Source organism: Micrasema longulum, unplaced genomic scaffold (assembly GCF_059751315.1).
Source record: "Micrasema longulum isolate JH-2025_06_02 unplaced genomic scaffold, ASM5975131v1 h1tg000487l, whole genome shotgun sequence".
NCBI classification, from domain to species: Eukaryota; Metazoa; Arthropoda; class Insecta; order Trichoptera; family Brachycentridae; genus Micrasema; species Micrasema longulum.
The window spans coordinates 974,705-1,259,246 of record NW_028277684.1 but is presented as its reverse complement, the minus strand read 5'-3'; the positions used below and the strand labels follow the sequence as shown (position 1 = coordinate 1,259,246).

Here is a 284,542-nt window from a genome sequence, read left to right as displayed (position 1 = left end):
AAAAAATTAATAACCCGCTAAGCCTCTATTTGAGAAGCTTGCCAACAGGAAGGAAAGAGGGGATATGGAAGCAGGTAATTAAAAATTCACAACACTTAGACCAATTGATAAAAAAATCTTTCATGGAGTTTTTCTTGCAACTGGCGGGAATCGAACCCGCGACGCCAGTTTCACAGTCGGCCGTCTAACCAACTGCTCCACGACGCCTGTAATTTTTATTTTATTTTAGTGGCTCTTTTTGGTGAATAACAGGACACTTGCTTTAGTATTTGTGCTGCATCTCACCAATCCGTTAATTTTAGAGTCATTTGAGCTACAATAATAATTTCGTGCAATAATAATTCAATTTCAATTTTAATTTCGTCGTGCATAGACTAGACATTTTTTTATCAATTCTATAAACTTGTTATTATTGTATTGCTTCGTTTGATTATGGATGATGTGCATTGAAATAATCAGCTCGGTAAACTAAGTCCATTGCTATTCGGTATTTCTTGTACGTGAACCGGGTACTCCGCCCAGACTGCGAAAAATGACGAAAGGCCGACCTGTTATTACTGAAGTGAATTCACATGGTGCCATTGTGTAGTGAGAATACACTTAACATAAGTGGAAATTAATTCCGAACTAATGACGCCTTCGCATGTCACTTCTCCGATTCTTAATTGTGGAAGAATTACTAATTGTACTTGGTATGTCTACTATATGGAATCGTAGTAGGCCAGAAACAGCATCTAGGTACAAGGTCTAAAAATATAATGATAGACAATTTGTATATACGAGTAAATAATAGTCATTTTCGTCACGTTTAGAAGATCGCTTCAAAATGGCAGATTATAAGAAAACACAATTTTACAAATAATACTGTAATAATTTCCCACCGTAGAACTTTTGTTTTATAAAGATAATGAGATTTTGCAAAACTCGTTTACTTTATCCGTTAATCATTATTTTGATTTTTTTATTCTTCAGTAAAATTAAAAAAAAATAATTGAAGTAGTTGTTCAAAAACAAATACGATTGAATTAAAAAATGGTGCCTTAAAGTCTGTCGTAGCAAATAAGTGTCTATTGCAAGAGGCTAAATTAGCAGTTCATAATGGAGTTCTGGTACCAACCCTAATGTATAGAAGTGAAGCATGGAGTTGGAAAAAAAGGGACGAAAGTAGACTGAATGCTGTTGAAATGCGATCCCTCAGGCGAATGTGCGGAAAAACAATGGATGATAGGTGCCCTAATGTCGAAATTAGAGCAGAATGCAAGGCTGAGTTAAGCATTATCGACAAAATTAAGAAAGGTCTTTTGCGATGGTTCGGTCATGTGGAGCGAATGAATGATGAAAGAACGGCTAAAAAGATTTATGATGCGAATGTGTCTGGTTGTAGAAGTCGAGGAAGGCCGAGAAAGACATGGCATGATCAAGTACAACAAATTCTTGAAAGTGGTCATGTGAAAAGTCGGAATAATCGACGTGCGTGCATGAGAAGATGTATGAATGTGAAGGAAGCAAAGGAAGTGTGCCAGGACAGAGTGGTGTGGCGTTCTATCCTCTGCCTACCCCTCTGGGGAAATGGCGTGATGGTTAGTTAGTAAGTTAGTTAGATTAAACGTAATTTATGTGCAAATACAGTTATTTCTATTTTTGTATATCTTGAGCTTTTTATTTTATTTTCTATTGAATATGTTTTGAAATTTGAAAGTATGCCTGGAATGGAATCTTTTTGTGTCAAATACGTTCTTTGATCATAAGGAAATCCACCAGTATACGTGGGAGAGAGGCAATGAAAGATCTATTATCGACTATGTAGTCATTGACTCTAGATTGAGGCCTGTAACAGTTGATACGCGGGTGTACAGAGGAGTTGAAATGGAAACAGATCACTTCTTGGTGGTATCAAGGGTAATCTTGTTTCAAGGATGGCGGTCCAAGACCCGCAAAATGCAGGCGCCTTCTAGAGTCAAAGTTGAAAAACTCCAAAATGATTGCATAAAAGATAAATTTGAAAGGGCCGTAAATCTTAAACTGATTGATGAATGTGTGGAAAATATGAGTATTGATGCAATGTGGGAATGTTTGAAAAATGGTATGTGTGAATCTGCTATGGAAATATGCGGTATAACGAAACAAGGAAGAAAGAAAGGTGATGCTTGGTGGGACGACGGAATAAAAAAACTAGTGCAAGAAAAGAAGGAAGCATGGTTAAATCTGCTGACAGTGAATAAAGCGATTGGTAATAGGTATGCAGAATTAAAAAGCATATATAATGAATGTAAGAAGAGAGTGAAACAAGGTGTGTGTGAACGAAAAAAATTGTTGAAAAAAAAGAGGGAATCAAAATGACCGAGAACTTCCAAGAAAATATAAAAATATTCTGGAAAGCGGTGAAAAATTCCCGGAACAGTAATGAAAGTGGACGTATGACAGCTATAAAAGGAAAAGATGGGAAAATGGTGACAAATGATAGTGGAATAAAAACAAGATGGAAGGAATACTTTGAGGAGGTGTATGAAACACATACAGGAAATATAAGCACTGCAGCACCTCCTCAGGTAAGTTTAAATGCATACGATGGTACGACAGAGATAAGAATGGAAGAAATAAGAATTGCTGCCAAATATATGAAGAATGGAAAAGCGCAAGGTTTTGATAATGTTGCTACAGAATTTATAAAGGCGGGCGGTGAAATAATCTTTGTATGGCTGCACAAACTTTTCAACCGATGTTTAGAGGAAGAATACACTCCCCCAGACTGGAGAAGGGCTGTTGTTATGCCTCTATACAAGGGAAAAGGTTCAAGAGTAGAATGCGGAAATTATAGAGCAATCAGCCTTTTGAGCGCTGTTGGCAAAATGTACGGAAGAATACTGATTGAGAGAGTAAGAAAAGTTACAAAGGATAGAGTGTGGGATATTCAGAGCGGTTTTATGAATGGAAGAGGATGTATGGATCAAATATTTGCTTTACGAAACATGACAGAAAAATTTCTTGCTAAAAACCAAAAGCTTTTCTGCGCATTTGTCGATCTGCAAAAAGCGTTTGATAGAGTTGACAGAGAAAAATTATGGAAGGTGTTATCGGAGTACGGAGTAAGCGGAAATCTAACACGTGCTATTGCTTCTCTGTATAAAGACAGCACAGCATGTGTTAGGGTAAATGGATCATACACATCGTGGTTTGACATTCATAAAGGAGTTAAGCAGGGATGTGTTATGTCACCATGGCTGTTCAACGTGTATATCGATAACTGCATGATAGAACTGAAAGGCTTAAGAATGGGAGCAAAAATGGGTGATTTAAAAGTCAATTGTCTTTTGTATGCTGACGATGCTGTACTCCTTGCTAATAACAAAGAGGAACTGCAATTCTTGGTAACATAGGTCTACGATGTATGCAAGAGAAGCGATTTGCTGATGAATGTCGATAAATCGAATGTGATGGTTTTTGAAAGAAATGAAAGTATGACTAAATGTGAAATCACTGTGAATGGAGTTATACTAAAACAAGTAGAGGAATTTGTGTATCTGGGAAGTATGTTTACTAGGGATGGAATGACTGAGAAAGATATTGAAAGGAGGGTGAGTGCTGGGAACAGAGTGAACGGTGCACTTAAATCGACCTTGGCAAATAAATGCTTGTCACAAGAGGCGAAATTGGCAGTTCACAACGGAGTCCTGGTCCCATCCCTGATGTATGGGAGCGAAGTATGGACTTGGAAAAACAGGGATGAAAGTAAGCTGAATGCTGTCGAAATGCGATCTCTCAGGCGAATGTGTAGTAAAACTATGTACGATAGATGCACAAATGTTGAGATCCGTACATTATGTAAGGCTGAGACAAGCATTATCGACAAAATCAAGAAAGGAGCTCTGCGCTGGTTTGGACATGTAGAACGAATGGACAGCGAGAGAACGGCTAAGAATATTTACAATGCGAATGTTGATGGATGCAGAAATAGAGGAAGACCGAGAAAGACATGGCATGACCAAATCCAACAAATACTTAAAGATGGACATGTCAAAAGTCGGAATAATCGGCGCGCGTGCATGAGAAGATGTATGAATGTAGAGGAAGCGAGATCTGTATGCAAAGATAGAGTGTTGTGGCGTTCTATCCTCTCTGCCTACCCTTACAGGGAAACGGCGTGATGGTTTGTTGTTGTTGTTAACCCTTGAAAAGTTTGTGTGGTTATACAAAATACAGTATTATTGAAATAAAAATATCAACATAACCTCAAAGTACTAAAAGAGAACCCGGCGTCGATATATTTTGGTAATTTACATAGTGAAGTCCGTTTGGTTTTCAATTGTTCATTTATCAAGTGTTTTCGACTTTTTAAAGCAACGGCCTCAGGCGAAACGGCGCGCGGCGCTTGTATTTTGAACAACTGTCAAATTTATTTCTCCTTCCCCTCCTCACCCCCGAATCTACCTAAATCTACCGATTTATTTTTTTGAATCTACCTCTTTTCGCTTGATCCAGTCTGGCAACCCTGCATATATCTGTTATCTGTGGCCTGCGGTAACCTGTAGTCTGTGGCGGTAAGGACGACGACAAATAAACTAATAAACGCAAATTACAACGTTTTTGGCGAATTCTACCGGCTGACAACTTGGTTATTTTCGAAAATATTTTTTTTTTTCACTAGTGAGTTTTCATCCTTAATAATGTGGATGTGGATTTTATTCGTTATTTTATTAAATGCTTGTTTGTTATCTTTGGGTTCGTTTTGTTATTGTCTCGAGTAACCGGGTAATTTTTGACAATTTTAACTACAAGTAATGTTTCTTTTATCCGTCTATTAGTTCTCTTCAATTTAAATATTATTTTTGGATTGTATTCTTAAGATTTACCAGTTATAAATCACAAGACTCCTCGTTAATTACGCCAGGAGAAAATAGGTTAACCTATCTTACTTTGACTTAGGTACTTTGAATGTGTTTGTTCTAATATTCACTGCTAAAATGATATAGAATAATTAATAATGTCCTGTTTTGCCATAAGATTGTGTATTTAAACATATTGGGAATGATTAAATTGAGCCCATTTTGCGATATAATTTTAGTAATGGTTTAAGGCATAGTAAAATATGGTTACCACCAATACCGATGTTTTTGTTTATACTTTTATGTTTAGAGGAATTACCAATGGGTCGCCGCAAGTCAAAACGAAAACCTCCAACAAAGAAGAAAGCTATTCAGCCTTTGGATCTGCAGTTTAACTGCCCATTTTGTAACCATGAAAAATCTTGCGAAGTAAAAATGTAAGTAGGAAATAATTTCTTGAATACACACTGCATGAATTCATCAACATTATGATTGACGTAGACAAGTAGAAATACATTGTAAAATATTATTTTGTTTATTTATTACTCGTACTATGATTTAAAAAAAATTGTTTATCAATAATATAATAATATTGTCCTCTTTTAAATCTTATATTGGAAGAACTAATTTTTTTTACGCATTTGATGGTTGAAAAGGCTTCAAAATCCCAAACCAAATATTTTTTCATTGTTTTAAAAATGAAAAATTATCGTGAATTGTGAAAATGCAGTGATGAATAAAAAATACGGCAAAGCAGTAAATTGAATGCCGTTTCATTCGTGTTTTAGTTCATGAGAAAAAATGAGATCATATGTATTGCCACGAAAAAGGTTAGGTACACATTTGTATGTTTAAAAAAAATACCCTGCTAAGTTCTTATTATTGAATTTCTACCTTTTTATGTTATTTAAATATGGAGGGAAAAAAAATATTTGACCTGCATTTACGTATCGACCGTATTTTAAAATTACAAATTTTTTCGCTCTATCAGTTACAATGCAAGAACATTTTTGGAATCCTCCGAAGTCCATAAGAGTTTTATTGACAGCTTGAAAAATATCACAAATATTACATGTAATGTAATGTAATGGCACTAAATTTAACATTTCCTCCGTAATTGTAAAATATTTTGAAATGCAACAAATAAAAATTAATAACTGACTGATATCTGTCTGGTTGGTACTTTCATCAGCATTTTTAAAAGTATTCACAATCTACAACGCAATCAATATACGTCGCGCCCCTTTTTGATTAGATAATGCTACAGATTCTATGTTTTCTGCCAATTTCGGCTGCATAAAGCGTCGGGCCATTGTAACTGCGCATTTTGTATAAAATGAGATTTGTTATTTTGCCTAAAAACACAAAAACGTAATCAAATAACAAGCTTAAACTTATGCGGAAAGAAACAAATTAATGAACGATAGGGGTGAGCTAACGTAATTACAACTCTCATTGCGTCGAACGATAAGTATAAGGCCTATAGACGATGAGCTTCGGCTTTCGGACTGATCTGGTACAGTTGATGTAACGTCCGTCTGACGAACATGACGCAAACAAATACAGTTTGGAAATTTCCCTAATAATATTGACATGTTGCCAAATGAATAAATATTTCATTAATTTATTTGGGATGCCACAAAAATAAAATAATGTTCTACCAACTAAGTTTTGTAAAAGGAAAATTATTGTATTCGTGGTAGATCAAAAACATGTCGAAGGCCCCACAAATATAAGCTGCGTGTCGTGCTTTGGACAGCCCGGATTTAGAGAAAATTTTGTGTAAGCCTAAATGCTGATATGTACTAATAGTAATTAATATTATTTTTAGGGATAGAAGTCGAAATACTGCAAAAATAACCTGCAGGGTCTGCTTGGAAGATTTCCAAACATCAACCAATGTACTATCGGAACCTATTGATGTATACAATGACTGGGTGGATGCTTGCGAATGTGCAAATAATTAGCATAAGCAAATCTAATAATAAGTTTATAAAAAATCTTTTATACTTTTTATGCGTCCATATCATAATATGTATAGGACATAAATAATATGGAAGAAATATAAGTTATCATACAAAAAAATTATACCATTATAAATGATAATTCCTGAGCATCGCGGTATACATACTATCAACCACTCCGATTCAAACCAAGCCAGTCAAATTCTATTTGTGTGTGTACTTTAAAAAACATTTTTATTATTTTCTAAATATTGCTTGCATTTTATCTAACTTTACTATAGAATAATGTAAATCGCTCAATCATCATTACGTATAAACCATTATTTATTAAAAGAAATGTTTTTTTTTATTTTGTTGGTGGTTAAATGGTAGAATGCCATTTTGTTTTCAGAAAGGTATCATATAATATTCATATGTAAGTAAAATGATGTTGTGTATTTAATTTGTTTCTTTTGAATATTATTACCAATCGAGAAATCAAGACAGGAGCAGGTGCAGCATAACGTATAAATCTTGGAATGGAATTTAATTTGCATAAGATTGACATCTGCTGGATGAAGAGGAAAAAAGAATATCAAGAGCTGGCAGGGGATGCTTCGAAATTAAAATATCACTATATTCTCCTGCAGGAAATTAACATTGGTTATTTGCATCTCAGACCACGAATTGACAAATCGTTGAAAAATAAATAGGCACAGCCTTCTTACTAAAATGATTGTAGTCTTGAACCAAAGCCCTTGTTTTTTGCCTTGCTTGTGAGTGCTACCCTCCAAACAAAGCTTTGGTTTGGAAAAGCACAACTGAGCATAGGTTGGTATTATCAATATGAAATATTTCTTTCTCAGGATTCCTATTTCTTGTATATGTAATTTTTTAACATTAATGCATGCTCAGAGTAATAATGCGTCAACCTATAGAGGAAGCCCTATCACTATGTTTCATTTCATCGCAAGCGATGTTGGTTAGCAACAAATTGGTGGCTATTAGTTCGTATCGCTTACTAACCAATATTTCTGTAAATTTTGTGTGGTTTTTGTAGCATTATTTTGTGGAACAGATTATTCTTTATTACATTTAGATTATGCCAAATAACAAATTGTGAGGTCCGAAGGGATGATATTTCTTAATGCCCAAGATTCTAATCAACCAAGGTCCGATCAGCTGAGGCCCGGTAGTGCTGATAAAACGAGGCCCGAATTCACTAGCATAAAACAGTCGGCGATAGCGGTTAGTTACATTTTGACTATTGCCAGCTAGTACTAGTATTATTATTATTATTATATCAACAGTTGACAGATTAATGGCACCACAGTAGTTATCGCTTTGGTTTCGTTTTTAATAAAATCAGATTCCTATAAACCCATGGGATCTTAGCAAGTGGTAATATTTTATAATCGTTAAGAGGAAATAAAATCATAAAAAAACTTTTACACATTTATTTAAATATATGTTAACAAAACAACTTTTATTTTAAATAAAATATACATAGTATTGTTTAACATTGTATCTTAATTAGCTCCAAAACATTTAGATATTATAATACATTATTTTGCAGTACATGTAACTTAAGACATACCTAATAATTATATAAGTACAATTACTTTTGTCGCGTTTTGTAACCAATGTAACAAAACGCTTCTGTAACTCTACACTAACAAATAATAGGACATGGGAGGTTTGTTAATACATAACACATGTATTCATTTATAAGGTACAGTTGACAGAATATAATTGCGTTAAGGCTTTAACTGTGATTTCACCGACTGATTAAATAAAGTACATATTCATATTTATTGCATGTGTATTAGATTAACATATTGTCTGAAATACACATAATTATAACTAGAAAGATGACATCAAATTACAAAGAAATAGGGATGATACACATCAGTAATCAGCAGTTCAAGGGAGATCGTTGTGTACATGCTGTACTTTGATGAAAAAGTTGTTCGCCCAACCATAATTGTCTCAGAGTTTGTAGGCTCAGCCCTTTATTTGACACGAAAGATTTTTACTATAATATGAACAAATTAATGCAATATTTCTTATGCGTCATGAAGAGTTTTGCGGAGTATAATCATAACAAAATTACAAACTTCCTTTTGCATATACATAATAATGAGAAAATATATGCATGTACTATGAATTACTTAAGAAAAATAATTCAAAATAAAGATAGGTAAGAAAATTGATGTTTGCATCTAGTGCATAGCGTAATTTATACAGTGAATTTAATAAAATTACTTATGGTAATTCTGTAGGTATACTTATAAATTGTACTCCGGTTTTAATGAATAGTTTTTGCAATAATTTTTATAGGTTGTAATGAAAATAATATGTAGGTATAAGAAATATTGACAGTAGTTATATGAAACTCTTTTAACTGAGACTTCAAATATCTTTTAAAAAATCATCTCAAGGCACTAACCTCAATTTTTTGTCATGATATGTCATTTATTAGCCAATTTGTAACATAATGGTTATGATGATGTCAAATTCAAATTAAGATAATTATAACTACGTGTTGTATTCTGCAATAAAACATAAATATGAAAGTACTAATAATTTTTTCTCCTTTAGAGAAAATTCGGTTTCAAATATAATAATTTATTAATAAGAAAGCCAACTTCTACACATAAAAGCTTATTTCAATAGGTTAATAAATAAAATAGTTATAATATATTCTATGTATGCAGTCAAAAAATTAGACGCTATCACACACAGTAGATGTTTTTCCTTCTCACACATAATATTATTTACCCATTGAACAGGTGTTACATGCATAATTATTATATATTTAAAAGGTTAACACAAACACAATAATTGTAACATCCTTAATTATGTTTTCTTTTAAAACAGGAAATTTAACAATAAATAAATATTTATAAGTGTTTCGTAACGAACATTTGGGATACATGCATAATTAATTATTTTAAGCCACAAATTATTTGAGCTGTGATAAATAATGATATAAAAATATAAATATGAAAGATAAAAAACATTGTTACCCTTTTACATATATAATATTATTAACAACTTTTCACATTTAAAAAAGTGCGTACATCTACAGCTACATACATTTTTATTCTACTTGTTGTTGCAATTAGGAATGTGTGTGCAAGTTTCACAACTTCATAAACCAAATTGATCTATAACAGATGCATATTTATATTGTTGGTATGCATAGGCCAAGAGGTACCCTCCAATTTATATGTATGTCCAAATTTTTGCAGGCAGGCTGGATTTCCTCCTTAGGGAGTTATTAAGATCTAAATTTATTTCAACGGAGAGGGAAAATTGTTGACTTTTGTGAAGTAACAAATGGAAGAGTTGAGATGTGGATTCTTACACGCAGGCAGAATGGTGAATGTTACACAGTGTGTAGTGGTCACTCAAACCATCCAATGATAGGTCATAAGCCCTGTAAATGCCTAGACTTTCACACTTGCTTCTCAAAAACGTTTTCCCTTTCTATTGCAATAAAAATAGATATTCTTTAGTTCAAAATTAATCTTGAGGAGATACAAGTAAGGAATTATCAATTTAATCATGTGTAGGATATGGAACAGTGTTGAAATCCCCATTCAAAAACATGTCTAGTTTTCATTTTGATACTTTATTTTCAACATCCATTATTGCTTGGATAACTTACAACAATTTATTAATTATGCCCGCCTCATGGTGAATTGGTCAGCACGTTTGCCTACCATGCAAGAGGTCTCGGGTTTGATTCCCGATGTTGAAATGAAATTTTTATTTTAAAAAAGTGCTTTTACACTAGAATACTTCATAGTCCCTGGACTGGTACCTGAAGCGTTAAGACTGACCGGACTCATCTTACCTTCACATAGCAAAAATGGTCAATATACGCTGCATTTGTACCAATGCAGTGCCCTATGCACCATTAAGTGTGGAAAGGGAATGATGATGATATTTTTTTCATACCTGTAGTGTATACTATGTATACCCAAGTCCTGGAATTATTAGTCCATTAAGTATTTAATAATAATTTAAGTAAATTGCTGTACTGAAAAAATGCATTATTAACATTTTATAAAGAACATAAGAGTCCATAAATAAAAAACCCCCAGAAGTTGAGAATAAATTGGAAAGTAATTTTTGGCAAACATACTGTTTTTTATACACGGAGACTTTGCGCACAACTATTAATTCGATGGCTTGAATTCATATGCCATTTGCGCAAGGACCGTAGATTTAACTAACTGGCTGTGTTAATAAATTACAAAATTGACTTTTTTTAATTGGTTATTTATATTATCATAGTTAACAAGTTAGTAAAATCGAATTTGTTTCATTGAAACTTTACACTATGAATTCAAAATAACTAAGCTATACACATCAATATAATTATTATAAAATTTTGATTAAATATCATATTCTATATCAACATTATAAATAATGATTAACAACTGCCCCTCAACATTTAATCACCATACATTTCAAAGAAATCTGAAAATAATTTCCCAGTTGATAAAATTTGAAATACTGTAAAAATCTTAGATTAGATAAAATTCAACTTCAATTTTGATTCTACTCATTTAATACTTTAAGAAGCCGTAAACATTGAGAAGAATGAGCATTTGATTAATGAGTATAAATAACCCGATCTACTTATTTCAGGTAATGATTTTATTACATAAATATGTATATGAACATGTCAATAATTTGTCAAGCGAAATGCGGGAATAGTGATATATAGCTTAAATTCATCAATACGATGAATTCCAATAATATACAAGTAATAATTTGGTGTATCTTAAGAACGCCATCTTTAAAATTTCGGATCTCGTTTAAAAAATGTCAAGTAGATGTTAAAATTTGCCCATATCGATAAATGTTTGGAATGGTAATGGATCATCAATTTCAGAAATATGTTCACATTCTAAAGTTTCATTATCTGCGCAATCATGCTTGCAAACCACTTGCTCAGGTCTGTCATTCACCGGGGACTGATCATTTATAGTATGCATTACTTGCTCAGATTTGCAGTTTTCTGGAGATTGATTTACAGGATAAACCACTTGTTCAGACTTGTCATTCTCCGAGCATTGATAATTTATATGACAAACAATTTGTTTAGACCTGTCATCCACTGGAAACTGAATATTTACAGGACAAACCACTTGCATAAAGCTTTCATTCACTGGAGACAGGTTATTTATAGGATGAACCACTTGCTCAAACCTGTCATCCACCGGAGACCGATTGTTTACAGGACAAACTACTTGCTTAGAGTGGTTATTCATTGCAGATTGATCTTTTACAGGATAAATAACTTTAGAGCTGTCACTCACTACAGACTGGTTGTTAATCAGATAAACCACTTGCTTAGAGATGTTAATTACTGGAGACTGATTGTTAATAGGATAAACCATATGCTCAGACCTGTCATTAACTGAAGGCTGATTGCTTAAAAGACAATACTCTTGATTAGGCCTGTCAACCGCTGGAGACTGATAATTTATAGGATAAACCACTTTCTCAGATGTGTCATTTACTGGATATGGATTATTTACAGCACAATCATGAGCATCGATGTTCCAAGAACTCTGATCAAAATGAACACTCGAATCACCGAAATCATCGAACAAAATCTCTTTAGAGAAAGAAGATAATTTGAAGAAATCTTTTTTATTATTAAGAGTCGGGTACATCTGCAAATCTTTGAGTTTTAATTGTGGTATAATACTGAGCGACGGCTTGTCCTCTACAGTAACATTCAAGATCCTTTCACTGACATTTTCGTGCAAGTTGGGAAAACCACTTTCTTCATCCAATGAAATATCTTGGGATGGAACAAAAATGGACATTTGCGGCCTTGAAGTAGATTTGACTAAATGCTCGGGGCGAAGTGCCCCTTATTGAGTGTAAGTACCGGCATCCATGCCCCCTTCTTCCTCCAATTTTGTCAGGAACTTGACTACTCTGTATTGTTCCTCAGTTTGCCTTGCCATGTCGATCAATCCAAGAAGTTTCTTTATGCCTATAAAGACTCTGCAAAGGATAAAAAATATCGAGGGATTAAAATATTAAGTAATTGATGCGTATTATATTATAATATGTGTAAATTTTTTCTCTTGTGATCTTTTATAGTAAAAATCATTTTTGTTTCTTCTTCAGTTATTTGCATCAAAATAAATTCATTTAAAGTCATTAATTAACATCACAATATTTTTTTAAAGAAGATGCTACACTTAAAATATTTTCGAGCATAAAGAAATAGAAAAGCGATTTGCTTATGAGTGTTGATAAATTGAAAGTGATGGTTTTTGAAAGGGATGAAAATATAACTAAATGTGAGATCAGTGTGAACGGAGATATTCTGAATCAGGTAGAAGAATTTTTGTATCTGGGAAGTATGTTTACTAGGGATGGAAAGACCAAGATATTGAAAGGAGGGTGAGTGCCGGGAGGAGGGTGAACAATGCACTAAAATCCACTTTGGCAAACAAATGTTTATCGCAGGAGGCTAAACTAGCAGTTCACAACGGAGTTCTAGTGCCAATTCTAATGTATGGGAGCGAAGTATGGAATTGGAAAAATGATGATAAAAGTAGGTTGAATGCTGTCGAAATGCGATCCCTCAGGCGAATGTGTGGGAAAACGATGTATGATAGGTGCACAAATTTCGAGATCCGCGAGTGTGTAAGGCTGTGACATGCATTATCGACAGAATCAAGAAAGGGGTGCTGCGTTGGTTTGGACATGTAGAGAGAATGGACAGCGAAAGAACGGCTAAAAGGATCTATGATGTGATTGTTGATGGATGCATAAAACGAGGAAGACCGAGAAAGACATGGCACGATCAAGTCCATCAAATACTTGAAGATGGACATGTCAAAAGTAGGAATAATCGACGTGCGTGCATGAGAAGATGTATGAATGTAGAGGAAGCGAGGCCTGTATGCCAAGATAGAGTGATATGGCATTCTATCCTCTCTGCCTACCCCTACGGAGAAACAGCGTGATGGTTTGTTGTTAAGAAATATTCTAGTGTATTTTGTATGCGAGATTCAAATCTTTAATATCTGTTACATTGACATAGAACCATAATACAATTCTAGTTTTAAATTTATCAGTTATTTAATCTAGAACATCAAGGATTTACAAAAAGTTATTTTTCTTCCGAAACAATAACGATTCAATTTAATAACTTGTTATTCTTTTCTTTTTTTCTTACTATTATTTGTGTATATATATGTATATCTGTGCGGATTTAAGTATGAATATGTATTATTTTATGTATATTTTTTAGACACCATAAGTATATATTAAATCATGAATATGAATGCCTCGACACGGGTTGTGCCCAGTGAGGTATTCATATTTAAAAAAAAGTGTTATGTAAAACGTGAAATAAAAATAAATAAATATTTAAAACTTGAAAATCCCTTCTCGTTATATTGATGTAGGTATGTTTAATTTTTTTTTATTTCTTTTGAATTTTTACACAACAATTGATGTGAAGGTATGTACAATTATGTATAAAATAAATAATACACTGACACTCCGGAACGTGCCTGTGGGCCAGTGGCTACATCCATAAATAAAATTAAAATTATATTGAATGTACCTATTGTATAAACATTTTCATTTGTAAACTAGGTATTTGTATTTTATATTGGATTAAATAAATAAATGAATAAAAATTAGCTCTTTTAGATTTCTATAACTAATTGAGATTATCCTGTTATTTTATGGAATAAAACATGAGGTTGAATACAATGATTAATAATAGATTGTTTTATACTTACTTATGGCCTTGTATATGTCGTTGTATATTTTTCAAATCTTTTTTAGAAAATACATCTGACTCCTCAAGAACGGAGATTATATGATCACATTGGGACAAATTGGGAACATGTAACACAGCGGTAAAAGCAGAGAGCAACTCCATGTCTTCCAGTGTTTGCCTAAAGAAAAGAATTAATATCACATATTATCTGAAATTTAATAACTTAGAATTGAGTTTTAATCGATGAGTATTTTAAATAAGTTTTACCTTCTGCTGCTTGTGCAAAGGACCAGCAATTTCCTTCCTTTAGGTGGTTGTTTCTTCAGCAGAACCAAAAGTGCTTGCAGAGTTAAGTTACTGTAGCGTGGTCCAATAGAACCATAATCCAGTAGACGCTCAATATTGTCTACCAGAATACATGAAAGTGTTGAGCGGTACGCATCATCGAATACCTAAAATAAAGAGGCAGAACATAATTACATTTAGTATTATGATTTTGGTTATCATAGATAAATGATCTAATATTGCAAAGATCATAACTCCATTAATATGAGCTTATTTGTGAATACATAGACAATATTTACATATGTGTGTATTTATTTGACTATTTTTCATAAAGTATTTTTAAATATAAATAAAGTTACATCAAAGGTTTTAAAGCTGATTGATGTCAAAGTTATTTTTAGTTTTTAGTTAGTTTAGTTAAGCCCACTTGCTTTAATTTACTCAATATACATATATTATTATAATCTATTTTTATTATTAGTGAAAATAATACATATAATATACCATAGCAGAGCCAATATTACCATATTATGGTAATATTGGCTCTGCACCATTCAGCCATTTTACATACATAATAAGAACAGTAAAAAAGCATATTATATACCTTTCTGATTTGAAGACATTTTGCATTCTCGGTAAATCCAACCATCTCTTCTGGAGAACATACTTTGACAAATGGGAAATCGGATTTTTTGGCAAGTTCTGCGGCCAAAGCAGTCTTTCCTGAGTTGGGTGGACCCTCCAACAGAATTGATACCAAACCTTAAAATAATTATGATATTTATACACACGAATGAATGAAATCTTCACTGATAGTTATGTTCTTGGTGATTTTAGTGTTTGAGGTTTGATTGTTTTGGTAAAAAGTTAGATTATTGGTGTTGTTATAATATTAGCGACATTCATGGTGGACGTTGCATTGGAATATAGAACTAATTTGAAATAGTAATAAAATTACCACTGGATTCCGGGGCTTGCGCTTGCTGTATGTAAAGTGCGCCATCTTCTAAAATAGAAGAAACAGGTGTTCCCCAGTTTATGATTCCTCTGGAGAGGAAATGTTCTAAAGCCTCTGCTGCAGTTCCGAATGCCTGTAATATAAAACATATTCGTAAGTAAAATATCTAAATAATAAATTAAGCAGCAAATGAAATGAAATGATTTCTTACTGGTTTAATATCATTCTCCAAAGCGTGTAAGAAATCTGAACGATTGACAAATAGTTTCTCCATTGCTTGAGGATCCAATTCAACTTTGCTTGCAGCTTTAATCAATCGATTCATGGCAGTTGATTGAGCCGCTCTTACTAAACCCTCTAACTCAGCACCGGAGAAGTTTTTAGTTAGTGTGGCTAATTCCTGTAAGTGAACATGTAAACAATTAAGTGTTTTTATACAAAATTAATGACAAATATGATGATAAAAACACAAGAGAAAAAAAAGTAACCTTATTATCAACATCAGCATTAATTTTTTTGAATTCCCTCATTCTTTTGGTGTGAATGTTTAAGATTTGGAATCTCCCTTCTTCATTGGGCAAGCCGATCTCCATTTGGACTTCTAACCTTCCGGGTCTCATGAGAGCTTCATCAATCATGTCTTTTCTGTTGGTCATTCCAATAACCAGAATATTGTTCAACTGTTCGACACCTGTAATGCAAATAATATTTTTGGTACACAATTATATTAAAATATTTTAATATAAAATTAAAATAACTACACAAAGAGAAATACGAAACAAGAAACGAAAGTATAATCCCACATACCATCAATCTTAGCAAGAAGTTGGTTGACAACAGTATCATGAACTCCAGTATTTCCTCCAACTGAACCTCTGGCTTTACAAATGGCATCAATTTCATCAAAAATAATTATGTGCAAACCACTATTGGGACCGCACTGTTGGATAAAATATACATTTGTAAAAATAAAAAATATGGCGATAAAACTATTGGAGAGAATAAGTCAAAATGTATATTACCCGTTTTTCTTCTTCCTCAGCATCAGCAAAAAGACGTCGTACATTGGCCTCACTCTCTCCTACATACTTGTCTAATATTTGAGGTCCATTGACAATTTTGGGTTCACGAGCATTTAGCATTTGACCAATTTGTCTGGCCATCAAAGTTTTTCCTGTGCCAGGAGGGCCGAACAGCAAAATACCCTTTACATGTTTGCATCCTAAATTATAAGCAAAAAATAATTTATATCTCTAAAATTTATTTTATAAAGATTTGAAGCACATGGTTCTTAGCTCACCTAGTTGTTCCACAATTTCAGGTGGGAAAACTCTTGATGCAAAAGCTCTTCGGAATATAGCATTAAACTCTTTGTCCAAACCTCCTATTCCCATCTTGCCGAAATCCCAATCGGGATTTATAATAGATTGCCTCGGTTGAACACTGTTTTGAAAAAAAAAAATTAGAAATACTTAAAAATAAAAAACTATTTCAGAACAAAATGTAATTTTAACATACTTTAAAAATTTTATTGTATTTACCATCTTCATAAAATTGTTTTAAAAATGTCATAAAACTTGTTCATTACCTTTTTGCTTTACCAGTCAGATTGAGTGAGGAGTTTTCTGCCTTGTCAAACTGAACACAAGCATCAGGAAGACATCTTCCCACTCGAACACGACGTGGGGCAGCATCTGCTCCTGACTTCAGAGCCGCCAAGTCGACAGCTGCAACATAACTTTAATGTACTTCTCGAATACTAATTAATTGAAAAACATACAAATGAAAAACTAAAATTAATATGAATATTTCATTATGTAATAAAGTTATATTTTTAAAAATAAAGGTAAAATATATACAGTCAAATTTGGTTATTACGATCACGGAAATAGCAAGATCTTGGATGTAATGAGGAAAGATTCGTTAATATTTTGTTTCATGGTTTTCTCCATACATTTATTTACTGTTATAACAAGCTACTTCTCGGACATACCGAACAAAAATACTGTCCACATTTGAGCACTTTTACAAAAGCGTAAAACCGTAAACAAAAGTGATATTTCCCTATTTGGAGTAAACTGTTGTTATGTTAGGTTTATTTTTGAGCCTTGAAAAATGAACAGTAACGTTTCAAAACCAGTCGACATATTAAATTAATTTTGATTTTTAACAGAATTAATGTGGAGGTAAATTACAATTACAGTAAACTTTTGTTGTGTGCTCAGGGCCGGTTAGTTTAAATATGGATGAAACTATAAAATACTAATGACAAGATTAAAAATATAGTATTATATATACATAAAGCTACAACGCACCAAACGACAAATAAGTTGACAACTTTCCATACACTAAAATTACATACCTTCTAGTGCCTTGACAACTAAAGACAAGATTTTTTTGTCTTGGAAACTGAATGCCAACTGTTGACCCACTGTAAATATTTGACCCGAAAATTGAGCTAGAAAATCTCGTGCCATTTGTTCGGAATCATACGGTTCAGTTGAAGTTCTATAAAAAAACAAATTAAAATTTATAATATTCAACTATTAATAATATTTTAACTTTGATCTAAATAAATTTTGGACATAAATATTTGATATAAATAATTTTTTAAACTAGAAAATACAGATAAAAAGTATATTAAATATAAAGAAATGTATTAGGGAAATGGGATTTTTTTTTCAGAACAGTTCACACAAAAACAAACAGCAATAAAAGATAACTAAATTGAATAGGATTTGCTTACGTTTTCTTAGACATAAAATCAGCCTCAAGCACAATTGAACATAAGCAATCAGCTGAACTTGCTGGAAATGGCTTAACTTCAATTATCTGTAAAAAAAAAATGAGGTTTTCAATTCCACTGAATAAAAAAAAAAAAATTGTACATTAAATCAGTTTTATTTGGTAGTTTTGTTTGAAGCTCTGTCAACATTTGTGGAACATTTTGATAGTGCTGTTTTCCTGTACCTATGGTCAAAGTTAACTACATATATATTGAAATGATTTTACAATCTATTGATCGTAAAGATTAGAATCATAAAATCATTCCAAACCAGATGAATTCCAACGAAAAAGAGAAGTAAATAGTGCTAGCATTTTTTTTATTTACAACATTGATCACATGAGCATGGACTATATTTAGTAACTTTCATAATATTATGTCTTTTATACCTGTTTAATCGAGAGTGTGGCCCATTTTCTCTGAGGAGCAGAGAAACCAATGGTTTCTCTTTCGACACCAGCATTGAAACGAATAGTAAAAACAAAATGTTGGGATGGTCCAGTAGAAACTTCGATGTGCCTGAAAAAAATATTTTTAAACTCTTTTTATAGACTTTTGAACCAAATTCCAAACAATGATGACAGGGAAAAAATTACTAGTGCAGATCAGGCCAAATTTTTTTTTTCTTTGAAACATATCATTTGCATTACTTACAGTCCAAAGAAAGATTTTTTTAAATCTGATTGTTTTTGGTACTTTATTTAAGCAGTTAAAGTTTTAATTTACTTTACATGAATTTGACATGTATTTCAAATACAAATAATTTAAAAAGATTGTAAAAAAACATTAGTTTGATAAAAATATATTTTATTATTCATGATAAAAAATCTTGTTTTGTAGATTGGTGGTAACGCATGCTAATTTCTATTAATTTTGAATATGTTAGAACCCGCAATCAAGAGTAAAAGATGCTTTAGTAAAATTTTAAAAAAACTATGAAAATAAAGGGGCTCTATAATTTTAGTAAACAAAATAATAACTTTTAGTAATCAATTTATTTTATTTAACTATTCTTTTAGAATCGGGGGAAACATTTCACATTATTTTGAAACATGTCCTAAATATTTGAATAAACAAAATTTTACTTTTAACATTTATCCTACAAGTAACATTTAAAATAAAAAACTATTTTTTACCTATTTGGCATGATCCACTCATCAATCCGTGTGCAACCCACATCCATTATCCATTTTCTGATAGCAATTCAATAGTGAGACTACTCACAAATTGTCAATATGGACAATGGAAGTAGGTTTTACACTTGAATCGGGAAGTAGACCGATTCTCTGACCGAATGCTGTAGTAATGAATAGTGAAAATGTATGATGAGGAAGTTCAGTGGTTTTTTTTTATTTGTTAACTATCAAACTCAGCCAAAAAATATTTTTATGAATCGTATTATCGTCGCTATGATTTTTAAATTTTTTGTAATTACTCCGCCCGTGACGTCACTAGTCGTCGTTTGTGAGTTATCCCAAATTTTGAAAAGAGAATCTCGTACGTATGAACACAAAGTAAACATGGCTTTCCGGAAACCAGAAATATATCAAAACACATAATTGATTGCCTGTTCTAAACAGCTGTTCACTAGAACTGTGACGTTTTAAAGCAGTTCATTTGCTTTGGTGTTCAATTAAAATTAAACTGCTTTAATTTTTACCGCGTGTAAGAAAACATTTTTTATATCCGATTTCCCGTAACACTGAAATTCCTCATTCAGATTTTAATTTGAGTGGCTAACTTGACATCGCTGCTGAAGTCATCTGGGTGGGCAAAAGCACAGTTTGTGATTGCCAGGTCATCTGACGGACAACGTTCTGCACGCATCCGCTGTGGAAAATTAAATAATATTTTTACTAAAATATGGTGAAAATTTAAGACATTTTCATTTATAAATTTGTGTAAACCCATTTTAATACGTCAACCGGCTAAACGTCGACCAGTTTCTCATCCCCCTAATTCTAGTAACTTAGAATTCCATGCATCACTTATAAAAAAGGTGTCTCAAAACCTACTTGAATTTAATTTTCTTTTCTTTTCAATTTAAAATATGGACACGGAGGTTACGTGTGGAACACAACATCCGACAAATGCCCGCCTTGGCTTTGTTGGCAAATGTTTACCCTTTTCACTAAATTTGCATTATTTCTGCCGCAGTATGGCGGGTTACACCCTCTTGTTGAAACTAAATGTCATCAAGATCAATTTCATCCAACGCAGGCCACAAAAAGTTAGTTAACATGTCGCGATAACGAAGACCACTGACGGTAACTGCATTGCCGGTTGTATTCTCAAAAAAATACAGGCTGAAGATTACGCAAAAAAAATTTAAAAATTGATTATTATGACAAAAATAACTTTAAAAATACATTATTTACTGCTTTAGAACAAGGAAGCTATCCCTAGTTAGGCAGTTTAGAGGACTCACCAGCAAAAACAAATTATATGTATGTATTTATGTCTAGTATACTTTCAGGGCTGATGACCTGTCTATGGATGATTTAAGCTCCTTCATACTATATGTATGAACATCGATATTTATCATATAATATTCATGACATCATATTTTTAAGGTGTTTTAATGACGTCACCATTTTATTTTTAAATGTTCAACAATAATTTTTAGCAAAATGAGACAATATAAAATGTAACTTATTCAAAATTGTTGACATTAATCATATTGACGTTATTTCACAATAAAAGGTTACTGTGTTTTTGAACTATTTAACGCGGTATAAGTACACATTATATTGAAATAAATATATATTAGTGTACTATATATATATATATATATATATAATATATGTCCACCGTTAAAATGACATAGAATAATAATATTAAGGATTCAACAACTGTCGATATGATTTTTGTGTTCACAAGATTATTGAGAATAACATAATGTCGCATATATTTGTTATTCGAAAGATATTAATTTCGTCATCGATTCTACATTATGGATTATGTCAAAACAATAAGTCAATGTTTTTTTTATAAAATAATTATGTTTATTCACTCTCAATATAATAAAACTAAATACGAAAATTACACGTGATGTAATGGAAATTAGTAGTTATTTAGCCGTAATGTGTGTATTAAAATATCTTACCATCGCTGACATATTTGTGTTTTTCTTCAAATGACAAACAAGATTCCTCACCCTTCAAAGCAAAGAATCCGCAATGCGGGAGCACAGATTATATAGTACAAGTAGCGGGAGAATCAATATAGTGACATTTGGGCCTTACGCTTGCAACACTATCCGCGAGCATGCGCGTGGAAATATTTTTTAAATGGACAAAGACCCTACTTCTGAGACAAAATTCGGGGCAATTAGAAAAAGAGATATATATTTTTAAAACCTAAATAAAGGATTGTAGAAGAGTGTACTTTTTTATTTATTATTCTAGGTTATTTTTAAAATTTTGTTACTTTAAAACTATTGAAAGGCAAATATTTTTTAGTTTGTAGTTTAATTCTTTAGATTTTTTTAGTCGCGAGAAAGATTATTTCACATGTGTCAATGTTAAGTCAAAGACAATTAATGCCGCACCATTTATTAAAACAATCAATATCCTGTTGAAAAAGAAGACAATCATAATAAGTTTAAGTATCTTGTTGTCATCACCAAAACGCCAGAATTTTGTATTTTGAAAAACATTGATAATATCATTTATAAAAATATTAAATAATAATGGAGCAAGGTGGGCTCCTTGAGGCACTCCAGAAGTAACAGTGATTGCAGAATACAATAAATTATTGATTTGAATAAACTGTTTTCTTTCACTTAGGGAAGACCTGAGAAAAGATAATAAAGTATCTCTTATACCAATGGCTTGTAATTTAGCCAGAAGAATTATTGTTATTGTTCCAAAAAATGAATAAATAACACGTTAGAATGCCGCACCCGTAGTGATAATGTACGTTTGCACCTTAGAGTAATAATACGCCACTGGCTAATAGTCGCCCATGACAAAAACCATTCTATGATTATCAACCACGAAGTTAGCAACAGTTTACAGCAATACAACGGGCCGTAGGTACTCAGGTCTAGAATTGCAAGCGCAAACCGAAACCGTCTGTTAAACTAAAAACTTAACCCAAAATTAGGAACGCTTTTGTTCTATGCAATAGAGCTAAAGGACTTCTCTAGTGAATTATTACTCTGAGGTTTGCACTCTCTTTTCGGTGGCGGTGGGTAGAAGTTCAATTTTATTTATAATTTAGAAAGAATAACATATTGCAAGTGATATACTTATGGACACAAATAAAACTAACCATTATCGAGTCTATAACCAACTATAACTGTCCATATTATGCGAGTTACAAACACCTAATAAAAACAAACATTATACGTGTTCAATTTTGCTTCCAACGTTTTTGTCCGAAATTTGAGGCCTTATTGTAAAAGAATGCTTATATATTTATGATTCGAAGTATTGTCCTTCGTTGGCCACTACTTTTTCCCATCTTTCGGGCAATGTACGAATCCCACGTTGAAAAAACTGGTCATCTTTTGAAGCGATCCACGAATCGATCCAAATTTTTACTTCTTTATAAGACTGGAGGTGCTGGTCAGCATTGTGGCATTGATCGAAACTAGTGATAGTCAGAGGGAGCAACGTCTGGAGGATATGGCGAGTGGGGTAGGTCTCTCCCTGGGCGTATTGTAAAATCGTCATTTTCAATCGAGAATAACCATGTTTCTACGAGGTTATGTTGACAGACGCCCAGGTTTATTGCACGAGGTGTATTATCTATTTATTTCGACCACTACTTACAGCTAAAGCCATCTAAAGGAAAACAGTGGAAGCAAAGTTATACAACTAATATTTTGGAAAAAAAATGTACAAAAATAGATAAAGAATAAATAAAAATGTTCCTGTTTCGTAAAGTAGGTAAAAGTTTTTTTTTAACGGGAATAATTTGCGAGGTTTGCGTGGATAAGTTGTAAAAAAGTACTCATTTTTAGGTTTTAAAAACATTGTATCATTTATTTGAGATTCATGTATAGTAATTAATTTCATATTCGAGATATTGCGGTCAGTATGCCACAAAATAAAAAAATTAGAGAAAGAGAAAAAATCAATTATGAGAGGTTTTGATTTTTCAGAAAAATGGTATCAGTTTATGGATAGAAGCAATGATTTCAAAATTAAATATCACTGACCCTTTGATATAAATATGTATTTTTATTATAAATTCATCTTAATAATATCACAATCTTTAGTTTTTAAGGGACATAAAACACCCACATATGTTTTTTATATTAATAATGAGGTTATAATCATAAAAGATAACTTGATCCTTAGGAATGTGGTATAAAAAAGTTTTATATAAAAATGATATTTATTTTAAGAAATATTTGTGTTCTTATGATTTACCCAAATACTTCCATTTATGGACCATTATTTTTAAAAGTAAATATCTGTGTTAGAAAATGGGAAACAAGTTATGGTAGAGCAAGGTTTGAACACCAGACCTCCTGATCTAGGGTCCACGATACTAGCCATGGGACCGCAACCTGTCTCAAATTTAAAATGGCAGTATTGTAAATAACCTACATCATTTTACATTTTAGGCACATCATAGGTATTATATTTATTTGTATATTTTTCTAATGTAAATTTATAAGTATATATTAGATCATGAATTCACTATGAAAAGAATAAATAAATGTTTAATGCTTATAAGAATTTAAGCATTAATGATTGAAATGAGTAAACCTTATTGTGCGAGTAGTTTATAATAATATTGATTTGCAAAAAAACAGCAAATTATTTGTTATTTGATTACATATAATGAAAAAATACATTAGAAACAGATAAATTTAAAATTCTATAATCACAGTATGTGTAATAATGACTAATTACATAAATGTGATTTCATACATTAAAAAAAAAACTTTTAAATGTAATAATTTGTATAAATTTTATATTTGAAGCACTAATTTTGTGGTTATTCACTATAATAAAATAAATAAAACATCTTTGTTTTTAACCTCAATTTTTTTTTTTTTCACCGAACGGTTTCAAAGGAAACAAGCTTCTTCGTCAGAGGTTTACGTAACTTATGAATTCTTCACTATTTTTTTTTTTTATGTTCACTAAATACTACATGTGGAGCTAATGAATCAAGTCTTTTTTTTCCTAAGAGGGTGGTAATTTGAGATGAATATTTTTGAAGCTTAGACAGGAGTGGCTAAAATAAATATTTTTTATTTGGTTATTAGTTATTTTTTTCTTATTATGAATCGCTTTATTAATTTTTAAGATTTCTAAGTTTTCTAGTTTTAATATTTTATTTTCAACATGTAGTACTATCAATCCAGTGTCTTTATTGAAATTATGATTAGTTAATAACCAAATAAAAAGATTTCTTTTAGTCCACTCCTGTCTAGCTTTAAAAATATTCATCTCAAATTACCACCCTTTTAGGGAAAAAAAAGACTTGATTCATTGGCTCCACGTGTAGTATTTAGTAAACATGAAAAAAATAAAATAGTAAAGAATTCATTAGTTACGTAAACCTTGACGAAGAAGCTTGTTTCCTTTGAAACCGTTCGGTGAAAAAAAAAAAAAAATAGTGGTTAAAAACAAAGTTGTTTTATTTCTTTTATTGTAATAATTTGTATTTCTAGAATAGAAAAATACAGTTTAGGGACAGAAGATCTCAATATTTAATCAAATAAAATATATAAGCAGGCACAGTAACATTCTAATTCCAATCATACATGTACAATATATTATAATGTATTCAAATCTACATTTTGATAATTTAAACTAAATACATAATAGTTATGTACGTTATAATTACATTTTTAAGGTTTTCTATGAAAATTAACTGAATCATTAAAAATTTGCACATCTCAAATAAATGAATAATAATAATACTTTTGTATTACATTACTCATGAAAAAAGTCATTATCATTTCTGAAATTTGACATGATGGAGGTGGGGCTTCATTCAACCCTTGAAATTATTTTAAGTAAAATTCTACATATTACAATGCACCTGACAACAATATATTTTAATGTTATACATTTTCAAATATTAAAAATTATGGTTTTGTGAATAGGGAAATATATATTTTTTTAACATTTTAAAAGTAATAAAGGTCTATGAAATTTGGTGTACCAATGCAGTGTCCTATGCACCATTTGGTGCGGAAAGGGAATGATGATGATTTAATACTGTCCAGAAAAAAAAAATTTTTTTTGCTAATTATTGGTGCCATAAAAAATATTTTTAAATTTGTAATTTTGAATTCCCGCAAAAACGGTCATTCCATTGGCCACGCCCCTAATACGTCACGATTATTTGTTCCTGCCCATTCAAATTTGTTTAGAACATTGTCACAAATCTTGACGTCACAACTGTTAAGGCCAAACATATTGATTTCGAAAATATAATTAATTATTCTAAATTCATTTAAATTTCTTTTTTGCATTTATGTATGAAAACATTTCTCCACAATATCCTTATTGATTTTGAAAATACAATTAGTTATTCTAAATCCATTTAGTATATTTTTATCGATATTCGTAGTATGTGATATTTACTTATTTTTTATAAATTACCTTCATATGTAAAAATATATCATACCAACTGGACGGAGTTACTAAATTTAGAACAAGATTGGATCAATTTAAGACATATTAGATTTATAAACTTTAAGGTTACTTTTTCATTGAATAAATTTTAGTACATTTAATAACTTTTCATGTGTTGCAATAGTGAGAGCAAATTGTATTTGTACATATTTTAAGTAGAAACAAAATAATCCAAACTTATTTAAATTACATAATATGTGTATATTTCATAATTTTTAATATAAAAAAGTACTAAAACAAGATGTACCTAATATTATATATAATATGTATTTTATGATAATACATTTTGTAAAAAAAACTTATACCTAAGAACAAAACGAATAAAAATATGTAAAGGGCGGATTAATTTTTTTTATACTAAAGTACTTGGACGGAGAATGACTTACATCTAAATGGGACAGTACATTAGTTTTATTTTCAGTCAGGAAAAAAATTACACAAGACAGATTATAAAAAAAAAATTACAACAAAACAATCAACATACATAATATGTATTAAAAGGAAATGGTTTGGTGTATGATAAAATTTAACTTAATACAATTTGGTCAATGAAAATATACATACTGATTTGCCAGCTCCACAGCAGTATAAAAATAGAAATTACAAATTTAAGGTATTTTTAAGGGTACCTATTTGCAGTAATTTTGGAATTATTGTTAAATTTACAAATCATGTGTATTTGAACAGAGAACATTTTTATAAAAAAAAGAGTTAGCAAATTTGCTTACTAAGATATTTTTACTGCATTTGTTTTACTTTAGATGTATCAGTTAAAAATCTGGTGCTTCAAGCTTTAAATAACTACGAGACACGTTCATTCATACTAGTGAATTATCAAAGTGTAAAACTATATCTACTTAGGACCAGTTATATAAACAATCTATCAAATTTCCGTAAGCGCTATGAACCATTATCCGTCCCTAACAGTAACTGACGGTTGTGTATTTTATAAACCAATTTGTATACACCGATGGTCACTGGTAAGCATTTTGAGCAAATGTCGAATTCTAGTAGCAATTTCGGTTTTTTAATAAGTTGTCTGTGATGTTAGCTATTGGAATTCTGAATTCTAAAGTCTCAGCGCAAATAGTACGCAAGGCTATTTTTTCAATATGAATTATAAAATATCCCACAAAAATTTACCATGCGTTCATTTTGAAATTTTTTGTCAACAGATTCTATTAAAATGTTACATAAAATCTTAAGTCAATGGGTAAATATATTAAAATAAATATTATTAGATCAATATTTAAAAACAAATAAATTTAAAAACACATATTGTTATGTTGCATTATTGTTTAAGAAAATTCGTCACACACAGATTTGATAGAATATAAATAAAAAATGACGAAAGAAAGAAAAACAAATCGATTATGCCCCGTGGATTTAAAAATACATTAATTACAATACTTTTTGATTTTTATTATTAATAATACAAATCTATACTTGTTTTCTTATTTGCATATCTAATACTATGTATATTATCCCTGCTTAATACAACGTGGTGTAAAATAATATAAGAATGGTAAAACATATAGGAAATAATCACATATTGCAAATGAATTAGGCGAAGAATGAAAGAAATGATAAAAAAAACTATGTGTCAACATATTAGTGTTAAATACAGCATCGACAGTAAAGATAATGGATCATACTGCATTAATCTGGCCAAAATCGGGTGGTTACCATTCAACCATTATTTAACTGACTGGTAATGCTACGAACGTTTATAAAATGCTAAAATCAGTGGGTATACAAAATATTGATTAAAAATGGTATCAAGCTCACTTATGGATGTTTATAAAACTGGCCCTTAACATATCAGGCAATTAACTCTTCATTGAAAAGTTAGTTCACGAAGCCAACATTAAAAATAAACATGTGGATACGGAGAGAATAACACTAATATGGAATGTTGAGATTGCCGAGGCTCCAGAACTGCCCCAGTAATTGTATGAAAATATTTTCACATAACTTTCTGTCTTCACCCACGGGTTAGAGCCATCGTCAAAGTGCATAGGGCACTGATCCCTTTCCCTCTCATACTCTTCCATCTCTAGGCTTACCCCGGCACCTTCCGTGTAATTGGAGGATGTCACATCTTGTCGGAGGTCGCAGAACGGGCCGATAGCTTGCGACATCAGGACTCTAGATAAAGATAAAACATTACAGTTACTTAAGTATGTATATTCAAATGTTGGGCGAGTTAAATAAAACAAATCATCAAAACAAAGAAAGTATTAAGATATACATATATTATGGATTACCTATATTAGACATCCATGAAGATGTATTTTTAAGATATTTTAATATTAAACCGATGTTTTATGTTTAAGATGTCAGTTCACGGAAATAGTGAAAAATAACAGAAGAAATACTCACCAGATTTCATGTCAACCTTGCTGGGAATCAAACCCGAGACCTTAAGCATGATATTTAAAAAAGTGAATCAACAAAATCAAACATTTTTATGCATGTAGAAATGACATGTTAAGTATACATACCTGTTTAGATCTGAACGCTGGTAAACCCAACATCTGTACTTGGAAAATGCATCAAGCTCATCATAAGTGATCAAGTAGGATTTAAGATTCTCTTTCCAATAACCGATGCACTTCATTCTATAATCTGGGTCACTATAAATATCAACAGGTCTTCCCAGGTGGTCCACAGAGAGGCAGTAAGTTTCATCGATAGCTATTTCTTTTTGATCCGTATCGCAAACGGAGAAGTCAGAAATGTTTTGTTTGCAATAAATGTTTGGACGAGGGCTAAGCGTCACACCACCGAGAATTCTTGTTTCAAATGGAACATCGCCTTTCTGTGTAAAATTGAATTTTCCTGCAACTGGACAGCGTATTCCTACTGGATTTTTGGCTAGAAACAGATCATATTTCCACTGATCCTTGTTTGGAAATTGTACCCAGGAACAGACTGTATGGAAATCGTCTTTTATTACAGCGATGCCTTTGCGATACCTGCGAGATAGCCAAATACAGTAATAAGCTTAGTATTTTCAGTAATACAAGCAAATTTATACGAATATATTAATGCAATAACAATAATAATTTACCTTATTATATTGTGATGTTGTGGTACAAAATCGAAACAAACAAAATCTTTTTGACAACCATCAACAGTAAGGCGGGCCATCATTACACGGGAATCACGCTGTTCTCTAAAAATAATTTAATTACATGAGGTATTAATAAAATTGTTAATCTTTCCCCTTTGCTGAGTTTGCTTCAATATGAATTTTTGAACGATTAGACATGCTCGAAGTAGATTACATAACATAAACAACCCGTAAAGTAATGCAGACTACGATTGTCAAATAAATAAATAAGCATTTTGAGGTAAATGGATAATATATAATATTCTGAACCCACCTGCACACATAAATAGTGCGTCTGAATCGACCTTCATCTGGGTACCAAGTTTCTATAATATGGGTCTCATTGATGAATACATCAGCATCTATATTAGCAGTGTTTATCCAATCGCCGGAGAAGTTTTGTGGTAAACGGCAGCCAGGTTCGACTATTTCAGACTGAAAACATAAAAATGATTAAGAATACTGTTCTGTATATCCACACGTGGGATATGCTTGTGTGAGATTTTATCAATGTCTTACTTTATTTTGTCTTTGTACATACATAATAAACTGTAATGAAAAGAAGAATATTCAATAAAAAATAAATAAATGATTCAGAATATTATGTAAGAATAAATACAAACCTTGACAGGTGTTATTCTCAGCCTTTCGGGAGATTTCTCAGGAGTTTTTAGTACATTACATTCTGCAGTGATAGATGCTCCAATGTATAAATCATCATCTCTGTTTTTTAGAAAACACCTGTATTTCTCATCTTTACGGGATTCTTTAGTGTTAGCGACAGCAAAAAAGTGGTTCTTACCAACAAACCAATCTCCTGTGGAATTAAAAATTTCATTTTTTAGATAAAATTTTGAAGTTGTGAAGCGTTTTTTTTTTAATACGGGAGTTATAGTATTATTAGACACCTTATAATGTGCAAAGTTTATATAATCCACAAGTGGAATTAAAACATTTTGTTTCCAATTATGATTTGTTATTCTTAGTGCCCACACTATTCCATGATGTAATATAATTTAAGAAATAAAAAAATAATGGCTCACCTAGGCAACTGTACTCCACAGTACCATCAAATGTGCCAGACATTCCGAGACAGCTCTTGTAAGTAATGTTGAATTTTTGATTAGTAATAAGGAACTGTGTTCCAGCTGTTTGACACGACCTGATTTGGGCGTCAGGCGCATTACATTCTCCAGTGAAGCGGAACCGGTTTTGGTACGCAAATTGCCAGACTCCTTCCAAAGATGAGCGACAATTTACCTGAAAATAAAATAAACTCCATATTTATACTGGCCACTTCGGAGTAAGGTTATTAAATATCAGTACAACATATAAAAATAAGAAATGCATTACTTATAATTATTATGACTATTACAAATACAGGTATATTAGCAAATTTCAACATTATTATTCAAATTTAATCATATTACAAGAAACTAGTTAGAATAATTTAATATTTCCAATTTAACGCAACATTTGCCGCTGCCTATGTACGCAAATTGTAAATAGAATGAGAAACTGAACGCAGGACTTCATCGAAAGTTAAGATGAAATAATTGTTTGAAAGGTATTCCTTCACCGCAGTATTTCACACTCCCTGTACTGGATCTTAAGTGCAAGACTGATCATCTTGTCTTCATTTAACACATGATCATAATAAGCTACAATTGGTCTACCTAAAGATTGCCTTATACTAAGGGTGTGGTATGGTAATATCACCTTTCTTACTTGTCTTGAAAGTGGGGATTTGCTACTAAAAAAACAAATATCTGAGATTCGGGTTATTCAGAACAGAGCTTTGAGAAACATCCTTGGTTTGCCTTGGGATGAACATTTAACGCCAGGTGGAAATTCCTCCATTCAAACTTATACATGATATCCCCAATGCCATTTTGAATATTCTAAATTTCTCAGCACACTCAACTTTAAATAACAGTTTTAATAGTCACATTCATAATTACAATACACGCAACTCCAAAAAAAAATACATTCGATCAACAAAATTGGGTAAAAAGCTTGCTTTGCCCTAACTAAACACGGATTTTCTAGCAAGTCGGGGCAGGTGCACAGGCATGGATCGTTCCTGGTTTTGTCACTATAAACTATGTCTCTGTAATCAACTAATGCTTGTGTAATATTTTTAGTAAATAAAAATAATATTGCCCAGTCCTTGTACAATAAACGCCTGGTGAAATAAAAGCAACAATAACATCATAATATCTAAAGAATAATACTTAAAGATTTTTCATAAACAGTTTTTCAACAGTATAAGTGATAATTTTATATTATCTTGTTTTGACAGTTCCTTGAATTGTCAATTGTCTAGACATTTGTTTATTGTATAGTATAATGCACTAATAATTCCCTATGTACCGGAATGAGTTTGTACGCATATGTGTATTTATTTTATTTACATGTATTAATAAATAGTATAAATAATTGCGTGTAATACTAACTGGGACGGGATTTTCACTGAACAGAGTGACAACTTGTTGATCTGGATTGAGACCTTTGCAGACACGGGACACTGTCGGCTCTTCTCCAGGAGCGAGGTTCACACAAGGAGTCTCCATCTTCTCTAGTACATTGACAGTCCTCACTATTAACTTTACGCAGTAGTAACACGATGAATGACGAAGAATCATAGTATAATTTACATGATAGTCTTCTTGAATGTCAACACAAACCCCCCTATAAATAATATTAATGCTTAAGTTATATCAATTTACATAGATAATGGATTGTTTGAAAACAGAATACCTTTTCAAAAACAAACCTTCTTGTCATCTCTTCGGCATTGATTTCAGTAAGAGTACTTTTACCATTTTCCCAAGAAAACCACGCTCCTCTGATAATCAATGGAATTTGGCATTCGGCACTGATACCCGAGACTGAAAATGTAAATAAGTCATGTTACTGGAAAACAATATAACTCGTACCCGCGATTTAATCGTACGCAAGTACTTTTGAAGAATTCTTTTAACCAAGGTACGGATTTCCAGGCATAAATATAATGTATTTAAGTCGCCGAGTTATTTTATATTAAAGGCATGTGTAGGATTAGTCATTGATGTGTTATTGTTAGGGCGTTGACCAAATAAACATAATGTGATATTACCAAATAATAAAAGAAATCCACAAAGTAGAGGCTTATTAACCGAGCGAAATATATTTTTGTAAAACTCCATTGTGCTTTATTTGTTACTTAGTGACAAGTGACAACAAAAGTAGGCGTTTTCTGATCCATTCGATAACGGCGACGACAGCGTGCTGAGAAACTGACAACAAATGACCAAAACCAAATAATGCAATTATGAAATAATCACAACTGACAAACCACTGACAAACCATCAGTGAAAACATTCGCTTAACTGCCATAGACAAACAGATATAAATTTTGTGAATCCAATAATTTTTTTTGGAGTACCTATTTAGGTAGTGAAAATGTTTGACTTACGTAAAACGAATCGTTATGAAATACGATATTGGCGATAAATAAATTATTTTATCACTTAAGAAATAATCCTCAAACTTACAACTAAATGTATTCATCGACACCTTCCTTCTTCTTTGGAATAACAGTTTTTTTTTTGACAAATTACTATTTTTAAAGCTAAAAATTGCAAATGAGCGGTGATTTGGCAAGTAGGATAATTATTTTTAAGTAATACGTATTTATGGTTTACGAAGTATGACAGTTTGGATAAAAGTAGAAACTTTCTGGTGACCAAGGTCTTTAAATAAATTCTACCCTTAGGAGCGTTTCTAGTACCCAGACCTTTGTGGAGACGGTATCGATTCTGCCTTTATGTTAAATCATTCGTATTTAATCAATTTTTCGGTTTGCTGACTTTTGCGAAATAAATTAAAAAGAAAATCGAGAAGCAAAATAAGAAATAAAGCACCGAATTTAATTTTATTTTTGAATAGTAAATTAACACCCAAATAAATAATTGAATTGTGCCTACGTAGAAAGGCATAAACCATACACACAAATAAATATAATATAGCAATGAGAACTATTGACATAACTTGCATTTTTTTGCTGGGGTAATATTTTGAACGCAAAAGCGCTCGTAGAAAACGCAATTTTAATCCATATTTACGTACTAAATATTCGCTAACAGAGCGATCTCTTCGCGCAATTCCATTCAGAATACCAGCCCTGGGGTGGAAAGTAAAAGTTTTAGAACTTGCAGGAGTTTTAAATTTTCAGTCTATTAGCAAGAGCTGATGGAATCACTATTACGAAAGAATGCCTATTGATTTCGTATACACATAGAGATGATTATTTTAAAATTCAAGTTTATGGTATTCTGCATTATGCTCGTATAAAACTAAGTCATTTTCTACGCAAATTAATATTTTTGCCTTTTCTCTCCAGTTGTCATTTGTCAAATTCAGCCAAATAGTCGCGATAAGTTGAAATGGGTGATGAAGCTGATCAATATTCTTGTGTTTCTCGTGGAAAATTAAACCTTAAAGGCGATTCTGGCGTCGGTAAAAAACGAAAGAAGAATAAAGAAAAGAAAATATCCGAAAAAGCGAGTAAAGTCGTGGAGTCTGAGGTGAAGCAATCTGTAGCCGAGTCAAAACGAACTCCTGCTGAATTGGCCTTTCAGAAAATGCACGACAAAATGGTAAATATAATCAGTCTACGCTATCTTCTCTTTCTTAATTCATTAAATTATAGCCAAAATTGATTCGTGTAAGCTTCTGTACGAATGATTCTGTACGCTTCTGATAGAATCAACCCTAGTTCCATAACCATAGTTGGGAAATATAATTTTCAAAACCATTAGTCTCTCGAATATAAACTTTCAAGTTGACAATTGTGTTTACTTAGTAATCCTAATAAAATAAATTATATTTTATTAGCAAAACATGATAATAAACAAAAACAAAAAATATTCATTTCAAACAATCATTGCTATTTGGCCATGGTGCTCCATACACATGAATTTTTTGCACCAAGTGCATCGGTACCTCGTTTTTCGACGTTTTTTTAATCCCAGAATCCTCAATTTATTTCAAGAAGTGCTTTAAAGTTTGCATTTCGCGTCTCAGACGTAACCGAGGTTCACTTAGTTTCTCAGTTATGTGTTTTGTAAAAGACCTACGAGATAATAGTTGCTGTTTTTAACCATTTAATGGAGATAAATATAATAAATATTTATTATCGTCATATTTAGCACACCAAAAAAGAAGCAGAGAGGCCACCTTTGGGGCCATGTCTTTCTTCTGCATGACACACATATATATTTCTACACATTTGATCAAGTGTCGATGCCACCTTTAGTGGAATTATAATATTAAACTATATCCGGTGTGCCAGAAGATGCTATACTACCAGTTTCGTGTGTAGTAGAAAGCGAAATACAATTTTTGTTGTTTTTAGACTTGTGTGAGACCATTGTACATTTTCCATCGTCGCCAAACATTGATGACATTTTAGAGCTTTCAGTGCCTCGATTATGAACACTATCTTCATCTGTATATATCGAGACGGTATACTTAGCTTCTGCACTGTCTGTATCTTACCTCGGTATGTTCTACCTACTTGTCATATCGACATCATATGATCGAAACAAGCCAATGGAATGACCGCAAACAATTAGTCCGCGTTCCTTACGTCATTAACATTTAAAATAGTTCTCATTTATATTTTAAATAGGCTTCTGTAATAAAAAGTGCTCACTTCAAAGCAATTATAAACTACGAGAAATCCCAATTCAAGCAAAAAATGCTTGCTTAAACATTAATTTTGCATGACTTTTGGAAATCACCTAGACGGTACGCTTAACGATCGTCTGTATGTATCTACCGATCGACTATAAAGCCGGCTTTTATAACGTCTCGATACATACACTCGGAAAGATAGTAAAACAGATGGAAAAAATATAATTAAAAAAATATTTTTTTAGAGTGGTAACTTTTTGACGCATATAATCTGTGTCTGACGCCTAGATACTCTTGTTTGTCAATAGGACAGAACCTAGCGACATTATTTTCACATCTAGGCGTTCGTTTTATTAAAGTGACAGTTATGTCGGAATTTAATTCGACTTCAAAACTTACTCATTTCTCTCTCATATTTTTAATAAGCTTTTAAGAAAAAAAGTGCTGACCTCAAAACGATTAAAATTTTTATTATATCTGTATATTTAATACATCTTCTATATATGCGTAGATAAACGTTTCGAGGGGTTCTAGACCTGTCGGTAAAAACCGATGTACTTGCACCAAAACTTGATGAGGGGGTATCGGTAGTATATCTATGTAGTCGGTTGGGAGACTTTTATCTTCAACTATGATGTCATACTGAAGCTATGCCATTTTAGAGCGTAGATATGTGTACCATGACGTACGCCTCCCCTTGTTTCATATCGATGTACCTACCCAAAACTCGAAGTTGGGGGGTCGGTAGTATATCTTTGTAATCGCTAGAGGGAATTTATCTTCAACTATACCGTCAAGGTGGAGGTATGACGTCTTTATCTTCTCATCATAATCGAGGCCCTGGATCGGATTTACCATGAGATATTGTTCTGTTTCTTCATATTCTTGTAATGAACCTTCCATCTTAAATAATGATATCAAATTAATATTGATTAATTTTTTCCAATTTATGTTATAGCTTCATTTTAAGATATATTTTTCTAAAGTGCAATTTTTGTAATTATATTTCTATGTAAATATATGTATGGAATAAAAACAAATAAAAAAACATAAAAAATAGCTAATGAAAACAAACGCGATGAACTCAGGAGTGAATGATGAGCATGTTATACGGACAAAAAATATTATATCATGGAAGAAAAGCGTTCGGATAAGGCTTTTTGTTTATTTATGGAAAAATCATGTTACTTTTTAATTTATTCATTGCTTTTTTTTACTTAAATATTTCAAATAAAGTGATAAAAATAACTGTAGTGTATTACTCAAACTAACTTTGTGCACATAAATTTATTAAAACTTCAAAAAGAATGTTCTTACACTACATCATCATCATCATTCCATGTCCGCTCCCTAGTTGGAGCATATGGTGTCCACAAAGATCCATTAGGCATCTCTGTCGGCTGCCAGCTCCTGTGCATCCTTCCAAGTCAGATTCGCGTCTCGTAGTTCTGACGTGAACTGACGATGAGCAGTCAGCAGTGGACGTCCGGGACGTCGAGAACCTGAAGCCTTGTAAAGTAGGCAAGCGTGGTTAAGGCTCTCAGGAGGCGTCCGCAGTACATGGCCAAGCCAACCGTATCTCCTCTGCTTGATGACAGTTGTCACCGGAGTTTGCTGCGTCCATTCTCTTATTACTTCATTCCGCACAAAGTTAAACCACCGCACACCCAATCAACTGAAATGTTTAACAGTCATTATCTTAGAACCTACTTTTTGATTCAACGCTGTTATTCCACACAGGGGTTTAATTACAATCACGCTTGAAAAAAATAGTACGCAATTCTTAACATTTTGTATCTTGAGACGCTCGAAGCCCTATATTTCAGAAACAAAATTTCTAAGCAGGCTGATCACTCCCGCTGTAGTTTTTGCATATCTGTATTTACATACCCATACCATATTGGGAACAACAAATTAGTTTCTGTTTCTGAAGTGCGAGATATAGGTGTCATTTTTGATCAAAAGTTGTCTTTTATCAGTCACATAAACTGCATAGCCAATAAATCTTTAAAAATGTTAGGATTTATTTTGCGAGTAACAAAGGACTTTAAAAATATTAATACTCTAAAATTGATGTATACAGCTTTAGTTAGGAGCCAGTTGGAATACAACTCAACTATATGGATTCCGTATTATAGTTCACACCAATATACTCTTGAAAGATTTAAAAATTAAAAAAAGAGTTAATTTTCAACTTGGAATCAGATATGAATTTATTAACTATGATTTCATTAACTTCAAGGTACCTGGAATAATGACTTGTCAAGTGCCTCTGTTTAGTTGCAACAATTCTCGAACGATATACTCGTATAATGCTATTCTGAATCGACTTCATGTACTCGGCAATAACTATTCTGACGTTGCTGATATATTTAACATAAAGTATAGTTTATCAACTCTTTTAAATATAAACTTTTAATGCTTTTTTTTCCTCTTTTATCTACTGTATTGAAGTGTTTATTTCTACACAATATATATTTTTTGTAAAGTAAAAAGCACTACGTGCCGTGTATATTATATTAACTAAATAAATACCTAACTAATTAGGAAGGTACTGAAAAGATACATTTTCTATTTCGTTCACTCTGCCAATGTCACATATTTTTGCATATTGGGCAATACCACGGGCTAATAGTTATAAATCCAGAGTTAATACTTATTTGCCTTTTTGAAAATGATTTTGTTTATAGACATAACATTAAAGGTAGTTTCTAATATCTCACACATATTTTTTTTTTCAGCAAAAAGAGAGGATCGCTCAGAAGGCAGCGATGACTCACAAACAGAGAGTGGAGAAATTCAATCAGCATTTGGATAGTCTCACCGAGCACTTTGACATTCCCAAAGTCTCTTGGACTAAGTAAACACCTTCTCTTCCTTTGACTTGTATCGGAAATACAAAAAAAAAAAAGAACATCATCTAAATGTAATGTAAATTATGAACTGTTAAAGATATGGAAGGAAAAAGGAAAAAAGTAGTTCTGACAATCAAAGATAAATTAAATGTCATCAAACAGTTAGAGAGTGGACAATCCGTCGCAAGTGTTAGTGATCACTTTGGTATATCTAACACAACAGTCAGAGATATTAAAAAGAATAAATCCAACATAATGGAGTTTGTTTCGCGGTTAGAGGGAAACAATTCTTTGAAGCGTAAGTCGATGAAGAAATCGAAATATGAAGAAGTCGACGTCGCTTTATTGGACTGGTTTATTCAAAAGCGAACTGCCGGCGTCCTCATATCGGGACCCATGTGTGTTCGTCAGGCAAAATATTTTTACGAAGCCTTTGGGCTGGAAGGCAATTTTAACGCTTCCACTGGATGGTTGACCAGGTTTAAACAAAGGTATGGAATATGCGAAATTGTCGAAGAAACCCCATTTGTAGAGAATTCAACAGGAAACATGGAAATATTAGAAAACCTTCGTACTGATCGTAATGATTCCATTATAACAAGAAAAAATCAAACAAAAAGAACCCTAGCATTTGTTCAACAGAAATTTGACGGCGATCCTCTTGCCGATCTAAAACAATTTCAAGATCCAAATAATCAAACAAATAATGCTCACACTGACTTTTTAGAACCGATTGTTAAAAAAGAGAAGATTATTCCTGTAAACACTGATCCGAGTTATGACTATTTGAGTAATAAAGACGCCATAAATTCTATTAATAATGTTCTGATCTATATGAAGCAATCTGGTTTTGACTCCAAAGAAATATCTGTGGTGAAAAAAGTGAAAGACAAAATAAGTGCTATTGGTAAAGTACTAAACACATAACCGTGCTTTTTACAATAAGTTACTCCATATTTTGTGTATTGTCTCAGCAATAAGTGTTAGTGAATTTTGATTAATTAATTATATTCCAATGAGTAAAACTAAATAAAATATATTGAACTAAGACTTTTCTTGAATGTAGGTTGAAGAATAATAAGAGTAAAAGAAGTATAAAAAATATATTATTGATAGCCGAGTCTCTTACTGATAAAAATATGTCGTGTAAATAAAGTACCTTCTGAATTCTATATATTTTTTTCTTTCTAAAAACCACATTTATTGTTTACCACGTGAATTTGATTTTAATTTTTCATTTATTTGAACTAATTTAATATTAGCGGGTATTATGTTTTTGCAAGATTTAGAGACGGTTTTGAATTACGCTATTATTTAGGTAGGTAGGTTTTTATGTATAGTTTATTTTGGCATCAATAACTAATTTTCCGTTTTTGGTGGAGATATATATCTTCTATGACTATAATACCCTTATATATCTTCTATGACTGAAAAAATGGCTGTATATAAAAAATATTTTGCTTATCCACATTATGAACTTGTTATGAATATATATTTTTGGTCAGTATAACCAGGTCAATAAAAAAATATTCAATAGAAAAAATATGATTTAATAAAAATAGGGTAAAGCAGGTAATGATTGCCCGCTTAAGGACACTTTGACTTTGAATGGTTGTAGGTTTGACCATACTCATCCAATGACAATAAAAAAGGTTAGCAAATCTTTATCTATTTATCTCTTATACCTTTGCATTTAATTGCTTCCACTGAATACAGTACTATAATAAAAGTGATATTTTTTTTAACAATAAAAATAAAGCTCATTAAATCACAGTGATTGCCCACTATTTATAGTGATTGCCATAACTAAAGATAGTGATTGCCCACTTTAGTATTATCGTTAAATCGTGGTGGAGTAGGAATACAAAATAAAATGTAGAATTGAATTTAAACATTAAATCAATATATTATTGATTTGTTATAAGAATAATATTTATAATCTACTACATAATATTACGTTGATTTTTCGGGTTCAAATAATGATTATTTTTCGTTGAAAAGTCATGTTTTTTAACAAGATAATATATGTATATTGGTTTCACTACATTTTAGTCAATTAAAATATAATGCCACAAAATACTTCGCAGTTACTCATTAAAGTATATATTATAGTGAAGTTGGTTAATTTGTTATTACAAATTCCTACTGTATATGTAAAATTATTGTTACTATTTCTAATCATATGTATATAGTATTTAGTTTCTTAAGGGCAGTGTATATTATTATGTACCAATTACTTATATATTAATTGCTTCCCTAATCAAAAACCCCACCGGACGCCCTTGGTGTATAGGTTAGAAATTAACTGACTACCCCCTGGTACTATTTATCTAACAGTTATAACATGAATTTATAATTTAAAAAATATAATTAAGAAACATAAAACATATTTACAAAAGTAAAACGTTAACAAATTCCGTAAGAAATACTTGATAAATTGAAAAAAGATCGGCGAGATTTTTTTTTTCATTTATTATGGCTTCACAAAATATTTTTTCACGTCTCAGCAACGTCACGCTTTCTGTCGGTAAAGTCGATTTTGTGTTTGTATTGAAACAATAGGGTATTATCACTTTTTTTTTTATTTTGCAAAAAATAGAGAAAAAAATTACGATGGTAACTGTACAGATTTTTTTTTTATGTCCACGCGTTAATTTTTAAAAGCGGTTTAAAAGCGTATAGCCTATATGTTGTTTTTGTTGTAAACGGTTGTTTTACACTGTTTTAACTAATTAACACCCATAAAATGTCTTTAGTTATAAGATACAAGTACTGTTTTGTTCCGATGTTCACAAACACTACGGTGAAGACGCCAAATAAATCTTTTTTGGCCATCCCTAGTACCTAATGAAAAAATGCGGGAAAAATGGTTGAACGCATTTGAACGTTATGAAACGAGATGTTAAAAAAAATAAACCACTATACTTTTTTCCGTAGGTCTTGTCCAGTACAAAATACTAAATTTAATGATGTAGACTAATTTACTATCAGTAGTTAATTTTTTTATTATTTATTCAGAAAAACAACAATAAAAAATATATAAAATAAAGCCAAATCAGTTTTCCACAAATACAATTATAAAAATCCAGTTCAGTTAGTTTTTGTGTGTGAGGATGCGTGGGTAAGTGAGCGGAGTGTGGTTTTGGTAGGTATGTGAATATGTGTGTGAGTGTATATGGTGTGGGGGTGGGTTTATGGACAGGGTAAGTGTGTGTTTGATATGAGTGAGTAGAAACAACTTAAATTAATAATGCAAAAATATTATATTTTTTATGAAGAAACATATTTTTTTTCATATAATAGTTTTTTAATTCATGTTTTAAAAGTGAGTTTGCTGCAGTTAAATATATCTATGTTATTAAAAAATTCATTATAATTACCCGCGAAGCGAATCAAAGGAGAGTTCTGTGCATAGTTGAAGCGAACTGAAATGATATATAGCGTAAAGCTTTGGTAGGATTTCAAAGGTTTCATTTGGTTTAATTTTACGCCTTGACAAAGGAACACCCGTGTTCCGAAACCAGTTTGGCTATTAATTTTAATTTAGTGATTTAAGACAAAATAAATACATAATGAAATTGTTTGAGACGAATAATCACAAATTTATCAAGTGATACGTGCATAAGTTTTGCAATAATAATAATTATGATAAGAATTGAATCCAATATTATTTTATTTTGGATACCTTACAAATAATTACAATTGAATTCTACCAATTCTACTAAATAACCTACTATTTTGTTTTAGACTAAATTTATATTACTTTCTTTAGAAACTTTTTTTACCTTCTTATAATATTATATTCAAATGAGTGTTTTAAGTAATCACACTTCTTCATTTCCCGTTTTCAATAGCTTTTTTTGATAGTTTGTTATTTTTATGTAGTATGTACTGCTGATTTACATTTATGATATAGCCCAAATAAGAGGCAGCCTTGCTTCAAACTTTATTTAAGGTGGATTTTAAATGTAAATTGTAATAAAACAAATTTTGGACAATTTTGATGGAACCTTGTTATCCCAAGAATGGCGTTTCAGAACCGAGATTGCCATATATATTAAAATACGGAGATAATGTATAATGAAATTTTGTTGTAAAAACACTAAACTATTACATTTAATCTCACGACTTTTCCACAAGATCGACATAAATCAAATTATGTAAGTATGTGATAAATATAACTGAACTAGTAATAGTTCTACATTATCTCTGTATAACTGTATATTTTAGGACATTGTTTTAAATATGTTTTTTGGAGATTTTGGGTACCATGGCAACACTGTTTTTATTTACAGCCATTAACGTCATTTTGACGATGCCTGCTTTACTTGATTTATAAGGTAGGTACCTATTAGCTTTTACACGCGGCTTCGCTCGGGTGGTGGTATTATTAGGCAGAAATTAGTTAATTAATTCGTATTGTCGTTTACCAATAAGAATTTTCCCGATGTGAGGATATATTTTTTCGGGATAAAAAAGTAGCCTGTATATTGCCGGTCCTCCAACTATTACAAGTCGGTATCTGAAATATATGCTATGATGCGTGTTCACAGTTCAGTGTTTCTCGTCCAGGGCCCCGATTACAATTGGAAGTAAACAGTCATCGTCAATTTTATCTACAATGTAAAATTAAGTTTTTTGTGTAAAAAATAGAATGTGATTTTTTTTTTCCTAAACATGTTACCGATGAAGATATTAAAAAAATTCCTTCAAACATACACAATTTTGTACATTAATTTTGATTTTACTTTATAGACAGTCGAAGATAATCAGAGTTCTTAGCGTCAGATAAGAACTCTGTTAACATAGGTAATAAATTGTCTTTGTCCGCATCCTCCTCTCCGTTGCTCTCTATCCCTGAACAAATATAAGTTTTATAGTGAGAAGATCTTTTAATATAATTATGTATCCCCGTACTGCGGGCCAACTGTTTGTGACACCTGACTTTTATAATCCGAATCATTTCTATCAAACTTATATGTTATTCTTATTTATATATTATGTAGGTGCAAATAATATGCATTTGTGTGTTCGTTTGAGTCAAACCTTATTTTATTGTATGGGACTCGTCGCACATTATTCATTCGATGTGTATCAGATAAATTTTAAAATAAAATGTATTTTTTTTCAGAATACGGTATTTTATTATAAATTTAACATACTTAAAAAAAAAAAAATACAATTCATAATATTTCTTGATTTGAATTTTAACAAAAAGGTTTCTAACTTTTTACTAAGCTTTTTATTGTACCATTTTTAATACAATTAATTAAAGTTTTAAACAATTATTTTTTTATACTTACGCACCCACACACACGCACCCTCCCCCTCATTCATTCCCACACGCACATGTATCCTCTCCCTCATTCATTCACGCACACACACATTCACATACACATGAATACAAACGTCACACAAATACAATTATGAAACTTCTTTTCTTATATATTATGTATCATTATATTTACAGTGGATTTTTTTAATTGGCTTTAGCATTGTTAATATTTTTCTACTTATTTTGTTTATGTTATAGCTGTAAAAATCCCAAATAAAATAAAATAAAATAAACATCCTATTGTAATCGGGGCCCTGGGGTGCTATTCTGAACCACTCTCGCGGCACGAGAAAACAGTTTTTCTCGTGTTTTTTGTATGTAAATACACGAGATAATACGGCCGCGAGAGCGTTTGGAATACCAGTCCTGGCTTCAGATTCGAAAAAGAATAAGGGGTAGGTATTGGATTGATTTATTTCGTGTCCGAACGGATGAAGAATACAGTTCTGTGAGTGAAATAGAACCAGAACCCTGGAGTGCTATTTCGACTCAATGGCTACTCTCAGGTAAAAATCCGGAAAAAAAAATCTAGTGGAGATTAGTCCGCCTCGTAGTGTAGGTCCTGGGTTCGATTTCTGAGAAGATCGACGAGAAATATTTGTTTATAAGGTGATTTTGCACTGCAAAATTTCACTTTGATCATGTCCAATCAATTTAATCCCAGTCAGTGAAGAATTCACCTACCTCTTTTTCTCAATCCAATGAAGTGCATATATTATGCACTTATGGATGACTTTCTTTCGGCACAAATATGCTAAGGCTACCAGATTACAGAGAGCTCCTTCGAGCAGCTTTTCACGTTCTTTTAACGTTTGGCATGAGGTATGTGGTGTGGGCAAGCCGCAATATTCCACTGTCCCTGGACTGGCACCCGAAGCGTAAGACTAATCACCTTACCATCCTTAACAGATGATCGAGATACGCTGTATTTGTTTTACCAACGCTGTGCCGAGGGCGGATAATTGTTTGATGGTGGTGATGATTGGATTGAAGGACATTATAATGTACTTAATGATTAAACATGTACATACGTGTATTATGTAAAAGCCCCATAGTTGAAATCAAAAAAGATCTTTAGAGAAATTTGAACTAACTCAAATCTTGTGAGTAGGTTATAATTAATTTATTATTATTTAATTATTCAAATCACCGATATTTCGCTAATTAAAATGAAAATGGTGATGTATATTGTATCTTTTCGGGTAATTTATTCAAACATTTCTTCCCCGTGTTTAGTGTTTCCCCGGCAAAATCATCCCTCCGAGGTGTAATGTGTAATGGCGCAATATAACACTATGCAAGTGCCCGAGACTGGCACGCGGTAGTGATCCATCAAGGGATTTTACATGTGGGAGTTATTAGTTATTAATATTATTGTTGGTATCCTCGTGGGAAAGGACTTAAACTTCTCGCATGGGGTGGCGCATGGGCCATTAGGCCGGCCACAGTAAACAGAGAATGGCTGATCAGTTGTTGTTTACAGTCAAAGGATTAGCGAATTATAAACGGATTTATTTAATAAATTCATGCAACTGCACAAAGTCATTCAGAGTAAGCTCGTTAATTTACTTATTTTTCTTAAATAAATATAGGGGGTTTGTGTTACCCCAGATTTTCTTATAAGTTAATATTATAATAATAATAATAATCAAAGTTTATTAACAAAAATAACAATAACTTTATCTACTACATAAAAACTTAGGTAATATATTTCTCTGGATCATGTCTAGTCTGCCTAACTAGGTACAACCTGTTTTAAGGAAGACGTTTTTATGCAAAAACAAATAATAACATAACTATCTACTTTTTAATATACTATACAATTAAACAATATTAATTTATTAGGAATTTATTTTTAGTAAATTTTCCGATTTTTTCTCGACCTAAATCCAGTAACCAATTTTTTTCAAATTTGTTAAATTAAATCCGGGTCATGGTTTTGCAATCATTGGGTAACATATTAAATATTTTGGGGCCCAGAAAACTGAAATTTCTTTGCCCGAATTCAGAGTTTATGATAGACCCCATGACCCATCCTCTAGTTTAACTTCTGGTAGTGTGGGAGTGTTCCTTTTGGGATTTGATAGAATAATTTACTTGCACAAATATTATTATTCTAAAAATATATAATTGTCTTATATCTAAGATCTCAAATTCCTCAAATAACTTGACGCTGGGGTACTTGAAGGGCTTTTTAAAAATGATTTAATGATTGATTTTTGAGCAGATTCGAGAGGTTTTAATATCGATTTATTAGTTAAAAATAAACTTCGATAAAAACTACTTAATAAATATCAAGTTATTTTAATAACAGTAATAAATGGCGACTTCACACATAAAAATGGTATACGTAAATAAAACAACTTGTTCTTTAATTTTAGTTTCATTAATGCAAGCATATTATAAGCTTTACAATCGGTAAATGTTTACTATTATGAAGCATCAGAGGGCGCGCTAGAAACATGACATTGTGTATTTTCAGCGAGCTTTTCGTAACTTGGTTCAAAGCTTCTCAAAATTATTCATAAACGTGATGCAAAATGGTCATCTGTCAAATGCGATAGATTGTTTTGATTGCATTAATTGTAGAAAATGTAGGTTCGCAGAGAAAAGTGGATACAAAAACTTGTCAAATATGCCCCACATCTGCAAACACGGGTATTTGTCTTCACAAAGTAAATTCCAAAGATAAATCGCATCAGACAGCCGGGCGACTAGGAATGGATACGCGGTCGACGCGCTCGACGGCATAGAATAGGTACTCGGGTTATGTTTTAAATTTCGTATATTATCTTCTGCGTATCTCTTATAGTCTTGTATTAATTTGTTTAAAGCGAATGCGATTTTCATTAAAGCATTTAAAGACATTTAAAGAATTTATGTAGGTTTATTAAATATTGTTGAAACAATAGGTACATACATGATATACATCGGTACCTACCCAACACAACGAAACATTTTTATGATTTGATATTATTATTCTCTCTGTCTAGAAAGATGAAGAACACATGTTTGTGCGTGAAATAGAACCAGAACCCCGAACGAGTGCTTTCGACTCGATTTGCTGCTCTCAGGTAAAAAACTGACCAAAGAAATCGAGTGAAGATAAGCCCGTTGTATAGTGGTTGACGAGTTCGCCTTCTATTCTTGAGGTCCCGGGTTCAATTCCTGGCAGGGTGGAAGTGAAATATTCATTTTAAAGATTTTTGAACTGCAATATTTCATTGTTACTGGACTGGCACCCGAAGCTTGAGACTGATCACCTTACCTTAATGATCGAACTACGCTGTGTTTGGTTTGCCAATGCAGCCAATGCATCCTTATGCACCACTTGGTGTGGAAAGGGGGGTGAGGATGATATCTTGGTTGCAATTTTATATTGCATAAAAAAATGTAGATCTACCGATGCAGATATTATTATGAATCAGTAAAACTTACATATTTGCGTTAATTTAAAATAATTCCACACGAAAAACGCATTTAAACCACAGTAAGACAAAAAAATTATGAAATAGGAACAAGAGAAATAATCCAGTAATTTATCCAGTTTAATAAATTATTTAAAATTTACCTAAATACGCAAGTATAAATATGCTTTATTAGAAAAACTGTGCTTATTTTTGCAAACTAAAATGTAAATATTTTCTTACATAACCTTCATTTTTAATATATAGGGTAGACTGGGTTCGATTGAAACACGTCATGGTTGAAACATCTCAAATATTTTGAAAACCACGGGTACTACGCGTGTGACGTGGCACTAGCCACTCCGTCTAGAGTGTTCGAATTTGTCACCAGCTGCTCTCGTGTGAGCAATCAATACAGTCGTGTCTAGGAGGATCAATCGAATTTTGCGCCCAAAAGTGAGTATTTATTAGCTACTAATTTTCCAACTAAACCTTGTCTGTTGTGTGTTTTGATATTTTTTTTAGTATATTGCTTGATATCTTTTAAATAGTATTTCTAATACATTCAAATCTCGTAATTTCTTCTTTAAAAAACATATTTTTGACTTTAAAGTAGATAACGTCGCAAGGGTACGTTTGAAACAACTTGCCTAGGGACGATTGACACGTTTCAATCGTCCCGGTGTTTCAAACGTATTTCTAATAGTGCAATTTGAGAGAACAATTTAAATAAAAACATTAAAGTAAATAAGAAATAGTAGAGAAAAGCTGGGTTCAGATGTTCGGGTATATATCTATTTGATATAAATATATTCAAGGATAAAAATTTTGCTCCTTTGTATGTCACAGACAGACCAAATCCAAATGCTTTTTTTCAATTGACCCCATACTGGGGTCAATTGAAACGAATTTTCCCGTCTTCTTAATGTGGTTACTGTAGCTTAACTTATGGAGATATAGCCACTGAATGCATTTAATTAAGGAGCTAGATATATAATCCTTCAAGTGCTATAAACATATTATCTTCAAATACTGAACCACTACATGCAGCTAAAGTCAAATTGTTTCAACTGCCCCCGGTCTTCCCTACATTTACATGTGTAAATGTGTATATTATTTTGATATCAACTATCACAATTAGAAGCATGGTATAAATAATTTAAATGAATGCCTCTACACATGTTGTGCCCAGTGAGGATCCATATAGGAAAAAAGTGACATGTAAAATACAAACAAATAAATATAAAATAGCGCCTTGTATATTATTGTTGGCATTCCACGACACGGCTTGAATGGAAAAAATGGTCAACGGACCTTTTTTTACTTAACAAGACATTAAGCCTACTTTAATCGCGACTTATATAAAAAAGAATGAAGAAATTATAACAACTAAAAATAATTCACGCGTGTTTCAGCTGTTGGTGGTCTAACCACACGCAAACTCTCCGGCGGGCTGACTGTACCGGAATCTCAAGTGTGGAGTGTTCCTGTACTCGTAACAGCGCGAGCGATCAGGTGTCCTTATACTTCGGCACGAGCGTGTAAAATTGAACATTCCCCCGTGTATTGAATAGGCATTGGAGAAATGTAGAGCGATGTACCCAACAACAGATGCAGCGGCTACCTTAGGTATTGCAACTGGCTCTCGATGTAGCGAGGTAAAACAATGGGGTCGCCTCGGAACAAGAGCAATCTGAACCGTTTCGTCAAACAGCCCATTGTTTCCGAGTGTCATAGAAGGACCTACATCAGCGAAAATGGAACGCAGTGTTGAACAGACGAACAGTGCTGGTTACACGAGGTGAGTGTAGGTATAGTAGGGGATCCAATTTCGACCCGGGAAATCGGGATTTTGGGATCGCAATACGCAACTTGCAATAGCAAATAAACAACGCTTCTAAATAGGTGCGTAAGTTTTCTTATATGTATCTTTTTTGGGTGATCCCGTGTAAGTTGGATTCGTTCCGACGTTTCTTGTTTACCCTGAAGATGGCTCCTGCAACGGTAGCCGAAACGTCGGAACGAATCCAACTTACATGGGATCACCCAAAAAAGATATTTATTATTAATGCTTTTGTTGGATAACTTAAATAAAAATTTTGTTAGAAACGTAATTTGAAATATCTTATTCATTCTAATGCAAAAGGCTTTTAAAATAAACCACGCAGATAAACAAAAAAATAGTCTTCCTTTCTAGGAAGAATCCTAAGTAAGAACCTATTTGACCCATCAGAAGCATATTATTGTATTCACTGTGGTTTTCAGACCATTTTGTTAGACAGCGTCTAGGGCTCATCTTCACAATAATTCAAGCCTGCAATCATCAGTTTAAACAAAAACTTTCGATAAACTCAGTGGTAGACGTCCAAGAAGGATGTCGATTTTTCGCAGAATTCATATTTGCCTAATGAAATATAAACATACGAGTAAATGTTCACGTTGACATTAGTTTTTTCACCACATAAAACAAAACAAAAATTATATTTTCAAAATATAATTATCATTCTATGTTCGCTCCCTAGTTGGAGCATAAGGTGTTCACAAGGAACCTCTGTTGGCTGCTAGCTTCTGTGCATCCAAGTCAGGTTCGAGCTTCGTAGTTCTGACATAAACTGCCGATGAGCAGTCGGCAGCGATCGTCCGGGAAGTCGAGAACTTAATGCTCTGTAAAGTTGGCAAGCGTGGTTAAGGCTCTCAGGAGGCATCCGCAGTTTAAAATATCGTAATTATCTCATTTTTCTGCCCTATCCACAATACAGTGGTAATTAGTTTGTGAAATCTAAAAGATATACCCAATAAGTAATTCAGTTGAATAAATAATATCCCGTTTTCCATAATAAATCCGTCTCCGTGGTGTAGTGGTTAAGATGCTTTACTCACGCACGGAAGGTTCCGGCGATTACTGGCGAGAACACAACAAAATAATGTGATTTTTCATAAGTCTGGGTGTACTGTGTTGTAATTCACCACTGTAATTAGGCCTTCTGGTCTGTTGCGGTGCATAAAACAATGAAATAAAAGTAACAAATAATCAAATAAAAATAACAAATAAAAAACGCAGAAAAATATATATTTTTTTAGAATCCCGGAATCAGAATTCATAAATCCCGGGATTAAACATTATTTTCGGTATCGAATACTCACCCTAATATGGATTTCAGTATATACATTAGTTAGGTTAGGTAGCGTACAGGACTATTATAAAACTGTGACTGAGACAGTCTCTATCTACTTTTCATTGTTTACGTGCTACAAAAATCTAAAGGGGAATCACCCGTCTATTGTTTCGTCAGGATTCGTCACAATTCAGCATAGGTAAAAATATTTATAGGTCGGATGTCGATGCAGCCTTTATTGAAGTATGCAGATGTGAACAAAGTAGACAAAGACGGTTATTAATAACAGCTAACAATGTACCGTTTCATGTAACGGACAGACTGGAGAGTTTTGAGTTAGGTAGTAATAGTTATTTAAACAAATATTACTTTTTCTCGTAAAAATCTGAATGTTCATTGTTATAATATACACAACACCCATATCTAATAAGATGTTCTTTTTGTAAGTGTAGTTTATTAAAAAAACATAAAATAGTATATATCAATGCTAATGATAATAGTCAGAAATCCGGATTTATTATTTTTTTATGTATTTTAAATAGAAAAGCAAAACACAATAAAAACATTTTTAATTCAAATTTAAAAAGGGCTTAAAGTTCTCTAGTTTTTTGAATAATGCTTCGTCACTCATGGTGTATAGGACACTGCATCGGTACACCGACCGAAGAGTATCTTGAAAGTTTTTGTTACAGGAAGGTAAGATCATACGCTTACGTAAATTTTACGCTTCAGGTGCCAGGGTTGGTATTCTAAACGCTCTCGTGGCCGTATTATCTCGTGTATTTTGTATATAAATAAAAAAACTGTTTTCTCGTGCCACCCCATATAATAGCACCCCAGAGAGTATAAAATATTCTGGTGTTAAAACACCTTTTTTAAATAAATATTCCAAGCCATCCATGTCAGGAATCAAATCTGAGATCTCTTGCATGTTAGACAAACGCAAAATAACTATTAAAATAATAAAACCTATTACATGAAACTTATTTCACAGTTGAATTCGCAATAGCGTTTAACAGTTTTGTTTTTATTGACTGTCAAATATAATAGTTTCTCAAAATATGTTTAATACCTACGTCACATAATCGTGATTAGGTTATTAAACAATGAACATGCTCTATTAACATTATAAATATGCAGGTTGAGATTCCCGCAGAGTGAATTTACATAAAAAACAAGTGGTTTGCACTCGCAAAGCTATCGGAAAGATATGAGATGTTATCCATATTGATCCGGTGAGGGATGATTAGCGGTGGCGCACGACGGGGGCGCTAATCTCGGGGGGCGGAGGCCGCGTGCCTGTCGCTTATCTTTCCGGACACAGTCGACACCCTCGCCTCCTAGCGGCCCCCGTCCAACTTGCAACTTGCAATGAAGAACATAAAAACATGATTTATCGCCCTCCGAACGAGTGAAATAAAATATTGGACGCCATTTGCCATCTTATATCTAAAGGTGATGTTATTTACTTTTCAAATAATTTCATTTTCCTCCTCTTTCAGTGGCTACCGCGCGCAAGTCCCGGGTCATAGAGATTATTTATTTACTCCAAATATGTTTTTCAACTAAACTTTTCTTATTTTTTTGCTCCACAACCCAAGAGACTCTATTGCACGGGTAAATGACGAACTTACAGAACACTAACTTCATTTGTAAATGATAAGTATTGAGCCCACTGAAGTACCTATAATAAATACTAAATACATAGACCCGTTACCTACTCCTATACTAGTTACATCTAAAATATAGCAAGTATTTATTGCCCTCATTTGAAAGAAAGAAAAAGAAAATCCATAAATGTTTAATCTGTTTATATTTTTTTGTTTTCAAACAGTTCTTTGTTATGATTTGTAATATTTGTTTCGGTGTAATAATATGCTCCAATTTTTTTTTTTACTTCAATACAGTTTTCTCATATTTCATGGTTTATAACACAAATAGTAAAATATACTATATAAAAACTTTTCTCTATCAGAATCCTTACCTGATCCCACTTCCAATGATTTACTTGCCTCATTTGTATAAAGTTGTTGTTGGTTTAACAGTTATATATGATATTTTTACTGTAACCAAGATTTACGTCATTTATACAATTGTCGTTTTGGTGGTGAAAAGACAATAAAACAGTTTTGAGAAAAAATATTTCTATGTTAACTAGTTAATGTTAAGCAAGAGGTATTTTTAATTATTTTTTGGGATATAATCCGGTGTAAGAACATCATTATATTAACAGTTATTTAGGATTGAGTGGGTTGTGATTATTAAGAGGTACGCGATTAGGATTACTTACATGAATGTACAATGGTAAGAATAATTTATAATCAAGAGCTTTAGAGATCGAACGTAACATATTAGTTCGGAGGCTGTCCACGTGCAAAAGAGAACGATCTCATCATCAGAATAAATGTAGCGGCGGGCATCGGGAGACACAAACAGATCCATGACCAGATATTTCATCCAATATTTGAATAGCTGCAGATCTTTCACATACTTGTGGTGAGCTTTGTGTACTAGAATCAATATTTTGCATGTGAATTATTTCCCATTCATCGCTTAATTCTTAATAAATTTTGCTACACAAAAAAAAAAAATTTTTCATAAAAAAACCGCTTAAAGCCATCAAATGGCTCCTCCGAGACTGGGATCGAGAAGAAATTTTCTCAGACTCAGAGATCCATGGAGAAAAACGCAGAGAGGATCTGTGGAGAGAGGGACTCGGTGACAGGCACAGGAAAATGCCACCCGAAAGCGCAAACATCGCTCACAACAGACTTTCCTACGCCGAAAGTTCTCAACAGACTAAAGGAAGGGGTGACTAGGTGCAAATACAATCAACAGAGGTGAGGTTTTCTGGAGGGGGATTACACGAGCTGCGATTGTGGAGAGGCGCAGGATGATCCTCATCTGCTGCGGTGTCCACAAATGCAGCTAACTCGCGAAGAGGATGGTTTGAGGATGGCCACTGATAAGGCGATCCCTGTCGCTGAACGTTGGGGAACGTAAGTAAGTGAGTCGCGAAGCTGTGGGATGTTAATGTAAGTCCAAAATTGTTAAGCGCCAACGAGATTTCTCACAAAAACGGATCTATATTATAAATGAGACAATCTATATGACGTAGGTGTGTAAAAGTAAAAGTGTCTGAACACTGAAGGCACCGCGGAAGATCATCCTCTGTAGGCACGACGTTCTTTCTCTCCTCCCTCCCCCCTCTCCCCTTCCCCCGGAGATAAGCGCCACGCGCTTTGATTCCCTATCTGGGATATCATTTATTACACTCGCCCCTTGTCACCAGTCACTGGGCTTAAATCATAAAACTTAACGGCCCACTAGTATCTACTGTGTAGTGATGGAAATTAATGCTATTTTTTCATACGATTAGCATGCTAACAAAATAGCGCATCGAGTAAAATGCTATTTTTTTTCGATTGATTTATTTACTCAACAAAACAAATAAAACACCACACTTGATCAAATAAACAAAATTCATATTACAAGAAATATAAATATCTCAAAGTTTGGCAAATATACTTACATATATGTACTTATAATACAAGAATCAATACACCAGCGGTGCGATTCTGAGCTGTGCGCTCTCTAGGGGGTAGAGAAAGCGTTTTTTAAAATTAATTAATTTATTTTTTGCACCAAAACATGCCAGGAGGCCCAATTACAGTAGTGATTTACATCACAGAACACCCAGGCTTGAGAAAAATCACATTTGGTTTTTGTGTTCTCACCGAGAATGGAACCCGGAACCTTTTATATGTGAGTCAAGCGTCTAGACCAATACTTTGCGAGAGTTGCTGGCATGGCACGTAATTAGTAGGTAAATTACGTGCCAACGACGCTTTACCTATCCCCTAGATAGCGTTCAGAATCGCACTGGTGATTTGAGAAAGTTTTCGTATTTTCGAAGTTTCATTCCTAAAAGATGTAATTTTTTTCCCGGGAAAAAAATTGCGAGCTATTTTTTTTATTGGCTTGCAATACTAATTAATTATTTTGATTTTAAATGTTATAATCTTTTACAAGATGTAATATAAGTAGATTTTTGAAAAATATTAGCATTTTTACTTTTTATTCAAATACATAAATTTTAGGTCCACTATTGGAAACAATCTCCGACCTCTGATTTGAGAGTTCGCGACTCTACCACGGGGCCACAACCCGGTTGTTAACAATATTTACGATGACTTTAAAAAAAAATGCAAAATTGTGTTTACATCGAAAAAAAAAATCATCATAATCTTTTCCTTATCCTCACCCAGTGGTGTGTAGTTAACTGCATTTATATTTACTCTAATTGTAAAGTATCTTGATCTTTAATCATTTAAGGCACGTTTGCGTCTTACGCTTCAGATCTAGTACGAGGTCTATTCAATATTCCAATGAAAATCACTCTTCAGTAGCCATTGAATAAAAAATACTCCAGGTTGGGATTATATTTTTATTTTGCCTAAATTTATTTTATTGTAGTAAACAAAATTCAGTACGAAAAATAAATAACGTTTTTAGGTTTTTTAAGCAATAACATAGTATTTAGAGATTCATAAGCAAGCATACAATTTAGATATAACACATACTAGTTTTATGTTCATAAATAAAACAAACTCTGTTTTTAACTTGATAAATAGTAAAAAGTGTCAAATCTAAAAATATGACTTTTGCAAATAGCTGCCTTTTTCCTAATGAGGGCAGTATACGTTAACCGGTTTTGAGGTAACTATTCTATTGCCAAGAATTTAACTAACTTAGAATTACACGCGTCACTTACTAAGAGTATATTTCAAAATATTGAAAAAAAGGAGAATGACAGAAACAGAAGATAATATGGCTGGAATATTTTAGAACAGTTTCATTTAATTGATTATTTATTATGTATGTTTTCAGTGGATGGCTTTTTTACTTATAATATTTTATAGTTATCTATACTAATACCACTTTTATCGATATGCGTATGTCGGATTTATTAGCCCGTTTCTTGATAAAAATTGTGTTTTTCGGATATCTAAAGATTCGCAAACTCTAAAAAGTTATTGTTATTAAAACATCTTCTTTTTTATTCTGATTTTAAATTTACGAGAAGTTTTAACAATGCAGAAGTTTTGTCAATTTAAACAAATGTAAAAATATAAAAAATCAATCATGATTTAATTGATTTATTTTATTTTGTTTTGAATCTTGAAATAGTGCACGCATAAACATATTCTTGTGTGTGCTCTAATGATAAAAATGTAATATCATCTTTATCTTTGCCTGCGTACGAGCGGGTGGAGAATACAGTTCTGTGTGTGAAATAAAACCAAAATCCTGGACGCGTGTTTTTGACCCGATGGCTGATCTCAGGTAAAAACTCTAAAAAAGGAAATCGAGTAAAGAAAAGTCCGCGTCGTTGTGTACTGTTTGGCGTGTTTGCTTAACATGCTCGAGGTCCCGGGTTCAATTCCCGGGAGGGTTGGCAGAAACTGTTTGTTTTCAAAGGAAGTTTTCCACTGTAGTGCATATTTCATTGTCCCTGGACATTCATCTGCAGCGTTAGACGGATCACTGTAACAGATGATTAAGATACTCTGCATTTTATTAAGCATTGCAGTGCCCTATGCAACATCGGATGCGGATAAGGATAATTACCTGATTGATGATGACCTTTAAAAATTTCATAACATTTGGCCTACATTAATAATATTGGATAATAGTTATATAGTTGCTAAATGAGTTGGTATTTAATATGTAGAACAATAGTTACTTATAACAATTATCTGTTGATTTTACAAAAAAATATGTTTTTACAATGAAATATTTCATAGTCCTTGGACTGGCTCCTAAAGCGTAATACTCATCATCCTACCTTAGCGTAGCAAAAATGATCAAGATACGCTGCGATTAGTGTACCAATGCAGTGCCCTATGTACCATTAGGTGCGGAAAGGGAATAATGTTCATTATGTTGCTGACAGGCACTGTGATATTACTGCTATTCATGATCCCCTAAGTTGAAATGACTTAACATGTCATTAAATTGAACAACTTAACTTCCACCAGCCGACGTTATTCATATTTCATTATAATTTCACGATGCTAATGCTAATTATTTCATTAGTACAGGGTAGGGTAGGCACTCGCACCGGAGACCAGCACGGGTGTCGCTCACGTGTTTGTATTGTTATTGTGTACGGATTATGTTACACTAATACTGATTCTAAAATTGTGATACTAATAAATCAGAATTATGATTCGTGGTTTTTCAAAAATCAAGCATCATCATCGAAAAAGCGTTGGTCAAAAAAATTAGTGATGCTGTGATTCATTCTTTCTTATTCTTATCCACGCTAGACGACGCTTAAATATCCAAGATTTTTTATTTTCCAATTGCAAGGGCTATTGATCTTTTCCTAAACATGGGGAAAAGGTAACTTTAAATTGATAAATATTTAGACAGATGAAAACATAAAAAGGAATGGTATTTAAGAAATGAAGAAGTTTATGCGTGTGCAGGGTATACTGCAGATAGTATAGATGACCCAAACCATTGAGAGGATACAAAAATTCCACCATCTACCCGCAGCTGTTATAGAGTTCTCTTTAGCTGTCTTTAACCGTCTGCTGCGCATAGAGGAAAGTTAGTAAAAATATTCCCAAAAAATACAAACTCTATGCAGATAATTGAGAGGGAAGAAGAATGTATGGACAGAAGCCAATACGTCGCCCCCAGCCTTCAGGATGCTGTCAATGCGTGCGTTTTTTATATTCAATAACAAAACGTGTACATTTACAAACAATTGAAGAAACAAAAATAGAAAACAAAGAATCAAATATGTACAAATATATATATGCATGCTAGGCTTACTTTGTTTCTTTTTAACTTTTTAGGGCTGGAAAAAATATTGAAATACCATAGAGCACTGCACTAGAACACTAAATGCAGCGAATCTTTATTATCAGCTACGTGAAGGTAAGGTGGCCAGTCTTCCGCTTCTGATAGGGATCTCTGAGAGACGGCCATAGAGGAGAGATGGTCAATCGAAATATTTCCACTTTTTAATGCTGTCAACATACCAAGTTTACAAGTACACCTGCTTCGCCAAGAACAAATTGAAGAGAGCAATTCACATTTTATTATTTGATCGTGGTCGAAATTATTAAGGTTGATGACGAAACTATTGACGTAGCTAGACATATTATTTACAATATTTTAGGCCTAGGTTATTCAAAAACTTTTTTTTCCATTTTTCTTTGGAAAATTTGGATTTATTTTATCGCTAAGCAACGGTAAATCTGTTACCTTTTTAGGGCCCTGATTAAAATGAGAATTCCACAGAGTTACCTTCAATGAGCAAGTTCAGCCCTACGGGAAATTTGATGAAAAAAATGTTTTCTTACACGCGGTAAAAATTAGAGCATTTAATTGTACGGCAAAGTTTCTTGAAAATGTATGAAAAAAAAACAATCCACTTTGAACGACGTCACTAGTTTATATGAATCAACCGATGATAAGAGAGTTGTGAAAGATTTCCGGTTGAAGAAATTTAAAAAAATCATAGCACTCACATGAAAGGCACAAGAAAGTTATAATTTTTTTTTTAGTATTTTTCCAATAACAAATTTTTAAAAAAAGTATACCAACGAAATTCCTCATTGCCTATAAAGTAAGTTTAATTTTCTGCAGGAAAATGTATGTGTATATTTGTATGAAAAGTTAAAATATCTTCGTCAGTGACCTGTAATTAAAGACGTTTTAAAAAATCACACAAATAGACACACTTTCGTACAGAAAATTCGATTTTATTTTATAGACGATTGAAGATAACTCGTTTAACTTCCTATTGTAATCGGGGTCCAGATACGTATCTATTTTTTAAAAATCGTTATGGGTACGGAGTTTTTAAAATTTTGCCGATAAATGATATTAGTATTGCCATTTAATGCGAAACTGTTTAGTTTTATTGCCGAAGCTAAACGGGTTGGGATAGTCCAGATCTGACACAATCAGTTCCGCTGTCACCCTACACTGCCTTATCTCTATTCTTCCATACATTTAACCATGTTTATCCATTACGTGTTAAAGCGTAAACCAATAAATTCACCCCCCCGTAGACAATAGTTCCCGTTTCTAGTTGGAAGGCGTCTGGTTGGAAATAAAAGAATTAGGGCTTGTCATACTACAAAAAATAAAACAGCTCTGTAGGTGAAATAGAACTAGATTCCTTAACGAGTGTTTTTGATTCGATAACTACACTCAAGTAAATCCTTGGCTACGATTAAAATGGGAAGTTAGCAGAGTTGTCTTCAATTGTCTATAAAGTAGAATGGAATTTTCTGTACGAAAATGTATGTACATATTTGCACCAAAATTGTAAGTATCTCCGCCGGTTACCTGTAATTTAATACGTTTATAAATTTTTAAATACGAAAATTCAATTTTTCGTTCAGAAAATTAGATTTTAATTTATAGAAAATTGATGATAATTTGCTAACTTCCCATTTAAATCGGAGCCCCGGGGAGAGGAATAAAATCCCCCCTGTGGTGTTGTGTTTTGCGCGTCAGCCTACCAAGGTTTCGGGTTCGATGACTGGCAGAATCTATGGAATAAAACGCGATATTTTTAGAAAAAATACATTAGTGTTGAATTTGGAGTTTAGGACCGTGTCAATATGTACCAGAGTTCTTACAACCTAATTTTGAGGGCCATTTTCAACGAGTTGTAAATAACTCACTATTAGGAAATGGAATCCAGTTGGGGTATGGGATTCGGACCACGGACCTTTCGTTCGTGAGTCCGAGACACTAGCCACAGGACCACAACCCGATTCAAAACTTTCGACTTTTGTCCCATTTTATTTACATTGTATTGATTCGATTTAAATTTATTTGGTTTCTTTTGCTATTGAACCGCGATAGTATTGTAAATCTCCGAGAAAATGGTATTTTATGTAACAAGTATGTATTGAAGTTACCAGTTACCCTCGTATCGAGAACTAGAGAATCTTCAGGAGAAGCCTAAAGGGGTGATTTAAAAATGATATTTTTCGTAAACGCTACATAAGTATTGTGTTATACGTGCGGAGGTGAAGGAGGCGCGCGGGGGTGGTTACAGCAGGATGCGAATCGCGGCCTTAGGTCTCCGATAGGGGTGTGCTGGTGGATGGGGAGGAGAAGAGCGGCGCGGAGAGAAGAGGCGAGGAGAGGAGAGCGCGTCGCTCGGCCGCGCCACCATATCTCCGCAGTAAATCAAGCTACGAATAAAATTTATGGTCCAAGATAAAAACGCGCGAGCTTTTCTCTTTTCTGCTAACCTCCTCCCGCCCTTCCACCCTTTCCCTGCTCCGGGGAGGGGGTGGCGCTTTAAATGGAAAATGTTTTGAAATCTTCCACAAAGAAGCAATATGGAATTAGATCCTAAAATCATGAAGGGAAAAACACGTTTTTTAAATGATTTTCATGCGTTGGTAAATAATTGTTCACATAGCTACATGCTAGTATACATGTGCGCTGAAACTTACTTAATAACATCCAAATATTGAGGTTCATCTTATTTGTTTGAGACTTGAGGTCTGTTTTAGTTGCTCGTCTACCAAAATCGAATAAAACTGCGAGGGAAATATGTTTTATTATTTTATGTAATGTGATAAATTGATGTAGTATGAAGATATATACCTAAATATTTATACAAATATATATTTTAAACACGAAAACAAGATACTGTAGGTAGAAGTATAGTAACCCAAATCCAAAATTTAGTTTATTTTTACAGGTAAAGTATTGGACAAAATAATTTTCCTGTTAAATTTCGTGGGTTTGATAAACCCTGATTAGATTTTTTGTTTTTATGTATTTAGTAACTGAAAATGTTTTGAAATAAAAAGTTTTTGAAACAAAATTCAAATAATAAAAAAAAACACCACATAGATATAGCCTGTGGGTGGGTAGGTACTAGGGATAGGTTTACTATAAATTCGCATGAACTCGTTGATAACTTAATTACATATAAAATAAGTTAATAACATTAAAAAATCCTAAATTATATGTACTCGTATGTAATAAGCATAATTATCTGTCCACCTAGCGGTTTAACAGTTAGCGCATTTCTCGACCATGCAAGAGGTCTCGGGTTCAATTGCCGACATGGTTGACATTAAATATTTATTTTAAATGGTGTTTTCATAATTTAATATTTCATTGGCCCAGGACTGATTATCTTATCTTCATTTAGAACACATGATCAATATGCACTGCGGTTAGTATACTAATGCAGTGCCCTTTTCACCATTATACAGATGAAATTATGTATATTTATTCTAGTTTTCATATTAAACCGGTTTTGAGAACCCATGTTCAAAACAAATAAAACCTGATTAAAAATTATGTATTATAATTTAAAAGATGTAACGATATAAACGTTATTACAACTTTACAAGAATAACTTGTTTAAATTTTTAAATTTTACGAAATATTTATTTATAACGTGGCTTTGCGCTGTAATATTTCACTGTTCCCGGACTGTCACCTGAAGCGTAAGACCGATCACCTTACCATTAAGTAACACATTATTGTAATACGCTGCATTTCATGTTCCAATGCAGTGCCCTATGCACCACTGGGTGCAGAAAGGGAAATGATGATAATGATGAATATCAATTATCTAGAGCAGTGGTGGCAAAACCGTGGCGCATGCGCCAAACGTGGCGCATTGAACGATCAGAGGTGGCGCATTGCATTCTTGTGGCCATTATTTTAAAATAGGCGCCATGACGTAAGTTAATTAATTGAATTCCGTGATTGATGTATTCATTTTCCTCTCATAAACGAAGCAGTTCCAATTCCTATCTCTATTGTACAACCCCAAACATGAACGTAAAAGGTAAAATAGTTCGAGTTGTATTCCGCGTCTGACCTTGTATGTGAAAAATTGGCGTATGGTATACAAAATGCTGGCCACCACTGATCTAGAGTATTAAAGAAAAAAATGCGTTAGGTTTTTTTTGTTATATCAAGGAAATAAATAATTTGAGATTGGCAAAAAAATGAAACTAGTGGTTGTAATAAATAGTGAAAGATAATAAAATAGAGTAAAATGCCATCCACTTAAATAAAAAAAGAAAATTAATTACAAATTCAATACGTCCCGCGGTGTTTGTTATTTTTCGTGGTGTAAAACGGTTTTAAATGGGGTTGTTACGAAATAGTCGGGGCGTGCTGTGAACGATGAGCAGAAAACACCCCTAACCAATGGAACTAACCGACAATTTCACGGCCAGACAATGTTATGAGTGTGGCTAATTCTGCAGTAACAGTGATTCAATCATAGCATTCGTTCCGGACAATTACAATCAGTACTGCCCAGGGCACAATGAGAACATGAGAAATATGGCTCAAGCCATCAGTATTAGACGCAACGAAATTCCATTTCGCATATAATTCATTTTTATTATGGGAAAATGCAAAACGACGATTGATTAAACCTACTCACGAAATACTGAATTAAATCACCGAAGTGCTAGGAAGAATGGTAAGGCAGATATACTCGAAGACGTATACTTTATATAATATAATGAAAATTAATAGTAACATTGGACAGGATGGCCGAGAAAAGGTTGGACATGATCAGTTCAGTCAAAAACCTCAAACCAGAAATATAACTAAAATGTTTTTCCCTACCATTTTCCATGCCTTCAATTTCAGGAGAATGCAAAATGCTGGCTGCGAGCTCACCCAGATGCTTACAGGTCATGGTGGGTTTATGAGCTACCTGCACCACTTCAAGCTCTCCGAGATCGACAGCCGCCCATGCGACGGTGAAACTCCTCAAGATGTCCCTCACCTGTTGATGCATTACCCCCTTTTCAGCTTTTAAAGACAACAGCTGAAGGCGCGATGCAGAAGCTTGGGTGAAGATCTATGCGACATCCCATCGGTGATAGGTAATAAAGAACTCACACGAGAGGTAGTATTATGCATGGTGAATATAGTGCAGGTAAAATAAACCAAAGTAGGGAAGAAAATGCCGAACACTCCTCTAGTGGAACGGAAGGCCAGTCGACTACTGCCAACAGGCGGGCTTTTCCTGAAGAGTTTTGAGTGGTTTCCTCTCCGCATGAGCAAATGCTAAGAAGTTCTTGATTAGCCCACATTAGTATATCCCTCCTGATCCCAACAGTTTAGATAAATTTAAAGAAATTTTATTGCAGAAAAATCCACCTTTGAAATGTAAACCTTGTATATTATAAGCAAGGTTAATAAATAAAGCAACTTCTATATAAAAAAACCTCAAATCACTTTGTTTTTCTCCCTCTCGATTTTTTTTCCACCCTTTCATTGAATCGCAACTAAATTTTGTTATGATTAGAAAAAAAACAATAACAACAACAATAATAATGATATTTTTATTTCAGTTCGCTCGTCAGGGAAATCTACATATCCAATACCTACCAATCCTACATAAAACCATTACGAAGTATAACATATTATAGTAATTAGAAAAAAAACTTTATTCTTTTAAAAATTAAACGGACATTAAATTCATAGATCAAATAAGTTTTAACATAAAAAAACAATAAAAATAATTTAATAAAACTAAAAAGTTAGATAGAATAATCTTAATTCAAAAGTATGTCACTTTAGGGTCCTGCTCCACTGCTGCCACGGACCTCAATTCCCACCTGATGATTATAATATTTCAGTTTTTCTCCAACCTTTCCCTGAGGGCAGCTATACGGTGTCGCAGCAGTCTATGCCAGTGAGGAAGTCTAGTAGCAGCAAACATCCCTCTCGCGCTACCGTTCATTCGCTTGAAACTTTATTAATAAAGATATTAATTAAAGAATAATAAAATTCAAAAATGTTTGAGTATGTCCAAATGCTTGCAAATTGGCTGGATTTCCTCCCCAGGGAGTTATTCATATTTAAATTTACTGCAACAGAGAGGGAAACATTTTTAGAAGGGAATATGGTAGTCTAGGAATTTATAGGGCTTATGACCTGTCATTGGCTGGTTTAAGTGGCCACTTTACACACTGTGTAACATTCACCATTCTGCCCATGTTTAAACATCTGAAACTTGCATTATGCGGGTGAGATTCATCCGGCTGAACCAAATCACCTACTAGGCAACGCCTGAAAACAATTTTCCAATTTTAATACTTCTTCTTTTACCAGGTAGTTAATTCATCAATGTTTGAGTATGTCTAAATGCTTTCAGACTGGCTGGATTTCCTCCCCAGGGAGTTACTCATATTTAAATTTATTGCAAAAGGGAGGGAAAACATTTTTGAGAAGGCAATATGGAAGTCTAGGCATTTACAGAGCTTATGACGTGTCATTGGCTGGTTTAAGTGGCCACTTTACACACTGTGTAAACCAGCCAATGACAGGTCATAAGTCTTGTATATACCCAGAATTCCATATTCCCTTCTCAAAAATGTATTCCCTCTCTGTTGCAATAAATAAAAAAAATAAAAAAATGCCATACCAATTAGTATTCAATAAACAAACGAAAACAAAGGCAAATAAAACTATCGGGTCATGTCAAAAGAAGAGCTTTTATTTTGAGAAGAGTTGTAAAATTAGAAGAAGCGTTAGTTTATACTCGTATACCAAGATAGACGCGTGTGACGTTTCATCCTTTCATATAGGTATATCTATCCACACTCTGTGATATCGAATTGAATTGATTAAAAATGCGCTATAATTATTATTTAATTACCTAACTATTTTTTTATTCAGGTAGATACTATTCGAGACCCAACTAACCACCATACTTTTATTTCTACAGTACGTGTGGCAATGGAGTTTGTATTTTAAAAATAGCGAAACATTTTCTTAATTTTAATTATAATATTTAACTGACAGTATCTACTGTCTCATTTTACTTATGTTTTTTATGACCTTTCCAATTCATTTATCTCAAATTCTTTATTGTACAAATTGTTTATTGATCAATTCTGTTTATATATTTTATGTTTAAACTGTTCCCTATTATGATTTGTAATATTTGTTTTATTACATTAATTATGTTTTAATTATTTTTTTATTTTTAAAAATAAATTTATCTTACGTTTCTAGGCGCTAGCAGAGTTTGGTGGGTTTTTTCTGTTAGTGCCTATTCCAATTTATGCTGAAATTTTGTTAGTTTTGTTATATGTTTATTATTACAATTATTATTTGATGTTATTTTTGTACATATATTTTTGTTGTCTATTGTTTGTATCTATATTGTTATTCCTTTCTGTTTGTGTTGTTCTTATGTTTATTGTAAATTAATGTAACTTGTTTTTGACCGATGTTATCATGTTTTGGTAGAAGGCCCTAATAAAGGAAAAAAACTCAAATGCTTATAAAATACAACGTTATTTTAACTTAATATATTACAACAGTGATGAAAAATATTTAAGAGAAGGTAATATAGAAGTCTAGGCATCTACTGGGCTTCAGACTTCTATATTACCTTCTTTTAAATGTTCTTCATCTCTGTTGTAATATGTTAATATAAACAGCTCCCCAGGGAGTTGAATCCAGTCCTTGTCCACAAAAATTTGGACAAAATTAAAATATTGTAGACAACGTTATTTGTTAATCGCAAATTGCACTACCCTAATTGTGACGTAACATGCAGAGAATTTGCGGTGTCCATATTTCGGAATGCCACGTTATTGTTTAAGTAAATTAAATAGTCTGATCCTGTACAAGACGAGAGTCCTACTAACTACCAACTGTTGGTGTCACTGGAACTTATTTGAAATATAAACCGACTATTTAACGACATCGAACTAAATTTTCAATCATACTAATGCCATTGCGGAAAATTTGGTTTTCGTACTTTTGCACCGATAAATTTAATTGGATTTGTGTTAAGAATAGTATACTTTTAGGTTTTTAGTGCTATTTGGAAATCAATATTTATGAAAATGTTCGTATAAAAAATGTATCTACTGAAATTCAGTTTTCAGGATTAAAACCAATGAGAAATTTCACGCTTTGTTTTTATCCACCATTTATTTAATTATCGACCGATTTCCCGTACTCCCTTATCAAGATATAATTTAGAAAGAAAATAAAACATTATAAAAGAGAATGTGGTGGCTCAGAAACCGGGCGGTAATTAATTAAATAATTAGTTAAAAATAAAGTGTTTTTATTTTTATTCAAATTATGGAATCAATAACTACAAAGTTAACAGTTTAAAAATAAATTTTAGAGATATATATAAATTAGAAATTGATAATACATAATATAAAATATGTACAATTTAAGAACCTACAAAATAATATTACATTAATAGTATCAAATGCATAAGCAGGTATACAGTTTTATTTTTTTATGGCTCCACAATATGAACTTTAAAAAAATAAATTGCTACGTGAAAACATGTGTATAGATTTCAAAAAATCCTAATTATAATAAGGCGTGCATCTAGTTATTTTGTTTTCCGATCGAAAAATATTTAATGCTATTTAATAAATATTTGCGTTCTTAAGATTTACCTTTACATTATAATATTCTACCACTATGCCTAGGAGTAACTTCATAACAGTTTTATAAGTAAAGGCCGTTTACACGAGGACAATACAATTAATGTGACAATATTGTCATGTCCCAGCTTGGGCAGAACGCTGGGACAGTACGAACATTTGGCTTCAGTTCACACGTGAGTGCTGCGAAAATGAATACACGACGGCGTTTATTGCGAACAAATTCACGAAGAATATAATTTATTTCATATCAAGATCTAATGAAATTGTTAAAGGACGAACTAAATAATAAAAAGGATTATTTTCGGCAGATTTTTTCTTTCGGGTGCGACACGTTGGGATGGCCTACTCTTTTATCTCAACAATGATGTCTCGGGACAATGTTTTGTCTTAAAAACTGCTGTTTACACGTGGACAATAGTCGAGTCCTTGGATAAAACAATATTGTATTGTCTACGTGTGAACGGCCCTATAAACTTAATATTACCTGATTTGATTTCCAAAATAATATCTTCAAACTAAAATACATATAGGTAGTATTTGAAGTATTTTGATTTCGTATTTTTAAATGTAGTCTACTATTTGAAGTATGTAGCGAGGAATACGAAGCAGGTGAAGGGAGAGGAGTGCAGAGAACATCGTCTTCATCTCTTCGTCAGGCAATGGCGCCGTAGTACGACCCTAGCATCGTGCGTATCTCACTACCTATTTGGTCTTTACCAAGCCAGCCCGTTATTTATGTGACGTCGCATAAATCTCCTCCCCGCCGTCGCCTCCCCCCGCCCCCGGCCACTTGACACTATCTGAAGGCCGAATCGGGAAGCGGGATATTTTCTTTATGCGTCAGACAGCAGAACCAATTTGGGGGTGAGAAGCGGGAGGGTGCCTGAATTAAGATGAAATTACCAAATTTCAGAACCGGCTTAAAAATCAACCCTCTTCCGCCTCCGGTGTGATGACTTAAAAATATACGGTTAATATGTCTGGATATTTATTGTGTTCGTACGAATAATACATACTACCCATGTAAGAAATACAAGAGTGTGTCTGAGTTATGATTGAGCACATTACACATTTTTTAAAGTACTTTTTCAAACAAGTAAGTGAAATTTCAAGACAGAGAGTCTTGCAAAATAACTTTTAAAAGTAATATTTCGATTTGGGGAAAGAAAAATCGGTGAACATTTTATCTCTTCGTGTCCGGGCGGATGAAGTATACAGTATGCAGTTCTGTGTGTGAAGCGAAACAGAATCCTGGACGAGCGTTTTCTCTCTCCCCTGAAAACGGGAATCGAGTGGAGATAAGTCCGCCTCGTTGTGTTGTGGTTGGCGCTTCCGCCCACCATGCTTGAGGTCCCAGATTCGATTCCCGGCAGGGTCAATGTGAAATATATAATTAAATATCAAATTTTGGCGGCCTTCGCGATGTAGTGGTCAAGACGCTTGACTCACGCACGGAAGGTTCCGGGTTCGATTCCCGGCGAGAACACAAAAATTAAAAATTTGATTTTTCTCAAGCCTTGGTGTTCTGTGATATATTTCACCACTGTAATTGGGCCCCTTGGCCTGTTGTGGTGCAAAAATCTTTTTCTTTTTAATGACTCTCGCTAACTATGTCATTTAGGTGCCATTAATGAAAATTGATCAAAATTGTTTAAAGGGAGATTCAGTTTTGTTTATATAATAACCCCCACCCTCTCACACATCCCAAGGACACGTTGCACCACACATAATGATTTTTTTAATGCTTAGTACATGAATACTTTTCTTTTTTCTACGGCAATATTTCTTTACTTGTCATCGAGACATGTTCCCGCCTCGCTAGTATCAAGTGTTAAGTTAGGGTAAAAATAATATTTCTACATTTTTTAAAAATTACCGTGTCTTATATAATTTTAATAATTTAATACATTGAATGGTTATCTTTGTTTACTGGAATTATTTTTAAATCTTTGCTTTACAATAAATTCTAATCTTAATTTGACTGATGACAGTATCAATTCACAACATACATAAAGAACTTATTGACTAACAGAGTGCCACAACTCTAAATTCGTCAAACTAAAAAAAACGACATTGAAGTTTTTGACATTCATAATTAGAGCACAGATCAATATAAAACAATATAGGTACTCAATATAATTATACAGCAAACAAATTATATTAAATAACAGCAATATAATTACATTAAATAACAACAATTATTAAAAAAAATACACTTAATAAATATGTCATGACAATAAGTATATTTATATTTGGATTATTATTTTTTTTTCGATTTTTTACAATAAATTTTACACAGTGTGTAAAGTGGCCACTTAAACCAGCCAATGACAGGTCATAGGCCCTGTAAATGCCTAGACTTCCATATTTCCTTCTCAAAAATGTTTTGCCTCTCTGTTGAAATAAATTTAAATATGAAACATTCCCTAGGGAGGAAATCCTGCCAGTCTGCAAGCATTTGGACATACTCAAACATTGTTGAATTAACTACCTGGTAAAAGAAGAAGTATAAAAATTGGCAAATTGTTTTCAAGCGTTGCCTAGTAGGGGATGTGGTTTAGCCGGATGAATCTCACCCACGTGATAAAGGTTTCAGCTCTTTTACTTCACAAAGGTCAACAGATAGAAGAGTTGAGGAAATGTGGATGTTCAAACATGGGCAGAATGGTGAATGTTACACAGTGTGTAAAGTGGCCACTTAAACCAGCCAATGACAGGTCATAAGCCCTGTAAATGTTTTCCTCTGTGTTGAAATAAATTTGAATATACATAAGAGGTAAAACAGAGTGTAAAAAAACAAAGGATAAATTAAATTGCAATGAAATACATATTAACAGTAAAAATAGAAAACAAAAAATCCCACAGAGGCATGGCCTGTTCGTGGGTATACAAGAAATGTTTATGAACTTTTGCTCCTATAATAAATAGACGGGTATAATATTTTTTATTATTAAGAATGAGAAAAGAAAATATTCTGTAAAAGATTATAAGGTACTTTTTTATTTTATATTAATTAAAAAAGGAAATAGAAAATACAAAAAAATATATATTCCTGAGTATGTATTTATTTATTTTAAAAAACGAACAGTCGACAATGATATAACAACATAAAAAAAAAATTACTGTTTAAAGACAGACCAGAAAAGTTTCTAAATAAAAATCATACATATTATTAAATTGTGTTACAACAAAAGGACGTGTTTATGTGTATTTGTATGAGAGTAAGTGTAGATGTGTGTTTATGTGTATTAGTGTGGGAGTAAGTGTTCAGGAGTGTGCATCATTAAGTATTTATCAATCAAAGGACAACAAAATGAATCCAGGATAGTGCGTGTTTTTTAAAAGAAGGAAAATTAAATAAAATAAATATCATGTTTTAATAAACTTTTTAGTTATGGCATTTTGGTGCAGTGTATTACATTCTAAATTTTATTAAATGTCATACTTTACTCAAACACACTCTCAGGGACACGACCGATTAACAAGATTTGGAAAATTTTCAAAAAAGAAAGAGGCAACACAAAATAAAATTCACGAAATAAAGGATGAAAAAAATTCACAAAAGCGTTAAAAATAAATATAAGAATTCACACGAAGAGTAAGAAGTAACGTAAGATAATTCAACTGCAAGCTGTTCTTCGAATTAAATCGTGTCCCGTGTTTGTCAGAAATGAAACAGGAAAACCTGATTGAAATGCATAGCTTGTCTAAATTTTGTGTGTCCACTCGGTGTTTTGGCATTTGAGTTCATTATTTGTGGAAGAGGCTTTCTGGAGTGTACCTACTCCTCTCATCAACGGGTAAAAATAAACTCTTACGTTTTCTGTGTCCGGATGGATGGAGAATACAGTTCTAAGTGTGGAATAGAACCATGACCTCGGACGGCTGTTTTTTGACTCTATGTCAGTGGTCAGTATCCCATTCTTGAGATACTGGGTTCAATTCCTCACCGTGTGAACGTGAAATGTCGGTTTTCAGGTGGATCTACACTGCATCATCTAATTATAGGCAAAATGAATATTTTTGGCGAATTCTTAATAATTTTAATGTAATAATTAAATCATTAAACATAGATTTATTTGCAAATAATTTTAACGACGTACGGCGTTTGCTTTCGAAATAATTCGTAGTATTTTTTCTTTTCTTTTGTATTTCTATTAAATTACTATTTGTGTTCAAAAATCTTTTTTAACTTACTGAGATGCTACTTGTGAAAACCTGTAATTGGCTTATTTGTTATTTTTTTTATTTTTATATATAAGATAAATATAGCTGTTAGTTATCAAAATAAAATATTTAAAATAACTTTTTTTTATTGTTCCTGGACTGGTATCTGAAGCAAAAGAGTGATCACCTTACCTTTCATGTAATAAAAATAATCAAGATACACTGCAATTGGAGTACGCGTGCAGTTCTTTATGCATCACCGGGAGCGGGTAGGGAAGTTATTACAAATACTGTTAAAATCTAATCAGTTTTTTTTCTACGATTGCGATAAGTAGGCGACTTTTATAATATTAGGTAAGTACATTTTGCCGTCGTTTTTATTTATTATTTTATTTTAAGTCGTTTTGCACCGGTTTGATTTACGCCGATTTACAATTACGCCGGTTGGTGCCGGCGTGGGATTTCCCGGTTCGGCCGACACAAGCCGACAGTAGGCGCCGCGATTCTAATAGCAGACACACTTTAACACATTGTTTTATTCTATTACCGTGTACGCGAGCAGCCTATTGTGTGTGTGGAATTGTTTCCGAGTTAATTTGTGTTTTGTTGTTAAGAAAAATAAAACGGTATGATTATATTTTTTTATTTTATTATTATTATAATTAAAAGATTATTGAAATATTTGTAGTTTATGTTATGATTCTGTAAGAAAGGAAGCAACAATCAAAGCAAATGAAATTGGATGTTTTTTTTCAAAAAAGTTTGAGAATTTAATTCAGTACCTACCGACAAACTGGTAAGATAGTATTTATTATAAAAAATCATTATTTATATTAAGAGATTATTATTTATTTTGTAAACGAATTTAAACTGTATTTACATATTAAATGAATTTAAAATTTATTTTGAATATATACAGGATATGTAATGAATAAACTTGTTCGATTGTTCTTAGAATTTTGAAACGTAACCCAAACAAATATCTTCCATTATGTTTGTGTTCATTTTACGCCGATATTTTTTTACGCCAGTGTCTCTCGAAACGGAACCCCGGCGTAAAACGACAGATTTAAGTATTGCATTTCGCTTGTCATATTTTTTCCTTGTTACGTAGATAAATACATGTTAAGTTGTTCTTGTCTGAAGGAAATTATCGATTTTTGGTAAAAAACTGTAATAAATGGGGGAAAGTACAAAAAGTGGGTGGTTGCAAATATTGCATATCAGTGTACATTAGAGTGGGCCGATGGTGTATGAGGTTTTTTATTATTTTATTTTTTTAGACATCAAAGTGAAAGGGGTCTAAAAAGTTGCATTTCAAATCACACTGAACATAAAAATTATTTAAAAAAATATTCCATACTACTTTTGACCCTCAACCGAGGTTTGAAGTTTATCACTGTCTGAACATTTTATTAATTATCTATATTGATAAAATCATTTTTGTCAGTAAATAAATAACTTAATTACATTACAAATTTGAACGCGCTTAAAAACTACCGAAATGCAAAAAGTTTACACTCCGCGGAACTGATTCCGTCGAGCGCCTGACTAATATTGACGAAAACAATGGCCCATTAAAACAATGCTACCCATTTATTACGAAACAAAGTGCAACTCACGCCCTTAGATGCTAATTTAATAAGATTTAATGCACATTATAAAATTTAATTGGACTGATTTACTTATTCGAATTCGAAATGACAGCCGGCTTAGAGCAAAAAATCGACCTTTTCGAAAACTTCAAGCTCTGGTTGAGGGCCAAAAGTAGTATCGAATATTTTAAAAAATATTTTTGCATTCTAAGTAATGCAAAAGGCATCTTTTTAGACCCCTTTCATTTCTAAATTCGGAAAAAAAAATATCGGCCCACCCTAGTGTACATGTTTTGTAGTTGTTTTTTTCAGCATTCATTCAAGCACGGGTTAGAACATCAGTTTTGATGAAACAATAAAGGATGCAGATTGACAAGGGCGCATGCAGGGTGATCGCAAATCACAGTGGGTACCTACTCGAAGTTCTTGTGTGGTACAACTTATGCCAAACACTCCCTCGTCACGTGGTACGCAATGTGGCGGGCTGATGAAGAGGGAAGGGTAGGTATTGTTGGCTATATATAAATAGAAAATATTTCAAGCGACCACATACTGTTATTCAAATTTTCATATTAAATTTAATTAGCACGTGAAATTATATTGCCATATTTGAGTTTGTCCAAATGTTTGTAGACGGAATACTGGATTTCACCCCCCCAGGAGTCATTAAGATTAACAAATTAGAACAGAGATGGAAAATACCTTAGAAAAGAGAATATTGATTTGAACATTGTTTTCAGGCGTTGACTAGTATGTGAAATTATTCAGTTAGATGAATCTCTTCACAACAATAGAGGTTTCAGCTATTTTACTTCACTAAAATCAACAAATGGAAGAAATGTGGATGTTAAAACATAGGCAAAATGGTGAATGTTACACAATGTGTAAAGTGGCCACTTAAACCAGCCAATGACAGGTCATAAGCCCTGAAGATGCCGAGACTTCCATATTCCCTTTTCTAAGGTATTCTCCATCCCTGTTGTAATTTGTTAATATTGCTATATATTGCCATTAACCATATACAAATTGAAAACCCAGAAATTTCGTTTTATTGTAAAAATAAGATTTCAATCGGTCATATTTTTCTATAAGAAAAGGACTCTGATGGATTTTGCATTATAAATGACCCAAATCGCACAACAGCCCTTTTTGCATTTTACGTTTTGATGGCTAACTTCGGAGCTTTGTGGGTGATAATTAGCACAAAACTCCGGTATTAGATAGGTGCAGCTTTAAAAAACGCATTCAACACGCAACATAAATTTAAATAATAATATTATAAAAAAAACATAAACTCATGTAAAAAATTGGCTCTATTGAAAAATAGACAAAATTTGATTTGTGGCCCATTTGAATTTAAGCAGCGACATGTAGGTAGATGGCAATGAAAATAAATATACATACTACTTACACTATTATAGTATGGTATCTATGTTATTAGATGCACAATTTTGATTCCAGCTCGATTGGGCCAGCTCGAAACCAGCCAGGCAGCCAGTACAAAGTATAACGCAATCAGAAAAAATAACTAATCGTACGAAATTTAAACAGATATAAAAATTACAAAACAATACATTTTGAAATGCAAGAATAAAACAAAAAGGATTTAAAGATAATAAAACAGTAAAAAACTAAAATGTCGAATAGAATAGGTAATCTAAATCTAACAAGAACGGCACTTATTTCGCATTCGTTTAAATTAGCATGTACAGTAGAAGAAGTCACGAAAAATAATTTAATTTTACAATGCTATTGCTAATTATTGTATCATAGTCAAAGTACAAATTGTAGCGAGCACTCCTCGTCACGCGGTGCACAATGTAGCGGGCTGATGAAGTGGCACCTCACTGGAGGGTATTGTTCCCGCGCTAGGAGGACAATGGCGCCCTCCACCCTTGACTGGGGCCGCGTGGCGCGCACGTGCTCCGCGCTCCAGTCACTGGTGACTAGTTAGCCGTCTCTTGACGTAGGACGTTAAGGAAACTGACGGGTTAATCGCCCGAAATCCAATCTGACTCCGTTTCCTGGGATACGCTGGCAGTGCGGCAACAATGCGGTCAAACATAAAACTAATTATATAAAAATCGTGTGACGATAGGAGCCCTGTAATACGATCATCGTAGATAAAAAAAATACTGTACTCTGCGTATGTGGGCTATGACACGTTTGAAACGACATTATTCCAATGTGAATCCTTTCAATTTGAGAATTCATTTATTTTTTGGTTCAGAATAAGAACCCACGTGTTTTTATAATATTTTATGAAAAATATTTTTTTGAAAGACTGTTAAGTTTAAATTTAGTCATGTTGATTATTAATTTATGCTCTGAAAATTGTCTACCCTTTTCTGGAAATTTGATTTCGTTGATTTATTTAGTAAATTCGATTGTGAGTAAAAAAATGATGCATTTGTTTAGAGAACCGGTGATTTTATTTAAAAAAATGTAAGCGGAACAACTTATCCCATCGACGCCGACGTCGACTTGACGGTTCTGTCGCTGTGGTAAGTTGTTGATTTTTAATTAATAATTAATCTGGTTAACATATTCTTGTGTGTGTTATAATAATAACATAAATATAAACATTTATCATTTACAAATTGTTTCACACAAACCTGTCTCAAACATTAAGTTCGAATTTTGTTTTTTAATTATGCCTTTTTCCATATGGTAATATTTTTCTACCACCTTATATAAAATTAAATGTTGTGACTTCGCCTTCTTTCTAAATGCAAAAAAAATACTAGTACAACATTGTAAACCGTCAATAAGAAAGTTCAGTGTTTTTTTGAATATATTTTTTTTGTTTATTGAAAAAAAAAAATATTTTTATTTTTATTTTTTTATTTTGTATATTTTTATATTTATTGGAAAGTTTTTCTTACTTTGGTTTTACTTACATTTCATAAAGCAGAATAAAATAATAATTAAAAAACACCACATAGGCTTGTGCAAGGGTATACATAATTTTATCCATTTTACTTTACAGCACGTACACAATAAAAATACACAGTTGTAATGTTTTAATTTAACAAATAAAATATCAATGTTTCCCAAAAAACAATGTCGCCAATACATTTTTGTAATTTGTTTATGAATACTTTACTATCTAGAGACGGCGGACGATGTAGAGTAAGAATTGTACATATTTTTTTAATTTAGTAAAACTTATATGAACAATGTTATTGTAGTAAAATTCATATTATTGGTAATTTCCGTGACAATAAAGAGTGTGATACCGTCATGTGAGGTATGTTTGGAAGGTTCTGGATGCAAATTATACCTCGGTAGATAGAAAGTAATGATTTATTATTGTTAAAAAAATATTTTATTAGTTTTTACAGAATTCGGCAAAATTCAAAATTCACAACAATTTGATTTTTTATGTAATCCAGCTAGCAGTCGATGCGAAGTACGAGAAGTAATTGATAATTATTAGTAAATGGTTCATTTTTTATTATTGTAGCGGAATACCATCATTTAAGGAAACTATTTATTTGATTTTTTTTGTATTTTTTTTAATTTGGTACATTTTTTATTACATAATATATCACTTTTTTCATGAAAACAAAATAATCTCACATAGGCATGGCCTCTGCGTGGGTATACTAAATCTAGAATACATTTTGAAATTTAAGGTGTAGATGCATATTATATAATATACTAGCTGACCCGACAGACGTTGTCCTTCCCGAACGTTGGCTTGCCTTAGAAAAAAAACTTTTTATTGATAAGTAGGTACCTATATACTTGTTTGTGATTAGATTCCAAAACTAAGAATTGTTAATATTCAAATATTAAATTTAAGTAGGTACTAGTTTATGGTTGAATTCCAAAACATAAAATAAATATTTTTTCAAATATGGCATTCTTTTTGCAAACGTCAAAATCCGGTCTTCTCACCAACAGAGGGGCGTACTTATGTGGCAATACGATTTTAAAAACGTATTGAATTTAATATTATTTTAGTATTACCAAAAATCTAGTGAAAAGAAATAAAGAGGGAGAAATTAGAAGGAATTTAAGGAGAGAATCTGATTGAGATCAACAAAAAACAAATGCTGGTTTTAAACATTCAAAAACAAACTTTTTATACACAAAAAGAACAAAATCTTTAAATTTTTTGTCAATGCATTCTCCTCAAATGCAACCCTGGTAGATCGATGAATAAAACATTTGTGCTCTTTACTTCTTTTTTACATATTAGATTGAAAATTTTAATATCTACGAATACGCACAGCGCAAAGATCTAAATTTCTCTGAAAACCGCACGTAAATCGGTTTAGCCGTTTAGAAGGAGTTCAGTGACATCACACGCACAGAGGAATTATATATATAAAGATAAAAAAAAACATATAAAATAAAAATTCCAAGTTACATTCAGGTGGTTTTTTTTATTAACACGAGTAAGTGGAAAATAAGAAATAGAAAAATTTTAAATACAAAAAAAAAAAAAATTAAAGTTGAGAATGAAATCAGGGAAAAATACGAGAGCAAATTAAAAGTTTATGTGGAGAAGAAAATATTGACATTAATATTTTTGACCCAGTTTATATATGAATTATTAGAAGAAGAGAGGCTTAAATTATCATCTTTCGTTGTGTCTTTAAAGTAGGAGTTATACAGTTTAGGAGCAGGGACATTTGCACGCCTCTGTCAGAGTCCAATTTGCAAAATGGAATCTCCAACACTTGATTTCTTCTTTGACCATGGTGGTTTGAGTTTTGAGGGAACAAGTGCTGACGATTTATAACATATTTTAGACATTGAAGACAATTCAACTGTCTAACATTCGAAAGTTTCGCTTCTTGGAATAATCGGATGTAGGGATATGTTTTATTTTTATTAACCATAACTTTTATTATAGATTTTGCACTATCACCAAAAGGTTCATATGATTATTAAATGCTCCATCCCATACAATTATTCAAATTAAGCCATTAAAAAATTATACTAAATATTATATAAAATAATTATATATCGTATTATCAGCGCTTTGATTTTATAGTTATGGAGCGGACATGGAATGATGACGAAATAGAATGAGTACCTACATTTTACAATGATGAAAGAAGTCTTTAAATGTTCATAATTTCATTTAAGTAATTTTTTTTTCAAATTTTAAACATTGTTATTTGTTGAAATTTTAAATTGGAGTGTAGGGTGTATCACGAAAAACTTTTATTTTAAATTGAAAATTTTAAGTTGATAAAAAGTCGTAACTATAATAGTTTAGTATAAAACAGCATTCATAAATATTATTCCTTGCCGATTACCTTTCTTTCCCATGCTCCCGTTGACCGATCATGACGGTACCTAGCTTACATCAAGATAGAACAAACAAAATTAGAGTAATTGGATTTTAAACAAAAAAACAAAATTTTGGGATTACATCACATTGGACAAGATTTTTTGGAATCGTCGCACGTCGTTGTGTAAGTTGTTATCATATATCATAATTGGAGACGAGGAACTAGAATCCCAACCGTCCATGCGCTCTGTAGCTGCAAGACGTGTTGGGATATTTATTTATTGCACAGCGCCCTTGAGTTGATTTTCACAAAAATGGCGCGATATAAATTATCCAAACATTATTATTATTATTATAAATCGTTAAATATCATAATCATAGGGAACTTTCATCATCCAGTGTACCAATATTGAAGATTATCCTCATCGCTTTAAAGGTAGGTCCATTCCCATGTTCCTTTCCTATATTCAAATACTCCAATTTTGCACATAATTATCGTTTACGTTTGGTCACTTCGTTACCAGATATTATCAGGTTTGAATCATTCATTCAGTTTTGTTGGTTGGATTATTGATCCCTTATAGATAGATGCTTTTTTGTAAATCCTCGAGGTATTTTTTATCAGTTCTGAATCGGTGCTTTTATCGTTTCGTTATTTAATTCTTCAAGCAGAGAAAATTTGTTTTCGATTCCTAGAATTTGAAATTTAAAAAAATGAACTATTATTTGATTAATACAGTCTATACTCTATTATTTTTTACGAGAATTTCCAAATAAACAAACCAGCCGCGTGATACCTGACGGAGAATAGCCTATTTAACACAAATCATCATCATCATCATTATCATAATTTTAATCCAAATGTCACGGTAAAATTATAGTGTATTGACATTTACAAGATTCGTTAGTACCTATTTAAATATGAAAATATTTATATTTTTGTTTTTTTTTTTTTATGTAAAACACCATAGTTAATAAAAATATCAATAAAAACGCTTTGATTGATAAATTATTTAAGAATTGAAAATATTAGCGTTCTTATTATTTACCCAAATATTCAAATTTTGGTGACCATTTTCAACGAGTTGTAAATAACTCACTATTAGAAAATGGAAATCAAGTTGGGGTAGTGTGGGGTTCGAGCCTCGGACTTCTGATCTGTGAGTCCGCAACACCAGCCACTAGACCACAACCCTATTCAAATAATATAGTAAAACTTAGCAAAAAAGATTTTAATGATGATTTTATCAAAATCATTATTGAAATTTAGCGAGCACTCTCAGCTAAAAATCGTGCAAAAGGCAATCGACTGGATATTAGTCGGTCTCATGGTGTGTACTGGTTATTGCGTTTGCTAGGCATTGAATAAATAAATTATTGTTACACAATAAATATCGATCCACCTTATTTTATCATGCCGCGAAGTTTTTGCCGTGGTGTGAAGTGGGCCAATCATGCGATGTCACGCAGTGGGCTCGTGGTTTGCACGTGCACAGCGGTCCAGTCTCCGTGAATGTACGACAGTACCGACTCATCTTTTTGGTGGATAAAGTGAGTACCTAGTACTTATGTTGTCGTATATAGTTTACCTTAGAATACTCTAAGTAGTTTACACATTGTTTTTAGTTAATTTGAATTTCGATTAGTTTTTTTTTTTTTTTTATCAAAATAACATAGGTACCTATTTAAAATTACACAAATTAGTAATAAATTTCGCATGGCGCAAATGCGTTCTGAAATCATTCAAACTTATTTAAATAAGGCTATTGATGGGTTTAAACATATGTTTACAAAAAAAATGTCCAATTAAAAAATATTAAGGTCCCCCGGGATGAGCCCAAAGTTCGATTTTTTTTTGTCAAAAACGTAGATTTTAAATATTTTTTTAAAGTACAAAAATGCAAAGTTTAGAATGTTAAATAATAATCCAAAAAAAGACATATCTTTCATGTAACATTAAGGCCTCCCGGATAAGATGTAAAATTATCATTGTGTTTCAAAATTTAGGTGTATAAATTTTAAAACTGTTATTTAACTTTACATTTTTGAACTTGAAAACACTAAAAAATATTTGTATTTGTGAAAATAAAAAATTTTCAATCTACGTTTTTGACATAATTAATTAAACTTTAGGCCCATTCCAGGAGACCTAAATATTTTTCAATTTCATTAAAAAAAAATGATAATCATGTAAATGTAGGGACAACTTGAAATCAAACAAAATATTTTATTCGTGAAACATCCTGACACACCATTAGGGGGGGACGTCATGCGCATTTAGAAATTTGTATGTATGTTTATATATTTATTGTATTGTTTTATGTATGTATACCACTGTAAATTTCACAAAAATATTTTTTTTTTTAAGATAAACTATTAAACTAACCCTAACTGTTTTAAATTATTTCATGTTATTAATTATTTCCTTCCACTTTCCTTAGAAATAAAATGCTTCTGGAGTAAATACCAATAACAATACATAAAAATAATCATATTTTATATCCTGAAACACCGATAAATATTATTACAATAAATGTAAAAATCGCAAAGCCATATGATATTTTAACATGATTTATAATTTTATGTTATTTTTTTTACATTTTTAAAGTTTTAAATGTCTATGAAATACTGTCTAGTAAAAAAATTTTTTTTACTAAATATTAGTAGTATAAAAATAATTTTTAAATTTGTAATTTTGAATTCCCGCAAAAAACGACCATAACATTGGCCACGCCTTCAATACGTCACATGTTTATTAGTTCCTGCCCATTTAAATTTGTTAAGAACATTATTACGAATCTTGACGTCACAACTACCAAGGCCAAACATGTTGCATTTTTGCAGCATATTGATTTCGAAAATACAATTAATTATTCTAAATTCAGTTCATTTATTTTTATCGGTATTCGTAATATGTGATATTTCCCCGTTGTACTATGTGCATATATATTTACCGCCAAAGTTAAAATGTTCAAAGTTAGCTGTACGCTTTCTACATTTTTTTCTTTTAAAGATGTTCAATTTTAGGTTACCGATGAAGATCCTTTTAATGTCTATGCAAATATACTCATTTTCGTACACAAATATAGATTTTTCTTCATCGACAGTCGAAGATTACAATGTTAACTTTCCATTGTAATCGGGGGCCAGACTTTATTTATTGTTTAATTTTCTAATCCATGTAACACGGCCATAGTCGAATAGCCTCGTACAAACCGGTTAACGGAAATAGTTTTGTGAAAATTCCTACAGATGGCAGAAACAACCAGCATTACCCGCGTCCTCGTTCATCACGTAAATTCTATTATTTATATATGTATTTTAAACGCCCTCAGCGGGTTTTTACATCTTTTTTAAATGTACACAAGTAGGTTTATATTTGTCATCTGCGAAGTGATATATACAAAATAAACAAATACAAAGCGGCTGAATGACACAATCAATTCGTAGGTAGGTAAGTACTTGTGTTTCGTGTACTGGTGTTTTTTTTTTAAAGTTAATATACCAACCTAAATAAATATTAGACAAACCTTTAAAAGTAAAATCTATCATTTACATTTTATGCAACATAAATATTGTATATTTAATTATTTTATCGTCGTGTCAAGCCTTAAACCAAATGAGAGTCCTTAAATTGATTGAAATAGTGTTTGCTTTGCGGAACTACAAGTACAAAGTACCTACAGTCTTTATTCGTAGATATTGATCAATAAGAATGAAACGCAAATTGTCATAAGCTCAGTAAACCTATTTCAAAATTTCACTTTAAAATATATGCAAAATATCTTAGAGTTAATATACCCACGTTACTACCTATAAGATTTTAGTGCTCCTCCAACAGTTTGGAAAACTAATTCGATTATGTTTGATTTAGTTAGCAGATTTTAATCAAAATAAATACCGGTGTTGGTAGGTACATTTAAAGTAAGTAGAGATCTATTTTTTTATTAGGTACCTGTATTTATAATCGATTAGTATAATATGTTATTTACTGCATGAACATGAAATAGTTTTTTATTTTTATTTTTCGACTTGCTAGAAATAAAAACATGTGATGATTTACCAATATATGATTTTTTTATTGTTTTCTTCATGTATGTTTTTAAACTGGCCTTATTTTCAAAGTAAAATTTGTAGGTGCTTATTTATTATTTAATACTGATTGAGAAAAACGTAGTTTTCTCATTTACTTATTTTTATTATAGATACCATTGATCTAAGAGTCCTCACTAGAATAACATGTTTTAAGAAGTGTACAATGTACGAAATTTAATTTACAATGTTTACATGTTATCATTCAAAAATTTTTTCTTCTTCCATGCTAATAATATCTTCAGGCAGATTTTGATTTGTTCCTTGAAAGGTTTTTCGTTTTCTGTCAATATTTTTGTTGTGAAAGCATATTAAACAAATTGGCAGAGAAATTATCTTTGTACCTTCGACCAAATGTTGCTTTTAAGGAAATAATATTGACAGTGATATTATTTATTGACCTTGTGACGATGCGATGTCCGTCTCCAAATCTGTCTAGCAGAATATTTTTTCTTGCATATTTACGGAATTTCATTTCGGAGTCATTATTAAAAAAAAAAAGACTTTTTCCTGAATTTTTGAGTAAATAGTAGGTACTGCTCTATCACTTTATAAGTGGGATTTTTGACTCGTATATTTACCTACTCAATAATCTAATCATAAAATTTAATATTACATAGATTATAATTATTTAAATAAATTATTTAAAAAAATATAAACATATTGAAGATAGGTCTCGGGTTGAATTCTCGGTAATGTCGACCTGAAATTTTAAATAATTGGGTGATTTTTCACAGCATCATTTCTTGTACCTGGAGCGTGATACAGTTTTATATGTGATAATATACGTGATACATTTTATAAAAATATAGCTTATACACTGTGATTGGTTTACCATTGCAGTAGGTACCCCATGAACCGTTGGGTGAGGGTAAGGGAATGATAATGATCAACTAGATAGACAAATAACTGTGCTAGGATATATGAATCGAATCGGGTTAGAGCGGAGAGAATCGAACCTCAGGCTTCTTATTCGGAGTAAGTTATGATGTTACAATAATTGGAAATTAAAACAAATAATAATTCATTCTCACGCTACTAAATATTACTATTACTTACGGATAGAACGCCACATGTGTCTATTCTGGCACACATTACTCACATTTATTCATGTTGTCATACATGCCCTTCAATTGTGTCTTTGTACTTGGAAAAAAATATTGAAGAGTCCTTCCTACTAGGATAATCTGTTCTAAAACGTACAATACGTGCAGTTTATTTTTGCATTGTATTATTGACCTTTATTTTATATTATGCGCATATTACCTATCTACAAATTGTTTTAATGATTATGTACCTATGTGCCGTTCAATCACTGTAGAAGATTGGTACTTTATTAAGTACTCATACTTACCTACCTATGGCCTATAGGTAGGTATTCATTGATTGTGATAACACAATACATAGGTACGTCACCAGGTGAGGTAGGTAGGTACCAGTGGCGAGCGGTGATTTATTTTATAAATAATCTACAAAAAATGTTCATTCATTTATGCCTGCATATGCGTACATAATATTTTTTAAGTAATATAGTTATAAATGGCTATTTTTTCTCGTTCTGTGAAAATCAACTCATACAACAATTATTATCAACTTCGCGAAATACGTAGCTTTATTCTACAGTATTTTAAAGCAGCACTTGTACAAAACTTTACTAAAAAATATCGCAATGACATTCAGCAGATATTTCCACTATGATTGAAATGTCAACACTCAACCGAGCACTGGCTGATTCCTTTTTAAATTAATAATGCCAAAAACGGCCACTTCGAACGCCACATGTCCTATGTGGCACATAATCTGTCAACGGTATCCTATCAAAGAAACGTAGTCCTTCGTTCTATGTTCGAAATACTAGTTTCCCAATAAAGAATCTTGAAATAATATTTGTAATCTGCAAGCTTGTTTTAGTACCTACTAGAAAACCTGACTGGGATTAAGACGTGAAATACAGTGTGCTTTTTCGCATGGAGTGATAAGCTGAGGTAATCGGCTAATTTCATCGTTCACTGATAACGGGCTGGGCGCTGGGCGCACTTCGTAATTATTTTTTTTTAGAAATATATAAACGGCGGTGATGATTTATAATAAATAATAACTATTTTATTTATTTTCCCATAAACAAAGGTACTATACACAGGTACAAATATAATAGTAAGCTGTGCATAATCGCTTATTTGGACGATTCGCCCTTAATAGGTAGGTACCTACTTTATGTAGTCCCTTTTCATAACGAACAAAATAATAGACATTACTTAAGCATTATATTATGTAAGCATTCCTTATTCACTCACTTATACGCGTATAGGTAATCTATAACAGCGTTTCATAACCGCCGGTCCGCGGACCGGTACCGGTCCGTTCAGATATTCTGCCGGTCCGGAGAAATACTGCCCATTTTAAAACTAAAAAAGTCTTATTTTTATTTCTGTGTCTGCTGTAATATAATATTAAAAACCAATAAACAAAATACTGCATAAGAAAAAAATATAAATCAGCGTTACCAGTCCGCAATTTTTTTCTCCTATTTGTCCCTAGGCTTAAGAATGTTGGGAAATGTTGATCTATATACTACTATACTACATGCTGATGAAACAGTTATAAAATGTAAACTCCGAACATGACTGTTTTTGGTACAAAATGTCCAAAACGTACAAACACGTTAGTCCTACCGATGCATTATTGTAGCGCGCAAATTGAAGTCAGCAACGACGAAATCAGGAATATAATCCGGTAGGGGAAGCTGTGACCACTCGACTTGTATCCGGCGGGAATGACTAGCTATACGGTAGTGTATGTTTGTCCTTTGTACGAGTAGGCTCCCACTATTGCCGGCACAGGGCACGGCCGCGGCGCGCAGTACCTACCCACAGAGCGGCTTCTTTCAGTGGACAATCGCCTCGCAGCCTTATATTGCCCAGATTACAAACGTCACTAAAACAAAGTGCCGAATTAAATTTCCTCCACAACAATGTCACCCATAGTGAAACTCGACTCTTTCGAGTTATCAAATAAAATTAGAAATAAAGGCACTCGCAAAAACAAAAACCTCACAATAAATATTATTTGATTTATGTATATCAAGTGTGTTCCGAATATTCGGAGGGCCGAAAGAATCGTTTGTACTCGAACATATATTCCATAATTAAAAACAGCCATTGTTCTGCGCACAAAACAATCTATCAAACACAACAAGCAAAACAACACTAAAAATACACGACAAATGAAAAAAATCGGAAAAAAGACTACAAAAAAGCTGTCAAGAACACACCCCAGAGAAGCCTTTTTTGTCCGCGGACCCCTCCCACACGGCGTAGCTCCGCCTATTCGAAACTTGAACCGGCCAATAGCGGCGGGACTCTTATCGAATCCCATGGCAACCGTCACGGAACAGCACGAAGAAGCACGAACTTACACGAAATGGGGCGGTTAGGCAAAAAACTCACGTTTCATATTTAGTATCGGGTCGTATCCCATCGGTGTCGTGTCGGGGCGTCTTGTTGATTTTCGTTGGGGTACAAGTTCGAAAATAATTTTTAAATACGCCGTGTTTATACGATGTTAAAGTTTATACGAATAGTTCTGATAAGCCGTGTGTAGTCAAAATACTGACTAGTATTATTTGGATTTTTCGAGACGAAATCGCGAAGCGGCGGAATTGTTTTTATTTTCCGAAAATGCATCGAATAAGGTGTATCGATTTTTTGAAAATACATTTTGGTTTCCGCGATGAAAAGTGCTTTTGATGATCGGAAAACAAATTAGTTTAGGACTAAGTTTTGTTGTGGGAGAGCTGGCGCAAATTTGGCCGAGGAAAGCGGCGGGAAAAGTGTGAAGTGACAATGGGAAACTGTATTATGTTCCGTAGGACACACAGGGACACTTGAGTGTCCCACTATTGCGACACTAACTCTAACTCTAGCCCTGTGATAAGTGAACAACGTCTCATCATTTCCCAAACTATGAACATAATCTCTTGTGGATACTGGTTCACGGGAGATAAATGGAATTGAATCGTAAGTACCGACCATCGATCATGCCTATCTATCCATTTATTAAAACAACCTTTTTTTTAATAATTACGAAAATTACTTACTTAATTGCACCTAAGGTTCAATCGAAGGTAACAAAAGCGTAATTTTCAGTAGGTACCTACCTTGCATAACACAGGTTTTCTGTACCTACTACCTACATTAATATCTACAAAAATACTACATAAACAAAAAAAAATAGATTAGTCAGAATTTACGCTTCGTAAAATAAGGAAGGTTCAGGTCGCCTGAATAAATTATTCATTTCTCCATATAGGGCTTTACGAAAATTACGCTGTATAAGTTATCCACAATACTAAAAAAAATTAGTAGGTACCCACCTATGGCACCTATCATATCGATATCTGTACAAAATAAGTACAAAGATAGTTTTTTTTTCAGTGAAAACGAAAATTATAATTTACTTAAGAAAATACTTACTAAAAATCCAATACCTTTCAATGCGGATGCTGAACAACAGTATTACAGTATTATGAGTATGCAAATTAAACAATTGAATTGTGTCTACGTAGAAGGGCATATATCATACAAACGAAATGTAACAAAAACAGTTTTATTTAAACGTTGCATGGTGTAGGTACGTGTATGATATGCAACGAGATACCATTGCTACAATCATTGAATTGAGTGTGAACAGTTTTTATTTTTTTATTGGCGTACTATGCTTAAAAGTTTTGGTTGAATTACTTAAAAAAAAACAACATTATATATACCCTTATACGTGGGCAAAATTATATTATTATTAATCAAACTACAATACAACTAAACATCCAGCTACCTGATATTAGGAAAGGTTCTTTTTTTCATTAATAAGAAATCTAAATAAAATTATAACTAAAAATAAATACTGCAGTTTTGTTATGGGTCATTTTTCGCAACTAAGCAAAGTTTATAAATAACATATCTTTACCCATCTATATTTTACAATAACAGAAAAAAAAACATTATGGAATATTTTTTATTACAAATGTAATAAAATGAAGATATCAAATCACAATTATAATTTCTAAAATGATTCAAACTACCTCCTTTAATTTTTAAGTCGGAACTATAAAATATTTTACTTCTGTATTTAAAAAAAACAATGGTCCTCATCCCAAAATATTTGGAAAAAACATAGGACCATGTTATATGACAAGGGATGTTTTTTTTTGTTCTAATTTATTTAGTCCCGAAGCGCCTTCATATTTTAATACGGGTGAGAGGAAGGGACACGTAGGTACTTTTCCTGACGTCAACTGGTTCCAGGACTGATTTATGGCCCGAGGACACTGCCTATTTAGATCCTCGGGCCTTTTATAAAATAGGAAGATCCCTATAATTAAATTAAAACAACAGTCTTTTAAATTAAAGGGTTTGATTTTTTGAATTTTGTGCTCTCAGTATCTATAATTTAATTTAATATTAAATTATTAAATCTGAGAAAAATCTGTGTTGGACCCTTTAAACAAAAAATGATGAACCCGTCAAAACGGATATTGGACTGAGGTAAATTAGAACACGAAAAACCGTGAACCTGACTGTCAAAATATTGATTAAATTACACTTAATATTTCTACTTACAATGAGGTAAGGTATATCAAATAAGTAAGACATTAAAATAGCGAAAAAAAAACAAAATTATGAAATTATGTATTTGTAATAAGGATTGTTTTTGTGAACAATTATGTTAAAAAATAATATGGCTACTACCTTAGAAAAATACTTTTTGGGTAGAAACATGAATACAATATGTATTGTATCTAAATAAATATCATTGTGAAAACATTTAATAATAATCCACATCGACATAATAAATTAAATAAACACTATAATACAAATCCATCCATTTTTATTTATGTAAAGTTATTATTTTTATCGCTATTTTTTTATAATATACGGCAGTGATAAAAGTATAAGCTATAAATAAAATCATAATTAATTGAGAAAATTTGTCTCTCGTTTCGTGATTAAATGTTGAATTTATGTGTTTTTAATGATCTAATAGTAAATAAAAATACACGCAAATTGAAAATAAAAATATACTATTTTGTTGTGTGCACGAGTGTCCTACACTTATATACAAAGAAATTGTCAATATTTCTGTACATACTGTTTATTTACCCAATAAAAAAATACAATTGCATTGCTTGAACTGACGGTATAAACTCCTTATATACATAACGATTTGATTTAGGAAGGTAACTGAACGTTTGCCCAAAATCTCGCCAATTAAGGAGGGGCTTTTTTAGTATGTATTGTATATAAATTATAAGTGACTATACCATTTACTAACGCAGCGTCGTGAAGAACCTTCTTAACGGTTCTAGGTATCCAACATTGCATATAATTATTTTTTTTTTGTAGCTACGTGAAAATACATGTATCGGTTTGCATGTATGCATAGGATTCATTTACTCACACTTTTATATACCCCCATAGTTAGAAATACTTACTAATTTAAGGTGGTATGCAAACGATTAGTGTGACGTGTTAACCAAAATTTTCGCATTACAATGCGGGAAAAAAACTATTAGGTATATCTTAGTGTAGAACATAGCTCATTTGAAAGTTAATAAGCATATTACCTATAAGGTATTAGGTGCGATTGCTGGGCTTTATATTTTTACCCATCGTTTTATAAGATATATAAATTTCTAAGTTACACCAAAATGTGTTGGAATGAATAATCATAAAAAACCATTTAAAATATATTACAATTGGAATAAAAAAAAAAAAACACAATATTATTACCTACTGAGAAAACGTATGAAATTAAATGGGTATTAGAAATAATGTTTCTTACGACGTCAGGATAAGTGACAGAATATTTAAAGATTTCCTATAAAAATCCAGGACATTCGTCCTCTTGCATCCAAACTCGTTATATTAACCATTCTTGAGATAATAAAAACAGAAATGTTGTGGAATAAAAAAATATGAATTTATTTAACTAAATATTAGCACTAAAATCTTATTGGAATACTGAAATCTAACTGCATAACCAATTTTATTATAATGTGATAAAGTCGAGTTAGATTTTTACATTAAAGGTAATTAGTTTTATTTAAAAATTTACAACTTTTGCAATTACGTATTGCTAAATAATTCCACGAATAATTAATGCAATTTTAGGATAGACGATTAAATCATTTTTATAATTCTGACAATTTTATTATTGTTGACAGGTTGACCAATTAATTACATAGATATTTTAAAATGAGGTGCTCTCGTACTTTACAACACAAATATATATTTGGTATGTTAAACCGCTATTTATTATCTTTATTACAGGCCTTTGCCAATAAATAAATAAATTAAGTTAAATTACCTTTGAGTAGGTAAATTGAATAGATGTAAGTATGCATTTTAGACAAAACTACTTTTCAAAAGTAATTATTTTTTTGGTTGTTTAAATTTGATACAAAATAAAATGGCATAAAACGCTTTCATTAAAAATTCTTAGTTTAATACAAGATTAAACAAAATGTTTGTTTTAAATAATTTATCCCTCAAATTTATAACATTGGTTGATAAATATTTTCGCCTTGAATATTTCCTTCAAAATGTTACTTTTGCAAATCAAATAAGTTTTCTAATCGTTTCCAAATTATATTTAGGTAAAAATATAAATACACAATACCTCGTATCTACAATCTGACAAGCTAGTGTTAGTTATTATGAACTATTTCTGTAGATATGTGCTTCAGTCAAGTGTTGGTCTATAAATTATGAAGTTTGGGAATTGTGTGGTAAATGCGAATTTCAGATTCAAATGTATACGATAGTTTCGTTTCTGAATTTAGATAACAGAATTACCATTCGTCTGAATTAATCTTCTATAATTTATTTATTTATTTTATTATTTCACTAAGCTTTGCCTTTAACAAACTATAATTCTTGGTTGTTCCAAAGAGACCAAACAACTGTTAGTAATTTTAAAATGTGCTATTTAAATAAAATAAACAGCGACTAATATTTTTTTAATAGATTAAACACCACCAAATTATTCTTTTGTCTACAGATTGTGCAACTAAATTTCACGACAAATAATTTCTGACTTATTCCAAAATCACAATAATTTTAATAATTAAGTAACATCTTAAGTATATACTATTAACGATAAAGTTTTCGATGGTAAAATAATAAGTATCTATCTATTTTAATACATAGCAGGTAACATAATACCACAAATCCATAATAAATAAAATTTGATTGTTCATTTTCAATTGCAAATTAGGGTAGGTACTTACTTTATTTCAATGAAGTTCTTTTTAAGAATAGATTTGAACATAAATTAATAACTAAATAATACTCGTAAAACTTGAATTGTACCACACCACGATGTGCCATGTTATAAAAATATACCATTATTTTTTTAGGTAAGTGTAATATTTTATGTCATTCAATTATTCCAAAGAAATTTTTGGTGACAAGAAAATTGAATGGCTGAATTAATTGATTGCCCAGTTTATCCTACAGCTAAAAATATAAGTAAAATAATAAGCCACAAAATTGAAAATTAGAAAGACTATAAAAAAAACATCTTGAGTACCTAGTTTCATTTCTTAGCTACAAAAATATATTTAAATAATTTTGTAGTTTACTTCACAATTGCTGTTACGATAAACGATTTATTTTTACTAAAGTAAACAATGAGAAAAATAAATTTATCATTTCACCAAAGAAAATGTTGAACAATCGGATAATAGGTATTGTATGAAGGCAAGTATATTATTTTCTGCTTTCATTACTGCGTTCAACCAAATCGTGATGTCATTTATTTTCTGAAATCGTTTAGTAAACTGCAGAGTGAGTCAAGTGCCTTATTGGCAATGCTAAATAGATTTATTGTCAAATTAGAGAACGGATATATTATGTTATACAAAAAATAGCTAGGTATAAACCAGAAATGAGAGAATTGACCTTTGATTATATTTTCATAACTGAAATAAATAAAGTCAATAAATTATATAAATATTATTTGTAGTCGTAAAATCAAGCCGCCCAGTTCGATTAAGTGTTTATCTTAAGTCTTCAAATGCATGCAATATTTTATTCCAATACACTTGATTTATAAAAAAATATGTACCTAGATGTGTATTCCTTGTTTGAAGATTTAAACATATGTAATTAATTTATATTTTAAGTATGTCCTATCCATATACCTTATAAATATTATCTAGAGAGTAGTACCAAAGTACTGAGTTTCATCCTCCTAGCAGTCTATAGATGTATGTATCCATATATATGCTATCCCTACTTAATATATTTCAAGTGTTTTGGTGAACCTACATATTTATGTATACTTTTACATAGGTATGTGTATTTTTCATTATTTCTTCTTCTTTCTTTTTAATATATTTCTTTAAGTAAATAAAGTGTGATGTAATTGCCTGGCTTAGAACGGGGTATGTACAAACAATCTGAAAATATTTTTTTTTTAAAAAAGCTTCCGGTGCATGTGGGATAAATTGTTAAAATTCACATGATAGGTAGGTACCTACTTATTATATTTTGGGTTTCTTACTGTCATTTTCTTAAACTGTTTATGTACCGTACATACTTATCATTTACCACGTCGATTCAAATTTGTACGAATGTTTAAATTAATAAATAAACATAAAACAGAAATAAATATATAAATGATGAAAAATAATAATTTTATTGTACTGTTAGACGACCAAATTTTATCCGTTGTTGGCGGTTTTCACTGTGGGAGTTTTCATAAATCTTAATTTTAATACCTAATCAATCAAATAACAATAGGAATAATACAGTGGTTCAATACAATTTTAAGTTAAAGGAAACCTTAAAACATCACTAAACTTAGCATGTCTAATTACCAAATAATAACTCGCCTCACGGCGATAGGAAGTGATTCTCACCCACCTTAAATAATTAAAAATGTAATGAAATTATTGATTTATTAACTTAGTATGATTTGATAAATGTTAACGAAGGTTTTCGTTATTTGGCCTCCTTCCGCGCGGATCCCCTTGCAAAGTTGCCGACGGCTAGTAAACTATAAACACCGCAACTGGTTGATAAATCGATATTCCTATCAAATATCGTTAGGCTGACGATTTAATTAGTAGGCAATGTTAAAGTATACTAAAAAAATATTAGTGTTATACACTATTTACTTGTTATTAACAATCTATTGAGTTATATTAGACACACGTCATCACCTACATATGTTATCAAAATGTGAGGAGATTAAAAAAAAGATTTTCCAAGTCAGTTGCTAATAATGAAAACCGGAGGAATAAGTTGGTAATTGAACGTATTTCTTACAAAAAATACAGAAGAATTATTTCATTAAAAAAACAACAACTATAAAATGTGTTTTCATATACATTTCTAAACATTTAGACAATATAGAACTAATTAGGTACTGAAAGGTAATATCTTACCGAATGACGTCTTTTGTTACATATTTTTTAATGCGTTACAACCTGCTCGTTAAAATTTGTAATAATGCATGATTTAATTAGTTAAAATGTGATTTCGATCAAAACGATTTGTATGTCTTAAGCTAGGGTTTCCTAGGACAGCGGTGCCCGTATCTTAACGGCCGTAGTGAACGGTGATGCGGTAGACAGCCGTCGTAGTGGTGAATAGAGAGTGGTTTTATTTTTTAACGGTGTTATCAACACCCCTTTTTATAGGAAACCACTTTCTAGTCACCGTTACGACGGCTGTCAACCGCATCACTGTTCACTACGGCCGTTAAAGTACGGGCACCGCTGTCCTAGGAAACCCTAGCTTTACGCTTTTTATAAAAAAAGGGTCTTAAAACTACGCATGCTCAAAACAACAATAGCTAAATCCATTAATTTATTTTAGATATAAAAGAAGAAGAAGCTGAAGCTTAAATCCACAAATTTGGAATAACCAGTGACCGATTTCATCGCTTTCATGACAGGTCACTGGTTATTCAATATGTGTTAATTAAAGTAGATGATCGTTTTTTCTTCATTGATACATTACAACAATATCCACCAAGAATGTTCTAGCAAACTTGAATGTTTTTAAATCAATTCAATTAGACAAGGGTCTTCCACGTTTATCTTCGTATTTTACGAAACAGAAGATGAATAGAATGATAATTCATTATCTACATTATTTGGATTACCTAGATAAATTGTAAAGTTACGGATAGCATCGAAACTTTAGACAAATTTGATGTCCCGAATAGGACTGATTACATATGAATACACTATCGTGTATTCATATGAGATATCATACACGACAGTATTAGCATAATATGAAACCATTTAAATTTTGATCATAATAATAAAACAATACTGTTTTTAATCACTTTTTTTCTACCGACCGGTTTCAAAGCTACACAAGATTCTTTATCAAGGTACAATTTACTAACATAATTTATTAGCCGGTTTCAAAGCTACACAAGCTTCTTTCTCAAGGTATAATTTACTAATAAATGATGTTAGTAAATTGTACATTGATAAAGAAGCTTGTGTAGCTTTGAAACTGGTCAGTAGAAAGAAAAAATAAGAAGTGGTTAAAAACAAAGTTGTTTTATTATTATTATTATTATAATGAAATACCGCAAAGTTAGTGCTTCAAACAAAAAAAAATATTTTTACATATTTTTATTTTATTTTATTTTATTTTATTTCATTTTATTTGGGATTTTTACAGCTATTACATAAACAAAATAATTAGAAAAATCTTAACAATACTAAAGCCAATTAAAAAAATCCACTGTAAATATAACGACACATAATATATAAGAAAAGAAGTTTAGTAATTTTATCGAGTTAAAATACCAAAAATAGTCAATAATATTTTAGGAATTATATTTTGGGTTTTTAATTAAAACATTTATAGGTACTTTGTTCGTTTTTTTTAATGCAAAAGATAAAAACAATCATGTTGCCAGTTTTGGGAACTGATAAGATTAGGTGTTGAAAACAAAATAAATGAAAAAGAAATTTTATTTACTTAATTCATTATAAGAACCTACTTACCTTTAGATCACGTATCGTGGTCATGATAGTGCACGCAAAAAGTGATCATCGAGTGATTAATATTATCACTCAATTTAAGCACTGACATCGTTCATGTAAATTTTTATCGAAGAAATAAAAATAGATACAATCGATATCTACATTTTTTGACAGAGAGTTTGAGGCCAAATTAATAACGCAACATGCAATGATCAATGTATTATGAATAGGTGGTAATATATATACTTTACCTACTTAAGTTCTAAGCATAAACATACACTAATAATAATAATAGCACTTTTGTGAAAAGAGTGAATAATCAAATCTACACAACAATTGGAATGTTTTTTACTTTGGCAAATGATAAATGCATTAGTTTTTTATAATGGAAAATGTAATTGAATTATGTTTCTGACCAGATCTAATTTTGAATGAAACCTGATGAGGTGACATTCATCTTCATGACATTTTGACGTTATGAAATTTTCAGAAGGTGATTATTACAGTTTTTTGTATAAAATCGGCCCGGTTGTTTTAAAAAGAACATAGAATTGACCTTCCTGGATTCGATAATACCAATATCTATTTTTTTCAAAATTGTGGACTGGCTGCTTTCTGCATTACTACGTTCATATTATTACCTGGGTTCTGCTTTCTTTTCACCTCTTGAAATATACACTAGCTATTGTAATTAAGGTAGACATAGTATTCTATGTAAACATCACATTTATTAAATATATAAGGAATTTATTAAATATATAAGATATGATATATAGATATCTGCTTTAGACACGTCTATTTGTAAATAATAAAATAAAAATGGTAGTAGGAAAATTAACGAGTTAGTCAAAATAAATAAAACAATAAAAAAACAAAAATAATAAAAGAAAAAGAACCACTTGCTTTTACATAGCCAGAAAAAAATCCATATCTCTACATGTGTTTTGATGAATTGCATATTACTAAAAAAATTAAAAAATTCCATGCTAAACCACCTTTAACATCATCATTATTATTCTCTTTCTATATAATGGTGCTTAGAGCACTGCCTTGGTACTCGAATAGGTGATTATTCGTAATGAAAAAATGATGATGTCAGTCTGGAGACTAAAATACAGCGTTGCGAAAAAAATATTTTGAATGAACCTGGTCGGGAATCAAACCCGAGAGGTCACTTACCAGAGGCGAATTGAAAATACTAAAACGAGTAAAATTTACAAGTGTAAAAACATATGAAAACTAGAAAATTTTTTTTTTATCAGTGTAGTATCAAGGTAGGTACCTAAATTTGTCACCAAATTTGTGATAAGCAGTGATAAATTCAAGTTGTTTGCGATGTGAACTGCGATATGGCTAAAGATTGCACCTGTTCCAAATCGAAAATAATTTCACGATAAAGGTGACGTAAGATAATATTCTTTAAAAAAAACCCGAAAAAAGACATTATTGTTTTAAAAAATAAATACTAAACATCAATCATTTTTTTTCTTGACGTCAAAAAAGTTTTTAAATTCATATCTGCAATAAAAGCAATTAAAATAAATCCGTTTAAGAACTTAGTACCTGCTTTGATAATAGATAAACATACATAGTCTATGATTAATTATCATCTATTTAGACCTTTAATTTAGGATGCAGTTCATATTTTACAAATTAAAAAAAAAGGGAAACATTTATTATTTAATAATCTATTGAGTTAAAATCTCAAAAGATATATAGGTACAAATTTCTGTAACATGATGTGTTGACCTTTTTCACGATAACTGTAAATATTAAATTCATTAATATGTTTTTCTTGTGTGTCATTCTGTTCTTTTTAAATAGTTTTCTTTATTAAATACATACAGCAACAAATATAAACAGCTAAGAAATCATTGCTAGCTATCTCAAAACACGTTATAATATTTAGTGAGATAGCAAGCTACTATACTTGCAATTTATAAAATGTGTATTGTTTACTAGAATATATTATACATTACTTGTATTATTGAAAGAAGGAAGCTGTGCCAACCTACTAAATTATAATAAATGCCAATTTTGTCGGTACTCAAATAGAAAAATTAACAGCATGAGTACCTACCTATTGCTAACATTGTGACAAAACATGTTAGTTTATTTGTAATTATCGTTAACATCCCTAAATATTAATTTTATTATTTTATACTTATAGTTATTAAACATTTTCGATGTTCAAGCGCTAAATAAAAATTTACGTATATATGTATTTATACTCAAAAAGATATAAAATATTCCTTCTCTTTCCTGACCGCGTATCGAATGGAAAGTTAAAATGTATCAACAATTTCATCTACAAAGTAAAATTAAGTTTTTTTTCAACATGTTCAATTATAGGTTACCGGTGAAGATATTTAAAATGTTATATAGTGATAGCATTCATAATTGCGGCCCTGATTCCTTTACCTGTCTCCTTCCAAACTCATTGCCTAAGCTTAGATTCCTAATCCTTTAACGTGTATACCATTACGTACTTTTATTAAGTTTGTATGTGCAAACTTTATCTCATTTAAAAACAGCTGTTTTTTTAATTAATTACGTTTTTTCATGGATGTATTTATTTATATTTTTTTAAAGCATAAATTTTTGACACGTCTGGTTTTTGTGGGCTGGAAGATATTGCTTTTAGCAATAAGTCTGCCAAAGTTCTTATTTTTTTTGTTTGTTTGTTTTTCCATACATATATTTACTACCAAAATACACTTTAAAAATACGTCTTAAAATTAAGCTATAACATAATTTGGAAAAATGCCCGCAAAGACTTCAGTGTTTGAGCGTATGCCATTCCTTTTTTAATGATTTAAAAGTTTATAGCATAACAATATGGTACGGCATAACCATGAAGAAATAAAAAAAAACAAACAAGATTAACATATGCTGAGAGAACAAAAGACAGGATTTATTTGCAGTATTTCATTACTTTGAACTTACTTAAAGATTAAAATAATATATAAATACATAAGGCATTTCTTAAGATTTATTTATAATAAAACTGCTAAAGTAATCTTAGTTTTGATAAATAAATTCATTATTCATTCCCTTTTCCGCCTACCCACCTAATGATGCATACGGCACTGCATCGGTACACCAATCGCAGTGTATCTTGATTATTTTTGTTACATCAAGGTAAGATGATCAGTCTTACGCTTTAGGTACCAGCCCAGGGACTATGAAATATTCTAATGTTAAAACATTCTTTAAAATAAATATTTCATGTCAACCACGTCGGGAATCGAACCCGAGACCTCTTGCATGGCAGGTAAAAGCGCTGAACGCTACACCTCGAGGCCGATTAATAAATTAGTATGTATTTTTTATTACACTAAAGGTGGGAAGAAATATAATCATTTAGAAAAAAATAAATAAAAAAAACTAGAGATAAATATTTAATCAGAAATTACCAACAGTCCCATTATAAAATTGTTCTCAGTCTAAATAAATATTGGTTAAATAAAAATTTAACCAATATCTGTTGAATTTTGATATTGTGAGACATTCAAAATGAGTTATTATTTTTTGTCCTAATGGACTACGTTAATTTTAAACCAATCATACAAATGTTTTTTCCGTTATTCATAAAGAAAATAGAAAAAAATCATCGTTATCATATATGTATTCGTATATATCGATTGCACTAATAATGTATGAATATTTGTGGTTATTACTGGATTTATATAGTTGTAATTACAATCATTGTAATAAATAAATTATTGAAATATTGTAGCATATGTATCAACATCACAATGCACACAAAAATATATAAAATATATTGATACATATACAAAAAGTAAACCGAGAAATGACCATGGTGTGGAAACAAAAGAGGTGTCCTAGAGACTGGGGAGATCACCTCATTGCGCAAAAAGGGTGATCACTGTGATAACTATCGTGGCACCACGCTGCTTAGTGATACTGGCAAAAGTATTTGCATATACAGAGTGTTCATTAAACCCTGTCACATGAGAAACCACGATGATCAGTACGAGCAAGAAGACATATTAGGACATTAAAATAAATTTTAAGAACGAATAATATTTAAAAAAATAAAATATCGATAAAGCAAATGGTTGCTTACTTCTGCGGATGAGTAACGAGGAGGAAGAGAGGGGGGAGTCTGATATGCGGCCGCGCTCCTCTCACTTCTCCCCTACAGAAGTAAGAAACAATTTGTTTTTTTAAATAGTTTATTTAAAAAAATATATTTGAAACAAAGAATTATTTAAATGTGCTAATATGTCTTCTTGCCCATACTGATCATCATAGTTTTGGATGTGACAGGGTTTAAAGAACACCCTGTATAATAGTACTGCAAAGAGTTCGAGGACCCATAATGCGACTGTTAAGGAAGAACCAGGTAGGTTTCCTACCTGGCAGGTCAAGCGCGGATCATATGATATGTGGATATCCACAACATATGCTGTATTCTACAGGAGAACAAAGGATTAAATAGTTCTTTGGCAGATTACGAAAGAGCGTTTGATAGTCCGCACCGACCCACATACTGCCAAATATTAGAATCATATGAGGTGCCTATAAAACGAGTCGAACTTATCAAAGCCCTTCACTCGAATAGCGAATGCCGAATCAGAATCAACCATGTTGTCACATATTGGTTTGAAGTCACCACCGGAGTTCGTCAAGGTTGCGTCCTTGCACCGTTCCTTTTTATAATCCTCATGGACTTCATCTTAAAGAAGTCGATTGAACTAGATCGAGGAATATTCATCTCCACCTCCTAAAAACTCGTTTAAACATCAATATTGCAAAAACCCATGTACTGGGTAGTACTTCATGCCATGATGTCCAAAATCCCCTGACTCTGTCAAACCAAGTCATTGAAAGGGTCGAGAGTTTCAAATACATGGGAGTTTATGTTACGGAAAATGGCAGCTTTCAAAATGAACTGAATGTGCGGCTACGAATAGCAGGCGCCTCATTCAACAGTATGAAGGCTGTCTGGAGATCGGATATTTACTCGGAGAATACCAAATGCCGTCTTAAAAACGCCTGCATTACACCTATTCTCCTCTACGGATGCGAATCGTGGCACGTGGCACCTCACTAGGGCCCAAAACAGCAAAATTCAGAGTTTTGAGAATAGGTCTCTCAGAAGAGTTTTGAGTACGGTAGTTTGAGTTTGTATAGAATAAAGTAATAAGAGAACGGACGCAGCAAACTTCAGTAACAATTATCATCAAACGGAGGCGATACGGTTGGCTTGGTGTGCTGCGGATGCCTCCTGAGAGCTTTAACCACGCTCGCATACTTTACAAGGCATCAGGTTCTCGACGTCCTGGACGTCCACTGCTGACATACGAAATAAATACGTACAACTAATACATTGGTATTTATATCGATTATTTATCTTTGATATGCATCTTAACCTATATCAGCCATAGGTCAACGCTGCTTGTTTTTTTAATTAATATTAGTAGCATTTTAGCAACATAACAACACCTGGTTGTCACCTGGACAGATCATCATGTCTTCATGAATATAACAAAGAAGTGTTCTATGCACAATCGAGTCCAGAAATGGTAGTGATGATGATGATGAGCAAATTCAAATTGGTTAATTCTTTTATCCGTCCACTTTTATACCTGCCTAATAAATAATAATATTGGAAGATAAAAAAATTATCACGAAATCGTTTTAAAATGTAATTTTTGAAGTTATCGTCTCATTTATTGTCAAGATATCGTCGTAATAGGATGTGATTTTGATTTGTTCAGTACTTTCATACACCTACCTACATATCGAATCTACTGATAAGGTAAATTACATGACGTAATAATTTTAGTTTAATTTTCACGTCTATTAAATCAAATGTACAATCTAAATACGCATAACTGTAATCGTGTTACAATATAAATAATTGGAGTACCCGTCCCGTGCCCCATAAAGAGGAAAAAAACAAAATTATTGTAAATAGCATAAGAACCAAGTAAAAAAATATTGTAAACTATAACATCTGATATTGTTCGTAATAATATTTATTTTCATTACCATTAAGGCCAATAAAATATTTAAACTAGGTTCCTTCACATATTCTAATTTACATTAATGTAACATAATTATTGACTGTAGAAAAAAAATCTGTCTATTTCTTTCCTTATCTGTTGATATTACTTACCTACTTCAAAACGAAAAAAATGCATTTTTTCATTAATCTTGTATTGTTATTTTTTAATTATCATTTTCATGTACGGTTACACTTTTCCTCAGTTCGACGATGCGGATTACCAACAGAATTTTGTATTTTAATTTTTACGCTGTGTTTTTTTCATCGCCTGATAAATGTCTCGTGGCTTCTTATAAATGTTATAACAAGGTAAATAAATTATAAAAGTACCCCTATTAATTATGTTTTTGTTTTAGATCCCGTGACTCGCGACCGTGAGTTGTGATCCACCCGACAAGCTGCCCATCTACTCAACTCTCGTGAACAAAATCAGTGCTATCGTCTAGTCCTACCGATAATTTAGCTTTAAATTAAGCAGTGGAATGCAAAGTTTATTTTATTGACACTTAAATTGCGTTATTTCGATTTTACGACGCGTATAAATCACTCCAACGAGGTTCCATCGTATATCGAACTGTGTAGATTATAAACGGTTTATTATCCGTGGAGATCTTATTAATTAAAAATATTTTTTTGGTAATTAAAAGAGTGTATTGTGCGGTATCGTGAAGTCCGAGTACCAGGAGCTCATGATGGAGACGGAGCAGCCCGGGAGGTGGTGCGGCGGCGGAGGCGGGGAGGAGGAGGGGCTCTTCCACCCGCTGGAGGGAGGGGGGCACCACTCCAGGGGGAGGTACTACCACCACAACCCCGTGCATCCCGCCTACCCCGCGCACCCGTCTCACCCCTCACACGGTAAGCTTCCCTTTATCCTCGTATTGTTGTAACACTACTACACGTGTATATAATGTACATACAACATAGTCTTACTTACCCATGTATGTAGTGGACCTTGAGCATGTGTAAAATCCTATCAGCCTATACTTTGTAAGGAAGTGGGATGCGACGTTTGACCAAGTCACAATCGGTTATTGTTTAATTGAATCAGGAAAACAATTATTAACAATCTGAAGATTTTAATTCAATCGCTCTATTTCACACGTACCAACCTACTACCTACCCGAAAACCACAAGTACTACTATTTGAATAACTGGGTGATACAAAGATACCAAACTACTTGTTTACAGGTTGTACATAATATTTTGTAATTAATGTAATTAATTTTCGTGATGCAGAAACTATGGCATTTCTAACTAACTTGACTTGACTAACTAAGATTCTAAGACTTTTCAATATCTGACTACTTAGGATAAAGCAAACTGCTGAAAAATCACACCTGTTTCTTTGTAAAATTACATCCAAGTATTACATCTTAGAAGAAAAAATGTTAATTAAATTATAAGCTCATGTCATATATGTAGATACAAAAAGTTATATAGGCATACGAGTATTCATTTTGGTGTGTAGTAGAGAGGTAAGGTCTCAGGTTTGATGCCCAAATGGTTTTAAATAAAGGTTGACATGAATTTTTTTTTAAAACATGATTCAGAAATTTTAATTAAACATCTTACCTTTATGTCAAAAATGATAAAGACATCCTTCAATCGATCAGTATCTACCTATATTATATTTGCCTGAAACGTAATACAAATTATCGTTTCGTTTATATAAATGTTATAATTAAAACATTTTTTTGTAAAAGGTTCTTTAAACGGTTGATGTTTTAATAAATAAATAATTGATCATCATCGATGAAATTAGATTTATAAGTAAAGTGCTTTTTAGCACTTTATGCATCATTTTCCTGACAAGACTTCTATGTCTGTTTTCTTCTCGGAATGTATCTGTTGAGGTACATTGTTGTAATCCATTCTAATATCTAACATCCATACTTATACTAATACTCGTATTACGAGTATAAACGAATATACAAATATAATATTATAAACGCGAATTATTTTTTTGTGACCCGATCGATATGTTTCTTGCATATGGATTGGCCGGAGAGGTAAGAAGTAAAATCTTCTTCTTCATTCCCTTTCCGAACCTAATGGTGCCTTGGGTATTGCATTGGTTAATCGCAGTGTATCTTGATCATTTTTGTTACATGAAGGTAAGATGATCAGTCTTACGTTTTAGGTACCAGTCCAGGGACTGTGAAATATTCTAGTGTAGAGACACCTTTCAAATAAATATTTCGTGTCAAGCATGTCGGGAAACGAACCCGAGATCTCTTGCGTGGTAGGCAAATGCGCCGATAACTACACCACGAGGCCGATAAGTAAAATAGGATACCTACTTATTTTTAATCCAGAATTGGAAAAATTACAATAAAAAATATTTTAATCATTATTTAGTACCTAGCATTTTGAATTTACTGCCAAAAGAACTTAAATTGAACACACAATGTCACAAGAGCAAAAAAGAGATTGGCTACTCGATCAAAAGTTTATAATATATGAATAGTTAAAACTAGCTTATTATGGGAATATATTTTATTTCTTGAAAAAAAAAACTGATTATTTGTATCTATATAACTGATATTTCCGCCTGTTATTTTATTTATAAATTTATTGTTTTATAAATTTAACTAATGTTAGATAAGAAAATATTAATAAAAATCTTCACTAACAAGCCTCAGAAAGTGGCTTGGTGGGATTTTAGTAACTGTAAAAATACATTAAATTTTTTAAAAACTAAAATGTCGAAAGTGTAAAAATGTTTATTAATGTAAATATAAAAATTAAAAAACATTGAGCAACATTATTTGAAAATGAGTAGTCGGTGGCGGAAGCTGGGATGTCAAAAATAATCAATATGAAATTAATTCCATAAATATCTATAATTGACTTGATTTATCTATAGTTAGTTTCGTTTGCTTTTCGTTTTGGTTATGTAGTTGGATTTGTGAATTTAATAACGATGCTACGTCGTCATAGACTAACGGATCGTCATATTTTTTCATAGTAATAAATGAGGACAGGCAATCGATTCAAGCTACTTTCTATCTCTAAAAAATATATAATTCCATTCGAAAAATTCGTGCTGATAAACAAAAAAAATAAATTAATTACCTAACTAATTTCTCCCTCATATCTTGCGAGGATGCGAGCGAATCTGCGGGTAAAAGCTAGTATTTTAATATGTCTGTAAAGTTTCTGAGGATAATAGTTATGTATTGAACTATTATTGGAAATTAACACGATTTTGAAGTGCGAATTGATATTTTTATTTAACGACCTTCATTAAGATAATATTCATATTTGTTTCAAAATGGATTAGTATTTTTATTATAAAATGTGAATAAGTTAGAATTATATTTTACGTAAAAAATAAACACCATCCTAATAAACGAACAATGATTTTGAACTGAAAACACATAATGCAAGACAGAGAAGTCGTAGCTATGTAAATCTGAAACGGTAATCTATAAATTTCAGTTAATTTTTGACATCAACAGAGATGAAACATTTTCTACGGAATTTATGCGCTTATAAAGATCCAGTGTCCTTCCACGAAAGGTGATCGTAAATAGTGGGGGCCGGAGAGATATCTGATAGCACCTGATATTCGTCGCGTTTACTCACAGCTAAAGGTTTTATAAACTGTTTACTGACTGTTACCACTGGGCCTCGGAACTTGGTAATGGTATCAGTTTACTTGGTGATAAATTCCGCTACTAACGCATGGGAAAAGTGTACAGGACTCAGGATATGAATCCATAGAATAACAATGCCCCAACTCCGCAATAATTGTCATATAAACTTTTTGTCTAAAATAATATATAATGAAAAAAAGGGTTTCTGGCGTTGAGAGTACCTTACTATTTCTTTTTGTTGTTGGTATCAATTAAAGTGTAACTTTTTCTTTTCTGTTAACCGGGTATGGTTTTTTCTTATTTTATTTTGTAGGCCCTGCAATATTTTAAGCTCTGCCTAAAGTAAACAATTAGACCATTAAGAATTAAAATAAGGATAAGAATGCGCAATAGTGTAAAAACGATCTGATTAATAATAAATTAAGCCTCCGAGGACAGGAATGAATGGAGAACGAATTTTTGGTCCAAACCATTTAGAGGGATTGAAACCAAAAGAATACTACTACCGTCACGCCATTTCCCAGTAAGGGTAGGCAGAGAGAATATACCTCCACACACGTCTATCCTGGTATACATTTCTAGCTTCTTCCACATTCATACATCTTGTCATACATGCCCTTCGGTTCTGCCTGCTTTTGACATGACCAGACTTAAGATTTTGGTTTATCTGAACATGCCACTAATAGGAGTAAAATATTAAATACTTTCTTTACAAATATTTTTATGATTTTTATCTAAATAAATTATACAACAAAAAATATAAAATAAATAATTACGTATTTGAACTACAGAAAATGAAAATAAATAAATGGGCTACTGGACTAGAATAACAATAGTTGAAGTTCAAAATTACTGTCGAAAAATGCAATTTTTTTGTGTAAAATAGTAATTATATCAAAACCCTTCGTTGTCTCTTAGTTATCCTTAGTGGACTTAGAACATTATCATTGTAAGTTCTTCATATTATATCTTGGTTTCGGTAGCGCACTGAACTCATGTCTCCTCTCAGTTACCTCGGATATCTCTGGCATAAAACTGCTTTTGGATCGACGCCTTTTTATCAAATAATATCTAGTTTCCAATTAAATCAGCTGGTGATGCAGCCGTAATGATGTTATGGTGTTTATCACATTGAAATTATTATCACACCGCTTTTTACGTACCTTGAAGATCATTCAGTCACACGTTTTGTATTTGTGGATAATTTCATATTATACTCGTATAATTGACAGTCGGAATGCCTAGGTCGACTCTATCCCAACAGGTCGTATGATCATGAAATGTAATATTTTTAAGACATTCAAATTACATAATATTAGTGAAAACACAATCATAATTATTTATGTTTTCTTAACTATTATTAGTCTTGAAGGTGGATTAATCATTCAAAAACCGGCACACATAAATGTAAACGTAAGTGGTGTGAACTAAGTAATTTAAAACGTAATCAATAAGTTATCAATATTAACATTAAAAATATATATTTCGCAAGCCTGGGTGTTCTGTGCTGTAATTTAATAGGGGATCAGCCTGTTTAAGATATTGTAGTATAATTTCTGCAATAATTTGACTCTCATATCTTATACGATACGTTAACAAAAATAATATTGAAAATCTATTTAATTAGGTTATCTGGAATCATGAAATTTTTACATTATAAAAATAAAATCGACAAAGAAAAAACACTATGAAGCCTTATCGAGCTAATATTTATTCAAATATAAGCAATGGCTTTACGCACAAAGCACATTTTATATTTAAAGGATGCTTTATGATTTTTTATTATACGATAAGTAATTTCCTAGCGTGCTGTGTCTCCCAACAAGAACAATCAGTTCTATGATATATAAATAGTGGCACAGCTAAACTTAAACCTCGTCAACTTTATAGTTTCAATTCGCTAAAATGCGGTGCATGGGGTTGGTGTTTGTTCCCGAAGGAAAATAAACGGTCAAATTTGGCGGAATGTTTTCTCATTAAAACAATATAATATAATGTACTTGAATTAAAGCACAAGCGTGTGCCAACTTGCATACTACTTATACAATAATTATATACTATAAAAGCTGGCTTGTTTTACGCATGTTAACATTGCCAATTTATCGTTAGTAAATTAATTATGAAATCACATATATAAATAAATTTCACGAGATCATATTTTTGAGAATATTCCTCTAATAGCGGTGAACTTTGGCGGCAATATTTGATATTTAATATTATTAAAAAAGTTGTGATTTTGTTATTTTCAATAGGCGAAAATGTCAACCTTATATTATTAAAATCGTTGAAATAAAATACACAAACACGCTCATTTTCGTGGAATCTAATACGAGACGTTTTTTTTTAAAAGGAATAATCCGCTAAGCCTCTATTTTAGAGGCTTGTCAGCTAGAGGGAAAGTGGGGATATGGAAGGAGGTAATAAAAAATTAACCACAACACCCAGACCAATTGAGAAAAAAATCTTTCATGGATTTTTTTCTTGCAAATGGCGGGAATCGAACCCGCGACGCCAGTTTCACAGTCGGCCGTCTAACCAACTGCGCCACGTTACAAATAATATTACTCTATTATATTTAAAAATACAATAAATTATTATAGATTTGTAAATATTACTATAAAATAAATGGTAGTACAATGATACCCATTGTCAATAGGTAACTATCCCGTTTGTTGAATTTACTTTACTATCGAAAGGGCTGATTATGATAAAAGCATCAAGATTTTTTTTTGTTCTCGGGGCAATTTAATTTGAATTGAATATCAACTAGAAAAAAATCCAGGATTATTATTATTATTACAATTGATTTATTAGGTATCAACCCCCAAATCAAATAAGCGAATGATCACATCAATAATAATTATAACTACATTTATAATTTTATCAAAATGACGAGTATTTTTTTTAGTTTAGTCACTGAATATTGAATTCAAAAATAGATATATTTTTACGCAAAACCGCAACAAAAGGCCCCTTACAGTAAAGAGATTAAGCACAAAATACTTAGGAATGGGAAAATTGACATTTAATTGTTGTGAGAGTCTGAGAGTCGAACCTGAAACCCTCGTGCGTGAGGCAAGTGCCTTAGTCAATATATTATTTATTTAACACTTTATATACATATAAGGGCGGGCACATAGCCTTAAGGCCATTTCTTCCTACCTACCCAAACCGCTCAGTGTGAGAAAATTACAAGTACATGGACATATTGAATCTATGATTTTATACAAAATTAAAAACAAAGTGTATTTGGAAAAAAAATAAACTAACACTATACTATGAAGAGAGCAGAGGGGGTGGGAAGGAAAGAAGCAGGATGAAGGAACAACTTAAATATTTAGATAGTGACATTTAGATCTTGACTTAAATGTAAATAAAGAAAGGGCGTCTCTAAAATTAGTGGGTAGATTATTCCACAATCGAACAGCTACTTCTGTGAAAGAGGAGGCAAGAAAATTAGAGCGATTAAAGGGTATTAAAAGGGTTCTCTCGTTACTAGAACGAAGAAATAATCCGTGTTGTGATAGAGGTTGGAAGAGCTCTCTCATATAAACAGGCGAAGTGGGATTATTTAAAATATTGTGAAGAAGTGATAGAATGTGAATGTTTCTTCAATGCCTGATGCTAAGCCAGTATAGTTGCGAGCAATATTCGGTTATGTGGTCGAATTTGCGAAGATCAAAGATATAACGTATACAAACATTCTGCAATCGTTCCAACTTATCAAGTAATTCAGAGTTAGCATCTGGAAAACATACATCTGCATAGTCAAGGAGTGAAAGAAGTAAGCTCTGGACTAACGGTTGCTTAACATAAATTGGCAAGAAATTCTGTAATCCACGAGGTCTTTGATTTTCTATATAAAGAAGTATATTTTACTCTCACTCCATTATACAATTTACTTTGAAATGTCTTTTTAATAGAGGATATTAAAATTGTGTTGTATTGATACTACGGTCGCCATTATTTTGCGATTCGGTTGATGTCACACTAAACTGTGTAAACAATATGAAACAAGTTTGGTGTTAGGATGTAAGTTACATACGAATAGTGATAGTGAGTAGTGATTTATTGTGGAGGGCTCGTGTGTTTCCTATGTTCCCGTATATTGGTTATTATTATTTGACTACGGCGCGGACGGATATCTAAATTGCTCAATCGCTGTGAAATTGGTTAATATCCAATCCGAAGCGTTATAATGGAGCACGGATGGGGGTGGATGGAGGCGGGGAGGGGAGGGTAGCTACCAGCTAGTTAGAAGGGTATTTTCTAATTTTACGAAAAGGAAAATTCTGATTATTGATTGTTCGGATTTTCTCTATATTCTCACGGATATTTTAATTGAATCGAAAGGTATTATTGAAATAGTCTTGTTTTTTATTTGGTCAACATCAGTAAAAAACACAAAGAAGTGCAGTAAATGGTAATTTCATAATATGCATTACTGCATTTTATTCTCTGTCTAACAAAATATACTCCGGCAACTTTTTCAGAAAACTACATACCGCTACATACAAACGAGTACTCTGTGACTTGTGTTGGACCTCCTCCATTGACTGGTTTAGGTGATCACCTAACATTATTAAACTTTTACATTTGGAAGTAGTATATTACGATCGAGCCAATGAGGAAGTTCAATGTCTTTTTTTTCTCTTTTTATTTGTTAATAGAATATCAAACTAAGCCGAATTTTTTATTTTTATATATCTAATTATCAGCGCTATGATTTTTTAAAGTTTTGTATTTCTGAAATAACTCCGCGTGTGACGTCAGAGGTTGTTCTATGACAGTTTTTCCGATTGGTTCGTTTACGGTGACCAAACCGGATATCTTTCAAAGCTCTCATATCATTGGATGGTTCATATGAACCAGTGACGTCATATACAGTAGTGCGTTTTTATTAAAATATTTTTTATTATTTTTTAATGCTCTAATTTTTACCGCGCGCAAGAAAACATTTTTTTTATCCAATTTCCTGTAGGGCTGAAGATTCTCATAACAGATCGAATGTTTAAGAAATGCATATACTGCAGTATTTAAAAAAATATTTTTTTTTTTGAAGTTCTAACTATTTACCTGAAAATTTCATTTTACAGACCATTTCCTAATAGAAGTAAATAACTCGTGCAGGAAAAACGGGAATCGAGTTATGAGGGAGTGGTGTTTTCCACAACAATACCACGAGATCAAGACCCAGTTTTAAAATTCACTATTATTTCCTTTTCCGCTCTCAGTGGTGTATATGGCACTGCATCAGTAGACCAAATGCAGCGCATTTCAATTATCTGTTACACGAAGATAAGGTGATCGGTCTTACGCTTCAGGTGTCAGGCCAGAATCAGTGAAATATTGCAGTTCAAAAAAAAATTAAAATCCATATTTCTTATTGTTGTTTTTCTTTTTCACACTCAGAACTATTTTCTCCACCCGCCTGGATCGGGGTCAAAATTAATTTTCTAGTAATGTAATCGCCATTGTTGAGATGTCTGAATATTTTATTGATTCGTTTACAATTTTTTCATTTATTATTTTACATTAAGGATCCTTCTTTGTATCCCGTGCCGAAGGAAACATTTTACATTATTTTGAAACATGTTCTAAATACATATTAAATACACATAGTAAAATCATATAAAAACTTACTAATAAAAACACTTTTTACACATGTATTTTTTTCTACTTGAGATGGCATAGAAATGAACTATTTTAGTCGAGTTATTTACTCTCTACACGTCCAGGGATCATTTTCCGCAAGGTTAAAAAACTTTATGAATTTTGCCATTTTTCCCATACAATGAAATCTAGAATGACTAGATGTTACTTCTATAGAAAAATGATGTTTCGTGCTTTCACGCATAATGTACGGGTTCGATAGCCGGCTAGTTAACACGGTAACAAGTGACTTTGCATCTGCATACGGCTAACGTGCAGTGAGGTGAATGCAAACAAAAGATTGATCACTGAACGTTTGTGATAGAAACAACTCACATGAAATATTTCAATACCACCACGAGTGGGTAGTGCAGGTATGATTTTGTTTCCGAGTTTGAAAATTTAAAATCAAATTAAGGGTGGGAAGAATCGAATAGCATTACGTAAATAAATAAATAAAATATTACGAACAGTATTTTAAAAACGTTTTTTTATTGTTTCATGCGTAGTAGATGCGATAATGTTTTTTTTGTACGTGATTATTTTCAAAAATGTTTATTTTTATTTTTAAAGGAATAACCCGCTAAGCCTCTATATTGAGGCTTGTCAGCAGGTGGGATAGAGGGGATATGGAAGGAGGTATCGAAAAATACACTACAACACCCAGACCAATTGAGAAAAAAATCTTTCTTGGATTTTTTTCTTGCAACTGGCGGGAATCGAACCCGCGACGCCAGTTTCACAGTTGACCGTCTAACCAACTGCGCCACGGCGCCTGTCTGATACAGTTAATCGCATTTATTTCACTACAAAAAGATTATCGACGGAAAAAATAAATTTACAAATAAAAACTATTTTTGTCGAACGGATCCCTTTCAATTTTGGCTGTTCGCGGATTTATATATAAAAAAAAATACCCCTGAGAATATTTGGAATATAAATCAACTTTTTGATTGCAAATTGAAAAAATATTGGAATGTAAAATTATGACGCATAGAGCTAACTATCCAAATCCTGAGATTCAAATAAAATATATATTTCATTTAATTCATGAAAATTTTCAATAAACATTCTTAGTTTATGACTAATATACTCGTACCTATATCTATTTGAAATTTATTTCAACAGATAGGGAAAAAAAATTCGGGAGGTAATTCAAAAGTCAACACATGGATGAGTTAAGGAAGTGTTGTTGTTTAAACATAGGCTGAATGCAGAATGGTAAATGTTACACGGTAGGTAAAGGGCCACTTAAACCAGACAATGACATGTCGTGAGCCGTGTAAATGCCTAGACTTCCATATTACTTTCTCGAAAATGTTTTCCTTTTTTGCAGCAATAAATGTCAATCTTTAACTCCGCAGCGGGGATAGAGTTAGATAGAGCGAAATCCAGCCTTGTCGACAAATATTTGGAGATACTCAAAATATTGTCGGTTATGTATTCGGATTAAAGAAGACAAAATGTCAAAATACATGTATTATTTGTTTTGTAGAGTTCTAAATTGGTTGCGACTTTACTGATCTGTACCAAAAATGGAAACTAATTAGGACTATTTAAATAGACCTCAAACAAATATTGTACGGCTGTTCCTAAATATGTCTATCGAAACTGGTAAACCGAGCTATTGTTGTGTGCACTAATAATACTACCATTAAATACATACATAAATACTTTAACTAATGACCGGGATGATTATAATTTTAACCGCCATTATTCCGTACGCCATACATTCAATGTTAATAATTTAATTTACTCTGATATAGAATCCTGCATGGCCAGTTATTTAAAATTAAAATCAACATTTTTCGCTAAAGACTACTAAATGTGTTCATGTGGCGTTGTTTTAAGCGCATCAAAACTCTCGGAATTCTTTTTTTAACAAAGGAACTTCGCATTCTTTCAACATACTTTAAATATCTCCGTCGAATAAAAGAAACAGTTGAACCGTATCTACCCTTGTCTAAAATGTACTTCTATTCTGTTCCGTAAAATGACTCATGCAAAAATGCGCATATTTTGTCCATAGTATTTAACAAGTAACCTTACCATCGGGTCTTATGATGCATTCATCAATGGTTGAATGATGGCATTAGCACCGACGTATTGTTTTAGCATTTTTTCTATTGTTGAGAGGACTCTGAATAATTGCTGGAAGTGTATTCCATTAGAGCGCTCGCTAAGTACGGGTACCTGGTTCTAATGACTGAGTAGGTGCAACACACGGACCCACACCAGCCGAGTGTTCAGAGTGCGGTTATAATTGCTTCATAGGCAACCCATTAATGAAGCCGTCCGATTTCACCAGACTGCAAAAGAGTGTCTGAATGCGAAAAGCACTTTAGTTATATTTGTATATCTTTATAAGCCATTTCGGCAATAGGAAGCTAGTGTTGCTGCATGTTAGTATTTACATAAAATGATCTACTTTTTTCAGCACACTTACCGTTTGAACCTTGAAAGCGTGCAGCTAATACTTTAATGCAAGATGGTTCCCTGTATTTCAAGGTAATGACTATCATTCACTCACGCATAGGCCCTTACAGCGTTTCCTCTCATGTCGCTTTTCTTGTCGTCTAATTTATCAATTCAACGATTAAATTATATTACAATGTACTGAAATATTTATCGCAAAAACAAGATCAACGTGATGTCCTTTTAAAACACCCTAAATGTAAAAGCTTTCTCCGATGACTCATGTCGTACTGAACTAATTGACTGAGCAAAAAACTTGATGGCTATCTATTATTTATACACGCAATATTGCATTATGCATTATTTTCAACTGGTTCTATCACAGGAGGTGCATTCATAAGAATTACACACACAATTTCGATTTATTTTTTATTGTAGTTGACAATATAAGCGCAACATACTCGTAGGTAGGTTTTAAGTTCGTATTTAGGGCGAATCGTTGAACCGCATTCTGGCGATACATGAAACAATTTGCTTAATTAAAGCACCTGATTATATACGAAATGGCAGACTACCGTCTCGCCCACACAAGCATGTAGAGACGGTAGGTAGAATGTACAATGTACATATTGTAGTACCTAGGTATGTACATGACACACGCACACATGGGTAGTTGTCATTCTCTCGCGGACACGGTTAATCACACACACAGAGATACGGTGTACGTGTACCTACGTGATATTGCATTGTATATTCACTCCCGCAGCAATTACCCGCCTCCCCATTGGCCGGCTGATTTGCTTGTCGCGTTTTTAAATGTCTGCGGTTGACGTTTGGACTTTTTGCGCTATCGGGTTTTCCTCGAGGGAGAGAGGGACGCAAGCAGGCAGCCATGGCGATCCCATTGTGTCATCTCAACTGCAGATACCGGTACTCAGTACCTAGCAGTGCTCCGTACTTCTGTACTTCTGCAGCGACCGGCGAGCGGCGAGGGGTACCTCCGTAGTAACTCTGCACTGTCCTCTGCCGCCTGCCCGACCCACAGTACGCAGTCGACCCGCTGAAGGGGACCGATCGATATACTAGAACGTAGGTGACTCGTAGCGAGAGACACCGCAATGTAGGCGTAGGTATAGCCATTATGCAATAACGTACACGATGTATCCCGTACCGCTAAGTCCGTGTGCAATACTCGTACCAAACAAAAGTAATTATATTTCACTGTAGTTTTCTTTTGAAATAATACCCGCTTCTAACGAACGATGGTAGGAATTTTTAGATGATTGTTGTATTATTTTTTTTCTTGATACTTTTATTACAAACGAGCATAAATCACGTAATACATCTAATAGATTTTTGCCATTCCTAATTTATTGCGTTATCTTTATTTTTATTTAAAGAAGTATGTTTTTTTTTTTGCACCACAACAGGCCAGGAGGCCCAATCACAGTGGTGATTTACATCGCAGAACACCCAGGCTTGAGAAAAATTACATATAATTTTTGTGTTCTCACCGGGAATCGAACCCGGAACCTTCCGTGTGCGAGTCAAGCGTCTTGACCACTGCACCACGGAGGTCGCAATTATTATGTTAATGTTAAGTATAATGTATCGCATAGTATTATAATGTAGTGCAATATATTAATGGCATTTTAAAAACGTTGTAATATGCATACCCATATCGTTTTAGTATTATTTTATTGCAAAATAATAGGTTTACATATTTTGCGTATTATTGTTCAGAACACAGCTATGTTTAATGTACATATGTTTATGTTTATAAAAGCTTATAATATTAGAAATCAAATAATACTGATTTGAGTCTACTGAACACTTTATTTTATTTTTACAAATATAAAAAACGACGAATGTCACATTCGTTTGAAAATGCCCTAACAAGGCGAAACAATTGTCATGAAATTTTAGTTTTAAATTTTTCAAATTTGTAAAAATAAAATAAAGTGTTCAGTAGACTCAAATCAGTGTTTGATTTCTAATATTATAAGTTTAAATATGGAGTTTTACAAAATAAACACCAAATCAATCCATCAATTTATAAAAAGCATTTGTGCCGCGTACACCAATAAAATAAAGTGAAAATAAATACAAAATATTACTATTTGGAATTGCACACACGATGAGTTACATACTTACTTAGTACGTGGTTGAAAAAACTGTAGATATTTTAATAAGCATTCTTCAAGTCGATGATAATAGGATGTCATTAAAAAGAATTAAGGTAGCCGAGTATAAAAGCATTCGGTACGCTCTAAAGCAAAGATGAATAGAGATATCAACTAATAAAATATAACTAAAACAGTATGATGCGTGCATAAAAAATGTTGATAAATGAGATTGGAGTATTTAAAAATGCTAAAAAGTATAATTATCCTAATTTAATTTCATGTACCGCAAAGTTAATTGTGTATAAAATAAAGTAAATACATACCTAATTGTTTCTCAAGAGATTGTGTAATTGCCATAAATTGTTGCTTTTTATATTACTGAACAATAAATTGTAAGCATTAAGGCCATTAGATACACATTTTTACGTACGTAACGCTGCAAATTTCGCCATTGTCATTAATTTGCGTAAATACTGCTCCCTGTATGGGGTACTGTACACTGTACAATGTACAAAGTAAATATATTTTAAATGAAACACTTCTCATGTTTACACCACACAGCAGTTTACTATTAGTTAGAACACAAGTTTCGGGTATTTCGAATTACCCATCATCAGGTTTAAATATAAACTGTAAATATCATATGTGAAAAGGCGTAATTCTTAACACTCGAGTTTTGTTGTTTTCTAACTCGTGTGTGGCGTAAAAATACAAAGTGTTTTAGTTATTATATATTAATGTGATTTCACTTTGTAAATGCTTAAACAATAAATAATATAACGAACAATATACCTACTTCAGGTAGAACACTGATTTTCAAAAAGTTAAAATTATCCTGCTAAATAATGTTTTTTTTAAATCGCAACCATACATATCTACATACTTTTTTTTGCACCACAACGTTATTACAGTGGTGAATTACAAAAAATCTGCTGCGTAGTACTACCGTGATACTATTTGGACAATACATTTTTAAATGTACAATTTTATTTTGAAAAAGTGTCATAAATGTTTCACACTGATTAAGCCAGTTCTGAGTTAGCGACATTTGATGAAACCAAATCAATTACTGAATTTATATTATTTATAATATTGGAACTAAGCATAAAGATTACATCACCTTATTGAACTTAGTTAGAGATAGTGCCATTTTGTTTATGGATAGGTCTTATAATAGTATCTTTATCTACTAAAGTTTTAATAATAAATATAAAGACTATCTAACTTGTAACTTGTCTCTTGGCAACATATTATATAGTCGTGGGAAATGGCGTAGTATCTAGACATCTAGTAACCCATTCTAACAAACATAATACTTTCTTACCCGTCACTTTTTGTCAACGCTAATTCAATACAATTACTCTGGAAAATGAGCAGATTTCTGTCTCAAGATTTGAAATTCACACGCGTTCAAAAAATATACACACATACGGAGTACCTGGTACCTGGCCACTTAAGTAATCTAATAAATACAGGTAAATATGCACCAGTACGATTTTAAAATACGTAGGTTTAAAAAATAGGTGAAAAATTATTTTGTTATATTAGAAGAACAGGATCAAATGTAAAAAAGCAGTTTACGATTTATTCACCAAGAACAGGGAAAGCGATTGGTGGATCAGTGACGCTTTTGTTAGGCTTTTGTTATGAATGTTATAGGTTGTATTATTATTGTTGACACTAAATTATAATGTGAGAATCGTAGTTAGCCGGGTGTTGTTTTAAGGCGTAAATATTGTCGTGAAATAAATTGGCAACGAGTAAACTATTCGTAAAATATGTTATGGGTTTCTAGTTACTATAGTATGTTTAAAATTCTCTATATTTGACATTAAACTCTCCGAAACAAGAAGTATTGCAAATAAATAATTTAGAAAGATATTAAGATATTGTGTCGTTGCACAATAAAAATAAAAATAATAAAAAATCCGGCTGAACCAAATCACCTACTAGGCAACGCCTGAAAACAATTTACCAATTTTTATACTTCTTCTTATACCATAATGATAAATCTCACCCGCATAATAAAGGTTTCAGCTCCTTTACTTCACAAAAGTCAATAGATGGAAGAGTTGAGGAAATGTGGATGTTCAAACATGGGCAGAATGGTGAATGTTACACAGTGTAAAGTGGCCACTTAAACCAGCCAATGACAGGTCATAAGCCCTGTAAATTCCTAGACTTTCATATTCCCTTCTCAACAATGTTTTCCCTCTGTGTTGCAATAAATTTTAATATGAATAACTCCCTAGGGAGGAAATCCAGCCAGTCTGCAAGCATTTGGACATACTCAAACAAATAATTATCATACCCATAAACGTACCTTCTTTTTTATTGGGAAATGCTGATTCTTTGAAAATTTACTTTCAATTAGTATTTTTGCAATTATAAATAAATTGTGTTATCGTATCATTTATAAAATCCTGGATTTCATTCTCAGTTCTGCATTTACTAAAAGAGCAATAAAAATGCAGTATATTTTTTTGTTGCTATTAACAGTTATATATCATGTAATTGTAAACCTGTGACGTTGATACGGAATTGAACTTATCAACAAAATTTATGATACCAACAATAAACTGTCAGAATGACTTGACAATCTTTCACTTTTCGAGTTTTTAGCTGTAAATTTCGATAACAGGTTCAATTTGAGAATTATTCATCAATTAACATATAAATCAAACTATTACAGTTATCGTATACATGTCGTTTCTATTGTTGATAATGTGTACCTATAAAGTCCTATAAATACGTATATAATTTATCTTTATATATATAATTTCTCTGTACGTGTGATGTCACCGAACTCCTCCTAAACGGATTAACCGATTTACGTGCGGTTTTCAGAGGAATGTAGATCGTTGCGCTGTGCGTGTTCGTAGATATTTAAATCTTTAATCTAATATGTAAAAAAGAAGTAAGGAGCATAAAAGTTTTATTCATCGATCTACCAGGGTTGCATTCGAGGAGAATGCATTTAGAAAAAAATGGAAATACTCGTATGTTGTTTTTTTGTGTATAAAAACGTTTGTTTTTGAATGTTTACAAACAGCATTGGTTTTATGTTGATCGCAATCAGATTCTTTCCTTAAATTCCTTATAATTTCAACCCATTTATTTTTTTATACTGGATTTTTGGTAATGTTATTTCGTAATTTTCGGTAATAACTACTCGGTTAAAGTGTACAATCTACTTCCATTATCCATAAGGACAATAAGTAAGTTCTCAAAATATATAATTGCTATTAAGAAATGGATAGTGGAGGTGGGTTGCGTACAGATCGATGAGTGGATAAAGCCAAATATGTAAAATGTATGCACTGTTTATGAATTGTATTAATTAGTCGATATAAATTGGTTATATTTTTTTATGAATATTTTTGTTTTTTATTTTGTTTATTATGTTAATTATAATTAGGTTAATTGGTTAAACTAGGTTCTTTTTTATTTTTTTTATTGTTATCATTTTGTTATTTTTTTTAACTTTGTTAAATACATTTCATAACTTTGTTAAATATTATTATTTTAGGCATGTTTCACATTTTTGTAAAATGTTTCCCTCGGCACGGGACACCCCAGTGAGGGAACATTATTCTGTATAAAAAAAGAATACAAACAATGTAAAAGTATAAATAAATAAATAAATAAATACTTAAATAATATTAAATTTATTACATTTAAAAAAATCGTGTTCCTATATAAGTACACCCCTTTGTTGGTGAGAAGACCGGAGTTTTTTAGTTTTTGAATGTAATCACAAACAAGTACCTAAGTACCTAATTATTAATGAAAAATCATTTTCCAAAGTAATAGCAGGCAAACCAGCGTTAGGGCAGGACAACGTCTGTCAGGTCCGCTAGTGTCATATAAGTATATTATGATCTTTTATCGCTTTTTACGTGAGATTACTTTGATATAATCAACCGATTTCAAAATGGAATAACACGTTTAAATAATTTTATAAGGATAACAATTCTACAAAGATTGTTAAAATAAAACGGAAATATAGACATTTTGGTTAGATGTATTTTGATTCATTAATATTACTAAGTTTTGTTTTTCTTTTTCCAATTTTAATTTCATATTATTATACATTGTACCCAATTTAAAAAATATGAGAGATGTTTTATTATTTTACAAACAAATTTTATGTCTTTTTAAAGTATTCTTTCTTTTGTTTTAAATTAAAATGCAGACGTAAATGAAATGATCGTCAGTACCCAAATAGCCACTTCTATAAATAATAATAATAATAATTAATGTGGTTAGAAGGGAAAGCACGCGCTGAACAACTTGAGGAATGGTCCCACCTAGAAAGACAAGGAAACGTTTCTCGAATGACGATTTTTAATGTTAAATGACCAGAGTTCGTTTATGACATTGCATTTTCTAGGAAAGCACTTTCGCATCGAGAAATTTATGTAAGTACGTAAGTACGTATATTATAATGAATTCTAGGGTGCCGTTTGGGTAAGCGCCATCACCAGGTATATAGTTACGTCTAATCGCGCACCTGTGAGTTAACTTTTGAAAAATGTCGGTTTAAAGTTAACGTGTTATTTTGATAGATCGTTTGGTAGATCGATTCAAAGTCTAGGTATTCATAACGATCTCTTTAACGAGAGACATATTAGCAGAACCAAATCAATAATTTATTTTATTTTTTTGCACCACAACAGGCCAGGAGGCCGTGGTAAATTACATAACAGAACACCCAGGCTTGAGAAAAATCACATTTAATTTTTGTGATCTCACCGGGAATCAAACCCGGAACCTTCCGTGTGTGAGTCAAGCGTCTTGACCACTCCACCACGGCCGCCGCTTTACTTTAATCAAACTTTTAGTCGGTATTATTCAGGTAGGACTTATTTATTTTATTTATTTATTTATTTAATTTTACAATACGCCCAAGGGGCATTTACAAAAAATATACAGTTAAGTACAAACATAGTGCGTAAAAATTTAAAAGATAAACAATGCTTTTTTGTATACATTTAGAAACAATAAGAAGCATACTGCCATGCAAAATAAAAAGTGAAACTTTACATAGTAAAAAAGAAAAAAATAATTTTACATGGATATAATAAAAGTAATTGTAAGTAACTTGTAAAGAATTCAAACAAAAAAAATAAAAATATTTTCATATACTTATAAGTATAAAAAAAATAAATCTACAAAAATGTTATATTACGTATAGTATGTTAACATTCATTATTATTGTGGCAGTCACATTATTAAGGAGTTGGTTTGGACATTTAGTGCGAATAGACAGCGAAATAACAGCTAAAATATTTACAATGCGCTTAAACTCGATGGTTTTAAATATTAATCGTCATTATGTTTTCGGAGTATTTTATTTCAATTTGAAATATATTATACTGAGTAAATTCTGCAGATTGTGTATCAACACCCCCTTCGGTGACGTTTGTTACTGAGTGAAAATCCAAAATAATAGTGTCATAGAAATGGACTTGTGTATGTTCAACTGAGGGTACATATTTGGATAATATTACCTGTTATTGTCCGCAAGACAAAGCGGCTACTCGGGTGAATTATAGATCGTGAATTATGATTCTCAGAATGCTGTTACCGGTTCCTAACTAGATTATGTAACAAACCAGTTTCTCAAATAGTCCAGTCAACACCCGTCGCTAATTAATATTCTAATCGATATAATTACTATCTAAATTAGCTGTGCGCTATCTCATGTTTTATATTACTTCTTCCTGAGTCTGTTCCTTGCTGTGGAATTAAGTTCCGGTTGCGCTATTGTTTATTGAGAGGTCATTCGAGAATACGTAATCACTTCGCATCTTACAGGTATATCCATACTGTACCCATCCTATCTAAAAAAATGTGTTTAAATGAATACAAACGCAATAAAGTCGCTAAAACTTGAATGGTGATTTTCAACAGGCTTAAATTTGGCTATTACAACAACAACAAACCATCACGTCGTTTTCCCGTAGGGATAGGCAGAGAGGATAGAACGCTCAATCACTCTGTCTTTGCATACATACCAAGCTTCATCAACATTCATTCATCTTCTCATGCACGAACGCTGATTATTTCTACTCTTGACATGTCCATCTTCGAGTATTTGATGGACTTGATCGTGCCATGTCTTTCTCGATCTTCCTCGTTTTTTGCATCCATCAATATTCGCATCGTAGATCTTTTAGCCGTTCTTTCGCTGTCCATTCTCTCTACATGTCCAAACGAACGCAGCAACCCTATTAAATATTGATAATTATTAGATTACTAAAAAGAAAACCATATTTCTGTGATAACATTAAATAATTTTATGGAAAATTAATGTTCAATCTTTGAATTGACATTCGTGATCGGGACAAATATTATTTTAATGCGTATTTATCTACAAAAAAGTGTTTAGTGCTCTTATGAAAGACAGTAATAGACAATAAAAAAGCAGTTGACAGGTAAAAATTAACTGAGGAAATATGCTTATTTATTAATATCATTAAATTTGTTCTATATAGGTATTTAAAATGGGTACTAGCAGTTTTTTCTTCTAGAGTGAAAAATTAATTGTGAAAGGTAGGCACTTCATAAAAATATCGATATAAAGCATCCGGACAGAGTAATAAATAAATACGTTTATAATATTCGTATCGGTAGCAACACTAATAAGTTTTCGGTACGCGTTACACCCGTCAAGTCAAAGCTGCTATATAAATTAACATCGACGACAGGTTGGTACTAAAAGAGCATAAAAGTATTCATTTCATTATTTAAAACTCGTAATACAGTCAACACATATGTATGTATTATATATCTGATCAGTAGTCTACAAGGAGCCAAGTGTAGTAAATCATGTAAAATACAGTTTATCGAGGCGATATATCGGTAAGTGCAATAAAAACATTAATAGGGCCGTTAACGACAGTCGGAGTTCGGACAGTAGCCGGCGGGTATTTAGTATGCGAGAGGAAAGTGTCGCCGGCGGAGATGAATAATATATAATATGATGTAGGGGGCGAAGGCCCCACTCGGGTGGCGCGCCTCGGGGTGGCGGGTGGCGCCCCCGCCCCGCATTGATATTCCCCGTGGATTCAGGAAATAGACAAATATATTACCAGAATCAAACGATCTTCCTAGAATCCGACGAACTTTACGACTGAACAATGCTCGGATTTGATATATTGCGTCTTGTCGCGAGCCCACCGCCCGCGCCAGCGCCCGCGCCCGCGCCCGGAGGAGTTACGACTCCAAATACAACTTTGTTATCCAATTACTTATTCCTTCCAATCAACGTTTTACGAGTTACTGGATGTTCTCTAAAACGTGCTATTTGTACCATCACGCTGTTTGCGCAGATCTTCCACGCGATAGGCGAGATAGAAAAATGTTGGTCGTTAATATAAACACATGGGAGTATGTACTCATTTTGTTCGTTTATTCAGCCTCAATTATTCATAGAATAAACTGAAAAATCGTGGACTTGTTAGATAACGAATAAAGGACGCATTTGTAACGCAATAATAAAGATTAACTACTAAACATTGTGTATGTTTGTGGGCAACCCCCGCTCCGGCCTTGGGGTGGTCACGTGTTAAAAACACTGCTTTCTCGAGAGGGAATTGTAGGGTAGGTAGATTATAATACAATAATTAAATCAGGCTTTTCTCAAGCCTGAGTGTTCTGTGTTGAATTCACTGTTATGTTTGGGTCCCTTGGCTTGTTGCGGAAATAAAACCTCAACGAATATATTTCGTTTCAGATTTTTTTTAGGATAATAGTACAAAAAGGTAAATAAAAAATAAAAAAAACAAATCAAATAAAAATATTTAATAAAAAACAAATAAAGTATTAAAATGAATATTAATATTAATTTGAATATAAAAAAGAGGAAAAAAGCATAAATTAAAAAAATCAGTTATTAGTTTTTTTTTCATAAAGGGTAATAGCTCGCCCATCTAATCAGCGCATACAAAAAAAGCTAACCATACAATATACATACGAATACACATACACACAAACACATATCTTTAAATATATAAATCTTCTGTACGTGTGATGTTACTGAACTCCTCCTAAACGGCTTAACCGATTTGCGTGCAGTTTTCAGATAAATAAAGATCTTTGCGCTGCGCGTGTTCGTAGATATTGAAATTTTCAATCAAATCTGAAAGAAAAGAAGTTAGAAGCATAAATATTTTTTTCATCGACCTACCAGGGTTGCATTTGACGAGAATGCAAGTACAAAAAAATTAAGGATGTTGTTTTTTATGTTTAATAAAAGTTTGTTTTTGAATGTTTACAAACAACACTCGCTTTTTATGGATCCCAATCAGATACCTTCCTTACATTTCTTATAATTTCTTCCCATTTATTTATTTTTACTGGATTTTTGGTAATACTAAAATAATATTAACTGACATTTAGTACATTTTTGAAAATCGCATTCATGAACAAAGTGCACCCCTGTTGGTGCGAAGAGCCGAGTTTGACATTTACAAAATATATTATATTTTTGAAAATTAATTATGATATGTTTTGGAATTTAACCGTAAACAAGTATTTATGTACCTTCTTATCAATGAAGAGTCTTTTTCCAAGCTAATAGCAGGCAAGTCAACGTTCGGGCAGGACAACGTCTGTCGGGTCCGCTATGTATGTATATACATATACGTACAAATTTATATATATATATATATTTATTATATATACATATTTATACACATACATACATACTTACATACATATCTAGGCTTACATAGCTAACTAAATGACTAAAATATTAGGGCTTTAGAATTGATTCTCAGTGAGAACCGATAAATTCCATGTGACTATTCCCGAGTTTATAATATAATTATAAGTCGCCTGTTTGTAAAAACAAACGAACAAAGCTTTCAGGCTCTAAAAGATGATTCAAACACCCATTACTTCTATTATTATATTACAAAATAATTTTAACAATAAAGCAAAACGGTTTATTTCTACAAAAATCGTCATATATTTAAAAACAAAGTTAAGATTTACATGCACACTGGGTTGTAATTATATCGAGGTCAGTAGTCAGTACGCATGTTTATACTTACATAATATATTACTATATATTAATTGTAACTATTGTTATAGTTATTCAACTGTATCATTGTTATTATGTGTTTATATGTAGCTCCGGAGTATCTTAGGGAACTATGCATTCCAGATGAACTAGCTGACAGGCGTCTCACGCTTAGATCAGCTACGTCTACGGCGATACGAAAAGTTATTAAACAGCGCACTAAATTCGGTGAACGAGCATTTGCGGTCGCAGGCCCTATGCCATGGAATGCTTTCGAGGCTGTAAGAGTGAAGTGATGTTTCGGAAAAAACTTAAAACTCACTTGTTCTCTAAATTATTTGAATAAATCCGTAGCATGTGAAAACGAAATAAATTGTTTGACTTAAATTACAAATTCAAAAGTTTCAATTAAATTTATTTATCTACGGAATCACTTTGTAAGGCGCCTTTGGGGTATTATATTACGAAAATGGCGCTGTATAAGTCCATAAATAAAATTATATGTTTCTATGTGAACATATATTTTTTTTATATTTTATTTTTAGGTAGTGTATATGTTAAAAGCAGTTTATGCCGATTGTGTAAATAAAATAAAAAATAAATAAATATTACGAGTATTATGTCCCCATGAACACAAGTACCTACATAGACCCGGCGTCTTTATTGCTTTACGTGGAACTGTAATATAATTATCATAAAACAAGCTTTTATTCTTCACGTACGACACCTGGAAATTTGTTTATGAATATTATTATTTAATAACGACACGTGATTGAACTGAGAATATTTTAGGTATATTCGGACAGGATAAGTTAGCTACTTTTGATTCGGTGACTAAAATCGTGCGCAAGTTATAAAAACGACGATAGTTTAATTATTTATGATACGATCGATTATCGATTGAAGAAAATACGTGAAAACGTGGAGAGGCATTACATAATAAATATATTTTACGAGTATCTATACTATGAGTAATAATTATCGTTATTTACCTATCGGCTTAGTGCTGCATAGGGCATTGGGTTTACTGCTACATAGGAATTAGTGCTGCACAGGGCATTGCATTGGCACTCCAACTGCAAGGTAAGGTGATCAGTCTTACCCTTGAGGGGTCAGTCCGGGAAGATTCAAATATAGCAGTGTAAGTGCTTCCTCCACATACCCGAAACCGTTTTAAAGACAAAAGCCAATGTTTGTTGCCAATAAACGAGTTATTCTATTAAACATAGCAGTCTAGAACTATCTTTAAAACCGATATTTCACGTGTATCCTGCCACAAATCGAACCAGTAAGAACAGAACCTCAAGAATGGTAGGCGAACACGCCAACTATTACACAACGAGATGGAATTATTTCCACTCGATTTACATTTTCAGGATTTTTACTCTCGTCTAGGGTTCTGGTTCTTTTTCACTTAGAACTGTAGTCTTCATCCGCCCTGACACATCATTTATAGACTTATGTACGATGTCACGATATAAGTAATTATGTATGTACTCGTATGTTCATTATTATATTTTTGTACCTTTTACATTATTTTTATATAACCCTTTTATTTTCTTATTCTTTAAATTTATCTTGTTTCCATATACTTTATTTTTATAACTGTATATAAATATATGTATTTTTATTTTATTTGCAGCTTCTAAGTGCCTAACAATTGTTAATTGCTTTTATTTTTATGCAGATAATGTACTTAATTAATAGCTTACACCACAGTGGAAATTTTTTATTGACTGTTTTCACAATTTTCGTTTATATGCCTTCTTATTTTCTGTATACAATATATGTAAAAACTGTTGTTTTTTTCCCAAATAAAAATTAATAAATATAGTAAATCAGACATAAAATGGGCTTAGGATCGATTGTTTCCTGGTTTATTTTTGTGTTCGTTCTTTTTAATCATTTTAATTTATAAAGTGGCATATATTCTCGTAGATTGAGAAACAATGAAATACTGTTCATCGATCAGCATAGAACAAACTATGGCCTTAACTCTCCAATGATCCGTCTTTGTCGTATTGTTAACTCAAGACACGATCTGGACTTTTTTGGTTTAAGTTTACAACGATTTAAACGAGCACTAAATAAATAGTCCAGATCATGTCTCGATGTCCCTTATGTTTGTCAATGCTTCTTTTATTTTTTTTTAATGTTTTAAACTATTCTTTTATTGTAATATTTAAACCTTATAGATTGTTTACATGGACAATGTCCGTTAATAAATAAATAAATAAATATTAAATGAAATATTTCTTAAAATGGGAATCTTACATCGAACAAATTAATTAGGAACTATTAGGTTTTCTATTTCAAATATTCTTAAAAATAAAGAGTAAAAAATGGCACTTTGTCAGTACGGTAGCTCTTAAAGTAAAAAAGGTCGGTACTACATTTGATAAATAAAATATGTAAAAAGTACATTAGTGAATTTAATCCCGTAAATGCCTAGAAACGGAACCCTTTGAACCTTCATCACACTTATTGCTGTAACTCGTTTGTATTCCAGTGAATGGAGCTCGTCACCGAAAATAATTTAGAAATATATTTGTCCATCGCCTTTTGTAGGGCGATAATGGCATAAGCGCACTAGAAGAGAGAAGTTGTATTATAGTTCGCATTCAGACAAGCGAAGTGTTCTCGAACCGTGAATAATAATGAAGAGCTAAACGTATTGTGTCACGGGCTCCGGCGACCTCGTCCAGCATCCTTCCTCGCACAATGGGAGGAGAGATGGAACCTTCCAGATAACTCCACACTCGCTCTATCTCCCGACTCATCTCTCTGTGCCCCGTCCCAACAAAAGGTCCCCCTTGCGTGCGACCTCTGAGAGATGAAGTTTGATGTTTGGACTAGCGATGGCGGAGTGAATGCCGGCTGCGTTGGTCCTTGTAGTCGAGGGATTTCTAAACTGGTGAACTTTCAATCAGCGGGGGTGTCGCGTCATTGTGCCGAGAGCTGAGGGAAACACGACGCACTCTGACTACCCCCCCGCAACTTCTGTTCTACTCGCTAACTTCAGGTGGCGTTCATAAAACGCTTTCATCTACCGTCATTCATTCAAACCCAGGATAATTTGACAATCTCGATCAACATTATGTAGCTCATCTCAAGATTCCAGACCCAATTCAGGAAAATGTATACAATTCGATTAATAAGTCACGTTTCATCAATATAAACTTTTCTCTTATTTAGAGTACCCGATGTAGGTATTAATTTATTCTATGTTTAATACATTGGTATATTTATTAAATAGAAAATGAATACTTTTGTTCCGAAAATTTAATTTAATCTATCAATTCGGGGGCTTAGGGTCATAAGGGCGAAACTACAAAAAATGTTGTTTTGTGTTAAGTACTAATCTGATATACAAACAAAGTATCCTGTTAGTGACAAAAAGATGAAACTCATCCGATAAGTAGTTACCTAGATAAATTTGTGTGAAACTACAAATGAAGCGTTTTGTTTAAAGTCAGAAGAATAAAACGCCTTTTACATCAATTTGGTTATTTACTAATGTAAGCGCAATTTAGGGTCATATAGACGAAAGCGTAGTTTCATATTTTTGTCTATATTTTATGCTCTATTGACTTTTTTTTTTATTTTCTTTATTTGTTACCCTTAAAAGACAGTATTATTTTTTAAAAACTGTTTTATCATTTATCTCAAAACGGTGTTTTTGTAGTTTCGCCCTTATATCCCTTAACCCCCGAATTATGCACGGGTTTTCAGGGCCAGACCGCGAAACTTCAGAGAAAAATTCCTCATGGTGAGCTTTAAAAAAAAATGTCATTTCGAAAAGGTTTTTTTTTATGATCTCGAAATGAAGCAAATCTTTCATTTTTGGACTAGCATCCCTTCCGCAAACCCCTTCCCCTCCCCGACAGAAAAAATGCGATAATAACGTATTTGACCAACGAAGCAATACGTACCAGACGCATACAAGAGAAGCAGCTGGGTAGGAGAGATGTAGGGGTTTGTGGAGGAACTGCTAGTCCGAGAAATGAAAGATTTTATCTGTTTTGAGATTACATTTTTTTTATTTTTAAAAATGACTTTTTGGATTTTTTTATTGAATTTTTTTTAAAGCATAAGGAACGTTTCTCTGAAGTTTTGGTGTCTGAATCTGAAAAACCGTGTATGTAAGTACAACCATTTCCAGCATATAAATTGCTAATTAAAAATAACGCTTAATACTTAAAGTATAGAGATCAACATATTTCAATAGAAATTAAGAACATTTTAGTGATGGAAATATGGAAGTCAAGGCATTTATAGGGCTTATGACCTATCATGGCTGGCTTAAGTGGCTATTTGCACACTGTGTAGCATTCACCATTTTGCCCATTAATATTTCTTTAATTCTTTCTTCTGCTGATTTTTGTAAAGTTAACGAGCTGTAGCTTTCATTGATGCGAGTGAGATTCATCTGATTGAATTATTTCACCAGTGCCTAAAACATTTTTATTCTTCTTTTCGGACCAGCTGGTTTATAGTATAAAGTATACTCAATATTTTTTAAGACGCATCATTTTGGTCAGTAAAACACCAGAGAGAGCAACACCAAAAGCCGTGTGGTTGGCAGAGCCGAACCCCGCTTTGATCTACAACGCGTCATCCACTGCAACGTCAGCTCGGACAAGATATTAAGCGTCGTGCACCGGAAGACCATTTCACATTTTGTCTTGACATTTCGTGCCGCTCACCAGAGCTCTCCGTTCAGGTTCGCTATTGTAAATTCCGTCTGTACAAAAATGTAAGGATGTAACTCGTGTGTATCTATTTATTTATTTATTAACGAACACTGTCCACGTATACAATTTATAGGGTTTAAATATTACAATAAAATAATAGTTAAGAACATTAAAAAAAAAGAAAAGAATCATTGACAAACACTCAATTTAAAACTTCAATTGTAATCCATCTTTCTCATTTAACCTCTAATCAATTTACGCGCACCCATCCATACAACACTAAAAAAAGTTTATGAATGAGGAAGTTCAGTGTTTTTTATATATATATTTTTTATTTGTTTATAGACTATTAAACTAAGCCTAAAAAATAATGTTATATTATCAGCGATAAATTTTTTTCAAGTTTTGTATTTCTGAAATAACTCCGGGTGTGACGTCAGAGGTTTTTCTCTGCCAGTTCTCCCGATTGGTTCGTATACGGTAAGTAAACCGGATATACTTTCAGCTCTCATATCATCGGTTGGTTCATATGAACCAGTGACGTCGTTTAAAATAGAGCGTTTTTATTGAAATATTATTTATTATTTTTTTCGTACATTTTCAAGAAACTTTGAAGTACAATTGAATGCTTTAATTTTTACCGCACGCAAGAAAACATTTTTTGTATCCAATTTCCCGTAGGGCTGAAGTTCCTCATTCCATAGACAAGTCTTTCGTTATCATCAACATATTATATTTCTTCAAAAGATTAAGATTCCGATTACGTTCTACTAATTTTTATTTCCAATTAGAATTACAATAGAATTGTAGGTGTATTTAATACTGATATCAAATATCAATTAAAACTACTCATTTGATGAATGAAGAAGATGGTTTGTAATTTATGTGGCATATTTGTTCGTTGTTCGCAGTGGATTTAGTTAGTATAGATACATATCTACTTACACACATACCTCCATATAACTACATATCATATGAACCATAAAAAAGAGTTGCCGATTAAAACGGAAGAATTTTATACAACACGCGAGAAATGCATCACATTAATACCAATGTGATTTACAAGCGACAAATCCATTGATTTCTTTAGGAAAGTATGGAATATGATCGGAATACAATAGTAATATAGAAAAACTCATAATTTGAGTACCTATATTGAATTTTGTATCAATTCTACAATAATAATGAAGTTTAGTGCTACAGGAAATTGGATACAAAAAATGTTTTCGTTAATGCTCTAAAAATTGAAGCATTTAATTGTATGGCGAATTTTCTCGAAAATGGATGAAAAAATAATAAAAACGAGGTATTTTTAACTACGTCACAAGTTCGAAGATATAATGTTGTAATAGATTTTCGGGAAGCCAACTTACTAATCAGAAGAACTCACCGAAGATAATTTGTGACGTCACACACGGAGTAATTTCAAAATTACCAAGCGTTAAAAAATCATAGCGCTGATAATACGATACATAAAAATATTTTTTTTTTTAAAGAAATTGGCTAAGTTTTATAGTCTATTAACAAATAATATATTTTTAAGAACCACTGTACTTCCTGGAAAGTTCGTGATTTCTTAATAATACAAATAAATAAATAAACTTAAAATGTTCTTTGTCTCTGTTGTAATAAGAACTTTCCTAGATTATGAAATGCAGTTCATGTCTACAAAAAATTTGAGAAACTCAAAACATTGTTGACTACTTTTAAGTAAATAACCTTTATATTTAGCAAGTCAAAATAAAAAAGCTCTTGAACTGTGATGCAATTAATGATACACAACGCAAATTTTTATTTTAATAGGAAAATATCACTTTTTTACAATACTGAAGAAATACGGGTCTATGAAACAAATAAAAAATAGTACTTATTGGTAGCATAAAAATATTTTTAAATTTATAATTTTGAATTTCCGCGAAAACGGTCGTTGCCTCGGCTACGCCCATAATACTTCATGATTACTGTTTATTTTGACAATTGTTTAAAACCTCTTAAATTTTAATAAAACATCGTCACGAATCTTGACTTGACAATTATCATTGCCAAATATGTCGCGTTTTTCGGGGGAAATGTTTTTTATAATTTCTTTTTCAAAGATATGCATGAAAGCATTTCTCCACGATACGCGCATTGATTTTGAAAATAAAATTAATTTTTCTAGAACAATTTCATATTTTTTTATCGGTATTCGTAATATGTGATATTTCTCAATTCTCTTTTAGTTATTGCTTTATGTAGCTATTTGATTTTTCCTTGAGGGCAAATCTATAGTATAAAAATAAACTTTCATATTATTATGCATATAGAAATTTGACCAGATCTCGTCAGGAGATCGTTCAAAGGTTGCAAGTCGGTTGAAGCTTAGTATTTTTGTATAAGTTTTCCTTTCTATTATTACAAAAGTATTTAACAAATACAGACACTTGATAAAAAAAGTAAGTTGCTTAAATTTGAAAACGAGAAAAGCCGAAACAGCATTAATTTATCACAACGTTTGTTTTCCCTATACAAATTAAGAATTATGAAAGGAAACACGTTGCCGTTTATATATTTCACGGGACGTTGACTTTATGAACTCTTTCTTTTTAGTGTTTATCCACAAACTTAATTAATTTGTTCTTAGTTAAATCTAAAAATATTATGGTAATCATAATACATTTGTTTATTGTAATAGGTTGAATAATCCTGATTGATGGAATAACGAGGCGAATACAACTGGAAGGCTAGTGCGCTAGATCTTTTAACTCGATAGGACACGTTTTTAATGCGCACCATAATGTTCACCCCGCCCCACACACACATCCACCCTTATACAGACACTACACCAATACATCTAACACTCACTATTACGCCCTAAATGCGGAGCCAAACTCTTATTCATAGTATATGACACGTCCCTATATAATTCAATAGATATGGATGTTAAAATATATGCGGCATAGTAAATGTGACGTTGAAACGATCCAAACCCGCAACTGTTATAGAGTCTTGATGGACTCTATCAGCTGCGCATAGAAGAAAGTTAATAAAATGATTCCAAAGGAATTAAAACTCTATGCTTGTTAATGAGGGAAGGATATAAGGACGAAGGCCAACACATCGTCCAAATTTTGTATTTATTTCTTTCTTCTTTGACCAGTTTACGTCAATCTTGATAACTCCCTAAGGGGTTAAATCTAGATCTTGTAAACAGACATTTGGACAAACTTAAAACACTGTTAAAATATTAGTTATAAAAAAAATTTGTTTGATCCATTTTACTGTCAGTTTACGGGCTACGAAATATTGCAGTGTAAAAACGCTTAAAAACAACACGTTTTTATATGATGCACAAAAATAAAAATGAGCAGAACTCAAAAATAGCATATGAATTATTCAAACGAAACCAATATTTCACGCTAACATTGATAGGAATTAAACGCGAATCCTCTTGCAAGATAGGCAAATGCACTGACCGCTAGACTACCAGGCGAATAAAATATATAATGTATCGTTATCTTGTTTATATTTTCAAATCAAATGTTAGCAAAGCCACATGCATTCGAACAAGTCAGGGCCTATTTTTCAAACGGATATTACGAATGCTTTTATAATTTTGTGTCAGCTAATCCTCGTCATGACATGGCAAGACATATTGCCACCGTAGATTAATCTGACAAGCCATATTATACACCATCACTCTACTAAAACTCGCTACTAAAATGCTAAATATTTGGAGGGCAAGATCTTCCCGATCCAGCAGCCGAGATATAATTTTATTTATGCAATCACCATTACCTCTCAGTCTTACCAGACGGTGCGTAGGGACTGAATTTGCACACCGAATACCCCATAACTTAGTCATCTATTACATGAACGTAAGATGATCAGTCTTAAGCTTTCAAGTGTCCGTCGAGTGAAAATGAATTGTGTCCATTGCATTACCTTTAAAACAAATATTTCACTGTTCTTGGACTGGCACCTAAAGGGTAAGACGGATCGCTTTACTTTCTTGTAACAGATGATCGAGATACGATGCATTTGATTTAAGAATCCAGTGTGTATTGTGCACCAGCGGGTGCGGATAAGGGTTTGATTATGATGGTAAAAGTTGCCAGAGACGTGGTATGTGACAGAAATAGGCTTTTTTACCCCACGCGAGATCAGACGTATATACGCAGTTCGGGTATTTGCATGATTGAGAATTTTCTCTGCTAGACCATGGGAGAAGAGTCACGTACAGCGGTTAAAGGAGTATGGAGTATGGAGAAGCAGGTAGTGGGTTGTCCTCGTACGTGTATGCAGAGGTGTAATTATGTGTAATTTGGTAATTACGCCAGAGACACCGCGCGCACTCGACCGGGCAGCGGACGCAGACATTTCCTATGCAATGCTTTGCTAAACAAGCGAACGAAAACGTACAACGGCGAAGAAAATGCCAAGAAACGAGGTATACTCATATTTCGTATACCAACTACCAACCAATGGAACCGCGTCTCGAAGACACATACCAACTAGGGATTAAATGGGTGCGTACATTTTCACGGTCACTGTTATCAATATGTATCTCTTTTGGGTGGTCCCATGTGAGTTCGATTCGTTTTGACGTTTCAGCTACCATTGCAGGATCCATATTCAGGGTAAACTGTGTTTTTTGTAGAAAAATATAGTGTAAACTTGGGCACCCTGAAAAATCTGCAATAGCGGAACATTTTATAAACAGGACATATTTTCGCCTTCGAACCAAAGATTTTGCATAAACCTAGGAATTTATTTAGTTGTTTATTTAACAAATTTACGGACAATTCCAATCCAATCCAATTTAAACAAATCATACAACGAAAAACAATAATAATACAGTAACAAATAATAGAAGCAATACAACAAAGAAGAGCAACGACAAGTTAATACATTTGACAGGCATAATGGAATCCAGGTTAATTCTACAAATATACATGCAATTTATTTGGAAAATTTCTTCAGTCTATTTGCAAAAAACTACAGCGCACAAATATTAAAAGAGGCAATTGAAATACCCAAATAGCATAATCAGATACGACGCAACGGGCTGAAATGAGGAAGTTCTGTAGTTTTTATTATTTGTTAATAGATTATTAAACTAAGCCAAAAAAAAAAATAATTATCTGAAGAAATCAATCAGTATCTTAATATTTCACATACTGTTCTAATTAATTTTTGTGCCTATTATTTGATTACTTAGCATAATATAATATTCAGTATTCATGAACTTTGCCATATCTGTATGTAGTCCACTGGCAGAAGATAAACCATTTAAGAACATGGTTAGATACTTTATTTTGGGTACTTACTACGAATATTATCGTACATATGACGTAATAAAAAACTTTTTTTTTGTATCGCAGTAGACCAGGGCCCCGATTATAATGGAAAGTTAACATTTATCTTAAAATTGAATGTAAAATCTTCAATATAATTTGTTTAAAAAAGTTAGGAGCGTAAATATATAATTCATTTCTGTCATTCTGTCTAAAAAAATAAAAAAAACAACATCGGTTCAGTTTTGAGGTTCGGAAAACGAGACAACGAAACGCCGATTTTGTCCATTTTAATTATTCACCTTTGAAGGTACGACATGCACAGTATTAGGGAGGCATCTGCAAGACAGAGACAAAAAAACAATGTTCTAATACCTATGTATTCAAGTTCTGTCACCGCTATCCTCACAATTTATGTAATCCGAAACACAAAAATAATCATGTATATGTACATATCTCATTTTAACCAAATACAATGTACCAAACTTTCGATTGTGTTCATTTGATATATTTACGAGTACGTACTCAAATCTAGCAATAGCACAGATAAATTAAATCCCTATTCAGTGAGCAATAGCAAAGAATTGTCTGGTTCGGCTCGTTACTTATAAAAACAAAACGAAGACACAAGAAAAAAACATTACGTCCGCATTATACAAGATTATATCTTAAAAAAAGACATTAGCAGGAGGGCTATTGTTACATATATTATATTATAATATTTTGCGTTTTCCCTCAGTAAATTTTCTCCGTTCGGTAAGGCGAAAGAAATATTTTATTTAAATGGTACCGATTTTATTCGTAAATTGTCTATTTATGCACCCTTTAGAATAACATTTCAGGCAGTTTAATTAACTTATGCAAAAGACGCAGGATATTAAAGTATCAGAATAGATTGACTCCCTCCGGTGGCGTTGAGTGTCGAGATATTTACTAACACAGTCTACCCGCTTAAATGATCTGATTGTGCTAATCTTAACCGGTAGAATAAACAGCAGAAACTAACCCGTGGGTCGTGGGGGTAGTCAGTCATTCGGAATATTATTCGATTGACAACATTATCCGAGTTATAAGGGCACCAGAAGTTTAGTATTTAAAACACGATATCTGGTAACAGAATATAAAATAACGCGCTGATAATCGTCGCCATCAGTGTTCTGTGCCGCGCAGAAGATGTAGGCAAATTATATAATTTTTGATGGCCGATAAAGAATATAATGTAAGTAATAGCCGAAGAGTGAAGTAATCAATCATGGACGCACCCGTGCGTGAATCGATCGCTGTTAGGCGCTAAAGTTATAGATATCAGGTATCACAATAATTTGTTTGGCCGATAATTAAAACGAAATCGCTCACTCGAATGAGATGTAAGAAATCGATCATTTCACAATCGTTAATTATGTGCAATTACGCGTATTTAGTATTTGAATGTATGGGTAAAAAATGAACGTAGTCTCATTGGTCGGAAGTTCCCCGTCGCTTTTCCGCTACCCCTATGTACGGGGACGGTTGGGTCGTTCGCTGTTATGAAAAAATGTAAACATCTGCTTCCTAACGATTTTCGGGGTCTGTCCCTGATGCTTATCTGCAGCAGCGATGGTAGAGTCTGATAGTGGCCCGGTGCGCCGTGCGGCGGTAGGATCGGGCACGAGAAAACCAGCTTTCTGTTCTCTGTCCGCTCTTGGCTTTCCTCGTTATGTCTGTCCTGTCACAGAAGCCACAACATTGATGGGTGATTTTAGCAACCGGCTATCACGCGATTTCGTTATTACTCGTACGGGCTAGAAGACAACTTCAATTATTCCATTCCGTTGCTATTCACGAATATTTTATGCGATTTTATTGTACCTTGACGCTATTGATATTTTATAGAATTTTAAAATACACGCCTAATTGGAATAGGTATATAAATAAATTGTGTTCATACCTACTTACGAGTACATAGGTATAGATTTTATTTAGTCAATCAATTACACATTATTTTTTTAAACTTTTATAATATACGAAATATCGTTACCAACACCAATGAGGAAGTTCAGTGATTTTAAAAATATTTGTTAATAAATTATCAAACTTAGCCAAAAAAAATAAAATATATGTATCGTATTACAAGCGTTATACATTTTCAAAGTTTTGTAATTACTCCACGTGTAACGTCACAAGTTGTCTTCGGTGAGTTCTGCTGATTGGTGAATTGGCTTCTCGTAAACCGGAAATTTATCACAACGCTCTATCATTGGTTGATTCGGAAGAACTAGTGACATCGTTCAAAGTAATTAGTTTTTATTAAAGTGCGCGTAAGAAAATATGTTTTAACTCCAATTTCCCGTTGCACTAAATTTCCTCATTGCACCGTATCTTGAAAATTTGTTGCATAAAAGTAAGACAATCAATCTTATGCTTCGGATCATAGTTCAGATATAAAATATTGCAGATATAAAATATTGCAAAATATTGAAAGGTTGATTTCTGAATGTTTTGTTAATTCCAAAAACATTTTTCGCCTTAAATGTAGTAAATAAAATGTACCCATAAACAATCATGGTAGATTGGTCGTGATTGGTGTGACTTTTCCTGAATCAATAAATTTATATTATGTTTAGTGAGAAATCGCTTTAACAAATTGGTAAATCAGATAATGGGGCCATGGTAGGAGGTAGGGCCTCTCCACGGGGCGCTGTGCCACTGCCGCACATACGAGTATAGGGGCTGGACTCAATAAAGGTAGATATATTCATCAAGCATTTCATTCAGCCTCTGTAATAACAATGTGATATTTCCTCTCGTGTGTTTTTAATCTGCGGGATATCAACGGTTCTTTTAGGATTATGTATTAACATGAAAATTAATACCACCAACTTTGCTATTTGGCTAAAGTAAATAATGTACTCACCCTAATGATATAGGAGCACCCTTCTGTAGAGCATCATCCGGAAGGGGTTTGGTATTATGATTAACATTTATTGGATGCATTTGCAAATACCTAATGCATCACTAGAGTTACGAGTAAGTATTGTGCATGAGAACACACGAAATAAAAGTAATAATAATGATTTATTAACATAACATAAAAATTCCTATAGCGTACTAGATTTTTGTGACAATTGATTTCTTTGGATTATATGTATTGATATTTTATTATGTTTTTTCTCGCTTACCATGCTTGAGGTCTAGAACTAGATTCCTAGGAAGGTCGACCTGAAATATTTGTTTATAAGGCAATATTTTACCGTCTCTAAACAGGAGCGTAAAAACTGATCACCTTACCTTTCCGTACCACATTGTTTCTTTTACCATCAAGTGCGGGTAAGGGTTTGATAATGAAAGTAATTTTTGTTATTTCAATAAAAATATCAAGTTTGTTATGTCATGATCATCAAACTCTTATTTGTAACTGATAATGCGTAGAGAGCTGAATCGTTCAATTTAATTCAGCAATCTCGGTTCTTAAATACGAAACTACCCAGATTTACATAAAAAATAATATTCAGGTACAGTGCGTTCAAATGTTTAGTGAGCCTATGTTAACGTGATAGTGCCTGTCGGTGAACCAAATAAACATAATGTTTTTGTTTGTGTAAGCACCCACATTCGACACATTTGAATGGACTGTACGTAATATATCTACCAATCTAATTTAAGAGTTGTTCTTGATTAAAATTCTCAACGCTTTTACATCAACACGTTTTTAAATTATAAACTGTATGCAAAAAGCCATTAGAAGTGATTTTTTTTCTATCAATTAGTTGAATCCAATAAGATGTTTCAAAATGACATTACACTGGAACCTCTTTGAACACGCTGGATACATTCTACGCAGTTCCGTGTTAAAAGAGCATACAATGTTTTGAGTTTGTCCAAATTTTTGTAGATAAGGACTGGATTCAACCCACTACGAATCTGTTGATATCGACATATTATAACAAACAGGAAGCCAATAAAGGTTTCAGCTCTTTCACTTCAAAAACGTCGACAGGTGAAAGAGTCGAGGGAATATAGATGTTCAAATATAGGCAGAATGGTGAATGTTACACAGAGTGTAAAGTGGCCATTTACCAGCCAATGACCTGTCATAAGCCCTGTGGATGCCTAGACTTCTATATTCCCTTCTGTAAAATGTTCTTAATGTCTGTTGTAATATGTTTAAAAAAAGTATACTAAAAAAATAAAAATGCTGGATTAGTTTCTTGTAGATAAATCTACTCAGGATTTCTACTTAATTTAAAAAAAAAATATAACATGACAAAAAAACACGTTAAAAAACCGCAACAAAGATTAATAACTATCATATTATATTATACGCCAGGTAAGTAAAAGAGAGGTGTGGGGCATCCTAATAACAAATAGTATTTTATTCATATTTAAAGCATTAACTTCGTGATCAAACATTTTGCTAAATGTTATTAAATATTTGTATATAAACACAAAATATATATAATAATAAATTATATACCCACTCACCGACTTTTCTATGTCTACCAGTTTCGAGTACCCGTCTTTTCGTTCGGTTTAATTAGTATTCTGAAGAAGAGACGGGTACGTCTCGAAACCGGTAGACATAGAAAAGTCGGTAAGTGGTTATGTACAAATATTCAATAACATTTAGTAACAAATAATATAATAATATTATTTTTACGAATTGCTAAATTAATGTTTTATTTTGATTTTCTGACCGTGTAATTTAGAAATCGTGTAAAACGAGGTTCTAGTGTATTCATAATTTTTCTGATTCTGTCGACGTGTTTTCGAGATATTCTCACAAGAATAAAACAGCCATGGTGGTATTCCAATTAGCGAGCGTTCCCCGTATGAATACCCGGCCAGGGTACAACACGAGGAGGGAAGGAAGTTCACCAAATCATGTTAGTCGCCGGAGGCCCGACATATGTTTTTTTCAAATAATTGTACGAATAAATGAATTAAGGGAAGTAGGTACTCGGAAGGGGTCGGCTCCCCTTTCGTATTGCGGAAAGCTTATTGGTTGAAAGCTTTTACTGAGGACGAATCAGCTTTTGGTAGAAACACGACATGACAATGGAATTGAATAGTGCGGTGTTTTGTCTGTATAAGGTAGATGAATGAAATAATACACGGCTCAGACATCCACATCCACATAAACATTGAATATTACATTATTTGTCTCACCGAGTATTGATCGCAGATTAGAAGTTAGTATATTATTTTCTGATATTGTATTGTTTTCTAACGGACATACGCATGTAGACACTAAAATATAAATTCGCGGAGATAAAGTTTCTAAAATACTCGCAGTGTGTCAATATAAAATATAAACCTGCTGAGATTTAGGTTTCTAAAATACTTGTAGTGTGTCAATATAAAATATAAATTTGTTTTTTATAGCCATGATCACTTCGCACCCCCAGTAGTGCACTGTGATATGTCTAAATCGGCACATTTTGAGCTCGTAACGAATGTTCGTAACTTAATGTATATTGACATTATAATGCCCAGTATTTTTTTGTAGTATTTGCTCATTTGACTTTTAAAATTTGAGAAGAAGGGTTCCTCTCGTTTTACTCAATCGATTTCGAAGAATATTAACGTTTGGACTTTGGAAAAGGACTGGCACCTGGAGCGTAAGACTGATTATCTTACTTTCGTGTAAGGAACAATCGAACTACGCTGCATCGCTCTGTAAATGCGATGCCCTATGCGCCACTCAGCGAGGAAAGGGGGATGATGATGATAACTTTTCGGAGATTTTGAAAAATGATGTTGGTACATAGATAAAATGCACCGGAATGATGTTGTATGTAAGAATTTGGGTCCTATTAGATATGGTCGGTAGTTGGCTGGGTACGCATTTCGATGCTCGAAGTGATTGATTGTGGTAAATTAGTGTTTATTGTCTGTAACTGGCAGTTTTCTGTACATGAAAATTGAACGAGTGTTTTTGTTCGGAAGGTCCCCGGTCCGGAGGGGGGCAGGTGTGCCGGCCGCACTTCCACGCGCCGCTGCCCTGGCTGGACAAGCCATGGGGCTACCAGGAGGACAAGGGGGCCGCGGGCGGCGCGCACGCGCACCCGCTGTTCTCGTTCCCGCCCACGCCGCCCAAGGATGCCACGCCGGACAGCGTGCCGTGCGCCACGGACTACCAGGCCGCCGTGGCGCACGCGGCCGCCATGTCCGTGGCCTTCATGCAGCAGCAGCCCGAGCAGGCGGGGGACGTGAAGCCCATGCTGGCGTGCGCGGCGCAGGCGGCCAAGCAGCGCGAAGGTGCGCAAGGCGGCGGCGAGCCCGCGTCCTACGCGGGCTACGAGTCCGCCTACCCGCCCTACCCCGCCCCGCCGCTGTACGCGCCGCGCGCCGCCTCGCCGCACAAGCCGCGCGCCAAGTCGCGCACCAGCGCTGGTGAGAGTGCCGCTTGCTCCCGCACCAATCCGTTCTCTGATTCTGGTGGAAGCTTCTACTTTCTAACCCACTAATTCCGGCAGACTTCTCACTCTCGTACCTTCGATCTTCTCGATTTATCATTTCAATATCGTGTCATTTTCCTCGAATACTTATTACGAATCAGACGACTCTCACTCGCTGATCGCATTATTTGCTTTGAGGGTTACCTGCCATTCCCCAATAACCGATACTAACATTGGCTTTGTATGTTGTACTCGAGAGTTTTGCATATCCGCAATATCATATAATTGATGGCTTACATGTATTTATTGAAACTGGTGATGGGAATATTTTTGTCCAAAATGGTATCGTGGTGTCATTTCAAACATTCAAGCAACTGTTATTTCCTACAATCGGATGCTTTTTTACACGGAAATGAAGGGTAACGCTTCACTCACACGTGCATTTTTTTTATTATGAAAATATTGTTTAGACCCTAAACTCTGTAATGCCCGGTCGTTAAAGGTTTACTGAAACCCTGAATATGAAACTAGAAACTAGGAATATAAAATCTTATCAAGGTATACAGTCAATTAAAATAACCCATGTAATTTATATTTATTTTGTTTTAAGAATTTTAATAAATAACACGAGAATAAATTAAGACATATGAAAATCCCCTTCAAATATTTCAGTAACTTTTTGTACAATTTATGGAATTAAAATTAATTATAATTTCATAAATTGTACAACCCACGTAGTCGTTTAAAAAAATCAGATTACTAAAAAAGTATTTGTAAAATGTTTTTTTTTATCAATTAAGCAGATAGGACTTTCCCCATTACCTGTAGATAATAATCAAATCTTTACCAACCAAATATATACAATGTGATAAATACATTTTTTTAAATAAGACAAATGTATGCACGGTTAGATGACGGACTTATTGCCACTAGAAATTTCTTACAGTTTGGCCTAAAACAAATAAAAAATACTTCAATAAAAAAAGATTTAAAAAAACAATTTGTAAAAATAAAATCGTAAAGTAAATAAACAAAAAGTTGAGAAAATAAAAAATATAAAAAATCATTTGAAATATATATTTCGTTTAGATTTTAAAGATTTTGTTGTTCTAAGTGCGGATTCTAGTCGTTTCTCTAACATCTTAACAATAACTTCAGCACCTCTCTTTTTACCTTTCTTTGAAAATACTCTAAACACAAATTACTTCTGTAAACATTTAGTATTTGCCGCGAGCCAACCCAGTAAAAGCAACTAATTTGACCACATAATCTAAAAAACACACTTTGTGTATCTGAATTCAGTGGAAACGAGCAGAGTTTCACAGTAACAATTAAAAACGCAAACACGTTAATAGTGTACCTAATGATTTTTGAGACAATAGAGTTTCCCAAGGCACAGGAACTTAGGAATTCGTAAGGAAAAGTAATATCCAACACGGTGCTAGGTGGTGTAATGGTTCAGCGTGATGCCCAATTACACACGACTCGGTTTGGTCTCAGCTCGGCCGTCGGCGGATGTAACCAGGAATGCATAATATTACGTGTTTCATTTTTATTGCGATCATAATAATGATATTACTCCCAGTCTATGCATTTCTGCTCGCCATAAACTTTACCTAATCTGCATACACTTCATACCATAGAAACAATAATGTATTCACTTTTCGCAAGTAACGGATATAGTGTTGAACCTGTAATCTGGCGATGAGGCATCTTTTGCTGAAAAAATAGTTTTTCTTTTTAATTGTCGGTAAATTGATCGAATCAAGATGTGGATTTAAGTTTATCGCGGTAGTAAATTATTCATCGCCATACAATTAGATTTGACCTTCAATTATTATGCATTTAGTTTAGAGATATGTTTCATAAATGTGATAAGTTACTACTTGATGGTACCTACCCAAAATTTGTTCACTTTTGATTGCCATGGAATTTTAAACTTTATAAGCATCATATAATAAATTTCCATTCTCTATGACTTTATGGCATAATTTGGGGTGTAATGGCTAAAATGCTCGCCTTAATCATGGAGGTTTTTGTTTCAATTCCAAGTGAAATCGTATATTGATATAATTCGTCCCAAGCCTAAGTTTTCTGTGCTGCAATTCAGCATTGTAAATCTGCTTTGATGCAAAAACAAAAAAAAATTATACATAACAAATGAAAAAAATAAACATTTAGATTCTGTTATTTTTTATAATTTATTAAAAACAACAGTTGTTGTTTTTAAAATGATCCCTACCAAATTCTTTAAATGATTCAGTATTAATTTTAAAAAATCAAATACATATTGAATAAATAGTTTATTACGTGAAAAATAATTTGACTTATACTTTTGTTGTCAGTCTGGGTAACCATTAAATAGCGAGGAACACAATGAACAAGATTTATTTTTTATCGACTTGGGAACTCGATGAATGAAATAGTCGATTTCAGGACCATAAATACAATATATACACCTATGGTAAAACGAAAAGCTAACATTCGCGGTTCATTAAAATAATAATGTTATATTTATTCAGCTCCGCCTACAGGTAACAAGTAAAACAGAATAAAGGAGAAATTCGTTTATCAGAGCGAGAAGTTGTAGGTAATGTTAGCAAACAATATTCTTGCTTGTGAAAATGATGACATATCTTAATTATTATTGCATTGCACTACTTCTAATGTATATATTATTCCATTTCCTTTACACATATCGAAACGTAATTGTACGTCATAAAATTTAATTTGAACATTGGTAAACTTCCTCATATTAATTTACGGATCACACACTAAAATTTGATTTATATTACATATATTTTGCCTTCATGGCTATAAATACTTTTAATTTTTGTTTTTACTATGGTCACTAAATATTAATTCACGAATCTTCTTTCATATTTATATCATAATTTGCTAAAAATAAAATCCGTGTTATGTTGGGAGTTACGGATGAGTTAAAAAGTAAAATAATTGAGATGCGTTGTGAAATAATTAATATCTGAGTAAATTAATTGTTAAAAATAATTTGAAATTATGTACGTAAATTAAAGTAATAAATTAATAAAATTACGAAATAAATGATTGAGATGTATACGTATGCGTTCTGTAAACAAACCATGATTCTCTTCCGAATGATTCAGTGAGAAATTTTAAACATATAAAAATCTGAGAACTTCTAAAGATACTGGAGAGTTTACACACATAGAAATTTCATCCACCACGCATGGTTTAGTGTTTAACGCTATTGATTACCATACACTCGGGTAAGGTTGACACAAAATATTTATTTTAAAAGTTGTAAATACTGCAATATTTATTTTGTAGTCATTGGACCGCCACATGCAGGCCTGACCATAAAATATCGAGATAAGCTACCATTGGAGTTTAAGTGCGGTGCCCTGTGCGTCATAAGGTCCAGACGAGGGAATTATGACGATGATAGTAGAAGTTCTCAAAATTAAAGAAATACGGATTTTCAAGCATAAGTGCAATAATATTTGTAAATTCCAAGTAAAAATTTCACTCAGACCAGCCATTACAGTCATGTAAACGCTTAGACTTTTTTCCGTCTCTTTTGAGATAGTGTTTTTGCGTGGGATAGGGTTCGGGAAAGCGGTTCGATAATGTTGTCGTGACAATATTCGGTCCGTGACCGGGACAAAGGTTTTTTTACACTCTTCAGGTTAATAGGGAATCCAGTTTCCAAACACAGTTTCCCAAGACTGAGAAGCTACTTCAGCAACCCTTTAGAAATCAGAAGAGGGTTAAAAATATTATTGTTTTTCGGCACGTCCAGTCATGAAGCAAAATAATTAGACATTGTTAAAACGATTTTGTAAAAAATATTTCTTAAATGAATAACCCGCTAAGCCTCTATTTAGAGACTTGTCAGCAGGCGGAAAAGAGGGGATATGGAAGGAGGTTATGAAAAATACATTACAACACCCAGAATAATTGAGAAAAAATCTCCGAATTTTTTTCTTGCAAGTGACGGGAATCGAACCCGCGACGCCAGTTTCACAGTTGGCCGTCTAACCAAGTGCCACGGCGCCTGCCACATGTTTATTTAATTAATACATATTTTTTTTACCGTTGTTTGCATTTTATAGTAAATAAGGTGCTGCACTGTAGGTACACTAATTGAACGTACATCTCTTTATTATTTGTACCGTAAGAAGATAATTCATGAGCTGATCTTTGAAAAAAATAGTAGCGAAAAATCTTTTGAATAAATATTTTATATCAAACTTGTCGGGAAACGAAACCGGAATTTCGTACATGGCTGTTCAATGCGTTAGGGCCAGTCTAATCACAGAAAGTTAAATAGTGTTTAATGTAAATGTTAAATATTCTTTAATGCTTTATTGAAATTTTGTTGCTCAGTTGAAATTTTTTCATGCGAACATTTTGTAAACTTTGACAAAAACGTAACAATTACTTAACTAAAAAACTTTAAGCTTTTTTGTGCAACTGGTTAAGTAATAATAAAAAAATAAAATACAATCATGTTTACTGAATCCAGATATCTGCGGGTGAATGTATGGATTTGGTGTTTGTATGGTAAAACATGTTAAGAGTGGACAAATAATTTAATATTTATGCGTTATTTCTGCAAAAGTTTCAATCGACATTTTAGGCCTGTTTACGCGAAAATAGTAAGTTTTGATGTTCTTTATGAAGCATAGGTGATCGCAGTTCTTTAAGAAAATAATGCAGTTACCTAAGAGCCGATCAAAGTCAATTGGTTAATCCTCCCACAGCCGTTAGGGATAGTAATATTTTATTTTATTATTTCATATAGAAGAAAAAAAGCGGCGTATCTTGATCATAAATAAATATCCCAATTTATATTACGGAATGGGTGGGGCCGTTCACAATTTTTTCGCCCCGAAAGAAATCGAATTTAACCCTTTTTTCCTTTTCATTCGGAGGGACGCGGACGATGGATTTCACATTAATTTTATATTCGTACACTTTCGATAATCGGGGGCGTGTCCGAATGTCCGCTTTTTCTTGCGGTGTGAGATCTAAGGTTATCGTTTACGTTTTTATGAGCATGAAAAAACCACAGCTGAAGTCCCGTTTGTTTTTTCCGCTTATTAATTAAAATTGATACAGTTTAATTACATCGCAGGTACATGAGAGTTACAATATGCGACAGGTGAAAATAATAAATACAATATTTTACATGTTATCGTGTCATGTCAATAACCCAGTGTCCGAACGGCGCGGCCGTGAAAATTATTATTGCTACGTGCACAAACGTTTGTCCACATTCTTGTACATAGCATTGGTATGATTAAACACTTTGTAAAATCGGTATTTTTATTTTAGAGCCTTAACACTCAACAGTTTTAATTCTACTCCTCCCAGGCCAGCCAGGAATCGAACTGAGAATCCAGTCTAGTTATAATTTAGTGCGGGAGGGCGGTAACCGACTGCAGATGGATTACACCATCGTTCCTCGCGCTTCCAATCTCCGTCTCGAGTACACAACAGAACAAGTGATCATTTCACACTTTGTTGAAAGGGATGTTTATATTCCAAGATTTATCGCAGTAGCTTTTAACACCGTCGGCTCTCTTCGAGGATCTGCCTTTATTTTCTCGGTTTCTTGACTCATTTTAATGACGCGAAAGCTCGGGGAACTCTCGTTAAGTTCATTGATGAGATTAATCGGCTTTTCATCTCCGATCTCATAACAAATACCTTCACATTCAACTCGTATCGTAACATCTGATGAACTAATCACGGTGTCGCGCCTGGTTATTATCGTGGAATAATAATTACTGTAAGTTAAGAGGAATTTCATCAATATCTTTCAGTATGTACATAACAGTAAGTAATAGTGCAATGAAGTTTGAAGACATCGATCAAGACCCGGCGGTCGATTGAACGAAGGATATTCTATCACCGTACTTTTTAAATGCATAAGTCAACTTTCAACGGTCAATACTAACCCTAGACTTGAGAAGTTCAATGGTAACACGTAGACTTGCCAAATGCACTCGGATTGAGGAGTGCATCACGTGTTCTAAGTGTCTTATCGTGTGCCACTTTAGATGCACTTTCAGCGTCACATAACATAACATCGCTTTTTGTTTCCTAGAGGTGCAAGCGCGGCCGTACAGCTGGGCCAACTACTCATCTTCCCAAAAACCACCCGACTTCACATCACCTAACCGACCCTATATTTCATTCCTCCCAAAGTCCATTCCATTCTAAGGGTTGCATGCAGCATGTTTTGTTTTACCTACTTAGATGTGTTACATTTTGATTTTAACAAAACAAGTTAAACCATTTACATCACACGTATGTTTGCTGGTTGATTTGCATATGGTAGAAAACCTTGTTTATCCCGTTCAATATTATTATTTTTGAATGTATATTATGTACGTCCCATTTTATTTTTTAATTCTTTACTTAGACTTGATTTGAATTCCTAGATTTTTTATATTTCGCTTTTTATGTGCTCATGATGTCGTGCGATGTTGCTAGTAAAATATTCAGATATAGTTTGTCAATCAACAGTGGAAAGTAAATATCAGACTTCAGTATCTGAGCTGATTTTTTTCCTCCCCAGCCTGCGAGGACTCAGGTAACACTTTAAGTATTCATTAACTCAATTAAATATAAATAATATTTTAAACTATAAATAAAAATATACGTCTATAATCAAATAAATCTGAAAGGTTTTATTTTAAAATAGGCTTTTTAAGATACACCAACCAAGTTATTGGCAATGCGCATGAGACAATATACTAAAAAGTAGCCATTTTTATTTATGCTAATAATTTTTTATGAAAAATAAATTCTCAATAAGGTAAATAACTTACAATTAATCAGGTACTTCAAAAAATCCCCGGGAATTTCAAAGTCATTGAACAATGTACGTCAAAACAATTGTAAAACAAAAATTAAAACTTGCTTCTATTAATTAATTGATTTTGTCCTTTTTAATTGCAAAACTTTGCAGAATTGCTATTTCAAATTACGTAGGTATTAAATGCATTAAAATAAAAAATGTAACTGTAAAACAAATATGAAGTCTGAGAAATAACATTAAATTCGTTCGTTTCTTAAAAAATATTTTATTTGGTAAAAATAAGGTAAATGAGTAGGTATAAAGTAAGTCAAAAAGAGTAGAAAATAGTTAAAGACGCTGTTGTTTTTATGGCTCTCTAATACATAAAAACTCTTTGAAAAAAAGTGGTACTGAAATAGAACCCCGGGACCATATCATAACCAATCGAAAAACAAGCCAATAATTAAGTATTACCCTCATAAAAAATAATTGTAAACCGGAACCTCTATACGTTCCATGCAGTACCGAGTATAATTTTTTTTACGAAAAAGTCGACAGTGGATCGATTTCCTTGTATAAAAATCAATTCAGAATTTTGAATAAAAAAAAAAACTTTGCTGTTTATTGTATCTTAATTTCATTAAAAACATAACTTGAAAATAAAATATTTTAACAAATCGTGACAAAGATTATTCACTATTACTATCATAATATACGCCTAGTAACTAATAGAGATATGTGGGAAATTCCAAAACCAAACAGTATATTACTAATTATATATTACTACTGGGCATTGTAAAATGAGAAATGAAAAATATTTTTGTAAAATGTGTTATTTCGAAACCGTGTAAAAAGAGGTTCCGGGGTTACAATTTTTAATGGTTTCTACTCTTTTTGTGCGTTTGTGCGATGTACCGCTAAATGTGTTATAATTTAGATTGATTTATCGTCTCTCACTGCACGCTTGTGTCGTTATCTTTCGTGGCTTGCGCGTATCGTCGTGGGCGAAGTTTAATGTTTTGTTGTGTTCTGTGCAGAGGGGCGCGAGTGCGTGAACTGCGGCGCCACATCCACCCCCCTGTGGCGGAGGGACGGTACTGGCCACTACCTGTGTAACGCGTGCGGACTATACTACAAGATGAACGGGCAGAATAGGCCGCTCATCAAGCCCAAACGACGACTGGTGAGTGTAAGATCTCATTTATCTATGTATCATAAGAAATATATTGCTCAAACGAAACAAATCCAAAAGAAATCTCTCTCGTGTATTCATATAAAAATGTATAGAACGGATGTCCATTCACTAAATAATAATAAGAAAAATAATCTTTGGATAATTTATATAGCGCCATTTTTGAGAAAATCAACTCAAGAACATACATACAATCGCCTCAATAACATACATTTACTAAATTATGCATCGTGAGGAGTTACTGAAAGAGTTTGGAATCGATACGAAGTGCAATATAACCGGCTTTCGGGGCTGGTATTTCAAACGCTCTCGCGGCCGTGTTATCTCGACAAAATACACGAGAAAAACTGTTTTCTCGTGCCGCGAGAGTGGTTTAGAATAGCACCTCAGATGGTAAACATAGCATCGTTGACTGTCTATACTTCTTAAACAATTATGAGCTGTTTATGACGCACAAATGTTCCCAAGACTGACGTTGTGATTCGCTGAAAACCTATCTCCAATGGATTAAAACAGACTATATAGCGATACAGGTATGGGTGTGTAAACGAACTATCTGTGCGTGTGTTTAATAGATACTCGCAGCTCTTTATTTTTTGAATAGGTACACATTTTTAACACAAAAATTATTCATTTTAAAACAAATTAAAGTCGACACAAAACGTTTTTTTTCTTCAATGATTTCTCTGTTTTCAAAAGCATATCTGTTACTGTTTTATAATTTAATTTTTGAAAAATGTTTTAATACCAACCAATTCTTGTTATTTAATATTATTTTTTATGCTATTTGTGAATGTGCAAAAAAAAAACTAAGTACCGTTTCACCTGTATTGTGTCATAAAAAATACATACCTACACAAATATGTATCGTGACACGAACTTATCTGTTGAACGACTGAAAAATTAACTAACCACGTCATTTTGGATGCGCCATTTCCCTATCAGATTCAGTTTAGTTACGAGTGTTGACATAATATATCCTTGTAATATCTTTATCCTTCACATCTTCATTATTGATTAAATAATCATGTTTGAGCTTATTTACGGGGAAGAAATGTCAAGTTTTTTCTAATTTAAATCTCCGGAAATCAGGGTTGTTTTGAGATAGGTGCATGCACCGCTCTGTGTCGACTGTAGCCGTTAAGAGCTATTTGGGATTAATATTTATAAAAACATTTAAGTTTGTTAGTGAAAATTCTTGATGTAAGTTCATTGTAATTTATTATATAAATAAAAGACGAGTGTTACTTTTCCATTCCAAATTTGTGGATTAAAGTCTCACTCGTCTTTTATTTATATAATAAATTTATATTTATATTTTTTATTCCATCGGGCGATTTTTCATACGTGGGTTCAAATTTTATTGATCAAATTTTATTGATCGAAAATAGATTAAAACGTAGTTTTATGGTCAATGGAAGCTGATATAAATAAATAATTTAGTGTTGTAAACAAAAAACAAATGATAGCAATGATAAAATACATAAATGCAATAGGTTCCGATTTAAACATCTGATTTCAGGCGGCAAATTTAAATTTAAAACAACTCTAAATAAAGGTTACTAAAGTATTTTCCGATCCATTGTTTAAAAAAAAACAGATCGAAGTTTAAACTATAGTTGTTGTATAAAGTTTGTCAGGTAATATATTTGTTTGAAAGCGTAGTTCGTCTTGTGTCTACACAGTCTAGTCTAGGTCTAGAACGTTATGATAGCCTCTTCTCTCCTTTTCTCCCCGATCCGAGTAGATAAGCTATCTTCGCGGTAAACTGTCGATATATCATAACTGGACAAGACCAGAATGGGTTACTTGCCAGTAGCCACTATTCTAGTGATTTCCATCGTGAGAATCTAGATTCCCACCACAAACAAGATAACCGACTATTCTGCATAAGTTAAAGATACTTACGCTCAATGTTCTTCCTGCCTTCTTGTCAGGAAGTTGGCAGACTATTAAATATTAATTTAATGGGTTTGAAAAAATCAATTTATGTAAGATGAAAGTTTATTATTAAATTATCTTTACCTACTCAAGACGGACAAAGATTGGTTATTAAACGCCGGTGAATAAAAATACAAAGTTCGTTTAGAATAGTCAATTATCAATTATGATCATCAGTATTTAATATGTTATTTTTTCCTCAACCAACCTTGTTTGATTCCTACATATTTGTTCACGTTATTCAGTTATTTTTGCCTTCAAAATGACTAAATTAACATAAAGTCAAATGAATTAACTATACTATCATTAGTTTTATTTTTATAATTGTTGTGTAACACGAATTATATCTGAAGGAAAGGAATTGTATCTAAGGAAAAATTGCTAATAATAATGACTGGTAAAATAAAATGAACTATTTAATGATTACAATTTATGATATCTAACAATATTCGGTACTTTGTTCCTTGTTTTGTTGTAACATAAAACGCTTGTGAACATGTCATTACGTAGTAACTATTAGTGTATTCAGTTTACAAAATGTTCATTTACTTTAAATTTCCCTTTAAAATAGTTTAATTAAAATTACATTAAAATATACGTCTTTTCCTTTGTTTACGCCCCCTACTTTTGTAAGTTTTTGACCAAACATTTAATTAAAAACCTTAAATTGATTATAATTTTAAATAAATAAAATCAGGCGAGTTTCATTTTGATTACATTAAACGGTAAATCACTAGTTGTATTGTCAATTTATATTACACTTAATATATTCAGAATATTCTTTGAAATTAGTGTCAAAGACACTGCCAAGAAATACTACTTTACGAAAAAAATACACAAAAACTCGCTGCCTTAAAAATGCTAATGCCTTATTTTCATTCTTCATGAAATGCCATTTCACATAAAGTCATTTAAATTGCTTCACTCGCGTGAATTAAGAAGGCTCACTCAGTGTTTTATTACTTACTCGTAACATACCGTAATGAAGGAAAATCTCGCTACACATAAGTAAATTGACCAAACTTGCTTACTTCGTTTCACAGTTATACGCGAATTCAAGCAACGCTATTTTTTTTATCAAATTCTTCGCGAAATAAATTTACTAATCATGTCTTATTATGTAAATTTAATTTAATAATTAAAGAGCTAGGCCAAATAATTTAACCATCATTAATACAGGTACTTTTTTAGCCAGATGAACGGCAATTAGTAAGGAAACTAAATAATTTTAACGTTCACATACTTGGCTTACATTTACACCATGCGAAAATATTATACTGAAATAATATTTTGAATCATTAATAAATTATTGATTTTAGATTAAAATCTTGTTATTAATTGATTTAAAAAATATATTAATGTGTTTTTTTTTGCTTCCTAATTAATTTAAGTAGATTTAACTAAATCAATTGGATACAATTATTAATATTTTAAAGAAATATAATTAATTAGGTACATGCACATAAAAAAAATGGTGCTTACCAATATATTTTTTTTACTGCTCATATAATTTCTAGTTATATTTATTTTTTTAAAATCATTTGAATACATGTAAGTGGGTTCACAAAAAATAGTTTTTTCTTTAAATACCGGTGAAGAGATTTTTCGATAAAATGAAAGCTAACAGGAGGTAGATATTTAAATCGAAGTGGGTCCGGAGCGCAAAAGGTAGCAGGAGGTGAAGCGATATTGCCTTATAACAGCAGTAAAGCGGTTTTTACAATCCATTGTTTCATTCCCCTTACCGGACACATGTATCCAGTGCTCATTGTAGCCGCGATATAAACTAGTATGGAGAGTAATAACTCCGCATTCTGCTCAATAGACATGCAGTGCCAACGCCGCCATTTACATCAAACACAACAGATTTCATTCAATTAATTGTGTCATTATAGACAACCCCATGCGGAGAGACGAGCTATACGCAATGTGTTTATTTACACACACATTACCAAATTACCACCAACATTTTATTGGTTGGTTTATTAACAAATGTTTAGCTCGCACGAGTGGTTTTAAAAAAAAAAGTAAGTAGGTATCTCGTCTTATTTATAATAGGTGTTTCTGACAGTTTTGTTAGTAAAAAATAATTGTTCGTATTTAAAAATTATATCTGGCGAGTGGACATGCGTATTAATATTTTTTATTGATTTGGGCTGTATCGACATAAAAAAAAAAACAGGCGAAACTAAATTCATCGCAAATTAAAAAAAAAGTAAAATAGGGTACCTATAATTTAGGAGAATAATGTTCAAAATAAGTAGAATTTTTGAGTAGGTATTATTATGATATATTTTTTAACAAAAACTGAATTTGAAACTCACGTTAAGATAACAATCAAGAATGGTAACTAATATCCAAACACCACAAATAATCTTAATCATTTTTTAACCAGATTTGTTTTTAAAACAACACACACATTGAAATTTATTTACAAAGTAAGTTCTGATCCTATTTAGGTACTTGTGGATTAAAAAAAATTATTCACTTAATCTTTTCTGGTAACACCAATTTTTTTGGTATTGTTGGGTTAACTGCGCGCAAACTTTACACCGTTAACGAACGCCGTGTTCAAGTCTTTCGACACTGTCATCTGAGGGAGTTGTTTTCAGCGCACTTAAAATATATTTATTTAGATTTCATTATATTTGTTGTAAGTGGTAATTGTTTATTTCGGTTTTTTTATGTAAATATAAAATATATTTTATAAGGTGACAAAAATATTTGATTTATATTCATACTATTTTTTTTCAACAAGTTTTATTATTTTATTTTAAAACAATGCAAAAGGAACTCCTAAACTACAAGTAAAAAAAGTCAATATTCATATAATGCCAGTACACATAATCGAAATCTTTTTAAAAAAAAAATTGGATGAGAAAGGCTTAACTTGATTATTTATTTTAATAAGCTATTTTTGTTGATTTAATTGGGGTTTATTTTGTAGAATTCCATATTTGAACTTATAATATAAGAAATCAAACACTGATTTGAGTCTACTGAACACTTTATCAAATATGAATACCTAAATTACCCATTACCTATTAAACACTTAGTCTTGCCCTTAACTATTGGTTTTTCCCATAATTATGATTAATGTACATACTTTAGTTCATAAGATTATTTTTTTTTTTACTTAAACACCTTGAATTTTAATAAAAACTACATAAGGACATTCAATCCATCTAATCTTCACATTCGTTTGAAATTGCCCCAACAAGGCGAAACAATTGACACGAAATTTTTGTTTTTATATTTGTAAAAATAAAATCAAGTATTCAGTTGACTCAAATCAGTGTTTGATTTTTTATATTACAAGCTTTTTTGTATTAAAACCAACATTATATTTTTGTTACCTGTTAGTTAAAAAAATTTACTATAGTATATGTTCATAAGTACAAAATACATATTATTTATTTTAACGTGTTTCCACAAATGATTCCACATTAAAATCGATCAGGTAGTTTTGTCATAAACTTTTTCTTTCGTCTTTTAATGTGTTTGCTATAAAAAAATAATTTAAGATACCTGCGTTTTATCCATTTCTACCTTTAGAAGCTCCGTCATTAAACGCGAGATAAATTGTTTCCAATAATAGTTATGTGACAGAAAGCGGACATTGAATATTGTTTCTTGTCTGTCTTGACGGATGTATTGTTAGAAGAATTCCACCTCTCGGGGTTTGGGTATTCTTTATATAAAAAAATGTCATTTGGAACCTGGAACCTGGAACCCGTGTTCCCAGTAATGTACAGTAGACGCCAAATGTGTGGCGCCCAGGTAAAAAAATCCCATAAATTAAATTGTACATAATTTAAATTCGAATACTGAAGTCTAAGTTTTGACAACTGATAATGTAAATTTAATTGCGCAATCTTTTAATCAATTTTATATTTCATTTTATTTATTTTATTTAATGGTCAGCGCGTTTGCCTACCAAGCAAGAGGTCTCGGGTTCGATTCCCGACATGGCAAAAAAGACATATTTATTTAAAAGGGTGTTTTCTCACCAGAATATTTCATAGTCCCTGGACTGACACCTGAAGCGTATGACTAATCATCTTACCTTTATATAACAAAAAAATGATCAAAATACGCTGCAATTGGTGTACCAATGCAGTATTGGGTGCGGAAAGGGAATGATGATGATGGAAAATAAATAAAACACGTAGATAAGAGTGCCTATTAGGTTTACAATCAAACGCCAGTATTCATTATTATTCAAATTATTAAGCCTATGGTTAATACAATTATAGAATCGGAACAGTTGAAAAATTATTTCAAATCTCCTATAGGTAGATACTAGGTATACCCTTTTTAATAAAGAGGTCCATTGAAAACACGTAAAAATATTACAACGTTTCACAAAAATAGTCTTAATATGAGTTTCAAAACAAAATTCTTAAATAAAACTATTGACAAATTATTCTCACCGTTCTGGTCCAAAAAAGGTTAGTTGATTTATAAGACCTTCCGAAATATGATTTTTAAAAAGTTACCAAAATGTGGTTTTATTAGCAGGACTTGAATAACCGATAAGCAAAACCTGTTCTTCTATTATTTCATTGATTACAGTATGTCACTTATTGAACAGCGATGATTTATATTTTAAAATAGGAATTTCCGAACTGAAATGCAAAACAAAATGGAATTCACTCAGGCGAGTGAAAAAAATTGCGATAAATGAATATTAATTAATTATGATAGGCCGCATTAATCTGTCTGCCACTGTATGGCCAGGATACGGTCTCCGGAGGTCGCCGGGCGGGTTGCAGCTCGTAGCGCCGCACTCGAACAGCGGATAGCAGAGGCTCAAGAGTCACCACGGCCCGGAGCATGGAAGCGGAGTTATCCATCACCCCGCTGGAAGGGAGATCCGCGGGGGGGCAAAAAATATTCCAAATATATTTCCTTTTTATCACTCTTATTTATTGCCACCAGAGCTTCGCCAATAGCACCTCTCCGACTTGTTTATTTTTATATCTCTCCCGTATGGACATTTATATGGTGTTTATTGTTCCCGTGAATAAAGACAACTCTTTGAATCTAGTACTTCATCATTCTATATTGTCGGGGAAGATTAATAATATAATTCTTCTCTCGAATTCTGTATACCGCGCAGCATAATGCTTTCGACATAAATAATACCGGTTATTATTCGGAGCTGATTATAATATCACCATTTACAATAAAATACGAAAGTAGTTGGGTGTCCGCGCCATGGGTGTATATCGGGGCATTACTTTATTATAAAACTGTTTCGCGTAGATTTATAGTGATCGTGTACGTAGTTAACCGCTTTATTGTTTTATAGATGGGTGCTGAAGCTAAAATACGTTTTTGTATTACGTCGGAGAAACGTTCCGGATCGGATTAAATTCCATCTCGAATGTCGGTCACAAATAAATTTGAATTACGCGAGTGTGTTAACGTTGGTATACATCGGGAAGGTACCCGTAACTGCAGCCTCGGTGGGTGAGGAGTGTACTGTACCGGGTACCCGGTGGATGGATAGAGAGTATTTTGTGGCTACAGAATACCAGCCAGTCCTCTAGTGCTCCAGCGCCACCTTCCGTCCGAAGATTGATCGCGCCCTCCGGCTACGACGGTAAACATTTTAATTATATCACAAATATTATTTATATCACCATTGTTTAATTCTTTCCAAACAGGATTCCGGCTGAAGCCGACGCCATTAGGCGAGGTGATTGCTACCTATGCGCTAGATTTACATTCCGAATATTCGGTGCCACTGCCTCGGGACTGAATCCCGGACTACCCCGTCGAATAAATCAGTCGGTGGTCGGAGTAGGTACTGCGCACTGCGCACTGCGCGCTGTTTCTTTTCTCTTCCCACCTTTCTGTTTCTACCGAGACCTGTCAAATAACGATCGGGCAGTCTTTCAATAGACTATTCATCTAAATCGCTCTTTATTGCGCAACAAAAGTACCAACGCAATATTGTGTCTTCGCTGTTTTGTTACTCGATCTCGAGGGCTATACGTTTCTATTTTCCATTATATTAAATGATTCAATGTGGAGGCGTGGGAGTTAATGTAACACGTCGTCGGTAGATATCCAGAAATATGTCCATGTTTCCCGTGCAAACTGTATACAGAAAGAGTTCCCCCTTTAAACTGAATGAACCGATTGAATGAGGTGGCTGAAAAGGTTAAAAAAATACATTTTTTGTGCATTGTGTCTCAATAGGAAAAGAAACTCGATACGTTGATATTCTTCCAGTAAAAGAAGAAAAAAATGATTAAAAAATATTATAAACAAGGCAGCTTAACCGTGTCAGTATACCTATTACTAATTTAGTATAAGTATTGATACACCATGCGATGGTCGAATTTTATTTCTCATGCATTCTTTATGACTAAACGAGAGACTGATTGAAGAACACTTTGAGAATAACGATTAAGTCTAGGTGTATCCCATGAATATGCAAAAAATATGCCGAGGCGAGGCCATCGCGAATTTTGCAAACTCGGCTCGGCATGTTGGAACGTCCTTCCCTCGTATTTAATCATCTCCAATATTCCTGTCATGACTGTATGCTAATTCTTTCCCATAAAATAATTAAATAAGCGGATCGCCCTCCAAATATTGGCCCATGTCGGTAAATGATTTGAATTTGAAACGAGTCATTCTAAAGCAGCATTGTAAAAAATAAGGACAATAAATTGTCAATATTGTCAAATATAAATAATAAATCTCTATAGACTGCTTGGTCTTAAAAAATAAAACACTTAAAATATAATTATTTCAATACCAAATCGTTTCCTTGAACGACGGAGATAACATATTTCAACGCTTGCCGTGAAATCAAAGTAAGTTATCACTCGAAAGATATAATTATTTACTTTGATCCGAATTCTGATAAGATTAGAACGTGTTGGATAATATTAGGTTTAAAAGTTACCAGATGAAATTATTGAATATATTGAACGCGGTAAAAAGCGAATCGATAAATAATACACGTAGGAAATCATTTCATCGTGAGGTCTACCTGAAGGTGCTCCACGTGTTATCGCGGAGCTAGCGCGATAACGTTGGTCCGATGGTCCCGGGTCTCGGGTATAGAAGTGAGGTTAACCTTCCTGTTCAGGCAATGGATAGCGATATTGGAACGGATTATCCACGAATAAGCTAAAACGTGTAACACCAGTATGCAGTTCGCCTTTCGCAGCTCACGCACTTCACGATATTTTATTTTGTTCGGTCCAAACTCCGCGGAATTCCGAGGCGTTGTTTGAAACCGGTCGAAAAGTATATAGAAAGTTCGCTGCAATTTATCACGGCGTATTAAACTTATTAGAAAACCAAATGAAGGCATTCCTCACAAACCACAGGCCGAGTGTCGAACAATTTGTTGGCGATAAATCAATACGGGCGAACCCACGTAATTGCCCCGAGTAAGTTATTTTACAGTAGTCATAATTACGGAGGATTTTGGGTAGTGTATTCATTAATGTTTTACAGATACACTTAGGTGTAAATTATTCGTGAAATATATCACACGTTTGATTACGTAAACGGTCCCACGGGAATAATCTGCATTCCTTTGCGTATGAATTATTTATTAAAACATCTTGTTGGATATAATTGGAAAAAACAACATAAATAAAATAATTTATCAATTTATTCGCGAGCGTAATTATGACAGTAGGTATGTGTATACGAGAAAAAAGGTTACTGGTATAAATAAGGAAACTTGAATACATATGTTTTTTTTTGTTATTAATTTCACAGTTTTAAAATGTATAATGTGAAACAACGTTTCGTTTCGACTGTGTTTAGGCAGGTTCTTCTTTTTTACATATGTTTTTTTCATTAAATGATGCTAAAAAAATTCAAATAATAAAATATAAAAATAAAAAATAAATATACACTAGAAAACATACCGATAATAATAAAAATTGAAGCATAAATTACAAAATTTACCATTAATAATACAAATTACGTTCAATATTTTTTTAATTACGCATTAACCGAAATATTACAATCCATTTTTTCGCAACGCTTTGACTATCAGCAATCAAGTAAATTGTATATAATATAAAATACATTCAAAATATGTTCTTTTAAATATCAGCTTATCTTATACACAATGATCGCAACCTTCTCATGCTGGCGACCTTATAAAATAATACAAATTTATTTGTTAGAAATAAATTGTGTGTAATTTAATTCTTTGTTAACTTGTTGATTTTTTCTTATTTATGTGAGAATAATTATTTGACTTTTCACTCCGAAAGCATGAATAGTTGGAGACTCGACGGACACTTAGAGAAGACAATTGTAAATAAAAACAATGGCGAATTTGTAATTAAAACATTTTCATGGATTTGCGATACACTCATATTATTGACAATATTACTGAAAAAATAAATTAAAATATACAAAATTGAATAGCACGCGTCGTGATTTTACACAATACAAAAAAAATATAAATAGTATTGTTCTCCAAAAAAATTCTGAGTTTGAACAAAATTCAGTTGTTACTGCACATATGCATTTGAGCTATACCAGTAACGCAGCGACGCGACGGTTAGTCGCTGTCAAGAATTCGGTTGGACCGCACTGATCTTTTCCACCCTTTACCAGCTTTATTAATCCTGAATCGCCAAATGAATTAAAATTATTGATTGTATAGAGGGTACGGGGCGTTAACCTGCGTGGCCCATAGTAAATTCTTAGGTGAATCAGAGTATAGGTACCTACAATTAAATTTTATACGTAATTTATTCACAGTGTCATGTCAGTTCGAAGTGTAGGTAAGCATGTATGGAGGGGAAAGTTTTTGTGTATTTTTTTAATTAGCTGCATTGCAAAAGTAACATAGTAAAAGAATAGCAGTTATTTAAAAGTGATTAAATAACCCTTTTGTAGAATAAAAAAAATATTATTTTTTCTGGTTATTTTTTTACAATTGGCGTAGGGAGCTAGCAGTTTTGCCTAAATTAAGGAGCCGCTCATGTCTTGTAGATGTCGCCGCCAAATGGTTAAATCAGCCACCCAACAGAGCAGCTAGGCTTTTTATTAAATGTCAGCATTCAATTGAAAGGCTAGGCCGTTCTTTGAATGAATTAAGATAACTCACCGTTCAACGTATTAGTTGGTTAAAAGCTTTGGAAATGGCTGCACCAAAAGTCACCGGGTTAGTTAAGGATCGGTTAGGTTTAATTGAATAATAATAAAAAACGATTTTTTACTTTAAATTAAGTTAATATAAGGAAGTTGAGTAAATGTGGATGTTAAAGTATAGGTAGAATCGTGAATTTTACATAGTGTGTTTAAGTGGCCACTTAAATCAGTCAATGACAGGTTGTGAGCCCTGTAAATGCATAGACTTCCACATTTCCTTTTCAAAAACGTTTTCCTTCTCTGTTGCAAAAAATTAAGAACGCATTGTTTGTACAACCGTAAAATGTATTCTGGTAAAATAATTAAATAAATAAAACAACACCTGATTCTAGTATCTGACAGATGGATCCATTCAAATTCTAGAAATGAATAAAGTGTTATTGAATAAAATTCAACAATTGGTTATTATCAAAATTGATTGAATTAATACGGACAAATGATAATTTGTTGGAGAGCTAAGTTCTTTGACTGCTAGCACCCTTTGATACCAAATAACTGTAGTGAAATGAAACAGTTGGTAGAAGAAGTAGTTTGTAGTTTAGTTTCCCCGCGGCTCACCTGTTCTGGTCTGTTGATTTATTTGACTGAGGGGTTTTCGACTCGACTCCTGCAACCACAAATTATGCGGTAGCCACCTCGCCCGGCGGCCGACAGCCAAATTGTTTCCAATCACAGAACCCCCCCATCCACTAACCACTAAAAACTAAACACTTCATTCTCAACCACGGCACATCATCAACAACCGCATCCTTAACCCAAAATGTTGTATCTCCTTTAAAGAGAAAATAAGTCATGTAGCTTTTTGTCTCGTTTGATTATGGTTCAGTTAACAGTTTATACACAAACAATCTTCACCTTATTTAGCGGTTAGAACCTGTAAATTTGCTGAACCCATATTACAACGAAACGGTATAATATTTACCCATACAGTCAACTTTAATTATCAATATGAATATTTAAATATTTGAATGAAATTTTGCCGGCAACATAAAAACTACTATATAATGAATAACAACAACTAAAAAATTTATTAATATATTTTAATTTTGAGATAGAAAATTTGTGTTGAATATATCGATAAATATCTGTAGTCATCATGTGTTCTAGAGCCTGGTTTACCCTACAGTAAATAAGTATATCAAGCTATTTTTTATCAAGTTCCGGGATTGATTTCGGTATTTCTTTAAAACATAAAATATGGGATTTTGTTTTAATGGTACAAAATACATTTTTTCCAAGGATTTAGAACCCGTTTGTTCGATAGTCAATAAACCACCTTCTAGCTATAATGTTTTGGTGATTTTTTTTTCTTAATGTAGCTCTCTCATCTGGATGAGGTCAATGAGATGAAATAATGCATTGTCTATTTAAAAAAAAATGTTTTTAGCTTGATCTTAATTTGAAAAAAAAAATGCTAAGCTGTAGGTTAAATGAAATCAACAAATGACACGTTTTTTAAAAACACAATTTCAAGAAACGTGATTGATGTTTTTTTGCAGATTGGATGTAAAAACAAAATAATAATGTAGAATAAAAATTGCGGAACGAACTTCTTATATCAACATTTTAATGTGTGCATATCACAACAGATTTTATTGCGTATTAATTTAATTATCATCATTTTTCAAACATTCAATTTGCCTGACGGACTTTGTTTTACGTGGTTATGATTTTGATTGATAAGCGGGTACTTTCAAACAAAAACTACATTGCAACATATATTTGTTTCGATAATAAACATAATATGTATAATACAAGTCACACAGCTTAAGGCGCTCGTCACGTGGTCACGCATTTTATTGAAAACTTATTTAACCACCTTTCAATTGGTAACTCTCCATTAAAAATAATACGATAATAGAAGCTCGCTCCGAAACCAAACGTGTCTAAACGATAATTTGTTCTGAACTAGGGATGTACATTGTACATACATATATGGTAGACACGTCGATGTTTTCAAATCATCAATACATCGGATCGAACATCGATATCATCATTCCCTTGGTAAAATATCGGTTTACCAAATAAAGTGGATTCTTTATCTTTATTTTCTAAATATACACAGAGATTCACAATAAAATATAAAAAAAAAAAAACATTAACATACTTTTCCAGTATGATTTTATGTTCTTTTCGGTTTTAATGTGTTCTTTTAAAAAAAAATACCAAATCTGTTTAAATAAAAATATTATGTTCACTTGGAACATATACTTAGCACAAAATAAATTAATTGGTAAGGAGTAACTATAGTGATGATTTCAATATACTGTTAATTTTACGATTAACATACTTATAAATAAAAAAAATGTAATTATTTAAAAGGTATATTAAAATATATGACATCATTTTTGTAATGTTTGATTTACTTCTCAAGACCAAAGTTTTTATTAACTATAAATTTATTAAGTAAAAAGATATTTTGAGTATTTTTAATGTATTCATTTATTGGGAATGCTTTTATTGCTAAATATAACATAAAATAATATTATTTGTCGTTTTTAAGCACGTACATTTACGACTAATTCATATAAAAAGGACGCAAAATTGCAGTATTTTGGTAAATCACAAAAGCTCTAACACAAATTACAAAATTAAATGTATGAAAAATGTGTCTTATTAGTTTGTGTTTGTGTATGTTTTTAATTACTACGATTAACTCATAACATAAGATTACTAATGAGGAGAAAAACGGAATTTCAAAAATCCTTGCAGAGAGAATTAAAACTGTACAATGAGATATTTGAAATATTTATTTACTTACAAACAGTTTATTACACATTTCTGAGACATGAGCCCCAACAACGACTACAAGTCCTGTGTTGAGTTAGGAAGAGTCATTATTCAAAACATACACACGAGTATATCGCTACAAATATTATATAACAGAAACATAATAATAATTTAAAAAATAAATATACGGTACGTAAATATAGTAAACAGCAAACTCAAACATTCAGAAAATTATCGAATAGTTTCCCACTCAAATCCTTCCTACTAAGGAAAATTCAGTCCTCGAGAGCTTAATACGCTCTTCTAAAATATAGTTATCTAAAGAAATAATAGAATTGAAAATCCAAAAATTAAAAAATATATGTACTTGATGATTTTTGATATAAATTGTAATGTTATTAAAAGTATTTAAAGATGTGATGTACAAATAAGCGATAATAAATAAAAATACAATATGTAGGTAAATGATAAAAACATGGTTTTCGTTAGTCGACGTTAATACCTCAAACATCGATTTCTCCATGTATCGATCTTGTAGTCGGCTATGTTGCATCCCTAACAGAAGCTCGTTAGATTTATGCAAAGTGTTGGAAAATTTGATGGGTTCCTATAGCTGCGTTTATTTTGACAAACATGGTATTATTATGGAAACATGGAACTTATAACACGGATCGGAAGATAGTGGCAAGTGGCGACTTATTATTGAGACATAAAATTAGTGGGATGATTTATAAAATGGTTACCTTTAATCAGTCAGTTATTTATAATATTATGGTTCAATAATGGCCCAGCCTTTATACAGCTCGGTTATGGAATCATCATCTGAAGAAAACTTTCTCATCTTTTGCCCCCACAATATTGTTTTGCATTCTTATGATTTACCCGAACATTTCCCCTTCTTCACGTTTGGTCTTATCGCTGTCTTTTTTTATTGGCTTCTTCTTATTTCAGACATGTATGAAGTAATTAAGTCATCCATTTAGTTTGTTAATATACTGAGACAGGTATATTATATCACATATATTTAAAATACCAATAATTGGTATTGCAAACTTAAGAATTGTAAAATTGGTCTACCATACTCTTGTAATTTCTTTCATTAGTCTTTCGTACATGGAGTTGAGCCTTAGACAGACATATAAAATTATAAGAAATATCTAAAAAAATAATACTTAAAATCATGCAAAGGAAACCCACTATATATCCCTCCTATCAATTATTTCAAGAAACTGAGTTATGGATATAAAAAGAGGTATTGCATGCAGGCTATGAAATTAGTACCCGTGACAATTAATTTACAACAAATTAAAATCGAATCGAATCGGTCAGATACTATATTAGGACAGAGACATGCACTCTTCTTGGCTCCTAGATTATATAATATATTTACTAATGATATGACGGACATGAACAGTTTAACCAATCAATCCTTTCAAAAACATGCAAAAAGTGGGTAATGGAAAAAGATGTGCGTGTTTACTTTAGCTAAATTGCAAGTAAATTAAGTTTCTTTTTTGATTTTTACACTGAAATACTAACTATATTTTGTATTTTTTTATTGTACAGGATATATATGTGTATGCCAATATATGTGTACATATATATATATATATATATATATATATATGTATATATATATATGTATCATATGTGTACATACGCTCATGCTAACTGAATTGAATCAGAAATGCCAAGCACAGGCTACGCCTATGTTGGTTTTTTTATTATAATATAATATATCCTATTTTAATGCTATGTATATTTGCTCTCAACCTATGTATAAGAAAAAAAAAACATGAAATAAAACAACAATAAATAAATTTCATTTTAAATACTCATTTGCTCTATAATTATCTTTTATTAGCCTATTCTTGATACAATTTAATATCATATATTTAAAATAAAGAAAATACGAATGAAGCAGTGATCAATATTGATTTAAAGATAATACCTGAGAATATTTCAAATTGACTTAGTCAAAAAACGACCTAATGACCTTGTGCGTGGTAGTCAAACGCGGTAACCTCTACTCCACGAGGCAGAAAAAACGGGTTGTAGAAATACTTTAAATGTTCGTGTTGCCACGCGTACAATGACGCTTGAGCATGTTGTGTAGCGAGATAATTGTGAAGTATTTGACAGCAATTCAGTAAACGGTGCACTAAGGACGGTTCCTTACTGTTAGTTGCTCATTGCTCCCTGCCTACCCTGGAGGGTACAATTATCCTGACACGTAGACCTGCCCACTGCCACTCAGGAATTACGGATTGTGCATTTACAAATTGAGTCTTCATCGCCCATGTGACAAAGCTCCGTCAAAACTAATCATTCAAAACCGACTATTAAATCTTCATAACTCACAAATTTACCTTCCATTAAAATTTTTGTGGTCAGTTATTTTGAACATTGTCATGCAAATACATTTTATAACATTAAATCAATCATATTTTTAAGGATAAAATCGGCATTCATTAGTCAGACAAATATACAATATTTTAACATTTTAATATCTGCTGCAAATATTATTTAGAAGAAAATTTTAAAGCACGGAAATAAGAACCTTGTCAACAATAAACCATAATGCGTAATATGAATAAACAATAAATAACAAAAAACAATGAAGGAAAACGAGAAAGACAATAGCGAAAATAAATCTAAACACTACAACATACATAATGACATATAATTATAATTTACCTTTCCACACCCAGGGGTTCATAAGGGCACTGCATTAGTACACCAACAATGCAGCGTATTTTGATCATCTGTTATATTAAGGTAAGGTGAGCAGTCTTACGCTTTAAGTCTAAGGAACAATGCAATATTGCAGTTTGAAAAGAGCTAGAAGGTCAAACTAAAACTGAAATAACCCCACTACTCAGAGATTCTGAATGTTGAAGAGAACTACCTTTAAAAAATAAATCACGTTGCCCTGCCAGGAATCGAACCTGGAACATCAAGCCTGGTTGGCGAATCCGCCAAGCACCAAACGACGAGAGGTGGACTTGTCTTCAATCGATTTCCTTTTCAGGATTTTTGCGTGACAGAAGCTATCGAGTCAAAAACGTTCGTCCAGGGTTCTTTATCATGCAACTGTTGGTATTCTTCATCTGCTTGGATACGGAAAATAAAATAAAATACATGTGTTTTAAAATGAACTAATAGGGGTGGTTAAAAAGTTGAAGAAATAAATAAAATAAGGGAACAAATTTAATTAGTTATGAACAAATAAATCGACATGTTCGTCGAACTAAGATGCATGTGATATTTTTCAACTTTCCACGAGAGTGGTTTATTTATTTATTTGACGCTTTATGTCACAACTCTATAAGTATAAAAGCGTATTCTTTGATACTTGGGTTATTTATGTGCTCGAATATTTTATTTGTTCCAAACCTGGAATATAGAGCCTTTATAAAACCTTTTAAAGATCAAATATAAAAGAAAGTCAGTGTCGCATTTTTCGCACATTTGTCGTTTTTCTACGATCACGACGAAATGGTAGTGTAGGTTTATTTTAGTAGTATTTATGTCCACTTACGATTGGTTCATACTTGTTTTTCAATGAACGACATTTTGATTTCTTTACAAAGCTTCCGAGGGATGCGTCACTCTCAGCTCTATAAATTATTCATGGTTCTTCTAACACCCCCCCATGTCTCCCGCCCCCCACCGTTCAATCAAATTCGCTACCACACTGTTATTATGACGCCTGCTCGCGGGTATTACGTAAGCTCAGTACTCGGATACTAAAAATGACCGACATTAAACAGGTAAAATAATGAATAAAATATTGCTGCAGGATCGATCGAAATGTGTTCGTAATATCTATGGCATTTTGGGAAAGTGGTGCGAGTCACTATCAACTCATTGTGCAGGGAAGCAATTTCAAGTTTCCCCCTGGTTTAATTCTTTAACATAAAATAGTTTTGGGTGCTATCTTACAATAAACTTTAAATGCGTAACCTGAAGAATGAAATAGGTGAACAGGTACAAGTCATACTGTGATCCTTCCTATATTATATGTTGTAAAAGGAAATTTTAATACAAATTACACGTATTTTAATACCCAATAGTACTTTCGAATTATACGACATTAACCTATTTTACTATTGAAATAAACATAAATTTTATTTTTTATTTTTACAATTATTTAATTTTGATGACTGGCACTGCTAGTTTTTTTTCGATGCATTTTTTTTTGTATTTTATTTATTGGTTTTATGAATGAATTTTAATGAATAATTCATATTTTTAATTTTATTTAAATATGTATTTTATAAGTGTTAACATGAAATTGATGAAAAATAAAAAGCGTCTTTTTTTAATTAGAATATTTCTGAATATTATCTATGTTTTAGTTTTCATCGTTTGTAAACCTCATAAAAAAAAAATCCATATTTTGTATCTTCACCCATCCTCCCATAAACCTTATAAGCAAAAACTGAATACGTAATTCATTTTATTTATTTATTTAAAAACTTTACATTTTATACAATTCACCTACTAACAAAAAAATATATCCCTTTCTATGGTTTCTTCAATAAAGAATCTTCGCATTACTTTAGATAGCAATTTTTTTCATTTTGAACAGATTGATAATATTTATTGTAAACAAATCTCTCAAACCTCTTGGTTTTATCAATAGAATGATAATGGACATCAACAATATGAATACTTTCAAAACTCTTCACTGCTCGCTAGTTCGACCTCATCTCGAATATGCTTTTCCAATTTGGTCTCCATTCTATAGGACTCATATTGATCATATCGATTCCGTCCAACTCCGTTTTCTAAGAAGAGTGGCATGGTTGATCGAATTGCAAGGGGTAATTATTCCTATTTTAAAATAGAGCAATTTCTCAATATATGTTAATTAGAGAAACGTAGAACGGAGATGGACCTTATATGCATTTTCAAAATACTTAGTGCTATAAGTGATGTTCCGTCTCTGTGGCAATCAATCTCTTTTCATGTTCTCAATCGTGTCGCCAGAAGTCAAAATCAACTATTTATTAAATTTTCCAAGAGCAACTTTTGTTTTTATGCCCCGATGTTCAGAATGTGTAAATTAGTCACTTCGTCACACAACTTTGAATTTTTAGATTTCTTCGCCATTAACACAGTTATGAAAGTGGATTGGCATGGGTTATATATATTATAGACCATTATTTAATTGCCCCTGTTTGCCTTTGCTACATAGTTTTACGTTCTTTTTGTTCAGTTTCTTGTACTTATGTTTCTTCATGTAACTGTTGAAATTGGCTTAGGCCGTACATATAGTAAATAAAAATATATATTGACTTAAGTAAATTTCTGCCTTCCTACCTAAACTGTTCGATTTGAGAAAATAAGTAATACACGTATGAACATATTGTAGATATATTAGAATCTTTTAATTTTTTTTTATTAAAAAAAAAACAGATAATTTCTGTTTTTAAATTTTAGGACATGTAGCTGTTTACCTAAATGTCACAGATTCTTTAGTGGATTTGGATGACACAAACGCTTCCGTCATCCTTGTACTAGCCGAAAGATTAAATCGCCGGTCTTAGAAACGTTGTAACCTGTTTTAAAAATATGCCTCTGGTTAAATAATTATGTTGATGAGCATTACAAATTGATCCGTCAATAGAACTGTTTCACATGGGAGGATGTTTAAAATCGAGCAATGAGAGAAGCTTCGCGGGCAAGATAGTAGCGAAAGGCTAAAGCTTGTCTGACCGCAGGCCAAACTTCTCCGTCCCACACAGGCTAGAGGTATTATGGTTATTATAGGGAAACGTTTCACTTATGATTACATATAATCATGTATCAGTGAACACAGCTACGCGACGTACCTTTGACGACAAAGCGCGAGCATTTCACAAAATTCCTGCTGCACTCGCTGAATGAAATACAAAGTAACTATGGAGAAATGAGGTAGATCAGTGCTACTGAAAATTATATATAAAAAACGTGTTCTTACACGCGGTAAAAATTAGAGCATTTTATTGTGCATTTTATTGTGCGGGTACTTTGAAGGTTCAGAATCACAGGTTTACGTGAAAACGTGTTAACAACAACCAATTAATATAGCGTTGTGATATATTTCTACTTTCCGGAAAGCTATGTTTTTTGACATTAAGCGTGTACTGACGGATAAGAGGTTCTATTTAAAATGTCAGAAAAACTCACCGAATTAAACTGTTGTTGCAGGCGGAGCGATACAAAAAAACAAAACTTTAAAAAATTATAGCGATGATTACACGATAAATATTTTTTTTTCTTCTTAGTTTGATGGTCTATTAATAACTGAAATTCGTCATTCAGTGATGTTTGTCGTTCAAAGGGCTTTGGTAAAAAAACCTACGTATACATGTTTTTAAAGCTACATTAAGAACAGTTTTAATCGTGCATATTATAATGTTTCCAGTACCACTATTTTCATTTCTTGATTGCACGAAATTATTCAATACTGATATACCTATAAAATGTGAAGGTCCAGATAATATAATATTTACATTCACGCGATGTACTTGTATCCAAAAAATATTATTGCATTATCCGTATCGTGGTGTAGGATATGTTTAGCGCATTGAGCTTCCACGCCCGAGTCACGGGTTCAATTTTCGACCTGTTTGATATAACATGTTGATTTAAAAAGAGCTTTAGACTGCTCACCTTGATTTTAAAATAATAAGAGCATTAAATAATCCGTAGTCGGAGAAATTCCAATGTAGAGCAATATAGGTAAAATGAATGATTGGTTTATCAATGTGTCGGTCATTTGTTACGTGAAGTAAATATGAACAGTTATACGCTTCAAATATTTCAGTGAAAAGGTAATTTTCAAATCAATATTTCACGTCGACCTTGCCGAGAATAGAACCCGCTACATCAAGCATGGTAGGCAAACGCGCTAACCCCTCATCACGATTCAGACAAATTAATATATGATATTTATACGTTTTAATTTATACACGTCTGTACCTCAGAGGATAAAACATGAGAGTCAACTTTTTGCCATTTTGCAGTCAAAAATGGAGAAATTATCGCAATACGCTATTTTACACGTAAATAAAACAACAAAAAAGTCCACTTTCGTCATAAAACTGCTTTTTCAAGATGAAAAAAAAATTTTAAGTCCATTGTCCCAAATATGCTATTTAATATGTACTATTCTTATTTTTAAAAAAAAATATTATTTTACATTGAAAGTTCTTTATGGGCTGAAATGATCTAATTTGGTTCTAAAGTTATGATGTTTTGAAAATAGCACAATCTTAAAATCTTGTTTCCTAAATATTTCGCTCAATGTGACTCTCGTGGTTTGTCCTTTAAGGTACAGATATAATATTTATATCAGCTGCGGTGCCTTATCAGGTCCCCGCCACGTTGGTGATCACTACAGCGAAAGCATCTCGGTCCTGCGCTACTCCAAGGCCAGGTCAACTGCTTGTTGGATGTACTCGCCATAGTGATTCCTGGGAAAAGATGGCCAGAGCGGTTTCCCGTTGCCATCTCGGGTGGATTTTTCTGTCGAGGTTACCTTATCTTAATATTTATATAAAACCACTTCAATTACGTCGACCGGTTCCGAGGTTACTACCTAATCGTCAGGACTTATACTAACTTAAAATTACATTATTCACTTATTGTATTACAATTAATTATATTGCAAAGCGTTTAGACAATTTAGAACGATTAGAAATTCATGAAGCCATTAATCAAAAACTTCAAATAAATAATCAATTAAATTTAACTTCGAGTCCTCTTTTAAAAATATTCCCTGTATGATCAATTTTATTTTCTTTCTCTCTCTTCCTTTCATTTTTCTGTCTCTTTCATACAATATTTTATAATATAAATAGCAACGCGAGTAATTATAAGTTAGTTTAATTCCTGACGATGAGGTAGTAACCCCGAGACCGGTCTAAGTATAACTCTAAATTAAAGTGGTTTATACAAATTTATAAACCAATAAGTGTATATTGCAAATCATCTGAAATCCAAAAACCACACTTTTTTTCAAGAAAAAAATCGCCTTTGTTTTGATAATCTAAAATGATTAGAAATAAGTAAAGACATTAATCAAAAACTTCACAATTTTTTTATTTTATTTTTTTATTTGTACCTTTTATCAAAAATACAGTTTTAACTTCACTTTGCCCAGCTAACAAGGGTACATACCCCGTTCCAAGCTTGGCAATTACATTCTAATAAATGATACTAGTTAACAAATTAATAGAGAGCACAGACTAATAAAATATAAACTTACTCGTATACACATTTTGATACATATACATTCACACATACACATATATATACACATATATATACACACATATATATATACACACATATATACACATTTACATACACACACACGTACATACATCCATGCGCATACACATACATACATTCATAAAAAATAGACAATGTATTTATAATGCGAAACTTCATGGTTGCCATCTGTATTTATATATTTTAAAATTATTCAATTATTGAATAATATTTTAATTTTTTAGTTAAATTTACTGCATTGCTCTTATGCGGCTCTAGATAACACATCACACCACACCTGGGTAACGTAATTTTATCCATACAATATCCGCAAAAGCGATTTACCAGATAGTTCCTCAACACACCGCAACACAACACGACACAATAATGTAATCTTGCCTTAATTCGTGTAGTTTTCTTATGTAGGTAATGTTGACGTGTTTTAGCGCTTGCGCAATTCTCGAATTAGGAACGCGAAACATAAAACAGAAAGAAACCTAATTGACACCTTTATTATGCTGAGCGAACTAGTTCCGAGAAGCAATCGTATGGTCCTGTGATTGATTCCCGGGGATTTGACGCTAAAAGGTCCATTGTGCGCGCCTCGTTAGGAGGACCGCGTCCCGACGAGACAAGTGTAAGGCGGGCTTTACATTTTAAATGGATGTTATTTAAAGAATGCCCCTTCTTTGGATTGAATTTAATGCCCACTTATGCACCCGCCGATGGTGTTCGTTTTTATGGCGATCAAATTATTCTTTAATAACAATACCTGTTATACCACAATACGAGTCGACATTGTGGGGACACCAGTTCAATCTTGAACGCAATCGTTTTGGTATTTGATTAAATAACGCTTCTGAAATTATAAACGTCGAGTTAAAAATAACATTACAGGTAGTTTGAAATAGTATAAATCATGCATGTTAATGTTTCGGTACCTAAACTCAGCACAGTTAAACGATAATCACAAAAAAACCTTTATCTATCACATAATGTAGTGGTCATTGTGTGTTTAGGCTACCGCGCATGGGATCCTAAATTCGATTACCGGAAAAATCATGGGAATCAACTCAAAAAGTAATATTTTAGTTTCTGTGGACTTCTGAAAATGCCTTGTAAATGGCGTAGCAGTATAGTGCCCTATATGGGTGACGATGAAAGTAGCAAAACATTTTATTTGGATTTCGTAGTATAATTGATATTGCTTTCGTTATTGCATAATATTACTATTTTTTTATGCAGAATATTCGTGTTTTTGTATTTTGGAATCCTAAATTAAATAACCCTTCTTTTAATCTTTTGTATAACTGTGTTCGTAAAAATAGTGTGCTTGAATATTTAGTGATTTTGAATACCGTTAGAATGTTTTTTTAGCCCTAAGATTTTTCCCTTTTTTGCAATCAGTATGAAACGCAACATATTTCATGCATCTAATATGTAGAGTACAATGTTTATAAAAATGAGGGAACATGATATTCGAGTCTATGTATTATGTGAAAATTGCAACAATTTTCATTTTACAGTTGTTCAGTTTCGTACTCGTTGAAAAGTTCAAACATATTTTTTCAATGCTATCTGCAGGATCTCGATATCTAACACAACATGATGAGGGTGCTGGGTGCGGGGTGTGGGGTCTGGGGTGTTGTGTGTCGTGTGTGCAGTTGTGCAGCATGCAGTGCTCGCACTGCGCACTTCGCACTGCGCACAGTACCAGTGTGACCGCAGTTTGCCTGTCCACTCACACACCGTCTCTCCCAGGTCGAGTTTTCTGACAGGAATATCGCCAGTTTGGACTTGAGAAGGTTCACGACGATTTATAGCCGTCACTCGGTAAAAAAATTAAACCAATTTTGGGTCGAACACCACTCAATAAATTCCATTTCGTGGCGGGGTTGGGACTTGGGACCTAAAGCGAACAAGTTTTTATATGGTGTTTGCAATATGAAAAAACTATCAATGGCGAGTTTTGAGATTCAGTTATGAACAGCACGTTCGAAAGGCAGATACGAAATACGACTTCGTATTATAATCCGAGTTTTCTTCGTTTGAAGTGTCAATTTTTCAATTTATCAATGATTTATTGTCATTGTTCTATAGTCACTTTCTGGTGATTTTCATTTAACGTTCGAATATTTAAGATGATTAGTAAACGTAGGAATGTTATCTCCGTCGACGTGTCACACGTCTGGGCGTCGACGGTTGTCGGAATTAAAGCGATTTAAAATACAATCGAATGAATATTTGCGCGCGTCGCGGCGCGTTGCAAGTTTGGAGCAAAAAAGTGAACAGCTAAACCTACCGCGCAAAACTTGGATCGCCTATATTGCGAGCATAAATAATGTATGGGGCCGCGTGACACTAAATAACAACGGCCATCCAAATGTTTGGAAAAAAGGGGCCAAAAGGCAGCTCTTTATGTCGCTCCGCTTGTAAATATACAGGCTGGGGGGCTCCGCATCACTCGGGGCTCACTCGGTAGGGAGGGGCGCAGCCGCGGGAACAGGCCCTATTGTCTCCTGATGTGTTCCACGATATTTGTTACCAAACCGTATATTTTATCCCACTTTACAAGGGGCTCGATGATCGAGCATCGTGTTTTGTACACTAACAGCGATGGCACTTGTCATCTCGCTGCTTTTATTACGTTTCGCTTTGTTTCTTTATTCTTTGTCTCTCTAACAGACAATAGATAAATTAAATCAAGCTTTCAAATTATACAATTTCTCTTATTTATTTACCTCCCCCACTTTCGCTTAATTTCTGATAAAACTGAGGTGATGAAGATGAATAACAATTTTTTTTTAAATTTCAACTCTAATTCATGCTGTGCTATAAAACTCTCGGGCAACTTATAAACACATATTATTTTTAATCGCTTTAACTTTTTGCATACCTATTTCATTCATTATTTTAAGGTTAAATGTTAAATGGTACAATTTTTAACACATGAAGGGTTTATAAGTACCTACTGGAACATGAAAACTAAATTTGTTCATAGCACATATATTTTAATTATATATGAATTCATTCTACATGAAAATAAGAAAAAAAACCACGTATATTGTTATAACTACGTGATTCAAGCCCATTTGACATCGTGCCAAGTGTTACTTGACTAAAAGCAAGTGCAGACCAAACGAGGCTTTAACAACAGTATCGTGTGACATTATAATTTGATTTATAGTTCGGTAAACGCGATCGGAGACTTGTTATTCCGGAGTAAAAAACTCGACCGGTAAACTCGAGCCCCCACCAGTTCTCTTTACTCATAGTCCACTTACACTTTACTCCTCGCGCATTACTCACAACTTAGGTACCGTAGACTCCAGGCCACAGGTTGCAAGGAACACGTTGCCTACCCATAATACTCTATAGTTCTTCTTGTTGAACCCAATGTTTTAGATTGGCAGGACGCTATAGTATATATACTAAAAATTATAGAAAGTAACGGCAAGTTGTAGCTTATAGTTTAATTATTAAAAATGGTCAAGCTGTGATCAAACAGCTGTCCGGTTTTGGTATAAGGTGTTACACAGCTTACACATTTCGTTTCTGTTTATCATACTCCATGAAGTAGCGAGATAATTTATCGATATACTGCGTCAAATTTAATGACTCGCCGACAATCTGACAATTTGTCAGAAGAGTTCAAAAACAAAATAATAAAAGAATGCATTAAAGTTCCCGCACATTACCAAGACCTTTCGTTTTTGTATTTTTATCGATATCATGGACTAACTAACAACTGAATTATCCAAGCTTGACCACACTTCTTTCATCGATGTAACTTTTTATTTTATTTTTAAATTTGTTTTTATTATAAACGCCTCCATAACTTTACATTCCATAAAATCCTTAAAATCGAACTATCAATACTTGTTACGAAGTATTCGATTACAATCCCACACTGAGCGGTTTTTAATTTTCTCGTATCAAATTTGAATGAAATATTCACTATGTTGCAAGTAACCTAATATAGCTCTTAAATCAGATAAAAGATCATTACTACTTATTTCGATGCCCATAAATAATACTCAACACGGTTATTATGACAGTGTGTACACAACACAATAGTGTAATCTGAAGAAATAGATAATTCTCTATAAATTAAACATTAGTTTACCGAAATGATTTATTGCCCCTGAAATTATTGCACTTGGAAAAAGAAACTGATTTGGAGCAAGAAAGGTAAAGGTGAGGGGGAAACCAGTATGCTAATCCGAGCGCTGTCCACTGTTATAGTTTATCAGAAAGTAGACACGCCGTGACAATTCTGGTATGTGTTGTATAATATGTAAATATAGGAGCATCGCTTCTAGGATTAACTAATTACACGAATGTCAAATAGACAAGATAAAGTACAGACAAACAATAAACAATATAGGCTCTCAAACTGGACTAGACATCTTGAAAGGTGACAGAAAGATCTCCACGAAAAACACTTCGGTATGATTGCGTAATAGTCCAATATTCTGAGATTACAGCTGCCGCAATGACCTTTACTGTTGTAACTAGTATAATATGATGAAGAAATCATATAATTTTTAACAGCTTTTATTTATGTTTGTATTCTTAATATACAGACGATTGAACACCTTTGTTCCATCGTAACTTAATGGGACTTTAATCGGTTTATTTAAATATTCATTATGATTGCATTGTCGGTAAAGGCATGCTCTACATTCCACACGAATTATTTTTAAATTACATTATGCCAATATTGAATAAAAATGCCGAACATATTTGCCGGTATATTTTATGTAAGTACGTGTACCTACCCATTCACCTGATATAATTGACGTTTTACATCCTTCTCAGCTGACTAACAATTCCTCGATCATTGTCACATAATATTTTAAATACTCCTATCGATTAATCATGTCTTAAAATATCTTGTTATAAAAATAAGCACCAGCGCGCAGTGACCGATAGCCGCTAACCGGTTTGATCTAATAAAAAATAAAACACTGGAAAACGGACTTACAAAATTCAAATCGGAGCCCGTAACAAAATGAACACTGTAAATGTTCCATTTAAACGCAAACAAAACATTTCAATGTCACTTTCTGGAGTCCGTAGTCCGTAGATAATAAGCCAACGGACAGATCTTTATGTATTTTTTATTATACTTACCGTAGGAAACATCCCAGAGGGGATATCTACGCACATATCTAACTCTTAACACGATTGAACCATTGTAAAATTGTAAAGTGAACTTTGTTGCCCGTCCAGTCCCATCACTAGTATCGCTAGGAGTTATCCATTTAATTAATTATTCCGGGCATCTTATCTCGTTATCCAATGAGGTGTTTATTTTCGTATCGATAGTGAAACGATAAAGTTTTTTTTAATACTTTCGATTGTTGATTTGTGAACCTGCTTTGTTTTATGTTTTTAATTACATGTTGACATTAAACAAAATTATGTAGATTGATATAAAACGAATCGTCGTCAATCTTCACAATTTTCATACATGAAAATATCACGTTATACCTAATAAATCACGGAAAGGCGTTTACAGTTTACATGCGTTTTGTAGGTAGGTATACATTGTTTTATCTTTTTAAAGGTTAATTCTATGGTACACTTAAGTGGTTTTGGAGAGCGGCCTTTGCGAATAGGAAAAACATTGACATTACATTAACTGTACCGCGTAATTTATATAACTTCTTGAGTGCTACTGGTTCGTATTAGATTAAGGCTAATAGAATATACACTCGGCTTGTAAAAACCAGTTTGTGAGGCGTTAACATCCAAAAATGTCAAGTAGAGATTAGAGATAAAATTATGATTTCAATTAGAGACTGTGCATCTGTCTAGCGTGGTTCCCTCGCGTTTAATTATAATAATAGTAATATATTGTTCCATATAATTTAGCAATAATAAATACACCGATTAAGCGCAAATAACTGTTTAACTATACGCAGCATTGAAACGCGAAATATAAAATACAGACACACATGTTTTAAAAATGTATTAGAAAATTAAATGAATTATGTAGTTTTATTTGTTTTTATTTTTTTTATTTTATTTGAAAATTTATTTATAAACCCTCACGGATTATTACATTCATTTTACATAAAATAATAAACACATTTTTCATTTATACTCTGTTGTTCAAAATAATATTTTTTACATCTTTTGAAAAGTTTGTCTGAGTCTTTTGTTTAGTTTTGTCTGGTAGTTTGTTGTATAATTTCAGTCCCCGGTTCATTAGTCTTTATTGTCCTTGTCTTGTTTTAGAAATTTGTTAAATAAATTAAATATTAAAACGAATGTCCAAAAAATGTTTCAACTTTAAGGAGCACAATAATAAAAAACACACAACTTAGTACGAATTTACCTAGTTTTGATACTAAAAGCGGTTTTATCGTATAATATCACTGTCGCCATTTAAAATTACTCTAATTTCAAGAATATTTTTTTCTGTTACCTGTTTAGGTCTCGTTTCTCGATATACACACTCTGAAGAACCATTTCAAGTTAGTTTACAGGATTCCACCTGTAGGCAGGTGTGGTGGATTCACCCAAGTGATTATTTTAAATTTCTTCCGTACCAATAAATAATGTTTAAAATATGATCATTTTATGTCGCACATGCCACTCACACTGGCCCCATCGTTACCATGCATAAAAACTTTTGGACATATTTATCGTAGTACCACACACGTGTGTACTTAGTGTGTGTACCGACATAAGTACTATAATTTTTGACACAATGAAAACGAAACACTGGAAAAATAAATGAACAAAATATGGATTGAGATATTAATTTTAACTTTGGTGCATTTAACAAAGTATAATGTCAATTGCTTTGCGTAATTCTACAATAGATTATATTTATTTTTTAAATGCCCCTTATAAAATCGTTTTTTAACTTGATACAAAATCATTGCGAATATAAGTATTTTTAAATATTACAGTATTAAAAAAACAATATTTATAAAGTTGATTAAATACGTTTGTTACTTAGAAAAAGGTTATTGTTCTTAGGGAAGGTATTATTTTTTTATATTTGCGTTCTTATGATTTAAGCAAATATTTCGATTTTGGGGGTATTTTCAACGAGTTGTAAATAACTGTGTATTTTAAACTGGAAACCAAGTTGAGGTAGAGTGGAGACAGAGCCTCGGACCTCTGATCCATGCGTCCGCAACACGTCCACGGGACCAGAACCCGATTAAAATCGATTTATTTTACAAAAACATACAGTCAACAAGAAAATAAATAAAACGACTTGATTCATACGCTTATATTATTTCTTGTTTTTGCGCTATAAATAGGTTATGTTATTGCAAATTATAATGAATCTATCATGAACACCTTTTGGCATTAATCATCAATACCAATGTTGTAAAAATCAATGACGTTACGTAAAATAATAAATTCTTTTTATGTGACAAATAAAATAATAATGACACTCTTCAATATCAAAAGAAAGACTTTCATAATGTAAAACGTTTTTTTTTTCTATGGGCGTCATTGATTTTAAATTGTCATTGATCTAAACTTGTGATATGTGATAAATAATTGATGTTATATTTTACTGTATGCATCAATTTTAGCTAATTTTAAGAAGGTTCTCAGGTTTAGAATAATAGGGACCATAATCGCAAGCTTGTCGTGTATTTTGATTGTTATTTTTTACTACGATACTGCGCTGTTTTATTCTACAGGAAAATTAGCCGCGCCACTTGTCAGAGTTACATAACACAATACAAATTATTCGATCACCTGAATGTAATTACGCCGTAAGGGTAATTTGAGAAAACAAAAGAGTATAATTTGTGTTAGTAACCGACCCATCGAGTCAATCCTGGGGAAATGTGGTCGCAATTCGCCGGTGGGTTATTTTGTATTATAATACACATTTTCACCCAACAGTAGTGGGTATTTAGCTGACCTATCACAATGGGCAGGTGTTTTGTTTATTAATCCCCGGTCAGACGATAATCCGAACCACCACTCGGCTACGAGGCTACGAGAGGGGATTCGAACGAACAGAAAGGTCATTCAAATAATTGAAGGGAGAATACGTTTTGTAATAGTTATTAAACTTAAATTGCTTTTTATTCCAATTTCGTAATGAGATCAGAGATATTTACACATTTCATTCGTTACCCAAACGTGAGACTAAATTAATAACGAGGAAGTGTTTTTTTCAAAGTTTTTTATTCATTTTTTATATTTGTTAATAGACTACTAAACTTAGCCAAAATTATTATGTTTCATATTATCAGCAATACGAATTTTTAAAGTTTTGCATTTCTGAAATTAATCCACATGTGACGTCTCAAGTGTTCTTCCGCTTCTTCTCGGGAAGTTCTGCCAATTGACGATAAGTAAACCGAAAATTTGTCACAACTCTCTTATTATTGGTTCATTCGTATGAACTAGTGACGTCTTTCGCTTTTCGTAAAATATTTAAAAATAATTTATGTACATTTTCAAAAAACTTTGCCGTATAATTTAATGCTCTAATTTTTACCGCGCGTCAGAAAACATTTTTGTCTCCAATTATTCGTAGGGCTGAACTTCCTCATTTGAAACGGAACTTTCAAAAATTTTAAACATAACTTAGTAGTGATTTTAAAAGAACAAAATATGTTTATTGGTAAATTTATGAATATCACATAAAAAAGAGAGGGAATTCCATATTTTTTACGATTTGATTCTTAAAACCTAAAAATACTTGGGTCATTTACGGGTTTTTATGAGCCATACACCAAATTTTGAGAGGAACATTTTTTTATCATGTACTTAAAAATATTTTTTTTTTTTTTGAAAAAAAAAAACGTATTTTACCAACGAAACAATACGCATCGGACGCGGACTAGGGAAGCGGCTGGATATAATAGGGGTAGGAGGTTTGTGGAAGGGATGCAAGTCCGAGACATTAAGGTTTGTCTTCATTTTCAAACGAGAATAATTATTATTTTTTATTAACATTTTATTTTTTGAAAAAAAAATATTTAGTTTTTTAAAAATAGTTTTCCACGAGGAATGTTCCTTTGCAGTTTGGTGGTCTGATCCTGAAACACCGCGTATAATGATATATCTAAAACTATAGATTGTATGTTTTGTATTTTTAATGTATGCACATAGTACTATTTGCATGTTGGTGTAGTGAGTGTCTTGACAAAGATGTACACATACGATTAGGAATACAGCTTGAAATCCTATAATATGATTCGATGTATTTTTTTGTATTGAATGAGTAGATAAAGCACAAACAGAATTCGGTTGCTGCTTCCTGAGCATTATATATGGACTAAAATAATGTTATAACGGCTTAATTAAATGTAACCATGACAATATTATGAAGTTGTTGGTATTATTTAAGTAGAAGGTAGCGGTTACTGAAGAAACGTATTAAAAAATGTTAATATCGAAGTTGGTGGTACCCAGGACACCTGTCCCAACAACTCTGAATTTATAACTTCCTCCGTTTCCATCCCTTCATCCCTCCACCACGTCAAACCGTCACCATGTGTTCTCTGTTACAATACAACCCTGTCGTTTTGAAGAAAATATAATTTAAATACTTAATAATTCAAAGTAAAAAAAACAACAAAATGTATAAACTGAGTATTGTTTTATTAACTGACAAGCGCCTTCGCTGAGGTAGGCAGCTTCATGATTAAGTAAAATATATCAAGTGCTTGTGCTAAAAAAATAAATCTTATTTATGAATATTTTTAAAACCCGTAAGCATAAAACAATGTAAAACTATTTAAAACATGCGGTATGCAGAAATAAGTAATAAATCAGTAATTTAGTTTCAGAACTAACTTTCACTGTGATATAAATGCTAATATAACTAATGGTATCATTTCGTCAGGTATTCCAATAGATTTTATTTGCACTTGGGTTTGCATGTACAACTATAATATAGTTAACGCAGAGTATTAAATATGACGTTCGTTCCACTTTTGTCAAATGATGTTGATTGCGATATATTTATCCGTGTGAATAAGCACCGGGACCAATAAATTCTCCGAGTTATTGATTATTAATTAAGTTGCAATTGGATGTCTTATCGTCACAATATCCGCAACATAAGAACTGGTTACCGATACCGATATGAATACATCGAGACCAAATATTATAAATGTGGTGTGTTGGCACCAAAGGCGTACGGTGAGCTTTCAATCAGCATTCATTTAAAAAAATATTTTGTAACAAATTTCTTTTTCGTTAATATTGAATAACTAAGACTTTGATTTTAAGGCCACGAATATGGCGTACGAATTTATTGGAACCCAATACCGGTGAAGTGAACCAACTGACAAAATTGTCAAACTTTTGTATTCGAAGTTTTAACTCTATGGGCTTTTCGCCTATTCTTTTTGTATTGATGTTTTATACATAAATAACCAGTAAAAAAAGAGTTTTTGGATTATACCGATTTAACAGTAGGTAATTATAAATATTTACAGGTCGAATGACCTGAATCTTCTTAGTGAAAATTCTTGCTGCCAAATATATTATGTATATATGATTTAAGAATTACTCGTATTTTATTTCTATAGTAAAAGGGTAATTCTTAGAGTCTTTGAGAAGAGGATATGGAAAAAATCATAAATTTAAAGCGCTTATGATCTGACATGAGATATTTGATGGCTATTGTTGGTTGGTTACTAACGATATGTTGAAAATGAACTCAAAGTAGAGAAAAATTCAAGTAGATTATAAAAAAACAAATATTATCTTTAAAGCATATTTCTAGATTATTAATTCTCAGTTTAAGATTTCTTTATCTCTGTTAAGATAGGATCCATTTTTCTATGATAGGCAAGAAGGTACAATACTGATAGTCCAAAGGGTACGCCCCTGGTGAGGACACGGTACACGACAACTGGTTTCGTGGGGGCATAGAGTTATGTATGCCGGTAGGAACTCTCTGTTCTGCTTCCCGCCCCGGGTCATACGCGCATTGGACTGCACTGGATGATTTATTCACTGGACAAAAAACAATGTCCAACCGGCACTGAATGATGCAAGAATGTCACTCGAATATGAAATGTCCAAGTTAAAAATGAAACAGCTTAAAATAAATAACAAATAGTTCAAGACGGTCATATCAATTGTAAAAACTTTTATTTTGGGTTTGATAGGCCTAAATAGTATATAAACACGACGGTTAGAACTTAAATCTTTGCTTCCATATAGTACATAGAGACTGATGAAATGCACGTTTTTCCTGACAAGAAAACTTCCACATGTGAGCTTCCCAAAATAAATACAGAAAACATGCCTACACATAAAAAAAAAAGTATTTATTAAAAAAATTCAATAATAATAATATGTTATATTACAATATTATTTTACATAATAAAATATTAAACACTAATTGTCCCGATAAACTATGAACTATGAACTAATAGTTTGTCATAGGGTGCACCGATATTAGTGTTAATAACAATTGAACTAAAAGAGTACAGACACAAATAAAACTTTAACCATATAAAATAATAAATGTATATAAAAAGAAGTAAATTAAATAACGAATATAAACACTGATTATTTGGATTTGTTTTTTAAGAACTCAATGGTTTTCATATAAGCTGGAATCTTTAATAATGTTTATGCCATTTTCGCGACAGCTAAAGCGAAAAAGCTTCATGGCAATAAACAAAAGTGAAACAAAACCAAAGAGTTAAATTTTTATTAAATTAATTGAAAATGATATAATAATTACGATTAAAAATAAATTCACGTGTTTTCATTCTGCTGAGTAATTGATAGGGGCTGCATTTGAAACTTTCTTCAAGTTTAAGTTAAATGGAATTATCTGCTCAATTGGTTTTACAACAAACCTCTTTACAATTTTCACAATAAAAACATTTCAGTAAAAAGTAACATAAATAAATATGATCTCTCGTTTCTAAATCTAATTCGCTGACGGAATTCGGAACACGGTTTGCCCAAAGCGATTTGGGACTGCACGTATATTTTTACTTCATCTCTCTCTAACATAAGACGTTATATTTTTCGTACAAAGGACGCTATGATAAAGTCTCCATATTATCAAAACGCCCCCTAAATCGAGCCTTTGTTCTCGACGCCCTCAAAATCCTTAAAGTGTCCTCAGGGAGCCGTATCATCCCCTCCGAGGATCGCGGGATAAGATATTTATCTCTAATACTCGTATATTTACCACATAACTGCTCAATCATACATACATACATGTTATATAAGAGAACACTCCATATAATACTCCTACGTAGGTATATAAACTAGTACTGGTTTAACTGTCCCTCTGTGGTTTATTTAATTTATCCGTCAACACAAGTTACCCACTCAAGATAAAATAACACGGTTGGTAATTTCGCCAACATTTAGGAGGGTTTAAAATCTGTTGTCATATTTTATTTAAGAAATAATGTCGTGTGTATTCTTTTTAATTACATAAAATACGATATTATCACTATTTTAATGTTAAAATTTAACATAATTACTGTTATTTAAGTTCACAATATTATTACGATGTCGATCGGACAGGTAATATTGATTTAGTGTAATTAGTTTAAGCACTTTAACAACTTCTTGTTTAACAATATTAAAGTGATACAAAAGCGATGAAACCAATCAACGTTAAACAATAAATATCTGATTAAAACATCACCCCCTTTGATAATAAATCACGAGGAAATTTCAACCAAGAACACTCACTTATTGCTTTGAATGTTTATATTTATTGTATTTCCGCATTTATCATAAATAAAGAAATTTAGTGTGATGAAAAATAAGTCGTAAAAGCAAAGATCATTAACATAATACAACAGAGATGAAGAACATTTTAGAGAAGGTAATATAGAAGTCTAGGCATCTACAGGGCTTATGACCTGTCATTGTGCTGTTTTAAGTGGCCACTTTACATTTTTGGTCAAATTAAAAATATTGTTAGTAAAGATCATGTTTGATTTTCTTATTGTCATCAACAATTAATTTGTCAAACAAAAATTGTCAGTATAAAAATCGTTATTGTCCCGAATAACAAAAATATTATGTAGATATTCCAATGATAATATTTTCACATTGTGTATAAAACCCTGACAACTATGTCAATATAGTCGATTAATAAACTTCAGTACCGGTTAATTGCTCGATAAATGAAAGGCTCTCGATATTTTGACTTTCAAATCTACAAGAAAAGAAAATCACGAACGATATCAAAAGTACACAATTTAGTTTCGTGAAGCTTATTTTTCGCAGGTAGTGTAATTTTGTATTCACGCCATACAGCTAAGTAGTAAAGTGCTTCTGGAGTGGAGGGAAACGTCGCGCGTCGTGTAAAATGCTGACGCATGCGAGTTTCCACCGCGAGCACGTAAAGCCTATTCGGCGGAGAGAATGACAAAAGAAAAATGTGTTCGGCTTGTGCTGGAAGGGAAAAAGCGTAGTACCCGCCACACCAGACGCACCAGACAAGGGACCGGGACCTGCGCTAGGCGCTAGTCCGCAGGGAGGTGTGAGAGGTAGGGAGGTATTTGATCGATCGGAGGGCGGCGATCCTCCCGCGCCGGCGTCTTGTGCCCGCGCGGGGAAGGGTAGCGAGCGGGCGATGTTCCCGACGACGCTTCTTCTTTTATGCACGTATTCACTATTACCGATAAAAAAGACAAACACATATTTTTGAAAGACACCTGACGAATTCAATGCAGCGCACGAAATGTTTGAAAAAAATTTCAAAATGAAAATCCATTACTTCTTTTCCAGTTTTATCCATACGTTAAGTTTCATCGAATGAGAAATTAAATAAAGAAAAACTATGAATTAAAGGAGAAACAGATTTGTGTTTTACGTAATATATTATACTAGGCATTTTTAAGAATACATAAAATTAAAGTTCTTAGTTATAAGAAATAATAAATTATGATAGTCGTCATTAAATTAAAATTGTTGAAAAAATTCCATATTTTATAGATTTTTTTTTATTCAGCGATCGGTAACTTTCCATGAAAATTTGTAGAATTTTCCACCAATTTGTTATTATGATAAAATTAGGAGCAGGCAGCTATCGGCCGATATGCCCCTATCTTGTCTATCTGGTAAGCTTATTTTACTTCCTGTATTTAATATTTGTTTTGGTTGCAAATGGTATTTATTTTTCGGCACTTAATGATAATCATAAATATGTAGATCTAAAGATCAAAACGTCAATTTACCTGGCATGTGAAAACACGAATACTTTATGCAGAGTTATAAACAGCAACATTTTTAATCTTTCTAAGTTATACCCATATAAAGTTCATGTTGAGTTATCGCATAAAATAATGGAAAACACGAGCTTAAAATAGTGTAAATCTCCATAATGAAGAAATAATCTAAGTACGTCAGTCGCGTGTATACAGTATTGGATTTTAACAAGTCCGTGACGAGAGTGTGGTGCCGTGACCTCTCTTTATATCGAGGTTAATGTATTTTAAGTAAACTGTAAGTATTTCAAGAGTCTCGTTTCCCCATCCATCTTTTCATGTCTGGAGGTGTCCTCGTTTATCTTCCTCTTTTGAAATTTATCTCTTTATCGTTTTTTTGCGATTTTCCTATCTCCCTTTGACTCTTACAACCCGCTGTTCGGTGTTTATCTACATCTTACATGGGGTTTTGTTGCGGTTTATGGTGAAAGTTCACACCGGGACTAAACATCAAACATCACCTTCTACCACACCATGGGGCTGCAGTTACAGTGTACATACAACCTGTCTTAATGCAAAGGGTGGCATTCTTGACTTATTTTCAAAATATATTTTGCATAAACTTCTCGCATCTATTCTTGTTACATTACTTTAAAGTTAATAATCTAACATCACGGAACAGATTTTTTCATTATTTTTTTTCAAAAACAATAAAAGATATAATTATTAATTTTGTGTTGTCGGTACTTATTACTATTTTGCAAATTCTTATATACCTGTAATTAAAATCATTTTGGGATTCGTAGTAAAAGGAAAAACTTATTTGAAAGATACATTTTTTAGGTTGTTGATATCTTGCGACCAGTTTTAAGTGCCACCAAGAAAGTACATTTTTGGTGTTCAAAACGCGTCGTTAGACTAATTTTGTGCACAAAATATATTTATTTTTGCATGTTATTTAGATAAGTCAAAGAAAAACAACTGCTGGGTTACTTTATTTATTATTATTTCAATTACCCAATAAAATAAATTTAAGTATTTACAACGTTTACGAAAAAATATAAACATATACAATATATTTAGCTTTAATTTATTTATTTGTGTATGTAGCCACTTCACTGGCCCATGGCACATTCTGGAGTGTCAATGTATTATTTATTTTATATATAATAGTACTTCTAGATTAATTTTAGCTAAAGTTGAATATTTAAACAATTATAAGGGATCAGTAAATTAATTTTTAAAATACGCATATGAAATGAAAAGAGAGAAAAAGAGAAAATACTTACAATAAATATAAATTCTACTGTGATTTTAAGACAAACCTACTCGTATTCCTCAGCTTCCGTTCTAGACCTTAAAGTTATCCATTTAGAGACTGATGTTTTAAAAGCGTTGTTATTAATTTTGTTTACTGGTGTCTTCATCATTAAAAAATTGTAAAGTTTAGGTGCCAGAAAGTTGGAGTGTCTTTGTCCGTAATTTGTTTTTTGTCTTTGTCTAGTGTCATATATTTGTTGTCCTTCATTATGTCTATGCAAGTATATTTTTACGACAAGTAAGTGACGTAAAAAAGTCTTTCTGTATATTTGTTTTATGTCTAGCACTGGAAATTCTGTAGAGTATAGATAGGGCTTTTTGTTACTTGCAGTAAGGCTTTTTGTGCTTTCATTAATGGTTCTAGTGGGGTTTTACTTGTTTCTCCCAATCCTAATATTCCGTAATTGATAGTTGATTGTGCCAGAGCAAAGTATACTTTAATAATCATCGTTTTGTTTATAATATTTCAAATGTTTTAAAATAAATATGTAACTTTTCTTAGCTTGGTTGCTGTCTTGTCTATGTCTATGATCCATCTTAATTGACAAGCAGTGTGTATACCTAGACATTTTATATTGTTTACATTTTCTATAGTTTGGTCACAGTCTCTGTTACAGTCTCTGTTACTTACGTTTGTGCATTCACGAATTTTCACGAGTTCTTTCAGTTGGCGGATTCCGTCGGTCTATACAAAAAGTCAGATATTTTGTTTTGTGCGGGTTAAGTGTAAGTAAGTTGTAGTAGAGCCATGTTTTCGTCATTTTCAATCCCTTTTCACGTTTACTGTATACTTCTTTCCAGCTTTTAGCCTCGAATAAAAGCACCGAATTATCTGCATAAGCTACAAAAGTTAGGCAGTTAGAAGAAAATAACAAATTTACAATCATATTAATTAAAAAACGCGACTGTTTAAAAATCAATAAAAGAAAACAGCCGCTCAATTATCGACGGATTGTCGGAGTATTGAGGGACGGTGTTTTCTTGAAGTAAGTCCCCTCGGGAAAATCTGTTGAGAGAAAATGGCGGACACGCGCCTGTGCAGTGGCATCGAATTTTCCGCGACGTTCTCCCCGCCCCTCCCCTCCCCAGCCCCGCACCGGCGACCAATGGCAGCTTCCCCCCCTCGCGCGTCCCCGCCGCGCCCGCCCACCCCGCCGCACCGATGTATGCACATTGTTGTTTACGTTTACCCTTTCATATTTTCCTATACAACTTTTTGAATAGGAAATATACAAACTCCGAAGTTCTCATCCATAATTTGATAATCTAAGTTTTCATCTGAAGTGCATGTAAAGCCGTATTGTTTGTTTATATTTGCTAATGGAGCTCGTTTCCTCGGATCGCGCGTACAGAGCGGATAGCGGGAGTGAGCGCATTGTGTGGAGTCGCGTTACGGATAACTTATTGTTTACTTCGCGGAAGATTCTCTCTTAATTCATTTTACTTATCTATTAATCTCTCGATGTGAGGCTACTTTACTAAAACACGGGCTTACTTTCAACGCTGGGATATACTCTGACAGCGTTCTTTGTCCGTCTCGGAACAAAAAAATAACCGGGTACGCGACGGAACAATGCCTTTTTGTTTTACGGTATATTTTCATACATTTTACGGTCCGTGATTCTGTTTTAACGGGCAAATTGGTCAGAACACACTACACGCTGAATATGTATGAGGCTCTCGGAATATAAACAAAACTAAAACAATTCCACAGCGGCAGTAGGCAAAATGGGCCACATCTGGGCAGTGGTACCACTGCGTAGCTCTCGGCGACCGAATCAGGATGGGACCTCGCGCCTCGGTCCGCTCGGAGGACGTAGACCCCGGAAGTGTGAACCAGCGCTAAAATTGCGAAACAAAGCATTTATTTGATCTACGAAAGTAAATCACCTGTTTTATTATTGGCGCTGACAAAGGCTTTTGATGAAAGATTGCATCTATTTTATATAAAATGACAACCGTGTATTAGCTGGTTAGGTACATTCATACAACAAATGCCCACATAAAGCAGTGGCGAAATAGTCACACCGATACCCAATACCCACCTCGTGTAGCTATTAGGCAATCGCGTATGCAAGCGCGTGAAATTTCATTCCGTGCGTATGTATTCTGATTAATTCCAATTACTTAATCCAACTGTCCCTTTATTTGATTAACCTTTACACGATTAATGTATAAATATAACAAGCAAGAATAATGAAAATGAAAGAACAAAGAAATGAGAGTATTTTTCCATGGAAAGATAATTATGGATCAACATTGATATTGTGTTAGAATATCATTTCAAAGTAAAACGAGAATTGCAAATTAAAATTCCATCCAAATAATTTAACGTGAGAACTTTTTGTGAATTGATCGTCCAGTTTATTAATCAGACATCTCCAAATTACGAGTTCAGAGATAAAAAGAAAACAACTATTTGAAATAAAATATTGTTGTTTATTTATTTATTATTTATGCTTTATTTAGTTAGTTCATAACATCTTAAGAACTTATATAAACTTATAATAACATTACAATTTTTTTATCAAAATTTCTCCATAACACATTTTTTCAAATTAATTTGAAAAATTTCGATCTTTTCTATCTCTTTTATTCCTTCAGACAACTCATTATACAGCTTCAATCCCTTGTACAATTAATTTTGATTTTCTGTTTTTCTACTCATTGGTAATCTTATCTTTTCTTTATCCCTTGTTTCATATGTATGATTTGATTTGATTGAAATTTTAGCATTTTATAAATATTAAACTAAATATACGGATTGAATATATAAATTACACATTCTTAAATGATTATTTGAATATATAAACATTATAAAACGTACGATGATTCAATAACTCGCCTTTTCTATTAAAAATATTAACATTAATGTTGGTCAACTCATAATTTTTATTGGCACCTGGTCAAATCACCTGATGTAATATACTATTCTACTGCGGTCAATCATGCGGAATAATTACAGGGCAAATTTGCCAGTAGGACGATGCATGTACTTGCGAACCAATATGCTAAAAACATCGATGTTTTTAACATAAGCCAGGCAAATAAAAAAAAAATGCATATGTTTCATATTAAACATAAATTAATATTATCTTCATAATGTATTATAATATTATGTACCTAGCTGCTTCAAACTTTTACGCTGTATTTTTTTAAAGTCACATGCCTTTTAATTGCATTCGTTTTTTTAACATTTGATTATATTTTTTACATCAATTTTTTTTTCTGTTTTACAGCATACTCTATTTCTTCATATTTTTCCATACCAACTATGTTTCTAAATAATGTTGTTTATTTTATTTCTTGACACTGATTTTAAATTTTAAATTTTGTGTATGTAGTCGTGTTTTATAAAACGTTTATGTATATAATATATGGCTATGGGCGTGAAAAAAACATATTTTTTTTAGCGATGTTTAGTTATTGTGTACATTGCCAATATGTTTCGTGTATTAATAAGACATTTGAAATATATTTTAAGTGACCCAAGCAATATTACAATTGTATTCTAAACAAGTTTTTTGTAATTTTGTCGTCACATAAAAAGTGCAGACATAGAGCAAAATTTTTCATTAAACTACATATTGAATCTTTTTTTTTGCAACAGAGGGAAAACATTTTTGAGAAGGGAATATGGAAGTCTAGGCATTTACAGGGCTTATGACCTGTCGTTGGCTGGTTAAGGTGGCCACTTTACACACTGTGTAACATTTACCATTCTGCCCATGTTTAAAAATCCACATTTCCTCAACTCTTCCATCTGTTAACTTTTGTAAGTAAAGTAAAAGAGCTAAAACCTTTATCATGTGGGTGCGATTCATCCGGCTGAACCAATTCACCTACTAGGCAACGCCTGAAAATAATTTTCCAATTTTTATACTTCTTCATTTACCAGTTAGTTGATTCAATAATGTTTTGAGTATGTCCAAATATTTGCAGACTGGCTGGATTTCCTTCCTCGGGATTTATTCAGATCTAAATTTTTTGCAACATATTGCATATTTAACTTTTATTTCATTCTTCCAGACTTGTCTGATTAATGAACTGGACGATCAAAATAGGTATGTTTCAAAATATTTGAAGTTTTTTTTCAAATGTTAATATAATAATATAATGAATTAAAATATAAATATCCACAAAGTATCTGAGTAAAATTATTATTTTATAAAATCAGGTTGTTTTTTTTGCTAGGTAGGAATGCACTCGTAGAATTTTTAAAGAAATTCGGTAAATTGAACCCAGGTGACATATTCAAGCAAAAAGATTCGGAGACGTTCCTCATATTGTCTAACTAACAAAAGAGGTATCTCGCTGAACAATGAGGGAGTAAAGAAAATAATACAATGCTAGAGTGGATGTTATTTCTTTATAATTTAAGTGCATGACCCTTGAGAGAAGTTCTATGCGTGATACACATTACGAATAGTGTTTTATAACATTAAACTACGACATTTTTTATGTGGCCTGTCACAATAAACATTAAAATACTACCTAGACTTTATGAGGTATGTAAGAATAAAATGGTGATTACATTAAGCTAGGATGTTTATATCCAACAGCGCATTTTTGCATAATTGAAAATAATATACATAATTAAAAACGGCAATTAAAAATAAGGCGTTCCGTAAATTGCCAGGTACTTAAATAATTCGGTAGGTAAGTACTATGTTATTTACTATCTTATGCTAAAAAATAAGGAAACTGTTTTGTTTGTAGTTGGATTTTAAAGTAGTGAACACACTTAAATAGTAGTAAAATCTACTGTTCAAGTTATAATACTAAAATAATTATTATTACGCAGAGGTAGTTTCACCGCGATAAATATCTTATGAACAAAAAACATAATACGTATTATTTTTATTACCAATAAATAAAAAAAAAGTTATGTACTAAAAAAATCTTCATTTCCCTATCCGAATCCCATGGCACATATGAAACTGCATTGGCACTACAATAGCAGTGTAAATAGATAAGTGTTGATACATGGAAGGTAAGATGATCAGTCTTACGCTTCAGGTACCAGTCTAGAAATTGGCGGCCTCCGTGGTGCAGTGGTTAAAACATTTGACTGATTTTTCTCAAGCCTGGGTGTTCTGCGCTGTAATTCACCATTGCAATTGGGGCTCCTGATTTGTTGTGGTGCAAAAAAAAAAAAAAAATATTTTACGTTGACCCGGTTAGGAATCTAACGCGAGACCTCAAGAATGGCAGGTGAATGCGGCAACCACTAGCTGCGAGGCCGACTTATTCCCGCTCGATTTCCTTTTCACGATTTATACTCGAGAGTAGCCATCGAGTCGAAAACGGTCGTCCAGGGTTTTCGTTTTATTCCAGGACAGTATTCTTCATCCCTCTGGACACGGAATAAAAAATAGTTAATAAACCACAAAAAACATATGAATATATTGATACCCGTCTCATGCGAAATTACTACGAAAATAATCAGCTAATAAACAAAAATGTTAATTAGTTGATGTTTGAGTTAATGTGAATAAATAGTACAATAGTATTAATATTTGTATTTTCAATTCCCCGTCTTATCGCAATAAAAACCACTCATTGTTATAATCCCCACACCACCCCCACTCCCGATCACAAGTTATTATTCCGTATCTCTACTAGGGGTGACTGTAACACGTTGATAGTGATTTGATAAAATGTCCCGTCGACCAGAAAAAAAAACAACAAGAAGTGTAATCGAGTTTATACAAGGGTAATGTATTCCATCCCTTGATTTGATCTGTTTAGTGCCACCGAGGGGGCGCTAATCTCTCCACCCGATTTCATCCCCTAACAAACCTTTATTCATTGCAACAGGGCTGCTAGTTGGTGGTAGCAATTGGTTTTTAGATGTGAAGGTACAATATTATTAATATTTCAATTATATTTAATGACGTATAATCGAATAGACACGTTACAAGCGCGCTGTTAATGGCATATCAATTCGTGGGTAATAATAATATATTTTCTTACCTTCCTTCTTTATCGGACTTTAACGATGATCAGATGTGACGCTACATAAAAATATGTCGTCGAGTGTTAAAAAAATATTTAATATTAACTGAAACGGTAAAAAACATAATCGATAAATATACAAGTATTTTTTTTATTTTTTTTTTATTTATTCATATTTTTCGCTTACAAACTATAAATTAATAATAAAAATAATGTGACCTCACTGGGGTTTCCCGTGCCGAGGACACTTAACAATTTAGTTTTTTTTATTACATTTGAGAATAAACAAAGAAGACTCACTTAAAAAACAAACATAATTAACAAATATTCAGACAGTTTTAAAAACAAGGTATTTATATATGTACATCTATATTATTTATATTACAAAACACACAATGAAAACAACAAAAACCTAACATAAGCCATACAGTTGTGGAGCAGTTGATTCAGCATTGGTATGGGCGAATGAGACAATCCATTTTACTTCTACCTAGCTCCACTATCCATTTTTTTATAGCCTTTTTAAACATTTTCTCATTACTAATTGCTTTAATAGATAGTGGAAGTAGGTTATAGATTTTAATTGAATAATACTCAAAATCCCTTTGTCTGAAAGTGGTATTAGTTTGTATTTGTTTAAGTTGTTTATGTGTTGAGGATCTAGTGATTATATTATTTGTATGTGATGTATATATCGTTCATAGGGCATTGCATTGGTACACCGATCGCAGAGTATCTTGATCAGTTGGAATATGGTTATTTAACGCACCATTTCATGCTCTAATATATAATGTGTTGTACAGTATTATGACATTCACATCGCGGATTTGATCAAAACTTATATACGGTATTGTTGTAGGTCAGATCCTATTTAATATCTAAAAAATTACATGATTTTGTCAAAATTTCAACAAACATTATACTGGCAATATATGTGGCAATCAATTAAGACACTGGTGTTATTTTTATGTGTCTTTATGTTATATTATAATACTTTACGTCAGTCCAGATAATGGACGATGCAATGATGTTTGAAACACAATCAAGTAATGTGAACAACATAAAACAAAGCAAAATAAAACAATATTTATAATCTGCTATTGCCTCAAAGGTCCTGAAAAATTTAAAAAGTTTAATCAATGAAAAATTTTAGAAAACACACATGCATAAATAAGCAAACAATTTAAATAGAAGATATCTATATCTCAGTTTTTTTTAATTTATTTTTTATTTATTTTTATTTTTATTTTTATTATTTTTTTTTTTTTTATACAATTCCATGTTCACTTTGCCCAGCTAACAAGGGTACATACCCCGTTCCAAGTTATCTAAGCTATTTACTAAATAAAGGTTTGAAATCGTTTCTAATTATATATTATTATAATTATATACTAATAATGAAAGATAATAAAGACAAGGTGCATTAAGAACATTTCCATTATTATTGATGCTATTTGGTTTTTCAGACGTGACATCCCTTACTTTCTTAAAAGAAATCCGTTCATCCCCCAACCCCTAACCTATTTATATAACCAGCAACCCTCGTGTGGGCGGTCTGGCGGAAGGTTTGATTTTAAATAATTTTCGATTAACTAAACGTGAGTATACATAAGTTACATAAATAATAACTTAATTGTAATTAATTAATTATCAAATTGCATTTTTGCAGCAAACTCGCATGTAAATAAATGTAGCATTTCTGAAATGGCTGAAAACATTTTATTTTGTTTGGAATTTATAACTTATTTCAAAAGGATTGTGGTCATGTTGCGGATTCACGGATTAGAGGTCCAAAGTTCGAACCCCACTCTATTCTAACTTGATTCTCATTTTCTAACAGTGAGTTGTTTGCAACTCGTTGAAATTGACAGTAAAATAAATATTTCTGTAAATAATAAGAACGCAAATCATTATTTTTACGAGAAAAATTAATAACTGTTATCGCATTTACCTTGTTTTAACCTAGTAGTGCTTAGATCACTTTGATTGGTGTTGTACAAAACTATGTCTACTTTTATTATATACTCAAGAGTAATATTGTTTGAAATAGGTACTTAAAAAAATTCGTTTGATGATTATTTTTTTAAGATGAATCTAAATAAAAATACAACTTTGTTTTTTATTAAATTTTATTTGAATTTTAAAACGTTAATTCGAGTCTGATGATGAGGATATGATGAAAGTAATAAATTTAGTTGAAATAAATCACAATAAACTTTGTGTCCGGGCGAATGAAGAATTCTCGTAGAGTTTTCTTGGCTCGATGGCGAGAGAAAATCGAGTGAAGGCAAGTCCACCTTTCGCCAGTCCGAACATTTTATTGTTCCTGGACTGGCCACTGAAGCGTAAGATTGATGACCTTACCTTCGTGTAACGCAGTTGGTCGAGAGAACTGGGTTCGATTGCCCACGAGCTATTATTTTAATGGTACACTGCATTTTCTCGTTGTCTCTAGATTAGCACCTAAAGCGCAAGGCTGATCACCTCACTTTTATGTAAAAAAAAAACTAGTCGAGGTATGCTGCATTAGGTGTAGGTATTAATGTAGAGCCCTACAAATTATTAGGTTTGGATAAGGGTATGCATGATGATCATGAAAAAACTCTTAAAGTTTATAACGGAATGTTCAAACATATTCACTCTGATTCACTAATGCTTTGTTATTTTTATTATATTAATTTTAAGCTAGTAGCTTAAAGGTGATATGCTTAAATCTATTTTTATGTAAGTTAGCTGTTGGCACATTTTAACTATTCCGAGACAAATCTAGTCCATTTTTGAACCCATCGAGACTACACATTGAGATCAGATCTTGTCGGAGCTTACTCCAACCATCAACAACCCTAATGCCCAGGAAATGCTTCCGTGGACTTAGATTGAATCTCGTTTTCTCCAGCCTTAGTATCTTTTAAAAGCTTGAACATGGGATCCAAATTTGGGCAGCTATAGTGACTGTTGAGTATCTTGTATGTCTCTATCGGGTCACCCCTTTCTCGCCGTTCGTGCAGCGTCGTGAGACCGATAGTTTCCAGTCTCTCCACGTATGGAAGCCGTTTTAGGCTCGGCGAGAACTTTGTATCTCGTCTTTAGACTCTTTCCAACAAGTTGATATCCTTAACAAAATACTAATCTTAAATATTTTTTTTCGTTTTCTTATTTTTAGCAGAAAATTGACTTAAATAATGTCAAAATAAAATGAATTATTTGACGCGACGTAAAACTGATAAATGAATATTTTTTAATCTATCTCTTAGTGTCGTGCCGTGATTTTGGTTGATAAGTACGTGAAATTACGAAAGTAAAGAGATATAAAGAATTTTCATAAAATAGTGATAAGCGCAATCTTTATTATTCATTTGTAAACTGAACACACCACAAATAAATAAAAATATTTTATTAAAAAAAAACACATGAATTATGAATCACGGTTTCAAACAGTTAACTCAAAAATATTTTAGAATTAAATTGAAATCAATAGAAAAAAAAAACAGTATATTTTGTCAACAATATTTTGTGTTTGTCCAAATCTTTGTAGACAAATACTGGATTTCACCTTCTATGGACATTCTTAAGACGGAAATATGGTAGCTTGTGCATTAATATGGCTTATGTCTTTATTTACGCACTGAGTAATATTCATCATTTTCGTCTATGTTTGAGCATACATATTTCTTCAACTCCTCCATCTTTGATTTTTGTCAAGTTGAAAGCTGAAATTGATGTGGCGTTTTTAGGCGATGCCTAGTATGTGTAATAGTTCGGTCAGATGAATTTCACCCAACGATTATTTTTTTTAAAGGTAATAAATTGCTTCACAATGCATACATTACATACTCGTAATAAAAGCGCATCTTTCCACCATAAATAGAATTTCCTCGCAAAGCGTAATTGAATTTTTAATTATTATTTATGTATGGATTGTCTATATTACATACATCGGAAAAGTCATTACGGGTGTGTGATGGATAACTTTTACCGATACCAGGAGGTGTCATACAATACGGGGATGATAAGGATAATCCTAGATACAAGGTGCATTGTAAGCACTCAGCACGGGGTTGATTGAATTGCCGCAGCATTTGGAATGGCAGAAACAGATTAGAATGTAAATCATCCAAGGTGTATTCGCAGAGGTAGGATTATTGTGGCAATACAATATTCAGTACAGACCTCAGAGTAATAATTCTCTAGAGAAGCCCTTAAGCTCTATTGCATAGAACAAAAGCGTTCCAAATTTTTGGTTTGGTTTTAGTTCAACAAAAAACGTGTAATGGACGGTTTCGGTTTGCGCTTGCAATTCTCAACCCAATACTTACGTCCCTTTGCATTGCTGTAATCTGTAGCTAACTTCGTGGTCAATAACCACAGAATGGTTTTCCTCAGTATGGGCGACTCTATTAGGTTATTATTCTAAGGTACATACCACTATTGTATTAAGTCTCGATTGATAAAATTATATCCATAATTGTAACAGCAAATAATTTTGTAAGTCAATGATTACAATGAATTATTCATGAAAATATATTATCGATAGTGACCGGCTGAAACCGAAACTTCGGCTTCTGTTCTAGTTTCGGCTGAAATTTAAATCGAAACTCATGTAAATAATTTAAAAGTTACTTCAAAACAACCAAAATTGGGCGTTTTTATTGTTGAACCTTACGATTTCATTAAAATAAATGTTTAACAATGTTTTGAGTATGCCTAAATGCTTGCAGACTGGCTGGATTTTCTCCTTAGGGGGTTGTTCATATTTGAATTTGTTGCAACAGAGAGGGAAAACTAGAAAAATGCCTTTTTCATCGATCTACCAGGGTTGCATTCGAGAAGAATGCATTTGCAAAAAAATGAAAAGAAGTGGTTTTTTTGTGTATAAAAAGTTTGTTTTTGAATGTTTACAAACAGCATTTGTTTTTTGTGGATCTCAATCAGATTCTTTCCTTAAATTCTTTATAATTTCTACCCATTTTTTTTAAATTGGATTTTGGTAACACTAAAATAATATTAAATTTAACACATTTTCGAAAATCGCATTTCTACATAAATGCACCCCTTTGTTGGTGAGACGACCGGTGTTTGACGTTTGCAAAAAAAAATGCCATATTTAAAAAAGATATTCATTTTATGTTTTGGAATTCAACCATAAACAAGTACCTAGATACCTACTTAAATTAATTATTTAAATATTAACAATCTTTAGCTTTGGAATTTAATCACATACAAGTACCTAGGTACCTACTTATTAATGAAATGTATTTTTCATTAATCGTCTGTCGGGTCCGTTAGTGTCCTATATATAATTTTGCACGTATTTTGATTCGTCAAAATTATGTTCACCATAGTAGTTGAAAAAAAATATAAAACAAACGTGCTGATAGGACACATGTGTGCAATAAGCATGTGACGAAGAAAAGGGTACGTGCGCCTGGAAACCAATAAACAGAAAAATCGTTAGGTGGATATACAAATATTTACGAACACTTATTAAAACTGTGTTTATTTATCAGAATATAAAAATTGAGTTAAGTGTTTTGGTTTATTAGATCTTTTTTATCGCGCTTATTAAAAAATGCATGTTATTAATCAGTCGTATTTTGACGGCCCTGCTTAAATTCAATTATAGTAATTACAATGAATTGCAGTTTCGCCGGAATACACAATGGGTACTCTGTAGGAATCCTGCAACCATCACTTCCTCAGTTCGTTATAGTTGCTGTGTATTGTATCATGTAGTTAGTTACCAGTTACCAGTTACCAGTTACCAGTTACCAGTTACCAGTTACCAGTTACTAGTTACCATAGAATCCGACTAAAGAGCGCATTGTTTCTGGTTGTCCTTGCCTCTTTCCTTGTACAGCCACAAGACGATAGGCAATAATTATATCTCTGAATACTTTACTATAGAATGTATCCATACTCTACTGTCTACTGGTGACTTGCCGAAATGGTATACAAGAGATTATAAATAAAGTAACAAGTTATACGAGGTATACTGACCACGAAATGTATTTGTACAAAGTACCTACCAATTTACTTCTTGTTATTTTATTGTTCCTACTTCTTCTTCTTCACGTGTCATGTCGGGTCCCCCCGACGTTGACGATCACTTGGGAGAAAGCTTCCCTATCCTGAGCAGTGCGAAACAGCTCGTCCACAGTTCTAATCCTGGTCCATGCTCGGATGTTTCGAAGCCAGGAAAGCTGTTTTCTTCCAACCCCTCTACGTCCCTCGATCTTCCCCTTTATGACAAGCTGAAGTATGGCATATTTATCACCTCTCAACACATGGCCAAAATATGAAATCTTACGGAGCTTAACAGTGGTGAATAGTTCTCTATTAGTGGCTCTACATTGTTGGTTACCATATCGGTCCAAGATATTCTTAACATTCTACGGTGGATCCACATTTCAAATGCTTCAAGGCGGTTTATAATATTAACTTTTAGAGTCCACGCCTATACACCGTACAGTAAGACAGACCATATATAACATTTGACCATTCGTTGTCTCAGCTTAAGGTATATATTATCGTCACAAAAAAGATTTTTCATTTTGTTAAATCCTGTTCGGGCTGCTTCTATTCTGCATTTTATCTCAATGTCGGGGTCTAGATTTTCTGTGATGATACTGCCTAAGTACATGAACTGTTTCACTCTCTACTTACCATAAAAAAATAACATTTTGTAATATTTTAAGCGGTTATGTTTTGAATATTTATCCAGTGATGTTATTTTGTCTGCTTTTTTATGTAAATACCCAGAAAAAACCATTTTGGTTTCACATTTAACTAAATAATGTGTAAAATTGACGTATTAACTTTAAATTATCTATTTCCAAGTCTATCACAGCGTTTCTCAAATATTGTTATGTTTTGCTCAGTACTACCACACTACTAACCAATATTTATTGAATCGTTATAACTACAACAATTACGAGTACGTTCGTAACTACGAGACTTTTCTACAACTACACTCAGTGAGTAAAATATGATTCGATCATTTGTTACGTGAAAGAAGTCCAGTAGCTTAATCACAAATAACAATCGACGTGCTTAAAAACATGCTAAGCATTTAAGCGATCACAATGAACAATGAACATGCTTGAGTTATCGCAGTCACAAGTCAACGCGTGTGTAATCTCTAAGTCAACGCTCGTGTCGGTTTGTTTTTTGTTTTCCTCGTAAATAAATACAGTCCACTGGCGAAAAATCGGCGTTTACTATAAAAAATAAAACGATATATTACATTTGCAAAAAAGTAAGGAGTATCCAATACAAAAAAGTGAAAATTTAATTATAATTACTATGGCGACTGCTTTTCTTGACATTTGGCTCCAACCGCCGGCTAAATGCAATGAATATCGTGATAAATAATAAATAAATGAACAAAAATAGTAGTTTTGGAATATTTTCCATATTTTCACCGGTGAAATTCAAATATGTGATTGCGCAGCAGGATTATACGTCGCGAAACGTAAATATTTTCTCATTTAATATTAAGTGTTCACGAATGTCGCATTGTGATCGTGAATACAATAAACAACCATGGTGAGAATTTGTTATCGCGTCGCTTATTAGCTTGTCGATAGTCATTTGTGATTGAGCTACAGGGACAGTTAAATATTAGGAACAATTATTGATTTAAAATGCTATATTACTTTTTTATGATAGCTATGTTTGAACGTGAGTTTTGACAACGTTATCCGTAGTTATTATTATTATTATATGTTTGTCTGTTTAAATACTTACATACTCGTAATACGAAATACATGCAGTTTGCGGAGTTGGTCGGAGAGTTCCTCGCTTCCGCCGGGTTTAGGGAACCGGCGCTGCCCGGCTGCCAGCGGAGCTCACGTCGCTTCCCGTATTGTCCCCGAGGTACTCGCGTATAACTGCGCTCGTTCCTGTCACAGTATTGTCAGGCTTAATTGGATAGCGATCCTCGCTGGCCGATAAGGCGGTCCGAGCGAGAGGGACGAGCGACCCTCCTCGCGCGCGAGAGCGAGACGCCGCTGCGGAGGGATGCCCTTATCGTAAAGGGGACGAAGGTGTAATCTGAGGACTACTGACAAAATCTCGGATAATTACCTGTTTCGCTCGCGCTTACGCATTCCGGCTATGCGGAAATGAGTGGGAAGATGCTCGCTATTTTCCACGAAATTCTATTTGAGCTTGCGCGAGGGGAGTGAAAGGAAACGAGGAAAATTCAGCCGCAACGTGGGTTTTCCACTAAACTTAAAATCGATACATGTTTTTATGTTCGTGACGGAGATATAACACGATTTTTATTCCTTAGAACGGCGCTCCTGTTTCAATAGCGACACGTGGTACATACTACATATGAACATACGTATCTGCCTTCAAATGAATACTTGTAGGTACTAAAATAAACATAACACCAAATGTTATTAAAGATTTGTATACGACCACGTACCGACTTTTCTATGTCCACCGGTTTATAGTTGTACCCGTCTCTTCATTAGGCCACCGATTAAACCAACATGCAAACCCCACTATACACCTTCACCATATTTGTTGCACAAAAATATTAAACCAACGCGACATGCATTTAAATAAGCAACCCATACATGCACTGATTAGGTTATGAACATGTTTTATGTTGTGGGACGGGTACGTCTCGAAACCAGTAGACATAGAAAAGTCGTTAATTGCTTATTTGCATTTATTAAATAACATTAAGGTAAACGTTTGACCACTAAGTTAATGCTTTAAATATTAATAATATAAATACAACATTTTATTAAGATCCCTTTAGCGCGGAATACGGAAAATAAAACATCAATATGGTTATCTTTTTCGAGCTGTTTTCCGTTGTGTAAATTAATATGTTTATATTTTTTGTCACAAGACGTGTAATTAAATATTACGACAAAGATTAGGTCTTTGAAAATTGAAAAAATCTGATCCCAGGGTAATCTCATCTAACAAACGAATTTATAATGATATCGTTCCAAACACTCCCGCGGGTATGATATATTCAGCGAAATGGCTATGAATATAACTTTCCATATGATCAGTTATCGGATAAACGACATCTTATTGTATAATGTGAGGGTTGCCGCCCCTCATTCTGGGACCACAACCATCCCCTCTGACTGTAATTATAACCAAAGTTTATCACACAGCTTTTCTAAAACACTAACCCGAGTATATAATTCCTCTTGAATGGTGGTATTTTTCCGACCGCAATTCTCATAATAACATTTTATTCAATTTTCAGAGAAAAATCCTGATCTTCGTAAAACATTTTTTCCGACGGGAATTCGCCGTGGGCAAAAAGGAAAATTTTTAAACTTCTTTTCTTTTTCTTTACTGGGTCATTATTTCATCTTGCACTTGAGTTATTCAATGAACACAACGTTTTTAATTAATATTATAGAGGCATGCATCTTTTTCTGATTTAAAAAGATACAAATTATGTAGGTATAATTTTATTTAAAATGTTTGGGCTTGATACACAAATTAACTTAAAAATCTCCCGTCACATTAAGTTTTGAGTTTTTGTGCTATTTTGTTTTTTTTTAATGCGAACTATCATTTCTTGTATACTAATCATAAATCTGAGCGATGTTAATTTATTGATTTGAGTAGCCTCCGATACTGACTGTAGTGTTAAAAATAATATTTCACTTTCAAATGTTTGGATTAATGGATTTGTATGGTACACCATTTTGTTTTACCTAGCGCAACATGACGATGCGGTGATATTCATATTAATTATCGACACGTAAACAGAGGTATTTTAATTCAGTAAAATCAGTGGACAAATGAATTGAACTAAAATAAAATTAAAATAAATAAAATACAATTTTAATGAACACACGCAAACTGCCTATAAAAATATGTTGTATCTATGTAGGTGCAAACCGACAAAAATATTAATAATAAATCATATTTAATAATTTGTCAAACATTTTAGTGAAAAATCAGATAGCCAGCTTCGTTATTAATTTTTTTAATTACCTACAACACATGGATTATTTGAAGTTCTTGCCCACTGTTACGATTCAAAATGATTAAAAAAAAAGTACTTTCATAAATAATTTATTATGAAATATGTAAATATGGAAATGCTTAATATTTTATTTTTGCATTTAAACATCAATAACTTACTTATTAAATTGCATAATCCAAAGATATTATTTTACGCCTGATAGAATTAAACCGTCAATTCGACATATATTGTGTTTTTTTTTGTTCTAATAACTATTCAAAATAAAATTTAATGTTTTCACTTGAAACGGTACAAAATACCACGGCAGCGTATTGCATAGTCTCGTGTGGATGATGGATCAGGGTGTAGCATTATTGATGAGGTTTCAAAATCCAAAAAAAAATGACAGTTTGGATGTCAGGTGAATTGAGGGAGTTTTGTTATTGAATCCACTCTGTTTTTTCATCATTGTATCTTTTTTCGGGTCCTGTAGTACTCTCGAAATTGAAGAGAGGCATTTAAAAACCTTTAAACCTTTTCATTTCTGACAAAGCACCTTTTGTATATTTAGTAATAAATGATAAAATGACTCGCTATTTACAAAAAAACATTATTTTATTCTCACGTTGTGTATGGCGTTGAATTTATTTACACAGATACGGCGTTTTATTGATCGTAAATCACATAATATAAAGTAAAATGGTCAGTGTGACCTTAAATAACATTCACTTCAGCAAATTAATCCAAGTCTGTACTTTTTATGAAGATTTAATTTATTTGACAAAAATGAGCATCGATATATATTTTCTATTGATACATTTTATTTTTGACCTGACCCGAAAGAGATTGATAACTTTTAAACTAAGAATTATGTTTTTGTGTGCATTTTAATTGTCCATAAAATCACAACGTACATCTCGTACATTTCTCATACGTGTAGGAAGGAATTTGTAACACTAATTTTCCCATGATTATTATTACCTATTGAATTTATAAGTATTATTATTTTTTAAATGTGTAGGTACTAGAGTGGATTTTCCTCGCTATTAGTAATCTGCTCGAGCATTATATTATAAAGAGCAATCTTCTCGATTTCGAGAAGTTGAGAACTGGCATCCTTATTATAAAGCATGTTCCTTTTGTTCCAGTCCTTGCAAAGTGCAGCGCGTCGTGCGGGCACGTCGTGCGCGAATTGCAAGACCACGACCACTACGCTATGGAGACGCAACCAGAACGGGGAGCCAGTCTGCAACGCATGCGGACTGTACTACAAACTGCACAATGTAAGTTCGTCTTTTAATTCTACTCGTACTCGCGACACCCATCATTACTATCGCGGCAAATTGAGCCTAGTTACACAAATGTTTCCAGAATTGATTATACTTAAATTATTAATACCGGAATATACTCGTGGAGTCCTAGACTTCCGCGCTTACTACAAATTCGGTTTGATCGAAAGAGATTAATAATTATTATAATACTTATTGGTGTGAGTACTCGGCTACACGTATTCAAACAAAAATTATTTTAGTACTTCACAACATGGTTTTATACCTGGAAGATCTACCGCAACAAATTTAGTTTATTATACTAATTATCTTTTGAAAAATATGGACAACCGATTCCAAGTTTACTCAATCTAGTAAAGCCTTCGATAAAGTTGATCATAAAACTTTACTATTAAAAATTAAACTAATTGGCATCAGTGGTGATTTGTATCGATAAATATGTTCTTACATTGATAACACATCACAAGCTGTAGTAATTTCTGGATATAAATCCAACTGTTTTTCTGTTACATCTGACGTACCACAAGGATCAATTCTAGGACCCCTTTTTAAAAATATATTTATTAACGACATTCAGGAATGCTTTCACCATGCCAAATATGTACTCTTTGTTGATGGTAGTAAAATATTTATGAAAATAAATTTAATTGAGGACTGCAACCTTCTACAATATATGTATTTTTATTTTAATTGCAACTTCTAACTACCTAACATTTCTTAATTGTTAAATTGCTTTTTTTTAATACAAATAATGTACTTAATCAATAGCTTACACCGCTGTGGAAAATTTATATTGACTGTTTTCACAATTTTCGTTTATATATATTCTTATTTTCTGTATACAATGCATGTAAAAACTGTTGTTTTTTCCCAAATAAAAATACAGAATTTTATGGAAATACTAAAAATAAACAAAAGTATATCTTGACTCACTACATCGCGAACCATCAAAACTGTCTACTTGAAAAAGTTATCAGTGCCAATTCGATTGATATGTTCAATAATCGATCCTTCTTCTTCGCGTGTCATGTCAGGTCCATCTGACGTTAGCGACCAGTTGGAAGAAAGGTCTCCAAAGTTATATCCTGGGAAATTGTCGACCGAAGTGGTTTTGTTTTACCTTCTTCGATGTCGGGGTTACCTATTCTGAGCTCTAGCTCGGGGTTCCGTTTTATAGCGCCGGGCACTCGCCATTCATCCTCTCGGTATCTTATACGGCCCTGATGTTATGTCAGTGGCCACATTGTCCAGGGCTTGCGGGACCCAAGAGACCACTCACGGACGCTAGGGAGTAGAACTTTTGGTAGTGTCGCCGATGGAATGTAACTGCGGTATTGCTGGGCATTTTATATGTACATATAATAATCATTAATCAAGTAGATCACCACAATAAGAAAATCAAAAACCTTTTTTTTTTGAAAGGCACTAAATGTTCACGCATCAGCACTAAACTGCAAGTATGTCATTAATAATAATTTACAAAGAACTAAAAATAATACAATACAATCTAATCTAACTAAGCCTAAATTATATCTGTCGATAATCTATAATATGCTGCTAGAAAATAGGAACATCAATAGAATTTTTAAAATTTTTTATAAAATGATATTTTTACATTATAAATATGAAGGGTATAGGATATGAATGATGGGTGTCAGTTATTATGTGTTTCAAACTAATAATGGCAGTTTGCATGATCTACATTTCTGTTTAATAAAATTGTCTACCTTTGAAGATACTTAAACAGGAAAAAGAAATGCACACAGGGGATAAAGGGTGGTAGTCGGTTAAATACTAAAAATAAAGCGATAGTTTAATATTAATGAAAACCATTTTAGATAATATAAAACTATATTACCTCTTTACACTAAGCGGGTTCCTTACATTTACAAGTTAATTTTAATGTCTTAAAAACCTTAACGTTATATCTGAAAACTTCTTTTTTTGACATTCATCCTTCATATGATGTACCCTTCACATGGTAAATATATCTACATATGACAGTTTTTTTCGGATTTCAATTTTAAAAAAAACTACACATTCTCCTCATTTTTCCGCATTGTTTTTTAATTAGTTGTAACACTATATATTTTAATGTGCCTGCCTAAAAGTCCTTTTGTGCGTCGGTAAATAAATAATAATTGTTCTGTAAATTAAAATGCGTTCAAACAACTAATACTGTTGGTTTTTTAAATCATCAAAAAGAAAATAATTTATATCCGATCAGTTTACGACATAATCCTAACCACAGATTGGAGAGTAAATAAATATAAAAGATATTTGATCTCCGGTGTGATTGTTGTCGCGGCTAAATGGCAATCGAATAAGCGCCCCCGACTGGGCATATCCCCTATACTGGTGCGGGGCGCTGCGGCAGCTTAGGGCACGATTGTTCGGGGCTTATGGCCGCCCCGACCCTCGCCCCAGTGAGAGGAATAGCCTTAACGCCTTGTATCCACGAAATGGAAGCGAAGGCGTAATTAGCATTAGCATTGTTAATTTACAACGATTTTACAATAGCAATAGCAGCTCCTTCGAATATTTTCTAATTTAAAATATTTTTTTTAACCTTTTTTTTGAAGCAACATCTTTCTTGCAATATTGTTTTTAAGGTCTCAGAATAATTTGTTTTTTTAAAATTAATTGAGTATATACTCACTTCTTGACTGTGGACACACGTTCCGAACCCTATGGAGATAGTTCTGTGTTGAGGTGGGACTAAATAATTGTGAAAGTTCCTAAAAAGTGGAACTAAAATAAAATAACTCATCAATATATCAGAAATCATCATCATTCCTTTTCCGCACCTAATGGTGCATAGAGCTCTACATTGGTACACCAATAACAGCGTATCTTGATCATTTTTTGTTATATAAATGTAATATGATCAGGCTTACGCATCAGGTGCCAGGGACTATGAAATATTTTTTTAAAACACCTTTTTAAATTAATATTTCATGTCAACCATGTCGGGAATCGAACCCGAGACCTCTGGCATGGTAGGCAAACGCGCTGACCATTACACCGCAAGGCCAATATTAGAAATAGCTAAACAAAAACGGTGAAAGATCAAAAAAGCTCGACGATTCGGCACTGGGAGAATCATTGAAATATTTACCCTAAAAGATTTTGAGGAATACTTCTTTGATATTGGGAAACAGCAATTTCAGATTATAAATAATTTACGAATTTCGTATTCTAACGATATGAAATATAAATATTGCTATCAGAATTACTTTCGCTACAGATTATGCGTCGCGGGTGTCGCGGACGTCACGTCGGCGTCTCGTCAGCTTCAGCCACGGCGAGCGCGCCAATAACTTCCTACAAGCTGAAGATAACTTCTCGCATGCCGAACGATAATTTTGTCTGCTTATCGCGGCCGACTGATTGCGAACGTAATTTTACATACTTCCACGTGAACTTACCCCTTCGCGAGTCCGGAAACATTTTCGGTTTAGATTGTTTATCGACGGTAATGCGATACGGGAATAAGAAAATAAATACATCGTCGTAATATTTTATATTTGTTTTGCGTGAAACAAATATTTCGCACGCGACAGCCACTTTCCCGCGGTTTTTGTCCAATGCTCGCTCCGAATCGTGTTTCATATCTGTAACAACTTCATTTGGGAATATTGATTACAAAGACTAGCTTTAACCTTCCCCCACCCGAGTTGTACATTATTATGGTCGAGCATAAAGAAAACAATAAATTAACCGTTTTTAGGGTGATTTGTTTACAGATTTCTCCAACCTATTTACTGTTAACCTGTCGAGTTGGGAGTAATCAATGATTTCTACCAGTAAACAAAACAAAGTGGGTACAAAGTAACGATCAAATGGCTGTGTGGAGACGGCAGGCATTGTTGCTTAGCGAAAATGTTTCCGGTGAAGTGCAGAGGGGAGAGTAGAGAACAGATCTGTTAGGGCAGGTAAAGCGCTGTTACTCTTAACAATACCCACTCCATGTTTAACTAAATCGGACTATTCTACTAAATAAAACCACTTATTACACGCCACGGCTTCTTCAACTTTTTCAGTAAAACTAAAATGATATGTTTGAATCTTTTTTTTCTTCTTTTCTTCATAGAACTCTGTACTACGTACTAAGAGTGCAGCGTTCATCCATGTTTTTATTTTTTATTTATTTAGTTGGCTCATATTACAAATAATAATCAAGTTTTGGGAATTGAGTTGCGTTGCGGTTATGTGTCTCGAGTGTTTAGTAGAACTAAATAATCTAAACGTCCCGCTTACTTTTTACTTTAAGTATTAAGAATGGGGAGATAGAGTTATTGCACCGTAAAACGTAAAAGGAACATAACATTTTCACAACTATTTTCAGAAAAGCTTAATTAGTTTTTTTAGATAAAGCTATCAAAAAACGCCGATAAGTATGTATAAAAAAATGTACCCGAATTTTCAACTTAGATCGGAAGTAAATAGTATTAAAAATATTTGTTTATGTAATTATGAATGATCAAATATACAAATTACATATGACACAATTAATTATTGGCATTATTTTTTTCTTTTTTTATATTTAATTTCTGGTTTGATAAATTTTTAATCAATATAGATATGTACGAACTGAATAAAGTAATATTGCCTAGAAAATAAGTATCAAGAAAATAACATGAAATACATCTATTTCCGAAATTAAAAGCATATTAAGATACATATGTATATTAAAATAATCGTTTTTTATCAAAAAAATTTTTTTTATTATTTATTTGTCACTAATGCAAAAGTTAAACTGGTTTTATAAGTAGTGAAAAGAATTATTACAATAATCAGTAATCAATCAGATTAAATGAGTGTAACATTCATCATGTTTTTCTGTCTAACTCCAATAATTTTATAACAATTTTAAAAATATTACGGTTTAATGTCCTATAAACAGCTTTTTAACTTTTTTTGTTAACAAAAATACATTTATCAATTGAAATTTTGACAAACAGTTTATCAAACGTTCCCCGCTGAGTAAGTTAATACGACCAAATAGTGCAATAAAGGTGGGTAATGCTCAAAGGAAGCGACACTATTATTGCTCTCGTGCAGCGTACATACTGAACAGTGTTCACTGTGCAGTATAGAAGTTTAGTATAGACTTGCTAAACAAACATACTCCAGTCCCTTCAGCTTCACTTCTCATTCTCGAGTGTTACTTTACAAGCTGATATTGTATATTTATATATTGTCGTACGATCACTACCTGCGCCCTGCGTCTTGCGCTAATCACAGAGTGGTCGTGACATTGTTTAACATTCATTTTAATTACTTTCTTTTAATAAAAAATAAATTAAAATTCAGTTCTTATGTTAAAATATACGAAGAATGCACATCGTAAAAATGACATAATACTTCATGATTAAACGAAAAATAGCAGTATCGGAAAATTTCAGTAAAAATCTTGCTGCTTTCACCTGAACTTTAAAGCGGATGATTATACCTGTCTGAAAATTAATAAAGGTAAAATACATACCAAAGCGAAAACTATAACCATGATAAATCCATTATTTGCGCCTCGTGGTGCATAGAGCACTGCATTGGTACTCCAATGTTGTAAGGTGATCAGCATTATTAAGTTTCTATGGCGAATTAAGTATTAGAGTGAAAAACCACTAAACGATTCAATATTTTACTTGACCCTTCCGCAATCGAATTTGGAACCCTCAGATCTAGGCTAACCAGTAGACCACGGGGGGGCTAGTTTGCGCACGATTTCCCTTTGCGGTTTTTAACTAAAAGAAGCCTAACGAGGCGAACTTACTAGTCAAGGGTTCTGGCTCTTTTATTATTTTATTTTACACAAGAACATATGACAGGACACGGTAAGTTTTTTAGGCATAGCTAACTAATATCAATCAAAGTAAGATAATTAATGTACACCCGTTGATAGGAAGTAGTATTATTTCCGAAACAGTGTATTAATTGAGTTGTTATTTTTATTTTATAAACTGCATAAAAAGATGCTGACATAAATAATGAACGACTAACTGAAATTGAACATGCTAAATACTTAGGACTAACAATAGACAAACAATTGACATGGACAATTTATATCAACAATTTAATGAGCAAAGTGGTGACTTTATCGGGTCTTTTTTAAAAAAATTAAAACTTTGTTCCAATAAAGGAAAAAAAAACGTATTAAGCTAATGTAAAAACCAAAATATGTTATATGCAACTACTATGGGGAACAGGAAATCAAAATGACATATACAGACTACAAAGACAGCAAAATAAAATATACAAGTTAGTATATGACCTACCCTATCTAACAGCAACTAAAGAACTTTTTGAAAAAACTAAACAATTAAATGATAAAATTTATTCATAAATTAGCCACTGATGTAATTGTAGACGATGAATTAAAACTTGAAAACACTGTAGTAAACATGAATACAATACGAGAATATCAGAAAAATATCATATACACCGCAAGACAAATAAATTTACGAGTTCTCAAAAAAAACTAAAATTGACATATAATGAATTATTCTTGATATTTAATTAGTTTTTTTTATATTGTTTGACATATGTGATGACTACTCGTTATTTCAAGGTTAAAATAAAAAATCTTACTCATGAATTGTACTTAGAAATTGCCATTATATATCAGGTATCAGATTACCCGAACCTTAGAGACCCATAACGGTTCATTTATGGTCGAGTGTTTGTGATGGAATAATAAAAGACATGTTATTTTTTAATTCATATTTAAGAAGTAGGTTCTTATCGCTTTATTTTAAATTAAAGTATTTTACATTTAAACATATTTATAACATTTAAAAATATTTAGTATTTAGTGAATTCACCTTTATTTTTTATAACATGTAAAATTCTATTATTTAGAGAAGCGTAAAGCGAATCTAAAATTTCTGATGTTATTTCTTCTTCCCAAACTTGAATTAAGTTTTTTTTTAATTCCTCAATGTTTTTTGTTTTTTTTTTCCCGACTTTTTTTTTCATAATCGCCCATAAATTTTCTATCGGGTTCAAATCAGGGCTATTCCCGGGCCACGTCAACGATTTTAAGCCAATTTTCTCCTTGAATTCATTGATCTATAAAAAAACAATAAATTATTTATCATGTGGTCACAAAATGCATTAAAAAATAAATATATTTGTACTCACAGTGCGGGCTCTATGGCACGGCGCAGAATCGTCCTGAAAAATTGGGTCCGCGGTATACTGCGTAATGTCCTCGATTGTTGGAATAATATGTTTTTTTAACACTTTTTTGTACTGAATGGCATTCATCGTACCCTGTACAAAATTTAGAGGTCCTAAACCGTATGCTGTCATGCACCCCCAAATCATCACGTAGGGTGAATGTTTAACGGTTCGAGTGACGCACGACGGATGATATCTTTCCCCACGTTTTCGTCGAACTATCTTTCTGCCGTCTGGACCAAAAAGGTTGAATTTTGATTCATCAGAGAAAACAACATTTTGCCAATCCTCCAAGGTCCAATTCTGGTGCTCTTTCGCCCAATCCAGTCTAGCCTTCTTCATTTTGTCCGTGAGTAATGGTTTCTTTGCGGGACTCCGTGCTTGGAAACCATGCTCCAACAGCCGCCTGGACACTGTTTTTACTGAAAATGTTGATGTGCTGGTAGACTGCACCTCTGCGTGTATTTCAGGTGCCGTTAAAAATCGATCGCGCATAACAATTTTTTTTATTAAGCGATCATCTCGGGCAGATGTCACGCGCCCCCGTCCGCTTCCTTTTTTCCGTTCTATGGATCCAGTTTCTTGGATTTTTTTTAATAAAAACCTCACTGCACCTTCTGAATACCCAACTCGACGAGATATTTCACAATTAGATATGTTTTCTTGCGACAATGTGATTATTTTGGATTTTATCGCAATCGACATTTGCTTTGCACTTTCCATGATTGTTGTGTTATGTTCACTCAAACGCGGGTAAAACAAGACTGTTGAGACATTTTAAAATGTAAATATTGTAGAAAGGTGACACATAGTGTCCTTAATTTCTTAAACAAAAGAAAGAGGTATCGATAAAGGATTTCTTAGAAAAAGGGTTCAGTAAAGTCAAGGGGCGCGGTAGCAGGTAAACTCGTAATTTTTTTTGTCTTGCGGTGTACAACCTTTTAAAACGAGAAAAGGACAATCGAGACTAATAAACCATGGACTGAAATTATACAATAAACTACCAGACAAAATTGAACAAAAGACTCAGACAACTTTTACAAAAGATGATAAAAATATTATCATTAACAGTAGAATGTGAATTTTAAAAGTAAAAATATTTTGTTGAATGTATGTAACCCGTAAGGTGTGTGAAAATGAATTTAAAAAAAAATATAAAAAAATGATTAAAATATTTTAGACTCAAAATGGTTATAAAGTTCTCGGTGCCCCTGTGCTCGTTGAGTATCAAAACATTTTGATACTTTAGATCGTGTAATGCATCTCAAGGAGGGGCCAATTATTGCCAAGTCCCGATACAAAGGATCGCATCGCTCTCAGAATATCGGCCCTTTATTCCAGTGTTGAGTTACAATCGTTCGACTGAGCGGGTCTCCGTGGCCTCCGTGAGCCTCGCACCGTACAGACTAGAGGCGTACAGACTGCAGACCATACCGGCAATGGCAAGACGCAAGACGCAAGACGAGAATAGTATCGAGGGAATGTTCAGTTCAGTGCTCAGTCGCGATCGCAGCTCAATGCTAGGCTAGGGGCGGTTAGTGGAACTATAAAGGCTATTCAATGATATTGAGTTTCATCAATTCAAATATAAGTTTACAAACTAACTTATACTCAAAACATAATGGATCATAGAAACTCGGAATAAGAACTGCAACATTAAAAGCATATTTCAGTAATTTGGTTACACGTTTTATTATGAACATGGCTACTCTTTCTGTATCCGGGCGGATAAAATATACAGTTCTGTGTGGGAAATAGAACCAGGACCCAATATAATTATCGTCAATCTATATATATAAAACGCAACATTCGTATGAGTGACTAAATAACTGCTGGACCGATTTACTCGCGGTTTTCAGCAAAATTATCAGCGTTGCCATGGGCATATTTATAGTATTTAAAACCTCCAATCTGTAAAGTAGCAAAAAGTCAGGAGCGTAAATGTTTTATTCACCGTTCACCGATTAATTCGACGAAAATGCAATTACAAAAAAAATGGAAAAAATGGATTTTTGTGAAAAAAAAAAGTTTGTTTTTGAATGTTTTCAAACAACATTAACTTTTTATAGATCCCAATCAGATTTTTTCTTTAAATTTGTAATAATTTCTACCCGTTTATTTCTTTTAAATATATGATAAACTGATATTTAATACGAGTACTTTTTCGGAAATTGCATTCCTACGTAAAGTGAAAAGAATTCTATAGTTTTGGAATTAAATCATAAACGAGTACTTGAATTCCTACTTATTAACGATAAGTAACACCACCTTTTTTCCTTTTATCCGAACAGTTTTTACACGCTAGCTAACCATTAACACCAAAAAGAGACTGGTGAAGGCCTTGGTTTTCTCAGTGTTCATGTACGGTGTGGAGTGTTGGACACTGAGGGAATCTGAAAATAAAAAAATCGTAGCTTTCGAGATGTGGTGTTGGCGGCGAGTGCTGCGGATTCCGTGGACAGCCAGACGTACGAATGCATCTATTCTCCAGGAACTGGACATAGGAGAAAGACTGATATACATGTGCGAGAAAAGAATCCTGCAGTTCTTTGGGCATATTTCCAGGGGAGACTCTGATAGTTTGGAGAAAACTATTCTCCTGGGAAGTGTCAAGGGAAAAGGTAGCGTGGACGTCAATCGACAAGATGGAGCGGTACAGTCACTGAGTTATTAGAATCATCACTGACAAATGCCTATAGAAGAGCACAAGACCGTTCCAGATGGAGGGAGACTGTCCACAGATGAGCCATTCTTGAAGTCAGGCGTAATCACCATCCTCAGAAATGAGGCACGGATTGATGAGTGTATAGTAGTGTGCTCATCAAAACAATTTTAATCGCATTTAAATGTTTTTATAGGGTTTGACTGAAAAAAATATCATTGTTTTTTATTCAAAAACAAAAAGCTAGAAATCTAATTACAGCGGTGAGTAAAAGGAAAACGATACTATAAGGTTCTAGAAAAATCACATTTTACTCATGTGAATCAAACCTGGATCTCCGACCGCGCGGCAAGCCTCACACTAAGATGCCGGAGATAGGTGGAGTAGAAAATCTGTGACGTAATCGGTCAGCAAGTGCACTTTTGAAGAGGGAAATAAAATAGAACGTTGCGAGTAAGTACAGAGAACAAAGCTCGTATCCCTCCGTAATATCGGATCTAAAATGGCGCACGCACTTCCTGCGCTTGGCGCTTTTTATCGCTGTTCCGTCGTTACCGCGCTTTAGGACATTTCCGGTTTGCCAAATAGACGGGATTCACCGGAAGGGAGCGGGAGGTAAAATATACATTTACAAATGCCTCGCACCGCGCTGTTTTTCCCAACAACACGCCGAATAACAATTATTACTATGTCAAAAATTTACATAATTTAAGAATATTACGAAAAGATTTATTCGAGTAGAATAAGATTAAATACCGAAAAACAAACATGTGGCGTTTCATTTTCTTTGCCTACCCCTACGGGGATACGGAATTTCCGATCGTAGTCTGTTAAGAACAAATAATATGTTGCGTTTCTAACTTTGCTTCCTTTCCCTTATTTGCCCTTGATAGGGCAAAAGGCACATTACTTTACAGACAAAATTATGAACGCTTCTGTTGCAAGTACAACATTAAAAAAAAAAAACATTCATCATCATCATCATTCCCTTTCGGCACCTAATGGTGCATAGGGCACTGCATCGGTACACCAATAGCAGCGTATCTTGATCATTTTTGTTACAAGAAGGTAAGATGATCAGTCTCACGCTTCAGGTACCAGTCCAGGGACTGTGAAACATTCTAGTGTAAAAACACCCTTTTAAATAAATATTTCATATCAACCCTGTCGGGAATCGAACCCGAGACCTCTTGTATGGTAGGCATTAGCTCTGACTATACACCACGAGGCCGACAAAAAAACATTAATAAAAGTTAAATAAATAAATAAAACTTATGCAAGAAGGAAAAAAATAAAGATTAAATTGATAGGTACTCGTATTTTCAATCCTTTGTAAAAAAGCCGAGCATTCAAACCTTAAACAATAATACGGTTAAAAAATATATTTTTCTTCATCAATGGTCTTACGTATGTCAGCTTTTATATTATTGTGTAGTAAATTTTGGTTAACTTAAGTAAAAAAATCAAGCAAACATTTTTTTCTTCAAGTGGATTGATGATGAAATATATGCATAGTGTACTCGTATAATTGCATCTAGGGACAGATAAGCTCATCTTTTGATATAAATTTTAACCATACTAAAGCATTAAGCAGGTAGATAACCACTAAATCGATCTTCTGAATACATTGAATGCTACGGTATTTAACACAGAGTAAAATGATACCGACTGTCATTTTTTGTGATTCGAACAAATGGAACCTTTCCCGCTGAAAAGAAAAAGCTTTTAGTATCAAACTTGAATTAAAGAGCGTCAACTATCGCGTCTGAAGGAATGACGATGAGTTCTTGATCTTGGCATACCAAAAATACAATACTGTCGATTATATATGCTTTTTCAAACAATTTCAATACCTTGCTAAATTATTTTACTTAGCATGTTAATGCCAATGCTATTTTTATTATCTTTAAAGTATTATTAATATATTACAACAGAGACAAAGAACACCTACTCTTTAATGTTCTTCATCTCTGTTGTAATATGTTAATATAAACAGCTCCCCAGGGAATTGAATCCAGTCCTTGTCTACAAAAATTTGGACAAACTCAAAATATTGTTTAAAATATTAGTATTTTGTACGCCTTGAGATGTAGTGCTAAAAAGGTTAGTGCATTTAACTACTGTGCATGACGTCCTGCGGTTCGATATTTAGAATGGTTGGCTTGAACTACTGCTTTAAAAATTTATTTTTTACCACAGTGTTTTTTTTTGTTTTTGGTAATTAATTAGTCTAAGTTCTAATACAATTCTCCGTGTAGCATCGGTGCGCATAAGGAAAAAAAGGAAAGTAATAATGGTTTTTAAAAAATATTACTTACATATGTACATTAGTTATGATATTTGTATGAATTACATAATACTATTTTGCTATTTGTAATTCTAGCGCTTTATGGCCAACTAGCATATTTTTTTATTTACTGAAATATATGAGTACCTACAGATGATATAAGATAATTATACATAAATAAAAATATAACCAGTAAATACAAAAATCCCGCCAAGCCACTGTTGGTGGAAATATGAAACTAATCGTAATTAAAAAATATATTTTTGCATCAACAGTTTCAGTCAAAGTAAAAAACAGAAACACCTGCATCTGCTCAATTAAAAAATTGTACATGTTACATAAAAGCATATAAAACAAATACATTAATACATATGAACACAATATTTCATTCTATATTAAGATAAAAACTCTTGATTGAGAAGCCAATTTCTCATTTTATTATTGTTACATCTATTATTAAATCTAAAGCCAGTAGAAAGTAGATTAAAAATAAAAGGTACAATGTAATCTATTTCCAAATTTATTATAAATTTTAGGGATCACTAAACCATAATTATAAGTAAAGCGAGTGCGAGGCCTAGGTTTTCGTTTTTTTTATTTTTATATTACAATAGGGAAATATCACATACATACTACAAATAACGATAAAAATATACGAAATGGATGTAGAATAATTAATTGTATTTTCAAAATCAATATGGACATTCTAGAAAAATGCTTTTATTTATAAATTTAAAAAATAAATTCGTCACTAGAAAAACGCGACATGTTTGGCCTTGATAGTTGTGACGTCAAGATTCGTGACAATGTTTTAAACGAATTTGAATGGTCAGGAACAAATGAATATAAATCGTAACGTATTGGGGACGTGGCCAATGGTTTGACCGTTTTTGCGGGAATTCAAAATTACAAACTTAAAAATATTTTTTATGACAGTATTATTATGCTGCTCTTAAATATCGCAGGAAAATGCCTAGAGTTGTTTTAGTATTTCGTAGTCCCGGAGTCTGATGACCATCTTACATTAATGTAACAAAAAATGACCGCGAGATCGCTGCGATTAGTGTACCAATGTACTGATAAGGAATTGACGATGATGATGTTATTTCGCATTTTTCAAAATTAGGAACTACTTTTAGTAAATGCTATTGCTATTGTTATTTAATGAAAACATTATGCTAATGCTGACGGTCATAAAACACAATGGTACAAGCCCAGCTGGTGCGGGGCGCAGGGATCCGCGCATATCTCTACTCACAAACTGCTCAGAGGATAAAGTGTGATGCCTCTCCAAATGTCAGGGCTTAACCCAAACGGCACAAGGCACAATGGCTCGAATAAAATCGTCAATTGACGGCCTATCGGAAGGCCGATCTGAGATGAAGCTAAACTTGCTCTACCATTACCGAGACCCCGGGAAATTACAACTTACTACACAGATTCGTGTACCGTTCAACCTTTAAATGATGATCTTACTATGGTACTTATTACTTATGTATGCATTGATATCAATTAATATACTAATCACACTGTTAAACGATATAAAATGGTTTCTAAAAATATTACCAATGGATAAAAAGTTTGCTTTTTTTTTTAATTCAAAAACATAAGCATAAAAACATAAACCGGGACGTGTTTCGTTCTGTTAGTGGTCATCAAAAAGTGGAATTTTAATCTATTAGTTTTATACTTATTTGTTTATAAATTTGTATAAACCACTTATTTTTTTATTTTTTTTAATTACACTTCGACCGGTTTCGAGGTTACTACCTCATCGTCAGGAATTTAACTAACTTATAATTACACGCGTTGCTATTTATATAATAAAATATTGTATGAAAGTTTTATTATATAAATATTCCTGACGATGAGGTAGTAACCTCGAAACCGGTCGAAGCGTAATTAAAAAAAAAAATTAATAAAAAGAAAATAAAAAAAATTATGTGGTTTATACAAATTTATAAACAAATAAGTGTAAAATGTCATACCACAAAGTGAAAAATGTTTTTGATAACAATAATATATTAGTTTTATATTTAATATAAAAATGGTACACAATACCTACTTTTCTTTCCTAAATTTCTGTATTTCCCCTTTTTGTATTTGGTATAATTACATATTGAAAAAATAAAACGTATTATTAATTCGTCAAATTGGTTTCGTTGGTATATAAATACGGGTAAAATAATACATATAACCATTAAATAATTTTGAGCACATCCAAATCATCGAAGACAAGCACTGGATTCAATCCTGTAGGGGATTCGTAAAAATTAGCATAGCTTATTATGACCTGTTATTGCTTGCTATTGGCGATTTCTTTACCAGCTGTACAATATTTTTCATCTTTCGTACGTTTCAAATATTTTTTCAGTTTGCTTAAGATCTTGTAGTATGTGAAATAAATGATATAGAAAAGGGCAAAACTTTAGTTTTCCTTATCATAAGAGGTATTCGATCGATGTTAAAATGTCTTACATATAATATTTATCAGTTTTCTAAAAAGTTTGAAAACATCTCTATGTAGTCGCTCAGCTATGTCTTAACAATGAAATTTTGTTACACATATGTAGGTTGGAATAGCAGATCAATTAAACTGCGCGATTCATCTCACCCGAGGTGATGTGAAAGTACAAAAATGACTTCTAAAGTACATTTTATTTATCGGGCACACAGATTTTTATTTATTTTTTTATCTTTATTTTTATAATAACCTTTATTAGCATAAATAAACAATACATTCAGTAAAAAAATGGAACACTTAATGTTGAACTTTCCAAAAAAGAGTCTGGCTCTTGTGTTTGGCAAGTTTACAAAATAACATAAAAAAGAATCAAAAAATGCAAAACAAAATAAAAAAATAAATAAAATATTAAACAATTTAAAAAATTGAGAAAATATAACACTAAAAAATATTAAATAAAAACACAAAATTTATAAACACAGACACATATTAAACATACATCTCTATTTTCAAAACACAGTTAATGTTAATTATTTCAAAAAGCTTTTCTTTAATTTATCCTTAAATTTTCCGTAATTTATTTTTTGACGTAGATTTTGTGGTAAATTATTGAAAAGCTTCCGTACTATGTAAATATAATGATGTTTGGCCGTAGTAGTTTTAATTCTTTGTAGAGCGAGGCATCCTGTTCTTAACCTTCCCGTAATACGGTCCGATGGGAGGCTCTCCTTATGCACCTGGAGCATACAACACTTTCCGTAGATATCCTCCACTATGTGGATTAGTATTTCCGTAGATATCCTAAACATGAAATTTTTTGAACAGTTCGGTAGTTGAGAACAAGGATGGTTTATAAAGTACTATTTTAATGATTTTTTTCTATAGAACTTTTCTTACGTGGGGCTCGTGCCCTACGTGCCTTTATGGAAAAGATGGCCCTGCTAGTAATTTATGGGATCTAGTAAATCTAGTTTTAGTAGTCACTTTTCACCCCGTGTATCTACAGTTGTATCTACAGTTGTAATATATGCAGTTGTACATTTTACATCTTGTTAAACTGCATTTGTTCAATTATTGAATATTTTGATTACATTTCGTTTTGGGTCACAAACCCTGCAAATGCTTAGACTTTCGTATTAAATTTAAAAAAGTTCCCCGTTTCCTTGAAAAATTTGGATGAAAACCCAGTATTTAGCTACGTAAACATAAGCGCTCAAAATCTTTTAAATAATTTTCGGAATTAAATTTTATTTTTTATATTTACTTTTATAATTTAATTCGGTATAGTTAAGATATTTAGTTATGTAATATAGTATCAAATTTTAGATAAGTTGGATAAAAAAAACCTAAACGCACAACCATGTTTTTTTATATTTAGTCATTTGAACCAAGTTTAAGGAATTAAAAATCATTACCTTATTATTAAAGAAATTAATAAAGTTCGTTTAAATCACGAGGTAGCAAATTTATTTTTAAAACTAATTAAAAAACTTTTATAAACAAGATTTTTGACAATATTTAAAAAAAATATATATTTCTGTGAGAAATAGTATTTTTTGTTTGATCACAGAGAATCGCAGTAGCTGGACATCTCTGGACTGTCTGAGCTATCGCCTTAATCCGTGTAAAGATGGGTAAAAACACAGCGGAGATACGACGAAACTTAATATTTTAAAGAAATATTACACAGGAATGTATTCATTTTAATATTATTAATTTGGAATTTCAGTTTCATATCAGAAATACACCTGTACGCAAATTATAAAATAAGTAATGTGAACACATTTATGAAAGAAAATTAGTTTTTATCGCAGGAACAAATCCACACAATTTTGTTGAATTATATTTAAATACTTCTCGTAAAAAAATACACGCCTACGTGTGTTCAGCATTTACACAAAATGTTATTGTGATTATTTTGATACTCTTTTTTCCTCTCTTTTTAAAATAAAAACTGTTTTAATATATTTTGTTTGTGCTTTGTCAGTAAATTCTACTAAAAAAATAATAACAATAGTATTTATTGCATACCACTTCAAATTTAAAATAATAAAAATTGACGTCCATTAGCTTTTCTGAAAATATGTTATACCCATAATGATAGTTCATGCTTTGTGATTAAAGTTTTGTATTTTATTACTTTTCTTATAAGATAGTTATCAGGAAATTGCAAATCAATTGTCCTATCTATTAAAGATACATCTTTAAGCGAAATCAAGATGATCACCAGCGCAATATGTCAAACCTCAATCTGTCGAGACGAACACGTGTTTACTAATATTGTACTCTCGCATTTCACCATTTCACGGAATCTGTCAGAAATCTAAATTGAGGCATTATGGGATGTTATCTGTAACACGTCATCTCTCAAATCTTTTATCAACTGCGGCTGCAGACTCGCGACAAAAGGGAAAGTAAAGGAAAATGGATTCTCGGAGAAGTGCAGATGCTAGTCCTAGGCGGACCGTGCGGTATGATGGCTGATGCCCGATCGGGATCAGATAAGCTTTTTCTTCTCCTCACTCCTCAACATTACTTACGCACATTTTTTAAAGGGCTTTCGCTATTCTATTCCGATCTAGTCTTCAGATAGGGACATGTTTGGTGTCTTCAAAAATAATGGGGACATATTTAGGTGTGTGTCTTAAAAGGGATTCCGTCTTTGTTCTGTTTGACATGTTAGGTTGTAGGTACCTAATCTTTTAAATGCAGCCAAGTATGTTGAGTACTTTTTTTACGCACCGAAATCTTTCTGTAGTAGGTTTTTCTCGCTTTTGTTAAGAACTTCTCACGAGTCCTCTCATGGACTTAGTAAACCAACATTTAAAAATTAAATTTCATCACATTTTTGTTTCTGTTAATCATCGCTATCTAAAAATATGACGATGACCAATAAAATCGTTTCGGTAAACATTATTAATTATTCAATTAAAATTTTATAATTTCGAGTTTATAGCATCATTAAAAAACTTTTCTTAACTGAAAATATCGCCGTCCTAAAAAGTTGAAAACAATTTAACGAATATTGTCAGTGCCCGTGACGAGATTGTAAGCCGATTCTGAAATAGTAACTGCCGACAACTGACGGGATGGCCGCTAGATAGGAGATGAGAGTGGAGATACCCTGGATCCGAGCCACCTTATCTGCTCATCATCAGCTGCTCCGCCCCGGTACCGGTACCAGAATATCGCGGTGTCAACAATTACCGCCGTTTGCCTTCCTGATTTAGATTTCACACTGATCCGGGATTAAGAAATGATATGAACTCTGGTAGATGCAGACCCCTAAATCGATCAAATTCTCGTATATTGTAACTATAAATTTGTTTAGTAAACAATGAAGAAGTTCAGCCCTACGGGAAATTGGATATAAAAAATGTATTCTTACGCGCGGTAGAAATTAGAGCAGTAAATTATATGTTGAAGTTTCTTGAAAATATAAAAATTATAAAATTAAAGGATTTTCGGTTTACGGTAGGTTACGGTTACTGACCAATCAGCAGAACTCATCAAGGCGAAGATAATTTGAGATGTCGCGAGCAAAGTAATTTCAAAAATACAAAACTTTAAAAAATCCCAACGCTGATAATACGATACATAAAGTAAATAATAAAAATTGATTTAATTTTAGTCTATTAACAAATTAAAAAAAAAACACCGAACTTTCTCATACTTGTTTAGTTTATTAAAAGTGAGCAAAAAATAATTTTAATCGATTAAATTTATTCTAGAATTTGGATTCCTGTAGATAAGCCTTTTTTGGCCCTACAATACTAGTGTGTTTTATTCTTAGTAGGAACTTAAATTGCGATTATGAAGACTTTTTTTGACAGTATTCTTTTAAAAACTTAATTATCAATTGAAGGCAGTAAAACCTCTCGGATATCTCAATTAATTTAAAGCGATTTTTTCACACATCTATATAAAAATTTTGATCAACACATTAGTAATAATAATAAAATGATATAACTTTTAATCGCGTTGTACATTTAATTGAAGCGGCATTTAGAAGTCGAAGTTTCAGAGCCACCGTTAAACGACAAGTAAAGGCGACTGACCGATATTCATCTAGAATACAAGAGTGCCTATTCATCTGGAATCGTCTCCAGATCAGTTGACTTTCCACTCATCCGACACGGGATTCCTCCGCCTGTACTAGCACATACCTTCAGTATCATATCTGAAGCGAAGCAGCAGTCGGTAGTCACGAGTCACGACTGCCCAGTTTCTTACTGTATGTATGATGGTATGACGGATGGGACAGAAGGTTCTGCTCGACTTTGCATTCCTTAAATCGTTGAACTGCCATCGAAATGCGGGAGCGGGCTCCACTATTTTAACATTTTGATATTCTAGATCCATTCAAACATTTTACCCGTCATACGAAGGCACTCTCTGACAAGCGAGAAATTTATCATAATAGCAGACAATTTTAATATTACAAAGCGTTTACTTTTTATTCGTCTCGTGGAGTAGGTCCAAGGTTCTGTTTCGATAAGGTTGGCTAGAAATATTTATTCAAATTGTATTTTTACTGCATTATTTCATAGTCCCTAAAATGGTAACTGGAGCTGAAAATTAAGCGTCTTGTTTTTTTTGTGACAAATGATCAATTTACGCTTCAATTGGTGTGCCGATGCAGTGTTGTATGCTCTATGAAACACGAGTAAATACATAATGATTATGTTTATTATTTTGATTTTATTTAGTCAATCCTACGAAGGTACAAGAACACAGAAAATACCATATTAATACTGTGTTAGTTTGTCAAAACGTCCAATCAAAGTGCTCTAAATTAAAGCTTCGGTGCTCCCGTAAACAAATGGTTATACACAAATCTCCATTTAGGTAAAACATATCTACGGGGATTATCTCCCAAGGTAAATAATGTCCGAAATAGGTGACAATACAAAGTGCGTGTGTTTTAGGCGACTATACCCATTTGGCCATTGTTCTGATTTCCTTAATCCTTGGCTTATGTCTGGACCAGCGTAATCTGGCGCCTCGAATCAGAGGTGCTTCTGTTAAACGCAATGTTTTCTATGAGATGCGGTGTCAAATATGCTGGGATAAAATCAAAGATGGTTTCACAGATTCGTCCGATGTTTTCATCGGAGTGTTTAGAGTTTGCGCGATAAGGGATCAGTTTACCTTCAATGTTTGTATTTTTTTGGCATCGTAAACAGATGTTTTGTTAGCTCAAAACACACTTTCTTGTATATAAATGTATTGTATTTAAACGTATTCTCAAAAAATATATTAAAATAAGATTTGATACTGGGCGCTGTTATTTTCAAGATTTGCCTGGCTTTGTAATCACTGTTATCAGATTGCGGCGATGCCTGTCGATTTTGTGAAAATAGTAGATATTTTATGCTGTAAACCCGATCAGTATTAGGTGTTTAGTAAGATAATAATATAATAATCCGCAGTATTCAGTACGTGTGACGGCGGGCGGCATATGTGATGTGCTCGGAAGGTGCGGGCGGGGGAGGGCGGAGGGGGAGGAGGGCCGTGTCCGGTAGTGTCCCGATGTTATCGGCAGTCGTTAGGGAGCGCGTCCATCACCAGCCACCGATGCGGCGGCCGATAGCGCGGGTTATCTTTGGCCCGGGCCTACACCAAGCCGCAGATACCATCGATACGGATGACAAGCATCGACAAGATAAATGCCCCGCATCGAATGCTCCACTCCTCCTGTTGGAGTCAAGTTCGAGGGAAGAGACTTCGAGACACCTTTCAACTAATTCGCGTCCCTCTTTTCCGGCTTCGACACTTCGATACGGAGCTTATCTTTCGGTCGACCGATTACACTAGTTGCCAAACACACGAGAGGAATTCGCTTCTAAAATCTATGTATATGACAGATACACACGTATTCGCCACAGATCTACATATTATTTACCAGCGCAAGTACCGAAATACACAGTACCCGCTTACTTTTATTTCACATTTTAAATAAATTACCAACCGTCATGTTTCAGCTATCGTTCTTTCAATTTTGTGTAAATCCAAAAAGAAATATGCGAAATACGAAATATCAAATGGTGAGATTTGCGAAACAAAAAATTGATCGTATCATTTAAAACCCATTTCCGATGTGCATCTTTGATTGATGCAATAACTTATGTTGTACTAAAAGGTTTAAAAATAATAGATAGTAAGTATAACGGACAGCATGGCGATGAATCCTATATTATTAATAGGATGGGGCGCGCGGTTGAAAAAATAGGACCAGACACCATCAAGTACATCTCCAGACAGTTTTTTATGAAAAACTTCAAAATAGATTTGTTGTAGGTCAAAAACCTGCACCTAGTATTTGTAGCATTTAAAAAAAATTCATCTTTTTCTTTACATTTCCATCATTCTCATTAATGGTAACCAGCGCAGTCAGTATAAGGAGAGTGTACGTATAATGTAGGTACGAAAAGGTAGCTTGTTGATATTGTAATATTTGCATATCAAATAACTTGATCGTTTTATTACCGGAACGGTGAGATTTTTCAAAACCACTTGGACGCTTTTTATTCATTGCTTTAGGAAAGTAAATATGCATATTATTTTTCGTAACTAATGAGTACCTACAAGGAAGTACTCCAAATAAAAGGTACGGAATACTTAATACATACCTACATATTATATCATATTGATATGCTACCTACTAAAAAGACAATGAGGTAATTAACCAAAAATTTAAAACGTGCCTTGTTGTTCAATCAAAATTTATGAGATTTCAAATCAAAATTTTCGGCACAGCAAGTTTAGGTTCCCATAATAAATAGTTTTTGAATTTTTGCCAATTATAGGATTTTATTTAATCGACTGCACCGTTTTTATAAACAAAAATAATATGTTTTTAAAATTGTTCACAATCTCATGAGAATTTCCGGGTTTTGACAAAAATGTGTTGTTATTGTGCATAACTGTACTTCTGCATTTTAGACAGACCAATGAAGAACTTAAGCCCTACGGGAAATTGGATACAATAAATGTTTTCTTGTGCGTAGTAAAAATTGGTGCATTTAATTGTATCGCAAAATTTCCTGAAAATGTACGAAATTAAAAAAATAAATAAAAACGAACTACTTTGAATGACGTCACTGGCTCATATGAACTAACCAACGATATAAGAGCTGTGAAGGATATTCGGTTGGCTTACCATAAGCGAACTAATTGGAGGAACTAACAGAGAATAACCTCTGACGTCACACGCAGATATTTCAGAAATACAAAACTTATATAATATATAACTCATAGCGCCGATAATACAATTAAAAAAAAATAAAAAAAAATTAAAAATGGCTCAGTTTAACAGTCTATTTACAAAAAAAAGACATTAAAATTCCTTATTGTCGTTCAGTATATTTTTTTATTCCACTTATAACTAGCAAAAAACTTTTTTTGTACTGGATAGTATTTCATAGACCTTTAAAAATGTTTTTAAAAAAGTGTACCTAAAATACCTATTGTCATGCAAATCGCACAAAATTACTCCTATGCATAGAAAGAATCCGAAGACGAAAATGCGATTAGGAGAAAGGTGCATATTTTTTATTTCAATCGCCAGTATCCGGCCGCACTTTCATAAAATCATACGTGTGATGTATGATGTATGTATATTTTGTTATTATCACTTGATGCCATTCAGTTCAAGAATTAAAGAACGAGTAATTGTATACATTCAATTGCCTGTAGGAACAGCCTAAAAAACGCAATATTTCATTAAACTTTTGATAAAATACACCCGTGTGCAAGTGGATAATAGACACAGATGTGCGAGTACTTTTGGTCTTTCGATATTGATTTCTTCAAGTTTTGGCTAATAACCGCATTATATTCGTATTCAATTGGCGTGTTTATTAGGTATCTTTATGAACAATAACGTAGAGTGAACAGTCAGCAGTCCATGGCCCGTCGTCTACCTCGAGACTTGAGAGAAGTGGTGGTAAGTGAAGCACCAGACACAGTCACCGGCCTAGCAGAACACAATTACCTGGTCGGTGGGCAAACTTCGCAACGCGTTCGTTTTCAGATTGCGCGTCACGGCGACCGCCACAATTTTCTCATTACCTTCAATTAAAACGAAAACAGTTAAATTCTCGCTTCTTTGTTTCGAGAATATTCAAAATGTAGAACGATAATAATAATAAGCAGAACAAAGAATATGACGAAAGTCGCCATTACGGATGGAATGAAAAATATAAAGGAAACTGTTGCGAGTTACCATATTTAATAAGCGCGTTTCGTGGCTCCGAGCGATTTCGAGCCAGATACTGTCACTGGAAATGTTACTAGTCGTATCAATGTTATGAGTGGTGAAATTCTCAAACAAAAACTCATTTTGAAATGCTCGTGAAATGTCCCTTGTTTTCAAATTAGGTTATTTTAAAACAGAAGTCATTTAAATTCCGGAAGCTATTATAGTTAGACAGGTACTCACTTGCTCGCAGTCATGGAATAGGTTAATAAAAGTTTATTTCAAAATGTTGTTTCAGGACTCGGTTACAGAGTAAGATTCGTGATTAATTCTGCGAGATCAAAAGATAACGCTTTTATTAATCATTTCCAGACCAAACTTCTTAATTTACAACACTCTTGTGTATTTTACTACGTTGGTGATAACTTAATTACACACTAACTAAAGCGTTTTTTAAAGTTACATTAATTCATTAAAAAAATTATAGCCGCCTTTATACAAAGATCATAAAAAATATAAATATTATTTTCGACTAAACAAGGCGTGTGGGATTGTGTCAGGAATTAAATATGTTAAAACCCTTCCAATGAATTTACCCAAGAACAGTTCTGTGGTTTAAATAAAACTAACTATTACAGTGGTAAGTTCGGTATTCCTGTTGTTTAACGCTAATGATTACCACAATTACTCACACCTTTATTTGACGGGTAATTTAATCTGTATATCTAATTACGGAATTACGCTGCTTTACAAGAATGCTTACTTTTTGAGAGACAGACGGTCTGACAGATTACTTTATTTTGTAATTTTGAAATCAGCTATACAACGTAACGGAGTGAATATATAATGTTTATACATTAACGAATTAAACCACGAACTTCCACTTTACGAATACACTTAAGGCTGTAATTGTTTTATCCTTCGTTGTACTTTGATGAAAATATATGGTTTAATTGAACGTTAATCTACCTTGTTTCGACAAAATTCGAGATAACATCATTTAAATTAATTAAATAAACAATTTAGTTTTACGATTTCGATAGATATGTACTCGTATCTCGACCGATAATTTTTGTTTCAAGGAGATATGAAAATCGTAGCGCATACACTCACATATTTTAAGACAAATTACTAAATGAATTAGGTTATTAATTTAACTTTATACACTTTATAACATTCGCCATTTGAATTATGATCGTGCATCCACATGTCTTCAGTTTCGAAATGTTTTTAAGGAAGTAAATTTTACAAAATTCCCTCTGCAATCTGCTATTTTTTGTAAAATTCATTTTTTATAAATCAACGAATACGAGTAGCGCTGAAATCTTTATTGGTGTAGGTGAAAAACTCACATAAACACGTGATATTTCGTATTAACCTAGGGAGGGATTCAAAAAGGATTAAAGGACTTGAATAAGTTCTCGCTGTTTCCCGATAGAATATGTTATCTTAGCATTTTTACGTCGGGCCACGTCGGACTACAGCTAACTCCATCGTAAAGCTTCACTATTAATCTTGAAACGACGGTATATATTATTTTGCTGAAGTGTAAACAATGTATTTTTTCATAGCGTTAAACACGTCGAATTTCGTGCCAAAAAGTAGTAGTATTTCTTCTTCTTCTAGTGCCTTGCCGGGTCTCCCCGACGCCGACGTTGGCGATTCCTACAGCGAAAGCATATGTATCTGACCTGCGCTAATTTTACATTTCGCAGCCAGGACGACTGCTTATTTATGTACTCGCCGTAGTGATTCCTGGAAAAAATTGACTAGAGTGGTTTCCCGTTGCCTTCTCTGGTGGATTTTCGGTCGGAATTGCCTTCCCTTAGCTGGTTGGTTTTGGTTTTGAGGCGTCAAAAACTCGCCATTCATCCTCTCATTCTCTGCTGTGATCACACAGTTATGAGTGTGATTCCATTGCCCAGGGTTCGCGACGTGGACGCTAACGAGTTGGACTAGTCTGTAGTGTTACCGGTGGAATGCAACTAGGCGTTCGCAGCATTTTACAGAATCACATCCTCCAGCAAGATGTGATTCACTGCCATCCTACTTACAGTTCGAACCCCAGTAGTATTTATAAAAGTAAAATAAGTATTAGCGGGGAATTTTATTGCATGATTATTTTTTTTAAATCTCCCGCTGAAGTACAAAGAATTCTTGTGAAGACTTACATCGATCATAGTCTGTCAAAAACAACACGCAGGGATTGGTTTTGACGCTTTAAAAATAATGATTTTGATGTTGAAGAAAAAGAACGCTACGGCGCACCGAAAAAGTTTGAAGACGAAGAATTGGAAGCATTACTTGATGAAGATCCATGTCAGATGCAAAACAAACTTGTAGAATCATTAGAAGTTGATCACACAACAATTACGAATGATTCAAAAGCAAGGAAAATGAGTGCCGAACGAATTAAAGCCGAGAGACGTCGGCGTCGCGTCGATCGAAAAAACAGGTAGAACGTGTTAGTCTCAAATATATACAATGATTAATCGATATACAACAAAAATAAAGTATTATAATTGACTTAAATTTAATATGTTTTTTAAAACAATGTTCAGATTTGTATCTAGTAAAGAAGCATTTTTTAAGAAATAAAGCTGTATCATTGTTCAATGATTATTTATCATTTATTTGCAGCCATTGTGCATAAATGAAAATTCTCACAAATAAAGATGTTGTATTTTTACCATTGTGTCTGCTTAGTTTAGACCTGATATAATAATAATTTTTACACCATTGTTCTACTTAAACCACGTTTGACAGTGAAATATAATAATGAAATTAGTGATCTTTTCATTAATCGACACTTTTATTTATTAAAGATTTCATTAAATAATATATAGGTTTATTTGCAAATAAGACTTTTAATTATTTTAAATCATTATCTAATGTATGTATCTCGCTCTATATGCCTAATAACACCCAGGCGGTCGTAGAATACAGTTCCGAGGGTGTGGAATAGTAATATGTGGTATATGGTAGAATAATAGTAATAGACTCGATGGCTGCCCTCAGGCAAAAATCCTAAATAATGAAATCGAGAGGAGATAAGTCCGCCTCGATGTGTAGTGGTTGACGCGTTTGCCCACCATTCTTGAAATAAGGATTAAAGTTGTTCAAACTGCAGTAGGTACGTCATTATTTCGGAAGCGTAAGACTGATCATTTTTCTCACACGTAACAGATGATCAAAATGATCTGCATTTGGTTTACCAATACAGCGCCCTATGCACCGCTGGGTGCGGAAAGGGGAATGATGATAATGAATAATGGCTCTCACACTATTATGATATTTATTATAAATATGACTTATAATGTATATTCAGGAATTCGGGTAAGGTTGTGATCCAGTCGCTAGATTTTAATACAATGATCAAATACATATCAATTCTGAACCTCTTTTTATTCACCTTTTTCTTATCAGCTCGTTTCTCTCCGCTGCTGGATATAGCCTCGTCCAAAATTTTCCACGTCTCTCCGTCCTGGGCCCTCTGTTTATGTCCCACTGTCGTCGATCCATCTCCTCTGTTGTCTCCCCCCCGTTCCTCTCATTTTCTCCCCACTTTACTCAATATTTATTTTATTGCAGCAGTGAGGGAAAAACATTTTCCAGAAAGGAATATGGGAGTATAGCCATTTATATAGCTATGATCTGTCATTGGCTGGTTTAAGTGGCCACTTTACACACTGTGCAACATTTTCCATTCGGTTGGCCGAACACAACACATTGGTGTGTGAACATTTACATTTTCTTAACTCTTACATCTGTTGACTTTTGTGTAGTAAACTCTCTGTTGCAATAAACTTAAATCCTGATATCTCCTCAGGGAATGGAATTCGTATCGACAAACATTTGGGCAACTTAATATATTAATTTCTTATTCCGTATCCAATAAAATTATAATATTTAAATTTATCTACGAATGTAAAGCCCATAGCCAATATTAATTTACAAAATACCTTCTACGTATTTTTAAATTTATTAACCCTTTGCTCCCAGTCTGTACAAATTTGTCCTGGTGTAAAATAACTAAAATATATTTTATACGAGAATGCATTTGATGTAACTTATCACTGTCGATGTTTGTAGATATTTGGTAATTTTTTAGTAGTTTTGGCCATTTTGAACAGTAAAACTCCGATTATTTCATTTTCTATTTTAATTATTTATTCATATTTATATGTACATTACAAAATATAGATTTTAATTCATACACATAAAAATAATAATAATAAAAAGTCAGTAAAATTAGGTAGATATATATAAAAATAACATAATTGATATCTTGATAATAATATGTTAAAGAAGAAAGAGAATATTTTTTTCCTTCCTTCCTTCTCTGCGAAAATTTTTCGCAGAGACATGAAAAATGACAATATCCAAAGTAATACTGTTCAACATAGCGATAGCCCTTCTAACAGGCATAATCATTGGCAGGTTGGTCCTGTATATTGGAATGTGGAATAGTCTATGTTGACGCTGTCTAAGGCAATATCCGGAACATAAAAGCTAATGCTCCGTATAATTTCAGGGTTATCAATAATACTACTGTATTATCCGGATTGATGAGTGCCAGATGTTATCCGTACATATGAAAATCCGGATAGTTGAATTAACCATTAAAGTAAGGCAATCTTTTGAAAGAAAACGCAAAATTGACTCTAAGATCACTTTTTTATTGCTTTAGAAATAATTCAGTGCATAGGAATCACATTAAAAGCTTACTTAAACAATAAACATATTCAGAAAAGTTAGTTGCCTTGGCGAAGAAACTCGTTTAACGTTTAATTCGTTAACGATCCGGATATTTGGCAATTCAGATGGCTGGAGTTCGGATAAACGGAGTTAAACTGTAATTAGTTCCAAAAAATTAATCCTTGGGATCAGTTTTGCATAGAGCTGACACCCGTTTGGTAGTGTAAAATTACTTTTTCTCTATAAATTACAATATTATGGCAGCAAGTAAGTTTTTTGAAAAAATATTTTAGGAGTTTGATTATAATGCAAGTTTTTCAATTATTTCTGTAAATATATTATATTGGAAAAATAACCACGTTTTAAATTGTATTTCTATTAAAAGGGTTTAAAAAAAAAAACAGAAAAATATGTTTTTGTTTATAAAGCTTAAAATAACACAATTTAAAAAGAAAAAAATCAAAACTCTACGTTCTGGGATCGAAGGGTTAAGAAATTGCGGCATACAGGGTTATTATTTGCATTAATTTATTTTATCACATTGATTTTTTATATGAGTTGTGTCTATATAATATGTATAATCGATTCTTTGCTTATAATGATGATTCAGAATGCTGAAACGATTTGTAATTTCAATTAGTTAAAATAAGCGGCTTTGAATTGTAACAAGTACTGAAGTAGTTATTTTCACATTATTTACAGTTAATTTTGTACTCTATATTTATGCAGATAGGTATTTAAATATAATAATTGGTAAGGTTTATGTAAATTGGTCCGCCAGAATAACGTAAGAGTTTTATTACAAAAATAATTGGATTTGAATTAGAAGGGAACACTAAGATGAGCAAATAAATATCTAAAGTATTTTGGACTAAAAGTAGGTGATATGTATAATGGTCTGTGTTTTTTTTGCCTCATCTTTTCTGCCTTCCATGTCCGGGTTGATGAAGAAAACAGTTCAGTATGTGAAATAGAATCAAATCCTGAACGAATTTATTTAGCTCAGTGGCTACTTTCAAGTAAAAATTCTGAAAAAGTGAATTAAGTGGAGGTAAGTCCGTCTAATAGTGTAGAGGTTGACGTGTTCGCCTACCATTCTTGAGGTCACGGGCTATGCATTGGCACACAGTGGATTTAGATTTTTTGTTACATGTGACGATCAATTTTACGCTTCTTTAAATTCTTTAAATATTGCTGTGAAAAACTACCCGTAAATCAAATATGTCACTTCCACCCTGCCAGGAATCTAACCAGAAACCGCTAGCGCGGTAGTCAAACGCGCTTATCACTGTAATACGAGGCGAACTTATCCCTGTTTAATTTCCTTTTTTAGGATTTTTACTATCGAGTTGAACACACTCGTCCAGGGTTCTGGTTCTATTTCACACATATGAGTGTTTTCTTCACCCGCCCGGACACATACTGTATATTTTTTGAGGTATAAGATTAAATGTCTACTGTTTGTTTATTCCTTCGAACAAGATATTGTAAATCTATTTTTCTCTCTCTATTTTCATATTTTATTATATTTAGTAATTAATATTTCTGTTTTAATATTAAATACTAAAATTGATTTAAAAAACATATTTAACAAAAATCATCAACAAATCATCCCTAAAAACAGGAAGTTTCTGGCTATCGGAGACCTGAAACAATGAACCTCTGTACATTGTAATAACAGCGGAATAAATTAATAAAAAATAAATAAAGTTACAATGAGAACGCTTATTTAAATGTGTTTATGTTAAAATATAATGCATTGAAAAAAAATAGCACTGCATAATATGCATGCGCAAATTAAATTAAATGTGCTAAATGCCAATAAAATTTCTAGAAGCATAGTGTTTTGCAAGCTTTTTTTCATATTAAACTATATTTGAAATGTTTTTGTTTAAAGTATTAAATTGTTTGAAATATTTTGGACTTGAACTCGCATGTACGTATTAGGTATTTATTTGAACTTCTAGTAAATAGTCATTTAAAACAGGTGTGCATAAGTATTTGATTTGCCGCTTATTTCGTGGGAGTTACCTGGCCTGTAAGTAGTGATAGCATAATTAGCATTAGCATAATTATTTTTTATATTGAATGTCCATAGCAGTTGCAACTATTAAAAATATTTTCGAATTGAACGATTTATAACTGGCACCATTAAAATTTAATTAACGGTTATAAGAATAACAATTATATAATTTGTAAACGGTTCTGAACATTTTTGACAAATAGTACAACTAGAAAAAAATATATTATTGAGAAATAACACGAATTCTAAATGAGGTGAACATTAAAAAAAAACCTTCAAAAAATGTTTAAATTAATTACACAAAGACAGATGACCGCTACTAGAAATACCCTGAAAAATAAAATTAAAAAATACTTAAAATTCTCTAGTTTATCAAAAGTCAGTTGAATCGAAAAAGGAAAACGTTGTTTTATTTAGGTAAAATAAAATAATCGTTACAGGCATTTTTGTAGAAATTGGAAATTATGTCACTATCTTGTTTAAATGTAACATGTTCAGTCTATTTTACTAAAGTTAAACTTAAATACAACTTTATTGATTAAAAATAATAATAATCATAGTTTATCAACAAAATAACAATTACTTTATCTACTACATATACACTTAGGTAATTAATTGATTCGAAATTTATTTAGTAACACTTCACGATAAATTCTTGTAAAAGAAAAATTGGGTTTTTAAAAAAAAAACTCAATGTTTTGTATCACCAATCGATGAAAGGAGTGAAACAACAGTTGTTTTCTTTCAAAATAATAAACGTGTAACACCAATAAAAAAGTTTTTATTTTGCAATAGTTGAACATCACTTTTTCGATGCTACTACTGGCCCTAATTTGGTATCGGAAAGATTTGAAGAAGAAGGGACCAATATTTTAGCAGTAGAAACTATGAAAATTAAAAACTTTGTTGAATAAATGATAATAGCATTTCGTTTGCTAATACATTTTCGTACGCTAAAGGAATTAAATTGAAATACTAGCTACTGGCTGCGGCTGCTGCCTCGTGTGGCCCAACATCCAGTCTGTTTTTATAAGGGACTTGTCTGTAAGTGATTTACGCTGATTAGATACAGCTCTGCTTCTGTTGCTTCTCTCCGATGATTTAAGTGCTACGGGATTTGCATATTTTTTTGAATAATGCGTGCCTATATTTAACAGGCATTTAATTTATGCTGTTTCGACGTGTGAGTTTGTATTAACGCTGTTGTTTCACACGTATGCTGCCGAATACAAGAATACACGAAATACTTGATAATTGGAAGTAATCAAACAAATATTAGCCACTGTAAATCCAAATTTGAATAGCTGAACGTGTAACAATTTGAATCGTAGTTGCCGTGATGTTAAAATATTTCGCCATTTAGTAGACGCTTATTAAAAAATACTTCATTTTTTAAAACAAAGGATTTTTTCTAACAGTTATTATAAAAAGACAAATCATAATTGTTTAACACTTAAAATTAATTTATAACATAGATCCGCTGAGTGCATTTTAACACAAGTAGTTGACAACATTATTTTATATGTGTTTTTGAAAATTCGGTTTTTGCCAGGATAAATAATTTCTTTTTAAAACCATAGCATGCTTTTAGTTGATGTTTATTATTATTATTATTAAAAAGTCTATATCGGCTTTTACCATTCTTGGTAACATTAGCCGGAAACAAAACATATCAAATTTACAAATTTTAAATAACAGTATAACAATATTACGAAAAACAAGACAGAGAAATCAGATAAAACCTTATGCAAACTTTAAATATATCACTTGGTCTTAAAATTTAAATAGCATAATGTGAAAATAAAACAAAATCACAATAATAATGCACATTATCAAGAAATAGGATTAAATATGATTAATTTATCTGCAAATTATTGACAATCAAGGAAAAAAAAAAAAAACATTTAAAATGAAGTTGAATTTTTATGCGTCTTTTCTAAATAACAATATAATGGTTACAACTTAAGTAAATAATTTCGAAATTTTTTATAATCGAATGAATATGTGTAAAACTCACAGGTGAAAATAACTATGCAGGGACACTTCGCGGGCGGCTTTATTACAAACAGTATAGCATTTCACGTACGAGTGCGTTAGAAAAAAACGTTGCTTTAAATAATGTTTCGTCACAACCAACGGTGTACTTTTTATGATGATGTGCTGTTTGCATGCGCCCAGGAGGATTGGCGCTGGCGGCAGATGAGACTAATTAACGGCGACGTCTAGCCGTGACGCCCGCCACTGCGCCAGCGCCGAGCTCGCATCTTGCAACGCTTCCTGGAATTCGGCAGCACAACCCCATCCCATTACCCCACAAAGATATTTAATATGCGCGAGTTCCTTCTCACCGATAAAAGAATTGTGCTTTCCCAAAGCTAATTATCAAACACGGCCGTTTTTTATCTTATTTTAGAGGATTTAAGATATAATTTTACTTTCGGTAGTGTTTTTACCACATTTACGCAAAAATAGATCAGAAGCGATCCTTATTCACCGCTACATTAAGTAAAGGGTAATTTTTGAGTGCGTCGCGCGGTTTTCTTCGTGGAGTGAATGTGGAGCATAAAGTTATACAGTGCGGAGTCATCCATCAGAGATCCTGGCGACAGGCCGACGTGGAGGCCACTTCGCTCCATTAAACTAATACTGCGCCCGCTTGTGTTTTCCCTCGCTCTAAAAAACTCCACCGTTTATCTCTTACAACGGGCTATTAATACTAAAAAACATCCTAAACATTGGATCCCCCCGTATGTTCTCCGTACTCCTCGCTAATAGCGCAGGGGCGCTTAACTGCAATATCGCACTTTCAGATAATACATTACTTAATGACAATCGTCCGTGATTCATGGTCGCCGTAAAACAACTGGATGACTTCACCGTCAAAGATCCTCAACTCATTAAACAGGCGAGTTGTTGCTCAACCGACATTTGGATGTTGTTCGCTTCAGTTCCGTTCTGATTTGACGATGTTCATCCTAATTAATGGAACTATTGTGATGATTTAGTAAGTAACGCGTAGATAGTTTATAAGAACACTAAATGCAACAAATATAACAGTGTGCTAAGATTAATTTGGAGAAATGTTTTTAATATCTATCCGGTATGGAGATAATAAAACTTTCATGGTAAACGAACACGTTAAATTTTACTAAAAGAGATTATCTAAAACGATGTACTAAAGTCAGAATATTAAATTTTATATTACTTCACATAAACGCACGGTACATTGCATGGAAACATGTAAACAAGCAAATATTTGAAGAAATCTTACAAAGTTAATGCAGTGATTTTTTTACTACTTTATAAATATTTACCATTGCCGTATCTCCATTGATATGGCTTTTTGATACTTCCTTTCTTATGGGAACTGGGATCATCTGGAAACCCAAAAAAGCGCCCTGTTTTATATGTCGTCTTCGGTCGTACGATATACTGAAATGATAAATAATTTAAAAAAACGGAAAAGCTACCAACAGAAAATTTTATTCTTATACTTTTTCTCAAAAAAATAAACAAATCATTTTAGTTTTGGGGTGCGGAAAACAGAACACCGAAACGTCAATTTTAGTTAGGCAAAATCAGCTCAACGTGCAGTTGTCTTTTTTGCACAGAACCGGCGAGGGACTTGCAAGATATTGACAATTTTCAAATTCCTATTCATCAAAATTCCCAGACACTGCCTATTCTCTTGAGCAAATACACAACAATGTTATCTATAAGCGTCAAAAAAATGCATAGTAACATAATGCCTAGTAAAGTGTGGTGAGGTTTGGGTATTTTTATTCCCGACATTTTATTTAGACATGTACCTGCTATTTGGAAAAAAATGTCTAAGAACACTGGAAGATTACGCAAACGCTGTAATCAAAGAATCACTTTGAACATTTGATGGATGAAAATAAATTGGCATTAGTAGTTTCACTTTTTATTTTGTATTTATTTTTATTTAAGAGGGTAAACATGAACAGAAAAATATAAAAGGAAAAATAATGAAACCCACTAAACCACGAAACCGGCTAGTCAGCAGGTTTCTTATTTTTCCTTTACAAAGAAAAACGTTAGAGAAATTATATAAATTTAAAAAGTAATATACACATTATTAAGAACTAAAAGCGTACGTATTTTTTACACAAAATGTAAATACAAAAAATTAAATAGATAACTGTTAACATAAAATAATAGTCAATATATAGCTTTGTTACAAATAAGCATATTTAATAATTTTTTTCTTAAATGTTTCGTTAACATTTTCTTTTAAGATCTGCTTAGGAATCTTATTGAACATTTTAGTAATTATAAAATGAAGTGTTCTTTGGCCATACTTGTTTACAAACCTCGGTACTGACAAGCTTTCACTTTGTGCTAGCCTTGTATTATGTATATTTATATACCTTTTCTGGTAGTTACTATCAAATCGATATCTAGTAGCAAATTTGAGCCATTGAATAACATTTACGGCAGACACCCAGGCACATTCTAAGATATTCCTTGCAAAATTAATTTCAATGTCCACGTTCCTCCACGGGTTTACTATCCCTGGGCGGGCATTTAGCTCGCGATACTAATTCATTTGGATCTGCATGAAGCCCTCCTTGTCCTTACTTAATTGGGCATGTCTTCTTCCCAAATATTCTCGGTAAAGATAAACGAAAGCGTCACAGAGCACGAGGGAATACATCTTGTGTGATGTGATTTCATATTACGACTTTGACTTTGGCTCAACATCACAATAATACGATCAATTAAACTTAAAGAGGACATGGGGGTAATTAATTAAGCAAAAATGTGCAAAATACCGATGCTGGTACCTAATAATAATGGAATTTATTAAATTTTGAGCATACAAAAAAATATTTTGATGTTGAAATTCTTGGATACATTAAGCGCGAGATCATAATATAGTCATCATCATCATCATTCCCTTTCCACACCTAACGGTTCATAGGGCACTGCATTGGCACACCAATCGCAGCGTATCTTGATCATTTTTGTTACACGAAGGTAACATGATCAGTCTTACGCTTCGAGTGCCAGTCCAGGGACTATGAAATATTCTGGGGTAAAACACCCTTTCATATAAATATTTCAAATCATCCATGTCGGGAATCGAACCCGAGACCTCTCGCATGGTAGGCAAACGCATTGATCATCACACAACGAGGCCGACAGTATATACCGATACAGTATATGTGAAAAATGGTATTAACATCACTTTTTTTTTTATATTGTGCTGAATTTAAATGATTTTTTTTATGATAAACATTTCACAAAACAATGAAAAAAACATGAGAAAAAAATCGATTGGTTAATAACGCGATTATTTCGTACTGTGTTATTATATATGAAAAACACCACGCTAGGCGAATTTCAGAATTAATGAAATTGTACCTAAATCAAACCGATTTGTTTTGCATTACATATACCTTTACGAGTATAAATTTCATTCTCAAAGGTCAAATTTTGAAGGATACGTTTAAGTAATAAAATTGTACACAAAAATAATATAATAAAGAAACAATTTTACATATTTGACTGTAGGTTTATTAAATATGATACATAGTTTATATAATAAACTTAAAAACTAAAAAAATGGTTTCTAACGAGAAAACTTTATTTAGTACAATTAGTAAATTCTTTTCGTTCATCATCACTGTCATATAATATTATTTGCCTAACCCCTCTTTTTAATGGGCCAAAAATTCTATTCACTTTCCTAATTTTCATCTTGGTTTTTTGAAAGTAGTTTTATTTTATAATTCTGCCAAAACCTCTTTACATGGAGCAATCGATTTAATTACGTAAAATTCTTTTCAAATCATTTACGTTGTTGGAATATTGACTTGTACGAAAAACGCGTTATAGGAGGGTTGGGTTGACTGGGTATGAAAATAATACTAAAATCGTTTTTGTAAATTATTTTGCTTATATTTTATGTTGAAAAAATAATCAAAATATGTTACTAAATTAAATGATAAAACAGATTTGCGGGTGAAATTTTTTCATGTTCTCAAAACACACAAAATAAAAATTAAAAAAATAAAATGCATTTTTGTAATAAAAATCTTGCAAAAGATCAATAATAAGCCATGCATCGAAACTTGCCTTAGACTAATCAAATAAGTAAACAATAAAAACATATTTTATAATGAAACTATTTATATAAAATTTAAAGCTAGTCACATTTTTAAAAATTATAACACACATTGTAAGGTTTTTTTTTTAAAGAAAAAGTAATTTATGATCATATTACAATATCGTAGTGAAATTTACGGTTACCGGCTACCGTATATTTCAGTGTAACGTCTCTTATATCTCCTGTCGAATAATTCAGCTCCCATTCACGCCTCAGCAAATAATATACTGCCAAAGCCTTTAACAGGAGGGAAATGAAAAGTTGAAAGTAACAGGTTTGTGGGGTCCAGTATTACTCCAGCCCTAGGCTAAGTTACAAGTTACAACTTTACGCCCTCACATTGGCTCCAGAACTTCGCCATTTTTTTACAAAGTGCTCCACTCTCAAAACGTCAACGAAGATATCGAGCAATTAAAAAAAACAGCAATTTTATGATGAGTTATTTATCAGGCTATAAATACATATTTCTATTTTATTTTTAAATGTATTAATTTATTTCCTTATGAGTAGTTTATTACAATTTTTTTTTAGACATTAGTCGCAACTCCATGGGACTAAAATACCTGCGTTAAGTTGGGCCGAGTAATTAGTTGACAAAGACATACGAGTATATCAACACAAATATTATATTGGATCAGAAACATAATAATAATTTTAAAAAATATATACATGACACATCAATGTGGTAAAAAGCAAACTCAAACATTGGGAAAATCATCGAGGAATTTCCTACTCAAATCCCTCCCACTAAGGAAAATCAAGTCCTTAACTTCTCTTGAAAATATTTTTTGTCTTTGAGAGAGCTTAATACGCTTTTCAAAATATTAAACACTTTCTATGAACACCCAGGCTTGAGAAAAATCACATTTTAATTTTTGTGTTCTCACCGGGAATCGAACCCGGAACCTTCCGTGCGTGAGTCAAGCGTCTTGACCACTACACCACGGAGGCCGCCAGTTTAAGTTGTATCGCCATTTTTAAGGAATTTAAGTCAAAATGGCTTTCATATGCATTGTCAACATTTAAGTTAGAGTCGGGTTGTGGTCCCGTGGCTAGGCGTTGCGGACCCACGGATCAGAGGTCCGAGGTTCGAGCCCCACTCTACCCCAACTCGATTTCCATTTTCTAATAGTGAGTTATTTACAACTCGTTGAAAATAGCCACCAAAATTGAAATATTCGGGCAAATTATAAGAGCGCTAATAATTATTTTTTTACTAAAAAAAAAAGTTCATCCAATTTCCATTTAATGGTTTTATGTTTTACGGAGAGAAACTTTTATTAATGTTGATGTTATTTTATTTTATTTGCGTACTTTTTTTACTCGCCATAATGTATTTTATAGAATAAAATAAATTAAATTCTATGTCCATGAGATATTTTAATGATTAAGCCTCGTTCAAGGTCCGCGAAGACGCTAAATAATTATCACGGAGTCGGTTAAAAAGATTCAAGATAACTGAAACTAACTCATTTTTCTATAATCAGGTAGATATTTTAAAGTTGGAAATTTTGAATAGCACGTCTGGAAAATGAGCCGCGGGGCTGAAACTTGAGGGGCGCAGAACTTTCCACAATTACGCGTTTCAACGCCACCCAGACCCCTTATTTACTATCCTATGTATTTTGGTTAATGCGGATACAAGTGAAAAAGTTTTCTCGTAAAATATGAATTCAGGAAAAAGATGTCGTCCTTGCCGGTCTTGAAAACTTAGCAGGATATTCTTATCTCCTTCCTTTGAATTATTGTCTTACCAACGTAGATTTATGAAACCGTTACGTAGACTTACAAACATTACATTTAATATTTCTAAGGGATTCGTATTCCTCTGAGGTTTTTTTTTTATTTTGTGATATTCAAATCAATTCCGGTATTAATTTACCGTTGAATACCGATTTTATAAATAATTGAACTTATCAGCCATACGAAAATGATTTAAAAAAATTATGTGCATACGCGTTAAACATTGTATTTAGTCTATTAATAAATTGCTACTAAAGTCTCCGACTCAGACCACGCTCGACAAACATAAGTTTTGATTTGCTTGACCACAAAGTTAATGCTTTGAACATAAATAAACATGGTAGTATTTTATTTTAACACAAATTATAGAATAAGAAAAAAAACTGTTTTATTGTTATCAGTATTCCCAGTTAGTACTCCTTTAAAAAATATTTCTTATAATTATTTGGTGACAAATCTGAGTCTTCAGCTTTTTAATTCCTCGAAAAAAATAATTAAATTAGCATACTAAAATAACAATCTAGTAATAGTATTTTCGATAAAAAATATCATGACAAAGAATGTGTATTTTTCCAATTCTGTTTAATGTACGTACCTTCGAATTTTCATGTTTAATATCCCAACCTTAAAGTATATATACTCTAAGATCCCAACTATCTACCTCCACTGATTTAAAGAAAAATGTGAAAGATAAAGCAGCCGAATTAGCGAGTTAAGTCAGTTTGCTTAAACCAAGATCGTGTTATTATGGAATCTGTACGTTAATATGCACAATGACACCGCACTGTTCTCTGATGCAACATTATGCACCCGTCCCCGAGTGCACGTCACACCACTCTCACCGAAATGTGCTTGCATTTGCGAGAGATGAATATTGATTCGCGCTCGGACAAGAAGAAGACAGACGGTCTGCAGACTTTGTGCGTCACCTGCGCACTATCGGAAGCTTTGGGAAGGTTATTGATCCATAACTGGCAAATTTAAACATGACATCGGCAATCACAAGACGTAAACAATCGTATCGGACGTATCGCACAAAACATCCGCAAAACAAAAAAAAATATTGGTAGCTATCACAGTTTCGTGTTTATTCTGAAATTGTAGTTTTTATGGCGTTTAATTTGACAAAACCAAGATTATTTATTTTGCCTATGTTTACACATATACAAATGGTGAATGCTATACAGCGTGAAAAGTGGCGATATAAACCAGTCAACGAGCCATAAGCTCCGTAAACACCTAGACTTCCACAATCCCTTCTAAAAAATATTTTCTCTCTCTGTTGCAATAAATTATGAACGATGAAAAAAACAAAAAAGTTCATATATGTACCAACTAAAAAATTGACATTAAAACCTCTGTAGTTCAAAAAAACAATTTGGATAAAGCTGCGACAGATCTATCAAAGTCGATGGACACGAAAAAAAAACTTCCAGATAAAAATAATTAAAGCAATTCTTTTTCAAAACGCCTTTTTACACTCTTCCGAGTAATGCGTATTTTGTTGTAGCATTTCAATTTACGTTGACGATATTATTCAGTAGATTCCAAGTATTTGCTTTTCTCGGAGTTAAAAACTGGCTGGAATCTTGGCGAGTATCTCTCGTGTACGTGAATATATTGAAACATGAAAAATAGTCACGAGACGCGTCCAGGAAAATACGTTCAAATCATTTTGTACACATACCTCTATGAACATTGTGGAAGTTGATTGATTTATTGTGTATTTATTCAATCACGCGCGTCATTCTTTCAGTAATTTTAACATTAAAAATAAATGCATAAAAACTAATATCGATTCCTTTCTGACGCCGACAGTGTTCCAGGAAATGGAAAACAATTGATTTAGTCACCATTCCGGGGTTCGTAACCTGTCCGTGGCTGGATGTACTGGGGAATTATAATACACTTTACCTTTGTGTGTACCGAGTACCGATATTCATTACTAAACTTACTGGGTCGTCGTACGTGGCGCCACTTTTATTACTGAAGACTTCATTTACAATACCTTAGCTGTCTGAATCTAAAAAATAGAACCAAGGAATAATTTAGGTTTTTTTCTTATAAAAGAAGGGAAAAAAATCGCTACCCATAATACCTATCCTCATTTTTTTTCTGCCATGCTAATTATTCTGATCGTAATTTGTATTTTACGTTAGTACAATTTACAATATGTATTTTATTTTAAGGGAACCTCGTATAGTTGCTTTTTGTTATTTTTATCTTATTATAAATCTACAATCTTGAATTTACTTAAATTATTTTTATGGAAAGATATTTTATTCTCTTTCTCGAACTTGTTTTTTATTGAGAGTTTGTAAGTAGTTGTTTTATTGAATAATACCCGAAGACCGATTGACTTTTTCCGCGCTCTTTAGTTTTTTTAAAAGTAGAATTGTTCGTTTTTTTTAAATTGTAACATTTATTAAAAGAAACAAGGAATTTAAGCATCGTGTAAATGCACAATTTTAAAGATAATTTAGGTAATTAAATGAGTTTTATGAGAAAACGTATTTTCTATAATTCTATCTTGCAAAATTTTTTACACCAGCAATTTTCTTTTTTATTGCGCATGTCGTTTCCGCTGTAAACATCGCTTATATTTTCCATCGAGCAAAATAATAAAAATATTACAAACCCGTCTTCGCAGATAATATAAGAATACTTATTTTACGAACCAAACCATAGGAAAAAGACTTTCTAATTTTCCACTGGCTGAATAACATTTGAAAAATGCATTTTTCTTATCGTAAATTTTTAAGGCACTACATTACGGTAATTTAATGTTTTTTTTTTATTACTAGATCAAAATAAATGAAGTATAGAGTACCTCCTGCTAGCGCATAATGTATGAGCGTGTCATTAATTGATTAATTACAACCTTAATTGCAATCAGTCGTTGAATATTCTATGTAAATTTGTCTATAGATGGATTTCTGATTATTGACGGAGGACTTATTGCTTCCTTTTTGAATTTATAAATTCATATTGTGGGTGTTTTGAATTCCTAATAGAAAAAGTTAAACCTTGAAGTGAATAAGAAATTTAAACAAGCCCGCATTCATTTCATTTTGTGTTGTATTGTTCCCCTAATTTGCTTCGCAATATATTTTTCTCATAATCACAAATAATACCGTTTACTCTTCTTTAATAAGAGTTATCACACCATCAACGGAAATTCTAACGAACACATTACCCAAATTCTCTGTAAATATCGCCGAGTTTAAAAAATGTTATATTCAATTGTACGGTTGGTGATTTCGAGATAGTAATGTCAGCACCAATTACTCCGATTAGCACACTAAAATCAAAAGACGTGTCACATTTTGGTGAATCTTTAAAGAGAAACTAGTCAGCGAACCTAATGCCGCTATTCATATAATATGTTAATGTAATATTTGTATCATTTTAGTTCTAAGATTTACGAGCGCGGAAGTCTTCAGCATTAGCATTATTTTATACATTTCAGAAACGTTTTCATCAAATATGTAAATAGTTTTTTTTCGTCAGTTCCGTAGCCGTTGGAGTGTATGAACAATGAGTGCGAACCTAATACAAGCGGTAGGAATATAATAGTTAACCTACAGGTTGATGAATTTTCATACTCGAAAGAACACCGTTTGTTGATATTCGGTAGACATAATCATATCGACGTCAGACGGATTCTCCTGCCACTGCGTTCTGTTATTCCGTTCGGATGCGCTAACACAAAATACCGAGTCGGCTGCCTAAAGAAATATTGAAACAAAATATTAATCTAGCTGTAACCGATAGGCATTCCACGGCAGAAGCAACAACAAACAGGAAATTAAATCTCTGGTAGGAAGTGAAGTCGGTTTAAGTTGGATTCTGTTCAACTGTAGAAGTATTTCTCTGTCGCAGGAAAACTTTACTCCATGCCAGATTGCATCTTCGCTGAAAACTCACTTCAACTGTTTAGGATTCTCTGCAAGCTGCAAGTCCTCGCTTGGCGCAAAATTGCTTCTTTAATAAATTACAAAGACAGTGGTTTAAACTCCGTTTCTGACTGACAAACTCGGGAAAAAAACGTAATCTCCCGAGATCAGATATACAGCATTAAGTGCACGTGTAATTATTTATTCTCAATAATTAACGTACAGTCAGTGCGCTTTCGTTATGCGCACGAGATTTCCGCGACTAATCGTCATCGGAACGTATATTCGCATTATTTCCCGCGTGTGATGCGAAGCTGAATGACTTGTAGGTTGTGGGTGTAAGAATGCACAGAGCGCATCTAGGTTGCGGCTGTTATAATGTCATCAGTGGTTGCGGAAAGTGCATTGTCCTTTTTATGTGCAGTTTTATCGTTAATCGGCCGCGGCTGTGCCCACTGCACATCAAACTGGCCGCCATGCGCCACCGACACTCGGACAGTCCATCGCCTGTCGCATCGTCACAATATGCAACTGCGACGATCCATTCCTCGATCGGTATGCGAATGCAATATCTACACTGTTATGTTTTATGTCGATCCGGGGAATATATTGATTACATCCTGCCAGGCAGTGCGAATTATCATACGCGTAAAAAAATATGCAAATTATCGAGTATGTCATAAATGCGTGATTTGTTTACTCGCTATTCAGAAAAGAAAATCGCTTTATTCTGGACAAGGCGAGAGGTTGGCCAACGAGTGGAATTAAAAATGCATCCCGTTAACTTGAGCAGTGTTAACTACTGTTAATGCTGAGCATATCGCGAGGACACGGGTATTTAATTACGGCAACACTTTCGGCACCTTTGAGTACATCTGATTGGGATCCTGTTGGCAATATCATTAAACAACGAAACATGGAGTTTGCTGCGCAGAATTGAAAAAAGCTATATCTACATAATGGTGAAATGAACATCGACACAGATACCTACGATCAAGTATGTCACAAGAGAGTTAAATTAATGTGTGGAAATTTATTCACCGTGATAAATTAAGGCCCATATTTTGAATGCAATGTAAATAAGTAGATATTTTCAGGTGTGACTTGATATAATAATTACTTCCTATTCGCAAAGTTCTTATCTGATTATTATTTTAAGCAAATTTCGAAGGCAACATGACTTAGATTTTTTTAAGCGTGCGAGCACCCTATTTTCTCTATGGTAAAAATGTTCTCCGAAATGGCGCTAATTAATTCAAGACATTATATAGATTGTAATGAATTATTATTCCCACTGTTTGCCGTCTGCAAGTTGTGTGAGGCCGCTCGCTTCGTCTGATGCATCTTAAATACATTCACACCATTATACGAGCACATACACATACATACTGACAGACGAATACAATATAACAACTTACACTTGGATTTTTTAAAGAGAATAATCAAATAAATTATTTCATTAGAAACAATAGAAATTTAACTAGTACTCCTATGATTACAAATATGTACGCTTGAGATTTGATTTTCATTAAAAAATGAAATAAACCCCCAAATAAATATGCAAATTTAATATTGATTCCACCATCAACGTATCTTATATTTTTACGCAAGTGAGGTATAAACAATAATATTTGGTACCTTCACTCCATTTTGAAAATAATTGCTTCTTCATTCTGTTGTAATCTATTGTAACTGTTAATTTACAAATCGTCATTTTGTTAGAACACCTCAGTGGTATCTTAAAACTTGTATTGTACTAGCTGAAACAACTTTAAGATACATATTTATTAAAAATAATTTAATAACATATTTATTACAGGTTTCGCTTTTTACATATATAAAGAAATATAATATTTAATACATTGCCATTGAATTCGATGTATTCACTATAAATTAAAAATAAAAAAGTACAGTAATACCTATATAATAAAAAAAATATTTCCGATAGTAAGTTGAAAAAAAAAGAAACACCTACAAAACAAGAAGGAAAGTGACAATGAGTGGTAAAGGATGAATGAAGGAATATTTTATAAAACTTATTTATTTAACTGTACAATGCAGCACTACTGCCAATTACAATGTACATAAATTATATAATTAGGTAACTACAAAATCATGATAAAAAAAGCACAATAGATTATCAAGGTCCATAAAAACAATAGCAAACAAAAACGAATAAGTCACTAATAATTATGAAACGTAGTTAGAGAGGAAGAGTCTAAAACTGGAAATCCCAGTATGGAAAATATCCAACGCTCTCGGTAGGCTGTTCAACAGACCAATAATTCTCACAGGCATCATCAACGATCAATTTGTCCTGCATTCTGGAAGAACTAATGGTTTGTGTTGCCTCGGTACATATAATTTAATTTAAGGTGTGTAAAGAAGGTCAAAAGTAGAAAAAGAGTTTTTCTACGTATTACGTATTAATCGGAACCTTGTTAGTATTTTTTTATTTGAATAATTGTTTTTAAAATTGTAAACATGATAAGTTTTCTTTTTGGAAAAAGCGATTTTCTTCAGTCTAATTTTTAAGACTACTCGATTCACGGAAATCACTCCCTCAAAGCAAATGATTTCTTTTAATTATTTACTCGGCATCCCTCACATGACGCTGACGCCTTGTGACCTAAAATTAAAAATATTTTCGCCTTCGGTTAGTGAGCGGTGTCGCGAAATGCCGACAAGAGATTCCCGACAGAGCTGTTGCTGCAGTTTTCCATTAAAAAGTTGCATTCTACGATACACATATACGACATATGCACCGTATACCGTCAAATACCAGACACATGCACTTATTCAATAAAGATGATCTAACAGCTGTCTGAGATGAGTAGTCAACCTTTTAAATGGCAAAATACTCGTATCTAGGAGAATAAAAAACAATTGTAATTTAAAGCGGCTTCTGTGGTGTAGTGGTTAGGATGCTCGACTCACGTACGGAAGGTTCCGGGTTCGGTTCCCGGTGAGAACACAAAACAATAAATCTGATTTATTCAATCCTGGGGGTGCTGCGCTGTAATTGAGCCTCTTGGCCGGCTGAGGTGCAAAAAAAAACATTTCAATAATCAATGGACGAAAGAAGTCAAGAAATATTAACGTTCAAACATGTGCAAAGTGATAACTTAAAACATCAGGTTATAAACCTAGGGTTTCATATTTCTTTATTAATGTTGTTCTCTATATCTGTCAAACGACATAATTTAATAAAAAATCTTCAAAATATTGCCATTTGATGTGACAACTTTTAGTTGAGAAATAACGACTTTAAAAATCGGTACCTACAAAACATAAAACAATAACTACTACGGCGTAACTATTTGACCATATTAATTTATTACTGATATTTCAATTCTCGGGTTTCCATATTATGGCATTAAAACTAATTCATCTCCGAGATATCTACGTATGTTTATGATTTTACCAATTACATTTAATACATTCAATAAATTGGTATATTCGCGTATGTTGTATGTTGTGCGTATTTAAATTTAAAAATGTTGCCAACATCTGCCAAAGTTACGAAATTGTCCAAGAATTTATTTGCAGCTGGGAGCTTCGAAACAGCTAATCGCCCCTCACTTTCTTGGAAATGTTTGAACGTGTATCATTGTACGTATCCTAAATTAAAGTTGTTGTAGATTAACAATTATTTAGTTAATACAGCGCGTGACTTCTAATTTAGATATCCCGGTATATTTGATAAAAAATATCAGGTGTAGATTCTTTTATTTGGTTTACTAAATTCTTCTTCATTGACTTATTACCTTTCTGTGTAGTGTAGCCAGTGAAGTTTTCAGTTTATTTACACCTTATATAATATAAAACATCTAGGATTTCACCTAGTTTATATATTTTTTTCAAATTAAAGTTTACAACATAATATTTGAGAAATGAGAACTGGGAACCATGGTGGATAGTATAGAGGCCGATACGCATTCACATAAAAATATTCTTATGAATCACTCCGGTAAACAAAAAGTTTATCTAAATCAGAAATAAATCATGAAACATTAGTAAGAGGAAGTAGGCTAACAAGCAGGCGTGAATTAAGTTCTTTATACGATGCACAAAAACACGTTTTTTGTAGATATATGTATTAACAATACCTAAAGAGACGCAGCGTCCTTCCGGCTGTAATGTAAATTTTTAAAACTAAGTTTGCATTCGACAGAAAATAATTATTTACTCGGTTCACTTCAAACAAATTTATATGAAAATAAATAGTGTTTAAGTAAATGACAGAACACATATCCGAATTGATTAATTTATTTATTGGTTTTAAAACGTTGTTCATATTATTAGCTTTAGTATTAACCCTCTCAGTACCAGCGTCATTACTCAGATACACGAATAAAAATAATCATATCACGTTATTTTCGTAACCAACTTGCCCCATTTCTTACATGCATGTAAAGATATATTCTTTACGAAACAATATAATTTTAATGTTGATAGCCCACGCTTGTTCTCAAATTTGTATTTTAGTTTATAATTTTTAAAAATATCACAACACTTAATCTTATTTTTTTATTTTTGTATTTACGTATGCATAATAAAAAAAAATTGTATCAATATTATAAGATAAAATGTTTTTACATAAATAAATAGTAGTATATGCCTTTTGTACTCTGTCCCTTTATTTTACATCCCCTGATCCCCCCTGTAATTTCTGAAGTAAATGTTTTTTTTGTAAACTATGTAACATTAAAAATTGTAAAATTAATAGAATTTATAAACACAAAAAAATAAAATTACTCTGGTACTGAGAGGGTTAAGGAAAACAAATTGAAGTTAGCGTGCTTGTAAGACTTAATTGTGCTTATACCTAATATATATTTTTTTGCGTTTTCATCCATGTTTATATATGTCTGTGTTCACGTTTTACACAATATGTAGAAATTACAATTTGTTTTTTAAAATACAGCATATTTTGATACTTAACTAAATGCCAGTAGTTTCGCCCTCAGTATAATTTGTTTGTCTATTTCGCGGCCTTAACTGATTTTTTTTTCTGCAGGTAAACAGACCACTCACGATGAAGAAGGAGGGGATTCAGACTAGGAACCGAAAGTTGAGTAGTAAGAGTAAGAAGAAGAAAGGCGGCGGCTGCTTGTCTCTGGGCGGCATGGGAGGCATGGGCGGGATGGGCGGCATGGGAGGCATGGGCGGCGTTGGAGGCATGGGCGTGATGGGAGACATCATCAAGCCTCTGCAGGATTCCAAAGGCGGTTTCGGAGCCTCGCCCTTCGGCAGCGCGATGGGAGACTTCGGTATGTCACATTCTAAATCTTTAAAAATATTGAAGTTCTAAACAGATTGATACATCGAGATGAATCCAGTTCTTAGATTTAAAGATTAAAACCGTAGTTAGTTTTTAGAGAAGAAACTGAATTTTGTAGCCATTATTATCATCATACCCTTGTCCACGCCTATTAGTGCATAGGATACTGCAATGGTACATTAAGGCTGTGTGTGTCGACAGCCATTTTTGTTGCATGAAAATGAGGTTATCAGCCTTACGACTCAGGTGCAATTCGAGTAATATGAAATATTGCATTGTAAAATCACCCTTTTATTCAATATTTCATGTCCACTATCCTAAATCAAACCCGGGACCTCAAGTGCGGTAGGCGAATGTCCCAACCACCTCACTACGAGGTGGACTTATTTCCGTCCGATTTAATTATTCAGGATTTTTACCTGAGAGTAGCCGTCAAGTCGAAAGTAATCCGCTCGGACACCGAAAAAATTAATTTAGTAAAATTGTTCGAATTGCGTGGTTATCAAAGTCCCCCAGGACTCTATAATACCTGCGGGCGAATATAGGTTACCTATGCCAAATCTAGTATTACGTCTAGTATGTCGGTAGGCCTACGCCTCGGGGCCCAATAGTCAAGGGCGTTTGCCTACCATGCGAGAGGTCACGCGTTCAATTTCCTAAACAGTTGACATGAAATATTATTATTAAATATTATTTATTTAAAGATGTGTTTTTACACTATTAATATTTCATAGTCCCTGAACCAGAACTGTAATAGTTTTTTTTTTAAATCAACTTTTCAGTTCTTATGATTTACCGGAATATTTCAATTTCAGTGACGAGTTGTAAATAACTCATTATTAGAAAATGGGAATCAAATTGTGGTAGAGCGGGGTACGAGCCTCAGACCTTTGATCTGTGAGTCTACGACACCACCCATGGTACCACAAGACGATTCAAGATTAATCATTTTACTTTAATGTAACAAAAAATGAACGAGATACGGTAATACAGTGCCCTGTGCACCATTAGGTGCGGAAAGGGAAACGAAGATGTAGAAGGAAGTTCGTAGGCACCTTAAATTAGTTTTCACTGTAAGCTTAGAAATAATTTTGTCTTTCGATGCTGTTGAAATTCGTTCACCAAAATCATGATTAATGTTAAAGTATACTTTCCAGGTCAGCACGGCGCGCACCTCGGCGTGCACCCTGCGCACGCGCATATGTCCGCGCACTGGTACGGGGCGGGCCCCGCGCACCAACCCTTCGCCGCCCCGCCGCCAGCGCCACCCTCCGCCTACCACCACCACATGACCGGCCTCACCTCGCTCAACTCAATGGTAAGAAACTAAAAACTGAAATTAGTAAGGCCAACAATAGTTTATGCCATATATGGAATGTGCGTTCCAGGATGCATATTCGTAAACACCCGACGCGTAATCCATTCGGAATGCTTTGGTTTCACTCGGATATACGTCTCCCGTTCGGGATGTTTCGGAATCACTCGGGCGCTCGTTGTTCATTAGCACTGTTCAATTTCGTAGCGCCACGAAATTGCCCCTGAGTAGCGCCTGCTAACGTTTCAACATAAATATTCTCCTTTTCATTCCTTTTCATTTTCATCTCTGCCACGCCAAAAAGGTTTTTTAAAATAATTTGGTTCATTTCAGTTCTGCTCACGTCTGCTCTCTACGAAACCACTTCGGGTGGATTCCGAAACACGCCAAACGAATAATGCGTCGGGTATTTACAAATATGATTTCAGGATATTCGTCACATATTTAAGTTAATACAAAATCCGTATATTTGTACGTGTGTATTTCTGTCATAACGGTATGGATGAAAAAGTAAATAATAAAACTGAAATAAATGCTAAACAAAGCTCAGTGATTTTTCGTCTTCGAATTGACGCCGCATAACTATTTTGAAAATTAAACATAAAACATTTTAAAACATCAAAAAAATGATGTCATCCTACATTTCACTTTTGGAAGACTGCAGAAAAATCCTTCGGCAAGCGGTGTTGTAACGCCGTGTTACATTAAGAAAAATACGACATATTTTGAAATGCAGGTATTAAAAAACGACAGTTTTACATAATACTTGTATGTTTATATCCTGTTTAACGATACATTTTTCATAATTTATAAAAATAATTATGTAATTTAGGCATGTTTTAGCAAAATAAAACATAATTATTTTTCTTAATGGAGAGATATACTCGTATCAAATCATCAAGAGATTTCTTTATTATTTATACACATGTACAATTTATATACATACATATTATAAGGGCGGGCATATTGCTTTAAGGCAATTTGTTCCTACCTACCCAAACCGTTCAGTTTGAGAAAATTACAAGTACATGCACATATTCTAGAATCTTATAATTTTATAGAAAATTAACTTTAAAATTACACCATACTATGAAGAGGGGAAGGAACAACTCAAACATTTAGATAGTGACATTTTAATCTTAATTTAAATGTAAAAAAAGAACGGGCGGGACGGGCGTCTTTAACATAAATGGGTTAATCATTCCACAATCGAGCAGCAACTACTGTAAAATAGGAGGCAAGAAAATTAGAGCGGTAAAAGAGTATTAAAAGGGTTCTCTCGTTACCAGAACGAAAAGACAGGCCATGTTGTGAATAGAGGTTGGAAGAGCTTTCTCAGAGATAAATAGGCGAAGTGGGTTTATTCAAAATACTGTGAAGAAGTGATAGAATGCGAATGTTTTTTGTATGCCTATTTATTAGTTGTCTGTAATTGTTTCATAATAAAGTATATATATTTTCAAAAAGTCTTGTGTTCTATTATAGCCACGTATAGTTTAATATATTATCGACGGCCTCCGTGGTGTAGTGGTCAAGACGCTTGATTCACGTACGGAAGGTTCCGGGTTCGATTCCCGGTGAGAACACAAAAAATTTAAAAATGTGATTTTTCTCAAGCCTGGGTGCTTTGTGATGTAATTCACCTCTGTAATCAGGCCTCCTGAACTGTTGTGGTGCAAAAAAAAAATGTTTAAAAAAAATGTAAAATGTAAAATATCGTTGCATAGGAAATTACTGAGAGAAGCAACCTGCGCTTACAGAATTGAATTCTAGATTTATTCAGAAGTCGACCACCTTGAAATAAGCTTAAGGTGTTTGACCAGTACTCTTATTCTTCAAGATTGGTAGGATAAATGAAAATTAAAGCCAATATTGTACCTAGTCCATGTAATAAAGAACAACGGTAATGCTAATAAAATATTTTCTCTTTTCCAGTCGGGCTGGAGATCGGAATACACGTGATGAGCTGATATTCCAGACTGCGATGGCAACTCGGATGGTGTAAATAGTACGGACTACAACCGACTCCGTTATTCCTGTGACCCGCTGTATTTGCTCTACGGTATCAACTCTTCATCTTAATACTAATCTGTACAGTCTCAGTCGACATGTTTCGCTTATTAATTTGTAATCACTCGGAATGGAAGAAAGTACAAATACTGATAGGTAAACTACTACTCTGTAAATATTCTGCGGATCCACTTATTTATTTTAATTCTCGAAACTTTATCTTCTTCAATCGACTCTTGAACGATTTCAGTGTTTCATTTATATAACGGAAAACAAATGGTATTGAATTTAAGACTGGCAACCCAGCTTTTTGTAAATATTGAATTGATTTTATATTATAGATGTTTTGTCAAAAGTGTATTTGAAAAATTATGGCCATATAAATTAAGAAAACTAAGTGATCAATTTTATTATTATCCAAAAGTTTGTGTAAGTACTGTGTAAATTTTCATAAAACGATGTGTAATATTCAAGTTGTAAAAAGTCTCTTTAGGACGTAAGTTAAGTTGGTGTGAAATTATTATTGTATAGTCAAAATATAGGTGGTGCCGTCTCAAATCTTCTAACACGACTTGGATTTATACTCAACTCAGTTTCGACAAGCTTTTGCCAGAATTTCAGTTATTCAACCATAAAACCTGTAATTAAGAACTCCGCAGAGAAGTTCCTGATTCTATGTTCGGATTATATTTCTCGCACCTTGTTTGAAATTCCTTCCGTCAAATTAAAATTAAATTATCCGTCAACTAGTAAAATTATCCGTCAACTGATCTCATTTGAAGTAGTGGTGTAATATTATTTATTATATACTAATTTATAAAACCGCAAGAAACTGTTGTGGATTTGTGATGGGATAACCTAAACATTATAATATGAATCCACGTGAAACATTGTAACATTGTATCATATTTAGGTAAAATAAATCACCGTTTGCGCACCTTTTGTGAGTTTTTTTAAGTTTGTATCGCTACAAGATATCATTAAATCACTAAGTATTTAAATCTGTAGGTATAAGAAGTTTAGTTTATTGTTTAAATGGTCGTAACATCTTGCTAAACCGGTTGTTGCGACCGAACTATATAAAACGTGCAATTGGATTGTTTTAGTTTATATTATCTAATTACTTTAAGGTCTAACCGCACTACAGTGTCGCTGCGCTTCAGCGATGCTGCGCGTCAAAATTTAATATAAAGTGCCGCGCATGCAGCGCAGCTGTAGTGCAATATGTGTCATCCAATACAGAAAAAAAATTGTTTTGCCGCGATGCGCCGCGCAGTGCCACTGTTGTGCGGTTGACCTTTAAGCTTATTGCTAGCGCAGGAGTCCGTCGCACTTAATTCAAATTATATTTTTGAAAAAAATATATATTAAATTGTGTTTATGCAAAACATAATATTTACATGTAAGTCCACAATAATCCGAGTATGGCAAACATTTCATGGCAAATTAAAGTCATTTTATTTGTTGGCAGACGCGTTGAAAAACTTTTTACAGTTAATTTTTACCATTAAGTACATTATTATAACTGTGAATAAGTTTTAAAATACCTGTAATTAAAAATAAATATATGCAGAGAAATAAATATTGGAATATAAGCTTTTTTCCCAAAATGATGTTTTAAATGGGCCTACATTTTCTAGTAATTTTAGAAGTGCATATAAATGCATAATTTAATAAACCTTCATTATCGTGTTACTAGCCATTAAAAATATTTGTTTGAATTAAGTGCGTGAAAGTCACCAGTATTAGTATCAAATAATTATATTTATTCCCCGAACTCCTAGAGATTTTAAATTATATCAAATCCGATCAAATTATTTACCAAAAAAATAGTACTGACCTACATAAGTTTATCAAATTATTCATATTTAAAAGACTTAATGCAACAGGGTTATTGTATTATTTATAATTTGTAAATACTGTTTATTTTAAAACAATAACTTTTTATACTTTTTGCTGGCGTAATTTTACCAGTAGCACAAATACAGTAAATCAAAATTAAACTAAGTAAATTAAAGTCGAATCGATTATTAAGTAATTGCAATTCCTTTTTTTATTTGCTTGATAATCCAGCGAATTGATTCCATCAAACTCCTTTTCCAGTTTATTAAAACAAAATAAATATACTACCTATGCTTAATAGAACAATCGTACTATCTCGAGCTAAATTGATTTAGGTAGCAACATATTAGTAGAGAAATTCCATTTTTTTAGTTTTATATTTTTCAATGAGTTCCTTTATCTATGTATTGCTTTATTCGCTATAATTTTTATTTATGTAAAGTCAGAAATCATTAAGAAAAGAAGATAAATATATATCATCCAAAACAAATTTCATCCAGCTAATGCGGCGTTTTTAATTATTATTACATACCTGCAGAAAATTTGCATTTTTTAATCTTATTCATAAATTCGTTCTTTAAATACATTTTAAATCATCAATTCGAAACTTAAAAGCAATACGCAAAATCGTTGCTTTTCAAATATTATTTATTTTTGTATGTATAAAATATTTATGCTAGGATTGTAAACAATTTATGAAGCATTGAAGGAAATGAATAAAAATGTATAAATATAATACGACTATATATTAATTAATGAAGTAAAAATGTCTCGGAGCACTGTTTTTAATGTATTATTTTAACCAATTTTTTTATCATTTGTATAATAAATTCATATTTATTTTTGAAATCATAAATACCTACGATAGCGTACTTGCATATTTTAATTTTGTCATATATTGTAAATATTATAAATATTTTCAGAAGCAGTGCTCTAACGATAGTAGTAATATTTGCCCATTGTGTGATTGTAGTTATAATTAAAAATTAAATCGTTAATAAATTCCATGTTAGTGTTATGTATTGTGAACATTGACGATATATCATTGTGAAAAATACGAACCAATAAAATGATCCGTTGAAAATGTTTCAGACGGAAGATGATAGCAATGCATACAAAATGATAATGATAATAAAATAATTAAATTAAATGACTGTGTTTTTTTAAAACAATTTCCCAACATAAAAATTTGCACCTAATACATTTTTTTAAATATATATATATTTGGACCCATGTATTTAGTAGCCTTACGTGTCATGTACAAGACTTAGGTACTCGGAAAAAATCGTTTTTGTTTGTCTTGGAAATGGAATGTTCGATCACTGATTTTGGTTTATAACCTATATGAGTCCAATCACCATTGTTGCAAAGTTCAAAAACAATGGCGCGTGATAACTACTTTTAACTACAGTGTGGATATCTGTTAAGGATATTCCATCTTTCCTGCATTCTGCTTCAAGATTATGGCGTTGCAAACTGAAAAATGGGCACTGAAATAACAGATGTTCGATACTCTGTGAAGAAATATCATCGCATGGACAAAAGTCATCATTCCTTAATTTAAACCTATTTAGATAACTTCTCATAGCTCCGTGTCCGGTAAAAATTTGGGTCGTTTCGAAAGTACTTTGGTGATGATGACGGAAGTTTGCTGCATCAGCCAGCGTTGGGAAAAACATTTTTCAAAACACCTAATACATTACACCCGTTTTATCTTTAAAACATGCTACGAGATAATTATCAATAACATTGTTAATATTTCAATTTGTCGCAAAAGAGAGGGAAAACATTTTTGAGAAGGAAATATAGGAATCTAGGTATTTACAGGGCTTATGACCTGTCATTGGTTGGTTTAAGTGGCCACTTTACACACGGTGTAACATTTACCATTCAACATGAACAACTCCCTAGGGAGAAAATCCAGCCAGTCTGCAAGCATTTGGACAAACTCAAAATATTGCTGAACATTGTTAATATTTTATGTTCAAATATTTGAAGAATAATATTGAATTCAACACTTGGTGGGTTTAATCAAGATAAGTGGTATCTCAAAAAGGAGAAAGCATGAAAAGTGAATGTTATATACCTAGTATACAATAATTACATAATTATTCAATGAATTCATTGTCAAATACAATATACTTCTCTATTATATACTATATAAAAAAGTTTTTGTGGAGGATCTCTTGTGTATCTACGGTAAGTATAAATGTACCCCGTTTGTACCTATACATATTTTTTTAATGCGTATTCACGGTCACATCTTTTATTAAATTATAATCATATCAATTATTTTTTTATTAATCAATAAAGTAAAGCTGAACCGTTTACAAAACGATGTCAATATTACAGAAATGGCGGAAGACTGACTATAGATGCAAGTAGATAAAAGTTTCGAAAGAACTACCAAGCAATCAAAGAGTAACGTCAGTAGATCCATGTAAGTATAGTTATAGCAGAAAGTAAAAAGCATACACAATCTTTAAGTCTATACTTGATTAAGGAAGAGATTGAAAAAATAAATTTATCTTACGAACGAAAGTTTCAGGTTTGATTCCAGAAGGGGCGATTACAAATGCTATTTTCATCGGTATGTATCAAGATGGTATACTGAACTTTTTCACTATCTCTTACTACCTCGGTATTACGAAATCAGTTCTACCGACATGTCGATACGCGTTTCAAAGAATATATGGCTATCCATTGAAAATAGCGATATTTTTGTTATTTAAGTATTGCCAATACACATTACGGTACATGTGTATTATATCATTCCAGACGTCAAATGATCTGACGCCTGCGCAGTAATAACCTCGCGTTTTCAAATCAATTTACATCGCGCTCAATGTCAAATAAAAATACACTTATTTCTCTTCCGTATTTTAAATGATAAAAAGTAGCCATCTTAAAACGAATTCAAATTTTTAAAAATCCCAACTAAAGCAATAAGTGCGGCTGCCTTCGATAGCTATCGACGTACTTACCTCAAAAGGCGAAGATGTGAAATTTTTTTAACTGTCCGATTTTATCTTTAACTATTCCATCATATATGGCATCCGTACTTTCTGATGTTACGCAGCAAAAAAAATTAAAGCAGTCCAAACACAAGGTTTGAATCATGTTTTTGCAAAGTCCCTTTTGCCTGTCATTTGGAATAAAAATATTACATACATATCCACAAATAATATTAAGAACATTAACAAATAATGTTCGCAGAGACGCAAACGATGACGCAGAATTTTTATAAAAATTTATGACAAAGATATTCATCAATTATTGAAGTAACCTTAAAAAAACTACCGACTCCGAACAGGATGCGCGCCCTATTAGTAAATGTTGTGTTTTTATTACTTTTCATTTAAGCTAGATTTTGTTTTTGATAATTGAGTTTATTAGTAGTCTTGTTTATCTAATTATTTTTTTTATCATACAATTTAGCAATGATAAGAAATGGGGTTGAAAGTGGGATATATATAGTATTGAGTAGAGTATTTACTCTACAAAATCCAGCTAAAATAAAAAAGTAATAAAACCACAACATATATTGATTGAGCGGGCATTCTGTTTTCAGATTCGGTAGTTTTTTTTTAAGGTTACTTCAATCATTTAAGCAATTTTTTTATTTATTTTTATGTGTTCATCTTTAATTACAAACTTTTTTTTTATTTGTCTTATTTTTGTGATCCGTTGTTATCGTATATTATTAGATATCTTATAAAATTTATCAATGATGATAGAATTTAAAATTATTTTTTAAATAAATGTTTGCGTTATAATATTTTACCCAAATATTTCAATTTTAGGGGGAAATTTTCAACGAGCTGAAAATAACTTACTATTAGAACATGGATATCAAGTTAGGGTAGAGGGGGGGTTATAACCTCGGAACTCTGATCCGCGACACTAGCCCCTGGACCACAACCCGATTTTAATTTTATTGATTTAATTTGTTTGTTAGGGAAGTCAAAAGCAATACAATATAATACACAAAGCATTATAATGTTTATTTTTATTTTATTAACATAAACGGCAAATCTGCCTTTTACAAAAATTTATAATGCAAACATATTTGGCTCAATATATATTTTTTAAAAAATATATAATTTCCGTTCACCCAAGATTTATAAAAAAAAATTAACGTAAAAATTATATTGGTTTGTTCTATAGGAACTACACTAAATATATCAGATACGTGGGAATAACTATTGCCGAGATCGTGAAGTCTGTTTAATACGGCATTACAAGTATACACTGTCCGTGAATCGTTGCTACAAAATGGTGGCACCTATCTAGTCATTCTTCGATGTTTAGCATAAAATAAAGCAAACGTAGTAATCTACAATAACACAGTTTTAAAATTTCTGTAAAATTTGAAAAAAAAACCTATGAAAAATACTTAAGTAATTTAAATTTTATGTTTTTAACTTTGTGGTTATTCATTCTAATAAAATAAATAAAAAAACTTTGTTTTTAACCGCTTTTTTAAGTGGTTGAAAACAAAGTTGTTTTGTTTATTTTATTACTTAAGTAACCAATTATTTTTTGTACAAGTTTGTGTGAGAGTGTATGGATGTGAGGGTGTGTTTGATACAAGTGAAAGGATAATAAATAATAAAGTAAAAATAAATTTTTGAGAAAGCTACAAAAAAATTAAAAAATATTGATCTCCCGTTTTAAACTAGAATTACATAGAGAATAAAAAGAAATATCAGAATTAAACGTTTAAATTTATCAAAGTTAATAATTATGTTTTTTTACATAATGTGTAGAATAAACTGCCAATTAAATTTATTAGTCCGCCATAAATTTTATACATTTAACGATTTTTTTTTTAATCAATAAATTTTCTTTACATGTTGCAACTTCATACAAAAAAATCTATAAATATGCCCGTGGCAAAACTCATAATTCTTCTGAAAACCGCACGTAAATCGGTCTAGAAGTTATTCAGTTCATCGAGAACACACATACAAACATTGTCTTTTGCTAGGACAATCAAAAATTATACTCATAACATTCTAAAAATTATAATATATCTTGATAATTACGCAACAAAATTGCTTGATATATATTATAAAAAACTTTATACGTAAGTCATTAAGGGTCTGATGCATGTTTTGTATATTTAGACATTTATTATAAAGGTTTTCTGTAATAATAATACCTTTATTCTTAAACAAAATATACAAATTATAGGGTAGTGCATAACTATTTCCATATTTTTAACGATTAAAAATGATACTCGTATTTGTATTGTAGGTACATGCAGTGTTTTTGCAATATATTTGCGGTCGACTGCATTTGGTTAAACATACATTTCTGAGCAATTATCAGTACCCACTCAAACGGATCAGTAGAAAATACCTTCGCCCTACTGCAAACAATAAAAAAAACTGAACTCAATTTCGGATTAGTCAAAAGGGGACCTAACAATACAATACTCTCAGCAGGAAGAATTACTCAGAGACGCGGTTTCGCAATGCAAACAAATTAAAAATAAATATTTGCAAGTATCCAGTTGTGAGTTAAACTTCTTAAAAGATACACGGTTTGTACCTACAATAGTCTAAGGTAAGGATACATTTTCTATTTACACGGGATGAGGTTTATGGATTTATAAATAAGACTTGTATGAGAGGCTAATATTCCGGTTGGATGACTCATCATCATCTCCCTTTCCTCGCCCAGTGGTGCATAGGGCAATGTATTGTTAAACTAATTGCAGCGCAGTTCTGTCATCTGTTACCCGATAGTTTTACGCTTCAGGTGCCAATGCAGGAACGATGAAATTGTCGTTCATGAAACCTTTAAAAAATAATATTTTACGTCCACCCTGCCAGAAATCTAACCCAGGACCATAAGAATGGTAATGAACTGCCTAAAAATATCTCAATAGAGTTAAATAAATCCCCTTAGAAAATTTAGACTACACAACCTTTATCATTTTGAATCAGGTAGTTGATAACTTTAAAGGGTGAGGAATTGTTTTATAGTAATGTTGATATTTCTTGTCATCTCGGAGAAATAACGCGCTACCACTATAGAGCCGCTCACACGGGCAAAAATCATTCTAAGAGTATATATCATTAAGTTAGCTTAAGGTAGTTTTCAGCGAAAAAATGGGCCGTCGGTATTCAGGACAAGAATCACAAGTGCAGCAACGAAACCGTCCGTTAAACTGCCGTTGAAAATATTAAAAAAATTGCAGCGCTTTTGTTCTATGCAATAGAGCAAAATGGCGTCTCTGTAGCCGTAGCGCGCTATTTTTCTGATATTGTAAGAGAGAAATAGTCATATTCGAGGAGCGCTAAAGTCTAAGCATTTACAGGGTTTATGGACTTCAATAATAGGAATGACCCATTGATCACTTAAATCAGCTAATAACAGTTACCTCATTGTTGCAATAAATGTCAATCTAGATAACCCAGAAAAGGTGGTATCTAGCCTTGTCTACAAACGTGTGGACGTACTAAAAATATTCACAGATTCTCTGAGAATATATTAATACAACACAGGTACAAAAAAAAACCAATGAAATTCAGTATACATATTTCCATTATGATTGAAATGTCAACACTTAGCAGTGGGCCGATTCCTTCTAGATTATGAATAATGGCAGAAAAGGTCACTTCGAGCGCCACATGTACTGCGTCATATGCCAACTGTGTCATGTCGAAGAAAAATAGTCCTTTGGAAATCATGTTAAAAATGCTATTTTTTAAATAGACAATCTTCAAATCATATTTGTATTCTGCAAGCTTACTTAAAGAGGAAATAGAAGCAGCTGGGTTTTAAGAATTTAAATATATTCAGCGCGGACGTTTTTGAAAGCAGAAATGAGGTGAAGTAATTTGCTAGTTTCCTCGTTCACTGGGGACGGGCTGAGCACTTGAGGCGCTTTATCGACGTTTATATTTATTTTTGAAAGAATAAATAAATGGATACCGTAATTTTTAATAAAACGAAAATTATTTCATTAATTTTCCAATAAATATAACGACAATAAAACAATATGTCGATGGTCAAATATAATGGTAAGCTGCGCATAATTGGTTATTTGGACGATTTGTCCCGATAATTAATTATGTTATTTACTGTCAAAATTTTAACGAATTTGTATTTTAGTATTAAAGGAAACATTTCTTATTTAAAAAAAATATGTAGTAAAAATGGTGCATTGTCAGATTAATCACAGCGTATCTCGATAATTTTAAATACTACTTTAAATTCATTTTAATTTAAATTAAATTGGAGGAGTGCGCACTTCCGAGGTCTTAAAATATTATTTCCCTTACGGATTTGTAACGGAGATAAACCAATATTTGACTGACAGATAACAATAAGGTTGCGGGCTTCGCTGTTCGGCCATAATAGGAGGAGATCATCGGCCAAATTGGAAAGCCAGTCAGGCGAGTGACGAGGTTAAAGCTAAGGCCCAGAGCCCGGAGCCCGGACACAGGACTAGGGGACGCGGCTTCTTGCCAATTGAATGAGAATTGCGAAAGATTGAAACGGCAGTTAATTCGTTTGTGCTCAAAGCGGGTTCCCTTCCTTTTTTTTCTTCCCCTATTCACTCCCCCCCCGCTTATGCGGCTTGCGCTAGAGATGAGTATAACTGGTTGCTTAATAATCGAATAATTTATTTTAAGTAAGCCTAAATCTTTGTAGACTAATATCTAAATGTAAATTTGCTGGATTTCTTAACAGATACGAATTAAATAACTTTGAGAGATATTATCGTAACGAAGATAAATAAATTACAGGGGAATCCAGTGGTAGACAATAGACTTCGGAAAAATTATCAATCAATGCATAATAAACTCGACTAAAAATAATAAAACATTTCACCTATGACGATGTATCAAATGATGTGAAAGCATACCTCCTTTGACTAAAGAATATTCACGTGATTGGCCATTTCACACAATGGTAAAACTCCACACGGCATGAGAAAATAACATAGCGTGGATTGATATTTATTCTAAAATAATATTTTTTTATAATTTTTATTGATTTAATGCCAGATAAATGTAATAACGAGTATGCCAGGAGACCGACTAATTTTCACTAGATTTCCTTTTGAAGGATTTTCACCTGATGGTAGCCCCTGAATAAATTTTAAATAAATACAAAATAATATAATAATTGAAAATCCACCCTAATTTTAATGTACCGTGTGGATTTGGATGATACGTGTAAATGGGCCATTTTCTGCCGGATATCTAGCGGGTGGTTTGTTTATTTGGAAATTGTATTATATGAACACAGTATAGACATAATAATACAAATAACATGATTTTTTTATAATTTTATAGGCTCCGTTTTCGTAAGTGATCACTTCAAGGACGCTGGATATTTTACTTTAAAATAAAGTCTATCTATAGGCAGCTAATTATATATATTAATTATTTATCACAAATATGCATTTAAGTAGAGTTAGTAAAATAAAATACATAAGTTTGTACTACTAGGTTTTACACATATCTAAACGTATAATTTAATTTAATTTTTTTTTTAAAACGAATTACTTGAGCTCTTATAAATAGTAAATAACTCAAATATTAAAATAGTCCACAATACTACCACGGGACCACAACCCGGTTCAAATAAAAAAAGGACTAAACAAGTCACATATAAATAAGTTTGTTTTTCTGTCTTCTACTTCGATTCCGTTGAACGATTTCGCATTTCTGGGGGGAGGGCGTTCCACGCCAAAGGTCTGGCAATTGCAAAAGCCCTATTGCCTAATACGGAAATAAGGTTGTACGAGTATCATCTTCTCTTTAGCAGAACAGGAGGCCTAGTGGAGACTGAGGCGCCTGTCTGCCAGCTTATTCGAAATGCAGAGTTTGCCCCGTAAATGCCTAGATTTCCACATTTTCAATTCATTCTACTCTATTCAGATATTGATTTCATAAGTATGTATAGTCCTTAAAATGTAGCTTGATTGGAATGAAATTTGTCAGAAAAAGTAACCACATAACTTTGTGGTAACGTCAAAGGAGTTATTTATATTGACACACGAAAAATCATTCGTATCTGGCGAGTAAATTTATTTTTTAAATACAATTCTTGACACATAAATTAACATTAATATATAAAATCAGCTTTAAAACTAAAATATGTTTACAAGGTTACATCATTTTGCAAAAACGTTAGAGATGGGACAAATTGATCAATGTAAATTGATCGAATAAAAAAATAATTCATTTGATGCTGTTCATGAAAAAAGTATAAATGTCTTATTTTTTGGTGAATAATTGTTTTGAACACACTATGATAGGCTTGTTTTGGCGTTTTTATATCAATTTTCGGAAACAGAATTTCATGATTACATGAAATAACTGATAAAATCGATTTGATCAGTGATCAGTAATTTCCCATCACTAATCAAATTAGTTTGACAACTGTCATTTCAATCAAGCTATAAACTAAGGACTATAGTTATTATCACTTTCCATATCCTTAAAATTAGATCGATTCGATCAAAATAAAATAATAAATCTCTTTTTTGGATCTGAGTTGCATTTATTATTTACTTTGCTTATTATGTACGAGGTTTTTAGATATGTAAGTGGATTTTTTCTGCTTTTAAGAGCCTCCTATTTTTTTTTAGTGTTGGGATCAGAAGTAATATTCTATAGTGGGCCAACCAGGAACTTTTCAGTATTTGCTCTTGTGAAGAGGAAACCACTTAAAACTCTTCAGGAGAAGCCGGCCTGTTGACAGCCATCAATAGGCCTTCCGTTCCAATAGAAGAGTGTTTGCCATTTGGTGTCCTACTTTGGTTTATTTTACCAATATTCTGAACTAACTTGACCACGTAAGATACTACCTCTCGTGTGATTTTTTTATAAAGTTTCGCCGATCCAATGTCCCATAGGTCCTCACTCAGACTTCTGTATCGCGCCTCTTGATGTTCATTCGACTTGTTGTAGCAATTTTTATAACTGTTTTCATAAGATTATCTTAAGCTAAGGTTGTTAGATCAAAAAGCTTGTGGTAGCTTATTCCATGGCAAGTGGTGGGCAACCATCTGTATTTATTAGTAATATTTACATTTTCATCGTTTTTCATTCGGTTAAAAAGCGTTTTTAAAAGATGTTTCCACATAAAATTTCAAGGAAATCTCTTTTGGTTCTAGGTTTTAAATCGTCATTCGCTATTTTTTTTTTAATCCTATAATATATTTGTTTACTATTATGACAGTATCGCAATATTTTTTAATTTTTTAATTTATTATTTATAACATGCTCATTATAATATAATATTATAGTCAAATACCTATCCGCACCAAATGGTAAGATTACCCCTTTTCATTCCCAATCATTTAACAATCTACAAGGAACATGACAAACGCTATGTTTTTAAATGAAGGCAACCTTTAGTATTTGTAACTTCAGAACATAAATTATTATTCTTTTAATTTTCTCAATGATCTCAGATTTCTATCGTTTATTCTTACAAAATTCTATTATAACACAATATTTTTTTTAGCCTACAACCGTCTGATAATCGATCATGACGAAATTGGTAAAAACTCCCAAATTAAATTATAAAAATCGTAAGGTAATTGTAATAACCTAATAACCTACTGTAAGGATTTTTAAATAATCGATCGAAACATAATCGAAACGTATGAAATTGTCTAGTTATTCGTTTTCCATAATTTATTATTCACTACACTATTCTTGTGGCTTATGAAGACGACTGCTTGAACATATTCAAACGAAAGATTAAATTAATATCACTAAGAATATGGTTTATTTTTGATGGTTGAATATTACATAGGGGCATCAGGGTGGAGTTATAAACGCTTTTTAAATTGGAAAATCAAGAAGTACGAATTATGGATTCAAGCAGGACTCAATGATTTAAAGGCGCGTAGTATTTTCGCGGTCTTCAATGTGAGGTCCGATTCTTACGAGTTTTGATTAAATTGCTTCGTATTTGAGGATTCCGAGTTCGATTCTCTGTGTAATTAAATTTTCCTTAAGTCTAGGAATTTTGTTATGTTATTCACCACTGCAATTGGGTCTCGGATTAGATTCCCGACAAGGCGGTCATGAAATATTCATTTGAAAATGTGTTTTTATACTGCAATATCTTAAAATTCTTTGAGTAAAGCGTAAGACTTTAACAAAAATGTAACATAAAATTATTTAGATGTGCCGTAGTTGGTGTCTCAATGCAGTGCTTTATGCGCCATTATTTATATGTGACTTAAGGATAAGGGAATTATGATGATGACGATGATATATAAAACCATTTTTATCTATTTCCCTTACCGCACCCAGTGATGCATGGGGTACTGCATTAACACTCCAATTGCAGCGTATCAAGAGCGTTTTTTTAAAAAAAAGAAATATTCGCGTTTTTATAATTTACCCAAATATTTCAATGTTAGTGACCATTTTCAACGAGTTGTACATAACTCACTATTAAAAAATGAAAATCAAGTTGGGGTAGAGTAGAGTAGAACTCTGGACCTCTGATCCGTAAGTCCGCAACACTAGCCACGGGACCACAACCCGATTTTGTTTACATATAATGTATTTCTTTGGATATCTCCCATTGGTTTTGTTCTCTGTATATTTTGTTTGTTATATTTTTTCGCATGTTTACTGTAGATGTCCCCAAAAAATAAATAAAAGGATTCCATTCGTATTTACGGTGATTAGTAAAACGCTTAAGGTGCCAGTACAGGAACATTGAAATATTTCAATTTATCATTATCTTTAATGATCAATATTTCACGTCCACCCTACCAGGGATCGATTTCAGGACCACAATAATAGAAGACAAACACACCGACTACTGCGCAACGAAGAGAACTTGTCTTCACTACATTATTTTTCTCAGGATATCTGACCTGAGAGTAGCTGTCGAGTCAAAAACTCCGGATTCCAGTTTTTTTCCACTCTCAGATATATACAAATACATACAATCGCTAGTATGTCTTTATACACCTTGGTGTAAAACCTTATAACAAATGTGAGTATTCGAGTATATTTCCAATACGAGACAAGAACAGTCTGTGGGTTGGATCTAAAAGGGCTAACGTCGGGTTTACTTTTTTCTTGCCATTATTTTGTAGAGGTTCGATATCATTTGAAAATTATCGTGAGCACACACCGAAAACTGGCATGTCACATTGCTTGTTTGTTGTGATATCAAAATAGAAGTTTTCACATCGACACAAATTCATAGCAACAATGTTTGAGTATGTCCCATGTTTGAGCTCTTTTACTTGACAAAAGTCAAAGATGGAAGAGTTGAGGAAATGTAAATGTTCAAACATGGGCAGAATGGTAAATGTTACACAGTGCGTAAAGTGTATACTTAAACCAGTCAATGACAGGTCATAAGCAATGATAAAAGTAAAGTAATTTCGCTCTAGGCCCAATTTACCCACAATCGGACACTACCAGTACTGGGTACAATAATGCTGACGGTGATATATAGAAACTGTCGAGTCTTTATGCCCATTTCTTCTGATCCAGTGTATACAGATTGGTAAATGCCTAGACTTCCATATTCCCTTCTCAAAAAGGTTTTCCCTCTCTGTTGAAATAAATTTAAATACAAATTCAAAGTTTAATTATTTGGTACACTTTTGCTTTATATCTTATAGTACGAAGCATTATCAACGTATTGTGTTAGTGTAGAAGTGTTTTGGTTTTATCAATATTTCCTATAGCAGATGTTTTGAACTGACTTGACAACTACTTTGAGATATAAGAAGACTCGGTTTTTTTCCTGTAGAAGATACATACCATCTACCACTAAAACATGGTCAAAAGGTCTCGAAATTGCCAAATTTGACTTGGCCACTTATCGTTGTGTGCTCATGATATAAAAATTTAAAGTTAAAGTTTTATTTACACGTACATATTATGCGGTGATTTTTTTTCTAATATTCATAATCAAACACCTCAAACCGTTCATTAAAACACCACAAAATAGCTGAATAATTCGGTAGTCAGATGGCAGAAGGGACAATCTGTAATTTTCAAAAATGTTCAAGAGAGCTGAATTACGTCTCAATTTCAAGACTTTAATCCACAAACTTAAATATTTTAGTGTTGTTCTTTTATAATAAATTACGATTCTAAATGACGTTGATTTTTTAATTTTTGTCATGCGTGTTATTACTTATTATCACTGAAATATTAATTAAAACTTTTGAAAACGTAAACATAGACAAAAATACAGATGGTCCCTCCTGCCATCTGACTACCGAATCGTAATATTGCGATTTACGACATTGGCCCTTTTAAATTCAAGAAAAAGATTCATTTAATTGCTTTGTATAAAGTTGGAGCTTCGTAATAACAACGTTTTAGTTCAAATCTCAAAAGTAGCTGAACACCTTGTGCGATAAAAAGTGGAAACACCTCAAGCTAAGTAAATTAGGATTCAGAAATAATTATGGATGAAGAAGACACCATCAACTGACAAAAGACAATCGAAACAAATGACTGCGAGTGTCTAATTATTGGGTGTGTGAAAACCGGCTGCCCAAACACATTTCGGTTCAAAGAATCCTTTACAATAATCCGAACAAATGCCCATGGCGCTGTTCAAATATATCGATTAAAACGAAAAAAAAGCAAATATAAACGCTTCTCTTGGTACTGGTCCGAGTCGTAAATCTCACCAAGTTACACTCCCCCAAAACAAGCGCTTTGGTATAAATATTTATAAGGCAATGATAAAAATAAAGTAATTTCGCTCTAGGCCCAATTTCCCCACAATCGGACACTACCAGTACAGGGTACCATGACGCTGACGGTGATATATAGAAACTGTCGAGTCTTTATGCCCATCTCTTCTGGTCCAGTGTATTCGGATTGGTTAATAATATCGTGGTTAGTAATTATACATCAACATTTTAATATTCAAATGCATTTAAGACCATTTATTGAATAGATATTGTTTTCAGAAGAATCATAAGTTTTTTATACTAACACAAGTGCAATGCATTAAAATGTTTATAATCCTGTTTATACCCAGTAAACATACACATTTCGTTTGAATTTATATTGCTAGGCAACTTATAGCAGAGGTTAATAAAGATTTGAATGGACTGCAGACGTTTTAGTAATGACACATATTATGTATAAATATGTAAAAAATCATCATCATCATACTCCTTTCCGCACCCGACGCTGCACAAGGCACTACATTGGATCACCAAATACAGCGAATCCCAATAACTTCTTACATGGAGGTAAGGTGATCAGTCTTACGCTTTAGGTGAGAGTCTATGAACAGTGAAATATTGCATTAAAGGGATCCAAAAGCCCACTATCCACCAGTAGCTGTTATCGAGTCGTGCTTGTCGTGGGAGACTGTCCGCTGCGCATAGCATAAAGTTAGCAAAATTATTTCCAAGAAATACAAACTCTATGCAGATAAATGATGGAGAGGGATGTATAGACATCGACATCGTCAGTAAGACTATCTGGGCTGCTATTATAAACACTCTTGCGGCCATAGAAAACGTTTTCATAGGGCGTCATATCATACTAAATACGCGCTATAAAAATGTTTTTTATGGCCACGAGAGCGTTCGGAATAGCAGCGCTAGCGCCTTAAAAGTAACGCTGTCAGGGTTGTTTATAGAGCAGCCTATGTTTTACAATCGACATAATATAAAGTCTGGAGGCACAGTGTCAAATTTGGATCTGTGAATCGAAAGGTTTTGTGAGGTCAAAGATTTCCTCTGCTGGCGATCTCGGAGGCCTATAGAACTGTTTCTTCAGCGTCATTGCCTATTTTGGCGTTTGAGCTTACTGCTGACTTAGAGTTAAGCCGTGCGGCAGTAATTTGAATGCTGAAGAGGAGGGAACCGGTTGAGTATTTTTAAGATAAAGTTAGTCGTAATAATAAACCCTAAAAGCGGATGAAGACTCGTTTTTAAAGGGTAGATATATATATTTCTTTTACCAAGATCTGAGGATGAGAGTTCGAAACAGGCGCTGGTGTCTAATCACCATGCAGTTCGCTGGTGTCTGATCACCAATTATTTCGGGTCACGGAGAATTCAGGGCCGACTCCATCATTTTGCACTTCATTAAGATGCGCTTGCGACGCGATCAATCAAATGGCTGAACATATTATGTTATGGCATTGTCCGATCCTGAATGAGGAATAGGAGGTAATGTTGAACGGTCTGATGGATGTTACCAAATCAGTTTAGAATCCTGATTTAGTTAAAAACAGTAAAAATTTCAGATTATTTACTCAGTTTGCCAGCTCTTGGGTTGAGAAACGGGAGATTCTCAGGGGTGCCCCATAATATAGTGACCAAAATTAGCGGGCCCAATGTCTCTGGGTGCGAACTGAACAAATATTATGTCCCGTCCTTTCCAATTAAAGAAAAATATTGTTGCCTTTTTAATCTTTGATGTTGAAATTGTAAAATGTAGTACCTTCTTACAATCCTATCAATGCGACTTGATTTAATTGATGAAGGTAGTTAAGAACCTTTGAAGTAACTGCTGTACATCTAGGAGAACTAACGTAGGTGTACCCAAAAGAAACCAAACTAAGGTTGTGGTAGGCGGAGTTGTACCGGGTTCAGCCGGTATGGTCGTCTGCGTCCCCTTTCCAGTGAGTCGTCGATAAAAAAGATTTCGTTCGGCTGGAGTGATTTTTTTTTACAGATGATCGAGCGCGTGACTGTGAAGTTTTGCATCCTGCTCGGAAAAACTGGCGCAGGAACTCTTGAAATGTTAACAACGGCCTTTCAAAATGAAGCTATGGAGGAAACTGAACAATTTCAGTGTTTTTCCCATTTTAAAAGAGGGTACATTTCAATTTTTTTATATTTTTTATAATTCCTTTTTTTAAATTTTTTTACAATAAACATGATAATAAAACAGAGTATTAAAAAGAAATATAAAGCATAATAACATATCAATGAAGTACATATTCATAGAAAAATAGTAAACGAAAAAATCCCACAAAGGCAAGGCCTGTTCATGGGTATACAAGAGAATGTTAAAGAATTTTTGCTCCTAAAGTAAATAATGGACAGTTATAATAATTTTATATAACATAAGAAAGAAAAAATAAAGTATTCTGTAAAAGATAATATGGTATTTTTTTATAGTAATTAAAAAAGGAAATAAAAAATATTTTAATAAAACACAAAAATATTCCTTAAAGGGCAACAAAATAAATCATAGAAAAAAAGAGACCATATCTTTAGTTTGAATCCAGGATAGTGCATGTTTTTTAAAAGAAGGAAAATTTTGAATGTTTGGAATCGATGAAATGTTATCAGTAAAAAAAGAATTAAAAAATTTAGGGCCTATAAAATATGCATGTCTCTGTGCGAGCCTCAGAGGTATTTCTAACACACGATTGATGACGATCCTCGCTCAGGACGTCCTTTGCCGGCCCAAACCGACGAAAATGTCACCGATGACAGACCACCAACAAAGTTATGGAGCTAGTTAGATTGAAATGAAGTTAAGTACAGTGGGTTTTAAGATTTGGGGATGAAAAAAGTGGCACCTATTTTCCACCAAAAAAGGTATGACCGCTGTGTCCTACCACCTCTATTCACCGATGTATCCACCTGCGCGAAAAAACGACGAAAGCGCTGTTAAGTATCACAGAGGACGAATAAAAAAAAATGTTTGCGACACTGAAATAGAAGAAGAAGATTGAACAAGTGAATAAGCTCAATTGGAGAGCATGAACTTTGAAGGCTATTAAACGGCATTGGCAAAATAATTCATTTAAACAAAGTCAAAGTGTTAGTTCGGTTTCTTTTGGGTACCATCGATTTATAACGTTTTTTTTTATAAGCCTTTTTTATACTTATTTTTTTTGTAACACAGATGGAACATATTTTTGAGAAGGGGGAATATGGAAGTCTAGGCATTTACATTAGTTGAATTGACTGCCTGGTAAAAGAAGAAGTATAAAAATTGGAAAATTGTTTTCAGGCGTTGCCTAGTAGGTGAATTGGTTCAGCCGGATGAATCTTACCCACATTATAAAGGTTTCAGCTCGTTTACTTCACAAAGATGGAAGAGTTGAGGAAATGTGGAAGTTCAAACATAGGTAAAACTGTGAATGCTACTCAGTGTGTAAAGTGGCCACTTAAACCAGCCAATGATAGGTCATGATCCCTGTAAATGTCTAGACTTCCATATTCCCTATTAAAAATGTTTTCCTTATTTGTTACAACAAATTTAAATATAAATAACTCCCTAGGGAGGAAATCCGACCAGTCTGTAAGCATTTGGACATACTTAAAACATTGTTGATTTTTAATACTCGTTGAATAATTATGTTCTATTAAATATAAAGATACTAAAATATAATATTGGATAATTGTTCTTTGGATCAATATTTTATTAATTTTTAAATAAAAACAAATATTTTTGTAGAAGTAAATCACCTAATAATATACAATTTTTCTATCACGTTTTTTTGTTTTAATCTAGAAAATTTATTTGAAGTCACGTAGCAAATATTAAAAAATGCTACGTTTTTTAATGGATATTACGCAGTGCGTTTTCTATAGAAGGTTAAAACAAATACCTTTCATTAACACACAATAAATTTTAATATGCTGTTTTTATGACCCTTGATTTAAAAAAACGATTTTGCCTATTGAATAAGCATGCTTGCTAAGAAACATGAACCTATTAACAATTTCTTAAGGCTGCTAGCCCCACACGTGCGTGCATTTTTAACATAGCTGACAGTTAGCGCAACCTTACGAAAATGTTTTTTTTCCAAAATACGCACCTTCATTTCCTTCCGAATAATTTAACCCCTTGCAGCGACGAGTGTAATAAGTGAATAACTGACAAAACGAAATCAGAAGATAAAAATATCACCATAATTTGTTTAATTATCATAATAAATAAAAATAACTATAATAATAATAATGGTAATATCTTAATTCCTAAATTAAAAATAACTACTGCACAACATCATTATACTTACAGAGGAATATTTTTCTTTGATGAAATGAACAATGATAATAAAAAGTACAGTCAGGAATACAATATATTTAAGAAAAAAGTGAAAAATTACATCAATTATTCTTCTTTATGTAACACTGATTGAAAACATCGTTTATATCTTTTTTGTAATTTATTTACTTTATCCTAAAAACATTATTAATTAAACTAAAATAAACTATTGTAAGACGTCACTCCCCATTATGTACACAAGAATTGTTTATTTCTTTTACGTAATGGGAAACGTCAATGTAAATATATGTATTTGATTAATGTAAAAAATTGTATTCAGTTGTAATATAGTATTTTTATTTGTTATTAATAAAAAATGATTTTTTTAAATATTCAATTTGTGGTGTTCAAATTCAGTATCAACAATGCAATGTCTCGATACTAACTAGATATTTAAACTTTACTTTTGTATGAAAATAGGGAAACATAACTTTTTTTAACATTTTTAAAGTAATACAGGTCTATGAAATACTGTCCAGTAAAAAGTTTTTTTTTGCTAATTATTAGTAGCAAAAACTACTTTGAAATTTATAATTTATTTTATTTATTTTTATTTATTTAATTTTACAATACGCCCAAGGGGCATTTACAAAAAATATACAGTTAAGTACAAACATAGTGCGTAAAAATTTAAAAGATAAACAATACATTTAGAAACAATAAGAAGCATACTGCCATGCAAAATAAAAAGTGAAACTTTACATAGTAAAAAGAAAAAATAATTTTATATGGATATAATAAAAGTAATTGAATTAAAAAGCAAATTGTAAGTAACTTGTAAAGAATTCAAACAAAAAAATAAATACATTTTCATATATTTATAAGTGTAAAAATAAATATACAGGTAACTACAAACAAAGAAAGTAATAATTGTATAAATACACAACACATTAAAAGAAATAAAAAAAGATTTTATATACATGTAGAAACAATAAAAAGCAAACTGCAATGCAAAATAAAAAGCGAAACTTTGCATAAAAAAAAAAAGATTAAAAATATGAATATAAGAACAATGTTAAAATTAAAAAACAAATTGTAAATAACTTGTTAAGAATTCTAAATATATATATACACACATATATACACATACATATATACGTATAAAAAAAATGTTATTAACAAATTAATCTTAAAAACAAGTAATGAAAATTAGTTAACAGTAAGTATATGTGTGAAAATAATATAATATACGGTACACAAAAATATTTGATAAATTAATATCAGAAAGAGATAAGATAATAATAATACACATCAAAAACAGAGAAAGAATTGTATGAAAAAGAAAGTTTTATTACGACATTAATAATTTGCTTCAAACAGTGCATTTAAGAACGTTTTAAAATTAATAATTGTCGTATTAAAAATGTCTATTTCACAAGTAAATTTGTTGGCTAAGGAATGTAAACGCGGAATCGGAGAGTGTCGTGCATAGTTAGTACCCACGTATGTACTCGTAGTTGCAAACAACTCCGTACTTCTAGTGACTCGATTAGGTATTTTGAAGTTAATGAGATTCAGGAGTTCACAACAATCGAGCTCCGAATTTAAAATTTTAAATAAAAAAAGGAGGTCATTTATTTTTCTTCGATCTTCTAATAAAATTAAATTTAAAGTGTCTAATAAATACGTGTAATTTATGTTATCTAAGGGAATATTTAATTTAAAATTTACAAATCTCAAATACTTTTTTTGAATTCTCTCTATGTTCTTAATGTGTAATTTATACAGAGGAGACCACACAATGGAATTATATTCTAACTGACTGCGAACTAGTGCTACATACAAAATATTTATTACTTTAAGTGAATTAAAATCTTTGACAGTGCGAAGCAGGAAACCTAATGTTTTCATGCTTTTGTTCGTTATGTTGTTAATATGATTATAATAATAATAATAATATTGAATTCCCGCAAAAACAGTGATTCCATTGGCCGCGCCCTCACGATTCCTGTTCATTTGTTCGTGGTTGTTACGTATTTACTTATCGGGTCCGGACTTAAGACCTTGCCACTCCAGAGTGCAGCGACAGATATCGCCTTATCAGTGGCAATCCTCAAATCATTATCATCACAAGTTATCTGCATTTGTGGACACCGCAGCGGATGAGGATCATCCTGCACCTCTCCACAATCGCAATTGTTTTTGCACCCAGACACCCCTACCCTTAGTCTTTTGAGAACTTTCCACGCAAGGAAGTCGTGGTTGTTGAAATTTGTGTAGAACAATATCACGAATCTTGACGTCACAACAAACAACCAAGGCCAAGTAAGTCGCTTTTTTCTACGAACGTATTTTAATAGAATTTCTTTTTTACATTTATACATGAAAATATTTCTCCACAATATCCATATTGATTTTGAAAATACAATTAATCATTCTAAATTCATTTCATATATTTTTATCAGTATTTGTAGTATGTGATATTTCGCTTTTGTTGCGTATATCGTATTTATAAATTGACGTTGCGATCTAAAGTATTTTAAAAATTCACTTTAACATTTCACAGAGCATTTGATCATATCAAAATTTTTTTTTTTTTTTAAATGGTAGGAATTCAATATGATTTTATATACAGATCACAGGGAATAACTTTGAATGTCATTTTTTTGATAATTTATTTAATACATTAACTTTAAATTAAAGAAAAACTTTGTAACCTATGATATCTGACCTCAATGCTTAAGAAAATTACACCCGTTTTTATGACCAATTTTTGAAACATTATTTTTAATCAATAATTTGAACTGCAGGCGACGTGTTTGCATTAAGGGGTTAGCAGGCGAACACGCATACATGAATATTTTGTGCTATATTTACTTACAAAATATAACCTAGTAGTGTTTTGAGATTGATTTAACCCGAAGAAGGTGAGGGGTTCAATGAATTTAAAAGGTCCAAAACAAAATACTCCCGTATTCCACATGAAAAAGCAGTCATCGTTGAATCCATGTGACAGTGATGTATGGTTCGAGTTATTTCTTTAATTCATAATACCAAACTGACATTCTCTCCCCTAGAGTTAAGGCGTTATTGATTTGAATGGCAAAGTCAAGCGTTATGCAGGAGGTACGTCCTTAAAGGTGCGGTGCGGTGGGTTACAAGATTATTTATTTGGAAAACACAAGTAGCTTTGCAAAATGCGTATTTAGGTAGACCCAAATTTGTTGCAGTTTTATACACTTCGGACAATAGTAAAGAGGCTCCGATTTTAAAATTCGACATGCTAAAGTCTCAGTGATATTAGTAAATAAAAAAAATCAAAAACATATGTTTACCTAGTTTATTTACTAATTTATAGTTTTTTTTACGTGATATAAAATGTTTATATTTTTTTATTTGTTATTTTGGTTTCTGAATCAATCGAAAAAACATTAAAAATATATCTCGGTGTCGAAATGGTATTTCTTCAGTTTCGATTATTTCATTTGACCATTGAAACACATCGCCGCTCGAAAACAAAAGGGCCACAAATTAAAAACCATGAAATTTCACTTTTTTGCAAAAATGAGATTAAAATCGGTCATATAATTATATGAGAAAAAGACTACCATGGATTTCGCATTATAAATGACCCAAATCTCGCAACAGCCCTTTTGATCTTTGTGTTCTGTTGGCTAACTTCAGAGCGAAACCGTCACCGCCGCTCTTTGGGTGATAGTTAACACGAAACTCCATAATTAATAATTAGATAGATACAACTTTTCAAAACGCATCTAATGATATTAAAAACATTAAAACAAACAAAAGCTCATTCATGTACAAAACTTTGATTGGGTCTACTGAAAAAAGTCGAATTCAATTTGTGGCCTTTTTTATTTTAAACAGCGACATGGATGAAGAAAAGTATTTTAATATATTTAAAACCTATTGATATTATTTCACTTTGAACTATTGGTGCAAAGCGCACTGTGTCGGTATACCAAATGCAGGGAATCTCGATTATTATATGTTACACGTACGTAAGATGGTATATTAAAAAAACATAATATTATTTTAAAATCAAGACCAGGTGAAAATCTCCATCTCCATGAAGAAGTATAGAAATTGAAAAAAATATCATTTTCAGGCGTTGCCTAGTATGTAGTTGAAATAATTTAATTAGACGAATCTCATCCGCATAAATAAAGGTTTGAGCTCTTTAACTTCACAAACATCAACAGAAGAAAGAATTGAAGAAATATAGATGTTCAAATATGGGCAGAATAGTGAATGTTACACAGTGTGTAAAGTGGCCACTTAAACCAGCCATTGACAGGTCATAAGCCCTGTAGATGCCTGGACTTCTATATTACCTTCTCTTAAATGTTCTTCATCTCTGTTGTAATATGTTAATATAAACAGCTCTCCAGAGAGTTGAATCCAGTCCTTGTCTACAAAAATTTGGACAAACTCAAAATATTGTTGATTAATGATTTATGTTTTAAGGATAGTATTACATGATGCATTGTTTGTCATCTTCGCGCTAGAGAAGTATCCACCCGTCTTTTCTTATCTTTGTTAAAAACTTTGGTTTCTTCACCTCCTTCTCCATGATATTAAAATTGCAATTTAACAATCGAATTGTGTATATCTGACATTTAAAAAAGCAATAATATCCTGACTAAAAAGTTAACTGTACGCAAGACGCCATAACAAGGGTCGAATGAAGTACAATGATGTGAAAAAGAGTTAGTTTTTTTCAAACATTCACATACCTATCCGTCAATCAACGTCACGAGGTTCACAGTCGAGTGGTTACAGGGAAGCGCGCTGAACTAAAAACTGGGATTCAAACATGGCATGACTGTACCTGTTTATTAATAACAAAAAATTATAAATTTCAATACCAAATTAAACTGACCGAAAAACGATTTTAGTGGGTGCGGTTTGAAAATTTTTGTTTATGTTTTTCGAAAAAACATAATGTAATAATACGGTTGAAGGATTTTACCAAGCAGTATGAAAATCACGTATGTGAGCAATATTGGTAAGTGATATTTTAGTCTTAAATCTTCTGAATGCATATGATTCCCTTGTTAAGAGGATATGCGCGTGGTAGATTTTTTTTTATTAGGTATTAGAATATAGTTTTTCTGTCACTTTCTCGTAGATGCCCCCGTAGATGTATAGACATTTCGTAGATGCCGATAGTGTGCAAAAAAGACCACTGTACGTCGTACTGATTACGCCTAATTAAATTTACAAAATCGAGGTTTCGTTGGCCCGTTTTTTGCACCCCAAAACTAAATCGATTTTTTTTTGAGAAATAGTATCAAAATGAATATTTCTGTGTCGGCACCTTTTCCGTTTTCATAATTATTTAATATATTTGCGTCCCGTACGTCTTTAATTAAATAAGACGCTTTTGAAAGATTTTGGATGGTCCTAGCTGCCATAAGGAACAATTTAGTTTCATTCAGTAACATAATCCAGAGAAAAAATACGGAAATACGTTTGTATGAAGAAAAGTCAGACCGCGTTTCCTTTTAAAACATTTGTACCTATTTCAATATTCAATTTCTTTAAAATAATTTTAATTTTATCGCAGAATGCCTAAATCACAGCAGATACAATTATTTACTACTGAAAATGACAAATTTAAGTGAAATGACCAAGAAAATAATAATTATGGAAATAAGTTTTTTTGAATGCCGTCAAAGTAAGTGGAATCTCTCCAATTTGTGGTAAAACAATGTATGGTGGGTGTACAAATAATCTTAATTAGTTTTGGTTTAGATAAAATGATGAAACAGTAGATATCATTAAACAAATTCAAGAATGAGTACTACAAACATTTTAGCACTGAGAAGGGAGTAAAAACCAATCACTCAAATAGCGAATGTCAAATCAAAATTAACGATGTTGTCACTGATTGATTTGGGGTCACCACTGGAGTTCATAAAGGTTGCTTCTTTGCACCGTTCCTTTGTATAATCCTCATGGACATCATCCTCAGGAAGTCAATTCCGCTAGATCGAGGAATATCCGTCTCTTACTTTCAAAAACTCTGCGATCTAGAATATGTCGATGATGCGGTTATAATTGACGATCAGCCAGTGGTCTTTAGGTCACCGTAGGTAGGTTAAATAAATACTCCGCAGCATGGGGTTAAACATCAATATTGCAAAAACCCATATACTGTGTGCCACTTCGCGATGCCTTGATGCCCAAAATCCCCTGACTCCGTCAAACCAAGTCTTTGAAAGGGTCGAGGGTTTCAAATACCTGGGAGTGCATGTTACAGAAAATGGCAACTTTAAAAGAGAACTGGAAGTGTAGCTAGGAGTAGCAAGCGCCACATTCAGCAGTATAAAGGTTGTCTGGGGACTGAATATTTACTCAGTGAAACCAAATGCCGCCCATACGACGCCTGCATAACCCCTATTCTCCTCTACGGATGTGAATCGTGGCACCTCACTAGGGCCCAAAGCAGCAGAATTCTGAGTTTCGAGAATAGATGTCTCAGAAGAATCTTGAGTGTGCGGCGGTTTGACTTTGTAAGGAATTAAATAATAAAAAAACGAACCCAGCAAACTCCGGTGACAGCTGTTATCAAGCGGAGACGATATAGTTGGCTTGGCCATGTATTATGGATGCCTTCTGAGAGCCTTAACCACGCTTGCCTACTTTACAAGGCATCAGATTTTCAACGTCCTGGACGTCCGCTGCTGACTTTTCGATTCAAAGATTCTCCAGGGAGAATCTTCGTGGACACTATATGCTCCAAATAGAGAGCAGCCATGGAATGATGATGAGGGAGTACATGATAAGAAAAAGCCCAAATATATTTATAGAGATATATAGAGGGCTTTAAAAACTTAAACAGATATTTGAATGTGGACATGCTCGAGTTTAGGAAAAATGAGTGTAAGAAACGTACAGTCTATGTGTAAGAAGTGGAATGGCTGTGTATCTTCTCTGCCCGCCCCTACAAAGAAATAGCGCAATGGTAACTTATTGAATTTATTTGTTTCTGGGAGCGATGAACTTAGAACACGCCATAAAGTTAAAATCTTAAAAAAGCGGGTTTCTTTGACAAATGCCTTGTTTGACAGTCGGTAAAGTTTGAAAGCACTAAGAATTTTTATTAGATATTTTTTAACATTTTTATATTTGTTTTATTGTTAATTAAAATAATCGTTTCGATCTCGTCAGATTCCTCGATAAAATACCGTGGAATTTTGTTATCGCTATCAGATGAATCTGTGTTTTTTCAATCACTTTTTACATTGCAAAATTTTATGATTTTTATTATGCACGCAAACTAGTGACTGTAAAATAATAATTTTTATTGACGTCGCTTGATGAAATTCTTCTTTATTGAAATAAAGCAAGTGTAATAAATCGGCATTCTACCGCATCAAGTTTAGTGTAAAACTATAATTGTAGCTAGACTGGCAGTGCACAACGGAGTTTTAGTCAAGATTAAGGATAGAAGCAGAGTGAACGTGGAGGCGAATGTGTAGGAAATAATGTATGACAGGGTTACGAACGGTAAAACAGGGGTGCATGCAAATCTAAGACAGGTATAATTAAACAGATTAAGTTAGAGTCCCAACATGGTTTGGTCATGTAGAATGAATGGACGACGAAAGAATGATTAAATGTATATAGGGTAAAGCAAGCAAAGAGTGCACACTATCAAAGACTATGTATCGCGATTTATTTAAAACACGTTTCCAAAGTTAACAACACCGCAATTTAAGTCGATTATCTATAACCTAAACTATCAATCGGTGTATTGTTTACATCGCGTGTTGAATTGCATTTCTTGTAAAAAGCTATTTTTGTTATTTGATGGTATTGATGTAAAAATCGATAAAAATAAATAATCCGTTACAAGACTAGGACTACTATAGCAATTGTGAGAATTATTTTATTTTGTTTCATGATCATTCAAATTTGTACATTTGATTTTGTTACTGGATATCAACTTATAAATAATTTCGGTTATGTCGACAAACGGGTGCAAAAGCTAAGAGTATGCACTCAAAGAGTGCGCATGCGTACCACATGGAAGATGTTTATAAAAACACACAAAAAAGATATACCAGAAGAAGGAAAGGGCAGAAAAATTACTAGCAAAATAAAAAAAAGTAGGGAAGAAACTGGTTTGAGAGAATTTGCAAGTGGTGTACGAAAAATTAACATTGTATTATGTGCGTACTCTTACCCTATACAAATATATGGTTGTGAGTACTCTTACCTAGCAAACTGGGTAAGAGTATGCAAAAAATGGTTTTTTAAATGTTTATTTTTTTACAATTTTCAAATTGTTCACTAACAATATGAAATTCCGAAAATGTTGTATTTCAATATAATTATGATTATTGGTAGGTTTTTTTTATTACAAATTTTGTAAAAGGTAAAAAGTTTGTTAAGTGCGCACTCTTTGCTTACTTCACCCTAGATATATGGCGAGAGTGAGTGGCAACGCTGGACGAGGATGAGGAAGAAAGACGTGTCAAAAGTTGACACAACCGAAGAGCATATATGACAAGACGTATGAATGTCAAAGAAGCTAGGAAGTGTGTCGAAAGAGACGTGTGTGATGGTCCATCCTATGCCTACTCTTAAGTGAAAATGGCGTGATGGTACTAGTAGTAACACCTACTCTTTTATTGTGAACTAGCGGAAACGACAGACGTCGTCCTGCACGAACGTTAGTTTGCCCGCTATTAGCTGGTTCAGCGTTTTTTCGAAATTCAAATTTTCGATAAACATTATACTAAGTGACATTTGACATTGACTTTGACATTTCAATCTTTTCGTTTCGACATTGTGTGATTTGCTGTTGCCCAAAGCAAAATAAAAAAAATAGTACAATATCACCAGCCACCTACCGGGTCCAATTGTGAATCGAAACCATCTAGGAACCCACTCTCACACACTGAATTTCATAAAAATCGGTCCAGTCGTTTAGAACAGGGTACCCAACCTCCGGGCCGCGCAAAAACCTGCTTAAAAATTACAACTACTTTTGAAAAATCGACAATGCCTATAAAATTGATCATAGTGGTGTAATGACTGAAAAATAATATTCTTAGGTAATCCCTTGCTCCAGGAAAACAACACGAAGTGTTTTACCAAATATTTATTCATTCGTTAGTATAAATATTTATTTATTTTTTACCCCGGTTCCCTTATTCCTAGATCCCTATTGCCATTTCCGACATCCTATCTATGTGAAGCGGGGTTTTCTGCAGTGATAGCAACCAAAACAAAATGAAGAAATAAACTGGACATACGCAATACACTTTTCAAAAATAAAATTACAAATACTGTAAAATATTTAAGCCTTTATATTGGGATAACATATCAGACCAGGAACCGTGAGAAATGGTTCGACATTATTAAGGTATAATACTCTCTAATAGCAAGAGTATTTGCCTCTTAAACATACTCTAGTTTCACTAATGTGAAAGATGTCGATCTCCAAAGTGATAATGAGAACAAAGGCGAATCAAATACCTATAGAAAAAGAAAATCACAGTTTTCCTGAAGCGGTTTCAATCCTTCAGGTCGGCAAGATGATCAGACTTTTAAAAAAAAAAAAATTTCATGGATATACCCGTACGGGTTACATACTCGTACATTTAACAAAATATTTTTACTTTTGAAATTCACATTCTACTGTTAATAATAATATTTTTAACATCTTTTGTAAAGGTTTTCTGAGTCTTTTGTTTAGTTTTGTCTGGTAGTTTATTGTATAATTTCAGTCCATGGTTTATTAGTCTCGATTGTCCTTTTCTCGTTTAAGAAGGTTGTATTTGATATTTTTCTGATATTCTCGTATTGTGTTCATGTTTACTACAGTTTTTTTCAAGTTTTAATTCTTCTTCTACAATTACACCAGTGGCTAATTTATGAATAAATTTTAAGGATTTTAGTTTAAAGAGTTCAGTAACGTTTGATTGTTTAGTTTGTTAACTTACGGTTACATATTATTTCGGCGTGTTAATTGTTTGAATCGCGCAGTGCAATCTTCAGCCGATTACAGTACATTGTTCACATTACTGGGCCGCTACTTGGGCCAGTGGTCGCCCACTGTTATTATGGCGGGCCATACATCACGACACCCCGCCCCCGCCCAGGGCCGCGGGCCGGCACCTGCGTCCCCTGCAACACAAGAAATGACCATACTTCACATGCATTGATAATAAATTTACATCCCGAATAATAATATACCCATCTAAAGGGTCCATTGAATATCGAAAATCTTCTTAACTACCACGTAACGCTTTTTTTGTAAAAATTCTCAATTTTTTACTGTACCAGGGCCTCGATTATGAACGCCATCTTCAGCTGTACATATCGAGACGGTATACTTAACTCCTGTACTATCTGTATTTACCTCAGTATGTTCTACAGACTTGTCTAAATAGTAGACTAACTCAAGAGAACCACGCGCCGACCATGCTCTAGGACCCGTTTCGTCTGCTTTAAGGTCTGTGAGATTGTTAGGACGATTAAGGTCTTTGCATAGGATTGTTTCTACTGTTGGTATTAGGAAAATGGTTTTTGCGAGGAATTCAGTACTATGAAGAAAAGTAATTTCGCCTGAGTTCGATAGGGATCATGTTAGGATCTGTGTTAGGATTTTGCCGGTAGTGTCTTGATGATTTGATGTTCCACTGTGATTTGTTATAGATACGTATTGTTTTTCTTCTGTTGATTGAGTGCATGTTGTATAGGGCAAATTATTCTAATGTTTCCTATATGTATTTGGGGTTCGTGTCGTTTGATTGATTTGTTTGTATTACTACGTTCTTCTTCCTTTCCGATGCGGGATCTGGAGCGTACGGCCGCGGTCTCAATTTAGAACTAACACTGTATTCCTCCACTGTAATACTGGGAAATTAGAAAAGGGTGATTGTGCTGACCATGTGTATTTGATTGATCACAAACTGACAAAACTGCAGTGAGGGGTACAATGAAAGTTTTTAAAGTTTATTTGTTTTGTTATTTTCGCGGTTTGATTGTAAAGAAATATTAAATTTTCGCTTAATTAGTTTAAAAAAAAAAAAAAAATGATATTAATATGCGAAACTGAAGAAAGACTCAAGTCTTTATGAACAGTTTCGGGAAAGGGGTGGATGCTTTCATTGTACCGACTTGTCATCTCGACGTCATATGATCGATTAGAACCAATGAATGCCCCGAAAATTTAGTCCGCGTTCCTTACTTCATTGACATTTTTAAAAGTTCTCATTTATATTTTAAATAGGCTTCTGTAATAAAAAGTTCCTTCTTTTAAGCGATTATTAACTCCAATAAATCCCAATGCAAGCAAAAACTGCTTGAACATAATTTTTATATGACTTTTGACTATTACCAAGACGGTATACTTAACGATCGTCTGTATTTATCTGCTGAGTGATAACAAGGCCGCTCTCGATACGTACACTCCAAGATGCACGTACAAGATGGTAAAACAGGTGGAAAAAATATAATAACTAAATTTATTTTTTATAGTTGTAACATTTTACGGCTAGATGCTCTTGTATGTTAATGGGGCAGCATCTAGCCAGTCTTACTATTGCATCTAGCCACTCGTTTTCAAAACTGACAGTTATGTCAGAATTTAATTCGACTACAAAATTACTTATTTCTCTTTCATATTTTTTAAAGGCTCTTAAAAAAAAAATTGCCAACCTCAGTACGATTAAAAATTAAAATAAATCGTAATCAAAGAAGGAACAAAATTTCTGACGCTTTTATTTCGTAGAAAAACGAATCTAGGGGTTCTAGACCCGTCGATATAAAACCGATGTACTTACATCAAAACTTGATGGAGGAGGTATCGGTAGTGTATCTTCTTAATCGGTCGGGAGAATTTTATCTTTAACTTTGCCTTCATACTGAAGCTATGTCATTTTAGTGCGTAGATATGTGTACCGTGACGTACGCTTCCCCTTGTTTCTTATCGATGTACCTACCCAAAACTTGAAGGTGGGAGATCGGTAGTGTATCTTCGTAATCACTCGAGAGAATTTATCTTCAACTATATACCGTCATGGTGAAGGAATGACGTTCTTATCTTCCCATCATAATCGAGGCCGAGGAATGAAAAAAAAACGAATTTGCATTTAATTTTTTGATATATTTTCTCCGCTTCGTGGTCTACTTACTGTTCAGTTATTTGCCTACCATGCAAGATGTCATGGGGTTTATTACTGATATAATTGACATTAACTATTTATTTCAAAAAGATTTTTCAAACCGCAATATTTTTCAGATCTGCCGAATAATATTGTTAATTCAACTCAAGGCATCAAAATCAAAAAGTATTTTTAGGGCTGGTAATCCAAACGCTCTCACAGCCGTTTTATCTCTTATATTTACATACAAAATACAGGAAAAAACGGTTTTCTTGTGGCGCAAGAGTGGTTTAGAATAGCATCCTAGTTGCCTAGTTGGTGAAATAATTCAGCCAGATGAATCTCACTCATATCAAAAAAGATTTCAGTTCTTTTACTTCACAAAAGTCACAAAAGTATAATAAATAGACAGCTATAATATTTTTGTGTAGTATGAGAAAGAGAAAAGAAAATATTCTGCAGAAGATTATAAGGTACTTTTTTATTTTGTAGTAATTATAAAAGAAAATAAAAAATAAACAAAAACCATAAAAATATTCCATTATTCCGTAATAATATACATTGATATAATTAGCTGTACTAAAAATGCATAGCGCGCACGCTGTCACAGTTTCATCATCCATTGTATAGAAAGACAAATGACAAGTGCGGAGCGTCGCGATTGATTGCGCGAGTAGAGCAGTGTGTGGGCGGAGAGGGCAACACCGGGCGAGAGGGCGGCAGCGCGAGGAGCATGAGCATGAGCAGCGCAATGAGCATGGGCATGGGCTATTATACAAATTCAGAGCTTAAACAATAATATTACTTATATTTATTCGATGTCGTACTCACAGTGATGCGGCAATTTCGCTTCAGGGAAAGTAGACTTTAAAATCCTCCCTAATCTTTCTCTCTGTATAAAAGACCTGTCATCCGTTGCTTGTAGGGTTAATAGTGTCACTAAACAATGGGCTTTCAGACAAAAGTGACATATTTAGTAACAAGTAACAATAGGAGAGCTTAACATCGGGGCGCCGGCCAAATTCCGACTGCTGACGCGGTGCCGAAACGCCCCCCATTCTCTACTGATTTATAATAAATATTGGGATTCTGCAAAGAATACAGTCACCCTCTTTATAAGCCTAAATGCTTGACAATTATTTCGGACATTTATTTTTATTTATTTAAGAGACTCGTACGATAGTATAAAATACGAAAATATGTGGGTAACAGGAAGACAAATCTATGTAGGTACATGGCGTGATCGTTGGCATGAATTAAAAACATCAACAATTTACAACAAGGATGGAGATCATTTTATAGAAGGGAATATGTAAGTAAGGCATTTACAGGGCTAATGAATTGACTAGTTTAAGTGGCCACTTTACACACTGTGTAATATTCACTATTTTAATTTATATAGCACCGTTTTGTGAAAATCACCTCAAGGGCGCTGTACAATAAATTAATATCCCAGCACGTCTTGCAGCTACAGAGCACATGGACGATTGAGATTATTTTCCTCGTCTCCAATTATGATATTTAGGAGCTAGATTACAGCTCGTCTTGCAGCTACAGGGAGCATGGACAAAAATAAATCTAGCCCCTTTTTACATTTTTTTTATTTCTTTTTTATTTGACAATGAAGTTTAGAGTTTAAGTGATATTTTTAAAATGAAATTAAATACAAATTTATAAAAATAGAAGCTAGATTACTATGTTAGATTCCTATGTTTGAAAATCCATATTTCTTCAATTCTTCCATCTGTTGATTTTACTGCGGTTTAAGAGCTGAAACCTTTATCGTTGTGAAGAAATTTATATGATCGAATTATTTCACAAACTAGGCAATGCATGAAAATAATTTTTAAATTTTTAAACTTCTTGGACCATTTAGTTTTATTACATTATTTATAGGTAAGTTTTAATAGTTTTTTGAAATTTTTGTTTTTATTTTCGTTTTTTTCGTGATTCGAAAAGATATCCTTGTTCTCAAGAGATTGGATTCGGTGTCAAAAAAAAACAAGTCATTAATTTCGCACTTGGAATAACAATCCGGCCGAATGGACAAAGTCGTATTGGAATCGAAGGAAAGATATATGAGACATCGAATGAGAATCGATTTAGAATCATTGACACATGTAAGTGCTGTCCAGTCCACGGAATCACCGTATAAAATGTATCCAGTATGGCAGTGGTTCTAAATCTTGTTAGAACCGCGTCCAAAAATATGCAAATTTTTATGGTACTCCGCATGCATGGGTTTAATATATATACCTCGCTCATAGAATAGATTATATCTTACGGAGTGCGTGTCTGGAGACCTTCCAGTCTCATCTGGGTAACATTTATGATATTTAGGTGAGACTGTTAAAGGGGGTTATACCAGATAGCAAAATTCGTAAGGCAAAGGTGTATATTTTAAATTCTGCAATGTCCTGCCGGTAAAACAACTTTGTGACTAAAAATTTTTTGTAGATCACTTTGTTGATCCGGAATATAAAAAAAGAGTTTCCACACTCTTAACA

The 284,542-nt window shown here is 32.7% G+C and overlaps 5 protein-coding genes and 1 long non-coding RNA gene across 13 annotated transcripts; 3 read left to right on the top strand and 3 right to left on the bottom strand.

Moving 5' to 3' along the window:
• Positions 1–4,235: 4,235 nt before the first annotated feature.
• On the top strand, positions 4,236–7,124 carry LOC148281186 (transcription elongation factor 1 homolog). 4 transcript variants are annotated; one of them, XM_088227075.1, is made up of 3 exons: positions 4,236–4,644; positions 5,134–5,260; positions 6,655–7,124. In XM_088227075.1, the coding sequence occupies exons 2-3, from the start codon at positions 5,145–5,147 to the stop codon at positions 6,788–6,790; spliced, it is 252 nt and encodes an 83-aa protein (XP_088083201.1). In that variant the 5' UTR covers positions 4,236–4,644; positions 5,134–5,144; the 3' UTR covers positions 6,791–7,124. The 4 variants fall into 4 exon arrangements, with proteins under 4 accessions (XP_088083201.1, XP_088083202.1, XP_088083203.1 ...); XM_088227076.1 differs by having other exon boundaries at positions 4,439–4,538; XM_088227077.1 differs by having other exon boundaries at positions 4,526–4,923.
• A 5,299-nt stretch (positions 7,125–12,423) lies between these two features.
• comt (comatose) lies at positions 12,424–21,752 on the bottom strand. Its single transcript, XM_088227072.1, has 16 exons — positions 21,678–21,752; positions 20,313–20,401; positions 18,961–19,090; positions 18,533–18,618; positions 18,149–18,294; positions 17,375–17,513; positions 17,087–17,229; positions 16,809–17,008; positions 16,594–16,726; positions 16,275–16,477; positions 15,998–16,186; positions 15,787–15,919; positions 15,433–15,590; positions 14,811–14,995; positions 14,563–14,721; positions 12,424–12,802 (listed from the first exon to the last, which is right to left on the bottom strand). The coding sequence occupies exons 1-16, from the start codon at positions 21,687–21,689 to the stop codon at positions 12,667–12,669; spliced, it is 2,241 nt and encodes a 746-aa protein (XP_088083198.1). The 5' UTR covers positions 21,690–21,752; the 3' UTR covers positions 12,424–12,666.
• Positions 21,753–27,888: 6,136 nt separating this feature from the next.
• udt (protein undicht) lies at positions 27,889–32,669 on the bottom strand. The gene is made up of 9 exons (XM_088227073.1): positions 32,415–32,669; positions 32,073–32,187; positions 31,753–31,987; positions 30,340–30,556; positions 29,920–30,113; positions 29,571–29,731; positions 29,255–29,359; positions 28,686–29,159; positions 27,889–28,329 (listed from the first exon to the last, which is right to left on the bottom strand). Exons 1-9 carry the CDS (start codon positions 32,482–32,484, stop codon positions 28,035–28,037), a joined length of 1,866 nt encoding a protein of 621 aa, XP_088083199.1. The 5' UTR covers positions 32,485–32,669; the 3' UTR covers positions 27,889–28,034.
• Positions 32,670–33,343: 674 nt separating this feature from the next.
• LOC148281183 (protein FAM32A-like) lies at positions 33,344–39,002 on the top strand. Its single transcript, XM_088227071.1, has 2 exons — positions 33,344–33,936; positions 37,717–39,002. Exons 1-2 carry the CDS (start codon positions 33,724–33,726, stop codon positions 37,837–37,839), a joined length of 336 nt encoding a protein of 111 aa, XP_088083197.1. The 5' UTR covers positions 33,344–33,723; the 3' UTR covers positions 37,840–39,002.
• LOC148281182 (uncharacterized) lies at positions 35,196–42,647 on the bottom strand. Its single transcript, XR_015822401.1, has 3 exons — positions 41,616–42,647; positions 41,211–41,255; positions 35,196–35,878 (listed from the first exon to the last, which is right to left on the bottom strand). It is a non-coding gene; the product is annotated as an uncharacterized LOC148281182 (long non-coding RNA).
• A 41,070-nt stretch (positions 42,648–83,717) lies between these two features.
• LOC148281181 (GATA-binding factor C-like) lies at positions 83,718–250,920 on the top strand. Of its 5 annotated transcripts, none has more exons than XM_088227070.1 (7): positions 83,718–84,276; positions 98,664–99,162; positions 145,305–145,450; positions 200,068–200,202; positions 246,517–246,769; positions 247,938–248,098; positions 250,031–250,920. In XM_088227070.1, exons 2-7 carry the CDS (start codon positions 98,997–98,999, stop codon positions 250,055–250,057), a joined length of 888 nt encoding a protein of 295 aa, XP_088083196.1. In that variant the 5' UTR covers positions 83,718–84,276; positions 98,664–98,996; the 3' UTR covers positions 250,058–250,920. The 5 variants fall into 5 exon arrangements, with proteins under 5 accessions (XP_088083196.1, XP_088083193.1, XP_088083192.1 ...); XM_088227067.1 differs by lacking the exon at positions 83,718–84,276 and adding an exon at positions 137,026–137,472 and having other exon boundaries at positions 98,859–99,162; XM_088227066.1 differs by lacking the exon at positions 83,718–84,276 and adding an exon at positions 137,026–137,472 and having other exon boundaries at positions 98,859–99,162; positions 145,305–145,456.
• Positions 250,921–284,542: the final 33,622 nt, after the last annotated feature.

What these genes read in the sequence shown, in the direction of transcription:
- LOC148281186 (XM_088227075.1), top strand. Translation starts at nt 5,145, where the DNA reads ATGGGTCGCCGCAAGTCAAAACGAAAACCTCCAACAAAGAAGAAAGCT. An exon ending in AAATCTTGCGAAGTAAAAAT is followed by an intron (nt 5,261 to 6,654) that starts GTAAGTAGGAAA and finishes TATTATTTTTAG; the next exon opens with GGATAGAAGTCGAAATACTG.
- comt (XM_088227072.1), bottom strand. An exon ending in AGTTGTCAAGGCACTAGAAG is followed by an intron (nt 17,514 to 18,148) that starts GTATGTAATTTT and finishes GTTATGTTGCAG; the next exon opens with CTGTCGACTTGGCGGCTCTG. An exon ending in CGACATATACAAGGCCATAA is followed by an intron (nt 12,803 to 14,562) that starts GTAAGTATAAAA and finishes TATCCTTTGCAG; the next exon opens with AGTCTTTATAGGCATAAAGA.
- udt (XM_088227073.1), bottom strand. Translation starts at nt 32,484, where the DNA reads ATGGAGTTTTACAAAAATATATTTCGCTCGGTTAATAAGCCTCTACTT. An exon ending in TGAGAATAACACCTGTCAAG is followed by an intron (nt 29,732 to 29,919) that starts GTTTGTATTTAT and finishes TTATGTTTTCAG; the next exon opens with TCTGAAATAGTCGAACCTGG. An exon ending in CAGCGTTCAGATCTAAACAG is followed by an intron (nt 28,330 to 28,685) that starts GTATGTATACTT and finishes ATCTTTATCTAG; the next exon opens with AGTCCTGATGTCGCAAGCTA.
- LOC148281183 (XM_088227071.1), top strand. Translation starts at nt 33,724, where the DNA reads ATGGGTGATGAAGCTGATCAATATTCTTGTGTTTCTCGTGGAAAATTA. An exon ending in AGAAAATGCACGACAAAATG is followed by an intron (nt 33,937 to 37,716) that starts GTAAATATAATC and finishes TTTTTTTTTCAG; the next exon opens with CAAAAAGAGAGGATCGCTCA.
- LOC148281181 (XM_088227066.1), top strand. Translation starts at nt 98,997, where the DNA reads ATGATGGAGACGGAGCAGCCCGGGAGGTGGTGCGGCGGCGGAGGCGGG. An exon ending in TGTACTACAAACTGCACAAT is followed by an intron (nt 200,203 to 246,516) that starts GTAAGTTCGTCT and finishes TTTTTTCTGCAG; the next exon opens with GTAAACAGACCACTCACGAT. An exon ending in CAGCGCGATGGGAGACTTCG is followed by an intron (nt 246,770 to 247,937) that starts GTATGTCACATT and finishes TATACTTTCCAG; the next exon opens with GTCAGCACGGCGCGCACCTC.